This window comes from Microcaecilia unicolor, chromosome 8, assembly GCF_901765095.1.
Source record: "Microcaecilia unicolor chromosome 8, aMicUni1.1, whole genome shotgun sequence".
NCBI lineage: Eukaryota > Metazoa > Chordata > Amphibia > Gymnophiona > Siphonopidae > Microcaecilia > Microcaecilia unicolor.
This window is the reverse complement of record NC_044038.1, coordinates 175,237,123-175,525,480: the sequence shown is the minus strand read 5'-3', so window position 1 is coordinate 175,525,480 and position 288,358 is coordinate 175,237,123. Positions and strand designations below refer to the sequence as shown.

At 42.5% G+C, this 288,358-nt stretch overlaps 1 protein-coding gene across 1 annotated transcript; it reads left to right on the top strand.

Annotated features, from left to right (window-relative positions):
* Positions 1 to 106,301: 106,301 nt before the first annotated feature.
* Positions 106,302 to 275,017, top strand: NR3C1 (nuclear receptor subfamily 3 group C member 1). The gene is given in 12 exon segments (XM_030213244.1): positions 106,302 to 106,510; positions 107,635 to 108,000; positions 108,002 to 108,305; positions 108,308 to 108,585; positions 108,588 to 108,754; positions 228,069 to 228,232; positions 237,168 to 237,284; positions 246,264 to 246,554; positions 252,729 to 252,873; positions 263,063 to 263,193; positions 264,957 to 265,114; positions 267,713 to 275,017. Coding segments are annotated over 11 exon segments (2,007 nt in total). The 5' UTR covers positions 106,302 to 106,510; positions 107,635 to 107,901; the 3' UTR covers positions 267,866 to 275,017.
* The last annotated feature ends 13,341 nt before the right edge of the window (positions 275,018 to 288,358 follow it).

The following is a 288,358-nucleotide window of genomic DNA, read 5'->3' as shown; positions in this document are numbered from 1 at the left end:
ATGAGACATATTAGCATGCACTTCTTCCATTGCATGCAGGAACATCTCTGGGTGGTCATTCTAAAAAGCCCGTAACTTTGCCGTTTTTAAAGATAATCTCATTTCACTATGTAGACAGTAACAGAGGGGCGTAGCCAGACACCCAATTTTGGGTGGGTCTGGGCTCAAGATGGGTGGCCAGAAGAACCCTGCCCCATCCCACAGGTGATTTGGTCTCTCCTGCATGCTATGATGGTCTCTCAATCATCCCCCCTCTCTCGCATACCTTTTTAAATAACAGATTTTCACCAGCGGCGAGCAGCAACTAATACACACTGCTCATGTTGGTCCCACAGCCTTCCTAGTGATGCAACATTTTGTTTCCGCATAGGCGGGAATACGTCAGAGGGAAGGTTGTGGGGGCAGTGCGAGCAGTATGTATCAGTCACTGCTTGCTGCAGGCGAAGATCTGCTATTTACAAGGTATGCAGGAGGGACAGTTGTTGGGAGTTTTCAGCTGGTGGGGCTTAGGAATCTCTGCCAGCCACATCATAAGTGTGCTGCTACTGGGTGGGCCTGAGCCCAAAGTGGGTGGGCCAGGGCTCACCCAGGCCCACCCTTGGCTACGCCACTGCAGTAACAACAAATAAAGCTGTAAAGTATCACATTGAAATTCCAAGCAGTTGCTGAGAAAACAGCACAAAACTCTAGGGGGTTACATTTTTTTTTGCTTCAGTCTGTATATACAAGGTAAAAAGTGTACAGATCAAGTTCACTGATCAGGAAAAGGTGAGAAATCACAAGAAATGCCAGTGAAACAGAGTAATGGCACACCCACTTATTATATGGAGGAAAAAGACCTCATCAAACTGTGGCAAGCTACGGTGAATAAAACCAGACCGTAAAATCGGCAGTCAGCGTGCACACAGTTCTGCTGGGATGTCTGTGTGGTCAGTCTACTAAGAATGCTGGCTCCTCCTACATCCCAATGGCTTGATTTTGTGTTTTTTTTCACTTGGACATTTTTTTTTTTTTCAAAAATGGACCAAACAGATAAACGAACAGAGCACAAAAACATCTAGCAAGTGGCCATTTTCTGGCCATTTTCTTTTTTAAAAAATGGATGTTTTACTGTTTCAAAAATGGTTATATTTGCTATTCGGATTATGGACATTTTGAGCAAAACATCCAAAGTCAGACTTAGACGTCATATCGAAAATGCCGTACCACATAATAGATAACCAGGTTTGTAAATACAGTTCTTTTGCTGGAAAAAAAATAATAATTTCACTGGTTAACACCCATATTGCTAAAGAATAAAGAGAATGGGAGTGTACATGAGACTCCACCTGCAGAAAGCTGGGCTTCAGCTCTTTGGCAATGCCTCGGATTTCTGTTTCCCCTTCACCTTTCATCATCGCTTTCTGTATGTACTGCCTCCAGTATCTTATGAAGTCAAATGTAATGAAAGGATGTCATATTTCCCAGCAGTGCCAAAGTGGCTTAGTGTGAATGTACAATGTGCATGCGATGCCAACCCAGCCGTCCAAAAGAAACAGCCCTGGCGAGCAGAGTTATTCAAGGGAAAAATATTCTCCATTACAGCTGGTGCCCAGAATATTTTCATCAGAGTATCAAGTGAGGTTTGATGTACACGGCTAATTAAAATCTAAGAGACAGACTCTACGTCTTACTCACTCACATACAGATCTCAGAGGATCAGATGGCACCTTCTTTTCCTGTAATCACTGTGTGGTTGCCAGCCATAGGGCTCTGTGACCGTCATGGTTTCCATCCAGCTTACCATTATGATGTGCCAAGGTGATCCGTTTCCCTGCTTCCTGTAGTTTTGTGGATTTCATATTCATTTCTGAATTTGTCATTGCCTCCAGCATTATCAGTTGTTCTTCTTTTTTTAACTTAGCCTAAGCTAGACTGACCTCAGTTTCTCAGATCAAAAGAAAAAGGCACTTCACTTCTGGTTTGCGAACTCCAGTTTCAAAGCCCTCTGGTTTCTTCCCTATAAGAGAACTTTTACAACAGAGGATGAAAAACAAAGCAGACAGACCTGTTCCCTGAGACCTAGAGACAAGCATCACCCTAGTCTTATCCTACTGACCAAAGATAATATTCCTGGCTGAGGGAACATTAGTTGACTTCAAATATCAATCCACATCATTTTAATCTTTTGACCAGGAGTGGCCTAGTGGTTAGGGTGGTGGACTTTGGTCCTGAGGAACTGAGTTCGATTCCCACTTCAGGCACAGGCAGCTCCTTGTGACTCTGGGCAAGTCACTTAACCCTCCATTGCCCCATGTAAGCCGCATTGAGCCTGCCATGAGTGGGAAAGCGCGGGGTTCAAATGTAACAAAAAAAAAAAACAGATCAAAGTGAATGGCTTGTTTTCAACCACATCTTGAAGAATTGAGGAATAAAGATAGTTGCAAAGGTCTCACAGAAAATCTGAGACTTCTACAAACGTCCAAGGAGACTTTATATTAAAACGCCGAATTGGCGTGCTGTGTCTGCGAACATGATGCCATGACATTTATGCTGGCACCTAATCTAAGATATAAAATTAGCAGCCCTTGCACACATCATCAACACCAACATTTGCCATTTAAGCATAAAAGCGCTGAGCACCTATTCTACCAAGTACACACCAAAACTGCTTAGCACATCCAGAAATAATGCATTTTGCGGAGTTCAACACAAGCTGCACTATTCAATTTGCAAACTAATGAGGCGCTTTGCATACAGTTGCATGTTTTGCATCTCATTATTATATACCCCATGTTAACTAGCGTGCATTATAATAAAACAATGCAAGATTTTTCTGTTTAATATGCATTAAGGGGCAAAAATTGTGCATTATTCCTTTTGCTAGTTAGTAAGTTCTCTCCTTCCTCCCCCCCCCCCCCCCCCCCCCCCCACCAATGTATTTCCTGTGTTGACCACATGGATAGATGCTGGATACATCCCCGACACTTAACTGAGATTTTACAATTATCCTACGGAAACTGCAAAACTTTATCAACTTTAGTAAAAACATTTCAATGTCTTTCTGAGTCCTCTTGCATCTCTTATCCAGGAGTCCCACATTAAATGCTACATTTATGCTAATGACATCCTTTGAGTCTCCTTTCAGGACCCCTGTAATCCTGACCTCTCTCCTCTACAAAAGTGTCTTCATAAGGTCACTTCCTGGATCACTTCTCACCGTCTTCACCTTAACTAGCAGAACACTTCAGCTCTTTGGCTTACCGCTCTTATCCTTCTTTTACACCTACCATTGATGGGATTCCCATTCAATTGGTGGATTCTTTAAATACCTTGATGTTCACTTTGACAGCGCTCTAACTTTCTCTTTTCATATTTCTGTTACTGTTAGGAATTGTTTTTGTTTTCTTCATCTAATACGCTCCCTCCAGCCTTTCCTCTCTGATGAAAGTTGTGCCACATTATTTTATGCATTGGTTTCCACCAAACTGGATTATTGTAATATCATTTATGCCGGCCTTCCTGATGTCTCACTTCATAAACTCCAGTCAATCCAGAACACTGCTATTTGTATTCTCTCTCATACCCACCACTACAATCGTGTTACCCCATTTCTGAAAGAACATCACTGGCTCCCCAAAAAGTTTCGGATCATCCATACAGTTTTATGTTAAACTGTACCTGCTGTACACCACCTTGGGTGAATCTGTTCGTAAAGGCAGTTAATAAATCCCAATAAATAGATGAGATATTTAACCAGCACCTTTAAGGCCCTACATTTAGGCTCTCCTCCTTATCTGGCCAGCCTCATTCCCCCCTGCTGTCCTGCACTTCATTCTGCTTCTGACTCCCGTCTTTCTGTGCCATCCCTTCATTGCACCCATCTCAACTTTACACATCATTCAGCATTCTTTTGTCTGATTCCTTTTCTCTGAAATTCTTCCCCCCCCCCCCCCAGCTCTGAGATCTGTGCTCTCGTTTGCTTGTTTCCGCTGTCTCCTTAAAGCTTACTTATTCTCCCAGGCGTTTCCGTAACAGTTTGGGTTTTGTATGACAGGCTGTAGTAGGCAGTCGGCTGTCTCTCTGCCCTCGCCCGTCCTTGACCTTTTCCCCCGTTTTCACCTCACTCATTTATTTCCTCTGTCCTATTAAGAATTGACGTTCCTTTCCGTTTTCCTTTTTTACTATTGTACACCACTTTGATTTGTGGTGATAGGCAGTATATCAAGCACCTGAAGAAATTGCAGAGTCATGGAATCGGAGGTAGGGTATTATTATGGATTAAGAACTGGTTGAAAGATAGGAAGCAGAGAGTAGGATTGCGTGGCCAGTATTCTCAGTGGAGGAGGGTAGTTAGTGGGGTCCCGCAGGGGTCTGTGCTGGGTCCGTTGCTTTTTAATGTATTTATAAATGACCTAGAGATGGGAATAACTAGTGAGGTAATTAAATTCGCCGATGACACAAAATTATTCAGGGTCGTCAAGTCGCAGGAGGAATGTGAACGATTACAGGAGGACCTTGCGAGACTGGGAGAATGGGCGTGCAAGTGGCAGATGAAGTTCAATGTTGACAAGTGCAAAGTGATGCATGTGGGTAAGAGGAACCCGAATTATAGCTACGTCTTGCAAGGTTCCGCGTTAGGAGTTACGGATCAAGAAAGGGATCTGGGTGTCGTCGTCGATGATACGCTGAAACCTTCTGCTCAGTGTGCTGCTGCGGCTAGGAAAGCGAATAGAATGTTGGGTGTTATTAGGAAGGGTATGGAGTCCAGGTGTGCGGATGTTATAATGCCGTTGTATCGCTCCATGGTGCGACCGCAGCTGGAGTATTGTGTTCAGTACTGGTCTCCGTATCTCAAAAAAGATATAGTAGAATTGGAAAAGGTACAGCGAAGGGCGACGAAAATGATAGTGGGGATGGGACGACTTTCCTATGAAGAGAGGCTGAGAAGGCTAGGGCTTTTCAGCTTGGAGAAGAGACGGCTGAGGGGAGATATGATAGAAGTGTATAAAATAATGAGTGGAATGGATCGGGTGGATGTGAAGCGACTGTTCACGCTATCCAAAAATACTAGGACTAGAGGGCATGAGTTGAAGCTACAGTGTGGTAAATTTAAAACGAATCGGAGAAAATTTTTCTTCACCCAACGTGTAATTAGACTCTGGAATTCATTGCCGGAGAACGTGGTACGGGCGGTTAGCTTGACGGAGTTTAAAAAGGGGTTAGATAGATTCCTAAAGGACAAGTCCATAGACCGCTATTAAATGGACTGGAAAAATTCCTCATTTTAGGTATAACTTGTCTGGAATGTTTTTACGTTTGGGGAGCGTGCCAGGTGCCCTTGACCTGGATTGGCCACTGTCGGTGACAGGATGCTGGGCTAGATGGACCTTTGGTCTTTCCCAGTATGGCACTACTTATGTACTTATGTACTTATGTAACATAAACGTTCTAGATCTCAAGATTCACAGTCTAGTGTGAAAGACACGAGAACATTCCAAGGTTCCCTGTTTACTAAGCGGCGCTAAGAAGGCGTTAGTGGTTTTAGTGCACGCTAATGATTAGCATACACTAAACGCAAACCGCCTTATTTTCGGAAGTGATAGGCGCCCAGATTTTGACCCAAATTGGGAGATAGGCGCCCATCTCGCAAAGGCGCCCAAATCGGTATAATCGAAAGCCAATTTTGGGCGTCTTCAACTGCACTCCGTTGCAGGAACGAACAAAGTTGACGGGGGGGGGGGGGGGGTGTCGGAGGCGTGGTGAAGGTGGGAATCGGTGTGTTTATCAGCCGAGATGGGCGCCTTCGGCCAATAATCAAAAAAAGAAATGCGTTTTTAGCACGAATTTAGGTCACTTTTTTGGACCCTTTTTTTTCACAAACAAGTCCCAAAAGAGTGCCCTAAATGACCAGATAACCACCGAAGGGAATCGGGGATGACCACCCCAGTGGTCACTAACCCCCTCCCACCAAAAAAAAAAAACAACTTTAACAACTTTGTGTTCCAGCCTGTATGCCAGCCTGAAATGCCATACCCAGCTCCATCACAGCAGTATGCAGGTCCCTGGAGCAGTTGTTAGTGGGTGCAGTGGACTTCAGGAAGGTGGTCCCAGGCCCATCCCCCCCCTGCCTATTACACTTGTGGTGGTAAATGTGAGCCCTCCAAACCGCCCCCAAAACCCACTGTACCCACATATAGGTGCCCCCTTCAGTCATAAGGGCTATGGTAATGGTGTAGAGTTGTGGGCAGTGGGTTTTGGGGGGGATTTGAGGGGCTCAGCACCCAAAGAAAGGGAGCTATAGATTTGGGAGGTATTTGACTTTTTTTTTTAATTGTTACAAGTGCCCCCTAGGGTGCCCAGTTGGTATCCTGGCATGTGAGGGGGACCAGTGCACTACAAATCTTGGCCCCTCCCACAACCAAATGCCTTGGATTTGTTCATTTTTGAGCTGGGCGCCTTCGGTTTCCATTATCGCTAAAAAACAAAACCGCCCAGCTCAAATCCGCACAACTCCGATGCATTTGCCGGGCACAAACCGTATTATCGAAAAAAAAGATGGGCGGCCATTTTTTTCGAAAAAATTTTCGAAAATACAGTCTGTCCCGCCCCTTCACGTACCCGTTCTCGGACATAGACGCCCATGGAGATGGGCGTTCGCGTTCGATTATGCCCCTCAAAGTCACCCATAGGAACATATGGGCAACTCTAGCAGTTAGCGTGTGCTAATTTTAGCATCTGCTAGATGCTAGCACAGCTTAGTAAACAGGGCCCCTAGTCTCCAAGATGGGCAGTTTCATAGGGAAGAAAAAACCCTGAAGACCAGAGATAATCATGTGAACTAAAAGTGCCTCTATGGAAGTATGGAGTTTAGGTGTGTTGGCAGGGGCACCATTGCTATTTGTGCTTTGTTTGTTCCAGCTGACAGATAAAGGACTCTGATATCCAGGCTACCAAGCTGTTGTCGTTTAGTACATAAGTACATAAGTAGTGCCATACTGGGAAAGACCAAAGGTCCATCTAGCCCAGCATCCTGTCACCGACAGTGGCCAATCCAGGTCAAGGGCACCTGGCACGCTCCCCAAACGTAAAAACATTCCAGACAAGTTATACCTAAAAATGCGGAATTTTTCCAAGTCCATTTAATAGCGGTCTATGGACTTGTCCTTTAGGAATCTATCTAACCCCTTTTTAAACTCCGTCAAGCTAACCGCCCATACCACGTTCTCCGGCAACGAATTCCAGAGTCTAATTACATGTTGGGTGAAGAAAAATTTTCTCCGATTCGTTTTAAATTTACCACACTGTAGCTTCAACTCATGCCCTCTAGTCCTAGTATTTTTGGATAGCGTGAACAGTCGCTTCACATCCACCCGATCCATTCCACTTATTATTTTATACACTTCTATCATATCTCCCCTCAGCCGTCTCTTCTCCAAGCTGAAAAGCCCTAGCCTTCTCAGCCTCTCTTCATAGGAAAGTCGTCCCATCCCCACTATCATTTTCGTCGCCCTTCGCTGTACCTTTTCCAATTCTACTATATCTTTTTGAGATACGGAGACCAGTACTGAACACAATACTCCAGGTGCGGTCGCACCATGGAGCGATACAACGGCATTATAACATCCGCACACCTGGACTCCATACCCTTCCTAATAACACCCAACATTCTATTCGCTTTCCTAGCCGCAGCAGCACACTGAGCAGAAGGTTTCAGCGTATCATCAACGACGACACCCAGATCCCTTTCTTGATCCGTAACTCCTAACGCGGAACCTTGCAAGACGTAGCTATAATTCGGGTTCCTCTTACCCATATGCATCACTTTGCACTTGTCAACATTGAACTTCATCTGCCACTTGCACGCCCATTCTCCCAGTCTCGCAAGGTCCTCCTGTAATCGTTCACATTCCTCCTGCGACTTGACGACCCTGAATAATTTTGTGTCATCGGCGAATTTAATTACCTCACTAGTTATTCCCATCTCTAGGTCATTTATACATTTACAAATAATAAGTCATAAAGAGAAAAAATACATAGGCAGAACTGAATCAGTCGGCAACCATAGTTACCTTGTGACCCACTACAATGATAATTTCTTTCAACTACCCAATTAACTCAGGGTCAGAGGGACTAAAGGGGAGAAAACAGTTAAGTCCATCTGGCCCTCAGTCCTCATACCAGCATTGCACCTTAGCTAGTTTCAGCTAATTCTCCTACAGCTTTCCATGAAAATATACCATGCTTTCTGCACGTCTCAATTCACCATTCTACTTTGCATCTAATCTGCCATTTGATATTCCTGATTTAAAGGATTTAAGCCTACTTAAGGAAATCAAATGTAAATACAAGCTTGTTAGCTTTCACATCATCAACTCCTTAATAACTGGCAATATAGCAATTAATGCCCCAGCATAAATGAATGAATTATTTGAGACGTCTTTCTTCAATACTCAGTTGCCGGTCAGGTACAGGAGTAATAACCTATAGCTGCTTCTCTTTTCACAAGGGTTTTTTTGTAACCTGAAAACCTTCCCTGTATTAATGTAAATTGCAGACCAGTTAATGATAGGCTGTGAATATCGTAGTTTTAATATGAATAGAGAGGTGTATATCCCTGCACCTTTGTCCTAGCAGTTTGAATTAGAGATGTGTTATGGCACCTTTACCCATCTACAAGCTGGAACCTACCACTCTGCACATAACTGGACAAACGAGTGTAAGATAAGTTTAAAAAAAATTTTTGATTTTTTCATATATTTTTCCTTGTTTTTGTCTTAAATTCATAAGAAAAATACAAAAAAAATAATTTGGGGTTTTTTTTGTCTATGATTACTTTTTGTACTGTATGCATTGAATAATTGATCCTATGCCACAGATTGATGAGACATTTTTCCCTTATTGACGAGTCACTTTTCACTGTGTGTGGTTTTTTGATATTGATCAGTATTAGTGAACAGTGAAATCGATCTGTGTGGACATATCTGATTCAATGACAATCATGTTAGCCTCACCTTTGTTGGGGTCATCTGTCCAGTGGATTTGGCAGGGAGAAATGTCAACACTTCACAGCCTTGGGGAGGAAAGAGGTACCACAATTGGAGCAATAGGATGCCATTGGAGTAATAGGATGCTTCTGTACTTCACAGGTCTGTGCAGTACATAAGTACATAATACATAAGTAGTGCCATACTGGGAAAGACCAAAGGTCCATCTAGCCCAGCATCCTGTCACCGACAGTGGCCAATCCAGGTCAAGGGCACCTGGCACGCTCCCCAAACGTAAAAACATTCCAGACAAGTTATACCTAAAAATGCGGAATTTTTCCAAGTCCATTTAATAGTGGTCTATGGACTTGTCCTTTAGGAATCTATCTAACCCCTTTTTAAACTCCGTCAAGCTAACCGCCCGTACCACGTTCTCCGGCAACGAATTCCAGAGTCTAATTACACGTTGGGTGAAGAAAAATTTTCTCTGATTCGTTTTAAATTTACCACACTGTAGCTTCAACTCATGCCCTCTAGTCCTAGTATTTTTGGATAGCGTGAACAGTCGCTTCACATCCACCCGATCCATTCCACTCATTATTTTATACACTTCTATCATATCTCCCCTCAGCCGTCTCTTCTCCAAGCTGAAAAGCCCTAGCCTTCTCAGCCTCTCTTCATAGGAAAGTCGTCCCATCCCCACTATCATTTTCGTCGCCCTTCGCTGTACCTTTTCCAATTCTACTATATCTTTTTTGAGATACGGAGACCAGTACTGAACACAATACTCCAGGTGCGGTCGCACCATGGAGCGATACAACGGCATTATAACATCCGCACACCTGGACTCCATACCCTTCCTAATAACACCCAACATTCTATTCGCTTTCCTAGCCGCAGCAGCACACTGAGCAGAAGGTTTCAGCGTATCATCGACGACGACACCCAGATCCCTTTCTTGATCCGTAACTCCTAATGTGGAACCTTGCAAGACGTAGCTATAATTCGGGTTCCTCTTACCCACATGCATCACTTTGCACTTGTCAACATTGAACTTCATCTGCCACTTGCACGCCCATTCTCCCAGTCTCGCAAGGTCCTCCTGTAATCATTCACATTCCTCCTGCGACTTGACGACCCTGAATAATTTTGTGTCATCGGCGAATTTAATTACCTCACTAGTTATTCCCATCTCTAGGTCATTTATAAATACATTAAAAAGCAACGGACCCAGCACAGACCCCTGCGGGACCCCACTAACTACCCTCCTCCACTGAGAATACTGGCCACGCAATCCTACTCTCTGCTTCCTATCTTTCAACCAGTTCTTAATCCATAATAATACCCTACCTCCGATTCCATGACTCTGCAATTTCTTCAGGAGTCTTTCGTGCGGCACTTTGTCAAACGCCTTCTGAAAATCCAGATATACAATATCAACCGGCTCCCCATTGTCCACATGTTTGCTTACCCCCTCAAAAAAATGCATTAGATTGGTGAGGCAAGACTTCCCTTCACTAAATCCGTGCTGACTTTGTCTCATCAGTCCATGTTTTTGTACATGCTCTGCAATTTTATTCTTAATAATAGCCTCCACCATCTTGCCCGGCACCGACGTCAGACTCACCGGTCTATAATTTCCCGGATCTCCTCTGGAACCCTTCTTAAAAATCGGAGTAACATTGGCTACCCTCCAGTCTTCCGGTATTACACTCGATTTTAGGGACAGATTGCATATTTCTAACAGTAGCTCCGCAAGTTCATTTTTAGTTCTATTAATACTCTGGGATGAATACCATCAGGTCCCGGTGATTTACTACTCTTCAGCTTGCTGAACTGACCCATTACATCCTCCAAGGTTACAGAGAATTTGTTTAGTTTCTCCGACTCCCCCGCTTCAAATATTCTTTCCGGCACCGGTGTCCCCCCCAAATCCTCCTCGGTGAAGACCGAAGCAAAGAATTCATTTAATTTCTCCGCTACGGCTTTGTCCTCCTTGATCGCCCCTTTAACACCATTTTCGTCCAGCGGCCCAACCGACTCTTTGGCCGGTTTCCTGCTTTTAATGTATCTAAAAAAATTTTTACTATGTATTTTTGCTTCCAACGCTAATTTCTTCTCAAAGTCCTTTTTTGCCCTCCTTATCTCCGCTTTGCATTTGGCTTGGCATTCCTTATGATCTATCCTGTTACTTTCAGTTGGTTCTCTTCTCCACTTTCTGAAGGATTGTTTTTTGGCTCTAATGATTTCCTTTATCTTACTGTTTAGCCACGCCGGCTGACGTTTAGTCTTTTTTCCCTTTTTTCTAATACGTGGAATATATTTGTCCTGAACCTCCAGGATGGTGTTTTTAAACAGCATCCACGCCTGATGCACGTTTTTTACTCTGCGAGCTGCTCCTTTCAGTCTTTTTTTCACCATTTTTCTCATTTTGTCGTAATCACCTTTTCTATAGTTAAACGCTAGCGTACTTGATTTCCTAGTTTCACTTCCTTCAATGCCAATATCAAAACCGATCATATTATGATCACTGTTATCAAGCGGCCCTCGTATCGTTACCCCCTGCACTAGATCATGAGCACCACTAAGGACTAAGTCTAGTATTTTTCCTTCTCTTGTCGGCTCCTGAACTAGCTGTTCCATGAAGCTGTCCTTGATTTCATCAAGAAATCTTATGTCCCTTGCGTGTACAGATGTTACATTAACCCAGTCTATATGCGGGTAATTGAAATTGAAGAAAAAGGAGAATTAATCCACACAGGAGTGAAAAGGAAATTAGTCCAACTCTGAATGAGAATATGCATCTGGAACTTTTGTATCATAACTCACATTATCTAACAGGACACTTAATTCTCCCTCCTCAACTACCTAATGATATTCTGTTACTCATGACCTTTAACGCAATTACCACTCTGTATTTCTGACACCGGAATTGGCGTTTGCCATCACGGTACTATGTAAGCCACGTTGAGCCTGCAAATAGGTGGGAAAACGTGGGATACAAATGCAACAAATAAATAAATAATAAGAGACACCACAACAGGTGATCCTCGACCCAGTCCTTGGGACACACCCAGGTAGTCAGGTTTTCAGAATATCCCCAATGAATATGCATGAGAAAGATTTGCATACAATGGAAACAATGCATGCAAATTTATGCATGTTTATTGTAGATATATTGAAAATTAGATTGGCTGGGTGTGTAATAGTTTTCCAAGATAAATAAAGTCAGACCAGTTTAGAAGCACCACTCCTGAGCTGCCTGAACGTCTGATCTGCTGCCATCTTCACAGTGAACTCGTCACACACTGTTAACTGGCCAAATCCTCGGGACATACCCAGACAGTCAGGTATCCATTGTGATATGCATGACAGAGATTTGCATACAATGAATGTAGTGGATGCAAATTGATCTCATGCATATTCATTAGGAGTAGCATAAGGAATAAATTCAGAAGCACTGCACTACAGCATCTACTATAGCACATGGACTTTTTTTTTTACACTGGTGCAACAAAAGCTATTGCAGCCTACAACGAATCAAGGGCAGAGCCGATGTTAAACATGCCAGGACCCGGGGCAGAATTTCAGAAGGGGGCTTCGTAGTCCACCAGCAGGCTGTATCATTTTCAGATTCAGGGAGACTTTGGGCCACTGTTCCCTCTAAGCTGAGCAGGAGTCCTCCACCTACAGTCCTGCCAATGGGGAGTGCTGTTTCAATATCACAATATTAAGCTCTGCATGACTCCAGGGGACCTGGCTGCCTCTATCAATTGAAAACACAATGTCATGGTTGGGGAAGGTGCCCTTGGACTGAGACAAGGTTGGCTGTACCTGTGCAGTGTAAGCGCCATGCAAGTCCTCATTGATGGTTGCTGACGGAACCAGCTGGCAGAGTCCAGGAGCTGGAGAAGGCAGGACCTGACTCAGACAGGCAGAAGTGTAGGACTAGGCAGTGCCTAGCAGACTGGCTGGAAAACAACAAGGTTTGCTAGAGGTTGTCTCTTAAGAGATCCCTTGGGGTTGACTCTTAAAACAGTTCTTGGGGGCTGGCCTGATGGAGTCAAGGTCAGGGAGTAGCTAGAACAGGCAGGACTGGAAGACTGGAACAAGCAGGGCGGGAAGCAGGAACTGGCCAGGCAACAAGCACTGGAGAGGTACAACTCTGGAAGCCTGTTTGTCAAAGCACTGGAGGAGTGTAGAGCACTTCCTTATATATCCCTAGCCAGGAAGTGAGGTCATCTGTCAGTGCCCCATCTAGGGCTTCAAAAGGGAAGTGTAGCAACCAGGAAGTAAATACTCACAAGACTCTTAGGTACAGTATGCTGCAGGACTCTTAGCAGCTTCCTGAACAAGGTGAGGGGTGTGACACATAATATTGAAGCACCATCCCCACTGGCAGCAATGCAGTTGGAGGGTTCCAGCTTAGCTAAGAGGGAACAGTGCTGGTTTGCACCCCCCTATCACCGGCTCTGATCAAAAGCCAAGCTGCCTATTGAAGGCTGCACTCCTTTCCGAGCAATCTTGTCATGCTGTTTTCCATGAGCCTTGTGTAGGGGAGGGGGGCTGGAATTAACGCCTCCACTCCACCTCCTCAACAATGTGATTATGCTGAAGACATCTTTCCATTAAAAGCGTTCGTAGATCTGCTAGTTCAGCAAGTGCCCTTCCACTCTACATTTTGAAAGAGTACTTTAAAAATGCACCACCAACGGTTCAGAGAGTATCCTGTTGTAAACTGGCCCCAGACTACAACTGGAATCAATAAATTGAATTAAGAGCCCTAACTCTGCAAGTATTTTATGCATTTTTATCGAGATTGCTTTTTAGGCGTTCTGGGAGCAGTGAATGAAAAGGATTGCAGCTCTGGGTAACATTCTGTACTATCCAGAGAGTGCTGAAGGGGTGCAAGGGTGGAGCATAGGCACTCCGTCTAATTCTACACAGGGCCGTCCCAAAGTCCGAGCTGGCAAAGCACAAGGGAGGTGGAGCGCAAAAAATACTGTCTCTCCTGCTTGGCCTGGTGTTGCACAGGGCATCATTCCAGCGCGGGGCAGTCCTGACTCTACAGATGGTGATATTCAGCAACTATTCGTGTAGCTGTGCTGTTTAATTTAGGCTAGGAATAAGTTCCTTAAGACAAGGATGAAAATAAATCAGTTAACAGGGTAGATTGCTGTTGTGGTAATTTTGCTCATAGTACTAAAGACATACTGAGAAAAAAAGTGGCTTTTATATCAAAAGTACAATGCTTTTCAGAAAAGAATTTGGTTGTTGCTTATGCAATGAGAAAAAAATCTGAAAGAACTTGTACTTCCCTGGTTTTCTGATGTTCTGTTTTATCATTTTGAATAATCAACTACAAATTGCAGAGGGGTCCTTTTACTAAGATGCGCTGAAAATGGCCTGCGCTGGTGTAGACGTGTGTATTGGACTCACGCAGGTCCATTTTTCAGTGCGCCTGCAAAAAAGGCCTTTTTGGCCGAAAATGGATGTGCGGCAAAATAACAATTGGTGCGCGTCCATTTTGTGCCTGAGACCTTACCGTCACCCATTGACTTAGCGGTAAAGTCTCACACATTAACTGGGTGGTAATGGTCTACATGCATAGAATGACGATTACTGCCTGGTTTTCACTGCGCACCAGAAAAAAATTACCGCCCAGGCCATGTGGTAGCTGGGCGGTAACTCCAAATTGACATGTGTTGGCCATGCGTAGGTGCCTATGCGGCTTAGTAAAAGGGCCCCTGACACACTGTTCTTGGTTATTCAATACTCGCTTAACTTATATAGCTAGTATTTGCAAGGTGGGGGGGGGGTACACATGAATGACGCAGGGCTTCCACTTATGAATATAACTTAGAGAATACTATATGTTATGTATTTAGGCATCCATATCTATCCCAGCTCTATGGCTTGTAAAGTGTGAGCACCAATGCCGGGTTACATAACATAGTAAATGATGGCAGAAAAAGACCTGTACGGTCCATCCAGTCTGCCCAACAAGATAAACTCATTTTACATGGTATGTGATACTTTATACCCGAGTTTGATTTGCCCTTGCCATTCTCAGGGCACAGACCGTAGAAGTCTACCCAGCACTGTTCTTGTACTAAAAGTTCTGAAGCTAACGTCGAAGCCCCTTAAAATTTACACTCTAGCCCATCCCTGTCTATTCAGTTACGATCAAGGCATAGACTATAGAAGTCTACCCAGCACTGGTTTTGCTTCCCAATTACCGGCGCTGCCATCCAACCTCCACTAAGATTACATAGATCCATTCCTTCTAAACAGGATTCCTTTGTGTTTATCCTGCGCATGTTTGAATTCCATTACCATTTTCATCTCCTCTAGCTCCCATGGGATGGCATTCCACGTATGTACCACCCTTTCCATGAAAAAAAATACTTCCTGTCATTAGTCCTGAGTCTGCCCCCCTTCAACCTCAATTCATGTGCTCTAGTTCTACCACCTTCCCGTCTCCAGAAAAGGTTTGTTTATAGATTAATACCTTTCAAATATTTTAACATCTGTATCATGTCACCCGTTTCTCCTTTCCTCCAAGGTATAAATGTTCAGGTAGGCAAGTCTCTCCTCGTATGGTTTGCAACGCAAATCCCATACCATTTTTCTAGCTTTTCTTTGCACCACTTCCAGTCTTTTACATCTTTAGCAAAATACGGCCTCCAAAACTGAACACATAACTCCAAGTGGGGCCTCACTAATGACTTGTAGAGGGTCATCAACACCTCCTTTCTTCTGCTGATTATACCCCTGTCTATGCAGCCTAGCATACTTCTGTCCACAGCCGTCACCTTCATATCCTCTGACACCAACACCCCAAGGTCTCTCTCCTGAGTCGAGAATACAGGTTACACTAGTATTCCATAATGGAAACCAGACACACAGGCTCTGTTATAGCAGGGGTTCTCAACCCAGCATTGGGAAATACCCAGCCAGTCTGGTTTTCAGGATACCCACAATGAATATGCATCAGATAGATTTACGTACAATGGAGTCAGTGCACGCAAATGTATCTCATGCATAATCATTGTAGATATCTGTAAAACCTGACTGGCTGGGTGTGAGCCAAGGACTGGGTTGAGAACCTCTGCGTTATAGAATAAGCACCTGCCACATGGTCTCAGGGACCTCAATGAAGGCTCTAAGTTATAGAGCTTCCTCCATAAATCCAAACCCTACCCCTAGAATATTAACACGCAGGTGTAATAATCTTACTGTATTGCATATGAAGAGGTATGCACATATGTTTAAGTGTATATTTGATGGGCAATTTTAGAAAAGGCTATTTCTGTGCATAAAACAAGATTTAACCGATCATACATGCCTTTTAAAATTACCACCTAAACGATGGGATTGGGAGGCAGAGCAAATATCAACTTAATACCTGTTCTTTATGCAGTTGCTATGGGAGAGTTTCCCTCTAGAAGCAAAAAATAATTTTATGCATGAACCTGACAGTATTAATTCCTTATCTATTTGTCCAAATAATTTCATCTTTTTTTATGCCTCTGTCCAAGATGGAAAGTCCTAAATTCTTAGACTCGCTTCCAGTACAGCGATGTACTTTGACTACATGGGTTGCCCTTGGCTGCACCTTTTCTAGGTCTATTGAGCTCTTCATAGAGACCGGGTAACTGCTCCAATAAACCTTGTGCTTGTACTTATGAAAACCACTGAAGACACCATGGAAGAAAGTTAAGCTAATGACACTCCCTGGAGGAGTGCCATTTTGAAGTGGAAGTGTGATCAGACTTCCAAATCACGCATCTACTGCTGAGTGGTGGAAATAAATCTCATTAACAATTCTGTCGCTCCTCACAGGGTGAAAAAAGAGGGGGAAAAAGACTGCTCCAGTGTGATTCAACCCCACTGTTCTCTCCTGAAGAGAATTATAGAATGCAAATGTTTATAAATCACACACTCAGCTTATAGTCTTCAGAACATTAAAAACAAACATTAGCCTTCAAATAAAGTTTCGCCAATTCTGCTCATTAGCTGCTACTGATATTCAGATGATAGCAAGGTGAAAATGCTGAATTCTTTCCTATCAGCCATTGCTGCTTCTGAGCATGTTTTAAGTGATGTGCAAATTAAGTTCAGTACTCGTCCTTAGGTGCAGCGTCTTGGATTCCATTTTGAAGAGTCCTTTCCTTGAAACGCACTTAGTGGAGGAGTAGCCTAGTGGTTAGTGCAGTGGACTTTGAACCTGGGGAACTCAGTTTGATTCCCACTGCAGCTCCTTGTGACTCTGGGCAATTCACTTAACCCTGCATTGGCCCTGGTACAAAATAAGTACCAGAATATATGTAAACCGCTTTGAATGTAGTTGCAAAAAAAACCTTAGAAAGGCAGTGTATCAAGTCCCATTTCCCTTCCCCCATTTAAGTTGGCAATGCACAATTCAGGTATTATTTGCAGTTGCACTTTGTTTTTTGTTTTTGTATTGTATTGTTGGGTGGGGGGGACAGAGGGACGAGGAGAAGTGACTTAACAAAAAATGTTTAAAAATTGCAGGTACATCAGAAAGAACCAAACCACCCAAGAATGACTAACAAGATAAGTTTATATTTTGGAATACGACTATGAACATTGAGAATATATGATGCCTTTGTATCACTCCATTGGGCATCGGTTGTATGGCTTCAATCAAGTGGGGCAGGCAGGTTCCATAGACGGGGTAAGTGGGCTCCAGGGTAAGAGAAAGTCGCCATAAACACTGCTCCGTGGAAGTGCATGGGAGTCTGTTGCCTACATTCTAACCTTCCAATGGAACGAAACAAGGGCATTATAATATTCTCAATTTTTTTCTCTAGATAGCCACTAACCAGCTATATTGTGGGACATAGCCAGTTAGGCGCACGTGTTCGGCACCAAACCTGCTATGTTGAGTCAAAGAAGAGTGCTTAAATAACAAGCCTATCTATGACTGCTAAAAATGTTAAAAGGTTAACGTTAAGTATCGGCATAGCCAGTTAACCTTTTAGTGGCCAAAATAAATCTGGATATTCAATGCCAGTGGCTGGACAGCATTCAATATCTGGGTTTAATGCCAGCAGTGGACAGCAAATGTGCTGCCTACCACTGGCTGAATATCGAGCCCATAGTTTATTGAACACTATAAACTATGCATATCACTTGACGCACCTAGACACACCAACTTATGTCTGCCATCAACATGGCGTAAGCGCACAAAGCATGACCTACACCAGTATTCTATAACAGAATCTTGGTACCAGAGGGCCGTTAGAGAATTGGGAGTAAATGCAGGGTATTGGGGTATCTAGACTAAGGCACTAATTTATATTACTGCTGTCATGAAATAGCATAAAATAAAAAATGAATGGAGACAACAAAAATATGTAGAAAAGAAGATGAAACAAAAATGGCTTCCATCAATCCCTAGTATTGCAATGGGCAACATCATGACTCACATATACTCTATGAAGTACATAAGTACATAAGTACATAAGTAGTGCCATACTGGGAAAGACCAAAGGTCCATCTAGCCCAGCATCCTGTCACCGACAGTGGCCAATCCAGGTCAAGGGCACCTGGCACGCTCCCCAAACGTAAAAACATTCCAGACAAGTTATACCTAAAAATGTGGAATTTTTCCAAGTCCATTTAATAGCGGTCTATGGACTTGTCCTTTAGGAATCTATCTAACCCCTTTTAAACTCCGTCAAGCTAACCGCCCGTACCACGTTCTCCGGCAACGAATTCCAGAGTCTAATTACACGTTGGGTGAAGAAAAATTTTCTCCGATTCGTTTTAAATTTACCACACTGTAGCTTCAACTCATGCCCTCTAGTCCTAGTATTTTGGATAGCGTGAACAGTCGCTTCACATCCACCCGATCCATTCCACTCATTATTTTATACACTTCTATCATATCTCCCCTCAGCCGTCTCTTCTCCAAGCTGAAAAGCCCTAGCCTTCTCAGCCTCTCTTCATAGGAAAGTCGTCCCATCCCCACTATCATTTTCGTCGCCCTTCGCTGTACCTTTTCCAATTCTACTATATCTTTTTTGAGATACGGAGACCAGTACTGACACAATACTCCAGGTGCGGTCGCACCATGGAGCGATACAACGGCATTATAACATCCGCACACCTGGACTCCATACCCTTCCTAATAACACCCAACATCTATTCGCTTTTCTAGCCGCAGCAGCACACTGAGCAGAAGGTTTCAGCGTATCATCGACGACGACACCCAGATCCCTTTCTTGATCCGTAACTCCTAACGCGGAACCTTGCAAGACGTAGCTATAATTCGGGTTCCTCTTACCCACATGCATCACTTTGCACTTGTCAACATTGAACTTCATCTGCCACTTGCACGCCCATTCTCCCCGTCTCGCAAGGTCCTCCTGTAATCGTTCACATTCCTCCTGCGACCTTGACGACCTGAATAATTTTGTGTCATCGGCGAATTTAATTACCTCACTAGTTATTCCCATCTCTAGGTCATTTATAAATACATTAAAAAGCAACGGACCCAGCACAGACCCCTGCGGGACCCCACTAACTACCCTCCTCCACTGAGAATACTGGCCACGCAATCCTACTCTCTGCTTCCTATCTTCAACCAGTTCTTAATCCATAATAATACCCTACCTCCGATTCCATGACTCTGCAATTTCTTCAGGAGTCTTTCGTGCGGCACTTTGTCAAACGCCTTCTGAAAATCCAGATATACAATATCAACCGGCTCCCCATTGTCCACATGTTTGCTTACCCCCTCAAAAAAATGCATTAGATTGGTGAGGCAAGACTTCCCTTCACTAAATCCGTGCTGACTTGTCTCATCAGTCCATGTTTTTGTATATGCTCTGCAATTTTATTCTTAATAATAGCCTCCACCATCTTGCCCGGCACCGACGTCAGACTCACCGGTCTATAATTTCCCGGATCTCCTCTGGAACCCTTCTTAAAAATCGGAAGTAACATTGGCTACCCTCCAGTCTTCCGGTACTACACTCGATTTTAGGGACAGATTGCATATTTCTAACAGTAGCTCCGCAAGTTCATTTTTTAGTTCTATTAATACTCTGGGATGAATACCATCAGGTCCCGGTGATTTACTACTCTTCAGCTTGCTGAACTGACCCATTACATCTTCCAAGGTTACAGAGAATTTGTTTAGTTTCTCCGACTCCCCCGCTTCAAATATTCTTTCCGGCATCTATTCTCCAATGATAGTACCTATTGTTTTTTTTTTCATTATTCAGTCTTTATTAATAAGATCACAACAACACTGCAAGGCCAGAAAGATAAATGTGAGAAAAAATGTCATCCAGTAGTTTGGAACCTATTAGTTTAGCTTGGACTCTGCATCTCCTTCTCAATACAATAACAACATACACTGATGCACTGTTTTATAATCGGTGCATTCCATTGTAATTCATGAGTTTTCATATTGCTATATAGTCCATGATTATGGATAAAAATAGTTCAGAATGCCTGTGTGTTCTTTTCTTTCCCATGTCTACATTTTGCTCACTGCTCAGGCAGCTTGATACATGTCAAATCTGCACTCCGATCTTTTTCTTGACAGCACCGCTGATGTCCTGCTGTTGGAAGTTCCATTCTGTTTTAGAGATGCTGAATAGAGACTGACACAAGGACAACATTTGTCCCCGTCCCCGCAAGGTCTGACTCCCATCTGCACAAGCCTCAAACAATTATTTAGTACAACGTCAGAGGTATAAAAAGAGATGCATTTACTCCTGTACTGTGCAAAATATAAAGATGGAACTTGCCAGGGATGGTGTTAGGGGAGTGCAACTAGGGCTTCTGCCCTTGACTCCTGACCAGAGAGAGCCCCAAGCCTGATGAAAGCTGAAGAAAGTGCAACCTGGTAGTGGGCTTTGGGTCTCCTCCCAAATTTCTGCCCTGGGCCCCAGCCATGTCTAACCCTAGCTCTGGCAAGATGTACATTTCAAATCTAACTATAGGCGCCCCGTATAAGAGGCTTGGGGAGGCTAAGCCTCCCCAGCCCAATGGTCGACTTCTGTTTGGGTGTTGCGCCCGCCCCCTCATGCGTGCGTTTTAATTATTTTACTCCGTTTGGGTGTTGCACCCGCCAGGGCCGGTCTTAGGCAGAGGCGACCAAGGCGGCCGCATAGGGCCCCGCGCAGTGCGCCTCAACTCTGCCTCACTCTGACCGACCCCTGCTCGGACGACCGCATCATGATCCCGCTCTGCCGCCGCCGCTCCACTCCCGCCACGTTGCGGCATGGTGCCCACCCCCCCCGTTGAGCCCGCTGTCAGCAGCCTCGCGCCTCCCCAGACCCCGACAGTTGCACCGACGGCCCCGACAGTTGCAGCGCCAGCACGACAGCCCCGGCTCCTGACAGAGAGTTGCAGCAACGGCTCACCCCAGCGTTTCACTTCCCACTCAATGTCCCGCCTTCTGATGAGGTATTGCCTGTTGGCAGGCGGGAGTCACTGAGCGGGAAAGCTGCCTGGGCCTGGTCGGAGGTGAGCCGGTGTGCAAGTGAGTGTGATTTAAAAATAAATAAAGACAGTCAAGTGGAGCTCGAGCTGGAGCAAGTTTGTGCCACTGCCATTCAAAGGCAAGCCAGGTATGATGATAACTTTTCTTATAAGGAAGAAGGAAGTTTCAAACCCCTTTTGTGCCATTTTAAAGGTAAATACTATTGCAGTAGTCTATTATTCTCCCATCAGTGATTAAGTCAAAATTCAAATTTGCCCAAAGTTATTGAAAACCTAAAGAATCCCAAGTGGGCAGACTAAAAATTGTCCATCTAAAGGTACTTATCTTGCTAAGCTGGCCAGATCATGTGTATTTAGGAGAATTTGAGTTTCCAAAGCAATAAGCATTGTAGCCTCAAGAAAGAGGGGCATTTCTCTAAGCATGTTCAGCTTAGGAGAGGAAAAGAGCACATATAAAATCCATTTCCAGAAACCTTTTTAAATTAAAAATAGGGGGAATTTGAAAGTACTGCATCTTTTCTTAGTATTTTTCCTTTATTCTCCTTTGTTATGAGAATTGGAACTACTAATTGTAGTGGAATTGTAGTGAACTGAATTTCTGGGGAGGGGGGTTCATGATAGCATTGTGCTTATTATTTCAATCAGTATTTTTGTACAAGTTGTACAAGTTTAGCTTCATTTGTCTTTATTGGAAATTGCATAAATAAAATATTTTCTAAAAATGGAATAATCTTATCAATGGGGTGGAGCTAGGGTGGGGCGGAGCTATGGTGGTGGCAGGGTTAGGGTGGGGAGGTGCTAGGATGGGGCCCCACCAAATTGGTCTGCACAGGGGTGGAGCTAGGGTGGGGCGGAGCTATGGTGGGGGCAGGGTTAGGGTGGGGAGGGGCTAGGATGGGGCCCCACCAATTGGTCTGCACAGGGCCCACACTGCTAAGACCGGCCCTGGCACCCGCCCTACGCGCCCCCCTCCTGCGTGCATTTTAATTGTTTTACTCTGTTTGGGTGTTGCGTCCGCCCTACCTGCCCCCTCGCGCATGCATTTTAATTGTTTTACTTCCATGGCAGCGACGTCATTGACATCGCTACCACGGAGAGTACCGAGGTCAGCTCCGCCCCCTTGGCAGCGACGTCATTGACATCGCTACGTAGGAAAGCTCCACCCCCTTTAGCCTCCCCAAAACAGTTGGCTACCGACCGTCTATAAATCTAACATACTCTAATCAGAAAATGGAAATAAAATTATTTTTTTCTACCACTTGTTGTCTATCATTGTATTTTTAAAATCATGTTGGTCTCAGGCTCTGGTTTCTGCTTCTCTCTGTCTCTCTTAATTCACCTCAGCAGGTTCTCCTGCCCATTTGACTTCTATTCTCTCTCCATGTTCATCATCCATCTTCCATTTTTGTGTCCCTATCGTCCCCCACATTCAGCATCACCCTTCTGTGTCCCTATACTTCTCTGTCCATTATCTCCCTGTGCTCATATCCCCACATCCATCATCACCTCTCTATTTCCTTATGTTGAACAGCATCTCCCTTGTGTGTTTGGCATTCCCCTCTGTGTCCATATATCATCCCCACACTGCATCTCCCCATTGTTGCCTGCCCCCACCCAATGCACATAATTTCTCCTCTGTTTCTGTTACCTCCCTATGTCCAGCTTCTCCCCTCTCTTCCTCTTCCATATCAATGTATGTCTCTCTTCTCCAACCCAACCCAGCTTCTCTCTTTCTCTTCCCCCACCCATTCCAGCATCTGATTCACCTGCCTGCCCTCTTTCTCCTTCCCACAGTGGGTTCAGTATTTGACTCCTTCTTCCTTCCTCATCCAGCATCTCTTTTCCTTCCCTCTAGCCCTCCCCCACCCCATCCTCCCAGGGTCCAGGCAGCACCTCTCTCTTTTACCTCCTCTCCTTTCCCTTCAGTCCCCCTCATCTTTCCTCCCATGTGTCCAGCCCACACTCCTTTCTCTCCGGCCTCTCCTCCTCCCATGGGTCCAGCTCTCACCTCCCCTCTTCCCATTGGTCCAGCCCCCTCCTCCCATGGGTCTTGCCCCCCACCTATCTCCTTTCCCACCAGCTTCCCTCTTCCCATGGGTCCAGCCCCAACCTCTCTCCTTTCCTGCAGCCCCCATCTTCCTGTGGGTTAGCCCCAACCATCTCCTTTCCCTCCAGCCCTTTCTTCCCAGCTCCCACCTCCTCCCATGGGTCCAGCCAGCACTTTTCTCCTGCCCCCCAAACCCCCTCTTTTTTCTTCTTGGGGGAGTCTGTGGCACGCACTTAGAGGCTGATTCGTTCACTGTTGCTATTTTGTTTCATCATGATATTGGTCATGTGAAATTTCAAGTGTTACTAAGTGGTAATAATGGGATGTGCTGCTGTACCAAAACAGTATTCTCCGTGTGCAGGGTTGGGTCGCGTGATTTATATATTTTACTGATGCTGACTTTCAAACCAGAATAGAACTTGATCAGTACACAGTCAATGTCCAGTACACTTGTATTTATTTATCCTGCACTTGATTTCCACCAATTTTTCTCAACACACTCTTAAAACAATAGAGTCTTCAAAGCCCAGTTAAGAAAAACATGGTCTCATCAGCAATCTGAACACAAGCACTTATAACCCAGACTTCAATTTTACCGTTCATTCTTTTTGACAGATGCGGCAGAACTGCAACGCCTTTTTGGGTTCTTGTTCATCATTAGAGCTGACACTGATTATTGCTTCAGCCCAGCTCTCAATAATCTTATTTTTTTGCCAGCAATAGCAGCGGCTGAGGAAGCTGATGCAACCTCTTTTCTGTACTAGAAAAAAAAGCATACAAGCAACCATCACTCAGTCATAACTGAGGGCAAATTGTTTTTGATAGCTGGTGAAATTCTGCAGCCTATGCACAAAGAATGAGAGAGCGGTTTGTGCCAAGGATGACTCTTTACCAATGCTTTTCTCAGCATCTGAGGAGCTGGGGGCTGTGGCTGCCAAATCTGAGACACACGCCTGAGTGTTCTTTAGTACTGTGGATGATTCGGACACTTTCCTATGTGAAGTGGCTTTTCCTTTCCTTACTTCATAATTAATTGTTTTTATTTTACACCACCTTGACATGTTCTTCAAGAAAGACATGCTAGGAAATCAGAATAAACCGTCTTTTCTTGTAATACTTCAGGCTCATTACCTCCTATATCCCAAAGATAACTACAGCCCTTAGTTTTGTCTAGGGTTTTTTTTCTGATATGTTAATCTACTTATATGTGTGTGTGCATAGGTGACTTCCTGTCTGTAACAGCTTTTCAGATGCAGAGGGACTTTCCGATTCGAAACCAACTGTGGGCTTTCTTCAATGAAGCTGGTTGTTGCAACCAAACTACATTTGGGTTAAAGTTGTTAGTTCATCTGGCTCACTTGCCTCCTATCCTCTTACAGCCTACTTAATGTTGGATATTTTATAAGTGCTTTTCCTTAAAATAAAATAGAAAGAATCACAGCAGTTTGAGGGCCCTTTACTCAGCTGTGTTAAGCAGTTAACACGGGTTTTATCACATGATAGACATTAGCATGGACCTGATATCTTGTGTGCATAAAAACGCAGCCAGTGTGGTAAAAATCCTGTGTTAAACTGTGTAATACTGGAGTGGGCGGGAGCTGGGTGTGACATGTATAGTAACTAAGTAAATGTAACTAGTTATTGTACTTAAGTAAAAGTTTTGTTAACTTCTAAGAAAGTACAGGAAAAGTTAATTATTTTTACTTTTACCGAAGTAATAATTTTACCAATTTTTACTACTTTTACCTAGTTACTTCTGATGCTTGAGGTCAAAAGTGACAAGTGAAAGTGGAAGCGAGATGTAAATAATCATTCCTTAGTAAACCAAATGAAATAGCAAAATCTGAATAGGAGTTTGCTATTGTAAACCTCATCATGCAAAACAGTGGTCATTGCATCTTAAATTTGCTGTTCATGGAATACAGCCTATAAGAAAGTGGAGTTGCCTGTGTTTGTTGAACTGGTTACTGCTCTCCAGCAAAACAAAACAGTGATGAATTGGGTCACTTTAAAGCGGAGATGAAGCTGAAGATGGTTGTGATTGTTGGTGAACAGACATATGTCACATCACAACAGACCACTGTTCATCCCATGGAAAATGTTACATTTGGATGAGTGTCCACTGGATTGATAGAGTCTTTAAAGAGGAAGTCTGCTTCAGGGCCGCCGAGAGGGGGGATGGGGGGGGCAAACCTCCCCCCTGGCCTCCAAGGGGGGCCCGGTGCTGGGGTCTCTCTCTCTCCTGCTCCTGACAGGCCCTGATCGGGTCCCAACAGGAGTAGGAGAGAGAAAACTCCAGTGCTGAGCCCCCTTCCAGCGCTGCTCTTCACTTGCTTCTGCCGCCGTGCCGAGCGGCTGCTTTTCCCCCTCAGGCGACTGCTTGGTTTGAAACTGAGCATGCGCAAAGAGAGAAAAAAGCAGCCACAGGGACAGGGCAGGCATGGAGTGAAGAGCAGCGCTGAATTCTTCCGCTGGGGGGGGGGGGGGCCTCGGGATCCCTGCCAACCCCAAGGTACCTGAATTGTGGCAGCAGCAATCCTGGGAGGAGGGGGCGGGAGTGGCGAAGATCCGGGGTGGCGGTGGTGATCGGGGAGCAGCGATTGGGAGGGCAGCAGCAGCCCTGACCTGGGCCCGGCTCAGTCTCTCAGCGGCTCTGGTTTGCTTGTCTGGCCTTAAGAAGATTGAAGGGTTCACACACATTTGACGTTCTTGAAGACAGACTTTACCATGAGATGAAAAACTGTTAGAATAAGAACAGACAATGATTCTATCTTTGTGAAAGCCTTCTCTGTAATTGGACAGCATGGCAATGATAATTAAGAGGAAGAGGAAGATGCAAATGATGAATTAGACTGCACTACTTCTAATGAGAATTACGATAATAAAGTACTCTTTGCCATAACAAAGTCAAGTGTTTCAGACCTGCAAAATCAGTCGGAAGACATCAGTAGTATTACAGCCTGGTTTGATTTGAAGAAACTTTTTATCAGACTGAACAATCCACTTCCTGCTACTGCAGTTGTTGAACCTTTTGAGCTGTACTGGATTAATGACTCACAAGTGCACTACAGTCATTTTCTAAATTTAGTTTTACTAAAAGCAAAATGGATTGAATTGTACAGCAATAATGTTGTTGGGATAAAAAACGTTAACAGTAGTTGCATGCACTGTAGTTGTGGTACTTTTACATTTACTCATAAATATATTAGGCAATAATTTTTACTTAAGTACATTTTTTAATGTGTCCTTCGCTGTACTTTTTATTTTTGCTTAAATACTTTGACCTAGTACTTTGAACAACACTGGACAAGGGCGGGCAGAGGACTGGATTAGTACTGCACACTAGCTGTCATGACTGGCAATTGTGCAGGTGCAGTTATCACAACTTCAAAAGGAGGTAATAAGTGCAGCTTCACTACCAGCTGCTACAACTGTAAGTGCCATGGCTATACTCCCCCTCCCCCATCCTTCCAATCCCCCCTGATACCTCTGACTTCATCTTGACGCCTCTGATCCCTTCGACATCACCCTGACATCTACTATCACCCTCAATATCACCCCAGCTCCTCCAGTTCCCCTGACATCACCCTCCTTCCATTCCCCCCTCCAAACAGTCATAGCCCTTTTCTGAATCCCATCAAAATCCTGGCCCTGAGAACAAGCCCCTCCCTCAGAGCCCAGTCTTACCCCTACCGCCAATCCGTTCCCCCTCCCAGGATCTACACAAAGATTTCCATGGTGGTCTAGTAGTACCCAGGTGGCAGCCAAGTCCCTCTGCTGCAGCCTGGCACTGTGCTGAGATCCAAAAAGACCAGCATGACTCCTCGCAGTCATCTCGCAGTACCTCTCATGTGAGGCTTGAGAATCGCTAGTGCAGCTTTTTAAAAGAAGCCCTGAGTTTGTACCTGAGGCAGTGAAGGGTTAAGTGACTTGCCCAAGATCACAAGAAGCTGCAAAGGGACTTGAACTGGACTCCCCCTGGTTCTACCATTAGACTACTCCAATCCATAAGCCATAATTCCTTGGGGGCCAAAAATCTTGTCAGGGAAATTGAGTAATCTCAGATTCCTACTTCTATTCATGTTCTCAAGTTTCTCCAATTTAAGATGTAAAATCAGACTATAGGAGACAATATTTGGAACATTCAGCCATATATCTTACATAGCTAAGCAGCAATATTCAGTCACTAAACATATAAGTTGTCGAGGTGGCCCATACAAATGTCCAACTTAGACATTTTAAGCTATACTTGCATTTTCAGTGGTGCAACCTAAATGGATAGCATCAATAAATATACTCATGATTTGATACCAGTGGCGTAGCCACAGGTGGGCCTGGGTGGACCAGGGCCCACCCACTTAGGGTTCAGGCCCACCCAACAGTAGCATACGTTTAGTGGTAGCTGGTGGAGATCCCAAGCTCTATCAGCTGAAGACTTCCCTTTGATGGTAAGCCAAGGTGGAAAGAAGCATTTTCTTGCCAGCTGAGATATTTTTTTGGTGGTGGTGGTGGTGGTGAAGAACACTTGGTGCTCACCCACTTCTTGTCTAGGCCCACCCAGAATCTGTTGTCTGGCTACGCCCCTGTTTGATACTCTCTAAATCAGCATTTCAAATCATACATTCTTTGTACAGCTGAATATCCACCTCAAGGTGTACTGATTTTATATTATTTCCACCTTGAAAATACTTAAGATTTGGAATAAAAGAGTCTAAATATGTAAAATAGATATAACTCAGGTGGCACCACAGCTCATGATGTAAACCAAGTGACGGAGTCCTTGCTCTCCTGCTTTTCCTATTCAGTTCTAAACGACTGTATGTACAACTCTTCAGTATTAATTTATGCTTTATGTACCTTATAGTGCAATGCTTATATTATACTGCATTAGACTCCTGATGCAGGCACCTCTGCCGAAACGTGGCCATGTCGAGTCACGCTTCTCCAAGTTTCCAGTGTTGATCTTATTTGTGAACTTTATCTCCAATTGACCATAAATAGAAGTAGTTATGGTCACTGTTGGACTCCTGGACTTGCTGCTTTGGACCTCACTTCCCTGCTTGTTTGCGACCCATGATGACCTTGCTCTCCTGCTTTTCCTGTAAACCAAGTGTCTCCCATAGGTAGGGCTCTACTGGGGTGGCTGCACATAGTTTCTTGTTGGTAAATCTACTCTTCTTATTGGTAAATCTACCTCTGGATACTGTATGAGTAGCTGTCCCATGCATACCGCCACCGGTAAATAAAATTCTCTAACCAGTCAAACACAGCTAAGGTGACAAAAGAAAGAGCAGCAGACGATGTGCAAACAATTGGCTTTATTACAACATCCGAGACTCGACACGAGTCATGTTTCGGCCTAAAAAGGCCTTCCTGGGGAGTCTTCTATTGGATGTATGAGGAATCTTAGCTAGCCTTAATGAAATACACATGATGTCTATTACCTTGCTGCTTGCTTCTGACTTAAAAGGTGTGTGAATGCTTGAACTCTTGCTGTGTTTGACTTGTTTGCATGACTGCAAGGGTTGCTGTTCTTCTGGGGGGGGGGGGGGAGTTGCCAAATAAAATTCTCTGACATGAAAGAATTATTTGCAAAACTGGGGCTCTTTTACCAAGCTGCATTAGGCACTAACATGTGTCTAATGCAGCAAAAAATGGAGTACCACAGGATGCACTCAGGCGTCCTGTGGTAACTTTGAAATATGCACACCTCAACTGCACCCTAAAATAATTTTCTAAATTTTTTTTGAGTGGACGTTTCATTACTGCATGCTGACTGGTTAGTGTGCAAATAATGCAGCAGCCCTTCCTGCCTATAAAATGAGTGACATTAAATACTCACGCGGTAATTTTTAAAAATGGCCACACACTAATGCAAAGTCAGAAAATAAATTAATGTCCAATAAATGTTCATTTAAATAAATAAGCACACTTAGCTTTTCTTTCATTAATTTATTGTCTCAATTTGCACTCATGTGGAGGTTTTTTGACCAATGATTAGACGTAGTCTGGCAAGACATTGAGAATTTAAGCTCTATCAGTCCACAGACTGTCAGTTTGGACAGAAAGTTAGGACAGTGTTTCCTTTGTCCATAAGACACTTCTGAGGTGTTTTCCCTCCTTTTTCCCTTTTTTTGTTCATTATTTTGTCTAGTTAACATTATTGCATGGCTATTAATGCAAAAATATAGAAAATCTGAGTTTTTACGGCCATAATAAAAATGGCTTTAGTGCGTGGAAAAACCCACGTAAGGAGGCACTACGGCCTACTTTTACTATAGCTTAGTAAAAGGACCCCTAAGCTTTGAAGTTAGCTATAAACACAGGAGAAAGATTTTTTTCATATAATTTATTTATTTATTTATAACAACTTAATTTTACAAGCACTAAATGACTTGCCAGAAATTACAGAAAATAACACACAAGAATTGTTTCAATCAGGTAATTATAAACTCTTCCTTAGACCACAAAATAGGGAGAGTGAAACAAGACAAGGAGATCAATTAAACAACAGTAAAAAAAGAAAACGTGGTATTAACCTGATTATCCCTAGTTATTGTTTATCTGAATCATTATTCCACATTGATCGTCTGGTTGGCTTCTTCAAACTCAAAATGGTGTATAGTCAATTTATTTCGTTGGAAACATACTTATTGTCCAATATTAGTGGAAATAATACACCTGATTTCATTTTTTTCTCTTTTAAAACCAGAAATTATTTAACAATACAAACACTTGAGTCTCTAATCCAATTCCCACTGATTAAGGTAATCCCAGTTTCACAGGCTTCATTCCTTTTGAATTAATATACTAAGAGGAATCATTTCAGAGGACAAAACTTTAGGAGTCATACCTGGAACTCTGGGAAAACAACAATCTCAATATTAATAATCTGTAATAATATTCATTTTGTTCAAATTTTTCTGGTCTATTATCATTTTCAAAATCTTAACCATTTCCTACTCCTGTAGAACTTCATTTGCTGTATCAATTTTTCATTCTCAAAAGTCGATTAGATTATCCATGTGGCTAATAAGATTATAGGAAGCAAAATTATTTACTACCATCATTAGGTCCTGGAGCACCTTCCAGGTGATATTCAATGTAACCTCCACGGGAGCCAAAAACTCCAAGCTGATAGCTCTTACGGGTTTAAGAGTGGCACCGCCGACACGGGTTCAGCTGTAAATGACTTCCTTAATAAATCATTCCTTAAATCACTCAGGTGCATCAAAAACACCTCTCACAACACCTTTCTAGCACCTTGCATCTAATTCATCCACTTTCAGCTTATGTATTTAAAATCATGTAATGACCTTGCATCTAATTCACTTACTTTCAGCTTATATTTAAGATCATGTAATGACTGCATCATAACAACACTCTGTAAGCCACATTGAGCCTGCAAAAAGGTGGGATAATGTGGGTACAAATGCAATAAATAAATAAACTCACTCCTCCACTCCTTTGGACATGGTGGTTAAATGATTCGGGAGCGATGAAGTTGTTTCCAGGTCCAAAAGCATCGATGCTCCTTCGCCGATGCTAATCAAAGGACTCACCAACCCAGTCATCTGTGGCAGCTCGTCACTCAGCGGTCCCACACTTGCTGCACAGGGACAAAACGCTGGCCATCGGTGGCTGACCCCCCATTGTCCCCTTCCTCTCAGTTAAGGTAACTGCAAATGCAGAGAGGAAATTTCAAGTAAACAAAGACAGAACTTCAGAGGACAGCTAGGCCATTGAGCGTACGAGCTTCAGGTCACCATCTTTCCAATCTCCCTAGTTTGGGACACTCTTTGTCTGGTTTCTCCTCAGAGGTCTGTCTGATATGGGTAACCCTTCAGCATAACCCTCTGAGTCATTGAAACACAGAAGCCCCTCCACCACTACAAGGTGGTGTCCCTTCGGAGGGGTTCATATCATATATTTAAAATGTATTGTCTTTGAATATAGGACCACGTTCTATATATGGCACTCAAATTCAGTGCCAAAAAAACTGTGCTGTTATTCTATAAATAGTGCTCTGAGTTGGGCGCCATTTCTAGAATAGCACTTTAGCACCAGAATCCATGCCCAACTTCTGCTACAAGGATTTACACCAATTGAAAGCTTGCATATCACTAGTGAACGCATCTGATCTGCCCATGCCTTGCACTTGGCCATGCTTCCCTTTTCAGTTGTGTACCAAAGGGTTTACATGCACGTCATTATAGAATAGCACTTAGCAAGATACGCATGTAAAGTTTTGCCAATGAACACTAATTATCTCATTAACCAATTAAATTACATGTGAAAATTTGCGCACACAATTAAGCGCCAAATATAGAATCCAATGGTAGCCCCCGGAAAGAATCACGCGTCTTTAGCAACAAACTTGTGCTCTGTGAAATCTAAATTCAATGCTCAGAATAATGAAATCTACATGTTATCTGATCTACATAAGAGACTTTGCAGGAAATGTTATCTGGTAATTTATTCAAATATCATTAAGTGTTTTCACTCTTCTTATTGTACTGTATCATTACTTTATTCAAATTACATCTGTATATTAATAGATTGTGCAAGGAAAGTCAAGTTTGGCATTAAGACAGCAAATAAACTCCTACACAAGTGATTCAGCTTTTGCTATGTGGGAGTTCGAATCCAGCGTGCAGAAGGGGCTTGGGAAAAAGATGCTGAATAATTTTAGTAAAATCACATACCAGCAACTTTAATTGTACAAAAGGGGAGGGGAACAGATGCTTTCAATGGAATGATGAATGAACTGAACAGGGACATTTTTCTTCCTGAATGCTCTTCAGAAGAATGAAGTCTCATCATACTTCTGAAAATTTCTGTACCTGGCTCTCTGACACCCCGTGGTAACTTAGAATATAGAAACTGATGGTAGACAGGACCACACAGCATCTCTAGTGAGTCAATTTATGGCAACTATTAAGGTGTACAATGCCTTCCTCTCTCTTGAGGATCCTCTGTGCTTATCCCATACGTCCTTAGATTGAGATACATCGTTGTCACCAGTGCATCCACCACTGTTTCTGTAAAGAAACATTTCGTTAGATTACTCTCGATTCACCTTCATCCCCACCCCCCCTCGTGCCAGAGCTTCCTTTTAGTTGAAAATGACCCACCTTCTATGCATTTATGCCATGGAACTATTTACATTTTTTCTGTCATAGAGGTCATAGTTCATCTTTATTTGATATACCGCTCATCATAAGCAGTAACTAAAAAGTGGATAAAAATAAGAACAGATGATAGGGCCTCTCACCTCTCCTGCCTTTCTTCCAAAGTATACATATTAAGGGGCCCTTTTACTTAACTGCATTAGTTGCCAACAATCAATGATTGGAGTTAACAAGCATTTCATTGGTAGTAATTAGGGGGTTATTTACGGATCTGCCCTATTCTATAACATTGACACCTAAATTTCATGGTGCGCCAGTGGCGTAGCCAAGGGTGGGCCTGGGTGGCTCAGGCCCACACAGTAGCAACATACCTATGATATGGCTGGCAGGGATCCCCAAGCCCCACCAGCCGAAAACTCCCAACAACTGTCCCTTCACATACCTTGTAAACAGCAGATCTTGGCCTGCAGTGAGCAGCGGCTGATACATACTGCTCGCACTGGCTCCATAGCCTTCCCTCTGATATATTCCTGCCTATGCGGAAACAGGAAGTTGCATCAAAGGGAAGGCTATGGGGCCAATATGAACAGTGTGTATTAGTTGCTGCTGGCGAAAATCTGCTATTTAAAAGATATGCAGGGGAGGGGGGGAATGTTTGAGAGACCATATGGTATGCAGGCGAGAGAGGGAGACCAAATCACTTGTGGGACAAGGCAGTTCTGCCCACCCATCTTGGGCCTAGGCCCACCCAAATTGGGTGTCTGGCTATGCCCCTGTGGTGGGCAACTGCAAAGGGTGTGGCCATGGGAGGGGCATGGGCGGGTCAAAGCATTTCCAAAATTTAGGTACAATGGGACCCTTTTACAAAGCAGCAGTAAGCCCAATGTAGCAGCCCAGTGGTAGTTCCTACCCCCAGCGCGCCATCATATCTGGTGTGTACCCGGCGGTAATTGGGCAGTGCCACTCACTGCCCAGTTACCACCAGGTTTGTGCAGGAGCCTTTAAGGGCTCCCCCCTTCCAAATAGCCATGCAGCAAGTGCTTCACTTGCCTCATGGCCATGTCCTGAAAAAATAGAAATATCTACCTTTTACCCACTGCAGTGAAGGGGCCTTCGTGTGCATCAAAAACATGCACTGATGCCAGCACATGCCCCCTTTTGCCATAGCTTGTTATGAAGTGCCTGGATTTGCATGCCTAACTGCCATCACTGGGTGCCAGCATTTACACCAGCCTTTGGGAGACGTAAAACATTAGGCATGAAATGCACGCTAAGCTAGTAGTCTTTAAAAGATTTCCACAGATCACCCTTTATAGAATACTAGTGAAGCTAAGCTCTAATATGGTGACTTTTTTCCGCAATATCTCCATTTGGATTCACTGCGGATTACAATCAAGGAAAAGAGCACCTAGTCAGGTGGAATTAAATTACATTTTAAAAAGCAGAACAACATAGCAGACAGTAATCAGACCTAAACTAATCAATACCAATGGCAGAAAACATATGAGCTTTCAAGTGTTTCCTAAATAAAAGATAAGACAAAGTCGATCTCAAAATTTAGCAGCCCATTCCAAACCTTGATGACTAAATTTGAAAAAGAATCCAAATATGTATTTTTTTAGCTTAACCCCTCTGCAGCTTGGAAATGGCATAGTGAAAGCTTGAATCAATCGAAAAGACTTGCTCTTTCTAAAAATTAACCTCACGGCTGTGTTTTGGAGCAGCTGCAATCTCTTCATCCCGGATCATCTCGGTACCTAACTTTGGAAGTCATTTTTTTAATCTGCTCCTTGTGCTTCACCCACTTTGGTAAAAGAGCCCCTTAGGAGTAGCTTAATTAGTGCAGTGGCCTGAGAACTGAGAGAACTAGGCTCAATTCCCACCACAGCACCTTGTGACCCTGGGCAAATCTCCCAACCCCCATTGCCCCCAACAATAGACAGCTTTGATTGTAACCACAGAAAGGTAACACATAAATCCCACTCCCCCCTTAAAATCCCAAATTAAACGATAGTAACATAATATCAAAATCTCCTCTATAGAAAATTATTCAAATGAATGATTGAAAATAAGATCTGCTTTTTTTTTCAATTGAATTCACTGAATCAGTTGCATTTGCAGGATGGATTAAAAGCCCTCAGGGGACTGTTCTAACTCTGTGGTTTGTATGTACTCTGTTCATCCATAACTAGCTGTCTGTATGCCTGGAACATCTTTTTTTCTCTTATAAATTACAAGATTTTGATTACACACCACAGTTGTCTTCATGCTGCAGTCCTCAGAGATCATTTTAACATGATGATAGCACTTACAGTTTTTGCTTGGTGTTTTAATCCCAAGACGTCCATATTTAATGCATTCTTGCTGTATCTCAACATAATAATGTTGACACTTTACATATTACTGTAACAAAACTGTTAATACCAGTGTCACAGCTTCAATTTACTTTCTCTTTTTTATTTTTTATTTTTTATTCTAATACTTTCCTTGTAACTTTGGGGTTCCTGCTCACTTGGAACTAGGACTTGGATCTGGTACCAGCACCTCAAATTTTATTCACTACCTGAGGATTATATCAGGGTCGGCCCAACTGACGCCCTAATCATGACCCCAGGGACAATTCAAGGCCCTACCTCACCCCCTCATAGTCCAGATTTCTCCTTCTCATCCCTACCCCCAGTCTAGTATCTCACTTTCCCACTACCCTCATAACTTAGCATCACCCCTTCCTTCCCTCCCCCCCCCCCCCACCCATGTCCAGCATCTTCCCTTCCTCTCCGTGCCCTCCAAGGTAGTCAGCATCTGTTCTTTCTCTCTCATCCCTACAGGTGACCAACATCTCCCTCTCTTCCCTATCCTCCAAAGTGTCCAGCATCTCATCTCCCCTTCTCTAGCACCTCCCAGGACCAGCATCCATCTGTTACCCCAGTTTCACCAACTGAGCCAGTTATGCAATTCAAACATATAGGAGTTGTTTTAGATTTAAATCTTAAGTTTTCTGCTCAGATCTTCAATCTTGAAAATGGCGCTTTTTTTGCCCTCCGTATGTTTTGTTAAAGGTATCCTTGACTTTGATGCTCGTCATACATTTTTTCATGCATTTATAGGTTCTCGATTGGATCATTATTGTAACATCATTTACGTTGGTCTCCCAAAGTCTGAACTAAAACGTCTACAGACACTTCAGAACACTGTGTTCAGCTCAATACAGAGATCATATTACAACTTGGTCTTGCCTAGGGCCCAATTCCAAAGAAGCATCAGGCCAACATGGGGTCTTCCAGCACAGACCCATGCTCAAGTGCTGCCCCATCTAGCCCCTTCCCCTACACAGACTTCCTGTCAGGGGGAGGGGCATGGCACAGCTTGAGGTGGCCCTGCACCAACTAAAAACATATGAAAGTGCTATTTTCTTACCACATTTTAGCTGTGCTTCCCCCCCCCCCCCCCCCCCCCCCGATGAATCATGCCGGTCTTTATCTGCCATCATTTACCATGGGCTCAATATCATCCCGCAGTGGTCAGCAGTTTTTAAGCCGCTTACATTCACAGGCTGAACTCAATCTGGGTTACAGCCATCATGGAAGCTAACCACATACTGGCCAATATTCAGACCATGACTTGGTTAGCTTGCTGGATAAAGTTAGGATAGCATATTTGCTTACTTATCCAGTAGCAAATGGAATATCGCTGCCAACCGCCAAGCTTCACCCCCAGACCATGGCGGCATTTCTCAGTTAAGTACCATTGAATATTGGCAGACGGCCAGCTGGCCAGAGTTAAGCTAGACAGGAGCCTCTCTGCTCAGGCAAACCCTTTTCCTTATTAACCCCTATGGTCCCATGTTCTATACTCAGTCCGGACGATTTTAAACTGGCAGCAGACAGCATTTTTTCATCTGCCACCAGCAATAACACCAGAAATTCAGTGCCAGGTCCTGTGGGGGCTTCAGTATTAAATTTCCTGTTTTTTAAATTATGGCTAGCACAGGGCAAGTCTTAGCAACTGCGGGGCCCTGTGCAGACCAGTTCACTGCCCCCCCCCTCCCGTCCCCCCAGCCCCGCCCCCACCTAGCCAAGCCCCCCCTTGTTGACAAAATATATTTTAAACATTTTCTTTTATTTCATATAAAGACAAATCAAGCAAAACTTGTATACAAAAACTAATTCAAACATGAAAAATGCTATACTAGGAAACCTTTGGGTTTAAAAAGCAAAAACATGTGCACTGTGACAAAGCTAGCACTCGGAGCCCCACAGAGAAGCAGCTAATCCCTGAACTATGGTTCCCAGAAGCCCTTGCAAGCAGGAAAGAGGAGGGTAGCCCCAAAAGGGTGGAACAGATTTCCAACCCCAGCAGGGGAGCAGTGGCTCAGTGCTAGGGGAGCCAGTTACTCCCTTCCCTACTAGAGGGCGAAGGGGAGGTGAATCTCAGTCCTTTAGTTGCATCGCTGGTATATAATTCCCTCCAGCTGTGAGAGGGGGACAGATTTCTGGGTGGCTCCCAGCCACCAGGAGGGAGAGGAAGCTGAGTGAGAGAGAAGCTGCCATGGAGTAGGTGGAGGACAGGAAGGGCCTGCCACTGGAGCTTCCCTGGGGGGGGGGGGGGGGTAAGCTGCCATGGAGTGGGAGAATGTAAATGTAGCCCTGTCCAGCACATGAAGGCAGTGTGAGAGACCACAGGGGTGTGGTGCTGTGAGGTAGGAGGAAAGCTGCCAACCCTGTTTGGTACAGGGTCCTCCTGGGTGCTGTGAAGAGGACAGTGGCATTAAGTAGTGGTTTCCTTTGAAGAGACTGTTTGTGAAAGGGTTGAATTATTGGGATGTAAGGAACAGCAGGCTGAACTTTGACTGAGCCCTTCTGAGGGAGAGGGGAGGTAGTGCAAAGGAAGTGGGCCTGAACTGTTAAGGAAATGAATGTTGGCTGGAATTGTGAACCCGGCCTGAACCCTGTTTGTGAACTGCATTTCAATTTTGAGAGTGGAACTGAATTGAGAATAAAGCACTTTAGTCCTAACGTATGGCAGTCTGGTTCTTTGCTGGAAACCTGTGAGCCTAACCGGGCTGCCGGCCCCAACCCAGAGCGGAGGAAGCGGACCCCTTTACAGCATGTAAGGATTAGATAAATGAATTAAAACAAATCCCCTTAATATGTAATACTTGGTAGCAATAATGAAACAGTGATTGAATATTCAGATAGCAAGCAGCCTGAGCCAACAGATTTATTTTCCACTGAACATAATTAACTTTGTATGAACTTGGCTGCTAATAGTGTGCTGAACTGGACAATGTTGGCACATTTAGCCACACCCGTTTACCAGCCATGGCGCATATAAACAATAATTGAAAATATTACACCAGTACAGGAGAAGAAAAAACTTTTTTTTTTTCATTATAAATAATTTCTGTAAGCTGTTACAGCTCCAGTATACCCAAAATGACACAAACCAAATTAGCATACAGATTCTGCATGCAGCACAATACCAGAAAAACAGAACATTGCTATACATAGCAAAATAACAGCAGATGTCAATTCTCAAATTGGACATATTCCAAATACTAAAATGAAAATAAAATGATTTTTTTCTACCTTTGTTGTCTTGTGACTTTGTTTTTCTGATCATGTTGGTCCCAGTCTCTGATTCTGCTGCTCTCTATCTGCTCCCTTAACTCCACTTCCAGGGCTTCCTTTCCATTTATTTCTTTACTTTCCTCATTTCTTCTTCATTTCTTGCCCTACATCCATAGGTAAAAGCTGGGTCCTCCCCGGACTTGACTGGAGGAGGTATAGAGTGGATCCAGCTTTTGCCTATTTTCTCCAGCCATGTGCAATTTTTCTCCTCTTTTCCCTTTCCCTCATCTCCGTCAGTATGCATCTCCTTCCTCTCTCTTCCCTCTCCTCCATCCATGTCCAGCATTTCTCCTCTCCTCTCTTTCCCTCCATCCGTATCCAGAATTTCTGGAAATGAGAAAAAAATTAATAAATACTGCTAGGCAGAGTGACTGCTGTGGTTTGGAGAAAGGACTAGGAAACTGTGTCTTTAAGAGGAGATAGAGTTTGTTTGTGCAATGTTTGAAGTTGTGGCATGTGCAGGGTTTAGAACTTTCACATGCATGAGCCTGGTAGAATGAGTGATGGCATCAGAAAAATTCAGTTGTATGAGTCAGTTGAAAAACCTGAAGAGAGACAGAGGCACGTGTGGCTGCAGTCTGAGTTTTAGGTTAAATTAAGAGGAAAAAAGGTTATAGGTCTCTAATTTCAGGATTTTTAGTAGTCTGGGAGACTAAGGGTATTGTTCCAGTGAGAAAGTAGAAAGGAAACTTCTGTTTGTATGGAGTGAGAAAAATGTTGTGAACTAGAAATTTATTTCAGTGATGTCAGAGCTCTGAAAGAGTTTGAAGAGCTTGGGATTTCAGAGAAACAACATTCTCCTGAAGGATATGACAGGGGATTGTTAAAGAAAGTTATTCATTTCATGATTTCATTTTTAAAAGAAGCTGGTGTTTTGAGAGGCTGGTTTTAGAGAAGAGAGAGCCTGTTAAAGACCTGATTCAGGGAAGAGTCACTTTAGGGAAAACTGTGTTGTTTTTACAAAAAGTGATTTTCTGATTACTTTCCTGAGTTTCTTGGGAGAAAGGGAAAAGCAGAGCTGAAAAACAGTTTAGAATGCCCAGTGCTGCATTGAAGCTGAAGTGACCTAAAGCTTGAGGCAGCTTTAGAATGTTGGGGTCTGCAGTGCTGGAAGCAGCATAGAACCTTCAGTGCTGCATTGAAACTAAAGAGGCAGCTTGGAAGCTGCTTAGAGACTGACAAACTTGAACCTTGCTATTTAGTAGAATTTAAGGTTTGTGTGCTGCATTGTTGTGTGAAGCATTGTTGAGAGTGAACTGTTTAGTGTGCATTAAAAGATTTTGTGGGATTCTTGGGATATTAGCACAGGGACAAATAATTGTATTTTGTTTTCAGAATTAGTTAGTATACATGGCTTTTCTTGCCAAAGAAGACACTGATTCAGCTGCACACACAGGGAGTCAGGGTCTTCCTTCTTTGATTTCTTTGAGAAGGTTAGTAGGTTCTGAAGACACCAAGCTCCAAGGAGGGGATCCAGAGACTGAACCAGCTGCTGAGAACCTAAGGTACCCACCGCAAGAAAGCGACGGAGCGGTGAAGTTGTTTGTAATATATTTTTTGTGTGGTGTGCACACTCAGTTTCATTTTTTAAATGCAGATGAGTGTGGTAGCCGTGTTAGTCCACTCTTAAGGTTATCAATAGAAATCAAACAAAATAAAACATGGAAAAGAAAATAAGATGATACCTTTTTTATTGGACATAACTTAATACATTTCTTGATTAGCTTTCGAAGGTTGCCCTTCTTCGTCAGATCGTAAATAAGCAAATGTGCTAGTTGACAGAGTATATACGTGAAAACATTCAAGCATTACTATGACAGCCTTCCGACAGCCACCCACTTAAAACACAAGCTAATCAGAAGTAAACTTCCATCACAGACTGAAAAGGAACAGAAGGGCACACTTCCCTGTAATTTATCCAGTTGCAAACTATGCCAAAACGTTTCACAGGACCCCACAGTCATCCACAATGTGGTATATATCATTCAGGGTAAAAAATGTAAGGAAGGATGCTATATTGGAGAAACAGGCCAGATGCTTAAGACAAGATTCAATTTACATAGACATCACATGAACAATACTGGTGCCAGTAGGGCTCCCACCCCTGTTGGTCAGCATTTTACAGGACCAGGACACTGTACCAGTGACTTCACAGTGAGAATCCTGAAAGGTAACTTTAAAACCATACAAGAACGTAAGACCTTTGAAGTCAGAATGATGAATATTTTAACACCCAACAGAAAGGACTTAACAAGGATCTGGGGTTCCTAGCCCATTATAAACCATAAAGCTGTATTTCTCTGTTGATCACCCCACCCCTCACCTATCCACACCCATCCTGTTAGAATATCAATGAATGCTTTGATGTCTCCATGCATACCTCCTACCCACCCCTATCCTCCCACCCTGTCAGACTGTCATAGTAATGCTTGAATGTTTTCACTTATATACACTGTCAGCTAGCACATTTGCTTATTTCCGATCTGACGAAGAAGGGCAACCTTCGAAAGCTAATCACGAAATGTATTAAGTTATGTCCAATAAAAAGGTATCATCTTATTTCTTTTCCATGTTTTATTTTGTTTGATTTCTATTGATTTTTAAATGCAAAATGTCAGTATTGGTGGCATTTTTACATGTACATTGGGCCAGGGCAGAGCAATTCTAAAGTGAAAAGCTGTACTTGAAAATTAGGATGTTAGAATAATTTATGTTAGTTTTTTAAATAAACGTTAATTTGTAACAATTTCCTTGATTTGGTAAAGGCTCTGTTCATTATTTCTGTGGGAAACACTGTGACATTTTTAGAGCCTGTTCCTCAAGTGAACACACTTATTACATCATAGTGGGGGTTTACAGTTGTCTTGTGACTTTGTTTTTCTGATCATGTTGGTCCCAATCTCTGATTCTGCTGCTCTCTATCTGCTCCCTTAACTCCACTTCCAGGGCTTCCTTTCCATTTATTTCTTTACTTTCCTCCTTTCTTCTTCATTTCTTGCCCTACATCCATAGGTAAAAGCTGGGTCCTCCCCGGACTTGACTGGAGGAGGTATAGAGTGGATCCAGCTTTTGCCTATTTTCTCCAGCCATGTGCAATTTTTCTCCTCTTTTCCCTTTCCCTCATCTCCGTCAGTATGCATCTCCTTCCTCTCTCTTCCCTCTCCTCCATCCATGTCCAGCATTTCTCCTCTCTCTCCTTCCTTCCCTCCATCCATATCCAGTATTTTTCCTCTCTCCTCCATCCATGTGCATCTCCTTCCTGTCTTCCCTCCCATCCATGTCCAGCATTTCTCCTGCCCTCCCCTCCCTCCATCCATCCATAGCAACTCTCCCCTGTCCTCCCTACCCATCCATGTCCAGCAATTCTCCTCTGCCCTAAACTCCCATCTATGTCCAGTGATTCTCCTTTGCCCCCTGTCCTCCCCTCTCATTCACATTGTAAGGAGGTTGGAGGGTCTAAGCAGGTCAGGAGGAGGTATAGGGCCAGACTACATTCCCCACAAGGCCTTGAGAGAAGGAATCGGGGGGGGGGGGGGGGGGTAGGTCCCAAAACCCGGTAGGAAACACCACGGGGAAGGGAGGGTGGAAAAGGGACTGGAAAGAGCAACGGCTATGGCAGACGAGGGCCAGAAGGAGGAGCAGTGATGACAGAGCTCAATTCCCTTGGGTCAGAAATCAGTACAAGATTCCTTCCACCTGGGAGGGGGAGGAGGTCTCTAACCAACAGCCTAGCAGAGAAGCAGAGTTATGGAGTGCTTGGAGGAAGGAGAGTCTGGAGGGCCCAGCACACCAGGTTTGGAGGAACCGGTTGACATGGACTGTAATTGTACTCTGGGGCACAGTTGCGGGGATTGAAGGCAGTGGGTGGTCACAGGAGTCAAGTAACTGTGTTTAGGAGGTGTACTGCCATTCTGCAACCACCCAAGCGGAAAGACTTTTAAAACTGAACCCAGGCGGTTGGACTTGGGAGAACTTGGATTTAAAGGGAGGGTTTTTCCTTTTTTGCTTTGTTTTGAACTGAATGAGACCTTAACCCCTTGAACTGAGATTGTGGAGTAGGGAAATAAACTGCTTGGAACTAAAAGCTGTGTTATCTGGAAAGAACTTGTTTTGTGACTGCTGAAGGGAACCTACCACCCCCTGAGAGTTTGCTACCAGGATTACAGTTATTACAACATTCATGATTTTCCTCTGTCCCCTGCCCTCTCCTCTCTCCCCTCCTCTCCCCTCCATCCATGTGCATCTCCTTCCTGTCTTCTCTCACTTCCATCCATGTCCCAGCATTTTTCCCTGCCGTCCCCTCCATCCATCCATGTCCAGCAACTCTTCTCTCTACCATGCCGTCCCAACCCATCCATGCCCAGTGATTCTCCTTTGCCCCGTCCTCCCCTCTCATCTACAGTGAGTTCTCCTCTGTCCCCTGCCCTCCCATCCCCTCCCATCCCTCCATGTGCCAGCAATTCTCCTCTGCCCTCCCCCTCCATGTCCAGTGACATCGCCCGCACCAGCTCCCAACTTAACTTACCTACCCCCTTTTCAGCCCCTGAGTGTCAGGTCCCAACCCGTTTTACCCCCAGCTCCATCTGTGCCCTCAGTTTTCCTCGCTGCTTTCCTTCCAATCGCCCTGCGTTTAAAAAAGTTGCAGCAGCAAAAAAAGCAGGCTCACTTCTAGCCTTTAAGCCGTCCCAGTCGTTCTCAGCATGCACTGTGCTGCCTTCGCAGAAACTGGAAACAGGAAATTGCATCAGTGCACGCTGAGAGAGAAGGGGAAGGCTTAAAGGCGAACCTGCTTTTTCACTGCTGCGACTTTTAAATGCAGGCGGCAGGAAGGAAAGCAGCTGAGCAACAATTGGCAGGGAGCGACGGAATGCCACAGGAGGTTGAGGCCCTGTCCGACCGCTCCTGTCGACCCTGCCTAAGACCGGCTCTGGGCTAGCGCATACCCAGTTAAGTCAATATTCAGACTTAACTGCCTATGTGCTAGCACATAACGATAGGACAGCTATTTTGCGGTTCTATTTATGCATTAAACATGGCCAGTTAGCTCTGAATAGTGGGAGCTAACCAGACTCCACCCCTGAAACTCCCCTGCAACACTCCCCGACATAGCCTGCTTCCCCTTTGGTGCAAACTACTCATTGTCCTTGCATTAACAGGTTAAGTGCCCACTGAAAATGATCAGGTGGCTGCATACAAGCGAGTTAACTGGTCAGCAGCTGTTCCCAGCTGGTTAACTCATTTTGATATCGGCAGGAAGGTTTGTGCTTCTGCACTAATGACTCCTAAGTAGCACAAACAGAAAAGGTACCAAGAAACAAACCTGATAAATACTAAATTTATACACTCAAAAAAACCTAATCAGCTGGAAAATAAACATCTACCTTTGCAAACACCTAGAAATAGAAGCCTAGTTATAAACTCCACACCAATATATCCACACAAACTTAAGCTGGTAATTGGGATCTGCCTTAGAGGCAGGTGTAAATGGATGTGTCTACTTTTTTGTCTGGTAATATCATAAAAGTACATAGGTACATACATTGACTTCCTAGGCATCCTGTTTTAAATTACGGGCTACCATTAAGACATGTTATTTTACTGTTACTCCTTACTACTACTGCTTAACATTTTTCTAACTAGGGGACCAGTGCAAGCATAGCACGAATTAGTGCTTAACAGTAGCCCACACTGATAACTTCCCCCCTTAGTGTGAAGAGTTAGTTAGTTAGTAACCAGAGCTGATATTGTGATGTCATAATGTCTCATTCCACCAATGTCTAAGAGCCACCTCATCAGTGATACCCACACTAGCCCACTCCTCAAATCACTTCACTGGCTCCCTGTCCGCTTCCGCATACAGTTTAAACTTCTCTTACTGACCTTTAAGTGCATCCACTCTGCAGCCCCCCATTACCTCTCCACTCTCATCTCTCCCTACATTCCTTCCCGTGAACTCAGCTCACTGGACAAATCTCTCTTGTCGTCCCCCTTCTCCCCTACTGCTAACTCCAGACTTCGTTCCTTTTCTCTCGCGGCACCTTATGCCTGGAATCGACTTCCTGAACCTATACATCTAGCTCCATCTCTACCTGTTTTCAAATCCATGCTGAAAACCCACCTTTTCACTGCTGCTTTTGGCTCCTAGCCCTCATTTGCCCTCCCTTGTTCCTTCCTTCCTTCTCACCCAGTACTTCTCCTCATCCGTACTGTCTTGTCTGTCTATGTTATTTAGATTGTAAGCTCTTTTGAGCAGGGACTGTCTCTTTGTGTCAGGTGTTCAACGCTGCGTGCGTCTGGTAGCGCTATACAAATGCTAATAATAATAATAATAATACTTGGCTCACTTCTGATACTATGATGTCATAATACCTCATTCCACCAATGCCTAAGAACCAACCTCATCAGTGATGTCACAATGGCTAATTTTTATTACATATAGCAGTGATTTAACCAGAGCTGAGATTGTGATGTCATAATGCCTCATTCCACCAATGCCTAAGAGCCAACTCATCAGTGAAGTCACAATAGCTTGACTGTCCTATACTTGGCTCACTTTTATTACATACTAGTAAAAAAGGCCCGTTTCTGAGACCAATGAAACATGTGCTAGCAAGGTTTTCATCGTAGTGTGTATGTTTGAGAGAGTGTGTGTGAGAGTGACTGTGTGAGAGAGAGAGACAGAGTGACTGTGCGAGTGTGTGTGTGTGTGACATAGAGTGAGGCTGTCTGTGTGAGAGTGTGTGTGTGAGAATGAGAGTGTGTGTGTGAGAAAGAATGAGAGTGTGCGGCAGGGGCCCCCCCCCTCTGACTCCTGCCCCCCTGTCTTCCCTCTCCCCCTTCCCTTTTTCCTCCCCTCCCCCTCCCAGCTTCAGGGTCGTGGCCCCCCTCCCTCCGCCTTTCAGGGTTGTGGCCCTCTCTCCCACTGCCTCATTCAAGCTGCCTCCCTCCCTCCCACGTTCTGTCTGGCTGGCTGGCTGCCTGGCTCGCTCCCTCCCTCCCTCCCTCCGACGTTCAGGCTGGCTGCCTGCTTTGTGACATAGATTGAGGCTGTCTGTGTGAGAGTGTGTGTGCGAGAATGAATGAGAGTGTGCGGCAGGGACCCCCCTCTGTCTCCCGCCCCCCCCCTGTCTTCCCTCTCACCCTTCCTTCCCCTCCCCCTCCCCTTTTTCCTCCCCTCCCGCCTCCCAGCTTCAGGGTCGTGGCCCCCCTTCCTTCCTCCCTCCCTCCGCCTTTCAGGGTCGTGGCCCTCTCTACCACTGCTTCATTCAAGCTGCCTCCCTCCCTCCCTCCCTCCCACGTTCTGGCTGGCTAGCTGGCTGGCTGGCTCCCTCCCTCCCTCCCTCCGATGTTCAGTCTGGCTGCCTGCCTCCCTCCCCCCCTCCCACGTTCAGCAGGCTCGCTCGCCTCCCTCCCCACGTTCATGCTGCTTTTCTCCCTCACTTCCTCCCAAGTTTCAGTGCTCTGCCCTCGTTGTCATCGCGTGTGATGCGAGGGCGAGGCCGATGGTAGTCCTCCCTTTCTTGCTGCTCGTTCGCGATGCATCTGACGTCCCTTTTTTCGTGTAGGAACAGGTGGGCGATGCTATTCGTTGAGTGTAAGTGCTTCTCCTCGACGTCATCACGTTGTGATGCGAGGGCGGGCATACACTCATGGAGCAGCATCGATCTACACCGTCTCATTTTTAGAACATTGGGAAAAGTGAGGCTTAAATAGAATGTTGGAGGTGCATTTTATATAGAGAGATAGAAGTGATTTTGATTTCTAGAGATACTTCCTTGTTTCTGTAATTAAGAGGGGCTACTGTTAAGATTTGTTATTTTATTGTTAACTCCAGTTATTAGTAACTAGGTCTCATTGCATAAAATGGGACCTGTGCTAAAATAACCCGTCTTCCGGTAGCCCACAATGATAACTTCCCCTCTGAGCGTGAAGAGTTTCGGTCCCTGTAGCCAGAGCTGATATTGTGATGTCGTAATGCCTCATTCCACCAGTGCCTAAGAGACAACCTCATCAGTGATGTCACAATAGCTTGGCTCACTTTTATTACATATAGCAGTGATTTTGATTTAATGAGACATTTCTTTTTTCTTTAATTAAGGAGGAAGTTATCAATATGGGCTACTGTTAAAGATGGGTTATTTTACTGTTAACCCCATTTATTAGTATTTAGGTTTCATTGCATAAAATGGGACCTGTGCTCAAATAGCACGAGTTACTGGTAAAATAGCATGTCAACAGTAGCCCATGCTAGTAACTATGCCCCTTATTTTCTCAACGTCAAGTTAAACGTAGCTCAGAGCGATGCAGACATTTTAAACAAGCACCCATTAAATAAATCTGTTTGGAAGAGAGACAATTTTATGCCACGAGGTTACATGCAACAAGAGTACACAATCTCTAAATTCAAGAATAGATCATTGATGTCAGGAGCATAGCCAGCCCATAGCCTGAAGTCTTAAGTTTAAAGAGAAGCAAGAAAGAATGAGCTACACGTTGCTTCTCCATGTGATGTCTCCAATTACTGCACTCATCAGCAGGAATGAATAATTTCCTCTAGCAACATCACTGTAATGACACATTGCTGTTAGATCTGGAAAATCATCTTAAGCAAGGGAGAGGAAACAGGGCACCCCTCAACATGGCACCTAGGTACCATTTGCGTGCTTATAGAAAATACTAGCACATGGGTAGGTAATATAGTATGCACAAACTCAGCTCATAATGCAAGTGGGACATTCATAGGGGAAAGGCATGAGCAGGACCAACTGTTACACATGTAAATTACAGAATACAGGAGGGGCAGGAGGTGGTAGGGGGAGTGCTTTGGGGGGTTAGATCAGGAGGCTGTTATACAGGGATTGTGTATGAGGGGGGTTGTTGTGCAGGGGGTCTTGAGATCAAGGGGTTGATGTTTGAGTGAGGGATTGTGTGCAAGGGGGGGCTCTGTGCAGAAGGAAATTGAGGGGCTGATGTGCGGGTGAGGGGATTGTGCACAAGGAGGGTTGTTGTGCAGGAGGCAGCTGGAGATTGAGGGGGTTGTGATATGGGGGCTTATGTGCTGGTGGGGGCTGTTTTACAGGAGGAGAATGAGATTAGGGGGCTGTTGTGTGAATGGGGGATTGTGTGCAAGGGCTATTGTACAAAGGGACTGGAGATCGGAGGGGCTGATGTGCTGGTGGAGGGGACTGTGGTATGTGCTGCAGGCCCTGATAGATGTGACCTGGCAGCCTGATGCTTCAGGACTGATGGGCTAATAATGCTGCATGTGAAGTGGCTTGCAGGCAGCATTAGTCCTTCACCAAGGGAGTCAGTAACGTGATACAGAGAAACCACATGTTGGTGACTCCCGTGGTAAAAAGAAGGTGTGGTAAAATTTGCCTTTTACCACACCTTGATAATTTCCCCCCCTTAGGCATCTATGAAGTCCAATTTGCCTTTTAGACATGCATAACTGGCACTTAAATGTTTAAGTTCCGATTTTACAAAGCTGTAATATACACATCTAAAACTGAAGAACATGCAAATGGAAAGAGAGCACAGTCTGGGTGTGTTTTGGGTGGAACTAGGGTAGGCCTAAAAAATGAACATTTATTTGCCATTTCAGAAGGGGACTGAACATCTATGTCTTAACAGATTGACTTCAAGATTTACACCTGCTACCCAAGATATCTAGATTTTTAAAAAAGTACTCTTATTTAGCAGTGCTCCACTAGTAGGATTAGCAGAGGTGACCACCTTAATTCACCAGTCCTTAATGTTCAAGCCCCACACACACACATACACACAAGGAACAGCTTCAGGAAATATAAACATTTATATGTGCAGTATTCAGCAGTAGGCTACTACTTACTACTAATCATTTCTGTAGTGCTACTGGACGTACACAGCATATGCAGGTACTTACTCTGTCCCTAGAGGGCTCCAATCTAAGTTTTTGTACCTGGGGCAACAGAGAATTGAGTGGCTTACCCAAGGTCACAAAGAGCTACAGTGGGAATCAAACCCAAGTTGCCAGGAGAAAAGACCACTGCACTAACCATTAGGCCACTCCTTCACTAACCGCAGGTACTCAATGCTGGGGCATATGCAGTTTCCGGCATTGAATAGCTGGACATGTGCGCTGTCCTGGAAGGTAACCAGGCAGCAGTGAATATTCAGACCGATGCCTAGTTAATCTGGTGCATAAAGCTAAGACAACCTTTTTGCTGTCTTAACTTTATCCAAATACTTAGCTGGTTAATGAACTGAATAGTGCTAGAAAATAGCTAAGATGTGGCTGTGCCCAAACTCCGCCCCCAGACCACCCCTAACCTAGCTGGTCAGGGACTGGCCGGTTAGCACTGATATTCAGCAGCACTACCTGGTTAAGTGGTGCTGAAGATTGGCAATCAGACAGGCCAGCAGGGTCTAACCAGGCAGGAGCCTCTCCTGCCTTATTAAACCCTTTTAATATGTAGCCCTCTAGTTCTAAAATGGTTAAGATTTTTAAAATGGTCTTTTATGATTTATTGATTTGGAACTTTTAATTAATGTATATAACTTTTTGGGTTGGTCTGCTATCTTGTGTTTTCTTATCCTTTGCGGATCTTCATCTCACTTTGTCTCATGTTTGAAATATGAATGGCATCAAGTATCTGCCTCTGTTGTACTGTACATGTGATCCAGAAGTTAGTCTGTCTTAGTCCCTGATCCTATGACCTAACTTCATTACTGAAGCGGTGCTCACTGTAGGCAGAGAGAGCTAAAAAACCTCTGTGGAATTTTCCAGTCATGTGAGAGGCATGTTTCAAGCCTGTAATCTGTGGGACTGACTTCATTTCAATGACTTGTTCTCTAAATTACTCTGTCATTCTACATATGCTTCCTAACACCATTTCCTTGTTCAGGTTTCTCCCCTAGTGATTAGAGCACCAGGCTGATAACCAGCAAAGCCTGGCTCAAAGTCTGCTGCTGCTTCTTGTGATCTTGGGCAAATCACTTAACCCTCTATTGCCTCAGGTACAAACATTATTGTATGCCCTCTGAGTACAGAGATAATATCTGAATGTAACTCACCTTGAGTTACTACTGAAAAAGTGAGCTAAATCTAAAATTAAAAAATAAAAGCAAGTCCTAGATCAGGGTCCTCAAATCCAGTCCTCGAAGTCCACAACCAAGCCTGATTTGCAGGATTTCCACCATGAATATGTATGAGATCTGTTTGCATGCAGTGAAAGCACCGAAGGCAGATAGCTCTCATATATATCATTGTGGACATCCTGAAAATGAGGCCGGGTTGTGGATCTCGAGAACTGGATTCGGATTGGATTTATTAACTTGATATACCACCATATACCATTGTCTCTAGGCAGTTTACAATAAGTCATAACCATGCATCATACAAAATGCTTACATCAAATTTTAAAAAATCATGTCAACTATAATATTGTTGAAATAATAAAGTCTTCAATGTTTTACGAAAACTGTAGTAAAGAATACAGATGAGAAAAAACAGTGCAACCAAAAATAGTCCAACATATGAAAAAACTAGTTTCCGAGTCAACAGCAACATAACAATGTCCAAATCAGGTAATTGAAGTCCTTTCTATGAAGAGTGCAACTCTCATAAAAGAGAATACTTGAACAATGTCTTATATAGATATTCAGGAAGTCCTAATTTCAAAGTTTTAAAAACAAGACAGAGCATTTTAAATTCCGGCCATTTTGAGACTGGTGGTAACCAATGTAAGTCATATAAAAATTGTGTTATATGATCCAATTTTTTGACTCCAGTTATCATCCGTGCAGCTATACTTTGTACCAACTGTAACTGTTGTAAACTGGCTTTACTGGAACCAATCAATAGTGAGTTACAGTAATCTAACCTGCTAGTAATGAAAGCATGAACTAATTTAATCAAATTTTCTTTGGTATCGATTTTAATTGCTTCAACATACGCAGATAGTAGAAACACGATTTCACTACTTGACCTAGCTGTAAATTTGTCAAGTCACTTTCACAGCAAACACCCAGAATGACTATTTGGGGAAAGAGATAAAGGATGACCACCAATTTCTGGAAGAATTCTGAAAACATTATCCACCTTATAATTGAAAGAGAAAAACGCCTAGATTTCGACCCAAATCGGGAGATAGACGTTTATCTCACAAAAACGAATAAATCGGTATAATGGAAAGCCGATTTTGGATGTTTTCAACTGCACTCCATCGCGGAAGCGTACAAAGTTGACGGGGGGGTGTCGGAGGCATGGCAAAGGTGGAACTGGGGCGTGGTTTATCGGCCGAGGAGAGATGGGCACCTTTCACCGATAATGGATAAAAAGTATGCGTTTGTAGCTAGAATTTAGGGCACTTTTCCTGGACCCTGTTTTTTCACGAATAAGGCCCCAAAAAGTGCCCTAAATGACCAGATTACCACCAGAGGGAATCGGGGATGACCTCCCCTGACTCCCCCAGTGGTCACTAACCCCCTCCCACCACAAAAAATGATGTTTCACAACTTTTTATTTTCACCCTCAAATGTCATACCCACCTCCCTGGCAGCAGTATGCAGGTCCCTGGAGCAGTTGTTAGGGGGTGCAGTGGACTTCAGGCAGGTGGACCCAGGCCCACCCCCCCCTACCTGTTACAATTGTGCTGCTTAATGCTTAGTCGTCCAACCCCCCCCAAACCCACTGTATCCACATGTAGGTGCCCCCCTTCACCCCTTAGGGCTATAGTAATGGTGTAGACTTGTGGGCAGTGGGTTTTGAGGGGGATTTGGGGGGCTCAACACACAAGGGAAGGGTGCTATGCACCTGGGAGCTCTTTTACCTTTTTTTTGTTTTTGTAAAAGTGCCCCCTAGGGTGCCCGGTTGGTGTCCTGGCATGTGAGGGGGACCAGTACACTACGACTCCTGGCCCCTCCCACGAACAAATGCCTTGGATTTATTCATTTTTGAGCTGGGCGCTTTCATTTTCCATTATCACTGAAAAACAAAAACGCCCAGCTCACAAATTGTCGAATAAAACATGGACGTCTATTTTTTTCGAAAATACGGTTCGGTCCGCCCCTTCACGGACCCGTTCTCGGAGATAAACGCCCATGGAGATAGACGTTTTCGTTCAATTATGCCCCTCTATGTCTATGTGAAAGCCACATGGCTAAACACTTATCTCTCTTTAAAACTAAATCTTTGAACACATCCAGTCTTGAAGAATGCAGAGTTTATCATTAAGAGCATTAATGATCTCTTCCTGATTATTTTTCATGAAGACAATAAACTGAATATCATCTGCAAAAAGATGGAAATCAATTTGCCAGTTGTCCAATAATCTGGCCAAAGGTTCAAAGTACAACTTTAAAAGAACTGGTGACAAAAGAGAGCCTTGGGGAACTCCTGTCTGAAACAAACACTCTTTTTGATGAAAGCTCAGAGTTCCAAAACAGAGTAAATGAGTCCGATCTGAAAAATATGAATCAAACTATTGTAATACTGTTGAATCGATACCATTATCCCTGAGACACTGTAACCCCTGCCCTAGATTGTGTTACAGAGCAGTGGATTATTGGGTCACTTTTAAAAGTATGCAAGCGTGCAAGGACTTCAGATGAGGAAAATGCAAAGTGACATATACCCCTGACCTAACCCAGCCCCATGAACATCTCCACAAGAAACGTGTCTTGATGTATGCACGCTGTGGAGTGGTGTGCTTACTTTTACCCACATATAGGACGGGCAGTTTTCAAGCACTATTTATCTGTGTACATGGATATTTAACTAAGTAAAAGGGCTCCTTTGAAAATTACATTCCTGGGACTAGATGCAGTAAATGACGTTCAAATCCAGTGCTGAAAAAACATGTAGAGCGCTACTCTGAGCTGCGTGCCATTTTTACAACAGAACTTACAGCTGGTTTCCATGTCAAACTTTGGGCAAAAGGACTCACGCCATCTGAAAGCTGGTGTAAATCCTGGCACATAAGTTAGGCGCAGATCCCCGGTATTCAGTAATACTACGTGCATCTTTAGTGAACACCCTTGCCCTCACCATGCTCCTCCCATGGCCATGCCCTCTTTTGAGCTGCACACTATAAGATTTGAGCATGGATCTTTATAGATAGTGCACAAATAGCATGATGTACACACAAATCCAAAATGTTGCCAATTAACGCCAATAATTGCCTTTAGCACCCAAAATTACAAACGTAAGTTATAGAATAATGCCCAGTGATGGCCCTAACTTTAGGCCACCTTAGGCAGAGGCCTAAGATGGCACTCATTTGGAACAGCATCCACCCCCACACCCATCGAGCTCTGGCATCGCCCTTCCCTGCTCGTCCTTCCCCGAATTTACCTTCTTTTCTTGCTTCCCAAAACTCGGAGTGGCAGCAGTTCCCATATGCTGCCCTGCTGCCGACCCCTTCTCTCTTATGGCTCGCCTCTCTGGTGTACTTCCTGTTTCCTCAGAGGCAGGGCGGGCTACAGTAGAGAGAAGGGGCCGTAAGGAACCACTGCCGCCCCAACTTTTGAAAAGCCAGAAAAGAAGGTAAATTCGGGACGAAAGGAAGGAAGGGGGGAGATGTCAGACTGGGGGCAGGGCAGAGCAGAGCCGGGGGTGGCAGACCATCCCCTCGCCTCAGGCAGCAGATTGTCTTGGGCTGCCCCTGATAATGCCTACCTTGGCACTAATTGGCGTGAACTGCCAATAATGACCCTTAATTGGTGTCGATTTGCAGTTAGGTGTGTGCACACATACACCTGCTATTTAATATACACAAATTATTTTGAGCTAAAACATGCACATACACTTGGATTTTCAAAAATCGATGCATAAGTTCTAACCCCACCACAACCCCATCCTTGGACACATCTCTTCAAGCAGTGGGTAAAATTATTGTGGAGTTTACCTGCCCAAAGCTCATTTCCAATGGTAAACCATTGCTTTACCCTATGGGGCTTTCTAAACGTTTACTTTGTAATGCTAAAATATTACTTATTCTGAGATTATGTAGCATGTTTCACTGTCTGTGTGTGACGTTTTTGTTCCCTATTAAACCAGTCAACATGAGATTTAAGACTTGAATGTTGCTTTTTGTCTTTTTGATAACTAGTTTTAAATTCCATAGTGAGTCTCAAGGAATTTTCTTACTATTACCCAATGTTGTACAGCCCAAATCTACCAAATTAAAAGGCTAATTAGATCATACACATTACAGTGATACAGCCAGGACTGATCTTTTTCAACTAAAATTGTATACAGCAGGAAATACTTTTAACCAAACCATAAGGAGGTATAGCCGAGGTGAATTTAGGTCAACAGAGAGGAAATAAAACTGTACAGAGTGTATGCTCAAACCTATTTGTGTTATTTTCTATTGAAATTTCATCCTCAGAAAATGTATCTGTGGGTACTTTTTATCAATGGACAGTTTTCGAAGGGTAATTACCTGTATAATTTCCCTTTGAAATTAGACAAACGTCTGTAGGTACTTTGTACCTGTGGAGTCTGGCCCTAGGAATGAAAACTCACCCCTCAGACTCTAATTTTTAAAAAAAATGAAGGGGAGGCAGGAGAGAGATGTTATGTTGTGTTTAAATGACGTGGTCACATAAAAAGCATGTTGAACCTAACACATGAAGAATGTCAGGTTTCACGCTATAATTTTTAATTGCTGAAACGATACCTGTGAAGTAATGACTCCCTGAGCAGGAAATCTCACAGTTATCTTTAGCACCAATTGTCTCCTATATGACTTCCTCCACACATGCTCCAATAGCATCCCTGCCTTCTGGCATCTAAAAACCTGTACTGTATTTGTAGAAATGATGCCTAGTCCAAACCTGCTTATTACTGTATATGAGTCATGTAACTAATGAGTACACACATAGTAATTCACAAACTGTAAAGATGTTCATATCGCCTTGGATTCTGGTTCACATTTACAGAGTGCACTTTTTGATATTTCTGTATAGTACTGGGATGTTACTGCTTTGTATAAATTCATAGTAACTTAGGTATATTGGGATCTTGCCAGGTATTTATGACCTGGATTGGCCATGGTTAGAAACAGGATGCTGGGCTTGATGGACCTTCGGTCTGTCCCAGTATGGCCATACTTATGTACTTACATAATAAATAGAAATAAATGTAAACTTAGAAATAAAATAGATGATACCTTTTTTATTGGACTAACTGAATAAATTTTTTGATTAGCTTTCGAAGGTAAGAAATAAGCAAATGTTGACAAATATCACACATATTCATTGTGGATATCCTGAAAACCTGACTGGCTGGGGTGCCTCCAGCACCAGGTTTAGGAACCACTGTTATAGGAAACAAACAGCAAGCAACCTTCATAACAGTCATATGTCTGCAAAGAAATGGTCAAAATTCCTCTGTTTGTTTTTTAGACACATTTCATATCAAGCAATATCAGCTATTGTTGAGGCTGTGTCTGTATGTCCATTTATCTTTCTGCATTACACCCCAGTCTAATTATGTCCTGGGGATGCTGCTGTTTATAACATAAGCTGAGTTTTGATGACCTCTCTTTTCTTATTGTTTGGGAAATATTGTAATGTCCCCATACCCTCCCTTCTGGTTATTCCTTTTGTCTCTATATTGTTATGGTTGTCTGCTGCCGCACATTACAGCCCCCCTCCCAACCTCAGAGGGCCCTCCCCGGTCCTACCTTGAAAGGCCCTGATAGTCTAGTGGCCTCTGCGGGGCCGAGAAAGAATCCCACTCTTTCTTACCCACTGCCGCTACTCTGCCTGACAGTGCCACTGTGTTTTAAAATGGCTGCCAAAACCACTGCGGGAAGTCTTGGTAGCCATTTTGAAAACACAGTGGTGCTGGGCACAGTAGCAATAACAGGCAGAAAAGAGTGGGGTTCTTTCCTGTCCCTGAAAAAGCACTAGACCACCAGGGTCTTTCAAGGTAGGACCAGGGAGGACCCACTTTGGCTCAGGGGTCTGTAGCGTGTGGGAGGGGGGCGGCAACTGCGGCGGTGGGGGTGGCTGTAGTATGCGGGAGGGGAGTGGTGGTGCAGTGGTGGGGTTGTGGGCAGTGAGCAGTGACCCGTGGGGTCCCAATAAACTTTACTGCTCAGGGGTCCCGACCATTGTTAGCCCATCCCTGGGTTCGTGCATGTGGTATGATGGCAGCCCAGAATGCTGGTGTACGCTAGGGTACAACGTGTCACTGCTATACATCATAGGGAAGGGGTTCTCAACCTAGTCCTTGTACACACCCAGTCAGGTTTTCAGGATAGTCACAATGTGATTTGCATACAGTGGAGGCGTTGCATGCAAATTTATCTCATGTATATTCATTGTGGAGATCTTGAAAACCAGACTGGCTTAATGCATCCTTGAGAATTGGTTGAGAACCCTCATTTTAGGGTAATATTGGTACACGAAAGGCCATATTCAGTAAGTGACACTGAAACTTAGGCCCCGGGAAAAATTGGCACTCAGTGCTGTTCTCTAAAGGGTGTTCCAGGAGGAGCAGTCTATAGAACGTCATGTAGCACCGATTCCCATGACCAATTTTAGGTGCCAGGACTCCTGCCAACCAAAACCTGGTGTAAATCTTGGCGTGCAAGGTAAGTGCACTTCCACGGAACGCTATAACACCGTGCACTACTTTTCAGTACATCCCTGACCCAGTCATGCCCCTCCCATAGCCACACCTCCTTTTGAGGCACACCGAGTTTGTCACACAGCGTTATAGAACAGTGCCAATAATTGATTCTTAACATCCAACTATTGACTGTTAATGGTTCATTAATTGATTAAGTTGTGCACAGGTCTCAGGATTGCTTGTAAATAAAGGCACGCAGAGTCTGAGTGAGCTTTACAGAATCCAGGGGAGAAGGCTTTGTTTTGGGAGTGGAGGAGTGGCCTAGTGGTTAGGGTGGTGGACTTTGGTCCTGAGGAACTGAGTTCAATTCCCACTTCAGGCACAGGCAGCTCCTTGTGACTCTGGGCAAGTAACTTAACCCTCCATTGCCCCATATAAACCACATTGAGCCTGCCATGAGTGGGAAAGCACAGGGTACAAATGTAACAAGCAAAAAAAAAATGGAGTGTACCAAAGTTATAGTCCTGGTTTACTAAACATTTGATTTTTTTCTGTGCCTAAAGGAAAAGAAAATCCTTTTGAGACTAGAGACTTTAATATTTCTGTGTAGCCTTACCCTATATTTAAATGCAATTCATAGAGCCTTAATTGGAATCTGAATCAGAATCTCAACATTAATTTTAGCTGAATAATCCTCATTAGCAATCCTGAAATTCTTATCATAGCTATCCTCTGATGCTTCATTAATCACAGCATTTTCTGTAATTGCTTTGCAGACATTATTACAGTGATAGAAAATAAACATCTGTTTTCTCCTCTGTCGTGCCAGGCAAAATCCAGAAGGAAATTGGGCATCCTTATTGAAACAGGAAATGTGCCTGGTATCCTGCACCTTTTAGGCCACAGAAAATACAGATTTGATGACCACTGCTCTAAGTATGCCATCTTTTCAAAAAGCATCAACATTGATCACATTTATTTTATGATTTTTAGAGGGCAATATTCAACCCATAGAGGTCAGCATTTTCTTTAAATACTGGCCATCATGGGATTTTTATGCCCAGATAATCAGTGCTAGTACCAATGCTGAAGACCCAGGTATAAAGCGACTGCCACTAATTATCCAGGGACCAGTGATATTCAGACTGGTACCTGAATAACTTCCCAGATAAGATTAGGACAGCCTTTTTATTATCCTAACTGGACAGTTACCCAGTTAGAGGACTGAAAATTGCCGCTAACCTAGTAACGCCCAGCCCTGGACCTCCCTGGCTTGCCCAGATAGTCTGCCAAGATTTTCAGTAGTACTATCCAGATATGTTCTGCTGAAAATCCAGGTATGACATGGTCACTACTACCCAGAGAAGCCCCAGTGAATATCAGCCCCTTGGAGAATTTAGTGACCTATTCAAGTTATCAATTGCCAGCACAGGAAGCCAAAATCCCAGGATAGGAAAATCACAAGGTTCTCCAGCCTGCCCCTGCTCCGGAGGTCTAGAGGGTACTTTGGTCGCATTGACCTTTTCCAGTTCCATTAATCTCCAATTGAAAGGTAATGGGATTGAGGCACATAGCTCCTTTCATACAACTCACTAAACATAAGATTAATGTTATACATGCAGGAGCTAAGGGCAGAAACTGGGAAAGGGAAACTTCTCTACAGGCTGTGCCTCCTTCAGTTTGAGGCAGACTTTTGGCACCCTGTAGTATAGAAACCTAGGGCAACTTCTCTGGTTGCCACTCCTAACACTGGCCCGGAATAAACAGATGCTAAAATATAGACCAAATAGTTTTGCATCTTTTTATTCTATGCGTTAAGAGAACCCAGGTGACTTGGTTGAAGCACATGTTTTGCTGCATGTTTCGAGAGAATTGCTTACCTGTTAAGGTGCTCTTTTGGATGATCTAACCATTGAATACGTCACTATTTCTGTGATGTGTTTTGCCCCTGATGCAGCCTGAGAGTGAAATGTGGTCGCGTTGAGTATTTACTTTAATAAATCTTCAATTTGATTCCACTATTTCCAGGGTGCATAGTTTGAAGGTGGCTGTACCCATAGTTCCCCTTTTATCAAGCTGCATCAAAAAGGGCCTGGGCTGGTATTGACACATGTTTTTGATGCATGCCGAGGCCCCCCTTTTAACGCAGCGGGTAAAAGGTAGGTCTTTCTTTTTTTTTTTTTTGAGGAAATGGCCCCGCGTCAAGTACTTCACTTGCCGCGCAGCCATTTCAAGGGGGAGCCCATACCACCATCCATTGAGGTGGCGGTAAGGGCCCCCATGCTAAACCGATTACCACTGGATACACACCGGCACACTGGGGGGGTGGGAACTACCACTGGGCTGCTGAGGTAGCCTGGCAGTACTTCCTTTTTAGCGAGTGGTAAGCCCGCATTGGGCTTACTGCTGCTCTGTAAAAGGGGCACATCTACTTTATTTTATAGAAATAGGTTCCAGCTAGGTACCCAATAATAGGTGCCCCTCACTTTAGGTACCCTAGTGTTTTGTGGTAAGAATCTATTCTATAGAACAGCATTTGGGCAGTCAGATTCCACTATACAATACCAACTTAACCCAGTACCGGCGCATCTTACATGTATGTGCGCACAGTTAACTAGCATAGGCTTAGAGTAATTACAGGCACCTAGATTCATACAAGGCATGCGTAACTTACAGTATTTTGCATGCGTGAGTGGCAACACCACCCATGTGAACTTTCCCTTGCATTTACACAGTATGGGCTGGATTCAAAAAATGGCACTCAAAATTCAGTGCTAAAAAAAAACGGGTATTCTATAACAGGTGTTCCGGGATTAGCGTCCTTTATAGGATAGCGCCTATAAAGGCTCTATCTTTGGGCACAAGGCTCATCTTTGGGCACAAGGAATTACACCAACTAAAACCAGGTTTTAAATCCTGGTGTGCAAATCGGGCACAGATCTGCTCTTTTCTATAGCGCTGCATTTTAAGGGAATGTCCGTAACCCACCCACACTCCTCCCGTGGCCACGCCCCCTTTGCACTTAGCTGCTATTTTATAAATGCGTGCATAAGTGTGTTTTCATGCTGATCTGCTGTTTCCGCCCCATTTCGGTGACTCACATGCATTAGAACGCTTTTCTGCACTGAAACAATTCCCATGCAAGCCACTTGCATGTGCGAGTGTATACTTACCCATTAAAAAATGCCAATATTTTGTACACACACAGGTGGCGATAAAATGCGGACACACAGTTAGAGAACTGCCCTTCACGTGACCAAAGTTATGCATTTCCAATTTGGAAACAATTTGGGGCTTTCAGAGAACTGCTGCTAACTGGAGTTTACAGAACTAAAAGTTATATAGACAGCTGCAAAATTCACCTGCTCGCCATCTAACTTATGTGTTTAAGTCAGCCTGCAGAAAGAGCAGGAACATCTTTAATTGGGAGAGTTCTCTACATATAGCTATGCCAAAATTTTCAGTATCCACACTTGAACATATACATTAGCCAAAAATCTGCATAAAATATTTGTGGAACTTTATGCATTGGCCCTATCCATTGAATACCAACTTCTTTATTTACACATGCCAGACTTTTAATAAGTATATAAGAACATAAGTGTTGCCATACTGGGACAGACCAAAGGTCCACCGAGCCCAGTATCCTGTTTCCAACAGTAGCCAATCCATGTTACAAGTACCTGACAAGATCCCAAAACAGTAAAATAGATTTGATGCTGCTTACCCTAGAAATTAGCAGTGGATTTTCCCCAAGTCCATTTAATAATGGCTTATGGACCCTTTTTTAAACCCTGCTAAGCTAACTACTTTTACCACATTCTCTGGCAACAAATTCCAGACTACACATTGTGTGAAGAAATATTTTCTCCAATTTATTTTAAATGTACTACTTTTTACTTATTTGGATTTTAACTCACACCTTTTCAGTAGTAGCTCTTAATAGCTTCATTGCATGCCCCCTGGTCCTAGCATTTTTGGAAAGAGTAAACAAACAATTGATGTCCACCCATTCCATTCCACTCATTATTTTATAGACCTCTATCATATCTTATTTATTTATTTATTTATTTATTTATTTATTTATTTATTTATTTGTTGCATTTGCATGCCACATTTTCCTACCTCTTTGCAGGCTCAATGTGGCTTACAATACATCATGAATAGTGGAAATATATGAGAAAATATACATTTAGTAATAACAGAAGGATCTTGGGTAACTTGATAATGATAAATCATGATAGTAGTTTAGCAAATAAATATTATAAGAAATGTATAAGAACTATATAAGAAATATATAAGAAAATGTACATATAATAATAACAAAGGATCTTGGGTACATACTAATGAAAAACATGATGGTAGTTTAGCACGCAAATATTGTAAAGGCAATTCTGGATGTGTGTATAAGAATTCATATTTGTTGGTCTTTGTTGTATGCCTTATTAAAGAGATGGGTCTTCAGTAGAATTCGGAAGTTGGCTAGTTCATAGATCGTTTTTAAGTTGCGCGGCAGCGCATTCCAGAATTGTGTGCTCAGATAGGAAAAGGTTGACGCGTGCGTTAATTTGTATTTTAGACCTTTACAGTTTGGGAAGTGAAGATTAAGGAATGTGCGGGATGATTTTTTAGCATTCCTGGGTGGTAAGTCTATCAGGTCTGACATGTAGGCTGGTGCGTCTCCGTGAATAATTTTATGAACTAGGGTACATATTTTGAACATGATACATTCTTTCAGTGAGAGCCAGTGTAGCTTTTCTCGTAGGGGTTTAGCGCTTTCATATTTTGTTTTACAGAATATGAGTCTATCTGTAGTGTTCTGAGCTGTCTGAAGTTTCTTGATTATTTGCTCTTTGCAGCCAGCGTAGAGTGCATTGCAGTAATCTAGATAACTGAGTACCATTGATTGTACCAGGTTACGGAAGACGGTCCTTGGGAAGAAAGGTCTTACTCTTTTTAATTTCCACATTGAGTGGAACATCTTCTTGGTTGTGTTTTTCGCGTGACTTTCAAGTGTTAGGTGTCGATCAATGGTAACTCCAATCATTTTTAGGGTGTCCGAAATTGGAAGATTCAGTTTTGGTGTGTCAATGGTGGTAAATTTGTCCGTGTTGTGTTGCGAGGTGAGTATTAGGCATTGGGTTTTTTCTGCATTGAGTTTTAGCTTAAATGCATCCGCCCATGTGTGCATGATATGTAGGCTTTGGTTGATGTCATTGGAAATTTCCTTTAGATCTTGTTTAAATGGAATATAGATCGTTACGTCGTCTGCGTATATGTATGGGTTGAGGTTTTGGTTTGATAGTAGTTTCGCCAAGGGTATCATCATTAAGTTGAACAAAGTTGATGAGAGGGGGGATCCCTGTGGAACTCCGCATTCAGGTATCCATGTAGCTGATGTAGTTGAATTAGATGTCACTTGGTATGATTGTGTGGTTAGGAACCCCTTGAACCAATTGAGAACGTTCCCTCCAATTCCGAAATACTCGAGGATGTGTAGTAATATTCCATGATCAACCATATTGAAGGTGCTGGACATATCAAATTGTAGCAGTAGTATGTTCTTGCCAGTTGCAATCATTTGTTTAAATTTATTCATGAGAGTGACTAGTACCGTTTCCTTGCTGTGGTTAGACCGAAATCCTGACTGGGAGTCGTGTAGTATTGAGAATTTGTTTAAATAGTTTGTGAGTTGTTTGGTTACCATCCCTTCTGTTAGTTTGGTTATTAAGGGTATGGATGCTACTGGCCTTTAGTTGGTTAGATTACTAGCACTCTTCTTTGCGTCTTTGGGGATAGGGGTGAGTAGAATGTTTCCTTTCTCCTTCGGGAAGAGTCCAATTTGTAACATATAGTTTACGTGATTCGTGAGGTCTGTTATAAATTGATGAAGGGCAAATATCTAATTTGCAATGAGATTTGGCAAATCTTTTGAGCGTTTGGGAGATAAGATCCTCTGATAATATCTCGAATTTGGTCCAGATTCTGTCTGCTGGGTGTACACCAGGGTCTGGATCTAGGCAGTTGAGGAGTACGGCGTAATCTGTGGTGCTGACAGGTATTTTAAGTCGCAGTTGTATGATTTCCTCTCAGCCGTCTCTTCTTCAAGCTGAAGAATCCTAACCGCTTTAGCCTTTCCTCATAGGGAAGTCGTCCCATCCCCTTTATCATTTTCATCGCCCTTCTCTGTACCTTTTCTAAATCCACCATATCTTTCTTGAGATGCGGTGACTAGAATTGCACATGATATTTGAGGTGCAGTCACATCATGGAGAGCTACAAAGGCATTAAGACATTCACATTTTTGCTTTCCATTCTTTTCCTAATAATACCTAACATTCTATTTGCTTTCTTAGCCGCCACTGCACACGGAGCAGAGGGTTTCAAAGTCCCATCAATGATGACACCTAGATCATTTTCTTGGTCGGTGACTGCTAATATGGAACCTTGCATCACGTAGCTATAGTTTGGGTTCCTCTTTCCCACATGCATCACTTTGCACTTGCTCACATTAAATGTCATCGGCAATGTGGATGTGTTTTAATGAAACAAAAGCATTATCCTATAAATTACTGGCTGCAAATGCAGTGACAATGCGTTTTATTGCTGCCAGATTGACTAGATATAACCACTAATGTAAGCATAGGGCTTGTCTACCACCATAAGATTATTACAGGAATGTTCAGTGTTTTTTTAAAGTATATAATGTACATTTTTATTATTATTTATTGGAACATTGTGCTCTGTAAACAAGAAATGTTGCACAATCACTGCTTAGGAAAATTACATTGCTGATACAAGCATGTTAATCCACAGCAGTGTTTCATGGCCCATCTTATACTTGGCTCCTCTGAGAGCAGAAGAATGATCACATAACTGTGTAAGAAGAGTCACATAACTAGTCCTGAAGCCTTGGGCTTTTTATCTCAGAATTGATGACGGTACCGAAAGTGCAGACTGGGTTGAATGGAGCATGCATGGATTCTGTGTCCATGAATCAGGAAAAGGAAAATAGCCATTTCACATACTGCAAGAGACTGGCAGAAGACCAACACTGCTGAAGAAGCTCAAAATTTTTCCAAGTCAAGATGCACAGGCTGATCATTGGGAAATATTCGGGAACTAGAGGCTTTATTGATCAGTTCACTCCATCTGCTTCTCCTGTAACATCTTTCATAACAACCCTCTTCTGAAAACACATCTGCCCCGAGTCACAGGGACCCATCGGTGCAGCTGTACATCAGGAATCTGGAAAAAATGCCAGGCTTCCCTACACGTGGCATAAAAACTCATAATCTACAAGTGGCCGGCCTGAATACATTAATGGCCAGAATTACAACACAGCAGTCTCCCCATCATCCTTAATGTTCCTTCAGATTTTTTTTCCATGGAGCTCATGTTTATTCTCATCTTTTGCAGGCAGGTTTTAAGACCAGTCAGTAAACAATCACTGGCAACAAGGTTCAGGGAGTCACAGCAGAAAGGGAGGTTCATTCATTTGACCACATTCAGTTCATCAGAGCCCCTTCAAGAATCTTGTGCCTGCTAAATCGATTTAAAAGTTTGCTAACCTATTAATCAATATACATTTAGGGCAATTCTATAAAGTACATGTTCACTGGTTCTCGCCGATTACGTGTGTCAGCCATTAGAATAATGGAATATACACACATGTGCACATTCTCATAAATGCACAAATTCTACCTAAGCACTCATTTGTAAATACAAGCATATCTTACATGGAGGAGCATTAAAAAAATATTCAAGGCAGAATCAGGATATCTGGCTCATTAAGTCTACAAGGGGGTGTGGGTGGGACTTGATATGCCACCTCTCTATGGTTACAATCACAGCAGTTTACATATTATGTAGAGGTACTTATTTGTATGTGGTGCAATGTGGGTTACGTAGCTTGCCTAGGGTCACAAGGTGCTGCAGTGGGAACCAGCATCATAGTCAGGGCTTTTTTTGAGGGGGTACTTGGGGGTACCTAGTACCGGCACATTTTCCATTGTCTGGTAAAATTGATCCATGATCCCCAAGTTTTAATGAAAGAGCTCAGACTCAACACACCAATTCTGCCTTGTCATAGATTCTATGACTGGTTGCAGGGGGCCTGGCTATTGTGGGGTGGGTCCCTCAGTGATCACCCCACCCCTAAAGGGTGGCCTGGTATTTGAGTACTGGCACCTTTTTCGCTAAAAAAATGCACTGATCATAGTCCACTGTACTAGCCACTAGGCCACTCTTAGCTCTACTTGGACATGTAGAGAAAATACTTGTAATCCATTTAGCTTCCCTTCTATGAAAGGAAAAAAAAAAGAATGAAAACTTGGAGAGGATAGATATAGTCAGATAATTAATCACATATTTAGCTAGCTAAGGGCTCTATTTAAGCACCGTTGTAATGCATGTTAGTTACTATAATACTCAGCAAGCTGCAGCAAAGGAGTGAATAGCACGGTAGGAATTATTTCCGTGGCCAGGAATGCAAGGATAGTACCAACTGTGGCAATCTCTCCAGGTGTCTGCTTATGAGAGCCCATGTTCCCAGCCTCCTCCCTCACTGATGCTAGTTACAGGGACAGGAAACCTCAATTTACAGGTAAAACCCCATACCAAATCCACCTCCTGAACTACTTCCTTGCACCCCCCCCCCCCTCGAATAGTTATATTTCTTCCTTCACAACTCTATCCCCCACCCATAATACAAAAATGAAAGCTCCCTGTTCGCTAGCACCATCTTCCCTCCAGCTCCCCTTGACCAGAAGGAATTACCAGGTATTAAACAGGGCAAGAGTGATCTCCAGGCACCAACAGCCAAAGTGAGGTTTCATTAACTTCCACGACATAATATGATCAAAATGTTTATTACAATTCATATTAAGCCTTTTGAATATCAAAGAGCTATTTGATAAACATTTGTATGTTTATTTTATTTATTTATTTAGATTTTGCTCACACCTTTTTCAGTAGTAGCTCAAGATGAGTTACATTCAGGTACGCTGGATATTTCTCTGTCCCAGGAGGGCTCACAATCTAAGTTTGTACCTGAGGCAATGGAGGGTTAAGTGACTTGCCCAAGGGTTTAATTTCGTTTATTTGCTTATATTCTGCCTGTAACTAAGCGGAGCACAAATAAATAGATAATCAATAAAACAAGCAACCGATACACAAAACCAAACATTAAAATACATCATTTAATTGGAATACATCAAACCTCACTACCCTTTTAATAATTCCCATCACTGACTACCATAGGTGTGGATCAAACTCAACATCTGCTTGCTGCTTCAATATGTACATTCAATGATATAAACACCCTTAAGGCTGTAAAGTCAGCACAAGACCAAAGAATAATAACGTTCACAGTATATATGGGCTTGTGATGTCCTATATAATAATTCTCACCTCCAACGTTCTGACGTCTGGGACCGTGGCTCATTCCGAGTTGGTCTGCTAGGCTCCGTAGATCAGGCTGACATCACCGTAGCCATTATGATGTCAACTTCAGAACCCAGGGGGGAAAAAAACATGCCTCACAGCTGATCCATGTCCAGAGGAGGGTCACTGGACATGGGTGGCTGCAGGGGGAGAGGAGGGTCGCTGGACATGGGTGGCTGCAGGGGGAGAGGAGGGTCGCTGGACATGGGTGGCTGCAGGGGAGCCGAGGAAAACCTTGCTAGCGCCCGTTTCATTTGTGTCAGAAACGGGTCCTTTTTACTAGTTTTGAATAATTTTTGAAGACCTCAGGTCGACCGGAGTCAGGGGACCCTTTATAGTTTTAGCCGCCACTTCTCCAATCGTCACTGGTCTCTGTAATATATATATATATTTTTTTGTTCTTTTTTTTGTTTTTATGTTAGACCTATTGGTATCTCTCTATAAACTTTACATTTGTACTTATATTGAGTTTATGCTGTAAAAGCACTTAAGTAAGTCTGTTCTCTCGGGCATCTGTTGTTCGACGCAACTTTGTATTTCGCCATTGCAGCTTTTTCAAAGCTATCTCCCCTATAAAAAACATATAGGATGCATAACCTTCAGTCAATAAGCTTATATTTCAAAGAACAGTACTTAGCTTTGGAGAAATCTATGCCACCAACCGTCTCGGTATTATGCCATTCGCTCACCGATGCAAGATGGCGGCGGCGTTTTTTGACAGCTGATTTATATCTCATCACTAAATTCCCCACCAATCACAGAACACCTTAGATCAATGTCATCCATTCAATTTCAACATTCAATGATATGCCATAACAGCCAGCAACACTTAAACTGTTGAAGTATCATTTAACTGTTCTAATGTATGTTGGTAACTTACAAGTTTTTTTCAAAATGGAAACTTTGCAATGCTGGCCCACACAGCCGAAAAGAGCCCTCTAACCTGAGAGCTCCTTACGTTTTGGTACGCGTGCCCTGTGCTTGCCACATCACCCACAGAACTGGATTTCACATTACCAAGTGTACGATCGAATAATTGTAATGCTTGTCAAATGCTGAAATCTGTATTTAATGCCATATTATTGCAGCTTAGTAAATAGACCAGTGAGTGTAGCTCAGAAATTCACCCAGTTTACCTATCCCACCCTGCAGGCTTTTGAAAATCCAGATGTCATGAAAATAGCTCAATATGAAGGAAAGTTTAAAATTACATACGAAGAAACCATGACAATGATGTAACTTGCTGAAGTTACACAGAAGGAACTAGGGTATTGCCATGAAGTAATTTTGTGCATTATTTAGATTCAAAAACCCACATGCCCAATAGCTTGTTCTGGACTGGTGAGCAAAGAAAAGTGACTGTAATGGTCCCTACCGGCCAAACACTGGCATTGAGAATGCGCCTCAGAGGAGATGCCAATCCAGCCTGGAAGCTGCCAAGTTGTTCCAAGCTACCTGGGAATGTCCATGAAGGGCACTACTTAGTAGAAATTCAAAAAAACTCTTCTTGGGCCAAGCTACTCTGTCATTTCTAGAATATAGGGTGTGAGTTGCAAGACTTTAAGGTATGCCTCAAATGCACTATATGGCCTGAGACAAAGATTGAGCGTTTCTTAAGCTTTCAGAAAATATGTCAGTCAGTATAAGGAGATATGACCCCTACCAGTTGTACCATGAAACTTACATTAGGGGTCACAGTGCCATCTTGGAGGACAGCATTGGTAAGAGCAAGGGCGACTGAAGATCACTCCCGTCCAACCATAGACACTAGGACAGAAATAAGGTAAGAAGAGGAACCTTTGGGGTGGGGCTTTTATTCAGGGGGTTGGCGTATGATTAGGGGTACAGATGAGAATTGGGAAGAGATGAAATATTCATCAGAACTTGGGGGTAATCAGGGTTGGTGGGTTGACAGCACCAGCTGACCCTTTAAGCTGTAGCCTGGATACACAGGGCCACAGCATTGAGGCCCACTACTGCTGGGTGGTAAAATAAACCCATCTTTTCACCAGTTATACCGTGGCTTGTGGTATACATCTTATGCACAAGCAAAAAAACAACAAAAGTGGAAAAACTAGATCCGCTACATGGGTAAAGATAAAAGAATAGCAAAAAAGTAGTGAGATCAACACGACACGTCCAAGACACCATGGAGGTGACTAATAAATAAAAATACTTTATTAAAAAATGTCAAAAAAACCTCAAAAGACTCAACATGGAGCCGTGTTTCGGCGAAAAACGCCTGCTTCAGGAGTCTGCTTGTTGTGTAAGCCAATGAATGGAGCACAATAAGCAAGGAAGCCAAATCAAGCCTTTAGAAAGGCTAATGACAGGTGAATGTACCAAGCATAAACTTAAAAAGACAATAAAGACTGAGAGAGGAGAATCAACCACAGTAATGCTTTTTTAAATAAAGTATTTTTATTTATTACTCGCCTCCACGGTGTCTTGGAAGTGCCGTGTTGAACTCGCTATTTTTTTGCTGTTCATTGCATCTCATTAGAATTTACCTCATGGTGAATTAACCACAGCTGTGTTAAAGACCTTTAATTCACATAACAGGGAAAATAGTCCCAGTTATTGCCCTAACCCAGCTAGATAACTTCTCTGCTTAATAGCCATAACATGGAGAAGCTAGAACATTGTCATTATCTACCTTAATCAGGGCATTCAGCATCAATGGAACACAAGTAGTAGGCTAGTTTAGAAAATTAAAGTTGAATTATGTCCACCTTTTCAGTGGAAAAGATCAGTCTTTAAAAGAACAGTTTGCAATAGCACCATTCAAAGTGGTCAAGGAACCAGATGTAGACAAGAGGGAGTCGAGATAATGTGATGCAGGTTGTTGTCTCCCCACTGGGACTCTGTACAAAATTGTTTCAAAGTATTTCCCCATTTTCTTTTTTTTTTTACTTGGCAGCAGCTTGTATCTTACTTAACATCACGCACTAAACAGCCACCCATAAATTTCAAGAACGTTATTCTTTTGGTATTTCCTGTTGAAGTTTCTATTTTTTAGACTTAGAGATGCCAAGGCAGAACCATCCCAAAGAGTGAGATTTTTCAAACAGTACATCCAGGATGATAGAAGTGTAGTAATGCTTTGCCAATGAATCAGGGCAGCATTAAACAATATTGGCTTTTCTTTGGAGCCTCTGAAAGAATACAGTCAGTCAAAGCGGGGAGTAATTTGGGTACATTTTTGGACCTGAAAAATTATCTTCCACCTGGTAGTTAAAAGTTCAGTGGTGTAGCCAGACCCAATATTTTGGATGGGCCCAGAGTTAACTTGGATGGACCCTTCCACACCATGCCATGCCCCCCCCCCCCCCCTCCAAGGATCTAAAAAAACAGCACGTGTACTTGAAAGGAAAAGGGACAGGGCAAGGGGATGCAGTAGGCAGGAATGTGTGCTCAGATTTTTTCCTACTGGTTGGACCACTTAGTTTACATCTAGGTCTTCTCTCTCATAAAAGCAGTGATGAAGATCAGTGCACTGGTACTGAAGCTCTGGTGAGTGAGAAATAGGACTGAAAGAGTATGAGAGTGAGAACATTTTCAAATGACTGGCATACTCCTATGAGTGAGACTTGGAGTGTCTGGACTTGCCATAGCATTGGTGAGATTGATAGATTCAACAGCTTATTTTTGCATCACACACAAAAAAAGTTAGCATCCAATAAGACAACACAGCTGATAGGGATTACTAAGTAAAGCCTAAGAAAAGGTTTGTTTTCAGTAGCAAAATAGAGGACAAATAACGGAAATGTTCTCACCCCCACAAAACCTTAAAATGTCATCCTTTACAAACAATAAGCTATAGTGTAATCTTAGACGTGACGAGTATGCAAAAACAGTGATTTACGTATTGGAATATGCCCTTCTAAAATGACCCCATCATATACACCCATAAAGGTAGATGCTAAAAAACAAAAGAGCTGCACTGGATAAAGGAATCCTGTTTAGAAGGAATGGACCCAAAGAAGCTTAGCGATAATTAGATGGCAACACCAATAATTGGGAAGCAAAGCCAGTGCAGGACAGACTTCTACGGTCTGTGCCCTGATCGTGGCTGGACAGATTCAGCTTCAGAAGTTGCAGAACAAGGCCATCGAACTGATACAGATCTGTAAAACCTCTTGAGTACATGTTGGTCTTTATCTCCCGTCACCAAATAAGTTACTGTGTAATAACTGGGGTTAACAGTAAAACGTCTTAACAGTAGCCCACGTTGATAACTTGCCCTCTAAATTGGGTAGATTTAGGGGAGTTTTCAGACACAAATCTAACAGGTTAGGTGCTGATGAAAATTTGGCTAAAGATAATAGTAGAATGATCTGTATATTTTTGCCACCATAGCTCATTAATAATTGACCTCTGTTTGTAAATGGCATTATTACATTACATGATGATTATTTCTATAATTAAGATACTAACCAGAAAACCTTATTTGTCTCATCTGAACCACATTTCTACTATGTTTTATTGTTTCCCTGCATTTTAGAAGAAGGGTAACGACTGACTAAATGGTGTAAACAGTTCATTACACAAAATGAAAAAAGAATTTCCATTATTTCAGTAAATAGCTGAAAATGAAATGTACCAGGAAAAATTAGTCTTCAATTTTGTGCCTACCTAGGTATGAAAAAAAGAAAACATTACTTCCATTAGTGTGGAGAGCTGGTTCTTAACTGACTCTGCTGAGTCTGATATATTTGAACGTCATCTGCAGTGATTGTGAGCAAGCGTAAAACACGTAGCTGATGTGCACACTTACATTGCAGTAGTTGCCTTTCCCACAGAATGACTGCACTGAAAAATGTTCTTTCCAGTCCCTCTGACAGAGGCTGGTAAGTCAATGCAGTGGTTAGAAAAGCAGGATGTGAACAAAGGAAGCCAAGGTTCAAATCCTGCTTCTCCCATGAATGAACTTGAAACAAGAGCACAGAAATTTACTCTCACTTGCAACTTACCCCCCTATTTACTATGCCACACTAGCGGCTGCCATGTGCTATGTTGGCATTGCTGCACAGTTTAGTAAACAGGGGGGGTTAGGCCCTCATTTACTAAAATGTGTAAACACAGTTTTAATTCATGCAAGCCTCACTATTCTCAGTGTGGCCTATTGACTATCATAAGAATATAAGAATAGCCATACTGGGTCAGACCATGGTCTATCTAGCCCAGTATCCTGTTTCCAACAGTGGCTAATCCAGGTCACAACAAGTACCTGGCAGAAACATTAATATGTTAATGTAGCTTAGTAAATGAGGGAGTTGCATTCAGGTACATCAGGCTTTCAATTCAACTTGCCTTGCGCTACCACTGAAAACATGTGAACAACCTCAATAAATACATTTCCTAACCTAAACTAACAAGTTGTTCAGTTGAGGGCCAAAGAAGTTCAATGGCCTGTTCACAAGATTATATCACAAAGCAAAATGGTTGGAGCATGGGAGTCTTGATGGGGGATGAAGTCCATTGCAGTGCCCCCTAGGGTGTCCTACTGCTCTGCTGGGATGTCAGTGTGAAACCACTTAGAATCTCCCTACTGAAAAAATCTTTGGTAAACGAAACTACACACTTCACAAATCCAAAGATAAGAACTACTTGTCTGCAAACAGCCTACCTATGAGATTTTTTCACACCCATACTACTATAAAACAAAAACACAATATAATATATTCCTGTACGTATGTATGTATAGGTTTGGGAACCCTCAGAAGATACCACTTTAAGGCGACATCATAAATTCTTGCCTCGTGGCATAGCATCTCTTCATTGGGCCATCCCTTGATAATTAATTTTGTAGTGCTATTGCAAACACACTGAAAAAGTGCTCAAACTACAAGTGCTCTAAGTGAAAAACTTATCTTTTCTTAAGTTCATGTCCGTGTCTCTCACTGTTGGAGTCCACTTAGGCTTCCCCTTAATTGCGCCCGACGCCGCGGGTTCAATGCTTTCGTCAGGGACTCGGGTTAAAGTTGCCCACATTAAATTCACAACAGTCTATAAACCCAGACATCGGTACTAAATGCTTGTGCTGCACTCGATTGTTCTTCATGGGCGCTATTTAAAGGCTGCCAATCGCTGTTGCTTCATAGTGACGTCTCTGTGAAAACAAAGATCTTGCGCTGATGAATATAATCCAATCAGTGCCCGTTACAAAAACCTTAGAAAGAAATATATATATATATAACGTCTAGTCCAACTGCACACTACCAATACTGCGTTGCCAAAAATTGAATTGTGAATATATAGGGAACTTAAAAAAGCACCAGTAATGATCTAAGAAAAATAAAATAAAATTAGATCATAGAATTCCATTCCACAGTTTCATTAAGTCCATGTGGGTTTATAGTTTGTAACCTATGTATCCACCACTGTTCTCTCCTGGTTAAAGCTGTAATACGGTCCCGTCCTCCATTTGACTCTGGAACCTGCTCTATTATGAACCATCTAAGGTCCATAAAAGTATGGTGATATTCTAAACAGTGGGATACTAATGGAGCCGACAACGTCTTCGTGGTTAACCTGCTTTTATGTTCTATCAACCGTATGCCGAGCGTGGTATGCCCAGCGTTCATTACTGCTACTAAACAAAGAAAAAGAACAAATGGAAAAAACTGTCTGTGTATTAGGTTTTTCCACCTTGGCTCCTGAGGTGGCACATTTAATCTATAAGCACTGGCAGGTGCTGACATTCCATCCAGTGTTTCGAGAACACCCCTGCATTGCCTACACTCGGGGTAGAAATCTCAAGGATCAGTTAGTACACACGAATTTTCCCCCGGTATTTAAAACAAGAGAACCGGGATGTCATCAACCATGTGGTCAGTGTCAATTCTGTGCACAAACTATGACGTTGACCCAGTGGACTCATGCAAGTACCCAATGTACGTACAGAATGGAACAACAGACTACCTGTCTTTCATCATATGTAGTGTATATTATATACTGCCCGTGTTCCTTATATTATGTAGGGCGTACAATCAGAATCATGAGAATACGGTTGATAGAACATAAAAGCAGGTTAACCACGAAGACGTTGTCGGCTCCATTAGTATCCCACTGTTTAGAATATCACCATACTTTTATGGACCTTAGATGGTTCATAATAGAGCAGGTTCCAGAGTCAAATGGAGGACGGGACCGTATTACAGCTTTAACCAGGAGAGAACAGTGGTGGATACATAGGTTACAAACTATAAACCCACATGGACTTAATGAAACTGTGGAATGGAATTCTATGATCTAATTTTATTTTATTTTTCTTAGATCATTACTGGTGCTGTTTTAAGTTCCCTATATATTCACAATTCAATTTTTGGCAACGCAGTATTGGTAGTGTGCAGTTGGACTAGACGTTATATATATATATATATATATATATTTCTTTCTAAGGTTTTTGTAACGGGCACTGATTGGATTATATTCATCAGCGCAAGATCTTTGTTTTCACAGAGACGTCACTATGAAGCGACAGCGATTGGCAGCCTTTAAATAGCGCCCATGAAGAACAATCGAGTGCAGCACAAGCATTTAGTACCGATGTCTGGGTTTATAGACTGTTGTGAATTTAATGTGGGCAACTTTAACCCGAGTCCCTGACGAAAGCATTGAAACCCGCGGCGTCGGGCGCAATTAAGGGGAAGCCTAAGTGGACTCCAACAGTGAGAGACACGGACATGAACTTAAGAAAAGATAAGTTTTTCACTTAGAGCACTTGTAGTTTGAGCACTTTTTCAGTGTGTTTGCAATAGCACTACAAAATTAATTATCAAGGGATGGCCCAATGAAGAGATGCTATGCCACGAGGCAAGAATTTATGATGTCGCCTTAAAGTGGTATCTTCTGAGGGTTCCCAAACCTATACATACATATGTACAGGAATATATTATATTGTGTTTTTGTTTTATAGTAGTATGGGTGTGAAAAAATCTCATAGGTAGGCTGTTTGCAGACAAGTAGTTCTTATCTTTGGATTTGTGAAGTGGGATGTCAGTGTGGCCAGTCTACTGCTAGCTCCCCCCCCCCCCCCCCCCCCCCCCAAATATCCCAGTGGCTTGTTTTTGTGCGTTTTTCCCTTGGACTTTTTTTTCCACGAAAATGGTCCTAGAAAATAGAGACATTGAGCCCAAAAGCATTTGAAAATGGCCATATTCGCTACTGACTTTTTGGACGTTTTTTGTGAAATGTCAAAAACGGATTTAGACGTTATATATCAAAAATGCTTGTCGATCTCATTAACGCTAGCCTTTACTTTCCACACAAAATCCAATCACCATACCAAAAATGTTCATTCAAACAATGGGATTCAAAGATTCTGAAGCAACGATATGCAACGCAGATTGCATTTAAAGAGACAGTGTTTGCCACAGGCATGCTAGTCTGCCAAACGCTCCCACTATTCAAACCCTATCAAGCAGAAGTCATTTTATAAACTTTGTTTAAGATTTGATTCTGTTGATCACAGTATTCAAACAAGCACTATGCAAATAGCTTGTGGTCCTGAAGGTATTTGACTGATGTGCATAGCTACTGCCAACAACTGCATTATTTATGTTAATATGAAATATATCATTATAATCACTTAACAGCAAAGATTCTTTCAAACTCCATTCCATTAATTTGCTCAGTTCATATTCCATTCTCCAAAGCTTGTGGCTCTGCAAACACACCCATATATTGAGCTGCCTAAAAAAAGAAAAAAATAGCAAATCTGTTTCAGGGTAATAAAATCCCTAGAAATGAACAAGAATGAACAAGTTGAATTCTTAGGTATAGTTCAGGATATATAATAGATTTCAGAATGTAGGATAATTCAGTCCATGAGCTAGAGTAAAATATTTGAGCCTTACTCTTTCACAACACGGTACAGCTGAACTTTTGCATTAGGGGTGAACAAGATGGAGATCCGGTTCTAATCCTAATTCAGATAAATCTGTTTTAGCTAGGGATCTGAATTCATTTGAAACAAAAAGAGAAACATCATGAAAAAGTCTGTTTAGCTCTTATTTGTTTTCAAACAGAACAAAATAAAGGAAGGTTTCATTTGACTTTCGAGTCCACGTTCTGCTGAAAGCTGCAGTTTGTGTTCAACCGATACAGATTGGAGCTAGAGGAGATGGAAAAAAGAACAAGGAACAGAGTCAGGATTAATCATTTATGGGCACGTTTCTAACCAGCCAATCACAGGTTGTCTCACAGGGAAACTAAAAACAGAAGCTACCCAATTGCAATCAGGTCACTTCTATTAAAGAGCTTTCAGAGAGACAACACGTTGGTTAAGACACTACCTTGTGGTCCGAGTTTAGAAAGAGACAAAAAAGATTTTGTTTTTAAAAAGAAGGCAGGAAAGGGCACTGAGCACTAAGTTTTAAGCTTTGACCCCTAAGTTTAACTTGTTTCTTTGTTACTTTAGGGGATCTGACCCCGCAGCCTGGCCCACAATATACTCCTCAGGCTGGTCAGTAGACTCAGTGATGAGCCTGAGAAAAATGGAGTGTGGGAAACTGGTGTTGGGCTGAGTAGGGGAATTTATTTCCCTATCTGCCAAAATGAATGAGCCCATATGATCTTTCTATGGTCATTTAGGGCCCCTTTTACTAAGGATAGGCGTCTACGCACGTCAAAAGGGACTTACCGCCTGACTACCACATGGCTCTTGTGGTAATTTCATTCTTGGTGCGTGTCCGCTATGCGTGTCTGAAAAATAATTTTTTATTTTCGGATGTGCATAGCAGACGCGCGCCAAGTGGCATCTGACATGCGTAGGTCCTTACCACCCAAATTCTTTACTGCTAGGTCTATGGCTGGTGGTAAGGTCAGAGACCCAAAATGGACGTGCGGCAATTTTGATTTTGCCGCACGTCCATTATCAGGAAAAAAAAGAGGGTTTTTTTATAAGCACACTGAAAAATAATTCTGCACACGCCCAAAACCTGTGTCTACACTACCGCAGGCCACTTTTTACCACAGCTTTGTAAAAGGATCCCTTATTGCATTACTATCAGTGGCATTTTTGAAAGAGAAGGACGCCCATCTTCCGACACAAATCGGGAGATGGGCGTCCTTCTCTCAGGGACGCCCAAATCGGCATAATCGAAAGCCGATTTTGGGCATCCTCAACTGCTTTCCATCGCGGGGACGACCAACGTTCATGGGGGCATGTTGGCAGTGTACCGAAGGCGGGATGGGGGCATGGTTAAGAGATGGGCGTCCTCGGCCGATAATGGAAAAAAGAAGGGCGTCCCTCACGAGCATTTGGCTGGCTTTACTTGGTCCCTTTTTTTCACGACCAAGCCTCGAAAAGGTGCCCGAACTGACCAGATGACCATCAAAGGGAATCGGGGATGACCTCCCCTTACTCCCCCAGTGGTCACCAACCCCCTCCCACCCTAAAAAAAATTTAAAAACAATTTTTTCCAGCCTCTATGCCAGCTTCAAATGTCATACCCAGCTCCATCACAGCAGTATGCAGGTCCCTGGAGCAGTTTTTAGTGGGTGCAGTGCACTTCAGGCAGGCAGACCCAGGCCCATCCCCCCCCCACCTGCTACACTTGTGGTGATGAATGGGAACCCTCCATAACCCACCCGAAACCCACTGTACCCACATGTAGGTGCCCCCCTTCATCCCTAAGGGCTATGGTTGTGGTGTACGGTTGTGGGGAGAGGGTTTTGGGGGGTTTAGCACCTAAAGTAAGGGAGCTATGCACCTGGAAGCACTTTGTGAAGTCCACTGCAGTGCCCCCTAGGGTGCCCGGTTGGTGTCCTGGCATGTGAGGGGGACCAGTGCACTATGAATGCTGGCTCCCCCCACGACCAAGTGCCTTGGATTTGGTCGTTTTTGAGATGGGCGTCCTTGGTTTCCATTATCGCCGAAAACCGGGGACGACCATCTCTAAGGTCGACCATCTCAACATTTAGGTCGGCCATCTCTAAGGTCGACCTAAATGTTGAGATTTGGGCGTCCCCAACCGTATTATCGAAACAAAAGATGGACGTCCATCTTGTTTCGATAATACAGGTTTCCCCGCCCCTTTGCCGGGACGTCCTTAGAGATGGATGCCCTTAGAGATGGTCGTCCCCGTTCAATTATGCCCCTCCACGTAATGCAGTCCAATAATCTAAAGAGCAGTCATTTCTCTATTAACTACTAAATGTATCCTCTACAATCAGCTTTACTCTTCTGAAATCAAAGCTTCTTTGTTATTTTTGAATTCTTGATTTGTCTTCCATTCTGCAGTCAGTTTTCCAATAACGATGCAAATCACTGATATACAAAGCTGCCTTCATACAACTACATTGCTTGCAATTACCATGAGTAAATGGGACGGATGATTATAAAATAGCTTTGGGAAACCCAATTTGATTAGCCTTGTTCTACTTTCTAGCACAACACTGAAAATTGATACTTGTTTTCCTTAACAGTTATACTTTGCCATTGAATTTATATGCAACTGACACGTAAAGTTGGTTCAATAATACACAGTGGCTGCACCCAGCAGTACTATTTTTTTATTTTTTATTTATGGTATACATTTGATATACTGCCCAAAGGCCTACACTTAAGCAAGCAGTTTACAATTAGACTAGACAATTAAAATAATATCAAAGCAGCCAAACAGCAGAACAGGTAAGAGAGACAGACTGGGTAGGTTACATAACAAAAGTAGGCAGCAGTACTAATAGTACACAGAAAAGAAAGTCAGGTGGAGGGTGGAAAGCAATTGGAAAAAAAGAGGTGTGTTTTGAGGGCTTGCTTAAAAGTTAAGAGAGAAGGCTTATTGCTAATGAAAAGGACCTGAACTAGATCAAATACAAAGCAGCTCTGGTTACACTTAATTGTGTTTGAGACTTACAAAAGTACATAAGTAATGCCACACTGGGAAAAGACCAAGGGTCCATCGAGCCCAGCATCCTGTCCACAACAGCAGCCAATCCAGGCCAAGGGCACCTGGCAAGCTTCCCAAACGTACAAACATTCTATACATGTTATTCCTGGAATTGTGGATTTTTCCCAAGTCCATTTAGTAGCGGTTTATGGACTTGTCCTTTAGGAAACCGTCTAACCCCTTTTTAAACTCTGCCAAGCTAACCGCCTTCACCACGTTCTCCGGCAATGAATTCCAGAGTTTAATTACGCGTTGGGTGAAGAAACATTTTCTCCGATTTGTTTTAAATTTACTACACTGTAGTTTCATTGCATGCGCCCTAATCCTAGTATTTTTGGAACGCGTGAACAGACGCTTCACATTCACCTGTTCCACTCCACTCATTATTTTATATACCTCTATCATGTCTCCCCTCAGCCGTCTCTTCTCCAAGCTGAAAAGCCCTAGCCTCCTTAATCTTTCTTCATAGGGAAGTCGTCCCATCCCCGCTATCATTTTAGTCGCCCTTTGCTGCACCTTTTCCAATTCCACTATATCTTTCTTGAGATGTGGCGACCAGAATTGAACACAATACTCAAGGTGCGGTCGCACCATGGAGCGATATAACAGCATTATAACATCCTCACACCTGTTTTCCATACCTTTCCTAATAATACCCATCATTCTATTCGCTTTTTGAGCCGCAGCAGCACACTGAGCAGAAGGTTTCAGAGTATTATCGACGACGACACCCAGATCCCTTTCTTGGTCCGTAACTCCTAACGTGGAACCTTGCATGACGTAGCTATAATTCTACATATGCTGTTAAAATATTTTCAGGAATTACAGCTGTCACAATGATGCCCCAGTACAAGCGCACCAAAATACGTCACATCACTGAATGTTTTTGCTGCCATTTTTGTTTAAATATGCAATGGTGCTAAAGTCAGTTTATGGATACTCGTTCTTCACAGTAAAGCATAAAAACACCACTGAAACCACATGAGAAATCCTGTATGTGTCACGTTTCCACAGCAGCAGTTGACCAGGTCACGGTGGTATATTGTATTCTACTACCAATAGCGCAAAGGGCTCCACAACCAGAGTAATATGATTATCATTATAGTTTGCTTGAAAGATGGTTCATTGAGTTCAATCTTCTCCACTCTCTCTATGCTCGGATAATCATTTGCTTCCTGGATGCAGAGTTCCATATTGTACATCCATCCACTTGTCCTTGGCTGTGTGTTTCTCTGCCCTCTGGGCCAAATATAGATGGAAAATTCTTTTCATTTCCAAACTAACCACTTTTAGGACAGCAGCAAGCAAGGGGCTGTATATTCGTTATGCAATGCTGAACATGACCCTCACTGCAAATGAACAGATGCCTTTATATTGTGCAAATTGCCTTGTAGTTACTTATCATCTTTCCCAGGTTTGCTCCTATGCTATCGGCTGTGCTGCCCCTCCTTGCTGTGTTCTTGACACAGACAGAGCATTTCAAGCCCCACCCTTGGAGGTGACATCATAGCACAACTATAAATCTGTATTTTCTTTCTAGTGGTGCATACACTGGACAACAACAACAAAAAAAAAGAGCATGATATGCTCGTTAGTGCACTTCCTCACAGGTCTTTTGGTTTAAGTCTTGGCTTCTCTTTTCTTATTCTGTAGTGATGCTGGCCTGGTTCTTCTAGTCACCAACTCTATGCATGTAGGTGGCCATATTGATATGGTTATCACCAATGACCACCCTAGCACTGCCATTTCTAACCTGTCTATGCTCCTTGTTCCCTGGTCAGATCATTATTGATCTCATTGTGCTGACTGTGTCCCCAATGCTCAGTTTCACTGCCCTCATCCCCAGCCAAAGAAGCTCAGAAATTTAGCTACTTTCAGCGCCAACATTGTTCTTTCTTATTGTGATCCCTTTCTCAATAATTTTTGGTCCTTACCTCTATCTATACGGTCTAGCATGCTTAATTACAAACTACACATTGCACTTGATAGGGAGGCTCCTGAGAGAACATTTACCAATGCCCTCTATTCAACACAGTCTTAATATCACCTGCACCTACATCTTCTTAAGCAACAACTCTGGCGAGCAGAGATTTTGGCATAAATCCACTTCATTTTTGCATATAATTCTTACCTCAGAAGGGCCAGATATTACAAATTACAGCTCACTTCTGCTAAGTAGTGTTACTTTTCTTCTCTTCGATGAGATACTAATCCTTCTAGATTAAGAGAGTTCAGCATTTAAGCTAATCCTTCTAGTGATTCTACACCCTCAGTTCTTTGTTGATCAATTAGAAATTAGCTTTTTTATATCTCTTCACTTCTTGCCCTCCTCTGCCCCTCTGCCTCCCCTGCCCTCTTCAGCAGGTGCTTCATCCTCTTCTCCTTCTGGTAAATCCTTAACTTTCATGCAGCTCCTTTGCTAACTTTGTTCTGCCTACTCAACTTGATCTACTGAAAACTGTTTCCTCAAAGCCCTCATCTTCTGACCCTATCCCTGCTTTTTTTCTTCAGATTCTTGGCCCTGTCCTTCTATTCATTCTTTCTATGCTTATTTCCAGTCTTGCAGCAAGCTTAGTGCAGTCAATCAATCATACACCTCCCACCTGAAGGTGCCCAAGTCTGATCCTCTTCTCTAACTACCATCCTATTTCTAATCTTCCCTTTTATCTCTAAAATTACTGAGAAACTGGTGACTTCTCAATTATCTACCTTTCTTGAAAAGACCAATGATCTCCACCCCAAGCAAAGAGGCTTCCACTCTAATCACTCTACTGAGTCCACTCTTGCCTGGTCTGGTTGACTTTATTAAAGCAAACCTTAACTCAGATAAAGATATCTTACTTATCTTCCTTTATTGCTCAAATGCTCAGCACTCAAAAAATTAACTTTAATCCTTATTTAAGGATCACAGTTAATCTTGTGAGTGCTGAGCATTTGAGCAATATTGGTATACTTGTGGCTCCCACTGTTGATATATTTTAAATTTACTTATCTTCCTTGACTTATCTTCTCATTCAACATGGCTAATCACACGCTTCTAGTCCAGTGCCTCTGAATTCTGCATTTCTGGTACTGTACTTTCCTAGCTCCAGCACTGAATTTTCAGGGTTTCTTGGTCTCACACACTCTTCTCTCCCATACCCCTCTCACTTGGAGTCCCGAGACTCTATCCTGAGATCGGTACCTATTTAATATTTTCCTTGCTCCTCTTGTTATTTTGCTTCCATCTCTTAGCTTTACTATTTTCTTTTCTTTTTTTAATCTATGCTGATATTCGGCTTTATTATTTTGACTCATATTGCCCCAAGTCTATATCTGCTTGATCCTCTAAATTGGACCAAATCTCCAAGTGATATTAAGCTTGATTTGAAGATGACTAAGCAGCAAATTTGAATCAGTTTTCTTTTCTTGGAGTTCCATATTTTCCCCTCTACTTAGAGCTGTTCCCATCTTTCTGGTAAGGTCCTTTTGGGTGGCCATTAATTAGCTTCATAAACAGCCCATTTTTAAAGCAAACTTAATTTGCATGCCATTATGTACTAATGGTGAAGTCCAATTGTTAATGGGGATGTTATTTCAAACTTCTTAACTACACTTTCCCTATCTGTAAAGCAGCTCTTTCCAAATTGTAGGTCTTGAGATGGACGGGTACTAGAAAGATGCACTGGGCAGGGTCATGGGCATTGCTACCGGAAAAAAGGTTTAAGCAGCACTAGTGGAATTATTTTTGCATTAATGGGAATGTGTTCTCTCCCTTCCTCTCCTCTCTGTCCCCCCTCCTTTCCAGTGCAGATAAATTATGTGCACTATTTCACAGCCTATATTCTTTTATCTGCAGGAAAAAGGAAGTTTAAAACCATGCTGAACATCGCTCCGTTTCTAAGTTTTGCAAAAAAATTTATTAAAACCTAAATGCTGCCAGTAGTGTTCCTTTTCCCCAAGGTCACATGACTTAGATGCATCTTCTCTGCTTTTACAGTACATCTGAAGTTTAAACATGCTCCTTTTGTGAAAAGTTTACAAAGAGGCTTCACAGTACCTTTTCCTTTTCTCCCCCTTTCTTTCAGAAACTCATTTGTTTTCATTTGGTTTAGCTTCCCTAATGTCCTTTCATTAGGTCTAGAAGTGTCTGCAGGTTCTCCTATTCCCTACCCAAGGCTCTCTTTTTAGTTCCTTCCTGAGAGTTATACAGTATCTCCTTGATCAGTCTTATAACTTCCCTGCTTCATCAGCTTTAAAAGTGCATTGCCCTACTCCCCACTCACACACTTATTGGTAAACATCTCTCTGCAGCTCATAAATCACCTACTCATTAAAAAAAAATGATACCACACATTTATAAATTGCTTTCCCCCTCTTTCCATATGCCGCTTTCTCTTACACCCAAAGTTTGCAAAAGTCCCTCATACTAAATCACAGGATGCGGATAATTGAAAAATGAATTTCCATGGGTAGAATGTTTTACGCAAAGAGAAACAGCATTATATTTTTAAAAAATCACTCAACTATAGGTATATGAGTGCAAAGATTAGAAATGGGAAGTCATTAATGATGGAGGTAATATCCCAGGTCTATCTCAATCCTTGGTGGTCCAGCAGGGGTCTATTGGGAAAGGAGCAATGCCCATTTGCTCCTATCCCTGGTTATACTGGATGCAGCTGAGGCCAGGGGTATCACTCCTGCCCCAATAGATCACTAGGGATTCAGGCAGGCCTGGGAGGGGCGGGGGGGGGGGGAGGAGTGCAGGAAGGAGGACTATCTTGTGTCATCTCCTGTGATAACAAAGGGGTGGGGAACCCCTAACCAAAAACAAAACATTTCTTTAAGTGACACAAAATGAAAATTTCTGGGTGCCTTTCACTAGTAAAGATGTGTGCATACAACATGTATGCATTCGAGATTCTCTGATCACAGTGGAAGCATTCCCGGGAATGACTTTTAAGAGGGTTTAGCATTTATGCACATACATGTCAAATAAGCCAGGAAACTTAAGTATACTGAATAGCAGGTGTAAATTGTGTGCACGTGCTTTTCATGGGATCTTGTTAAAGGAACTTATGTACATGCTTTCCCTTTTTAAAAAAGTGGTGTACCTTATGCACATGCTAATGACATTTCAGAACAGGAGGTTTAAGAGGAAGCTGCCAGTGTGCAGGAAAATAATGAAAATTTTACCAAGGGAAAGTTCATAATATACCTGGAAGCATAAACATATACGTGCATCTCTTGGCATGTCTGAAGATGGAAAACACTGGGTATGGAAGAGTATAGGCAAAGCTGTCCTTAGCCATCATGAAATCTTGTGTAGACCAGTTTAGTACTACCCCCCCCCCCCCCCCCCCCACACACACACACACACCTAGAATTAACAGATTAAGGTATCAGGATTTATTTAAACAGAATTATTTAATCACCAACTGCAATTGTAATCTTAGTGAAATGCCCTCTTTCCGACGCTTCCATGGGTCCAGGGTCTGAGCAGTTGGGGAGCCTCCTCGATGGGTAGATTCTTTCGGAACCTGGAACCTTCCACTTCACATTTGATGCACGGTGCCTCTGCCTGGGGAAAGAAATGGTTAGTGGGTTCGGAGACCCTCTTCTCCTCCCAGGAACTCAGTCTCTGCTCCAAATCACCTGTGAGATGCAAATTGGCAGTTAGTTAGAACGTCCCCAGAGGGTCATTGACTCCCAAACCATTTTCCAACATTAAACCACTCCACAGTCCAGAGATTTATGTGAAAAATAACTGGAATTTTTATTAACTTCTGCAACCAGCAGCTCAAACAGTTAAAACCAGTGAAATAGTTAACAGTCTAATATAAACTTGACTTGATTTTGGCAGAGTATTTACAGGAATGCAGATCAGAAATATACAAAGGCTTCTCCTTATCCATCCCTTCCAATTGGCAATCAACCCTGCATGAGCTTTGCGCCTCCAGTTCACAGATTCTGGACTCTGATGTTCAGGCTCCCCTATGAGATGGAACTCTATCCCAATTCTCATCTCCAGCTGCTGGAAGTGATCCCCTTGATCCACTCTCCAGAGCTCACCCTCAGTCTCTGTCCATGTGGACTATAACTTCTCTCCTTCTCCAAACCCACAGGTTGCCAGTTCTCAATCAGGGACTCCCCCTTACACCACATTGGTCTCCAGAATTTTGGACAGCCATAGGACCATGAAAACACATGGTAAAACTTTTATCCCCCTCTAACTCCTCCAAATATATGACTCATCCTCTTTGCTGCAATTTATTTCCGAACCCATCCCCTAAGGCTGGGCTTACTTCCCACCCAGGGACCTCCAGGATACTCCCCCCAGTGACCTTCTACCAGGGCTCTATCCTCTCAATAACCCTATACAGTAGAGGGGGGGGGGGGGGTTACATTAGTAATTTACAAGCTTTGGATATCCTGGATTGAAAAGGCAATAAATTGGCAGCATCCCTCTGAGAAGTGTGAAACCAAAGGGTGAGGGAGGAGGAGATGTGAGGGTTGACGGTAGTGCCGTGGGAGAACAGAATATCAGTGCTGAAAAATAGGAATACCAAGGGAGAGGAAGAGGGAAAGAAAAGAAGCTTTAACTTCTGGTCAGTTGCAAAGCTGACTCAGGTAAGCGTGGGGGCCCTAGGACTGTTGGACCCTGTGTGGCCACCCCTGAGTAAAGGCTAGATGTGTGAGGTATTTGAATTACTTCACCAGGACCTGCCTAGGAAAACAACCCCACTAAGAAGCTTTTGCTGTACACATAAACACCCCATGGTAGCAGCTTTATTTAAAGTGCTATAACAACAGAAACACATTATAGCAGCTGTTTGAAGGAGAAGAAAAGACTTCCAATCTCTTCTTTTAATCCATCTTACACAAACACTAAATTAGGCCATTTTCAGCATTGTAAATGTTAAAGAATCATTGCAGAATGCCAGATTTGAGAGTCTGCTAAATGATAGACTTTGCTATGGGGACTAAATAGTGCCATTTTGGAGCCTGTATACCAAGCATTTTTCTCACAGACAATTTGGGAAAAGCCATTCAGAGCATCAGGCTCGCTACATATTTAAATATAGCAGAATGCTGATAAAGGAGTAACCTTGAATCTCTCTAATAAGCAGGGAATTCATACATAATGTAATTAGTCATCTGTTCTTCTACGTCCTTTATTAATTAGGTTACTAATCATTAGAGATTTCATATTCTAAAACTTAATCCTTGACACCAGTGGATGACATGTCCTGAAGTGCAGTACAACTGTGCCTCAAACCATATATATTTCCAGTGTGTTCTCTTCTAGAAATTCAGAAATGATAATTGTCAATCATTTCTGGGGATAGGAGTCTATTCTGTAAAGCAACCTAGGCTCTGTTATAGAAAACTAGTGTAATTTGGTTAACGCCACACCTAAAATTTAGGTACCTGCTGGAATGCCAGCCATAGAGCTAGTGTAAGTGCAACTACCTAAATGTGACAGTGATGTGCATAACTTGCAGTATTCTCTAAGAAACATCTGTAAATGGGAGCCCGCCTACGTCCCGCCCATTCTCCACCCCTATGTTCCACTCCCTTGCAAATATGATTGAGGTCTACAAAATCCTGAGTGGTGCAGGCCTCTGTGCATACTGACAATGCAGAGCATACAGTTTGTCACGGTGGTGACTGTTTCCTTGTCTGTGCTCACCTCTCCCTCTGGTGGCCTGAACCGGTGGCTGCTATAAACTGTCACACGTTCCAGACTTCAGCCCAGTCCGGTCCGGATCTTCCAGGCTGCCAGACTTGCTTTTCTTGTTTGTGCCTGAACAGCACCCGTAGCTGCCTTGTGATTCCTGCAGTGAACTTCAGCTGCTGATGGGCTTTATTAGCCACCTGGAAACTTCTGTGTTTGCCTTTGCATCATCTAAGGTCCCTGGTATGTGAGTGTGCTTTGTGCACTTCTGCCTAGTTCAGTTCTAGTTTGTTTGTGTGTAGTTAGCTTTGGTTTTATTGCTTAGTTCCTAGTTTTGTTTCTGCTCTGCATTTCCTTGTCTTGTGTCTATGTTCCTTTTTAGTGGCTGCTTGGCAGCTTTCAGTCTTGACTCTCACCTATCTGTGTTTCTGTCTTAGTGGCTGCCTGGCAGCTTTTAGTCCTGACTCTGTTGTGTGTTTCCTGTTGGTATCCAGTTCCTGCCCTGTCCTGCAAGACCTGCCAGCCACCTGCACCCAGGGGCTCAACTCCTGGGGAACGGCGGTCAAACGCAGGTAAAGTCTAGTTGTCCCTGCTCTGCCTGTCCCAGCTTGTTTGCCTCTGCTGCAACTTCAGTCCGGGGTTCCAGTCCTGTTCTGCCTTGCCTCTGGTTTGGGGGTGGTTTTGCCTGCCACAAGGGCTCACAAACCCTGTGCTTCCATGAGAAGCCTGACACAGTTGTGTATGGCACATACAAAATAAGAGTCATTTCATCAAGACCAAACTTTCAGGCTAAATCAGGAATGTTTTCCCCCTGAATCAAACTCTATGCAATCAAAATTGAGGTTTACGCAAATGCAGTCACTTAGCTTCAACAACCCCCCGTTTCTTATTTAGAAAGTGGAAATGAACTGTTGTCTCTCTATAAACACCTTTTGTACTACAGTTTGTAGCACATAGAGAATGACACGGGGATGGGGACAGAGCCCGCAGGGATGGGACGGGGATGGGGACAGAGCCCGTGAGGACGGAATGAACTTTGTCCATGTGTCACTTTCTACTTTGAAGCCTGTTAATGAACTGGACTGTTATTGATGTTTGAGTGATGCAGATGACAATATTTTTATTTTTTGGAAAAACAAGCAAACATGCTGGCCATAGCTAGCAAAATTTGCATGGGGGATCCTGTACATCCTGCTACCAGCATATCTTCTAAGAAGACATCTTTCTATTGCAGGAAGGACTGTGGAAAACAGGAGAACTAGACTGAATCCTGAGATTGTTGATGACTTCTTATTCATCCACAGATTAAAAAATCATAGCAGTGCCTCTCTCCTCTAGCGCATACAGACATTTTAACATGGTGGATTAGGATTCCTTGGGGTAGTAGAAGTCAGCTATTGTTGGGGATGGAAGGGTAGAGGATGGTGGTGGTGGGTTTGTTATAGTTGCTCATTGTTATTATTGTTTTCTATTTGTAATTTATACACAACAGTTGCACAGCATATTGTTCCTTTTTATATTTTAATAAAAAGATTTAAATATAAAATCATAAGTGTTCGAGGCTTCTGCAGATGAGGACAGAGCCCATGGAAACAGGGCGGGGACAGGGACAGAGCCTGTGGGAATGGGGCGGGAACAGAGCCGGGGCCTGTGGGGATGGGAGAGGGATGGGGCAGGGTCGGGGGCAAATTTTATCCCCCTTGTCATTCTCTAGTAGCACATCCATGGAATCTATGAGGTAAGGGCTCAAGCAGTGATGTTTAGTGACTAACAGGCTTTTCAAGTCATTTGTCCACAACAGTGCAGCATCTGGCTGGTTTTTAGACTGTTCAATGTAGAGCCCCTGCAAATCCCTCAGATTTTTGACTTGAATAAAGGTCCTATGCTAGTAATTAGGAAGTATTCAAAACATTTTTTAATATGTTGAAAGCCTGAAGCCATGCGGAATTATAAAATTTCTAAGTAAAAAGCAATTAAGAATGCCATGCTGGGAAAGGTTAAGCTCAAACATAGAATGATAAAAAAAGGAAAGCACAGAGAAAATTATTGTGAGCAAGAGAGGTATCTATATACTGGAGAACTTCCTACACAGCCCATGGCTTTCATCACCTGGTTTTACAGATAACAAAATTACTATAATGCCTGTTTAAACTGGAGTTTTCTAAATCTTATGTTAAGCCCTCTCTAGTTAATATATAAACATGCTACATGAAAAAATATTCTCTTGAAACAGGCTAGTCAAAAGACAGAATGTGGCAGTTAAACCTTAATAGACTGAAGTAAACATGAAACAGATGGGCTGGAAAAACAAAATACATTTTCTTATAAGCAGAAGAATAAAATTAATTTAATATGAATCATTAAATGCACAAGGTCAGAATGACACATGCATTTGCCGAATAGAAATGCCTATAAAAGTTTACCCTTTTTGCCATCTTATCACATGACCATTCCCTGGCAGGTGCTTTTCAGGCTGAAAGAAGGATGAAGCAATGTCATACTGAGGCTTCTCCAAATATGAACTCCAGTTGCTTCCATAGGGAGCTAATGAAGCACAAGTAGCCTCATCATCCTCATCTTGATGAATTATACATCTTCATTGCTTTTTACTCAAAAGATGCAATTTGGGGTAATTGGTCTTGGTCGGTTTCCTTTTTGTCAGTAATTAACGTGCATATGGAAATATGTTTCAAATTTAGAGCTCACTCTTTGCTTTTGCTGATTTCATGTTTACCGGGTTTTTGTAAAATCTCTATAATACTTTATTTTATTTATATAAAAATCTTGCATTCCGCATAACCCAGATGTTCTTGGTGGATAACTATTAACATTCACAATGCAAACTGAGGGTAATGTTAAAGGCGTTTTCCCCTGGTAAAACAGTACTTTGCATGCTGCAAAAGTGCAAAAATACATACAGGACAAGAGGAACTAAGGGACCCTTTTACTGGGCTGCAGTAAGCACTAACGCACACTTACCCAGCAAAAAAAGGGCTTAGATGGGGCATGCTCAGGCATCCCATGATACTTTTTGCATATGCACACACGCTACCGATGCGCTAAACAGTGCGATTTCTTTTTTTTTAGCACTGGGGGTGGGTCTGGGGGAGGAGAGTAGGTGTGTTCTGAACTAGTCAATTAGCACAGCTACATTGTTGCATGCAAAGTGCGTGAGCCCCCACCACTTACAAAACAGGTATCAGTAAGTGATCACACGCTAATGGGAAAAACTTTGTGTATGGCCATTAATGCAGGGGAAAAAACAGCCATTTTAACCATTAGGGGGTGGTAATGACATGCGGAAGCATACAGTAAGGTCACTTTTTATTGCATCTTAGTAAAAGAGCTCCTCATTAAATCCAAACAAAATTCTCTTCCTAATTTTGTGAACTTTCTCAGAGAGTAAATGTTGACAAGATCAAGTACTTTGTTTATTGCGGGAAGGAAAAGCCTCAGAGAAAATATCAGATAGCTTAGTGGGTTCTGCCATGGCTAAAGTTCAATCATTAGCATGAAAACCTTCCCAGAACTATTTAATATCTTAATAACTCATCAGGTCTAAACTTTGTATGCATAACTTGAAGCGGAAATGTCTGCTGCTCCTGCTCTAGCTCCAATGGTGGCCAGCATTTCATGGTATATCCAAAATTACTGCTGTCTCTGTGAAAAGCAAGGACATTATGTGAATGGATGCACTCTTTAGTCACCCACAACATATGCAAACATGACCCCCTGGTCTAGCTTTTCCCCCTAAGGCAGTGATAATTTTGGATATACCATGAAATGCTGGCCACCGTTGGAGTTACAGCAAGACCTGGAGCAGCAGACTGCTCCACTTCCAAGTTACATCAGCTGGGGATGTTGCAAAAATTCTACCCGAGCAGAGATTAACGTAGACCACAGGACCCTGAGGCAGTTGAACGAAATGCTGGCCATCGTAGGCTGTGGTCAGAATAAGTGCTGCAAGAAAGACCCATCAGAAGAAGGACACAACTGATAAAGCTAAGTTGTTTCCTACCTATAAGAACGTGAAGGTGTTTAACTGTGATGAAGTAAATGAGTCCTATATAAAGGCTATATATCACGAGGTTTTCAGGCCAATGATGAAGCAGCCCAGCCCCCACAGCTGATAATTCAATAGCTGGGGGCTTCTTGAGGCCTTTCCTCCAACCACACGTAAAGTGAGGTTTAATTCCTTGTGATAAGGCTAGATACGCCGAATACATAGATATTAAGATCTCCCATTTTTTCTAGATTTTCAGTTCTAAAGGCATATTAGCATTTTTAGCACACACTAAACATTAGCACGCACTAACCATGTAAATGCCCATAATATTCCTATGCTAAAAATGTTATATCACCACTGTTCTCTTCAGCAAATGTTTTTCCTCCTTCAGGCTGCAGTGGAAGTATATAAATAATGCATATTATTTCATTAAATTGGTTTTAGCACACAACACCTTTTGGCCTCTGGGTGTCTTGCAGTCCATTATCAGTTATAAAAATGCCTCTTAGCAAATAAAGACAATCTAATATAAAAATAGGATGGCAAAAAAATAATTCTCGTCAATGACAACTTGTAGCTGAATTGCTTTGATAACACCCAAAAAGTGTCATTTTGTCTTTATCCACTTTCAAAGAAGACAAAAAGAAAATTCAAAGGAGAAGAGAATTGATTCCCCAGGTACAAACGAGCCATGCTGCAAATGCAGGTGATAGACCAAAGCCATTCTAGAATTTGGCAGCAAGATTTAATTTTTAAAAAGCAAGGTCATGCATTTGGGCTGTGATAATTTTGGATAAGCTCAACATGTAACTAAACTCTGGAATTTGTTGCCAGAGAATGTGGTAAAGATGGTTAGCTTAGCAGGGTTAAAAAAAGGTCTGGATGACTTCTTAAAGGAAAAGTTCATATTAAATTGACTTGGGGAAAATCCATTGCTTATTTCTGGGATAAGTAGCATAAAATGTGTTGAACTTTTTCGGGATCTTGCTAGGTATTTTTTACCTGGATTGGCCACTGTTGGAAACAGGATGCTGGGATTGATAGACCTTTGGTCTGTCCCAGTGTGGCAATACTTATGTACTTATAAAACCCAAGAGAGCAGTACAATATAGGGGGGAGGGGAAGTATCACTGTGCACAAATGAAAAGCAGGACCTGGGGGTGATTGTATCTGATGAACTTAAACTGGTCAGATAGAAAAGGCATCAGCAAAAGCCAGAAGGATGCATAGGGAGATGAACAGCCAGCAGGGAAAGAGCAGATAATGTGGATGTGTACAGATAAGTCTCTGGCAAAACCTCATTTGAAGAGCCAAGTAAAATTCTGGAGACACCTTCAAGAGGATAAACTAAGGTGGAGTCAGTCCACAGTACAGCTACTAAAATAGGCAGTGTTCATAAAGTGTATGGGAACAGACTTCTAGATCAATGTGATAATAATGGGTGACTTCAATTATCCAAATATAGACTGGGTAAATGTAACATCGGGACACGCTACAGAGATACAATTCCTTGATGAAATCAAGGACAGCTTTATGGAGCAACTGGTGCAGGAGCCGACGAGAGAAGGAAAAATTCTAGACTTGGTCCTTAGTGGAGCGCATGATCTGGTGAGGGACGTTATGGTACTGGGGCCGCTTGATAACAGTGACCATAATATGATCAGTTTTGACATCGACCTTGAAGTAACTGTACACAGAAAGTCAAATACGTTAGCGTTTAACTTTAAAAAATGAGACTATGATAAAATGAGAAGAACGGTAAAAAAAAAACTTAGGGGGGCAACTGAGAGAGTAAAAACTGTACAACAGGCGTGGACGCTGTTCAAAAATACCATCCTGGAGGCCCAGGCCATACATATTCCGCAAATTAGAAAAGAAAGAAGGAAGTCCAAAAGACACCCGGCCTGGTTGAAAAGTGAGGTGAAGGAAGCTATTAGGGCTAAAAGAAACGCCTTCAGAAAATGGAAGAAGGAACCGTCTGAAAATAACAAGAAACAGCATAAGGAGTGTCAAAGCAAATGCAAGGCGCAGATTAAGAAGGCCAAGAGGGAGTATGAAAAAAAGATAGCATTAGAGGCAAAAAAACATAGTAAAATTTTTTTTCGGTATATTAAAAGCAGGAAGCCGGCAAAAGAATCGGTTGGGCCGCTGGATGACCGAGGGGTAAAAGGGGCGATCAAGGAAGACAAAGACGTAGCGGAGAGACTGAATGAATTCTTTGCTTCAGTCTTCACCGAGGAAGATTTGGGTGGGATACCGGTGTCGGAAATGGTATTTCAAGCGGACGAGTCGGAGAAACTTACTGACTTCACGGTAAACCTGGAGGACGTAATGGGGCAGTTCGGCAAACTGAAGAGTAGCAAATCTCCTGGACCGGATGGTATTCATCCTAGAGTACTGATAGAACTGAAAAAACGAGCTTGCGGAGCTACTGCTAGTGATATGCAACTTATCCTTAAAATCGAGCGTGGTACCGGAAGATTGGAGGGTGGCCAATGTAACGCCCATTTTTAAAAAAGGCTCCAGGGGAGATCCGGGAAATTATAGACCGGTGAGACTGACGTCGGTGCCTGGGAAAATGGTAGAGGCTATTATTAAAAACAAAATTACAGAGCACATCCGAGGACATGGATTACTGAGACCAAGTCAGCATGGCTTTTGTGTGGGGAAATCTTGCCTGACCAATTTACTTCAATTCTTTGAAGGAGTGAACAAACATGTGGACAAAGGGGAGTCGGTTGATATTGTGTATCTGGATTTTCAAAAGGCGTTTGACAAGGTACCTCATGAAAGGCTACAGAGGAAATTGGAGGGTCATGGGATAGGAGGAAATGTCCTATTGTGGATTAAAAACTGGTTGAAGGATAGGAAACAGAGAGTGGGGTTAAATGGGCAGTATTCACAATGGAGAAGGGTAGTTAGTGGGGTTCCTCAGGGGTCCGTGCTAGGACCGCTGCTTTTTAATATATTTATAAATGATTTAGAGATGGGAGTAACTAGCGAGGTAATTAAATTTGCTGATGACACAAAGTTATTCAAAGTCGTTAAATCACGACAGGATTGTGAAAAATTACAAGAGGACCTTACGAGACTGGGAGACTGGGCGGCTAAGTGGCAGATGACGTTTAATGTGAGCAAGTGCAAGGTGATGCATGTGGGAAAAAAGAACCCGAATTATAGCTACGTCATGCAAGGTTCCACGTTAGGAGTTACGGACCAAGAAAGGGATCTGGGTGTCGTCGTCGATAACACACTGAAACCTTCTGCTCAGTGTGCTGCTGCGGCTAAGAAAGCGAATAGAATGCTGGGTATTATTAGGAAAGGTATGGAAAACAGGTGTGAGGATGTTATAATGCCGTTGTATCGCTCCATGGTGCGACCGCACCTTGAGTATTGTGTTCAATTCTGGTCGCCGCATCTCAAGAAAGATATAGTAGAATTGGAAAAGGTGCCGCGAAGGGCGACTAAAATGATAGCGGGGATGGGACGACTTCCCTATGAAGAAAGACTAAGGAGGCTAGGGCTATACAGCTTGGAGAAGAGACGGCTGAGGGGAGACATGATAGAGGTATATAAAATAATGAGTGGAGTGGAACAGGTGGATGTGAAGCTTCTGTTCACGCTTTCCAAAAATACTAGGACTAGGGGGCATGCGATGAAACTACAGTGTAGTAAATTTAAAACAAATCGGAGAAAATTTTTCTTCACCCAACGTGTAATTAAACTCTGGAATTCGTTGCCGGAGAAAGTGGTGAAGGCGGTTAGCTTAGCAGAGTTTAAAAAGGGGTTAGACGGTTTCCTAAAGGACAAGTCCATAAACCGCTACTAAACGGACTTGGAAAAATCCACAATTCCAGGAATAACATGTATAGAATGTTTGTACGTTTGGGAAGCTTGCCAGGTGCCCTTGGCCTGGATTGGCCGCTGTCGTGGACAGGATGCTGGGCTCGATGGACCCTTGGTCTTTTCCCAGTATGGCATTACTTATGTACTTTGGAAGAAAAGCAAGAGAGGGAAGATATGAAAATACCTCCATAGCAGGGCTTCTCAACCTAGTCTTCGTGACACACCAAGTCTGTCAGGATTCCCACAATGAATATGCATGAGATTTGCATACAGTGGAAGCAGTACATACAAATTTTTCTCATGCATATTCATTGTGGATATCATGAAAACCCAAGTGGCTTGGTGCATCCTGAGGACTGGGTTGAGAACCTCTGCTCCATAGTTTACATGGACAAGAGGCAGGACTCTCAACTCAAAGGAAGCAAAGGGTTAATAGTGGTTAGGGTGGTGGACTTTGGTCCTGGGGAACTGAGTTCGATTCCCACTTCAGGCACAGGCAGCTCCTTGTGACTCTGGGCAAGTCACTTAACCCTCCATTGCCCCATGTAAGCCGCATTGAGCCTGCCATGAGTGGGAAAGCACGGGGTACAATTAAAAAAAAAACCATGCCTATTGTGAACATCTATTGATGTGTTGTCAATGAGATTCTACTACTAGTTAGATCTCAAAATGGATTACATGATTTTTCAAAAGAAACTGAAATTTATTCAAATTTTATTGTATATTCTAGAAGTGTCTAGCCCAGTGGTTCCCAAGCCTGGTCCTGGAGACACCTCAGCCAGTCAGGTTTTTAGGGTATCCACAATGATTATTCATGAGAGAGATTTGCATGCACTGCCTCCACTGCATGCAAATATCTCTCATTAATATTCATTGTGGATATCCTGACTGGCTGGGGTGCCTCCAGGATGAGGTTTGGGACCCATCTGTATTGTATGCTCCATTAAGGGAATACACTTGGTGGGCAAAACTTTAGAATGCCAGCCTTGCCCTAAGGCAAACATGTGCCAGCTTGAACGGGCAAGTTCAAAGACCAGGAACCTACTCAGAAATCAGCACACCTTCCCCAGCTCCTAGTACCGACTCCATTATGGGAACAGACTAGGATCTGAACAGAGCAAATGGCATAGCACAGCAGCCCCCATCACCCAAAGGCAGGTAGAGTTTGGAGGGGGGGGGGGGGCTGCTAGGAAAGTAAAGTGTCCACCACAGGAGCACCCCTTCTACCCCCATATGTAAAAAGCTTAGTACATCTGGGCTGAGAGGACCTTATTTCAATAGGACTTTTCCCCATTATTTACTTATGGAAAACTTTTCACTGAATGACAAGTCCTAAATTCATTAACTCCAGGAATTCTACGCTTGAGTAAATAATTAAAGGAATATTTATCTGGTGTACTCTGTATTACATAATATGCACAACAAACAGAACAACCTGACTCATTCCTAATAACAGATAGATAACAAACCTTCATTTCTTTAATTTTGTAGCAGAAAATTGCATTAATTAACCATCACAGCTATTAAATTATATCAGGATGTCACTCTAGGGTAGCAAGGGTGGCTTCCCCATCCATAACAAGAAGCCTGGAACATTTTGCTATTTTAATATCAGCAAGACTGCAAGTCCTATAGTTCTCCAGCAGCGGCAAGAATTAACCACAGCAGTCTCTCCTGAGTTACTGTGCAACAGGTCTTACTAATGTCCCGAGACTGCTTCTTCTGCTCCCATTTGTGCATTCTCCCCCCTCCCCCCCAATGAAGTGGTAGGAGAGAAAATGAAAGACAGATAGAACATGGAAGACACTTGTCCCAGGGTGCACATGTACACACACAGGTCCCCTACTCTTTATATCCCATACCCTACACCAACCTTCCTTCATGCAAAGGACACCCACCCAACCCACTGGCACACAAATGCATACCTCACCACACAGACATCTCATATACACCACCCCTTACCACACAGATTCAACTCTGGCCACCTTTTTTGGGTACAGCGGACAGACCGTGAAGGTCTTTATCTGCCAACATTTACTATGTGCACCTTCCACTCACATAACTCCACTCCCCAATGAGTCTCTCACAGATTAGGGAAATGTGGTGCTGTCACATTAAGAGGGTAATTCTATAAAGAGCCACATGGATGTAGACACAAGTTTGCACATAAATGCCAGTGCTCTAGTGATTTACATGTAAGTGACATTTGACTATGCACTGTTCTGTAAGTACACTCTGAGGCATATTTTCAAAGCACTTAGCCTTCCAAAGTTCCATAGGTTTCTATGGAACTTTGGAAGGCTAAGTGCTTTGAAAATATGCCTCACCATCTTTTATGGCATGAACATTGCTGGTGTGTGTTCACGTGGGCAGACTGAGTAGGGCACACACTTACGTATGTAAATTATAGAATATTATAATTTATGCATGTACCTCCCCAATCTAGGTGTGTGCATTTACATCAACTCTGTGGTTGGCGCAAGTGCTCATGCTTAATACACACATATATACTCAATTAGGGTAGCATTTTATTAACAAAAATTGGGCACCCCTTTATAGAGCTGCCCTCTAACAGTGAGACCAACTTGGCAGCTTCATGCCAGTTCTGTAACAGCTTCAGGGTGCACCTGTTATAGAATACTAGTGTAAAAGCCACGTTGCCACACCAAAATGTAGGCACAGGTCAATGGCTTGTGCACGTTGACATGCCTAAGTGTGTCATGCAACACATGCAACTAATAGTAGTCTATAAGTTGTGCGCCTCGCTTGACAAAACACCCATGCTCCATCCACATGTATGCCTTCCTCACCATTACACGTATGCACCAGTTACTTAGCATACAACAGTGCCTAGCACTTGCATGTGACGGTCCATTATTGACACCTGAGTGCTATTCTATTATAACAGACATGCACTTGGCTCATAACATTACACACAAGTTGCAGAATTGCCATATAAACGTCAACTTGTTTCTGTGTGTTACAATGTTATATCTACTTTTGTAAGCCGCTTTGGGGCCGCAAAACTGCGGCAAAAGGCGGGGTATAAATGACCGGAAATAAATAATAAATAAATAAATATCTACTTTTTGTGTACACTTTGTCACGTTGCGACAGCTTTGTTTTGAATTATTGTGACTAACTTCATAAGCTATGCTCCTTTCATCATATTTTATTTATTTATTACATTTGTACCCCACATTTTCCCACCTATTTGCAGGCTCAATGTGGCTTACATGGTACTGGAGAGGTGTTGGTAGATTCCGGACTAAACAAATATCATGCATTACTTTAAAATTCAGGTTTCTGTAAAGCAAATACTATCTTAAAGAGATCCAGGGCACAAGAAAGGGTTCCAGGTGTGAACTGAAATAAAAGTGATTTGGTTTTGGATCACTTTGACTTTTCCCCATGATTTTTACGCTTTGTGTCCATTTGAATAATAAAAAAAATTGACACACATTGACAATGAATATTAACTTATATGCTAGTTCAGTTTACTGCACGAGTTCTCAACCCAGTCCTTGGGACACACCCAGCCAGTCAGGTTTTCAGGATAACCCAGAGTGAATATACACGAAACAGATATGCATAGAATAGGAGGTACTGCATGCAAATTTCTCATGAATATTCATTTGTGGATATCCTGAAAACCTGACTGGCTAGGTGTATCCTGAGGACTGGGTTGAGAACCCCTGGCATATACTAATGCATATCCCTAATAGGCTCTCTCTTCTACTTAAGATGGAGCCAAGTTCCCCACAGAAAAGGCAATGCTGCCGTGCCATGGGACAGAGGGAAGATTTTGCCCTTCCAACAACCAGTTATGCCTGTCTGCCCTTGAAACTGGGAGATCCCAGGGAAATTTTTATCCCATTCTATGTCGGGGGGGGGGGGGGGGGGGGGGGGGGGGGAGGGGACACCCTTAAAGAAGAACGGCCTTAGGATACCTTAGCCACTGAAAGGTTCTTCATGTACCCACAGAATTTGTTTCCTCATACACAAATATTTATTTATTTAGATTTGCTCACACCTTTTTCAGTAGTAGCTCAAATAGATGAACATGCAGTGTGCAGAGACTCTCAAAACTTACCTAAAGACTTAAGGACAATAAGAGCTACATATAAAAGTCTCCATGATGTACTTACACAACCTTAAACACACAACCATATGTCTAACCATTTCATATAACAAGCAACACAACTGTCACAGAAATGCAGATGTAACAGGATGTCATATTTCAGAGATGAACAAATGCTACTTTAATTGAAAGAGTATGTTTGTTACATAAACAGATATACAGTAACAGAATCATGGTAGATGGCAATTGTAAAGACTGCTATGGACCATCAAGTCTTCCCACCAAGTTTTCTTTCAAGTGCAAAAAGTAATTTTACTGCTTTGAGCTAAAGCACTCTTCTAGGGAGAAAAGGATTCCAAATAAGTTATACCACACACATCAGCCACAGACCCATCAGGGCAGAAGGGATAAGGATTCAACACCAAGGAAACAACCAGAGGAATCCAAGACATTCCAGTCCAGCTGCAGTAACCTTTGTTTTCTAACCCTTTCCCCCTCTGGGTGAAATTCAAATCCAGAACAAACATCAGGTATAAGCAACATGTCACACACTCTTTATGCAGCTGGCCTGGAGCCTTCCCTCTGATGTATTCCACCTACCTTTGACACAACTTCCTGTTTCCAGTGGGGTGGGATATGTCAGCAGGCCGGTCTTTGCAATTGCAGGGCCCTATGAAGACCATTTCAGTGGAACGCTCTTCCCCTGCCCCCCCCCCCCATATAGCCCCTCCCTTACTTAGTCCCACCCCCATTAACAAGGTTTCTAAAATGTATAAAAAAAAAAAAAAATCCACTCATTCCATACCTTAACGTGCATCCACTACGTTTCAGTAGAGTGGCAGGCAGCTTCAATGATTTTCATATCCCATCAGCCAGCGAGCCCAGAGCCTCCTTGTTGCTGCATCCTGCCCTTGCGGAAGCAGGAAGTGACATCAAAAGAGGCAAGACGCAGCAATGAGGAGGCTTTGAGTTCAGTGGCCAATGGGATATGAAAATCGATGCCGCTCTCCACTGAAAAGCAGATGCAGATTAAGGCATGGAGCAGAAAGATGTTCCAACATAAGGAGACAGACATGCTAGGGATGTGGGACCCCTAGGAGTGCGAGGCCCTGAGCGACCGCCCCTTGCCTAAGACCAGGCCTGTATGTCAGAGAAAAGGTTCCAATGCTGGTTTCAGGCAGTGTGTGTAAATCACTGCTGCTACCAATGACCTCTGGTGTTAAACACTAGCTTGAAAGTAGGATGCGGTGAGGGTGGAGGTCGAGAAAGAAAGAGAGAGACATCAGACCATGGCGGGGGAGGGGGGTTGGGAAGGAAGGGACAGAGAAATGTTGGACATATAGTGTTTAGATATTTTTTTATTTTATGTTTTGTTATTACTCTTTTTATTACACTGTTGTATTATATTATTTAATTTTATGTATGTTTTTAGATTCCTGAAGCAGGCCACAGGCCAAAACACAGTACCAGGGCTGGTCTTAGGCAGAGGCGACCAAGGCGGCCGGATAGGGCCCCGCGCTTAGGGGGGGGCCCGCGCAGCGCGCCTCAACTCTGCCTCACTCTGACCGACCCCTGCTCGGATGACCGCATCATGACCCCGCTCGGCCGCCGCCGCTCTGCTCCCGCCACGTTGCGGCACGGTGCCCACCCCCCGCTGAGCCCGCCGTCAGCAGCCTCCCACCTCCCCAGACCCCGACAGTTGCACCAACGGCCCCGACAGTTGCAGCGCCAGCATGACAGCCCCGGCTCCCGACAGAGAGCTGCAGCAACGGCTCACCCCAGCGTTTCACTTCCCGCTCAATGTCCCTCCTTCTGATGAGGTATTTCCTATTTGGCGGGCGGGAGTCACTGAGCGGGAAAGCTGCCTGGAGCCTGGTCGGAGGTGAGCCGGTGTGCGAGTGAGTGTGACTTAAAAATAAATAAAGACAGTCAAGTGGAGCTCGAGCTGGAGCAAGTTTGTGCCACTGCCATTCAAAGGCAAGCCAGGTATGATGATAACTTTTCTTATAAGGAAGAAGGAAGTTTCAAACCCCTTTTGTGCCATTTTAAAGGTAAATACTATTGCAGTAGTCTATTATTCTCCCATCAGTGATTAAGTCAAAATTCAGTGTTTTATGAAGGGCAGTGACAGGAAAAGATCAAGAGGTTAGCTAAAGTGGTGCGTGAATGTGACGGGTGGGGACAGGGGCAAGTGGAGAGGGCTAGTAGTGTCAGACTTTACTGTTAATTTGCCCAAAGTTATTGAAAACCTAAAGAATCCCAAGTGGGCAGACTAAAAATTGTCCATCTAAAGGTACTTATCTTGCTAAGCTGGCCAGATCATGTGTATTTAGGAGAATTTGAGTTTCCAAAGCAAATAGCATTGTAGCCTCAAGAAAGAGGGGCATTTCTCTAAGCATGTTCAGCTTAGGAGAGGAAAAGAGCACATATAAAATCCATTTCCAATGAACCTTTTTAAATTAAAAAATATGGGAATTTGAAAGTACTGGATCTTTTCTTAGTATTTTTCCTTTATTCTCCTTTGTTATGAGAATTGGAACTACTAATTGTAGTGGACGAACTGAATTTCTGGGGAGGGGGGGTTCATGATAGCATTGTGCTTATTATTTCAATCAGTTTTTTTGTACAAGTTTAGCTTCATTTGTCTTTATTGGAAATTGCATAAATAAAATATTTTCTAAAAATGGAATAATCTTATCAATGGGGTGGAGCTAGGTGGGGCGGGGCTAGGGTGGGGAGGGGTTAGGATGTGGCCCCACCAAATTGGTCTGCACAGGGCCCCGCACTTGCTAAGACCGGCCCTGGCACCCGCCCTACGCGCCCCCCTCCTGCGTGCATTTTAATTGTTTTACTCTGTTTGGGTGTTGCGCCCGCCCTACCTGCCCCCCTCGCGCATGCATTTTAATTGTTTTACTTCCATGGCAGCCCTGCACAGTACTGTGTCAAGTCTTTGAATAATAAATCTTCCTAGAGTATCAAGGTTGTCTCTGGAGTCCATGGTCATCTTCCCACGTTTCTTCTCCTTCTGCCACTTTCTATGGGATTTCAGAGTTCTCTTCCTCAGTGGATTTTTGCAGCAAATAAGAGAGGAGACCCTGGAAAGGCAGGAAAAACAGAGAAAAGCAGACCAAATTGAATGGAAAAATAAAATGCCCAGAACTACAAAAGTTGAAAAATATTTTATCAATTGGACCATGTCAGCTTTGGGAAATGTGCATCTCTTGACATCTTTTTTTTTTTTTGTTACATTTGTACCCTGCGCTTTCCCACTCATGGCAGGCTCAATGCGGCTTACATGGGGCAATGGAGGGTTAAGTGACTTGCCCAGAGTCACAAGGAGCTGCCTGTGCTGGGAATTGAACTCAGTTCCCCAGGACCAAAGTCCACCACCCTAACCACTAGGCTACTCCTCCACATTTGCATTTCTATTTCTTTAGTATTGCTGACGGTGGAGGGAATGGGAACTGGGTGTCTGTGCTGCTGGAGGGAGAGGGAGGAGGGGGGGAGGAGTGTGAACTGGTGTAAGTGTGCTGGGATGCAGAAATTGAGGAGGTATGTGCAGATGGGGAAGATAAAAATCTGGAGAACAATATTGAGAATTCAGTTTGGGGATGGGGGGAGGTCATCATTGGGAGACAACTACTGGGGGAGGAGGGAATATACACCACAGGAGGGTATATGGGGAGGTAGCTGACAGATTTCTGTGTGTGCTGGGGGAAGGCAGAGCGCTATTGGGGGAGGGGTGTGCATGTGCGTAAGTGCCAGCTCTGTGGATGCTTGAGCACCCTCAATATTGAGCAAATGTCTTCACTTTGTCAAAGGAGGGATAAATTGTGATGGGCTTAATGACTCTGATCATTCTGAAAAGTTAGCTGCTATGTGTGTGTGCGGGGGGGGGGGGGGGGGGGGGAGGCAGAGAGAAAGAGAGCTATGGGTGTGAGTGTCCACACACTGGGCGCAGGCAGAGAGCGCGAGCGAATTATGAGTGTGCTGTGGGAAGGCAGAGCTATGGTTGGATAGATGGAGATGTGTGTGTGTGCGCCCTGGAGGGAGGCAGAGAGAGCGAGCAATGGAAATGGGGGTGGATGTTTGCGTGTGTGCTGGGGGGGGGGGGAGGCATTCAGAGACCTACCAGCAGTGGTGTGCTGGAGCCGGCTCGCACCGGCTCGAAAGAGCTGCTTGTTAAATTTTGACAGCTCTTGCGAGCCAGTTGTTGTACGGGGCGAGCCGGCTCCATTGCATGAGGTAAGCATGGCAGGAGGGCGCCATGCTTACCTCCCCTCCCGCTCCCATCCATTTGTAGCGATGTCCTTCGCCCCCCTATCCTCCCCTGCCGCTCCCATCCATCAGTTTCAATTACCTGTCTCGAAGCGCCGCATTATTTAAGGCCTGCCTGCTGCCTTCCCTGCTTGCTTCTCAGTTCGGTTCGCGCCCTTAGTCCCACCTTCTGACGTCATTTCCTTTTCCCGCGGCGGGACTAAGGGCGCGATGCGAACCGAACTCCTGAGAAGCAAGCAGGGAAGGCAGCTGGAGACGGGCAACAGGCAGACCTTAAATAATGCGGCGCTTCGAGGCAGGTAATTGAAACTGACGGATGGGAGTGGCAGGGGAGGGTGGGGGCGAAAGACATCGCTACACGTGGATGGAAGCGGGAGGGCAGGGGAGGGAGAACTGCTGGGCATGGATGGGCAGAGGGGGCAGGGGAGAGAATTGCTGGGCATGGATGGGCAAAGGGAGGCAGGGGAGAGAACTGCTGGGCATGGATGGGCAGAGGGAGGCAGGGGAGAGAACTGCTGGGCATGGATGGGCAGAGGAGAGAATTGCTGGGCATGGATGGGCAGAGTGGGGCAGGGGAGAGAACTGCTGGGCATGGATGGGCAGAGGGAAGCAGGGGAGAGAATTGCTGGGCCTGGATGGGCAGAGGAGAGAATTGCTGGGCATGGATGGGCAGAGGGGGCAGGGGAGAGAAGAGAATTGCTGGGTATGGATGGATAGAGAGGGGCAGGAGAGAGAGGAGAGTTTCAGGACATGGATGGCGGTGAGAGCAAGAGAAATTCTGGACATGGATGGAGGGGAGAGAAAAGAAATGCTGGACATGGAGGGAAGATAGAGGAAGGAGATTAGATGAGGGAAAAGGAAGTGAGGAGAGAAACTGCACATGGATGGAGAAAATAGGCAGAAGCTGGATCCACTGGACAGTCAAGTCTGCGGAGGACCAGAAATGAAGAAGAAAGGAGGAAAGAAAAGAAATAAATGGAAAGGAAGCCCTGGAAACGGAGTCAAGGGAACAGATAGAGAGCAGCAGAATCAGATACTGGACCAGCATGATCAGAGAAACAAAGTCACCAGACAACAAAGGTAGAAAAAAAATAATTTTATTTTCATTATAGTGTTTGGAATATGTCCACTTTGAGAATCAGGTGCTGAACGTTAAAAGTTTATGTTTATTTACTTATATATGGCATTTTATCCCATATTAAACATGAATTAGATTGGAACCTGGGATCATTTAATTTTTTTTTCCTGGAGAGAGTAATGTGTTGGCCGCTGCCCCCCTCCCCCCCCCCGGTATAGCCAGCTCTGCAATTTTTTTTGGGGGGGGCACAGAGGGGGGTGTGGGGCGCAGTGGTGGACGGGGGGGGGGGGGGGGGGGGCGCAGAGGTGGACCGGGGAGACAGCCTGTTGTTAAAAATTTACCAGCACACCACTGCCTACCAGTGTGTGTGTGTGTTTGTGTACTGGGGTGGGGGGGAGAAGAAGAAAAAGAGAAATCTGGGGGTATTGCCTCTGGAGAGGCAGCCCACATGAAGCCACTTTGATCAGGAAGATACTTGGAGCGCTAGTAACCGCAGAAGCAGCCCTTAAGGAGTATTGTTGCTGAGCAGGTGATTCTTCAGCAGCCCTGTTAGTAGGATACATTTTAATTTTTGTAAGAATTTTTTTTTTTGGGGGGTGGGGATTGAGAGAAGTCACTGTTTTGGTGAGTAGAAGAGAGATTCCGAGGCTACTGCTGTGGATGGTGATGTGAGCGAAAGCTGCTGCTGGAGTAGCAAGGTAGGTGAAGAATGGCTGTGTTTGCTGGGAATGATGGGACTAGCAGTGTGGAGGGGTTAAGGCTGCAGTTGCTGGGAGAAGATGGGCAATGAAGAGAGGCTAAGGTTGCAGCTTTTGGAGGGTGGGTGCATCCTTAGTAGCTGCAGCTTTGGTTTCTCTCCCATTGCTCCACCAACCCTAACCTAAAACTTCTCTCCATTGCCAGATAAGCTGTGGGTGGGTGGATGGGTGAGTGAAGGTGCTCCTTCCGGGTTAAGAACTTGCTGCCCATCATCTTGAGCATTATGAATCTACAATTTATAAATGTACATAAATGAATAAAAACTCCTACATGAATAAAAACTCCTACATTTTCGGGTTGGCTCCTAGATCCTTAAAAAACTTTATTTTCATATTTATATCCCACTTTTAATCCAAAGCAGGCTACAATAAAAACATACATACAAATCGATAAAACATACGAAACATACAGTTTTATGTGGTACATGGAGCCCTGACATAAAACATTGAAAGGTCTTGCATTTACTGATGCAAAGGCAGTAGGTGTGGGGATGCTGCAGCGCCCGTGCAAGTAAACGAGTGCAATGCAGGAATGTGGGAGGCTCGCGCTGCCCCTTTACTGGACACACGCGATGCCTATCCCAAAATGCGGTTCTGCTGGATCTTGCGAAACGGGGGCTCTGTCAGGGATTTCCAAGGCCAGGTGTTGCGACTTTCTTCCACTCCAGGCAGCTCCCGAACAGCCCGGGTACGGGGACCTCAACCGGGCCGATGCATTAATATGTCTCCAAATGTGATGAGAGGGGAAAACGGAAGGTACAGACCACGTGCGCCCCCCCCCCCAATTTCCATCGGGTATTTCTTCCTCTACCTAAAGCCCAAACCGCCATCCTATCGCTCATCCTCAAGCTCCCTCTTCCACCGTACCTTCAAACTTGTATTTGCGGTCGCACCCGCGACCGGCCCCCTTCGCTCCCTCGAGGCTCTGACGCAACTTCCCTCTTTCAACCACCTCCCGCCTTGCCGGAAACAGGAAGTGGCCTGGAAGGGGGCGGGGCGCGAGATAATTTGCGTCATAGGGGGCGGGGCGATGTAGAAGGGAAGCTCCGGGGCCTCTCGCGGGCGACCTCAAAGACAAGTTTGAAGGTAGGACGGAGGGGTGGAGAGTTGGAGGATGAGGGACAGTTGCCGGAGCGGGGAAGACACACTGGACCGGGGAGAGTGGTAGACAGAAGGAGAGCTGCCAGCCCGCAGGGGAGAGGGTGGGGGGGTGTCTGATCCGGTGTGAAGAGACGGGGTGCTCGATGTGTGTCAGATGTATGACTTGTAGGGTTCCCTCCGGTCTGGGCCCAGGATCGCTGCGCACTGGGTACGGGGAGTGAGTTGCTGTCACATTGGGCCACATGGACTGAAGGACTTTTCCCCTATGTGACTGCCTGGGAAAAGGTTCACAAAATCTGAGCTCCCCCCACCCCTTCAGAAAATAAAGGGAAAAAAACTCATCCCATCCCCTAGTCTTTTCTCAGTATCCCTTAGAATTTCTCGTTCACTATTACCCTTTTTGGATTATTTCTCCATGGCCTTTTTTTTAAGTCCTGTCATGCCCACTTACTGTTTTTTTCCGCTCCTATCCTGAGTTACTTTCTCACGGGCGGGGGGTGCAGAGGAACGTGTTGTAATTCTGACTGACCCCTGCAATCCTTACAAATAAGCTAAAAAGCAGACGCCGAGTTTGCTTTAAGAAAAATAACATAATCAGACATCACATAAGTGCTTTTATTTTTTTATCACCCCTTTGGAATGTCGTAAACAAACAATGCATACATCAAACTCCTATTATCGGGGGGGGGGGCCCTAAAAATTAAATTAAGGGCCGCCAAAGGGAATGCTGTCGAGGTCTGTTTGTTTTGACATGTCTTTTTTTTTTTTTAAGAAGGGAAAGAGGGTTATAGGATGCAGTCAAGGCATTGGAAATGCATTAGTGAGGAGATGGTAATGAGGGGTGGGTCATTCCCTCCTTCAACAAGTTATCAGCACTTTTACACTCCCCCAGACCCAGGGAGGGAGACAGTCAAGGGGCGGTGCAGAGTCTGAGCTGCAATTGCCCACTGTAGCCAACAGGTTGCAGCCTTCCCTGCACACTGCCCGTCGCCTCCCCTCGTATGGGCTTGTGCTCTCACTCCCCTACCCGTGTGCGCCACAGTACACGGTCTGCGCCGTTTGCAATAGGTCCTATTGGGGGGCGGAGGGGGGGAGATATCCCAGGCTCTACCAAGGAGCCAAGCCACACGTCCTAGATCGTGCCAAATTGAGTGTGGGGAAGAGGAGGAAGAAGCTTCCTGGCTCTTTTAGAAGGGGGCAGGGTGGGGGAGGTGGAAGAGGGGGGCTCATCTCTCGCCCCCCCAAGCTAACTGGGGTAAGTAGAGAAGGAGTAGTGGGAAAAAGTGTGGGGGGGGGGGGGGAGTGACGCGTCTGTTGCAGTTATGAGGGGCAGAAGGGGGTGAGGTGGGGTGGAGTGGGGGGAAGATCTGTCAGCTGCTTCTTGAACTATAAAACGAGGCGCCTGTTTACTTCCTTTCGCAGCTCTTTTTCACACGCCAACTTGTTTATTTCTCCTCCGCCGGCGCTGGAACTTGGAGCCTGTCAAATGAAAGCGCCCCACTAACAGCTCCGACCCGCGGGCTGGCGCTGTTCCTAGGTAAGGAGGCCCGTGCCCGGAGCGACAAAGTTGGGTGGGTGGGTGAGAGGAAGGGGGGAGTCTTAATTCCACCAACTTCTATAGAATCAGTATCCTGCATTAGAAATATATGCGTGAACAGGGGAGAGTAGGAGGTAAAGCCCAACAAATCCCCCCAATGATAAGAGGCGCGTACCCAAATGTCCTGGGTGCATGGGCGCTATATCTTGATATTACTGGGAAGATCTGCCCCTATTTACGTACGGTATTGACGTACAGAGAGCTTGTGTGTTTCTTTTGTCATTTGCCATTTTGTGTAGCGCAGAACATTTTTTTTTTAAACTCATGACAGGGAAAAACTGAATCGGAGCGGTTTCACCTCCTCTGTTTTGATGGCTTGGGAGGTGGTGGGAGCAGCTAAGTTTTTTCTGCTTTTGGGGAAAGGGAAAAGATGGATGTTGATTTCCAGTTCGTTTCTTGAAGATTTCACCTCCCCCCCCCCCCCCCCCAGATATCCCTTTAATGCCTATTTAAAAGCAAGTAGCAGGCTTCCCGACTGCACCGAGGCTGGTATTTTTCAGAAGTGGGCGTGTCATCCGGATCAACAGGTCTCGACATTTTTGTTATTTTTCTAACATACGCTGCGTCTGTTTTATTCGTAAACAGTGAAATGGTTTTGCGCTGGAGCGATTTCGGGCATTAAATGCAGGGTTTTTTTTGTTGTTTTTGTTTTTTTTGCTGCTAAACTTATTTCCGATCGTGTATTGCTTTTATGTTTCGGATCTGGATTTCCAAACTTATCGGTGGATTTTGAACCAGCAGCATAGAAACTCTCGATTTTATTTTTATTGTGTCTACATATGGAGGATTTGTTGCAACTTTTAAACACACCGTTCATATTTTTCCCCTAAATCTGGTGTGCGTGTGTGTTAGTTTCCGATCTGCAGCCAGCTGTCAAGCAGTAGCCGCAGAAGTTTGTGACAGGAGCACTTTCCTGTGTATCGTTACAGTATGTATTGCAGGTATTGACGTCAGCTTGCATGAAACGCGTCCACCTTCACCCATTTTTGTACAGTGTTTGGTGTTGATGAAGTTTATCTTTTTTAGTTATTTGTTTAGCAAGGTTTGAGCGGACGCATGCCAAGACCGGATTTAACCAGCATGACGCTAGTGAAACCATATATTTTAGCGCTCTGCTTTTTATATTACTGCGCAGTTTTTTTTCTTTGAAATCTGCTTTTTTTTATTTTTTTGCTGCTGCACAGACTTATTACGTCCTGGTAGACTAGGTATTTTTTGTTGCTTGTAATTCCCTATAAGGTTTGAGAAATATACTGGAAGTAGTGCAGTTGATATAAAATACAGTCTGGCTTCTCTTTAATACTCTTGCTAAGGCAGACTTAATATTGACACGTCTGGGGGAAATGATGTTAGAAACGTCTACAAAGGATTTTACTGGGGGGGGGGGGGGGTTGCTGTTGAAAGTTCTGACTCACAACTACAGAGAAGAAGCATTTAGCTTTTATTCCTTCAGTTTATAAAACAGGAAGGCATAAACTGGATATCCATAGCAAAAAATATGTTTAAAAAAAGTTAGGCGTGTTTAAAAGGAGTGCATTTCTCTTCCACTTAAATGTAAACCAGATTTCTTTATTAATGTAAAACGTGTGTGTATAGATATATGTATGATTTGAGTGTGGAGATTTTTAAGGGTGGCTAGTCTGTCTCTTTGAAACTTTTTTTCTTTTAATGTCTGGTAAAAATGTGAGAGTAACTGATGTTATGATGATAGGTGAGTCCGCTATATCATGCCTTAGTAAGAATACCTGGAAGTTGCCGTATGTCCAAGGTTTAAAAAAAAAAAAACAGAGGGGGCGGGGGGGGGGGGTTGAAAAGAGGTGCTAGAACTCATTTCAGGGATAACTCCTTTGAAACAAACTTTGAGTTGAACTTGTTTTGGGGCTGAACCCATGAAAGCATTTAGTTGATGGAAGATAACCACTGTGCATAGTTGAGTTTAAAACGAAGAAAACGTGTTGATTTTGCTTCAGTCCTCTGAAGGGATACGTTTATAATTTGGGGAAGGGGAGGGGGGGAATGTGCATGGTAGTGCCAGTGCCTTAACCGTGCCTGTGTTTCTTTTTAGCCAGCGTTGTCCAATGGACCCCAAAGAAACGTTGAATCCTCCGTGCGGACCGCAGCCGGTGAAAAACGTGCACTATGGCGAGAAGGCAGGGAACGTGATTGACTTCTTGTTAGCCTGCAGGGGCGGAGCCACTGTAAGCGTTTCTACTCCGGCTGCTTTAGCCGCTTCTCAGTCCGACTCCAAACAGCGAGCTGCCTTCGGGGACTTTTCCAATGGCTTAAGTAAGGTGCCTCAGCCGGACCTTTCCAAGGCGGGTTTTCTCTGTCCATGGGACCTTTATATGGCGAACCCGACCCGAAAGTAATGGGAAATGAGCTGGGCTTCCCACAGCAGGCTCAGATCAACGCTCCGCCGAAAGAAACCGACTTACAGACTTCTAGAAGAGAGTATTGCCAGCCTACAAGCCAAGTCTGGCAGCCCGGGGGAGGTGGCAAGGGCTCCCGACTTGCCAGCCCTGGAGAAATGTGACTCCCTGCAGCCGGAGACCTCGGGCCAAGAGCGGCCAGACAGCGACCTGAAAATGTTCTCGGAGGAAGAGGGCGCTTTCGATATCCTGGACGACTTGGATTTGCCACCAGAATCCCCCTTGAAAGGGGTGAACGGGAGCCCCTGGCGATGCCCCCTCTTTGAGGAAGAGGGGAGCGGTGGCTTACTCTCCCCCCTGGGAGAGGAGGCTTGACTCTGGAGGGCGATGACTGCAAGCCCAGACTTGACGAGCACGGGGGGCTCCTGCTCAGTGGGGGGCTCCTGCCGATTTCTCAAGTCAAAGTGGAAAAAGAGGAATATATTGAACTCTCCACTCCAGGGGTGATAAAAACAAGAAAACACGGGCCCGGCTTACTGTGCCGCACATTTTCTGGCTCCACTCTGCTTGGTAACAAACCGTCTGCAATCTCTGTGCATGGTGTCAGTACTTCGGGGGGCCAGATTTACCACTATGGATTGAATACCCCCCTCGCACTCGGAAGCAGCAGGATCAGAAACCGATTTTCAATCTCATTCCGTCTCTTCCTGTTATTGCAAAAGCTTGGAATACCTGCCCCAGCTCCGAGGACGGCGGCGGGACTTCCATGGGGGCTTTAAACTTTGGCAGATCGATTTTCTCCAATGGCTACTCGAGGTAAGGAATGCTGTTGACTTCTGTAAAGCAGATTTGCACGATGATTTTCACACCTTTTATAAGTGCTAGGACGTGTGCACTCAATTCTGATCGCTTTTCTCCTGGCTCTGGCACGCAGGAGCCAGTTTACAGAGCAGTTTTACTAGTCTGTTGGCCATGTGTATATGCACCACTGTGATCGGTCAATGGGATTTGGCAGGGGAAGGGGCATTGTTTCTTATGTTCGCTGCAGGGGGCTGGTAAGGGAAGGTGTGGGATTTCAGATAACCTTGTCGAAACTGTTTCGGATTAGCCTGTTGGGAAGATCTAGGCAGGGGGTGTGGGATTGCCAAGGCAATGACAGGGTTTTTGGTGTAACAGGTGCCAGGCTATTTGTATGGCTTGTCAGCCACTGAGCTGGGGGGGGGGGGGGGGGGAGCCTTCACTGCCCTGTCCTGCCAGACCCCTCTCAATGAAGGCTCTACCCCCCCCCCCTATTTATAGAACTTAAGTTCTCGTGGTTTTGCTGTTTCCAGTACTGTCAGGATCGGAGTAATACGCCTTGAGGTAAACCCAATGAACCCGTTTAGTCTTGCTGCCTAATTAAGGATGACGTATGGGGTCAAAAGGTCTGACCTGCCTCTGTAAGGAGCCGAAAACCTTGCTAAGGGTTGCCCGCCCTGTGCATACCAAATGTTTGCCTGGAGGCCGGGAGGGGAAATTCAGCAGATTTGACTTTATATCGTGTAATCTTATTAATATATATACACCAGAGGCTGTTGGTTTGTATTGTGAGGTAACATTTTGTGGTATGTTTTTAGTGTTAGATCTCACAAGGCTGTGTTTTGTCTACTTTTGATCTCTCTTCTCTCTCTCACTCCCTGTGTTTAAGGCATAACTAACGATGTGTTAGTTACAGTGTAAGTTGCCTTTTTAAAAATTTATGGAACAATTTATTTTGTAATGTATCTTTTCAGCCCTACAATAGTTTTTAGCTGACCTTGACATGCATTTGAAAATACTTTAACCTCTTAAATCAGCATCCCCAGTCTTGAACTAAATAAAAAGAAGAAAACAACTCTGCCTGAGTTACATAGGAGAGAAACAGGTTTCCTGCTATGTGGCCATTCTTTTGAATCTCTTTGCTTTACAGTATTTTGTGTTAGAAGCCAGTAATGGTATTGTAACGTCTAAATTAGTTTGATTATAAGCTACTTGCAGACATCAAATTTTCCTGAATCCTATTGGGCAATGAATCATATATAACCAGCAGAGAATTAAAGAGTCCCTGTGAAGACAGGTGTTCTCAGTGGAAATCCTATGTAAAACAATAAAGGGGGGGGGGGGTGTTTTTTTTATTTATTGTTCTTTGTGCATTTTGTTGGCTTCCTTATGCATTGCTACATTTTATGCCTTCTAGCACAGAAAGCCCTTAGTGTGGCAGGCGTTTTCCTTGTTTGTGGATTGTTATAAAAAAAAAAAACAACAACCCGCACAACTATTACAGACCACAATAATGTGTTGTACAGCTTTAGCTTTTGCACAGATAGACAGTATATTTACCCCACAAAGTCAGTGTGAAAGAAGGAAGACCCCCCCCCCCCCCCCGACTCCAATGAGAGTTTACCTCTCAGAAGAATTAGTCTGCTTTTTGTGTACGTCTAATACAAGTTTTGAAACTATTAAATCCTTCGGCACTGTAAGGTAATTGTTGATTTTCCAGAATTGTGCATTTGTGATTTATGTCTGGGTACCTCAGAGGAAGCCCTGGTGCTGTGTACTGTGTGTCTGATTTGTTTGGGCTTAATTAACCCAGTGTACAAGGTGTTCCATTGAATTCATTTATTAGCTCTGACCATAAACTGCTTCCTGTTTCCCCCCCCCCCCCCTCCACCTGAGCAGCATGGCAACATATCTTCGAGGTGACTTTTACACCTTTTTCAGGACATTTGAAATAGCATCAGCTCATTTCCAGATAAGAGTTGAAATGATTCACATCCTGCATTACACAATGATAATATTATTTACTCTTTCCACTGCACATGCCCAACATTATTTATTTCCATCTTTTGTGCTATAGTCTGTGGTGGATCACAAAGTAAGTGATCATATACAAAGCATACAAAGAGAAAATTAGATGGTTAACTTTTTTATTGGACTAAATACATTTCTTGATTGATTAGCTTCAAACATAACTCCAGATCAGAAATGAGCAAATGTTGACAATGTCAGAATATATAAGTGAAATATAAAAGCATTCCAATGAGAAGTCTAGCAGGAAGAGGGAAGGGGTGAGTAAGGTGAGATTCAGGGAGAGATGGATGGATGGGTGATAAGGGGGTGACAAAGGCAGCATAATTTAAGGTTTATAACGGGCTAGAAACCCAGATCTTGAAGTCCTGTCTGGTAGTTGTCTATTTCATCATTTTGATTTCAAAGGTCTTGTTTTCCTTGATGTTCTTAAAATTTCAAAATAAGTGAAATTATTGCAATGCATTCATTCAAACATAGCAAACAAAATCACACAGGTGTGATTCAGTTTTCACCTAGAGTTTTAAAGATAGAATAACCAGCCCTCACGGGCACTTTATGATGCTCTTTAGGTTATATCAGACTTTTAATAAACAGTATAGGTTATTTTCCTTAAATACTCAAAGCCAGAATCATTTAACGTAAAAATTCTGCAACGTTTGCTATGCACAAAAGTAATTGCCATTTTCTAATGCCCAGTGAGGGCCCCGATGCATAAAGCTATCACGGCCTACCATACAGGTACCGTGAGTTGAACGCCAGTTGTACGCGTCAGCAATGCAGAGAGGGATTGAGCGTGGGCGTTAAACTCGCACAGAATACATAACCCTATTACCGCTTATTTTACTACAGCGTGAGGATATTTTCCATGGCAATGCAGACACAGTTATTGCAAGTCATGAAATTTTCCATCAGATCCAAGGCAACGTACAAGGATTCGCAGGCAGGATTTCATGCACGTTTTTTTCTCTTTTTGCAACCAGAAGGAAGCACCGCAAGGGTCAAAGGTAGACAGGGAGGTAACGGACCTTGTGCGTGTGTCTGAACAAAACTGAAAGTGAAAGCGCATATCGGCGCCTGTCCTTCCACGTCTAAACCTGTGCTTCCCAAAAATGTATGTGCAGGAAAAACAGGCTGCTGATGTGTGGTAACAACTTTCAATTTTGTTTGGACATGTGCACAAGAAACCGAGCTGCTGTGAAACCTTTGTGTGCATTTGTCTGGCACGCTCCCCCCTCCCCTCCAACCCCGATCAACTGCAAGTTTTCAGTGTTTAACATTTTCTTGTCATTGGCTTTTTGCGTGGCATGTATCATGCTCACTGTAGAAGCCAGATGCTCAGATCTCTATGGATACCATGAGCCTTCTTGCATTAGCCCCCGAATGCTTCTAGGTCCATTGTAGTTGGGTAAAAATGTATCCTGTTCTTCTGCACTTCCCACATTATTAGTCTACAGTTTACCAATATATATTGGTGTTTTTAATATTGGGATGGTCCAGTGTCGCTGAATGGGATAACTTTGCACATACCATGACAGTAATGAATCTCACTCCTAAACCCAGGTATGCTGAATAACCTATTTGTCTCAAATTTAGTGCTAATCTTAAGAGCGGAATAGCATGGGATACTTTGTTTAATACGTTGTCTTGTATTTTGTTTATATATTGATGAATCCCATCCATTAGTTGAGAAGTAGATTACAGAGTGAGGGATGAGTGCCTTAGTGGTAGAACCATGAGCTGCAAAGAAGGGAAGCCAAGATTCAAATACTTTCTACCACTGACTTACCTTGCAATCCTGTCTAAGTACTGTTGCTTCGGGTATCTACTGAGACTGTCTACCTTTTGGGAGAGGGACTTACCCTACCTGCAAAGAAAAAAAAAGCTGTAAAATAGGCTTGAACTAAAATGAATTAGAAGGCTAGTCTAGACATAACTCATCACAGTCAACATTTTCTGTGACGCTCCTGAATGTGCTGCTGTTCTCCCAGAGGTTTCATCCTCCTTCCCAGATGATCCCTTCTCCTCCTACTTGTGACATCACTGTGGTGTCTTGTACTAAAGCTTAGCTTGAGTGTTATCTGCAGCAGGGCCCATTTTATTCCTCTGGGCCCTGCTGCAAGATAAGTCGAGCAAGCTTTAGTAAAAGACCCCCTGTGCATTTTAGTTCCATGTCCAGTCAGAAAATATAGAACATAGTAGAAGGTGCTCCGTGGAAGCCAAGGTATAAATCAGACCTAGATAAAACCTATTTACCTGCAAAAGTGATAACATTGTATCTAACCAACTAGGTTGTATTCACCAATGCCCTGCTTATTATAATGTACCAACCTCTGTCCCACTGATGATGTAAACGCACTGAACCCTAAACAGGGATATTAGAGGTATATAAGACCTGAATTGAATTGAATGGTGATGGCACTGCCCCAGGGAATCGCTGCAAAAATGACCTGACAGTCAATGTTTTATTTAAGGAAACCAAATCTTTGGTAGCTGAGAAGGCAGAAAACTAAGCTATAACAAAAAAAATGCAGGAACACATTCAGCAGACGTGCGGATGCAGGGATGGCAACATGTTCTAGGTACATCTGGGAAATACTTTCCTTGATTGATTTCTCATGCAGAAGCCCACGTGACTATGTTTATTGTTTGAGATCTTGCTATACCGCCTTTCTGGGGTACATCCAAAGTGATTGATTTATATACTACTTACAAGTATTTTTTTCTGTCCCTAGTGAGCTCACAAGTTTTTTTTTGGTTTTGTTTTGTACCTTCTTATCACAGGGATCAGCATAGGTCTTTACGGCATTGTAGATGTATACTTTTTTATTATTTTGAGGGGAGTAAAGTAAGAAATTCATATTGCCAGGGAAGGGAGACAATTCAGCCTTAACACCCACAGTATCCATGCTCCCCCCCTAGATAGGCTTATGCACAGGATAATGGAATAGCAAAAAAGCAGAAAAACTGGTTTGGACATAGCCCTCAGGTCTCTTCCTCCAAAGATTTACAACTTAGGTGCAATGTGTTGTTAGCAAACAATATCTGGGAATGAGGTTGAAGGTCTGTGGAAGGTCTAAGGTTAGCAGCCCCATTCAACTCTGTTTACATCGGTCTCTTTAGTCCAAACTGTGAAGATATTGGGGGCCCTTGTGGGCTCTTGCTCTCATTCCTCCCACAAATCTCCACCTTGGTTCAGCGTTCATTTTTTAAGCATCATCTGATCCGTCCCATTAAACTCTACTTCATCTATCAGCTATGAACATCCTCATCCATTCTCTAGTAATTGGTGAGCTTGATTACTGTAGCGCTCTGTATAAAGGCCTTTGTTTTAAGGATTTACATGACTCACAAGTAGTCCAAAATACAGCTATCGAACTAATCACAGGCCACTGTAAATTTGACCACGTTACCCCACTTGTGAAAGCCGCACGCTGGCTCCCAATAGCCCATTGTATAACTTACAAGTTGCTGTTCTTGTCTATAAGATTCGTATGGCTGGCTGGTTTTTGTCTCACTTCCTCAGTCCCTACTGTCCTTCATGTACACTCTGGGCTTCTCAGCAGCATCAACTCATCGTTCCAGCTTTTCGTGAAATTAGGCACATCACTACATGGCAATCCATATTCTCTGTACAAGCCCTCCCGCTCGTTGGGATGGACTACTGATCTCCTTACGATTGTCCGTCTTCCCTGCAGTCTTTTAAGACTGCCCTGAAGACTTCCTATTTGTAGATGCCTATAATCAATCTATACCTTCCATGCGGCCCGTGAGTGGTGGTGCTCTGGAGGACGCAATACCCCCCCCCCCCCCCTTGTGCTTTCCTGTTTATATTGTATTTCATCCCCTCCTTCCCCTTGCTCTGCTGTCATTTCTCATTGGCAAAAGACTAAGATGAAACTGAATTTTAAATGCTGAAGAAGGAAGGTTGAGCTTTTTGTTAAAATGAACTTGCCACGAGCCACATTATTCCAGAGAAGACACAGCTCTGTGTTCAGAATCTTCCACACTGACTAGGAGACTACAGGACTCATTTTCAAAGCCACATAGGTGTCTATATGTGCCCATGCGCACCAAATTGGAGTTCCCGTCAAGTGGCATTTGACACACGTAGACCATTACTGCCCAGTTACCGCGTGAGACCTTACCGCTAAGGTCAATGGTGGTAAGGTCTCAGACCCAAAATGGATGCGTCAATTTTCATTTTGCCACACGTCCGTTGCGGCAAAAAAAAAGTCATGTTTTTTGTAGGTTGCTAAAAATATAATTCTGCTCGCGCCCAAAACACGCATGTACACTACCGCAGGCCATTTTTTCAGCGTACCTTAGTAAAATAAAGGACCCCTTAGACTTTAAAAAGTTTCCATAGGTTCCTATATAACTTTGTAAATCTAAGTTCTTTGAAAATATGCCATCAGTTTAGAGGGTCGTGAAAGTAGCCAATAGGTGGTTTTCTCTACCAAATCAGCGTTAGATTTCAAAAGTAGACATTGCTGCAGTTTTAGCAACCCGTTTATGTTCTTGTTACCCAGAAATTTTCGTGGGAAGAAAGAGCCAAAATGTAGTGTTGCAAGGGTCTCCCTGGTTATTTAAGGATGGCCTTGTAATTCTAGCACACAAAACTACATATGACAGGGGAAGAGTAAACTATTTCCACACTCTGTGGACGTACAGATGCAACCACAGCGTTCAGTTAATTAACTTGTGTGTGAAAAACTAAAAGTGAAGCAAAACCTGAAATACCCTTCACATGAAATCTTCAAAATGCATGTTTGTATCTTCTGAATCGTACAGCTGAATTTTATGAAAGTTTTTTTACGGTATAGTCAGTAACAATTTGGTTTAAATTACAGTCGTGAAGCCTGTTCCCAATGGAAAACTATACTGAGATGTCCATTTTAAAATTACAGGAGCTTTTGTGGCAATGTACGAAGCATGAAACGGCAAACAGTAAAGAAAGTTAAGTTGCTAGAATACTTACTGTACTAGGATAAAAAGTCTGTACGGTAGTCGAGAGATTCATAAACGTATCGAAGGCATTTCATCTCCCTGATATGATTTTATTCTGGACACCTGTAATTGGGGATATAGATTGGAACTGAAAAATGTAATTGATTTCCTGTTATTTTAAAACACATGAGAACAACCCAAAAGTAAAGGTAAGAACCCCTACATGTAGTCCAAGTAAAAATCCACCCCTACTTCTTGGATTTTTATATTAAATCAAATCACATGCCATAATGAGGCCAGGATAAGGACCTTTCTTACCAAATGCAGGGGCCATTTTACAAAGGCACACTGAAAAATGGCCTGTGGTAGTTTAGACGCGTGTTTTGGGCGCGAGCAGAATCATTTTTCAGCGCACCTGTAAAAAAAATGCATTTTTAAAATTTTTGCCAGAAACGGACGTGCGGCAACATGAAAATTGCTGCACATCCATTTTGGGTCTGGGACCTTACCGCCAGCCATTGACCTAGCGGTAAAGTCTCACGCGATAATGACCTACGCACGTCAAACACCACTTGGCATGCGTCCAATGCGCATGTCCAAAAATAGAAATTATTTTTCGGACTCATGCCAAAAATGAAATTCCCGCAAGAGCCAATTGGTAACTGCATTTTGGTGTGTGTTGGGTGCGCATAGATGCTTACGTGGCTTAGTAAAAGGGCCCCGTAGAGATTTAACTGTCTCCGTAGGCAAGATTTGCTTATGTTAACCTTAGGATACCCTCCATCACTACCCAAACAGTCAAATCAAGTCAAGCGTCCTTGTGCACTATAAAATGTGTTACACCATTTAAACATAAAAAAAAAAAATCCAAAGTATAATCCAGTAGAACCAGAAAAGACCAGTTAACCTCTGCTTCCTAGCATTGGAAATAAATGAGGTCTGAGGAGATCCTTATCCAGAAAGCTTTTTAAGTTAGTGAGCTGTTCTTCTCAGTAGGCTTTATTTTTTTCCTCTCCCATTTCCACACCGAACTCCTTGTTTGAAATCCCCGATAGAACCAGAATTTGCAATTGTTTTTAGTATGTTTCAAAAATCATCTCAAAAGTGCTTAGAAGCTGGTTACAATCATCCATCTGGAGACCCTGCTAACTCCAGCTTGAATGTATCAGTGGGAGTGAGATTTGGGAAGGGGCGGAGAAGACGAATATGAAGTCCACCACATTAAATAGCTGGTGCCTGATTGGGTTCATGTGATTTTTTTTTATACATATATAAGGTACTTAGAACGTACATAAGAATTGTCCACTGGGTCAGACCAAAGGTCCATCTAAGCCCAGTATCCTGCTTCCAACAATGGCACGATTCCAATTCCATGCTACTTAACCCCACGGACAAGGAGTACCCTTCCCTGAGTCTACCACTTTTCCTCCAGGAATTTGTCTAAACCTTTTTAAACACAGCTGCACTAATGTCTTTTAGCACATTCCTCTGGCAGTGAGATCGGAGGTTAATGTGTGTTGAATGAAAAAATATTTTCTCTTTATCTTTTATAAATGCATTTAATGTGTAACTTTGAAGTGTGGCTAGGTCTTTATACTTTTTTGAAAGAATAACCAATTGATTTGCATTTACTAAACAATAGGTTTAGTAGCTCAGTTGGTAGAGCAAGAGAGGACTGAAGAGAAAACTGAGAAATCCTTAGGTTGCTAATTCAAGGGCTAGAAGATCTTTACACCATTTCATTTTCTTGTTTTTATACAAAATCCAATTTCTTCTGTTTTGGGATTTTGTAGGCAAAGCCTTGAAAACCCTATGTTTCATTGGACAGACGGTGCTTAAGTCGCAATTAAATACTGTGGCTGAGTTCTTTAGCTTTCCGTGGCTTTGCGTGCTATGGCTGTAACTGATGGCAGTGCTTCAGAATGGTTTCAACATTTACATATTTGGAGGCCTTACGTTTTGAAGAAAAGACCTCTTTTGAGGAAATTGAAACCACATGACACACTGAATTACTTTTAAGTGATTTACGTTGCTTAGAGGTGAAAGCAGCGGAGACTTTGGAAGGAAAGGGATCCCACACTGTATCAATGCGTGAAATCGTGGCACAAGTGTACATTTACACGTGAAGAAAAGTCAACTTAATGTGAGATTCTTGTTTCCTATTTTTATTTCAGAGGTTGGTGCTTGCTGCCTGCTTTTTTAAGGGATTCTATAGATGGTGTCCAAACTTGGGCACACCTTACGAGCTGTAACCATCATAAGTAGATGCTGACATTCAGTTATTCATGTTAATTAGCACCAGTTAGGATTGCTGGACTTCCTAAATTCCATAGCGTACAACCCAGAAGGAGGTGTGGCCATGGGAGGGCCATGGAGTGTTCCAAAAGGTTGCTCACAGTGTTGTACAATATGGGTCTCTGCACCCAACCTGGACGGCAGGATTTACACCAGATTTTCAGGAGCCGTAGGCTGGTGCGAGAAATGGCGTTAAGAGCTGTTCTGTAACGGGCAGACATCCTTTATACAATAGTGCTTAGCACCAGTCTTTTCCGGCGTCCATTTTTGAGTACAATTTACAGAATTCCTCCCTTTGTGCAATGCAGCCGCTGGAGGTGTTGTGAAGGGGAGGATAAGGGTTTTGAAACAGATGAAGTGGAGGGGGGAGAAGGAAGGAGGCTCAAGAGCCGAGGGAACAGAGCAGAACCTTACCTTTAATCATTCTCAGGGAGAGAGAGAGAGAAGGGAAAAGGTAGTGCCCCCTAGAAAATGGAGGTGGGAGAAGGACTACATTTCCCAGCATCCCCGGGGAAAACCCTGGTATAGGGATTATTGGCCCCCAGCATTCCCCTGGAGGAGGCTCTGACAAGGCAAGGGAGGGGCACCTGGAACATAATCCAGTAAGAAAGGAACAGCCGTCCAGAGTGGAGGAGAATGAGCCCATGACTGGCAAGCTGCTGGAGAAAAAGAGCAGGAGGCAGGCTCTGAGGAACCCATGGACCTTTCTGCTGGGCTCATGCCTTGAAAGCCAAACTGAAAAACCAGGTGAACTCTTGGTGTCACAGCTGGGCTGAAAGGGGAAGGTCATGCGGGAAGAGGGTCAGTGAAGTAATAGAGTGACCCAGAAGGGTGGGATCTTTTCCTCTTTCCCACAAGAGTTCAGGCTGTGTTCCTTGAAGAGACTGTGTGTCTGAGCTGAGTGCTAAGGCACTAAGCACTGTGGATTTTGAACTGTTGGGAAAACAAACCTCTTTTGTGTGGGGGAGGGGAAAGTAAGCTATAGTGTTTTTTTCCCCTTTTTTTGGGCTGTGGCCCACAGAACTGTGTGTTTGAACTGTTTGCAGAAACCCAGTGGGGTGGACAAGATACAGGGATTCTTTTTGGGGTGTTGAAGTTGGACTACAGAGGAACCTATCTGTGGGGACTGTTAATTTGGCTCCAACTGATTTGTGCAGCAGCTGGAAGGGACCGTGTTTGTGTTTCTGCTGTACCTGGGCCCTGAGAGGAAAACAGGAGCAACTGTTTTGAAGGGCTGCAGGATTCCTTTTGAAAGGTACTGGATGTGGAATCCTGACAATAAAGGAGCTTGGTGACTTTACCTTTTTGGAGTTTATTTTCTTTGAGCCCTGCCTGTGGACTGCAGTGGGCCGGGAGGCGAGTGGCCAGGGTGGAGGCAAGATCCCGAAGACCCTCGGGCGGAGGGAAGGATCTTTCACAGTGTGTGTTAGAATTTTGGCCTGAAAAACATCCAAACGATTGCCGAAGACTGAAACATCGCTCTGCATTGATACTCCTTTAGTTATAATATGTTCCTCTTGCTCTACTTACCGAGGCATTGCATAAATAATGCAAGCAGAATTGACTTATTTTGTGACTAGTTGCCTTGGGTTAGTAATCAGAATAGACCCTGCTGCCCTTTTAGTAATTGAGAGAGTGGAGTGGCCTAGTGGTTAGGGTGGTGGACTTTGGTCTTGGGGAACTGAGTCAATTCCACTTCAGGCACAGGCAGCTCCTTGTGGACTCTGGGCAAGTCACTTAACCCTCCATTGCCCCATGTAAGCCGCATTGAGCCTGCCACGAGTGGGAAAGCGCGGGGGTACAAATGTAACAAAAATAAAAGTGATGAAGAAATGGTGTATCTCTCTTATTGTTCTAGTGTGGTACAGTGGTTTGCAACCCAGTCCTTGGGATACACCAAGCCAATCAGATTTTCAGAATCTCTGCAATGAATATGCATGAGGTAGGTTTGCATACAGTTGAGGCAATGCATGGAAACGTATCTCTTGCTTGTTCATTGTGGATATCTTGAAAATCTGATTGGCTTGGTGTCTGAGGACTGGATTGAGAACCCTAGGTGTGTTCCTGTGTGTTTAAGTGTTATGAATGGGCTGCACAGTGTAAACCGCCTGCATGACAAAGGTATTCTAGGCTGTTTGGACTAGATCAAAGTGGAGAGGTGGGGGTAGGACTGGAACCCAAGTCTCTAGATTTCACAATACGTCATCTTATCAAGTAGGCTAGGTACAGGGGCCTGTTTTGGGGAGAATCCTTGCATGATAGGTGTATGGTAGAGACACTTTTGTTGCCTGCACTTGCATCCCTCAACTTTCAGTTTTGTAGAACACAGCAGATTGGAAAATGTATTTGTCTGCAGGGCAACCGCTGCATCCGTGATGGTTTATGTCTATGCAGAAGAGCAAAAATATTTCATATTACACTGTTTTCTTTTTGCAGAGGGCAGCAGTTTAATGCGCATTAGTTCTTTTAAACCAGAGTTTATTTCAGGACATAGGACCTTGTGGTTCGGATTATGGCATCATCTGTTACTGGTTTTGTTCCTGGGGGAACTTTTGGATCCTGCGATGTTTCAGATTCTTTCCAGTCGTTCCTCAAGAGTGAGGAAGTTTTGTGTGAAATTTGAATTGTTAAAGTACCCTCGGGTAACTCTGGCAGTCAGACTCCCTGTCCCTACTCTCGAAGACACTCCCTTCAGAATACTCTGTTGAATATCATGGAAACATTTTAAATTTTTTGTCTTGATTGGAATTTGAAATATTTTCACAAGTAACACAGGATCAGAGTTTTATTATAATACATGTATCATCCTGGTGTATACCTAAGCCATTCTAACAGAGCATATCTCATTCTTGATCTAAGTTATTGCCAGGGCTTAATTTCTGGGGGATTGGTCTGCAACTACAGTCCTGCTGCATCTGTTCAGACTTTAGAGCAGCAGGGCTGCTTTGCTGCAGCTCCTCCCATCCAGGCAGCCTGCAGGGAAGTGTGCGTGGAGGGGGGGGGGGGGGGTGAGTCCTGGAAGAGTGCATAACAGTTGTACCCTCTAATCCAATCCCCTTTCTCTGTTGCTCTTGGCCCGCCAACCCCCTTGCTGGGCTCTGCCTTTCCACTTCTCTTTTTTTTTCCTACAAATTAAGCCCATCTTCCTCCCCTACCCTGCATCCCCTTCCAGCAGGTGGCCTCCTGCGGTCTGTCTACAATGACATCTTCCGTAGTTATCTGTGGCTGAGAGTATGACCTATTGCCCTAACATCTTGGTGCGAACTCACCATCATGAGGAATCTCACTGTTCTGTGGAGTCATGATAGTTTCATACCTCAACCACCACGTATGTAACATCCCCTGCTCCCAACCCTGGTGCCAGGATACGGAAAAATACTAGAACCATCAAGGGAAGAGTGATCTGCCAGACTCCTCCCCCTCCCCCCAAAAATACAGCCTAGCCAGTCCTCCAAAAACTCATAGTAACATAGTAAATGACGGCAGATAAAGACCTGTACGGTCCATCCAGTTTGCCCACAAGATCAACAAACTCATTTTACATGGTTTGTGTTACTTTATACCCGAGTCTGATTTGTCCCTGCCTTTTTCAGGGCACAGACCATAGAAGTCTGCCCAGCATTCTATTTGTACTAAGTTCTGAAGCTAACGTCGAAGCCCCTTAAAATTTACACTCCAACCCATCTCTATCCAGTCACGATCAGGGCGTAGACCGTAGAAGTCTGCCCAGCTCCCGTTTTGCTTCCCAGTTACTGGCGTCGCCACCCAATCTCCGCTAAGATTCCATGGAACCGTTCCTTCTAATTAAGCCTGAATGTTTTCCTGTCACAAATTGCAGCATTCGACATGCCAGGAGCAACAGCGGGGTGCTGGTGCTATGTTAAGTGCATTCTTACATTTCCTTAACTTTAATCCTGCAATTAGCGGTGCATAAGTGTTTGTGTGTGTGTATCCACATAATCTCAACACCAACTGTGCAGTAGAAAGGTTACATTCTCATTTAGGAACTGGGCATTTAAATAGCTGGTGTCAAAAATGTAATTCCGTAGTACCACATCATTCTCGTTACAGAGGGCTTAAAAGCCAAGCATGCATTTTTAAGTCCTTCTGCACTATGTGCATATTTTCTGATTTACTGTATGTCGATTGCTCAACCACATACGTGCGTTCTCGTAGGAAAACGGGAAAGACGGTGATGATGCATTTTGGATGCAGTAAGTTACATCTGGCCTGATCTACTGAGCCTGAATACCAGGAGAGCTGTTCCCAGGATATCTAGCTTCTCTGGCCCTCTGACATTCCTTGCCTTCTCCAGGTTTTCTTTCTACTTGGTATCTGGATAAATCATGCCCAAATTAGCTCTTGATCCTTGAAATTCTATTGCTAATCGGTTTCCTGGTTGTTGGTGATGTCCCTTTCCTTTTGCAGCACTCCCATTTCGTGATTGGTAATTGTACCCCCGGCTGGGTGGACTCTTAAGGGGTAATGCTATAACGGTGCACCTGTATTTAGGTACCCATTCTATAGAGGAAGGTACGCACCTTCTTTCCTTTATAGAATCGTAGTTTCCCAGGTTTATATGCACATACATGCTTGAGTGTGAACACTTACACCAGCCGTACAGCCTGTGTTCAGAGAGACATATACAGGGGAATTCTCTAAATGGCACTCAAAATTCGATGCTGGAAAAAGTGGTGCTAATTCTATAAAGGGCTAAAGGGAGCGCTTGGGGGGGGAGGGTGTTTGCCCGGGCCAAGCTTTGTCTCTCGGCCGCCCTGCCATATACTGTTGACGGCCAACTGACTATGACACCATAGCAGGTTAAAAAAAAACAAAGCAAACAGCACAGTTTCTTCCTCAAAGTTAGTGCTCTCCAGAAGATAGAGGCGAGCTACCACACCCTTCAGTATCGCTGCACTGCCTCCACTGCATGCAGATGTCTCTCATGAATATTCATTGTGGGCATCCTGAAAACCTGACTGGCTGGGGTGCTCCAGGACCAGGGTTTGGGAACTACTGCTATAAGGGTCGTGTGCTCCTTATAGAATCGATCTTTTCTAGTACCCATTATTGAGCGTCGCTTATAGAATCCAGTCCTATCTTCACTTACGTAACCCTAATGCTACGTAATTGCAACTGCATTCCAGAATCAGATTTAGCAACAGATGTGAGAGCTTTTTCTTCATGACAGAGGCATTGTATATGTTGGGTTACAGATGTAGATGATGGGCATATATCTGAATCATGGTGATAGTAGATTTAATCTGGAGCTTCTAAGCTGTTTTCCCTTAGGAGCAATCTACCATCCAATCATTTCACACTTGTGGACTTGAGATTGTAAAACTGTTTTTAAAAGGTACAGCATAGCATTCAGTTTATGGCTTAAAAGCCATCTGTCTCCTGAAATTCTAGGTTGTGATGAAACTGTTGATAATTCTTTGTTTTACTTTCTGAAGCTTACAAAATGTCCATTGAGTTTCCTCTGTCTGTAAGTTGACTATGGTACAGAATGGTCACAACAGCTTTTCAGCTGTTGTGTCTGGCTGCAGTAATTGTTGATAGTAAATAAAGACCTCCAGACCTGTCTAGTGATCCCATTTTTTTCCTACCCAATACATAGTATTGGTGATCTTCAATGACTTTTTGTTTTTTTATATGTGACCCACATGCAATTATGAGTTTTCTTTTCTTTTTTTTTTGGGGGGGGGGGGGGGGGAATTACTACTTCCTTCTTCAGGGCCGGTCTTAGGGCGAGGCGACCGCACAGGGCCCCGCGCCTGAAGTCGCCCCGCCCCGACCGCTAAGCTCCAGTCCCCCTCCCTCGGAATTGTAAAAGTTACCTCGTTGAAGTCGGGTTACAGCGGCCGCAGGTAGCAGCAGCAGTGAAAAGCGTGCGAGCTGCTGGGCGGCGCTTCGGGAGCCTTCCTTTCCCTCGTTCAGCTCTGGTCCCACGCTTTTCACTGCTGCTGCTACCTGCGGCCGCTGTAACCCGACGTCGACGAGGTAACTTTTACAATTCCGAGGCAGGGGGGCCTTGGAGCTGGGTGGGAGGCCTTGGGGCTGGTGGGAGGGAGAGAGAGAGAGAGAGAGGCAGGCAGGCCTGGGAGCTGAGGTGGGAGGCCTTGGAGCTGGGAGGGGGGCCTTGGAGCTGGTGGGAGGGAGGGAGAGAGAGAAAGACTGGCCTTGGAGCTGGGTGGGAGGCAGGCCTTGGAGCTGGGTGGGAGCTGGGAGGGGGGCCTTGGAGCTGGTGGGTGGGAGGGAGAGAGAGAGAGACCGGCCTTGGAGCTGGGAGGGAGGGAGCTGGGGAGCCCTGGGGATGGCCCGGGAGCTCGGAGGGAGGGGTGGCCGGCTCGGGAGCTAGGGTGGGGACGGGGCTAGGATGGGGCCCCATCAAATTGGTCTGCATAGGGCTCCGCACTTGCTAAGACCAGCCCTGGCCTTCTTTACCTTCCAGACCACTTGAGCCCTACAAAGGTGGTTGTGTTTCAGATTCTTCCATGGGCTCAGTGTAGGCTTTTGAAAGCCTTTCTTGCATTTTTCAGTTTTTCTGTGAATTAATCTGCCTATGAAATGCTTTTATTGGCATACATAGGGATAAATGTCCCTAGGATTGTCAGGAATTTCAGCTTCAGCTATTAGTGTTTTTTTTAGGTTTTACTGTTTGCATGGCTTTGATTTGTTATGGCTTTTTATTTGTTTTCGTTTTGTTACCATTGATGATATGATTAATTTTAAGCTTATACTTCCTTGGGCTGTTTCTGCTAAGGCAACAAAGATATAAACTCCATCCACTCAGTTTTACCCCTATCCTGTGTTATGACTCCTTGTTGACTCTGCTTTACTGCACCAATATGAACTCTGTTGACTGCAGCATTTCAAGCCACTGTAGCTTTGCTCCAAAACTATGCTTGACAAATCACTCGCTACTGGCAGGGATTTTATGAACCTTTAAGCACAGTCAGGACCAAAACCTATTCTCTTACATCCTTAAAATAAAGCCAAACAATCTGCATGCAAATTCATTGGCAGTCACTGGGATTTCTTAGGTTGTATGTATTGTAATTTTATTTTGTTTATATTGTTTTTAATTTTGTTCCATTTGCTTCCTTATAGCTGCTGAACTGTAACATAGGCCTCCTCCAGCATCTTCTCCCTTCTCACTCCTGCTCTTCTAATAATTTTACTGTACGCTGCTTAGATATTCACTTGGTGAGCAGTATATCAAATAAAGATTGACTCTGTGACCCTTCATTGTTTCTACTCCTTACTGTTTCCTTTTACCAAAATGGCTTTCCTTTCCTCCTAATTGTTTTCAATGTAACAATGTAAACTGCTCTGTTGTGCCTCCTTGAAGGGCAGTATATCGAGTCCGGTAAACCATAACCATAAACCATAATTCCTTTGAGGAATTCCAGCCCAGGGTGAGGAGGAAATACATTGTGGTTTAATGGTGGGGATTTGGTTTTTCCATCCCAGGTTTTCTTGCATGTGGCCACCAGTATTTCTGAGCCTTTATGCTGATATTATGAACAAAAGAAATGGTTTAGTAGCTATGTTCTCAGATTATTATGCACCTCTGAGGTCTATCTTGGTTTTGCGGGTTTTTTGTTGGTTGGTTTTTTTAAATCAACAGAATTTCAATTACTTATTTTGCCTCCAGTGAAAGGAAAAGTGTGTCATTGTTAACTTCTGGGTGAATTATTTCTGAAATCAAAGGTAAACCTCCTGCTTCATGTTTAGAACCTACTCTCTTTGGTTTTGGATGGGGGGGGGGGGGGGGGGTGTTATTTCACCAGGCATCAGGTTCAGAGCTGTGTGCAGCTGCACACTTATTTTCTTTGGCTTTCACTGGCTGCGACATGGCTGTGTTGCCACAAGCTGCTGCTGACCAAAGGAAGCTGGGGCTGTCAGCAGCTCTGAGCCTTTGCAAAGTAATAGCCTCAAAAAAATTGTTAGTGCTGTGTGAGTAGAAGGTGCTAAACCAATAAGACAACACAGCCCGTAGTGCTGGGGTGGGGGGGGGGGGGGGGCTGAAGAGGAAGGGCTGCCTTTTAAAATAGGATCACCCTTCTCCGCCCACCTCACAGCAGCCACTTCCTGTACTGTCTCCACAAGCTGCCCTAGTAGGGATTTCAGAGGACAGCATGAGATACAATGCATGACCTACGCTGCGCAGCTTTTCCTATTTCATGCATCCTTTTACCTTTTTAATACATTTTTTTCCCAGGATGCCACACTCTTGCTTTGTAAACACACAGTTCCTCGTACAACTTCATTCACTGTGTGCCTGTTTGCAGTGGTATGGTTTTCAAATCCATCGTTATATTTCCGTCTGTCCTGACGGGCAATTTGGGTGTCATTTACATGATCTGGCCCTAAGTTAGGTGCCAAAATGATGGATGCTAAGCTAGTATTCTGTAAAGAGCGCTCAGTGCAGAATGACATCTATGTAATTCTAGGTTAGCACCTAACTTGGGGCGTAAGCATTTGTTCCTGCCGAAAGTTGGGGTACATTCTCACGCCCAACTGATGACAGGCACAGAAATGCAGGTATTCTGTAACATCGTGCCTAATTTCTGGGAAATCCCCTGACCCTCCCGTGACCACGCCTGTTTTGGAGTTGCATACTATGAACTTTAGGTGCTCATGTTATAGAATAGGGCGTAATTCCTAATTACTGCCAATTAGCTGCTTTCTAACACCAGTTGATTGGTAGCACCTAATTAGCTAAATAGTTTGCTTGCAGATCTGCAGCCTACGCCCAGATTTGCGCTTCTAACAGAATCCAGCAGTTAGTTTTGTTCAATATTACCAAGTGGGTATAGGTTTTAGTTTGTTTACTAGTCTTCCACAGTAACAGTGCAATGGAGAGTTCTTGTTGCAACACATCACCCTTCCTCTCATCTCTTTCTACTTTCTTTAGATGCCATTCTCTCTCCTTTTTCTTTCTTTAAGCAAGATAAGTGTGCCTTGGATTGCTTTTATTTTTTTCATGCTCCTGGTTTGAACTGAAGAAGACTTTATGCCATAAACGTACTGTGTGAAATGATATAGGTATATAGAGATCCACGCTGAAATGCAAGTGTATTCTGTAACAAGGCATGTAACTTAATTGGCTTAACAAGATAATCAGTGTTAATAACTGCTCTTAACAAGCACTAATTGGCAATAATTAGAATGTATACACACAACTCACTAAGCACATTCTGTAACATAGTGCACCTAATTTCTAACATGTGTAGGCAAAAAGGGGTGTGGAAATGGGAGTTTCATGGGCATTCCAATATTTATATTCGTATTTATAGAATATGGCCCAGTGCGCCTAAATCTACCTGCCTGGATTTATGCCACGTTTTCATTGGTGTAAATGAAGGCGCATAGTTTTAGGTGCTGAGATATCAACTAAGGGTATTCTATATACCGCACCTAAATCTTGGCACCGCTTGTAGAATACGTTTAGTTGGAATTGATTTCTGCTCCAGTTTTTAAGGGCCCATTTATAGAATCTCCCCCTATATGTTTAATTCCACAATATGGTTTGATACAAAACTATGAGTCATTTTTCCTTGTACATATAAGGGTCATGGATTTGACCCTTTCTGTGGTACAACCAAAGCATTTTTTATATATTATATGTAGGTATTTTGTCTCTCCCTAGTGGGCTCACAATCTGTTTTTGTACCTAGAGCAAAGGAGGGTTAAATGACTTGCCCAGGGTCGCAAGTACCTGGTTCTCGATCCACTGCATAAACCATCAGGCTACTCCTCCATACGCGGACACTTCTGGTTTTGTTTTGTTTTTTCATTACCCGTTCGTTAGAGGTTTTTAAAAATTTTAGTCCAAAAGCATTGGGCAGACTTCCTTGTTCTTGTCCCATTTGTTTAGATTTAGTCTGTAGTTGAGCAATATACAGAGGATGCCAACAGCCCTGGTTGTCCGATGCGGCGTAAATTGTTCATGAGGACTGCTCTTATGGATTTGGTGAGTGTGGGGCTTCCAGTGAGAATGGAAGGGTCAGGTTTGCTCCAAAAATTCAAAATCTGATCCAGTTGTAGTGTAGAAATAACACTTCAAAATGATCATGGGTGAATCTCTTCATAAAGGCAGTTAATAAATCCCAATAAATAAAATTACAGGTGCCAAATGGAACACAAATTACCTCTTCCTGGATAGAGTGAAGGGAATTTGCTCAATGTTGGGGTCCTGGGAGTAGCACAATGTTGTTTGAGTCTTTGGTTAATGAGATAAACATTGCTGAGGAGTAAAATATCAATTTAAGAGGCATTTCCAGAAGTCAGAGTGACTACAGGCTCTCGAGAAAAAGCTTCATGACTAAGGCAGATAGGAGAACCCTTTAGTTTTCATGTCTGTCCATCTACAGGTACTTTGGATAATAATCTTACCAGGCTTATTTATCTATTTTTTTTCTGCAGCATAGCAGTAAAATCCAAACATGATTTGAAACCTGGAATAACATTTCTTCCATACCATCATGCTGATCAATCCATAGACTGGTGGGTTGTGTCCATCTACCAGCAGGTGGAGATAGAGAGCAATCCTTTTGCCTCCCTATATGTGGTCATGTGCTGCCGGAAACTCCCCAGTATGTTCTCTATTTCAGCAGGTGGTGGTCACACACAGCAGCAGCTCTGGCTAGGTCTCCAAGCCTAATTCTTAGGTTTTGTTAAGTGCCTGGGGTTGAGGGCTCTTCTTGAGCAAGTGCAAACCTGGTGGCGCCAGATCCCTCCTTTTCTCCCCCCTCCCGCTGGCTCCGTTAAAAAAAAAAAAAAATTTTGGACGTCCTTAAGGGCGTTTATTTTGACGTTTATTTAAACATTTATTGCAGCTACTCACTGGGACACCAGGTCGTTACAGCTCGGAGCGAGAAGCAGGTAATTTTTACCTTTTTATAGCGGGCAGGGGGTTCCCCGATTGATCTCCACGTGGCCTATGGCGTCGGAGGGCGAGGGTGCGAAGAATCGCTCCCCGGACCGCGTGTGCGCTTCTAGCGGGGATGCGGGGGTTTTAAAGTCTGACTCGCCCTTGTTGGGTGTCAGTTTGGAGGCCGGTCAGTGTCCCGGGTCTTCCTGCGGCGCGGCGGTTTTTCCCGCCATAAACGCCCATCCCCCGCTGCTCGCCTCCGCCATCTTGGCCGGCCACTCTGCTCGGACGGCTTCTTCTTGGGCCGCCCTTGAGCTGGGAGACGTTCATGCCATGGCCGCCCTTGATTTGGGCGACGGCAAAAAAGCGGCTAAAGTTAAGCGCCGTTCTTCCCGCGCGGCTCCTTTACGGAGTGTCGCGCCGGACGCCATCTTGGATGCGCAGCATGGTTCTCCCCCGCTCTTGCGAGCGCCGGTTGAGGGTGCGTCTAGGGCTGTGGCCCAGGCTGCTGAATTGCACAGTCTGGGGGGTTTCTCCCCCGAGTTTATTTTGCTGCTGCATCAGGCCTTCCTTATGCAAAACGCTGCCCCTTCTCCCTTGTCCGATAAAGGGGTTGAGGCCCCCGGAAGTAAACGCCCTCGGGTGGATTCCCAGGCCTTAGAGGACGCTGTTTCCTCTGATGTAGATGAGGGCAGCGTATCTGAGTTCTCCCAACGGTCCTTTGGGGATTCCTTGGAGGAGACGGATTCCCACTTGGATGGAGCGGATGACCCCTCTGCAGCGCGGATCTTTCGCTCAGAGGATTTGCCCAACCTGTTACTGCAGGCCATGAGCATTTTGAAGATTTCCTCACCAGAGGACGTCTCTCCCTCAGCCCCTGTTGGCTCTGCCATTATGCTGGGGACGAAGCGCCCGCCTAGAACCTTCCACGTGCATGATGCCATGCACACCTTAATTTCGGCTCAATGGGATGTCCTGGAAGCGAGCCTCAAAGTGGCTAGGGCTATGTCCCGCCTCTATCCTTTGCCTGAAAGTGAGCGTGAGGCCTTTATTTGGCCTACCGTGGATTCTTTAATCACTGCGGTGACTAAGAAAACGGCGTTGCCGGTGGAAGGTGGCACGGCACTAAAGGACGCCCAAAACAGAAGATTGGAAGCGGCTTTAAGGTCGTCCTTCGAGGCGGCTGCCTTAAGTTTGCAGGCCTCAGTTTGCGGCTCCTATGTGGCCAGGGCGTGCCTGACGGTGCAGCGGGCTTCCCCCTCGGATCCTTCCTTGAGGGCTGACTGGCCGGCCCTGGAATCAGGCTTGGCTTATTTGGCAGACTTACTGTATGATGTCTTGAGAGCCTCGGCTAAAGGCATGGCTCAGACAGTCTCTGCGCGGCGCTGGCTTTGGCTGAAACATTGGTCTGCGGACCACGCCTCTAAGTCCCGCCTGGCTAAGTTGCCTTTTAAAGGCAAGCTGCTCTTTGGGGTCGAGCTGGACAAAATCGTGACCGATCTCAGCACGTCTAAGGGCAAGAGGTTACCAGAGGTCAGGGCTCGGGCCAGTGCTCGCCCCGGTATCTCCAGAGGACGGTTTCAGGAAGCCCGTCGGTACCGCCCGGGCAAGTCGGGCTCCTCTGCCCCCTCTTCCTTCAAAAGGAACTTCTCCCCCAAGCAGCATTCCTTTCGCAGAGACCGCCGTCCCGGAGGTACGCCCTCCGGTCCTCCCCCAGGGTCTCGTACCCAATGACGGGGTCCTGGTCCATGGCCCAGTGCAGATTGGAGGACGCCTGTCCTCGTTTCTGGGTGAGTGGACCAGAGTAACTTCAGACGCTTGGGTGCTGGAAGTCATCAGAGACGGCTACAAGCTAGAGTTCTGCCGACCCTTAAGAGACGGGTTTGTACTCTCTCCCTGCAAGTCTCCGGTCAAAGCTGTGGCAGTGCAGCAGACCTTGGACAACCTGATACGCCTGGGTGCGGTCGTTCCAGTGCCAGAAAATCAGATTGGCAAGGGACGTTACTCCATTTACTTTGTGGTACCAAAGAAAGGAGGTTCTGTCCGGCCTATCCTCGACCTCAAAGGGGTCAATCGGGCCTTGAAAGTGCGGCACTTTCGCATGGAGACTCTCCGCTTTGTTATAGCGGCAGTGAAGGCAGGAGAGTTCTTGGCTTCCTTGGACATCAAGGAAGCGTACCTGCATATTCCCATCTGGCCTCCTCATCAACGCTTTCTGCGTTTTGCAGTCCTGGGCCGACACTTCCAGTTCAGAGCCCTCCCTTTCGGGTTGGCTACTGCTCCGCGGACCTTCTCCAAAGTAATGGTGGTCATCACGGCCTTCCTGCGAAAGGAAGGAGTACAAGTCCATCCTTATCTGGACGACTGGTTGATCCGAGCCCCCTCTTATGCAGAGTGCGGCAAAGCTGTGGACCGGGTAGTTGCTCTTTTGAGCTCCCTGGGGTGGATCATCAACTGGGAGAAGAGCCAGCTGCGCCCGACTCAGTCCCTGGAGTATCTGGGAGTTCGATTCAACACCCAAGTGGGCAGAGTGTTCCTGCCAGACAATCGGATTGTCAAACTTCAGGCTCAGGTGGACCAGTTCCTAGTAGCCTCTCCTCTTCGGGCTTGGGACTATGTGCAGCTGTTGGGCTCTATGACGGCCACGATGGAAGTAGTGCCCTGGGCCAGGGCTCATATGAGACCACTACAACTCTCTCTGCTGCAGCGCTGGACTCCGATGTCGGAGGATTATGCTGTGCGCCTTCCCTTGGTCCCGGCAGTGCGCAAGGCGCTGAGCTGGTGGATGCAGACAGACGTCTGCAGGAATGCCTCTGGTGACCCCAGAGTGGATTGTCGTCACGATGGACGCCTCTTTGTCGGGCTGGGGAGCCCACTGCTTGGGAAGGACAGCGCAGGGGCTCTGGTCTCCTGCAGAGGCAAAGTGGTCTATCAACCTCCTGGAACTCAGAGCCATTCGGTTGGCGCTTTTGGAGTTCATCCCGGTACTGGCGTTGAAGCCAGTACGGGTCCTGTCGGACAGTGCCACGGCTGTGGCCTATGTCAACCGCCAGGGAGGTACCAAGAGCGCCCCTCTAGCCAAGGAGGCCATGAATCTATGCCAGTGGGCGGAAGCGAACCTGGAACAGCTGTCAGCGGCCCACATTGCCGGAGTCATGAATGTCAAGGCGGACTTTCTCAGTCGCCATACCTTGGAGCCCGGAGAGTGGCAGCTATCTGCTCAGGCGTTCTTGGACATCACGAAGCGCTGGGGCCAGCCGAGCCTAGATCTGATGGTGTCATCGGCCAATTGCCAAGTGCCGCGCTTTTTCAGCAGAGGACGGGACCCTCGATCCCTGGGAGTAGATGCTCTTTTCCAACAGTGGCCGACACAGGAGCTTCTCTATGTGTTCCCGCCCTGGCCCATGTTGGGCAGGGTGCTAGACCGGGTGGCAAAGCATCCGGGCCGGATAATCCTGGTGGGTCCGGACTGGCCCAGACGTCCCTGGTATGCGGACTTGATCAGGCTCTCAGTCGACGATCCTCTGCGGCTGCCAATGGAGCAGGGCCTGTTACATCAGGGTCCCGTGGTGATGGAGGATCCCTCCCCCTTTGGTCTTATGGCCTGGCTATTGAGCGGCAGCGTCTGAGAAAGAAGGGCTTCTCAGACAAGGTCATCGCCACTATGCTGAGAGCGAGGAAGCGCTCTACTTCTACTGCTTACGCCAGGGTTTGGCGTACCTTTGCAGCGTGGTGTGAAGCAGGCTCACTTTCTCCCTTCACTGCTCCAATTTCTTCAGTGTTGGCGTTCCTGCAAGAAGGTCTGGAGAAAGGCCTGTCGCTCAGTTCCCTTAAAGTCCAGGTAGCGGCTCTGGCTTGCTTCAGGGGCCGCCTGAAGGGTGCTTCCCTGGCTTCGCAGCTAGATGTGGTGCGCTTTCTAAAGGGAGTTAAATCACCTGCGCCCTCCTCTGCACTCAGTGGTGCCTGCGTGGAATCTCAACCTGGTGCTAAGAGCCTTGCAGAAGCCGCCTTTTGAACCCTTGTCTAGGGCATCTCTGAAAGACCTGACGTTGAAAGCAGTCTTTTTGGTGGCTATCACTTCAGCCAGAAGAGTTTCCGAGCTCCAGGCACTCTCATGTCGAGAGCCTTTTCTGCAGTTCACTGAGGCAGGAGTGACTATTCGCACAGTGCCTTCCTTCCTGCCCAAGATTGTTTCTCGCTTCCATGTGAATCAGCAGCTCTGTCTCCCTTCCTTTCGTAGGGAGGACTACCCAGAGGAATACTCTGCTCTCAAATATCTGGATGTGAGACGAGTCATCATCAGATACTTGGAAGTGACCAATGATTTCCGGAAGTCGGATCATCTGTTTGTCCTGTTTGTAGGTCCTCGTAAGGGTCTGCAGGCTGCTAAGCCTACAGTGGCAAGATGGGTCAAGGAAGCCATTGCAGCGGCTTATGTGGCCGCGGGGAAGGTGCCGCCTATCCAGCTGAAGGCTCACTCCACTAGAGCTCAGGCGGCCTCGATGGCAGAGGCCGGATCCGTCTACTTGGAAGAGATTTGCAAGGCGGCAACTTGGGCATCGGCCCTTACCTTCTCCAGGCATTACCGCTTGACTGTGGCTGCTCGGGCGGAGGCCCGGTTTGGAGCTTCAGTGTTGCGGTCAGGGATTTCTATGTCCCGCCCTGGGTGAGTACTGCTTCGGTACATCCCACCAGTCTATGGATTGATCAGCATGATGATATGGAAGGTAAAATTATGTATCATACCTGATAATTTTCTTTCCATTAATCATAGCTGATCAATCCATAGCCCCTCCCAGATATCTGTATTGTTTATATTCTGGTTGCATTTCAGGTTCAAGTTTAGTCTTCAGTTCCTGTTCAGGAGGACTTCGTGTTCAAGTTTTTCAATGGATTCTTCAAGAGTTGAGATGAATTTGTGTTACAGTGAGCTGCTGCATTCCTCTCCCCTCCGTTTTACGGGGCTGGATTGAGACTTAAATTCTGCCGGCGCTCCCTCCCGCTTCGTGCGGCAGTAGGGCAGCTTTGTACCCCTCCCGCTTCGGCGGTGTTAGGGTCAGTCAGCTCCTCCCGCGGTTGCGGTTGCAGGATAAGCCAGATCCCCCCGCATCGGCGGGTGTGGTGTCCCTCCCCCGCTCCGCGGGGATGAGCTGGACGGATTCCCCTCCCCCACTTGTGTGGGGATGAGCTGGGTTAATTCCCCTCCCCCGTTTCGGCGGTGGAGAGCTGGGCATTGTGTCCCTTTGTGGGTGTAATTCTCTAAGTGCTGAGTCCTGCGGATGGAGCTTGGATATCGACATACTGAGGAGTTTCCGGCAGCACATGACCACATATAGGGAGGCAAAAGGATTGCTCTCTATCTCCACCTGCTGGTAGATGGACACAACCCACCAGTCTATGGATTGACCAGCTATGATTAATGGAAAGAAAATTATCAGGTATGATACATAATTTTACCTTAGTCCTTTTCTGCATAAAGTTATTTTAGTAATTGTGTGAGCAGTAATGTGGTGGCTATTTAGTTTTTATGGGTCAGAGGAGGAAAGATGTTTCCTGCTTATCGTAGCTGTCAAGGCTTCCTAGTAAAAATGATTGGAAAACCTGTGTCCCCCCTCTTTAATGTTTCTTTGGAAATTTGGTGCAACTAGAGGACAGGAAAAGGGAAGTCGGCTCCCATTAACCAACTACTAGAAAGAAATCTTAGTGAAAATATTAAGAAAGCAAACAAATCATGCTTTCTGTAGGGACTATTAGATTGTAAGCTCTTTGAGCAGGGACTGTCTCTCTTTGTTAAATTGTACAGCGCTGCGTAACCCTAGTAGCGCTCTAGAAATGTTAAGTAGTAGTAGTAGTAGTAGACTACACAGGCTAGAGCAGGAAGCAAATGAATGTCGGTTGGGTCGGTGCTGTGCCCCTCTTTAGCTATTGCTCTCCCCAATATGAATGAGTACAATTGATAAAAGCTGTGTAAGTAACATAGTTAATGATGTCAGATAAAGCCCTGAATGGTCCATCTAGTCTGCCCAACGGTCACACTTATTATCAATTCTTGATTAAATCAACAATGAACGTGATATTATATACTTTATCAAGAGTCTTTCTTGGTGTTTCTGGGACATAGACCATAGAAGTCCCACTTCTATCTATCATTCCTATATTAGTAATTCCTTTATCTGTTCTGTTTGTCCTGATTAGATTGTGAGCTTTGTCGAGCAGGGCTGTCTCTTCATGTTCAAGTGTACTGCGCTGCATACGTCTAGTAGCGCTATAGAAGTAAGTAGTAGTAGACGTTTGCCCCGGCTCTGTCCTTATGTTCCACCTACTGGAGTTGGACCATAAAATCTGTCCAGCACTGTCCTCGGATCCAGCCACTGAAGTTGCCATTGAAGCCTGTGTTATGACTTCTGGGTCATAATTATGCTGGTTGAATTTCATTTTTTTGCACACTAAGGGGTAAATTGTATAAATGGCACAGAAATTGAACTGCCGTGATGATGCGTGCTGAGCATTTCCAATGTAATGTCTCTAAGCTCAATACCAGTTGGAGAGCGGAGGAGTAGCCTAGTGGTTAGAGTGGTTTGAATACCACTGGCACTTCTTGTGGCCTTTCAGCAAGTCATGTAACCCTCCATTGCCTCTGGTACAAACTTAAGTGCTAGAACATACTTACCATAGCTTAAAAAGGCTTATGGGACGTGCTCAGGCCTTCTGCGGTAAGATGCTAATTTTTATTTTTTTTTCCACAAAGAGGGCATGTCTGGGGGTGGAGAGTGGGCATTTCTGCACTGATCAGTTAGCGTAGCTACATTATCTGGTGGTTGTGGGTGAACTAGAACCTTTATAGGCTTCTCATTTGCATTTTAAAGCTGTTATTGAGACCAGACTAGATGGGCTTCCATAGAACAACAAGTAATTTGTGGTATTTTGTTGGGGGGCGAGAAGGGATATAGATTGCATTGGTACCTTTTCAGTAGTAGTTATAGGTGAGTTACTATCAGATAACATGGATATTTTTTCTGTCTTATGCTTTCGTTCCCTCCCTGTTGGCAACAGAGTTGTGGCTTTTAGATTATATTCATGAGAAAGTTGTGGTAGACTAGTCTACACCAGCAGTTTGAAGAGTCGGGCTTAGTGGTTTTTTTTTCCTGTTAGTATCAGTTCACAAGAGGGAATGAGCAAGGTCATGCTGTGTATAGAAAGACGCTGTGATCTCATCTGTAAACTGTAGGTGGATACTGTATCAGTGCATGTATATGTGAGAAGTGTAGGTAAGGTGACCATATGCTTCCTTGCCCGGGGAAGGGGACAGGCAGCTCATCTCCCTACATGCAATGGGATAAACTTAGGACTAGAAGTCTCAGACATCTTAGTAGGACAATCAGCACTACCTTTCCATGTTTGCAGTGGTTCTAGGTTTAGCTCGTCTAGGCGTTCTAGACATGGAATTTTGGTGTGAGCACATGTTCATGCGAGTTCTCCTTTTCTCCAACCTGTGCAACCAGTTTGTGGTCTCTGGGCCCCATCATCAAGGGCTGCTGTTGACCACCACAATAAGCTAAATACACGATAGACCAATTATAATGCGGCTCTATATATTGCGGGATTGGTTACAACGCGATCAGAGCTTGGACCCCAGAATTGTTATGTGTTTCAGTTGCAAGCTAATTAGTTCCAGATTAGTTCTTCGAATTGATGCAAGGCAGTACTGGCTATCATGGAAATTTCTAACAAAAGGAAAAGAAAAGCATGGTCAATACAAGAAAAGCTACAAGCCTTGGACCTTCTTAAAATCAGGAAAAACACAAATGAAGACGTACAGACACATGGACGTTGGGGAGTCCACTCTACTGGGGTGGATCAATGATGAAGTCATGCATAAACTGATCTCAGGATAGCAATGATGAAGGATGACTCTCCACCTCCACCACCAAAACTTACATTGGCTTTAGAGGCCATTGATTCTGTTCTTCAATGGCTGCAATTGGAAAATTTGGACAATATTCATGTTCTTCAATGGCTGCAATTGGAAAGTTTGGACAATATTCATATTCTTCATTTGAAATCGATTATTAAAATTGCAAAATGGAAGAAATGAGAATCATCAAAACAGTTGATTCTTGACTCATTTACTAAAGCAGGATGTTAATTTTAGCCTGTGTTTTCTATGTTGTGACCAAATTCACTTTTAATGTATGGATACAATGTTTAATAAAGTCCATTTTATTTGTCACTGAAACGTGCAGCCTTATACTGAACTGGGATGCAGGTGCCAGAGACCCAATATAATGCAGACTCACTCACAACGTGGTGTAAATATTTGGATCCCGTCTATGGTGTAGCTATAAATTTCTGGATGGTGGTATATGGGGATTAATAAAAATTATGATCTCCATATCAGAAAGTACAGCGGACTACTATCAAAATTATTTAAAGAAATGCCAAACGTGGAGGAAAGAAAAAAAAAAAGACCTTGGTGAAAACACAAAAACCCTGTCAATCAACAGGGAAAAATCACCCTGCAAGTACTCGGTTATTTTTTGACCGTTATACTCTCCAGTGAATGATGGTAAAAGAGTCAGAGATGCTTTAAAACACGGGTCTTCAAGAACAACAAATAAGTGAATATGCATGAAGTAATTTGCATACAAAAAAGTGCGTAAGTATTCATTGTGGAAGTCGTGAAAACTACACTTGTTTGTGGCCCCTGAGGACTGGATTTAGAGACCCCGTGCTTCAAAGGAAAGACCAAGTACTGTTTTAACATTTTTTCTCATTTAAAGGTGTTAAAGGTCGGTGTGTAGCTAAGATTCTCTTGTGAATCTGCAATGATGCTAGAATCTTTATCACTGCTCTTGGTGAGGTACTTTGGCTTTCTTCGAGGGTGGACTTATTCATTCTGTGATTGAGTGTTATATTGTAATTTATGTATTTATGTTCCAGTTCATTGTTAAGACCTTCTGGCAAAGTGGAATATGAATTTGCAAAATTAAATTTAAATAAGTATAAAAAGCAGTACAGCAGTTGTCCTCAGACTGGTCAAATTTTCAGTATGCTTACAATGAATATTCATGAGAGAGATTTGAATATATTGGTCTCTTAATTTGCTTGATTAGATTGCTCTCAAGCAGAAAACTGTTTGCAACCCTCAAGTATTTTTCATTTAATTTCCTTTATTAATTTATTAATGACTTGTGATCTTAGTAGACCTGCCCAAAGCCATGTATGAAATTAAAAATCATACATAAAACTTTCAACCATAAAAACAAAAACAGACAAAACAAGCTAAAAGTGCCAACAATTATGTGAATTATAACATAATCCCACAAGCATTTGTGGTAACCCACCCATATCAGCTTCACTCACCCACTAGAACTTCCTTTATCCCATAGGGAAAAGCCAGACACTAACATTTCTAAACATCCACCACCAAGAAGACCATTGTTCAAACCTGTATATAATGAACTTCTGAAGGGCACCTTCATAAAAGAAGTCTGAGAACAAAATTACTGATTAAGGATATGCTAGTTAACTTAACCTGCAAATATGGTTGACAGGTGAAGAAAATTATCTTGAACTGAGCCCAAGCCAGGATTGGTAGCCAGTGTAGTATCTTCAACAGCGGATTCACTGGAGCTCTTAAACATGCAAAGATGATTTATTTAACAAATTCAGGGCCCTGTTCACTAAGGTGCGCTAGCATTTTTAGCGCGTGCACAAAATTAGCGTGCGCTAACTGTGTAGGTGCCCATAGGAATATTGTGGGCGCCTACATCGCGTGCTAATGGTTAGCGTGCGCGAAAAGCACTGACGCACCTCTAGTGCAGCTTAGTAAATGGGGCCCCTTATATCCTGCTGTATGTGAAATTCTATACAGGTTACAATGTAATACACATGATTAAAAATTAATGCAAGTAACACAAAATTACAATGAGTAAAATTAAATACAGACATTACAAAAATAAAAATACAAATGTCAACTTAAAAACAATAAAACCATAATCATATGCTATAGTCAAGGCTGTAGAGTTGGTAACCCAAACCTTCGACTCGACTCCTACTGATACTAAGTTTGAACATCATGGACTCATGGGCCAACGCATTTCATCTAAAACTCAATAAAGAAAAAGCACATTGTCTTGTCCTCTCATCCCACTACAACACGGACAACCCCACAAGCATAGACACCCCAGGTCATACCCTCCCTATTTCAGACAGCCTGAAAATCCTCGGTGCCATAATAGACCGCAACCTTACACTGGAGAGCCTAGTAAAATCCACCACAAAGAAAATGTTCAACTCAATGTGGAAGCTCAAACGCGTGAAACAATACTTCCCGAGGGATACCTTTCGCAACTTGATACAATCAATGGTAATAAGCCACCTTGTCTATTGCAATGGAATCTATGCAGGATGCAAAGAACAAACCTTAAAGAAACTGCAGACTGCTCAAAACACGGCAGCCAGACTCATGTTCGGAAAAATGCGATTTGAAAGCGCAAAACCCCTCTGCGAAAAACTACACTGGCTCCCAATCAAAGAACGCATTGCCTTTAAAATCTGCACCATGGTGCACAAAATTCTCTATGGCAAAGTGCCTGGGTACATGACAGACTTAATCGACCTACCAACCAGAAACGCCTCCGATTCAACACGATCATATCTAAACCTACACTACCCAAGCTGTAAAGGTCTTAAATATAAATCTACCTATGCATTCAGCTTCTCCTATATAAGCACACAATTGTGGAACGCACTACCAAAAGCCTTAAAAGCGACCTACGACCATCTAAACTTCTAGAAAATACTAAAAACCATCCTGTTCAAAAAAAGCATACCCTCCCGATCCAACCTAACCTTGGCTACACAAGAAAACCGAAGCATGTATGAACACAGCGCTACTCTCCCACCTTATGACTATTACTGTGATTTTGCCATTTAAATTACATCTTATCACAACATCACATTGTATTTGTTCACATCGGAAATAGCAAACGCCTTTCCGGTACTATGTAAGCCACATTGAGCCTGCAAATAGGTGGGAAAATGTGGGATACAAATGTAACAAATAAATACTAGACTTTAAATTTTTTGTTCTGGATCTAAAGTACTGGTAAATATAACTTACTGTATGTAATGATACCATATATTGTACTTTTTTATTTTGAAGCTGGAGTCTGAGTCAGTGCAGTTTTACCAACGCCAACCCACAGCCCTGGGTGCAATGCCCCATACTGTAACAATTTTAACTCATCCCACAATAAAAAGAACAAGGGTTCAGTAACCAAACTGCTCGTCATGTAGTCTCGTATGCAAATACAAAGCTATGCCTTCAACTGGTTGCACAATGTATTTTAACTCCATAAATTTGGCTGCCACGTTGTGAATCACCTGAAACCAGTACATACCTGTGTGTGGATAACTTCCTCTGAAGGATGAGGGGTCCAGAATCGCTCAAAGCTCCCAATCTGTGCTGGTTATCAGCCTTCTTCGTATAGAGGGCACTACAGATGGATTTTCAGAGAGCATGATTATTCCTGAGGTTTCATTGTGCCTGTTTCGGTTCAGTTGATTTTACAAAGCCTAAAACTCTGCAGGGAAAACATTGAAAGCAGATGTTTTGGAAATGGTTTACTACTTCTCTTTAAAATTAGTAAATCTGACTTTTCCTCTGTGTAGTAGGCTCCTAATAACTGTATGGCAAGGAGAGGGTTAATCCTGCTGCCTCGCAACCCGAGAAGGGGAAATATGACATGGCATAAGATTTCCAATTGTATCTGAATGACAGAAATTACTGTAGTTTGCAAGACTCCGATGAAGAATTACAGGCTATGGTTTGTACGCAATTTAATCTCAAACGCTTCTTGTGAAGAGTTGGTTTTTGTAAGTGCAAATCTTAGACAGGCTTTCATTCAGAAGTAACAAATGTAGCCTGTACAACCTTGGAGGTGGGTTTGTTGGTTTGTCTTAATCTGTAATCTAATTTTCATGTGCATTTTTTAAATAGGGTTATTTTTGCACATAGCAGATGTGTTAGGTATGAAAGGCTGATGATTACAGCAGCCATTGAAGCACTGGAATAAAAATGCACAGAACTGTGAAACTGGAGTTGTCTAGAATTTATAAACGTAAGAGTCCGAGTCCGGGACAAGAAAATTAGGCAGTTCAAAAGGAATTCATTGTAACTGTGTTTGATAGAGTAGCTAAGGGCCCTGTTTACTAAGGTACATTAGCATTTTTAGTTCTCATTCTCCTCACTTTTTTGTTTCATACACCATCTTAAAAGGGGCCAGAGCGGGATAAAACTGAACAGCGCTGCCCCTCCTGGACCTATCGCCTGTAAATCCCTGCTAGCCTAGGGGATCAGAGGCAGAAGTACTGCCAGTAGAGAGTTGCATGAGGACAGAACCCATTCCAGCCGGGATCAAACCCATCCCCTGTACTAAAGTAACTCAACCTATGCCATCATTCTGCAAATGAAAGATATTGGAGATGCACAAATGAAAGAGATCGGAGATGCACATTTCCCAAACCTAGTGCAAGAAGGAAAAAAAGGGGGGGGGATCCTCAGCTTCCACAAAAGAAGCAAGCAGAACAAAGTCCCCATCGCCTGCCGCATTGAGCCTGCCATGAGTGGGAAAGCGCAGGGTACAAATGTAACAAAAATAAAATATGATCAGTGCAAACAAGGAGTAAGAGAGTCCAAAATGTTTATTCGCAAAAAGTCAACTGACCCAAAAGACCCTACACAGGCTGTGTTTCGGCAACAAGCCTTCTTCAGGGGTCAATATGTTGGAAATTAAACAGCATTGCAGAGAGTATGAAACCCATGAGAATGCAGCAGCATATTGCGCTTCGCAGCTCCTCGAGACCCTGACACCAACTTCCAATAAACGAGACACTTCGGTCTTGTCAGTATTCTCTAGTCAGTCCTTATTTGTCACTGTTAATGCTTTGTCTGGTCTTCATTCTCACTTTCCTCCTGCATACAGAGAACAGCTTTCCAAGTAAAATAAGCAAATTCCCTGGGCTGAACCTTGCCCTTCCCTCTTCAGCCAAAAGTAGATGTGCTATTTCCTAGCCCATATAATCCCTGTCAAAGGAAAAGGGATTAGGCCAGAAATGCAAACTACGTACATGGATTTCATTTTGAAATTCCCCTTGTGTACTTTCCAATGTTTGCTGCCCACCTGATGTAGAACAGGTGCAAAGTCCACACCCAAGCAATTCAAAATTTTTTTTCATAGTCCATTGTAAGCAGTGCTTGTGATCATTTGAAATTGAAGGCAATGTTGGTTTTAATATGGTGGCGATTCACAGGAAGTTAGACTGTTTGTTTTTAATTTTTTTTTGCTAGAAAGGATAATTCCCATCTCCAAGCGAAATCTTGCATTTAGGGGACATGCTGTCCTGTGACCAGGATCCAGCTTAAGTTGACGTTAGCTTGACGCTTCAGATCACGATTGTGTCTAAGACATCAATTGAGCTGAGAAATGAAATGGAGTAGAATTGTTAAAAGACTTTGCAAGATAAAACCCTGCCCAGCTCCGTCAGCATAACCCCTTTTTAATTTTATATACAGTGAAACCTGTCGGTGAACAATTATTGTTGAGTCATACATGTCTGGTTTGTGCAAACACTTTCCAATCTGAAGCTGGTCATGTTGAAATGCACTGCTGCTTTCACACGATACAGCACTGCAGGACTAAACACCTTAAAACTGAAAAAATAACTTTTAGAATGACTTATTTTAAGGCTTTTTTTAAAATATAGAATTCCTGGCTCACCTCTGACCGCTTCACTTCCGAGTCCTATTACAGAGGTCAGTGCTGCCCAAACTTTTATGCAGAATGAAAATTCAAATGATCCTGACAATGAAGAAAACAAAATACCCTCCTCTCCCATCATCCTCTTTCTCATCACCCAGTATGGGAAAGAACAGGGTCAGTCGCAGTGACCAGTGTGCATTTAGACCTCTAAGCCCGTGTTAGGTGAGTGTGGAGTGGACCCTACAAATACCTGCTGGTTTGCAGGTTAGGGTCCTCTGTGCAGTTTCTCAATCCAACAGGGAACCCGAGAAAGGGGAGGGGACTATGAATGTATGCGGCTCATAGATCCATGCTTTGGATGCCAATGTGGGTGTAAGAGTGAAGGTCTGAATGGAGTGACATCGGCCCCTGTTTGGGACTCATGTTGGAAACGGTGCTTATCTTTCTCTGTTCATTTGCTGTTCTGTACGAGATTGTACTTCTCTTCCTCCTTGTTTTAAGATTCTATTGTAAACTGCTGTGACGGAATTTTCCAAACACTGGTATATCAAATTTTAAATCGACTGTAAACCAATATTAAAGCAATTATATAACTTAAAATGGTATGTCAGGAGGCACTTGGAGGGAATTATTTCCTGTTGTAAATGAAAACTTTGGCAAATAACTTTTTTTTTTTAATTGAATTTAATGCCAAATCATATACAGCTATTTTTGAGGTTGTGATTTAAATATTTATGCCCACAACTGGTCATCATTGGTGTCATCCTCCATTGGATTGTTTACCTCATATGTAAGACATTGCTCTTTCCAACTTTTTTTCACATAATCTCCATCCTTATTTCTCCTTTGATCTCACTCATTCAGTTTTATGGATGCAGCCCATATTGCTAAGCCAACGATGTTCAACTCCTATACTTCAGATTCTCTTGAGGCTTTCTAGTCATAAACTTTCTCTCAATGACTCCAAATCCAAACCTATGCATTTTCCTAATCCTTAGTGTTGTTCCCCCTCCCCCTATTTTTCAAGGTCCCACCATGAGTTATAATGACAAAGTACACATTCTGGGAGTCATTTTCACTTGAAACACACATTTAAACCACACATTAATAAAGTTATTCGATCTTATTTGCCTTGCAACGAATTCACTTGGTCAAGTCCTACCTACCTGCTTCATGTATCCATACCCTCATTCTCTCCCTTGTCATTACACACTTGGATTACTGTAAATCACTGTTTTCTGGATTATCTCTTTCTTCATTAAAGCGCCTCCAACTCGAATGAATCCATTGCCATCAAACTTTACACAATGCACACAAATTTAATCATTCGACTCCATTGGTCAAAAAAGAAGATTTTCGCGTTAATTATAATTACTTTTGTTCACAAGGGCCTTTTACTGTCAGCTGAAATACATTTCTAATTTGCTCATTTCTTTTGTCTCCCCCCCCCCACCCCCCCCCAGTAACTGCGCTCCTTCCAACAAGCTCTCCCTCCATTATAAGGCTTTGTCACCCGTGCCACAGCATTTCCTTACGCTGGACCTAAGTTCTGGAACACACTACCACTCGGTCTCGATCTGAATCTTCATACCTAACTTTCAAAAAGCTTTAAGTCTTTCCTTTGTGATGTTGGAGATATACACTAACATTTCTGTTTTTCTCTTTCTCCGTAGGTCATTTTGAGCTTTTATTGTAAACCACCTTCCTGTCATTCTGGCGATTGGTGGTATAACAAATGAAAATAAATCGTTAAATAAATAAACCTATGTGATAGGAATGATCAGAGTTTCATTTTGCGCAAGCTTTGATGTATCGGTTTATGCTGGTTTATGCTGAGGTGGAAGAAAACAGACTTTCAGGGATGAGAAAGGGAATAGGACGATATACCGCCTTTCCGTGGCTTTTGCAACTACATTCAAAGTGGTTTACATAGTGTATACAGGTACTTATTTGTTAAGTGACTTGCCCAGAACCACAAGGAGCTGCAGTGGGAATCAAACCCAGTTCCCCAGGATCAAAGTCTGCTGCACTAACCACTAGGCTACTCCTCCACTGGCAACATTCCATGTAGAATTTCAGATAGGGGCAATGGTGGGTTAATTGACTTGCCCAGGGTCACAAGGAGCTGTAGTGGAAATCGAACCCAGTTCCCCAGGATCAAAGTCCACTGCCATAACCACTAGGCTACTCCTCCACTAGCAAAATTCCATGTAGAATCTCAAATAGTAGCAACATTCCATATAGAATCTCAGGAAATGGGACTTGATACACTGCCTTTCTGTGTTTTTTTTTTCAACTACATTCAGAGCGGTTTACATAGTGTATACAGGTCCTTATTTGTACCTGGGGTAATGGAGGGGGAAGTGACTTGCCCAGAGTCACAAGGAGCTGCAGTGGGAATCGAGCCCAGTTCCCCAGGATCAAAGTCAGCTGCACTAACCACTAGGCTACTCCTTCACTAGCAACATTCCATGTAGAATCTCAGATAGTAGCAACAGAATCTCAACATTCCATGTAGAATCTCAGATAGTAGCAACAGAATCTCAACATTCCATGTAGAATCTCAAATAGTAGCAACAACATTCCAGAATCTTGTTAATGGGACTTGATATACTGCCTTTCTGTGGTTTTTGCAACAATATTCAAAGGGGTTTACAAAGCATATACAGGTACTTATTTGTACCTGGGGCAATGGAGAGTCACAAGGAGCTGCAGTGGGAATTGAACCCAGTTCCCCAGGTCAAATTCTGCTGCACTAACCACTAGGCTACTCCTCCAGTAGCAACATTCCATGTAGAATCTCCAATAGTAGTAACATTCCATGTAGAATCTACAAATAGTTTCAACATTCCATGTAGAATCTCAAATAGGGAAAGGGAACTGGGACTTGATATACCCGCCTTTCTGTGGTTTTTGCAACCTACTTTTGAAGTGGTTTACATAGTATATACAGGTACTTATTTGTACCTGTGGCAATGGAGGGTTAAGTGACTTGCCCAGAGTCACAGGGAGCTGCAGTGGGAATCGAACCCAGATCCCCAGGATCAAAGTCCACTGCACTAACCGCTAGGCTACTCCTTCACTAGCAACATTCCATGTAGAATCTCAAATAGTAGCAACATTCCAGAATCTTGTTAATGGAACTTGATATACTGCCTTTCTGTGGTTTTTGCAGCAACATTCAAAGGGGTTTACAAAGCATATACAGGTACTTATTTGTACCTGGGGCAATGGAGGGTTAAGTGACTTGTCCAGAGTCACAAGGAGCTGCAGTGGGAATCGAACCCAGATCCCCAGGATCAAAGTTCGCTGCACTAACCTCTAGGCTTCTCCTTTTTGTTTGGAGCTAGGCTCGGACAGACGGGGCTACCTGTGGGGGGAGGGTGGAGCAAGCAGAGAACAGACAGAATAGTACCATAGCTCTAGTCAAACTCGGTAGAGATTAAAGAAGAACAAGAGGGACGGAACAAAAGCTGTTCCAGAGGTAGGGAGATGTGAGGGAACAGTACAAAGCAAAGGTAGAAAAAGTAGATTTCAGTAATAGACTCGGCAAGGCAGTATAATATAAAATAAGAGAACCTGAAAAAACGGTGAGACGCAGAAGAGAGGATCAAAGGGGCATTGTGCAGGCAGAGAATAAGGGAGTGTGATAATGATGGAGGGTGCCAGAGATCAGTCGTTGAGGTTTGGAAGGATCCTGTTCAGAAATACTGTTAAGTGAATTCCAATTTTATTTCTGTGGTTTTTTTCCACTTGTAGGATTCTAAATGGCACATACACATGTGTACTTGGCTGCAAGAACATGTGCAAGTTGCCTCTGTTGATGTTTTACACATTTGTATAATACATATCTCCACCACTCATAGCCACAACATACATGTACATTCCTGCATGTAGCTTAGCAGATCTTTTTAAAAATACTATCAGAATTGTACATGTTATGACCTAGATGTATTAATTTTGATTTCTACATTCTGTCTATGATGAACCTTACAACATATGTTGTACTGTTTGGCTGCTGACAGTCTTATTTTGGCAACAGCACCCACTTTATATTGCCTCAAACTGCAGTGTTTTCCTGTTTTAATGTTTGTTTATTTATCAAATTTATGTTTCACTTATCCAGCGGGTTCATTAGTTTTACTTTCTTCCCTTTTCTTACCCGTAGTCTGCTGGAAATCAGCTGTTATCCTGCACCAGTATATGGTCATGTGAGATAGAGTAATGTTCTTGGTGAGCGCTGCCCAAAGATGACAGAAACTCAAATTCTAATTGGAGATGGGGTAATACTCGGTGGTGCTGAGTAGAAGCAAAATTTGAGTTCTTGTCAGGAGCATAAACCTCTGAGGAAGTGTCCCCCTGCTCTACTGACAAACAATTGAAAAGTAAAAACTGAGCCAGGAGCCGCCAAGAACCAGTCCAGGATCTGCACAGCCCATCCCCCATTCGCTGGAGATGGAATGCCACAGGTTCTGGACTGATCTGTTGGGCCTAAAGGAAAGAAAATTGTTAGGTAAGACGCACTATCTCCTTTGTCTTACCTGGTGCCTCATTCCTTCCTTCTTGTCTCAATGGCTCCTCCATCTTGTAAAATGCTTTGCCACCTCACTTTGCCTGTTTAACAATCTTACTATCTTTTCTTCTTTGCTTTGTCCCCATAATTTTACTCACCTCTGCTAGCTTAATTAAATATTGCTTTTAATTTTTTTTTAATTTTATTTTTGTTAATTTGTACCCCGCACTTTTTCCCACTCATGGCAGGCTCAATGCGGCAGGCAATGGAGGGTTAAGTGACTTGCCCAGAGTCACAAGGAGCTGCCTGTGCCTGGAATCAAACTCAGTTCTTCAGTTCCCCAGGACCAAAGTCCACCACCCTAACCACTAGGCCACTCCTCCACTCCACTCTAAGTCCTTTTAATATAGGCCCTTTTGTAACTGAGCTTTACTCAGAATAGGAACAATATTAAAGGTAGAATTTAATGTTTTTCTGTACTGCTGCATGGGGTAAATAGTAGTCCAATATATATCATGTGATAAGACTGGTTAGCTCTATTGAGGGAAAACTAAAGGAGCTCTTTATAGAGGGCTGTTAAGGAAAGACAACTCCATAAACTGATTTTGCAGTCCAGTCTTGGTGCATTGCCAGTAGCCCTTTTTTAAGACACTTGGGCCAGCTAAGGAAGTGCTTTTCATGTTTAAGGAGAAACCATGAAAGTTCATAAGATGACCTTGAGGATATACTAGAGAGCGTGGTGGTACTTCCTTGTGTGGTTGTATTTTAGAGCTTAATTTTCTACCTTGTGTCATATATCAGCACTTGTTGTGTTCAGATGGTACAAACACACATAAATCTTTACCAGAGCGAAGGAGGGCGAGTTCTACAAATAAATTTTACACCCTTCCCATTGCAGTTTAACTGCATGTACCCTGTCATATCTGTTAGTTGGTTGACCTCTCGCATAACTGCTTTTTTTTTTTTTTTTGGCAAAGAGGTACTTTATCTTCAAGATTCATCTCAACTGTTAGATTCTTCATTATAAATCTGCCACAGGCTAGAAACTCCCAAAGATACAACCACGCCTTCCATGACCCGTCCCAGAACAGTTTTGTCAGATTTCTGGCCCCAGTTCAGTGCTTTAGGAGATAGTCATAAGTCACTTTTATATTCTGGGTTTGCCAGTTCCTCTGCTTCTGTCCACACTAGGTTTCTCTTTTTTGAATGTACTTTACTGCTATGCTACAGGTATTACATAAGAATGTTGAATCACCTGAAAACTGAGTGGGGTTCTGATTGGTTCACACATTTCTAAGATGTTGAAAGCAGAAGGAAACTCTGAATACAGAGAGCAGGGAAGTTTCATCATAAAATGCTAACACAAGTCCTTCAGAAATTGTCTAAACTGAAAGCACAGGCATGTGTCTGCTCAAGAGCAAGAGTAAATGTGTGCACATACTGTACACATGACTTTGTGTATTTTATAAAATACTGTGTTGCTTGTAATAAACACCCACCTCTAATAATCACCCCCAGCTTCAGGGCCTGAAAACCCCACAAAATTTAGCCTTAAATCCAACTCAAGATTCCCCCAATAATGGCCCACATTCCAGAATGCGTTGGAAAATTTCTTTCCTCCTTCCCACCCCCCCCCCCCCCCCAAAAGAAACCAACATTGCTGTCATGCACCTCCCCCCACCCCCACCAATGACCAGATTTTTCTTCTTACCTCTTCTCAAGGTTATGTTGCTGGGCTGGTGCAGGGCTTTGAGCAGGAACTTATCGGCCTGTGGCAACATGAACTTCTTTATGCAACTCAATGTGGCTTGAGAACAAATTATTAGACGGAAACAATCGTGGGCACTTTGGTGGCCCTTAGTAAGCGCATACTGAGTAAAAGAATGTTATTCTTTTACAATTTGACATCTCTTATGCGTTTGATTCAGTGGACTGAGTCTTATCTGCCAAATGGAAAGCATTAAGTGATGCCCCCCAGGGTTCACCACTCTCCCTGGTGCTATTTAATCTGTTAATGAGATCATTCGGGACGTCTCTTGATAAATTAAAATTTTTACATTTAATTTATACGGATGACGTTACTATCTTCCTACCGTGTTTTTTATTCTGGGCTTGAAACTTTCTCTCATACAGTTGTGTATGTCAATTGTTGAGTGTTGGATCTCTTCCCATCGCTTGAAACTAAACAGAGAGGAAACTAAATTTCTCTGGATAGGTTCAAGTGATGAGTGATATGTGTCACATTTTACAGTCAACTCCCAGTATTTTTGACGCTCTCTTAACATTACATCAACATACATTGACCATTTTGAAGAAGATCTACAGTGGTGGAAATAAGTATTTGATCCCTTGCTGATTTTGTAAGTTTGCCCACTGACAAAGACATGAGCAGCCCATAATTGAAGGGTAGGTTATTGGTAACAGTGAGAGATAGCACATCACAAATTAAATCTGGAAAATCACATTGTGGAAAGTATATGAATTTATTTGCATTCTGCAGAGGGAAATAAGTATTTGATCCCCCACCAACCAGTAAGAGATCTGGCCCCTACAGACCAGGTAGATGCTCCAAATCAACTCGTTACCTGCATGACAGACAGCTGTCGGCAATGGTCACCTGTATGAAAGACACCTGTCCACAGACTCAGTGAATCAGTCAGACTCTAACCTCTACAAAATGGCCAAGAGCAAGGAGCTGTCTAAGGATGTCAGGGACAAGATCATACACCTGCACAAGGCTGGAATGGGCTACAAAACCATCAGTAAGACGCTGGGCGAGAAGGAGACAACTGTTGGTGCCATAGTAAGAAAATGGAAGAAGTACAAAATGAATGTCAATCGACAAAGATCTGGGGCTCCACGCAAAATCTCACCTCGTGGGGTATCCTTGATCATGAGGAAGGTTAGAAATCAGCCTACAACTACAAGGGGGGAACTTGTCAATGATCTCAAGGCAGCTGGGACCACTGTCACCACGAAAACCATTGGTAACACATTACGACATAACGGATTGCAATCCTGCAGTGCCCACAAGGTCCCCCTGCTCCGGAAGGCACATGTGACGGCCCGTCTGAAGTTTGCCAGTGAACACCTGGATGATGCCGAGAGTGATTGGGAGAAGGTGCTGTGGTCAGATGAGACAAAAATTGAGCTCTTTGGCATGAACTCAACTCGCCGTGTTTGGAGGAAGAGAAATGCTGCCTATGACCCAAAGAACACCGTCCCCACTGTCAAGCATGGAGGTGGAAATGTTATGTTTTGGGGGTGTTTCTCTGCTAAGGGCACAGGACTACTTCACCGCATCAATGGGAGAATGGATGGGGCCATGTACCGTACAATTCTGAGTGACAACCTCCTTCCCTCCACCAGGGCCTTAAAAATGGGTCGTGGCTGGGTCTTCCAGCACGACAATGACCCAAAACATACAGCCAAGGCAACAAAGGAGTGGCTCAGGAAGAAGCACATTAGGGTCATGGAGTGGCCTAGCCAGTCACCAGACCTTAATCCCATTGAAAACTTATGGAGGGAGCTGAAGATGCGAGTTGCCAAGCGACAGCCCAGAACTCTTAATGATTTAGAGATGATCTGCAAAGAGGAGTGGACCAAAATTCCTCCTGACATGTGTGCAAACCTCATCATCAACTACAGAAGACGTCTGACCGCTGTGCTTGCCAACAAGGGTTTTGCCACCAAGTATTAGGTCTTGTTTGCCAGAGGGATTAAATACTTATTTCCCTCTGCAGAATGCAAATACATTCATATACTTTCCACAATGTGATTTTCCGGATTTAATTTGTGATGTGCTATCTCTCACTGTTACCAATAACCTACCCTTCAATTATGGGCTGCTCATGTCTTTGTCAGTGGGCAAACTTACAAAATCAGCAAGGGATCAAATACTTATTTCCACCACTGTATATTGTTCTTAGAAAATGGTCTTTCCTTGTCATCAAGCAGATGAAGCCATTACGTATGGGTTGTGTCCATCAACCAGCAGGGGGAGATAGAGAGCACTCAACTTTTCACAGTGCCTCATGGCCAGCCAGCTCCACTGCCTCTTCAGTATTCTCTATCTCCCCAAGCAGGGTGGCTGCAGCTTCTTCGAGCTCCATCAAAAATCTGCCTGGGGGTGGCTCCTGGCTTGCCAGTTGTTAGCCGGGGTGTTAGATGCTATAGCAGCTTCACTGAAGGCACATAGGTTAGCCCTTTCCCTGCCTTACCCATGCCCCCGTGGATGTGGACATATTAGCTTGCTTTTCCCTGTCCTTTCCCACTCATCTGAGCCTCCGGAGTTCTTATTACCTCTGCTTTCCTCACAGCGTTTAAAAAAAAAAAAATGGAACAGAGGTTTTCCTTTGATTCTTCTATGGGACCGGAGCTGTGATACTTGGTCTGGTGAGGTAAGAGTGTTTTCTAACTCCTCCGGGGTGGGCCCGCGATCGGGGTGTTTTTGGCGCGAAACCTGAATTTTCCCGCCGTTTTCGGCGATGGCTGCAGAGAATGTAAAGCGCTGTTCCCGATGTGGCAAGCGCAAATCAGCAGTGGGGCTCTGTAAATCGTGCTGTACAAGCGTAAGAGCCGGCCCGAGCATGGCGAGCAATGATTCTTCCTGCTCAGAGCTGGCAGCGGATGCCATTTTGAATTCTCTGCATGGTGCGGCCTCCGTAGAGACGGAGAGCCCTGAGCCCGGGGGGGGGGGGGGGGGCTCGAATTGAGGCTATTCAGGGAGCGGCTAGCCCCAGACGGGATCTGGGTGCGAGTTTTTTCACTCCTGATTTTGTGGTGTTGTTGCATAAAGCATACATGCTGAAAAGAGCTCTCCCTCAAGGGTCGTCTGAGGCCCCTTCTATTGTCTCTCTCCCCCCCCCCCCCCCCCCCCCGGTGGATTCTGGCCTGGGACTGCCCACTGAGGCTAGTTTTCCTGATAATTGTCATAAAGAAAAGCGTAGAAGGGCTAATTCCCCTTCAGATTGTGGTGCACCTCCTTCCCCCCCCCCCCCCCCTTGTGGTCGGGCTGTGAGGATTCGGAGAGTTCTGGCAGGCCTTCGTGGTCTGAGGAGCCAGAGTCAGGTGTAGAATTACCACAGGATCTGGATGATCCCTCCGCGGTGAGGATTTTACACCGTGATGAGCTGCCAGCGCTTATTTCAGATGCCCTACAGGTCCTTTCTATTGAAGAGCCTGACAGTGGCACGGCCTCCTCTGTGAATCCTAGGCTGGCTAGTACCAAAAAGCCTGCTCGAACCTTTCCTTTGCATGACTCCATCCAAGAGCTTATTTCCGCTCAGTGGGCTGACCCTGAGGGACCTTTGAAAGTTTCCAGAGCTATGGGGCAATTATACCCTCTGCGTGAGGAGCATTTGTCTCGCTTTGCAATGCCTAAAGTAGATGCCCTAGTCACTGCGGTGACAAAGAGAACTACCCTCCCTTTGGAAGGAGGAGTTGCCCTGAAGGATGTACAAGACCGTAGGCTGGAAGCAGCACTTAAACAGTCCTTTGAAATTGCAGGTCTTACTGTTCGGGTGTCTGCATGCAGTTGTTATGCTGCTAGAGCCTGCCTGGCGTGGTTGCAACAGGCAGTGGAACAGCCCGGAGATGGAGCGGAGCCCTTCTCGGATGTGGCTCCGCGGCTGGAGACAGCCTTGTCCTTTTTGGCTGATGCCCTTTATGATATTGTCAGAGCTTCGGCTAAACAAATGGCAGTAGCAGTGGCGGCTCGCTGTCTTATTTGGCTACGACATTGGGCAGCGGACATGGCCTCTAAGCAAAGGTTGGTGAAGTTGCCCTTTCAAGGCCTTTTCCTATTTGGTGAGGAGCTGGAAAAAAAAATTGTTAAAGGCCTGGGAGATCCTAAACCCCAGCGCTTGCCCGAAGATAGGCAGAGGCCTTCCTCCAAGGGCCAGGCGGTCCACTCCTCTTATAGACCTCGCTTCCGTGAAGCTAGAAGGTACCGCCTGGGGCGTTCTGCTGGGTTCACTTCTCGTGCCCGTTTTTCAGCAGAGGAAACTCCTTTCGCTCGGACAAGCGTTCCGCAGCCACCGGCTCTAGGCCTGGAGTTCAGGGGCGACCCTCTCAATGATGGTGCGCCGGCCCCCTCATCGCTTCCTGTCATCGGAGGACGTCTTTCCCTCTTTGCCGAGGAGTGGGCCAATATTTCCTCAGATCAGTGGGTTCTGGACCTGATCAGATATGGCTACAGAATAGAATTTAATGCCCCAGTAAGAGACGTGTTTGTGGAGCCCCAATGCGGTTCTGCTGCCAAACGGGCGGCGGTAGAGGAGACTTTGCAAGGTCTTGATTCAGTTAGGGGCCGTGTCCCCGGTACCTCCCGCCGAACACGGCTACGGCCAATACTCCATCTACTTTGTGGAGCCGCGAAAAGGTGGGTCCTTTCACCCTATTCTGGACTTAAAAGAATTAAACAAGTCCCTGAGAGTGTGGCATTTCCACATGGAAACCCTGCGCTCCGTCATTGCTGCGGTACAGCCAGGAGAGTTTCTCACGTCTCTAGACCTGAAAGAAGCTTACTTGCACATACCAATTTGGCCCCCGCACCAGAAGTTTCTGAGGTTTGCGGTGTTGGGAAAACATTTCCAGTTCCGGGCCTTGCCTTTTGGCCTCGCCACAGCTCCCCGAACCTTTTCGAAAGTAATGATGGTAGTAGCTGCTTTGCTCAGGCGAGAAGGTATCAGGGTTCACCCGTACCTAGACGACTGGCTCATCAGAGCAGACTCTGTAACAGAGAGCTATCAAGCTACAGCCAGAGTGGTCTCAGTACTTCAATCTCTAGGCTGGGTCGTCAATATGGCCAAAAGTCACCTGACCCCCTCGCAATCTCTAGAATATTTGGGGGCCAGGTTCGACACAGACTTGGGCTGTGCATACCTACCCGAGCTAAGGCAGTGCAAGCTTCAGAATCAGGTCCGTCTGCTCCTGAGGATGCCCTGCCCGTGAGCTTGGGACATTGTCCAGGTGCTGTGATCGATGACAGCCACATTGGAAGTGGTACCCTTGGCGAGAGCGCACCTGAGACCTCTGCAGTATTCCCTACTTCAAAGATGGTCTCCAGTTTCTCAGGATTATCAATGCAGACTTTCTTGGCTCCCTGCGGCCCGACAGCATGGAGTGGTGGCTCTCAGACAGCATGCTGCGGCGAGGAATGCCGCTGGCGCTCCCCGATTGGTGTCTAGTAGTGACAGATGCTAGCCTGAAGGGCTGGGGCGCACATTGCAAGGGGAAGCATGCCCAGGGTCTATGGACACCCGAGGAATCGGAGTGGTCCATCAACCGCCTGGAGTTGAAAGCGGTGTTTCAGGCGCTTCTGGCCTTTCAAGTGACCCTGGAAGGATTGGCTGTCAGAGTGATGTCGGACAACATGACAGCAGTGGCCTACATAAATCGACAAGGCGGCACTCAGTGCAGAGCACTAGCTGCGCAGGCCGAACAGATTTGCCACTGGGCCGAGCTGCATCTTCAGTTTCTGTCGGCAGCTCGCATTGCAGGTCAGAGCAACGTGCAAGCCGATTATCTAAGCAGGCATCAGATCGATCCAGCAGAATGGGAACTAGCAGACGAAGTATTCCTGCAGATATGTGCCAAATGGGGCAAGCCCGTGATGGATCTTATGGCGACAAGTTCAAATGCCAAAGTCCCGTGCTTCTTCAGCAGACGGAGAGATCCTCACTTGGCAGGGTTGGATGCCTTGACTCAGCCCTGGCCTCCGTGCCTTCTATATGTGTTCCCTCCTTGGCCCTTGATAGGGCGTGTGCTCCTGCGGATTCGGCTGTACCCAGGAGAAGTGGTCCTCATCGCCCCGGATTGGCCCAGGAGGCCTTGGTATGCGGACCTCTGACAGATGCTAGTGGAGGCTCCCCTTCATTTACCTCTGGTACCGAACCTGTTGTCACAGGGCCCGGTAGCCATTGAGGACGCCTGCCGCTTTGGTCTTATGGCATGGCGATTGAGAGGGCGCAATTGAGGGACAAAGGCTATTGAAACACAGTCATTTCCACTCTCCTGCAGGCCCGCAAGCGTTCCACTTCCGTGGCTTATGCCAGGATTTGGCGCCAGTTTGAGTCTTGGTGTGCTTCAAAAGCGATCACACCCATGCGGGCTCCTGTCTCGCCGATTCTGGACTTTTTGCAGGATGGTGTACAAATAGGCATGGCCTATAATTCCCTGTGGGTGCAAGTGGCAACGTTGGCCTCCCTTTGTGGTAAGGTTGAAGGTGTGTCTTTAGCTGCTCATCCAGATGTGGCACGGTTTCTTAGTGGGGTGCTTCGGCTCCGGCCTTCCGTGCGAGCACCCTGTCCAGCTTGGAACCTGGGGCTAGTTTTGAAGGCCCTGCAGGCTTCTCCTTTTGAGCTGCTTCGGGGAGCATCGAAGAAAGATTTGACACTAAAGGCCGTTTTTTTTGTGGCCATTACTTCGGCGAGACGGGTGTCAGAGCTCCAGGCGCTGTCCTGTAGAGACCCATTTCTGCAATTCTCAGAGTCCGGGGTCACGGTTCGGACTGTGCCTTCCTTCATGCCTAAGGTGGTTTCAGCGTTTCACCTAAACCAGCCTATTTTCTTGCCCTCCTTTGATAAGGAGGAGTTTCCAGAATCCTTTGGGCAGTTGCACCTGTTGGATGTGCGCAGGACTCTGCTGCAGTATCTGCGAGTTACTATCTCTTTCAGGATCTATGATCATCTGTTTGTTTTGCTATCAGGTCCTTGCAGAGGGTCTCCAGCGTCTAAAGCCACTATTGCCCGCAGGCTCAAAGAAACTATCTTTTCAGCTTATCTGCTTGCCGGCCGGTCTCCGCCTGTAGCCTTTAAGGCGCATTCTACCAGAGCGATTTCTTCCTCTTGGGCTGAAACTGGAGCACTCTCTCGTCAAGAGATATGCAGTACAGCAACATGGGCTTCTAAGCTCTATTTGCCCGACATTACAGGCTGGATGTGGCTGCTAGGAGGGATGCGCGTTTTGGAGCACAAGTGCTAGCGCGTGGTGTGACCTGTTCCCACCCTATATAGGGATTGCTTTGTTACATCCCATACGTAATGGTTTCATCTGCTTGATGACAAGGAAGGGAAAATTAGGTTCTTACCTTGGTAATTTTCTTTCCTTTAGTCATAGCAGATGAAGCCATGAGCCCTCCCTGTATGATTGTCTGTATGCTGTGAATCTCTTTCAGGTTCTGTTCTTGTTTCCTGAAGTTCCTTCCTTGGGAGAAAGTTGGAAAACAGTCTTCAGGATTCATGTTCACTTATAGGAGGATGAGTCCATTCCCTCCAGTTTATGTTTTGGAGGATGAGTTTATTCCCTCCAGGAGGTTGCGTGTATCCCCTCCAGTTATACAATAAGGAGGACGAGTTTATTCCCTCCAGCATAGGAGCTGACTCTGTGGGTACTGTGGGTGCTTGAGCACCCCCAATATTGAGAAAATTCCTTGTATGTGTCCAGGGAGGGGTTATTTCCATTGGGCTTAGCACCCCTAATAATTTTGAAAAGTTGGCTCCTATGCCCTCCAGGAGGATGTGTTCATTCCCTCCTTTTGAGTTCATGCCCTTGTTAAGGGGCCATCGTTCGCTGTGAGGAAAGTTCATGTTATTCCCATTGTGGTTTGCCATACTGCTTTGGAAGCTTCAAATACAGAAGAGGCAGTGGAGCTGGCTGGCCATGAGGCACTGTGAAAAGTTGAGTGCTCTCTATCTCCCCCTGCTGGTTGATGGACACAACCCATACGTAATGGCTTCATCTGCTATGACTAAAGGAAAGTTACCAAGGTAAGATCCTAATTTTCCCATGCTAGTTTTGGCATGTGAAATTGGCACGTGCTAGGCCATTTTTTTACCATTGTGGGAAAAAGGCCTTTTTTTTTTTTTTTTTAATGGGGCAGTAAATGTCTGTTCACTAATATTAAAATTAGCTGGTGGCTATTTACTGCTTTCGCTCTTATCACCACCTATTTAGAAGGTGGTAAGGGCTCGCAGGCTACTCGTGTGGTAATCGGGCAGCACGTGGCAATGTGGCTACGCTGCTGATTAACACCGGGAATGCCCCCGTATAGAAAACAGAAAAGTATTTTCTACCATGGGAAACTGCGCACGCCAACTTCAGAACTACCACCGGGGGCCCATGCTACCCCGGAGGTAGGGTCGATTTGGTGTGTGCTACCCGCCATGGCTTAGTGAATGGATTAAAAAATATTTTTCATTTGAGACATTTAGATTACTTGTCCAGTCACTTTTCTAGCCAAATTTGATTACTGCTGTTTGGTTCTTATTGGGTGTTCTTCAAAAATAATTGATTGAATGCAAGTCATACAGAATTTGGAAGTCAGGTTGATTTTTAATCTACCATGGTTTGCCTCAGTAAGAGAATATTATTTACAATTGCATTGGTTACCAATTAAGGAATATATTTATTTTAAGGTATGTGTAATGGTGTTTAAAATTTTATTTGGTAAAGTTCCTCCCTTTATGGCAAACTTAGTGACCCTGTTAAACAAATTTAATACACTTAATCAGTTCTTGTTGCAATTTCCAACTGTTAATGGCCTAAAATCAGACACTTTTCATTATCACTTTATTATCAAACATTTGACATCCCTGAAAATAATTGTACTCCTATTACGAACTGCATAAACAGCATGAACTTTCACGGTGCTGGGAGAAAATAGTGTCTGTCTCCTGTGAACGCCTGTACATGCACATTAAATATTTTGTAGGTTAAAGGAGAGGAGAATGTATATGTTTCTCATGATGTTAATCTGCACTTTGTAGTTGAACCCCTGACGAAGCTTATACGAAACACAGTAACTGTGTCGGGTTTCACATTGAGAACAGAAACTGCTGAACAAGACCCATTTGGAGGATATTGAGAACTGAGAATGAAGTCCAAGGATCTAAGAGCTAGATTTACTAAGGTACACTGTTGCCAAAGCATGACTGTGTGTTATTAAATAGGTCCCATGTCATAAACTGGGGCCTGAGGTAAATACCACATATTAATGCAGTAGTGCCCTTCAGTAAATTGAGCCCTTAGTTTATACATGGGACAGTGGAGGGTTAATTGGCTTGCCCGTGTTCACAAGGAGCAGTAGTAGGTTTCCTGTAATGTGCACCCAGCCTTTTTCAAAAGGTTTGTAATAAATCAATCAAAATGTTCACAAATAAGCCAGTAGACTATTTTTCCTGTACAGTTTACAGATGAAGAAACTTCCCAAAGTTTGGCAGATTTTATTGGAAAAAAATTATACTTGACAATTAAGTGGGTGAAAAGTTGTGTTGATTTGAGGGTCAGAAAATTTTGCAGCACCAAATTATTGCAGCATTAAGGTGTCTGCAGTGAGTGAATAGCAGTGATTTGATGCGTTATTGTCTGTCAGTTGTGCTTTTCTAAAAATACTAGGAAAAAATGGCCGTTTCTGAGCGGAATGAAACGGGCGCTATCAAGGGGCCCCCTCCCTCCGTCCCTCCGAGCTACTTGCCTTGTTCGCTGTGGGTGGCGTTTCCGTTTCAGCCCTCGGGTGTCATAGCTCTGCCCTCGACATCATGACGTTTTGACGCGAGGGCGGTGCAGACACTCCAGGGCACACCGGATATCTCGGGCGCCTCAACTTCCGTGGAGGCTTCAGAACGTTGGGGTTGCCTTTTATATAGAGAGATGTATCTGTATTTTCCCCCATTGTTGTCTCTCCTAGTTTTCCAGGATTCATGCTCTGCATTGGTAAATACTTTTAACAATATTGTCCACCCCCCACCTCGACCTTCAAATGTTTCTTTAACTTTGGCATTTCAGTCCACGTTTGCTTTTTCAGTATCATTTTCTCTTGCTCTCTGGTTTCATGTGCTTTGAAAGGATCCTTTTTTGATAAATCTGCATGTAAGCATAGTTCATGCATAACTGCTGAAGCACTCATACAAAAAAATGTCTATGACATTCAGAGGTATATTGAAACAGAGATTCCTTGAGCTGTGCAGGAACCAAATGTGAAACATAATTACGACAGCAAATAAGCACCTCAAGGGCCAACTAGTGTACTATTTACTCCATTGTGCCATAGACTCCTGCAGATTTTCATAAATGGGAATCTTCTTTTTTTTTTTTTTCTGCCAAGTATTTCTCTGTTTTCTCAGTGCCAAATTCTGCATGACAGCTTGCCGATACAGCACTTGTCACGTCCAGCGTGGGGGCCTTGAATTTCTGCATATACTCAAGGCCCACCGGGTCCTGCCCCTTCTGAAACGGGAAGTTTCCCACCTAATTCTGAAAAGCTAATGCCCCAGAAATGTTCTGTATAAAGTGATCCAAGCTCCTCAAGTTTGTCATCAATCCCCTCAACCTATGTTTTTTTTTTTCAATTGCAATTAAAACATATCTCCTTGAATCAATTATGTCTACCAAACAGTGCTCATACAGATTCCCTTCAAGTCAAATCACAAATATTTATTTAAATCTGAGTGGGTTACGACATGATACTGCATAGGAACAGAGCCCTCAAAAAATCTTTGAAAATAGTCGTAAGTATATAAGTATTGCCATACTGGGAAAGACCAAAGGTCCATCAAGCCCAGCATCCTGTTTCCAACAGTGGCCAATCCAGGTCACAAATACCTGGCAAGATCCCAAAAAAGTACGAAGCATTTTATACTACTTATCCCAGAAATAGTAGATTTTCCCCAAGTCTATTTAATAATGGTCTATGGACTTTTCCTTTAGGAAGCCGTCCAAACCTTTTTTAAAACTCTGCTAAGCTAACCGACTTTACCACATTCTCTGGCAACAAATTCCAGAGTTTAATTACACATTGAGTGAAGGAACATTTTCTCCGATTCTTTTTAAACTTACTACATTGTAGCTTCATCGCATGCCCCCTAGTCCTAGTATTTTTGGAAAGAGTAAACAGACGCTTCACATCTACCCGTTCAACTCCACTCATTATTTTATAGACCTCTATCATATCTCCCCTCAGTACTGCATGCTGTATGTGATTTTTAATACAGGCCTTATAAAGGCAAATGCTGGGAACCCTCCCCTCCCCCCCTTCCGTAAGTCCGTTGTTAAGCTGTGGTAGCTGCAAATTTTACTATACTTTAGTAAAGGGGCTTTTAATGTGTCTTTTGACAAGCTTTCAAGCACTATCCTCTCTTCATCAGTTCATGTCTACCCTTTCAACTCCACTCATTATTTTACAGACCTCTATCATATCTCCCCTCAGCCGCCGTTTCTCCAAGCTGAAGAGCCCTAGCCGCTTTAGCCTTTCCTCATAGTCCACAGTCTGCAAGTGAACATTTTAGGTTTGCATTTATTTATTTATTGGTAACTTGCAACTTAAAATAAGAATCGTCTTTCTCTCTCTGCATATTAATAACCTCTTTACGATTTCATAATTGATATTCCCTTTTTTGCCACTTTCCTATTTATGTGTTTGCAATAAGCATTGTTTCTTGTTCATCCCTGGGGTGGGGTGAACATTAGTTGATTGTGGGTTTTAAAGCGCTTTCTGGTCATTTATAAGCAAAATAAATTTGGCTGCCTTGTTGGACATCAGCCTTTGAGCTTTGATGTTGATATGGTGGAAACCCGAAGTCTCACACATGACATCCACACATCTGGTTTAACTTTAACCAAAGGCAAGAGAGCAGATTTCACAATGGTCAGTGATCCCCCTGACTTTAACAGTTAAATCCAGCTGAACTTCAGGTTAACCTTGACACCAGGAGTTAAATTACTATATAAACAGGACAGATAATGTTTGTTTTTTTAAGTTGTTATTTCAACAAGATAGTAAATGGCTAGTTTGAGCTCTCCTGAAACTGGTTCACCACAGGTTTTATCATCACCTAACCTCAAAGCAAATGATAATAGAATAAAAGCAATAATTAGGTCATTTATGTGTGGGTGTCAGTATATCGTGTAAGCAATCCTTGGAGGGTGTCTTGTCTTATATGATATGTGCAGAAGGCACATGGCAGACCAGGAAGTAGAGAGCCATCCATCAAGGAAAAATGCATATACTGTATTTGTTTCGTATTTGCGATACCACCTTAACTGACTTGCAGGACAAGGTGATGTAGAGGCTAATAAAGAAAACAGAAAATAACCACAATTAAAAAAAAAAAAAGTGAATGGAGCAGTGAAGAAAAAAAAGCACATTGGTACTCAAATTTCAGCACTTGCTAATCCTCCTATGGCCATTACACCAATTCACGCAGTCACAGAATGCGCACAACTCCTGGGCGGCACAAACTAATGATGTCCTTTGGAGTGCCCCGCCCAGGTCATGACCCCATACGGAAAGGAGATGGGATGTGATATGATATACAACCTTTCTGTGGTAACAATCAAAGAAGTTTATGTAATATGTACAGGCACTGATTTTGTACCTAGGGCAATGGAGGATTATGTGAGTTTCTCAGTCACAAGGAGCAGCAGGCGTCAGGCCCAGTTTCCCTGGTTCTCAGGCCACTGCACTAACATCTGGCGGCTACTCCACAGTTTGGGAAGCTCTGCTGTATTTCCTGTAACTAGATACTCTAATATGTACTGCTGGCATTACCAGATAAGTGAATATTCTGAGCAAAATGTAAAATATTAGACACCTTTTAATGCACAAAAGAAAAAGTGATGCAAGGGAAATTTTCTATCTAAAATGTGGTTAATGCTGAAGCCCATGTGGAATGCACCAATTTTTCAACAAAAGCTAGACTTATTTGACTGTCTAGTGCTAGTGTATTGATTTACAATTTGATCTCTAAATCAGCTGCTAAAAAAAAATACTCGAAACCAACAGTGAATGAAGTGGACTGGAATTTCAGACTGAAGATAGCAAGGAATTTTGCTCCACGAAGACATTTTGCAGTAAGCAAGGACACAGAAGTGACTTAATCCAGCAGAGCTAGTAAGGGCTAGTAGCAGAGAAGCATTTAATCAGTCCTTAGAGAAGATGTTGCAAGAAATAGTTTGTGTCTCCTTTTGATTTCATTCCATCCCATCCAGCTTCATACGCTGCAGAAAACAGCCTTTTAAGGCAGTACCATGTGGAAGTATGCCCAGCATCAGAGAGCTCAAATGCTTCATATCTCAGCAGCTAAACAGGGCCAGACATGGCTGCTACCTGCATGTGTGGGGGGAGGGGGGGAGGCGAAAAAGGCACCACGGCACCATGGGCTGCAGAAGGCAATGGCAGACTGATGCAGTATCTAGCCAAGAATGTCGCCGTAGAGTACAGTTACTAATACAGTGGTAAACCGTAGTAAATCCACGGTAATGGTAACACTCTTAAAAAAAAAAAAAAAAAAAAATTCCTGTGAGAATTTTACTTTATACTGCCCTGCGTAAACAGTAAAAAGCCTTGTTCCCACAGTAAAAAAAAAAAAATCCTATCCTCCCCGTGGGCGTCACCACTTACACTTTCCTGAAGTCATCCGGCAGCATCAGCGATTCATACAGGCCAGCTCCGTGACCTTCCTCCTGTCAAGTCCCGCCCTCTACTGCAACTTCCTGCTTAGTGTCAAACAGGAAGTTGCAGTAAAGAGGGCAGCACCTGGCAGGAGGAAGGCCAAGGAGCTGGCCTTGATGAAACGCTTCCAGCTGGCTGCAGAAAAATGTAAGTAACACCTTTTGATCTCTTTAGTGCTGCAGGAGCAGCCTTCTGCATTTCTGATAAGGGCTTCACTTTCCTCTGGGTTTTTTTATTTTAATCCCTTGGTTAGAACTTAAAGGTTTATTAAATTGTGCTGATCTATGCATCTCCCTTCTTGGCAATCGTTAAGGCTGCGATTGTCTATCGTTACACATTCTAGGATCATGGAGAGAGATGTGGGTTTTGTGATTTTTTTTTTTCAGAAGTCTGGAGTGGCTGCAGGCATAAGATCCATCAAATTTAGGCCGAGCAAGTTACGTTGACGTCTGCACATCAGCAAGATTAGAGCACAGTGAGAGCGGTTAAACCAACTCTATTTTGCTATTTAGAACGTCCTAGGTTTCTCTTAAGAGGGGGGGGGGGGGGGGAGAAAAAACTGATTCCAATAAAGCTCTATGCTTTTGCAGATGGGGGTCAGAGCTCACGGGGACAAACTTTGTCCCCGTGTCATTCTCTATGTTGCAGTCACCATGATAGCACTGTGATCTCTTAATTCTTTAATGGACAGGGTAATTATTATCACCATATAGAAGTACAGAGGCTTTAACAGAGCAGAATAGACTCGGATGACCTGAGAAACTTCCTAGTCAAGCCCTTCCCAAATGAGGAAAGTGGCTGTACCTGGTCTCCTGTAGCTGCAGTTTGTGGGCTGGGAAACCATGTCTGGAAGAATTCAGCTCTATCCAGCTAGACAACATTACAGCTAAATAACACATCTGCAAATCCAGAGTAGCAGGCTTACTTTGCTATTACCCGATTAGCAAAGTTGCGTAAGTGAGCAGCACAGAAGGGCTGGTCCTTCATTTTGTGGTACACATAGAAACAAAGATCACCAAATGAGTTGTGGGTGATATTTTTATTTAATTTTTATTCTTTGTGCTCTGCTTTTCCACTTTTAGCTCAAGGCAGCTACAACTGGATCTGTAAAACCTAGCGTTAAAATCCAGTTGTAATGATGTTTTGAGAAGGCTCCCTTCTTCAGATCAGTGCACAATGAGTGGAAGATGTGTGAATATACAAATGCACCATTGGCTGGATTATAGCAGAAACTTGAGTTCTGAAGATGAGTCGCATGGGAGAGCAGCTCGGACTGCAGCCAGTGGCTCCACCATGACACTAACAGCGACATCAAAGCACAACAGCTTGAAACAGTAACATTAATTAACTGATCATTCTGTTAAAAACATACTTAGTTTTTAAAACAAGATGTAATTTGTACATAGTACAAAAGCAGGATGTAGAAAACAAACAGAAAAAAGTCCATTATAGAAAGAATTTGTAGGCTGCCTTGTAAGGGAATCGATTTCCTCTCTGATTTGTGGGTAAAACGACATGTATATTTATAAAATATATAGAACACCAGCTTTTCAGTAAATAAACTGGTTTTACAGGTAATAGACAGCAGTACTGAGTAATCTTTAAAACAGTTGAATCATCTTTTATACAGAAAGCAAGTCTGGAAGCCCCAGCCTCCTCCATCTTACTACTACTAATCATTTCTATAGCACTACTAGATGTACGCTGCACTGTACACATTATATACAGGTACTTTCTCTGTCCCTAGTGGGCTCACCATCTAGTTTTTGTACCTGGGGCAATGGAGGGTTAAGTGACTTGCCCAGGGTCACAAGGAGATGCAGTGGGAATTGAACCCAGTTCCCCAGGGTCAAAGTCCAGAATCTCAACTAGGGAAAGGGAAAAGGGACTTGATATACTGCCTCCTGTGGTTTTTGCAACTGCATTCAAAGCGATTTACATAATATATACAGGTACTTATTTGTACCTGGGGCAGTGGAAGATTAAGTGACTTGCCCAGAGTCACAAGGAGCAGCAGTGGGAACCGAACCCAGTCCCCCTGGATCAAAGTCCACTTCACTAACCAATAGGCTACTCCTCCCTCCCCACCTCAGCACTTTTGAGCGGTGCTGTCCCATTGCCCCCCTCCCCCCCCCCCAAAACGACATAAATATACAATTCAAACTTAGCTTCTTGTGACTTAGCTTCCAGTTGCTTCCGTTGCTTTCAAGAAAGCAACGCAGTTCTAAGCTGACACACGTTTTGCACCTCGACACAGCCTGTTTGGTGAAACTTCGGCCACAGTCAGTGTGTGCTGCAATTGGAAGCTGAGTCACATGAATGCTTAAGTTAAGTTTGAATCTTATATATAAATCACATTTTTATTGGGATCCATGAAAGCTGATTACATTGGAGTTTTCACAAAATAATTGTCAAGGGGCCTTTTATGCCGATGAAGTAACTCTACCCTGTCTAATCCTACCATATTTTCTTCTGAAACACAGAAGGGTAGGAAGGCGTTCTGAGGCTTTCCCCTCCTTTGAGCTTTTTATACTCCAGTGAATATTTTGATGTGAGCTATGTTTTTAGAAAGAGTTACTGCTTACCTCCATTAGAAATTGACCAAACTGTATTAATACAGTTCATTAGTTGTTGACTAAATTGGCATGACTTTATTTATATTATTTATAACCCACCTATTAACCTCATTCCAACATTTTTACTATCTGCTAATTAACCTACATAGCTCAAAGTGACTAATCACTGCTTAGCTACTGAAGATTATATTCTCCTTTCTGAGGCTAGATTTCAGAGTAAGGGGAAGGGCTACAACCAGAAAGGATGGCACTCATGTTATGACAACACGAAGCCATCTTTGTAAGCTTCCATCAATTCAAGAGTATTGATATTAGAAGAATTTCTTCTTAGTGAGCAAACAAAATTATACTCCCAGATCAGAAGTAAATTCTGCTGGTTTTCATGGCATTTGAGGTTTTCTGTTTTCCCTCCATATCTTCCACCTTTTTCTTCCATTCAGCACCAGAATCAGGGGGTTAGGTTGTTTTCTGCTTCTCTACACTGAGTTCAGGAACAATGAAAAGCAGGAAAGAGAGGTTGAGATGGGGCAAATGTACTTACTATCTGCCTGGTGTGAAAACAATTACGGAGGTAATACTTGGTTGGCAGCAGCGAACATTTTTCTTAGACATTGGCTGCTTTTGGCTGACTTGTGCCTGGCTGTTCAGTCTTGGTACCTATCCAAGTACCCGTTGAATAGCCAAGGCAGTTGGCAGCCTGCCCAGAGTTGCACAGGTACCACTGATAGTCAACAACAATATCTGATTTAATGGGGACAGCCTTCTTGGGGTGATGCTCAGTTAACTCCCGGCTCCATTCTGCCTCTACCCTTGGCCACCTGGGTGCACGGTTCTGCCGCAGTCTCCCCGGATTTACAGCAGCATCACTGGTTATGTGCCACTGAAAATCTGTGGATCATCTGGTTAGCGGAGATAACCATATAGAGACATCTAGTTATCTCCTGCTGAATATCAGCCTCTACATATCTGTGTGGCATGAAGCGGTCATCCCCATAGCCATTCTTCTTTCTCCTGATCGCATAGCCTGAAGGAAATGTTCCTCTGTCTCTTCAGCTCTTGAAAATAGAAAATCCTGTTGGGGGATCTTCTACCTGCCTCTGTTGCCAATAAAAGAACAGTGCCAGCCGGAGATACGTGGTGATATGCAGTACTTAACGTTTAAATCAAATCAAAGATCCCAGTCTGTGATGAGACCTGAGGGAAGGGGGAAGCTGATGTTGGTTTAAATGAGAAATTGCTGTCAGGTAGCCAAAGTGTTAGAGAAGCATCAAGGAAGACAATTGGGCAGAGTGGATGGGCCAATTGGTTTTCATCTGGCATTGTGTTACTATGAGTTCTGTAAATCCATCAATTGTTTGATATTTTCTTTGTGCTTTTAATATCACAAGACAGCTGTGGTGTAGCAGTGTCAACTTTTTTTTTCTTTTAAAAAAAAAATTTGTTTCAACACTTGTTGACGACATAACTATTAAGCCGGAGTTTCTGTTTTGTAAGTACAAGACAGTACACGTGTGCTGATGCCATTATCACCACACCTAGGATTGACTGTAGCACATGGCCTGCCTCGTGCCTGTCCGTACCACACCTTGGTGTGTTAATAAGTCATAGCAACGCCCACACCTCTTCGTCTCGTTGCTTAACTAGAAGGCAGTGATTTAAACATCATGAGCTGTGTTGACTAAGCACCGAGTTGGAGATCCTCCTTGGAAAATCTGGCCTTTTAATAATACATGTGAAAATAGTGAAACCACGTAATGTTTTGGTGCTTTTAATATAAAAATGTACTTTTATAGTTCTCGATGCTGACTTGGGGCTAGATTTACTAAAATGAGTAGCCAGCTTCACAATCATATACCACAAGTAGTGAACTTCAGTGGACCTGCTGATGGTCATCAGTGAATTATATGAAGGTTCCCTGTCTCTAATGCCTAGAAGAGTTAGGATATGACTTTGAAATGTCTTGTAGGGAGCTGTTTTCTAAGAATGTGTGGTGGTCTTTTTTTCATACACTGCCTCCTTGGTATGCAAATCTCTCATACATATTTATAGTAACATAGTAAATGACGGCAGATAAAGACCTTTACAGTCCATCCAGTCTGCCCAACAAGATAAACTCATTTTACATAGTATGTGATACTTTATATGTATACCCGAGTTTGATTTGTCCTTGCCTTTCTCAGGGCACAGACCGTAGAAGTCTGTCCAGTACTGTTCTTGTACTAAGTTCTGAAGCTAACATTAAAGCCCCTTAAAATTTACACTCTAGCCCATCCCTATCTATTCAGTCACGATCAGAGCGTAGACCATAGAAGTCTGCCCAGCTCCCGTTTTGTTTTCAATTACCGGCGTTGCCACCCAATCTCCGCTAAGATTCCACGGAGCCATTCCTTCTAAACAGGATTCCTTTGTGTTTATCCCACGCATGTTTGAATTCCATTACCGTTTTCATCTTCACCACCTCCCGCAGGAGGGCATTCCACATATCCACCACCCTCTCCGTGAAAAAATACTTCCTGACATTAGTCCTGAGTCTGCCCCCTTCAACCTCAATTCATGACCTCTAGTTCTACTGCCTTCCCATTTCCGGAAAAGGTTTGTTTGCAGATTAATGCCTTTCAAATATTTGACCGTCTGTATCATATCACCCCTGTTTCTCCTTTCCTCCAAAGTATGTGTTCAGGTCAGCAAGTCTCTCCTCGTACGATTTGCAACACAAATCCCATACCATTTTCGTAGCTTTTCTTTGCACCGCTTCCAGTCTTTTAACATCTTTAGCAAGATACGGCCTCCAAAACTGAACACAATACTCCAAGTGGGGGCCTCACCAACGACTTGTAGAGGGGCATCAACACCTCCTTTCTTCTGCTGGTTATGCCCCTCTCTACGCAACCTAGCATCCTTCTGGCCACGGCCATCGCCTTGTTGCATTATTTCTTCACCTTCAGATCCTCCGACACCAACACCCCAAGGTCTCTCTCCTGAGTCGCGCTTACTAATCTCTCCCCTCCTATCTGGTATCTCTCTTTAGGGTTTCCGCACCCCAAGTGCATCACTCTACACTTCTTGGCATTAAATTTTAACTGCCAGACCCTCGACCATTCTTCTAACATTCGGAGATCCCTTCTCATCGTTTCTACTCCCTCCAGGATATTCAGTCTATTGGCTATCCGGAAAACCTGCTTTGTGAATGACACATACTACAGAACAAAGAAACTTTTCTTTTTAATTGAGATTTTATATTTTTAAGTATCTTAACTTGACCTCTGAGCCTTGCAAGGGAGAATAAAAGCCAGCTATAGAGACAACGAAGGCAGGCTCTGTGTTTGAGTGGTGGGAATAATGCTATTCTGAGCTGTGAGATATACAATACTTTCAATGGTTTTTTTGTAATTAAGTTCAGAGAATACTTACCTTAGTCCTGGTTTTTTACAGTTGTTCTGCTACAAAAGAATTCCTTTTTTCTTTTTAGGCTGTTTGGATTGAATTTAACTATTTGGGGAGTGTGTGGTTTTAATCCTATTAGGAGGTGACAGTGGAGAGGAGTAGCCTAATGGTTAGTGCAGTGGCTTGAAAACCAGGGAAACTGGGTTCAATTCTCCCTGCAGCTCCTTGTGACTCTGAACAAGTCACTAAACCCTTCATTGCCCCAGGGTACAAAATAAGTACCTGTGTATAATATATAAACTGCTTTGATTGTAACCACAGAGAGACTATATCAAGTCCCCATCCACTTCCCCTGACAGTATCATATAGATACAGTTCAGTGGCTGTTCTGTATAGCCATTCCAGATCTGAAACATGTACAAAATAATGCATTAGACTTTTACAAGTTGTGCTTCTGAGCATAGATTCAGACTTTAGTGACTGCACAGAATCCTGGCACAGGCCAGGTAGATTGTAGAATCTGTGATAAATCTGCAAAGTCAGCAGTTAGTCAACCATGTCTGACCCATAAGACATGCCTTACTTCTCTCTCTCTCTCTCTCTCTCTCTCTCTCTCTGTTTATAATGTGTTTGTTTCTATAGTACAGTAGAGTCCCAAATAACTGACATAAATGCTGACATAAATGGGATTGACAGGCTGTTGGATAACTGAGAATATGGGACAATCTGGGCACATAAGTCACCATTGCCACAAACACTGCATCCCGTGCCTCCTGGACCCCCCCCCCCCCCTCAGAGTGGTTCCTCGCCCAGCTTCCTGAACAGTAGCAGCTGCAAAGTGCCCCCCCCCCCCTCCCCGGGGCAGGAGCTCCTACCCATGCCAGCTCTGCTTTCAAAATGGCCACCATGACCTCTAGCTGGCATGTGCTGGGGCTGTAAGGTAGGCCTAAGAAGGCCTACCGGTGTGTGGGAGGAGGGGTTTAGAGAGGCACAGCTGCTACTGTTGGAGGGGGGGGGAAGAGGGATGCAGTGAGTGTGGCGGTGGTGACACACACACACGCTTCTATAATTGTATGTGAATTGTACTGATTCTTAACTTAGTACTGTATAAGACTTTTGTGTTGTAACATTTTGAACATATGTAGCAGTTGCTGCATCCCAGAGATTGTTTCATTGTGATGGGATGTTTGGTGGTTTCCTCATCACCTTTTTTTTTCACTGTCTCATGTAATTTGACAAATTTGCGGCGCAGTATCTGCAGCTACGTGAACTGTCATCTGTGGCGGACATGGTTTGGCTGTAAATTGAACGGTATCGCGTTCAACATTTCCGCCTCTGGCCTGTCTGCTTCCCTATGTGTTTCTGTAGGAACAGGCAGATGTTGTATGATTTGCCAGTTCTACTTGTGTGTTTATTCTTCACTAATTTGAAGATGAAGCCCGGTAGTTTTGTTATTAAAAATTTTAGCTTCTAAACTGTAGAACTGTAAGTGGTATTTTCCTCTTTCCCGTAATACAGCCTGTTTTCCATTTACCAGAGCTTTGTATATATAAAATCATCTTGTTAAGATTTGTTTTATGTGTGTGCTATTTAGCCTCCTTTAAACAGAGATTTATAAAGTGATTAGTGAGTTCGTTCTTGCTGAATAGCAACGTGCCTGTGTTTGAAGCAGGGACTGACTCTTATACGTATCTGTAGAGTGCTATATATATCTTGTAGCTGTATAGCGGGTGTATCCAACCTCAGCTCTCACCAGGTCGGGTTTTCAGGGTTTCACCAATAAATATGCATGAGATCTATTTGCATACAGTGGAGGCACTGGATCTCCTGCATTATCATTGCGGAAATCTGAAAACCTGACCAGATTGCGGCCCTCGAGGGCCAAGGTTGGATAACCCTGCTCTATAGAAATATGAGCTAACCGTAGCAAAATTAAACGCAAAGTACGTTCAGGAATTTTCAGCCTATAATCTGTAGGTGGTGCAGCAGAAGATGGGTGCAGAATTTTCAGTGCAACACCATGAAATCGTTTTTTCATTGATGATGTCAGTTGGAGCTTGAACAACTTTTGTAATAGTGATAGGGAAAAGAGAGCAGGTTATGAAAATTACAATAAAGAAAGGAAAATGGTAAACCAAGAAAGTCTGCTGGTCTCCCATTCTGCGGCCATGCTTATGTTTATAGTTGATTATACCAACTTTTTAATCAAAAATGAAAGTGGTGTACAGACTAAAATCCCGGAAGGAGAAAGGAGCTAGACTATTTGACAGGACAGGAAGAAAAAGGCAAAGTAAGAAATATGTTTAGTGTAATAAAGAGGGATCTCAGTATTGACAGGCGCTGACCACCAACCAGTAAAACCCACATGCTGTCACTGAACAGTCGGGCAAAAAGGTAAGTCTTTAGTGCAGCTTTAAATCTAGGGTAAGGTTGTTGTGAGCGAATGTCCGATGGTAATGAGCAGTGAGTCAATGTGCAGAGAACATGGGGGCCTATATGAGGTAATTAGTGATGATAGATATAACGAAAGACCTGAATTAAGAACCTGTAGGTCAGCTTGAGAATCTTGCATTGAATACGATAGGTGATAGGGAGCAAGTGATGCTACACCAACCATTCTGAGGCTCTTGCCTCCATCTTAATATAGGTGTGGGAAACTAAAGGGAATGGCAGCTAGCTGAATGCACAGTATGGGTCTTTTCCCTGCTGCTCTACTTTGCAACTTATATATCAGGCGGAAAGCAGTGAAAGTTCCTTCAGTACAGTGTCTCTTGCTGTCAAACTGTGAATCCATCCTAGGCAGCAGATGCAAGATGAAGCATCAGGGCAGGGGATCCTGGCTCTGAGTTGAGGGGAAGGGATAGGGAAAGGGTCACACTGGGTTAGAGAGAATTTGGGAGGAGGAAGAAAAGAGAAAATATTGAGGAAGGGAAGGAAGGGGCAGGGGAGAAAAGTGAGAATGGTGTGAGGTTGCAGAGGAGGAGCTGGGAGACAGTGATGAGAGACTTAAAGGAGGAAAAACTGCAGAAGGAATCAAACAGGGAAGAGAAGGAAGTAGAGTCCTTAATGCTTCAGACCATCACATATGTAGCAGTTGCTGCATCCAAGGAATTGTTTTCATTGCGATTAGTTACTGCAGGCGTTTAAGGACTGGTCTGTGCACCATATTAGTTGGAAGGTGATAATGCAACTTATGACATGGAATCATGTCTGGTACTTGTACTTCTTCATGCAGAAAAGTTTGTTTCTTAATTTACTTAAAAATGACAAATCTACTTTTATGTTTAGTAAAGATAGCACTTGGAGAAATCGGTGATTATTGCAGTTAACCAGTGCTGTATTTGGCTTTTACTATACATACTTTTCGGTGTCTGTTCTGTCTGAGGTTTGTTTGTTGTTGTTTTTTTAAATATATTTTTAGGATCAAGTCTTGTCAAGGATACACAGTTTTGCATTACTTAAGGTTGACACTGGATAACCTACATAGGATCTATATAACCATTTTAGGAAAGGCTTAAGAGAGAGCTCTTAAGCATGGAGAACATTGAGGGGAGGGGGGGGTTACGCTAAAGGTCTACAAAATCCAGAGTGGAGTAGAACAGGTAAAAGTGAATCGACTGTTTATTCTTTCAAAAAGTACAAAGATTAGGAGACACTCAATGAAATTACATGGTAATACTTTTAAAATGAATAGGAGAAAGCATTTCTTCACTTAACAATAGAGCAACTGGCTTATCTGGGTTTAAAAAAAGTTTGGACAGATTCCTGGAGGAAAAGTCGGTAGATGTGAGGGAAGCAACTACTTATCCCTGGGGTCAATGGCATTCTGCCAGGTACTTGTGACCTGGATTGGTCACTGTTCAAAACAGGATATTGGGTCTGACCCAGTATGACAATTATATTAAAAAAAAAATTTTTTTTTGTTACATTTGTAACCCTGCACTTTCCCACTCATGGCAGGCTCAATGCGACTTACATGGGGCAATGGAGGGTTAAGTTATTTGCCCAGAGTCACAAGGAGCTGCCTGTGCCTGAAGTGGGAATTGAACTCAGTTCCCCAGGACCAAAGTCCACCACCCTAACCACTAGGCCACACCTCCTCCTTCATATCTGATTCTATTTGGTGCACAGTCAGGGTGGATAAACATCATAGTTTTTTTGTTTTTTTTTTAAATCAAATAAACTGTACTTTGTTAAAAAAAAAAAAAAACCCAACAAACAGAAAAGCAGAGAAGGTTAAGAAATTTATTGTTCCAATAAATTTCTTAACCTTCTCTGCTTTTCTGTTTGTTGGTATTATTCAGTAAGCAGTTTTTGTGCGTTTTTGTTTTTTGCTTTGTTAAAAAAAAACAACACATTTATTATCAGCTCTATATGGAGATATGAGATATCTGACCCAGTCAGCCCCTGCAGGTGGTGTATATGTACACACAGTCGCTTTAAAAGTACAAAGTTGATGATTAGAGAATTTAAGGAATGAAATAGGTGCAAATAAGGAGGAGTTTAGAGAAATGCAAGGGAGCGGGATAGAGGAATGAAACAAATAATGGGCAGCAGAATTATATTCCTGTGGTCCTGAGGAATAAGTTTCTGATTCTGAATGTGCCTTCCATTGATCTTTGAGATGTATTGAAGAAATTGTAGACCGCTATGTCGTTTGAGAATATTTTAACGATGCTTTTCCACCATCTGGTAAATCCACCCTATTTACAGATGGCATCATCTGCAAAAAAGCAAACGCTTTCTTCCTTTGCAGACGTTGCTTATGAAAATATTAAACAGAATTTGACCTAGGACTGAGCCTTGATGTATTTATTCCATTTCTATCTGCCCATCTGTGGCATAAGCTCCATTACCACAGCTTCTATTACAAGTCAATATTGTACTTCCTTTCTAGTGCAAACAGCCTTCAAGTAGGACTAGATAAGCTTAACCTTTAGGTACTAAGAATCCCGGTGCAGCCGGCGGTATCTGATAAGTTAGGTCTCTTCCCTAGCTAGTCATTTGCTTTGGGCCAATGCCAAAATTCAGTCCACTTTTCATCCTTAGTTTCTGCTTGGTATTTTCCTTCTAAGAGCTTCCCGCATCCTCCTTTTCCCTGGTTGGTTTCTGTTTATCTGTCTTTATTCTCATGTATTTCTTTGTAGCTGTCAAACTGTCTCTAAGGTTAGTGAAATACCCATCATTCTGTGTGAACTTTGACTTGTTGTCCAAGAGCATTCCTTGCAGCTCTGTTGAGATAGAGCATTCCATTAATATCTATATATCTTACCTGTCTTTCTTCAAGATTTTTAAGAAGCGTAGGGCCAATAAAAGTTTTTCAGGTGCCCAATCAACAGTAACAAGAGGGAGCTGTTTTCCTCCCCTGCAGACAGAGCCTGCAGGAGACCCACGAGCCGAGACAAGCCCTCCCCATGCAGGGACAGAAGCACTGAACTCTCTGCCGATCCATCCAGAGACCGGATCCTCACCATCCGTGACGGCTACGACAGTTCTGACCCCTCGAAAAATGGCTTTGTATCACTCGTAATGCACATTTGATCGCTAAAGGGCTCATTTGCCTACGATTTTCATTGTATGCTTCTGGGAATGCAAAAAAAAACGCTCTAAGCCTCTTCGTGCATGACTCGCTAAAGACTATGCTCGCTAAACCATGTGAAATCAGTCAAAAATGCACGGTGCTAGCCCAGTGAGTTTGTGCATCGGGCCCTTAACCTTCCGTTGCCTCAAGTACAAAATTAGTTTAATTCCCCTGGGGACTTGGAAATGTCTAGTGTACTTGAATGTAGCTCACCTACAGCTACTACTGAGATAAAATGCCAGCTAAATCCAAAAAAATATATTCATAAAAGCCACTTTTTGGCACTTAATTGGCACATCTCTATGCAAAAGCTTAGAGAATTGCCTTTCACTGCCTGAAGGAATTGCGTTTTTAAAGGAAACTAGTTATTTGTTGAATATTTAGGAACAATAAAAAAATATAAACTCTCTATATGTGCTAAACTTATTTTGAAAATCTGAACATGCAATTAGTCGCACAATTAAACTTTTTAATTGCACAATTTCTGTGGTTCTGAACCTGTTGCTCCACCACATCAGATGGATTTGCATGCATACTACCTCCACTGAATGCAGATCTCTCTCATGCATATTCATTAGGGTCTATCCTAGAAATCTGGCCTGTTTTGTGGCCTTCAAGGACTGAACTTGAACAAGCCTACTCTAACCTTCCCCTCATTTTTCCTCTTCTGTACCCTACTGCACTTTATAGTCTGGGCATTTAAGAGTCTGCACCTGACCCCCAGCCACCCTTGCTCTGCCTGGTTCTTTCTCCCAGTGGTAGACTCAGATTATTGGGCTTTTTCCAGCCTTGTGTGCGAAGTAATACTTCTATAGAACAGTACCTACCACTTGAGCTCGCGTGATGTCATTAGTTAGTCTTTTAGCCTCTGTTCTCTCTAAGCTGAATGGGAGTCCTCCAACTTCATTCCTGCACTCTGTGTGTGTAGAGCAGTGGCGTAGCTACGGGGGCCTAGGCCCTCTCAAACTGGCTCCAGGGTTCCCAACCCCGCCTGTTAAGACATCTGTCCTGCGCTGGTCTTACATTGGTGGCGCCCAGTCCTGTTTTTCAGCGCTGTGCACATTCGTTTTAATGAAACTGAGCATGCTCGCGCATGTGCACGGCACTGAAAGCAGGACGTGGCACCAGCAATGTAAGACCAGCGCGGGACAAATGGTTTAGCTGGCGGGGGCTGGGGACTCCTGCCAGCCAAGGTACCTTGTGGAGGCGGCGAGCGGAGGAGGGGGGGCAGAGGTGGTGGTGGAAGGGCGGCAGTAGGGAGGTGGGTCAAAATGTACCCCCCACCTTGGGCTGAGGCCCCCCCTCCTGTCGAGGTCTGGCTATGCCTCTGGTGTGGGGGAGAGGGGTGATGTTTCACTATCATGTGTTCAGTCTCTGGGTAGTCGCAAGATTCTCTGGAGTCCTGTAGAGCTTCACTGTCCCTCACTATTGAAAATGTGATAGTGAAACAGCACCCCCCACTGGCAGGACTGTACGTGGAGGACTCCTGCTCAGCTTAGAGAGAACTGTGCTTATAGCTGTATGCTTTCAGAAATGTTTCTGAAAGCTGCCCCCCCCCCTCTTCTATTCTCTGTAATGCTCTAATGCAATCAGTCAGTTCTGACAGCAAGAGTTATCCTAAATTGCAAGGGGGGTGGGAAGAGGAACATTTCCAGTCTCTTCTCTTTACTGGCTAGTTTCACTGGAAAAATAACTTGGCATGCCATTGTGTCCAATAATTTAAAAATGTGCGTTAAGGTATTCAGTTTCCAAGTTCTAGCAAACTTCTTGTCACTTTGGATAATGGCTGTAGACAGTTGGATTTCTAAGTTTGCAATGAATAAATACTAAGCCATGGAATAAAAATAATGTCCCCACCCCCATGGCTGGCATTATTCAGGATCTTAGGGCAGAAACCGGGACCTTATTCAGCTTGAGGCGGGCTTGGAGCCCCCTGCAGCATGGGAACCCAGGGCTTTTGCCTTGTTTGCCACTCCCTAATGCTGACCCTGCCCACCCCTGCTCATGAAAGGCTCAGGCCAGGAGGTGGGGGGAGGCAGTGCATTGCACACATGCATCCTTGGATGTGAAAAGCATCTTGCACCAAGCCTCATATTGGTCTGCAGTTTGTCGTCTTTTTTTTTTTTTTTTTTAAACCTACTTTCCAAAAGGAAGGAAGAAAAGAAATCTTGATATGTGTGCTTGTGATTCCCCGACAATAACTTATGTGTTTGACTTCCTCTCTGCACTAACCATTCAGTAAATGTTTTTAGGCTGTGCGTCTGTGTGTTGGCATGCTGCACGCCTGTGTCCCTGAAAGTAGGCTCCATTAACTGTACATGGAACATCTTGGATTTTTTTTCTTACAGATTCAGATTAACTTTATTAGCATGACTGTTTTACAATAAGCAAAATCATAAGGAAGAGACTTAAGTGACCTACGTCGTCTTGTCTTCATTAGGCAAGCATGAAAGGAGGGATGGCTTGTGAATTAAATAACAGCCAGATCCAGCTTGTCTTTCTCTTTCGCATATCCCATGCATCAAATCGGCATGCCAAAGGAGGACACCAGTTTATCATTATGCAGAATTGGTTTATTAAGTATAGGAACCTTTTTCCATTGCATAGTAACATACATAGTAACATAGTAGATGACGGCAGAAAAAGAGCTGCACGGTCCATCCAGTCTGCCCAACAAGATAAATTCATATGTGCTACTTTTTGTGTATACCTTACCTTGATTTGTATCTGCCATTTTCAGGGCACAGACCTGCATATTTTCTGTTGTATTTATCTGGGGCCAGAGATTATTTGACAAGCGTAACATACTTGTGTGGGTAATTGTAGCTCAAGGAATGATGAAATCCTCTCCTTGTGCTGGTTGAATTCCCTTTAACAATGTTGATTACAGGGCTCGAAATCCCCATGGCAGAGGTAGTGTCTGTATTCTATTTTTTTCCTACTGTGCTGCCTGTTGTACAACTCCATAGTACTTTTGTTAGACATTTTTTCTGGGTATTTATGCTGTTGAGACGATGATGGGGGAAAGGGGAGTCACAGTAGGGTACCAAACCAAATCACTAAGGGAAGTTATGGGAAAGTGAAAGGAGCTCTACTAATTTTGTCAGTATACTGAAGAGCTGTTACAACTGATGCATATTTTGTCTGCTTATGGCAGGAATAATTGCAGACCAAAAGATGCGTTCCAGCGTAGTCCAGTGAAAGTCAGCTGTGCTGCATGCTGTCCCTGTGGGGTGCTGGTCTCTTTTTCCCTCCCCAGTAGATATTAGACCTCTGGCACACTGATTGATCCCATCAAGGAGTTGAGTTGACAGCTCTGTGTGCTACATCTGGAATTTATCTCGGATTAGAGTTAATGTTTTCATGCTAGCTTTCTTGGCAGCTGCATAACACAACACTTTACAAACCTAGCCACTCAGGTTTTCAGGATACCCACAATAAATATGCATGAGAGAAATTTGCATGTACTACCTCCATTGTATGCAAATCTATCTCGAGCTTATTCATTGTGCATATTCTGAAACCTGCCTGGCTGGTTGTCTTGTGGAACCCTGTTCTAAAATGAGGCCCACTTTGCAACTATAAATGATTTTGGCAGAGTTCGTATTACTGTTCTGCAGTACCACCACTACCTATCACTTCCTTCCCTTTCTTGAATTATGCAAGTCTTGTTTTTTTTCCTTCTCAGAGTAATGAATGCAGGATGGGTATTGTAATTTACTCTTTCCATCAGATTGTGGTGTTGGGCTTGGAAACCTTGCTTGCATTCCTGAATATTTAACCCCATCTTTGAGCTATTGGATTTATGAGTTATTTTATGTGTATTTCATATTTGTGAATTTTGTATGACTCTTTATTTTGTTTAGATCATTGATAATTGCTATTCTGATTATTTGTGGTTACTGGTATTTTGAGTTGCGTCACACATTGGTAGGGTATAAATGCATTTAAACAAATAAAAATAAAATAAATAGAATTTTCAGTTTTGGATGCTCAACTTGTATGAAGCAATATTATGCTGTTATGTGTTGCTAGTTTGGGTGATGCTATGGGAGTTATTCTGTAAAGCAGGTGCTGATATTTTGTCCTTCTATGTTAAATTGTACAGCGCTGCGTAACCCTAGTAGCGCTTTAGAAATGTCAAGTAGTAGTAGTAGTATTTAAGTGCCAGTTATACACACGTGTTCAGAATAACGCGTTATTCTGTAAATACCTTACTTAGCCCCTCATTTACAGGTGGACGTACATATTGGTAGAGTCAGGGCAGAGTGTCTTACGTGAATAACTCTGGCGCTTAGACGCATACACACCAGCTCTATGGCTGGCTAAGTACTCACGCCTAAGTATATAGACGCATCTATACCCAGTTACACACTTGAATGTTGGAAAGGAAAGTAGGCATCTGCTTTCTTTTGTAGAATATGTGCCTATCAGACACCCAGATATAGGATTACCCTAAGTTTGGCTAAAAGTTGCAGGTTAATGGAGTAGTTGCTGGAGTTAGCTGTCCAGTGTAGAAGATAAATAAACAGACTGGTCATTTCCCCTCATCTTGCCCACGGGATGAAAAATGCATCTTTTTCTTTGTTTTTTTTCTGGACCTTTAAACATGGATTATTAAATGCAATTTCAACTTGGCATTTTATGATTCGAACAGTCATTAATTACCGGTAATTGAATAAAAGTTTTGTTATGCACCTAGGTTTGAGTGTGAGGACCATAAAGATAAATTATTCTATCCCAAATGTACACTGTACTTGAGACAACGCTATGTTTCAACTTTACCTTGTTCCCTCCCACCCCACAGTCCTCTCTCTTCCATGCTTTGTGCTGCTTCCATGGACAGAAATAATTCAAGAAAACACCCCAGTTCAGTCATTTCATTCCAACCATATGATGCTTCCAAGTGCTTTAGAAGATTTGAATTCCTCACACCTCCCCCTTCACTATCTGTAACTGGATCTGCTATTTTTATAGATGTCTCATCCATGCTTGCAGACCCGTATTGCCCTATCTTTGTCAATTTATACACCACTACTACTTATTTCTATAGCACTACTAGACGTGCACAGCGCTGTACACTTGAACATGAAGAGACATTCCCTGTTCGACAGAGCTTACAATCTAATCAGAACAGACAAACAGGACAAATAAGGGATAAAGGAATTACTTAAGGTGGGAATGATACAACAGACATGGGTAATGAACAGTTGATTAGGGGTTAGGAGTTAAAATCAGTTTCAAAAAGGTGGTTTAGCCTGGATTTGAAGACGGCCAGAGATGGATCTTGACGCACTGACTTAGGAAGTCTATTCCAGTTGTATGGTGCAGCAAGATAAAAGGAACAGAGTCTGGAGTTGGCAATGGAGGAGACATCCAAGTGAGAACAGCGTATCAAGGAGTAGGTGGTGATCATCAGTGTCAGAAGCAGCAGATAGATCAAGAAGGATGAGGATAGAATAGAGACCTTTGGATCTGGCCAGGAACAGGTCATTGGAGACTTGAGCAAGGGCTGTTTCAATTGAACGAAGAGGGTGAAAGCCAGATTCAAGTGGATCAGTAATAGCTTGATTTTAAAGAAAGTCAAGACAACTGCAGTGAACAGCACGTTCAAGTAGCTTGGATAGGAAAGGAAGTGCACGAGGTTTTCATCCATGTCTGCTCCACACACATTCAGAGATTTTGCAGTGTTTTCTGCAGTTTGCCCAAATAGATTTTCACGAGAGAATCCTTAGCATTTTGTCAATAATTTTCGAGCAAAAGTGAATTCATTAAGTGTAGGCCAGATTTGAACTGTGCGCTTTGTTTTCATTCTACTGAAGTCTTTGACTCTCCTTCTGCTGCGGTTGTGGCTTTAAAAACATTTTTCTTTCCCTGTAAGAAGAAACCTTGAATCTGCTGGAGTCTCAGACATTTCTTTCTTTGTAACTGTGTTGGACTGCATGTAAACAACTTACTGTAAATGGGCCTGGGGCCAGCTGGCAGTAGGCAGGCCTGAAGCTTGTGACTTGTACTCAGGGTTAGAAAAATGTCTTTTAACTTGTTCGGTTCCTTTCCTTTCTGAGCCAGACGAAAATGCAACCCACCGAGTTGCTTTTCTGTTGAAATGTAGAACTAATTTTCCTCGCCAGGGTTCCAAAAGCTCTTAAGGGCAGTGTGGAAACAGAAACCCTCCAGAGCCGTGTATTTGATCTACAGCTCTTATTAGGGGCGTTGTGCTCCTCATTTCAACATTTCAGCAAATGCCCTAACTTGTTCTCGCACGCAGGAGGAGAAAGAATCTGATCCGCATCTGAGTTGGAATTGTTTTTGCTGAGTTGGATGTGGGTAAATGTGAAGCTTATCTACGCTGAAGGTGCTGTTTTGGGTTCTGTGTTTCTTATCCTCGTGCTAGAAACTGAATTATGCAAAAGTGAGGTCAGAATGGCAAAAGCTGAGTTTAGATTTTATAAATACCACAACAAACAGGCATCCATTCTCTGCAAATTGGGATACTTGTTACATCTGCATGAGAGCCACCTTGAAATTAGCACGTTGTATGATAAGATGCAATGTACAAATTAGCCTGGTAATGGAGAGTGGACAACAAAAGGGAGAGGTGATTTAATGTGTAACGCATAATATGCTTTCAAGCAGCCTCTGAACTACCTTTGTGATGTCCCCCCCCCCTACTCAAGTTATGAGACCGGACACTACAAGAATAGAGACTTAGGCAGAAATGGCATATAGCTAAGCATGAGCTGTTAATAAAAAATAAAAATCAGAGCTGTGGCAAAAAAATCAGTGTAATGCTCTTTAGGGCTGTTTAATATGCAAAGATAAAACTCAGGGTATTAGCAGGAAGATTGATTAGGCCCATATTCTCCCTCTTATCTCACTCTTCTAAGTGTGCCACTCGGAAAGAACTGTTTAATAAGCTGTGATATGGCTTTTTGTTCCCCATGACCCCAAACAGTACAGTGTTTTCGGTGGTAGGGAAGGAGTACAAGCATTGGGATGCTGAGCCAAGTCAGTCACAAGCTTTTGTACTTCCACGGCCCTGATTACCAAAAGGGTTACCCCCATCACCAGCACACAAACATCGAACCCTATGAAACTTTTCCAGTTAAATCTAGACTTAGACGCATTTTCCTTTTATGGTAACTTTCTACAAATGAAAAAAAGTGTAAAACTAAAATTTTCCGTGTTCGAGTGTCATTTGACCTGTTTGACCTTTCACCATCTCTTATCTGAATGCAAGATTTGTTTCATTTGCTTCCTCTCTGTCCCTTTCACACATGTATCCCTTAAAGTGGCTCCTATAACTTTTAGTGACCCTGTGTAATGTCTTTCCTAACCCTATCTCAGCTTTGCGTGCACAACCTTACTTACATTACTAACTGTATCTGATATCCTGCAATGATAATGTTAACAAATCTATGTAAGCCACATTGAGCCTGCAAATAGGTGGGGGAATGTGGGATACAAATGCAATAAATAATAATAATCTTACCATGATCTGCTTTAAAGTGGTTGACCAGTCATGAAAGATGGACTAGAAGTCTTTATGCACACATACCCACACACTCTGAGTACCTTTCCCTCAGACTTTGGTGTTGGTCTCTGTCCTCACATAGCTTGTTTGCTTTCTGAATATTTTCCCCCTCTTTACGAGATATTGGATTGAGTGCTTTTTTTTAATGAATTTTGTATGACTATGTTGCTTAGGTCATTGATGATTTGTTTTTTTTAGGTATTTTTGGTTACTCATGCTTGGACCACGCATCTGAATTGGTGGGATATAAATGCATTTAAAGTTAAGAGAATTTGAATTTTCAATTCAGATGCTCAAGTTACCTGAAACACTATGAAACGAATAGGAAGAAATATTTTTTCACTCAACAAATAGTTAAGCTCTGAAACTCGTTTCCGGAGAATGTGGTAACAGCAGTTAGGATATCTGGTTTTAAAAAAGGTTTGGATAAGTTCCTGGAGGAAAAGTCCATAGTCTGCTATTGAGATGGACATGGGGAAGCCGCTGCTTGCTCTGGGGTTTGTAGCATGAATCTTGATACTCTTTCGGATTCCGGAGTCTTGCTACTCTTTGGCCAATCCAGATCACAAGAACCTGACAGAATCCCACTGTTAGAAACAGGATACTGGGCTAGATGGACCACTAGCCTGACCCAGTATGGATATTCTTACGTTTTTGTTATGTTGCCATCATTGTTATCACATGGTGCACATCCTTGGTACTACAGATCCTCAGGACTGTGGGAATATCCAAGGACACAGACTATATTATTATTCAGCAGTTCTACATGAATACTCGTGCTCACATGACATAGTACCACTGACTTTGCAATCTGTTATACAAGCTAATGTACATACATCGCTCGCACTGTATCCTTCACTGTATGCGTGCACTACCCAGTGAAACTTATTGCAGCCAAGTTTCCTGTGGTCTTGGCATGATGATGCTCATGAGATGGGGCCTTGTCAGATGAACCTGTAGCGAGTGGTCATAGGATGAGGTGGAAGGAGGTAGACTAAATCATTAAATAAAGAGTGGGAAATGCATGGAACAACCTCCTAGTGGAGGTGATGGACACATAGATGGTACCTGAATTCAGAAAAGCATAAAGCATCTCGGAGGAAGAGATCCATAGCACTGAGCAGTTGGTGTAGATGGGCAGCCTGTATAGGTCATGTGTTGTCATCTTCTCTGTTGCATGGTCATGATCTTTGGGATGGAGCTATGGTGGGTAAGTGTGGTAGAGAATGAGTCCTTGTATATGGTATTTCAAATGAAGTGTGTAAGAAGTCCTGGAAGTGATTAATGTGTACTTATAGGTGATAACTTAAATTTAAAGGTTAGAGATTATTAATATTCATCCATCTCTTTCTGATTCTAAAGCTTGCTGCATTACTGCCCATTAGTCTATCAATCACTTGAATTTCTGAAAGCCAGTTTTTAAGGTGTGGGCAATAGCTGAAGCTTTTTAACCTTGATTATATTAAAGTGTGCAGTATAATTTGTGATGTGGTACATAATAGTGTAGCATAATAAGTGATGGAAAATAGAGACCAGTGAAAGGTGGTTAGGGTTGTAGTGCTGTTCTGTGCAAGTTACCTGCTTGTAAGGAGGTAGCTTGGTTTTCATCTTCTTGTCTTTTGAGGATTCAGTGTGTATATCCATTTCTTTTTTAATTCTACCAATGTTTGCCTCCTCTACCTCCTCTGGGAGGACATTCCAGGCAGCCATAGCCCTTTCTGTAAATACTTCCTGATCTTGCTGTTGTCAGTCTCTTTGCTAACTTTATATCATGTCCTCTAGTTCTACAGTTTCCTCTCCTTTAGAAAAGTTACCTTTCAAGAGTTTACAGGTCTATATTGTAATCCCCTCTGTTCTTATTCTCCTCAAGGGCATACATTAGGACTAGTCTTTTCTCATGTCTTCTGAGGCAGACCCCTTACCATTTTGGTCACTTTCCTCCTGCCCAACTCCATTTATATCCTTTTGTGAGATTTGGTTTCCAAAACTGAATACAGTATGCCAAATGAGACCTTGGCAATGACCTGTGCTTTATTATCTGCCCTGGAGGCAAAGGTGTGGAATCTACTGGAGACAGAAGACCATTGTTTGTAGAGACATCTCAGAGAGATTGGATCATGATTTAGCCATTCAGTTGAGTCTTAGTAGGTCATGTGCAGTTCTGCTGAGTATATAGGTTGTCATATTTTAAACATATAATTTGAATATTTTTATTTACCCAATGGTATGAATAACATTTGCTATAAATTTGGGTTAACCAAGCTTGGAGTCATGGGTAGTTGGCCTTCTCACCCTCTTATCTCCGCAGTCTTTCATTGTACAGACTTTTCTTTCAGCGGATCTCTATTGGAGGAAACTCTCGGTTCTCTTGGTTCAGTAACTCCACATTGCAGTCTGCTCTGCCTCTCTTTCCACAGTTCCGTTGGTCTTGATTTCTGTGAAAAATTGTTCACCAGCTCTCTGGATGGGTCCGCGTTCTAAACTTATATCTCACCATCCTCAGAAACCTTGGGATCTGAGGTGAGGATACTGGAGTGTATATGAGAATGGATGGGGTGTAGAAGATTTGAACCACTCAAGATATGCTGTGCTTTTTCCGCACTAAATGTCTACTCTCTGCTGTTTTCAGGACCAGCAGCAGAACTCAGCTTGTTTCATTGCTGCTGCTGATCTCTGCAGCAGTTCCTTTGCAAACCCTAAATTGCACTTCTCCTATGTATGCAATGCCAAAATCAAGAGTCCTAGATGAACAGGTGTTTGTTTTAACTTGTTAAAAACTGAGCAAAACATTACCGGTTGTGTTAATCCACTTGAATATGTAAAAAAAAAAATATATATATATAAACAGCTTTCCAGAGCTATGTGCTACTGAAAAGCTATTCAACAAGAATCCAAGGGAAAGTTACAATATAGGGTGTGAAGTGCTTCTGTGTACGGAAGAACAACGAGACTTGGGGGTGATTGTGTCTGACGACCTTAAAATGGCCATACAGGTTGAAAAGGCGACGGTCAAAGCCAGAAGATGCTTGGGTGCATAAGAAGAGGGATGGCCAGCTGGAAAAAAGAGGTGATAGTGCCCTTGTATAAATCTCTGAGGTCCTATTTAGAGTACTGCATGCAATTCTGCAGACTGCACCTACAGAAAGATATAAACAGGAAGGAGTCTGTCCAGAGGGTGACTACAAAATTGGTAAGAGGTATCTGCATAAAATATATAGAGAGAGGCTCATGAACCTCAACATGTATACACTGGAAGAGAGGCGAAAGACAGGGGATATGATAGAGACATTTAAATACCTCAGTGGCGTTATTGTACAATAGGAGATCCCTTTTCAAATGAAGGAAAACTCTGGAATGAGAGGTCATAAGATCAGTGGCGTAGGAAGGGGTGGGGCAGTCCGCCCCGGGTGCACGCTGCTGGGGGGGTGTCGGCTCCGCTGGTTCCCTGCTCCCTGTGCCCCGGAACAGGGAGAGAGCAGGGAACCAGCGGAGCCGACGCAGCACCCAGCGACATGCACTCGGGACGGTTCGGCCCTCCCGCCCATCCCTCGTCACTTTCCCTTGTCGCTTTCCCTCATAAGTACGCGCTCCGGAGGGGGGAGGGTGCATCGTGCTGCACCCGGGGGGGGGGGGGGTGCACAGCAGCGACCCGCCCCGGGTGTCAGCTGCCCTCGCTACGGCACTGCATCAGATGAAGTTAGGAGGGAATAAGCTTAGGAGGAATCTAAGCAGTGGTGTACCAAGGGGGGTGGGGGCGGTCCGCCCCAGGTGTCAACGGGTGGGGGGGTGCTCTGCTGGCGAGTCCAGCTCCATCCACCCGGCAGCTATGTGGTGGGGCGCCTCGCGTCTGCGCTGCTGTAAAAGAAGAAAATCGCCTCGTCGGCCCTTCCCTTACTCTCTCTGTCCCGCCCTCGAGGAAATAGGACGTTACATCAGAGGGTGGGACAGAGAGAGTAAGGGAAGGGCCGACGAGGCGATTTTCTTCTTTTACAGCAGCGCAGAGGCGCTGGGTGGACAGAGCTGGTAAGACAGGTGGGGACTGGGATTGGGGGGGGGTGCCGTGTCGCCTGGGTCGGGGGGTGGTCATGCCAGGGGGATGCCATGTTGCCCTGTAGCCGGGGGGGGGTGCACGCAGCAGCAGCGATCCGCCCCGGGTGGCAGTGAATCACGGAACGCCACTGAATCTAAGAAAATATTCATTCACAAAAAGGGTGATGGATGTGTGGAATGGCCTCCCAGTGGAGGTCATGGAGTTGAAGACTTTATCAGAATTTTAAAAAGCGTGGGACAGACAAGTGAGATCCCTTAGGAAAAGGAGGAGTTAGTGGTTACCGAGGATGGGCAGACTGGATGGGCCTTTTGACCCTTATCTGCCCTAATGGTTCTATGTTTCTAACATGATTCTATTTTCCTACCATTTGCTCCTATGCAAATATTATTTATTTTTATTATTTTATTTCTTTGGATTTTGCTCACACCTTTTTCAGTAGTAGCTCAAGGTGAGTTACATTCAGGTACACTGGGTATTTCTCCGTCCCTGGAGGGCTCACAATTGACGTTTCTACCTGAGGCAATGGAGGGTTAAGTGATTTGCCCAAGATCACAAGGAACAGCAGCGGGATTTGAACAGGCCACCTCTGGATTTCAAGACCGGTGCTCTAACCACAAGGCCACTCCTCCTCTCCATATATATTTAATGGGGTCATATAGATTCCTCCACAGACCCTGCATAGCTTCCTGTTCTTGCACCCTGACTTATTTATTGTATGGGCAGATGTGCTTCCTGCTTTTGCTCTGCATCATTAACACTGGGGGCGGGGGTGCTTAGGAACTCTTTCCAGAATGCTCACTTCGATGTCCCATTTTGCCGTACTGTGATCTCTAGAAGGCTCTTACTCTTAGAGCAAGGAAAAGTCTGTAAATCCAAAAGCCAGAGGTGAGAGATTTCATTTAATCAGCTTTCTGATTGTGTTAGAACAGCGTGTTTTTAAAGGCCTTTTTCAGTGGCAAAGTCTGATGAAGTAGCAACAAAAGTGTTTAAAAAATCAAATGCTTAAACCATGTATGATGCTGACATTAGCAGGTTATGATTAGAGAGAATGTAGATAATTAATTCATAGCAAGGGAGGACCTTCCAGGAGACGACATTTATAAGACAAGCACATTCAGTTGGCAATGGCTACACATCCAACCTTGCCTAGTGTTCATTTTTATTAAATATTTGTTGCCTGCCTAATTTTATTTATTTATTTATTTAGATTTTGCTCATACCTTTTTCAGTAGTAGCTCAAGGTGAGTTACATTCAGGTACACTGGATATTTCTCTGTCCCAGGAAGGCTCACAATCTAAGTTTGTACCTGAGGCAATTAATTAATTAATCCAAGTACACATTTATATCAAGTAACAGAAACACCACTGCTATGACACTTGCAAAGTGCAGTTGTATGAAACGCCAGAACGTAAGTAATGGAGTGAACTAATGCAGGGGTGCATTTCCCCCCCAACCATTTGAGTGTTCAGGCTACCTCTGATGACTATGCATGAGATAGCTTTGCATGCACTGTGAATATGAATATGCATGAGAGAGATTTACAATAGATATTCTGAAAACCCATTTGGCTAGTGGTCTGCAGGACTGGCTTGACTGCTGCTACACTAAAATATGGAAATGAATGTGCCCTTTGATCATCCTTGATGCTAGGCATGGTTATTTTTGTTTTCTACTTTGTAGCACGTCTCCTAACCTTTCAATGCCAGCACCTCTCCCAGCAAGGGATGCTTTTGAAGAATCCTCCAGTTATACCTGTGCTTCTTAAGTCTGCATCTCTATTTTTCATCCAAACAGGGGAGGCCTTTTACTAAAGCGTATTAGGCTATTAATGTACGTTTTTGGCGCATGTTAGCTGACGTGCAAATGCATTAACAGACGGCGTCCAGTAAGTCACACACTAAGGCCGTTTTTGGAAGAGGCAGAACTGGGTGGGACATGGGTGGAGAATGCGTGGAGAGTGTTTTGGCACTGAACCTCTTACATATACCTTGTGCTAATGGGCAGTTAGCGCAAGACTACATACCGCTTCCTAAACAGGATCGTCTAAGTGCTTAAAATTTTGGGGAGAGATGGGGGGGTTGTTTTCGTTTGTTTATTTATTTTGGTTTGTCGCGATGGGGGTTGTTTTCGTTTGGTTGTTTTTTTGTTTTTTACTAAAAGTGAGTTTTTGTTCTCTTTGCCTAGTCTGATAACTCTTTCTTGCCAGTACTTGGGCCTTTTCCAAGTCTAATCAGAGTTCCACAAAAAAACATAGGGCAAACTTTCTGCATACAGACAAATCTGATGTAACTGCAGAAAAGGGAAGGGTTTTTGTGTGGTTACAATCAAAGCAGTTTACATATTATATACAGGTACTTATTTTGTATCAGGGACAGTGGAGGGTTGAGTGACTTGCCCAATCACAAGGAGCTGTAATAAAAATAACATATATATGATACACAATTTATTAAAAGTAAATCAAGGAAGAAAAAAAAAAACCTAAAAATCCAACATGGCCATATTTACTGATGACATGTTAGATTTGTAATTTTTCATTTGACTTCCTTGTTTTACTTTTAATAAATGATTTACTGGATATATTGAATGGTTAGCTGTATTTTCTGATTTTCAGACTAATTAGTGATTCCCCTTCTTATGCTGAATCCAGCGAGATCAGTCAGTAAGGTATAGCGAAATGCAGAACTAATGGGAGCATTTTTAACACTTCAGTAGTGCAGGTGGGGGGGGGGAAAGGGAGTAGCCTGATGGTTAGGGCATCAGGCTGGGAACCCGAGGACCCAGGTTCAAATCACACAGCAGCTCCTTGTGGCCCTGGACAAGCCACTCAACCCTCTATTGCCCTGGGATGGCCAGAGGTGGTGCGGGCAACTTAGTCCCACTTACAGCCTGCCATTGAAACGTGTAATTAAACTCTGGAATTCGTTGCCAGAGAATGTGGTAAAGGCGGTTAGCTTAGCGGAGTTTAAAAAAAGGTTTGGACGGCTTCCTAAAGGAAAAGTCCATAGACTGTTATTAAATGGACTTGGGGAAAATCCACTATTTCTGGGATAAGCAGTATAAAATGTTTTGTACATTTTGGGGATCTTGCCGGGTATTTGTGACCTGGATTGGCCACTGTTGGAATCAGGATGCTGGGCTCGATGGACCTTTGGTCTTTCCCAGTATGACAATACTTATGTACTTATATCACACTTATGGTGGCCCTATGAGCCATTCACAGTTTGCTGCATGTGGGCAGGAGGGACAAAAGTAGTTTAAGTTATACAAAAGATAGTTTCTGCCTTCCACTTTAAAAATCAGTTGGCTATTGAATATGCCAATAGATTGAGGAAGAGTTAGAACATCCTATTTATTTGAAAAAGCCATTTTTGCTGTTCTGAAGGCCTTTAACTTAGAAGTAATGAACTTAGAGGCTAATGTACTCAAGGACAGTGAACTTATTGTACTGAGAATTAGCTTTTTAAAACTGTGACTTATCAAGCCCTTCCTCTCTCAAGTCTGGATGATTTCTTCCTACGTATGATGTTGCAGATTGTCTCTGCAGATCTGGGATCAGGGTCAGGGAGAGTTGTTCAGCTTTATAAATAGCAAATCCGGTCTCGTATGAAATGGGTAGTCTGGTATTCCTTGCAGACGAGCTGGTTCTACCTTTTGTCTCCTCTTACTTCATCCCAGTGCCAGCTCTCAAAAGTTGTTTTGCTCCTTCAGGGCTGAGTCACTTGAAGGACTGCCTGGAAAAGTAGGAACTGAAACGTGTGATCATTTTGGCATTTCTTCCAAAAGCCCCTGTCGACTTAATTTTCATGCGTTGTTCCAGCAGGAATACACCTTCAGTCTTCTTTCAGTGAAAGTGAGGGACCCCGATGGGTTTTTTTGAGTAAATTTCCTGCAGCTGCAGTTTTTACTAGAAGTTTGGAAAGCATATAGGCTTTCATATAGTCGGTAATAAAGATTTTACAGCTACCCAACTTAATTCTTAGCAGTTCTAGCTTTAAGAGTTTTCATTTAAATACTTATTGTCCACTTGACCAGCCATGGGTTCAGATCTCAAAATATCATTAGCAATATATAAACATACAATATGTGCAGTAAGAACAATAGTAGCTAAAATCATTACAATCATACACAGTTAAATCAACAAGAGCTGCCCAAAAGTAAAATAAACCCAATTAGATTGTCATAATGCTCAGCTATTCTGATCAATGAGCCTTAAACTACCCAATCTACCAAATTCTTTATAGCGCACCTAGAGATCCACGCCAAAATCCAGGTATTCTGTAATGCAAGTACCTTAATTGACTTGACTTGAACTAATCAGCATCGATAGCACTAAATAGTGAGCACTAATTGGCAATAATTAGAATTTATACGCACAACTCGCTAAGTGTATTCTGTAATGAGCTGCACCTAAATTCTAATGTGTGCAGTTCAAAAGGGAAGGTGAAATGGGTGTTTCTTGGGCGTTCCCGAATTTACGCATGTGCACAACTTGCTAAGTGTATTCTGTAATGAACTGCACCTAAATTCTAATGTGTGCAGTTCAAAAGGGAAGGTGAAATGGGTGTTCCTTGGGCGTTCCCAAATTTACGCATGTAGTTATAGAATACAGTCCAGTGCGCGTAAATGTACACGCAGGTTTTTATGCCACATTTTTGTTGGTGTAAATGGAGGCGCTTAGTTTTAGGCGCTGGAATATCAACTAAGCATATTCTTTCTACTGCGCCTAAATCTAGCCACCGCTTATAGAATACGCTTAGGCAGAAATGTTTACCATGCAGATTTATTTATTTGTTACATTTGTATCCCACATTTTCCCACCTATTTGCAGGCTCAATGTTGCTTACATAGTACCGTAATGGCGTGCGCTAGTTCCGGTGTTAACAAATACAAGGTGTTATTGTGGTAGAATAAGGTTAATGTATGGTAGATTTTAGGCGCTTTATGTAGAATCTGGCCCAATATGTACAGCCTACCCAAAGAACAGAAATGCTAATAGCCCTCGTTCCTTCTATTAAATATTGTTGAAACAAGCAAATGTTTAGTTGCCATTTGAAAATCACATAATTTTCCCATCTAATCGTACTTGGAAGAAAATTCCAATGGAATGCAGTGCTATAATGTAACAAGTTTTCTTTACTACTAGTTTACTACTAATTTACACTGATCATCAACATTAAAGAAAGCTGCATTCTGGAAACAAACCAATACTGCTCTAGCAAATTGCTTCATGTAGCCTTTGGTTAGCAGTGTAACTTAATTCTATGCAACTCTTACCTGAAATATTGTTCATATAAAAGCTGTGACGAGGCGCATAGAATTGCATCTCCTGAATGCACTATATTTCAAGTTATACATCCCATTATGTTGCAAAATGGGTCACATTTGTGGGATAGTACCTTTGTCAGTACTAATTCAAGGTGAGCTACATTTAGGTACAGTATTTTCTTGTCCTCGGGTTCTTTTACTAAGGTGCGCTAACAGATTTAGCACACGCTAAATGATAAGATGTCCATAGGACTATAATGAGTGTCTTATTTAGCACATGCTAAATCCGTTAGTGCACCTTAGTAAAAGAACTCGTGTTTGTACCTGAGGCAAAAGAGGGTTAAGGGGGTCTTTTACTAAGCGACGGTAAACCCAACACGGTCTTACCACTTGCTGATCTGAAACTACCACCGGGCTACCAGAACAGCCTGGCAGTAGTTCCCACCCCTAGCACGCCCCATTTCAGACGCTACGAAAAAGATTTTTTATTTTTGTAGCGTGGTGTTTACCTGGCGGTAATCAGGCCGTGCCGCACACTGCCCGGTTGCACCACCTCAGTGGGTGGTGGTAAGTTCTCCATCTTGAAATGGCCACATAGCAAGTGGTTCACTTATCGCATGGCTATTTCTTAGGGAAAAAATGACAGTCTATTACCCACTGCAGTAAAAGGGGGCCTCATCGTGCATCAAAAACAGCACAGGCCCCTCTATACCACAGCTTAGTAAAAGGGGTCCTAAATGACTTGCTCAATATCCCTAGGAGTGGCAGTGGGATTTGACCTGGGCTTTCCTGGTTCTTGGCTCATTGCTCTATTAGGAGCTGCTACTCCTCCATTGCAAGTGACCCGCATTTTTTGTGTGTTGTAAGCAGGGCCAAGCGATATTAATTTTGTATGTAGTAGAACAGAAATAAAACCAAAGCTTTGCATGAATAAGGGCCCAGCCCTGCATCAGGTTATCTGTTTAAATTGATTTTCTGATTCTTCGAGAAAGTACATCTTCCTTGTGAACTGAGATGGACAGAGTCACATCTGGAAGCAGCAATTTCATTCATATTGGCATCTTTCAAATTTAAAATGTAAAGAGAGGCCTTATCATAAACCTTATGACCACCAGGCTATGTAGCTAAGTATCATAAATCCCCATGGAGTTGGGCCAGTGGTTCTGCATACATGAGGTGGTCACCAACGTTAAACTGTACTTCCAAGAAATTGGTGTGGGCAGCCCCCCACAAAGTTCAAAGGTTGGTTGCATTGTAATGCTTTTCCATTAAAGTTTAATCTTTGATGTAGCTGTTTTGATGTCTGTAGGATCTGACTCTTGAATCTTTTGACATCGCAGTGCAGTATCACCAGTTAAAGGTGGGATTTTGTTTGATAACATCAGACATCAACATTTGTATCATAAATGAAAGAAAAACATATTAGTGCACATTAAATGGATTTATTATGTACAAAAAATGCAACTCCCTGCCATTCACAGGCATCGTAATTATGAAGTAGTTGATTTATACAACTTCCAACACTTAGAGCAGACTCAATCGCTTTGTGTTAACAGTGAATATTTATAACACAGGTGGCTAGAAAAAACAAACAAACAAATTGGAATTAACAATACGAAACTGAGGTTGCTGAAGCACCAAACCATGACAGTTTACTTCATAGTTGCAAAAGGATTAAAAAGCTTTGTGATCACAACAACATATAGACGGGAACATAGATAAATTATTAATCCTTGAGAATAATTTTACAACAAAAGATTTGTCCTTGATACCCTGCCTACTGTTTTTCCAGCTCATTCTTGTCACTTCATTTTGAAAAATTTACTTCACTGATAATTCGTACTAGTCATGATTTTGTTTTCTCCTATATTTTAGGGATTTGTTGGATTTGATTTACATTTTTTCTTAATTTCTTTTTTTAATTTCCTAAATAAAATGTTTTTAAAAATTGGAAAACATCTGCTTTTAGGGTATGATCATTTAAAAAGGTGCCTATTTGATTCCTGTTTTATTAGGTCTATATGTTCCATCTTTGCTTACACCCTATGCTGTCTATTAAAATGTTGTGTATTGTGTTGACATTTTAATGTAGCATACTATGCCATACTTTGTATTGTTGTTTAGACAGTTTTACTGCTGTAATTGGCTATTGCTTATGTTTGACTTATTCTTGCTGTACACCGCCTTGAGTGAATTCCTTCAAAAAGGCGGTAAATTCTATAACCTAGGTGCTCACATTTACATGGAAAGACGGATTTAGATGGGTTGGAGTGGGATTTAATGACAACTCCAGCAGTTGGGAAGTAAGACCACTACCAGGAAGACTTCTACCGTCTTTGACTCGAATAGCAAGGAAAGATCAAGAGCAAATATGTATATTTTATATCATATATCATATGGTATGAGTGTATCTCAGAGGGGAGGAGACAACATCTTAAGATTGATAGCGAGTAAAATGTCAGTTTGCCACATTGTAGGATTGCTGATTTAATCAAGTATTGATGATGAATGTGACTACACTGCAACCAAAATTGTAAAACCGCTGTTCCATGATTATATCAAATGTAACTGGTTGGTGCTGTGGCAAATTACCGACTGTCCTTTTTCTGATGCCAGTATTTGATCATGAAGGAGTTCAACCTGCACAGAATGACAGGTGCAGCTTTGGCCGCCCTGTTGGGCAGATTGGCTGGACCATGAGGTCCTTCGTCTGCCATCACATACTATGTTGTTATGTGGAAACATAGAAACATGACAGCAGGTAAGGTCTGAATGCCCCATCCAGTCTGCCCATCCTCAGTAACCAGTAACTCCTCCTTTTCCTAAGAGATCCCACGTGTTTGTCCCACACTTTCTTAAATTCTGACACAGTCCCTGTCTCTACGACCTCCACCGAGAGGCCATCCCATACCTCGACCACCCTCAGATTCCTCCTAAGCCTGTTTCCTCTTAACTTCATCCTATGCCCCCTCATTCTGGAGTTTTCCTTCATTTGAAAAAGGCTCACCTGTACATTAACTCCACTGAGGTACTTAAACATCTCTATCATATCCCCTCTCTCCCACCTCTCTTCCAGCATATACACATTGAGGTTCCTGAGCCTGACCTTATATGTTTGACAGAGACCGCTGACCAATTTTGTAGCCGCCCTCTGGACCGACTCTATTCTTTTTATATCTTTCCATAGGTGCGGTCTTTAGAATTGCACATAGTATTCTAAATGGGATCTCACCAGAGACTTGTACAAAGGCACTATCACCTCTTTTTTATTTTTCCTGCTAGTCATCCCTCTCATGCACCTGAGCATTCTTCTGGATTTGAGCGTCACCTTTTTTTGTTTGACCACCTTAAGGTTGATCAGGCACAAATCACCCCCAAGTCCCACTCTTCTTTCGTACATAGAAGAACTTCATCCCCTATACTGTACTATTCCCTTGGGTTTTTGTGACCCAAGTTCATGACCCTGCATTTCTTAGCATTAAATCTTAGTTGCCAATTTTTGGACTATTCTTCATGCTTAACTAGATCCTTCCTCATGCTATCCACAACTTCTGGGGTGTCCACCCTATTACAGAGTTTGGTATCATCCTCAAAGAGACAAACCTTACCAGACAGTCCTTCCGCAATATCACTCACAAAGATGTTAAAAAGAGCCGGCCCAAGGACCCCGACCCCTGTGGTACACCACTGTTAATATCGTTTTCCTCAGAGCAAACTCCATTTACCACTACCGTCTCCTTCCACTTAACCAGTTCTTAACCCAACCAGTCACTATAGGTCCCATACCGAGGGCATTCTGTTTACTTATGTCACCTGTGTGGAACCGTGTCAAAGGCTTTGCTAAAATCCAAGTACACCACATCTAGCGCCCCTCCCATGTCCAACTGTTTGGTCACCCAGTCAAAGATGTCAATCAGATATGTCTGACGACATCTGCCTCTAGTGAAACCATGCTACCTTGGTTTGAGAAACCTCACAATCCTTCTCTTTAAAAGCGTTTCAATTAGTTTACTCACCATTGAAGTCAGACTGACAGGTCTGTAATTCGCAACCTTCTTACTTCCGTTCTTTTGCAGAAGGACCGCATTGCACCCTTCTATAGTCCTTCAGGACTACTCCAGACTCTAAGGAAGCATTGAAGAGGACAGACAGCGGAGCCACCAGAACTTCTCTGAGGAGTTCCATGAGTACCCTTGGATGTAAACCATCAGGCCCCATTGCTTTTCAAACAGCAGAGTGTGTAAAATGTACAAGGATGTGAAGATATTTACAAGGCACTATAAGCAGAGTTCTTTACCACAATAAAGGATAAAACAATGAGGACTGATGTGAACAAAATCACAACAGTTGCACCACATCTTATATTATTTTTCCAAGTAGGACTTTGGTGTAGCTTAAGTTTATTTTTTATTTGTAGCATTTGAATCCCACATTTTCCCACCAATTTGCAGGCTCAATGTGGCTTATACTTGCCGTAATGGCGGTTGCCATTTCTGGGTAACAGAATACAAGTGGTGTTGCGTTAAGGTGCATACATACATGGTAACATAGATGGAACATAACATACATGGAACAGTTTATGGTGTGTATATATATATATATATATATATATATATATATATATATATGCCTACATACATGGTTGAAACCCCTTGTCAAAATATGCAGAGGTTGAAAAACAGGTTTTATTTTCTCTTGTTGAATCTGCTATAGAAGAATTAAGTAGAAATCAATTAAAATGTACCAGGTACATGCAGAATGTGTTGGAAAATTGAGTTAAGCACTCACTCATATTTCAGCTGCAATGAAATTCTCAGAAATAGAGTTAAGTATTGAGGCCCCAGAGTTGTGTAGGTGTTCAGTGTTCAATAGATTTATGTCAGTCATTTCAAAACATTTTCTGCATTTCGAAAGTGTGCCGTGATGAGGCTGCATTGAACCTGCTATGAGTGGGAAAGCGCGGGGTGCAAATGTAATAATAATAAAAAAAAAGGAATGGGAGAAATATGGCTAGGGATTGCTCTGTCCAGTAAATGAGAATGTTATGATCATCGTAATTAAATAAATGATCATAAATGCTGAAATGTTGGACATTTCAGTCTGTCTTAATATGATTCTCTTGTTGGAATGTGGCAGCTAAACATTTTGTGGCCTGTAGTCATTTTTAGGAAGGTATGTGAAACTTGCATGTCATCTTCAGCATATTGCTTTGGTTCAAAATTCATCAGACTATGTGATCAGATTTAGGGCTTTTTACCAAGTCATAATAGTGATTCGTGGTGCTGTAAACTCAACTAAGTCCATTCAATTTCTGTGGGCTTCGTCACATTTGCCACGTGGGAATCACTACTGCAGCTTGGTAAAAGAAGCCCTTAGGGTTCTGTTTACTAAGGTGCATTAGTGTTTTTAGCGCACCAACCATGTAGGCGCCTATGATATTGTAAGCACGTACGTGGTTAACACACATTAAAAACATTAATGCGCCTATAACGCTGCTTAGTAAACAGGGCCCTTAGTTTGGTACTTGATGCAGACTGGCTACCATCAGAGAAGAATAGAAGGTTTGATGGACCTTGGTCTGATTCAAAACTTGTCTTATGTTCTTGTACATTTTAAGCGAAATAAACATCTACCTGTCACGTAGTTCAAAAATTGCCTTCATTATTTGTCATGTTTGCTGTATGAATATTTTAAATTTTTCTTGTGACCCACCTAGAAGGCAGGCTATAAACAAAATGCTCTATTTTGTGAGTTTGGTCAAGAGAGATTTTCTACTTTTGCAATCATTATGATTTTTTTTTTTTTTTTTAGCTTTCTTTTTCAGAAATTATATGGTATGAGCAGTAGCTTGGCTCATAGGTTGTCAATGCAATTCTTGTCTGGTATTCCACACAGTTGTTATCTTTATTCTCAAGCTGAAGGCATCCCTGATTTCTCTTAAAACGTTTATCCACTTCCCCAGAATCATGGATAGCCTTAAAGGTGCTGCTTAGTAAGACTGCTCAACTGTAAAGAACCAGGGCTGGAACTTCGCAGAACCATTGGGTTTCTCTAGTAAACGAGCCCCACCTGTTTATGGTCCTAGAGACCCAAAATATAAACCACAGCAGAGAAGGCAAGGTTTTCTGGTCTACTGTGATTTCTCAGGTCACCGTCACTTTTGTTTCTTCCCTCCCCCCCCCCCCCCAAAAAAAAAGAGAAATTGGTAAATTGAATTTATTTATAATGTCTCCAAAATTGTACCACGTTCAGGTTTCAAATATTACAAATTATTGTGATGATCTATAAATGAGAAGAAAAAGAGAGTTTGCAAACTAGGAAGACTCTTCAGCCCCTGCAGACAGGTTTTGTTGATTTTCTTGGTATTAAAAGTCTAACATTCAATCTTAGCAGGTTTTTCTTAAGAACATATTAAGCATGCAAGCTGGCACTGAGACTGCATCTCTTGCAGAACCTGTTTTTCTAGGCTGGGATTTATGGTCAAACACATGAGTCCTATTGCAGTTTTGTGACAGTTCATCCCCCCCCCCCCCCACCCCCCCCCCACACACACATACATACACTATTATAGCAAAGGGGCCAGAATGATCAGCTTTGAACAATAGCAAATGATTGCTTTCATGAGCTGAATCTAGCAGTAAAATCTAACTTGTTCAGTGAATAAAGACCATCTTTATTTTATTTCTTACATTTATTATACTGACAAATCATCTTCAGATATCATGGTGGTTCTCAGTCCAGTTGGTCAACAGAACACACACACACACACACTCCCCCAATGAGAGGGGCATCAGAGAGAGAGCACAATAGTGAAACCAGTAGAGGAGTGATTCCAAAACCTGTCCTGGGAGGAACCCCAATCAGTCAGGTTTTCAGGCATTCCACAAAAAAAATATTCATGAGATTGATTTGCATACATAGATTTGGTATGCAAATCTATTACAGGTATATTCACTGTGGATATCCTGAATACCTGACTGGCTGGGGTTCTCCAGGACAGGTTTGAGAACCCTTGCAGTAGACTCTCAATGGAGACATATCACACAGGCCTCTTGACGCCTACAGTTGGGTTGTAAAGTGCAAACAACGGGGAAAGGGTGAGTATGCAAGTGATGGAGTTTAATTGAATGAGTTCCTGGAGTGATAAGGCAATGCTCTACTGCTTTATATCTAGAAGTCCTCCTGAAGAAGCCTGTTAATATGGGTCAAACCACCAGTCAGGTTGAGGTGTAAAACCAGAGATGAGATATAAGAACAAAGAATTAGAACAGAAGTGTGAAAAAAGATTTTATTTTCTAATTCAGTGAGTTTTTGGGACAGTCAAAATACATATATTACACCCTTGTTTAGTCATGGAACATTTATGGACCTGATAGGAATTCTTTAGATAAGTTTTTATTTCTTTAAGGTGATAAATATTTTTTACAGTGTATTGCAGAGAGCAGGGATGGTAACCCACTGCCACTTTGGGGTTTCAAGGAGTTGATTTGAGTGCTCGGTCTGTAACACCAGGAAGAACTGCTGTCACTCTGTATGAATATGATTAAAGAATATTGGAGAAGATGTAGATGTACCTGTTTGACTATAGTAGACGGTCAGTTGGGAGTTTTTGGTTTTTTTAATGGATCAAGACTGTAATATGTTGTAATTTGCTTTGGTTACTTATTTTATTATGTGTGTTGATTGTAATCCGCTTAGTCTTATAGATGGACTATAAGTTTTTAAAATAAATAAAATATATTCCATTATCTCTTTTGGAGTTTTGGATTGTCACAAATTTGGGCATGAACCATTTCCTTTCTAAGCTTTAGTGTGCAAGCCAATCAAAAACCATAAAGCTAGACGAAACAGGTTCCCCATCCTGTCAGTTCCCCCTCCACCACTAGCGTTGGAAACTGTAAATTAAGAAAGCTTGTTCACACTCTATCTCATGAACTTCATCTCTGTCGTTAGGGAGTATTGCGTGATTACAGCTCATTTACTTCATTTCCACCTAATCCAAAACATACATGTTCAGCGGGACATCTCAGGTCACTTAAATATGTAGCAAGAAACATTGCAGCATTTCTCCTTTTTTACACAGACATATCCATACTATATCCAGCTCTTTGTCAGCCTTTTTTCAGTACGTTTGTTTCTGATAACAGGAGCGATCCATCATTTCTCTTCACCTGCTCAGAGCAGTAGTACAACTGTAGCCACCTTACTGGCAAACTGGAGAGATCATACTGGTATTTATCTGCCATCCTTTACTGTGTTACTGTGTAAAGGTGGTGATGCTGCAGCTCATCTATGATCACGTACAGTAGAGCAGTGTCGGTGGCTGGCGCCTGGCGTTCCTCCTAAGATGTTTATTGTATGGGTCACTTTGCTCGGAAGCCCTGAATGGATAGTGATGAAGGATCCAGAGGATGTAATGCTGAGGGCCTTCTACTCCTAGAAAAATTCAAATTTGCTGCAGGGACGATAGTCTTATTTTAGGAACAGTGAAGATCTGCTAGGGCGTGTGATATATTTATACATTACATTCATTAAAGGAATGCCTACGCATATTTCATAACACCAGTTCTACTGGTTGTTGTCACCCTATTACTGTTACCACACAAAAATCAACACACGTCTTATTCACTTTAGGACTTATAGATGCAGCCTAAAATCAAAATAGTGAATCTGATGAAACATGAAAAACTCAAAATAACCAAATCAACATATAATGAATGTTAAAAAAAAAAAAAAAAAAGGAGAAAAAGACCTCATAAAACTGATACAAAGTCCTTGAATCACTTCAAATAGTTTTTCTTAATTAATCATGGCTGCAACCAGTTAAAAAGTAATCATTGGTCAGAAAAACCTCCTTTATAGTGTTCAAAACCAATCAAAAAGTGCTCTCAGTGAACCTAAATCTTAACTATAATTTGTGCTATTTTACTTAAGTCGCACACTTAGCTTTAATTGAAGTCTTATAGCAAAAGCACTCTTCTTCCATATGGCTACCGCTATGGGGTCCCGGCGGGGACCCATTTCGCCAACGGCTTCTTCTGGAGACCACACTGTCAGTTGCTCTCGCTACTTTTTGCTGGCTCTGTTATTTTGACTTTTTCAAGTTTCATCAGATTCACTATTTTGACCCTATCACTATAGCCTATTAGCTTTTCCTTTCCTTCCCCCTTTACACCATGACATGTTTTCTAGAAGTCATCTTAGCATCTGCTTTTCTGAGCTTTCCTCTCCCCCATCCTAGTTTTATGGCCATGACTTCTTGGTATATTGTAAATAAGCCACAGGATAGGCATTGTGCGCACACAGCCATTCTCAACCTCTACCATTAACTGCAACAGATTTTGCAATTGAAGAGGCCCCAGTTCTATTTGCATCTAACCCTCGAGCCACATCAGTGTGGTTTTCTTACCTCCTCATTTCTCAGAGTTTAAAGGCTAAGCGGATACCCATGAACCTTAGCATGACCAGCCTCCCAGGACCCGGCTGGGCATCAACCATCTACAATAGTGTGAAAATGCTGCGTATTCCTGAGACCATCACCCAAGACTGCCACCTATGCAGCCTGGTAGCTCTGATTGGAGCACATCACTGCTGTTTACCCCCACCTTCCCTTTAACCAACTGGCTTGGGTATCCAAGTAGGGGAGGCCTGTTAAAAACAACCTGAAATACTTCTGAAAAATAAAAATAAAAACAAACACGAAAATTATTGGAAGGGTGCATAGGTGGTCACTGCACCAGCCCAAAAAGTAATGAGGTCTCCAGCCTTTAAATTTCCCTGTTCATGCCAGCCCTCCAGACTCCCTCCCCCACCCCTCAGCTAGCCCTGAGCAGGGAAACCCTACTGTGAAATTAAAATGACACATGTGAAACTTCCCTACATAGCTTTATCTCCTCTCTATCCCCTAAGTCCCCTCCCCCCCAGAAGGGAGTTTGTCTTACCCAGGATTATATTAAGAACAGCATTTGTAAAATGCTGATGAGGTGTGTTGTATGAGCACAGTAGCCTCTTTGCTTGGGTGAGGAACTGTTTCAAAGCTAGTTTAGAATCAACAAACTCATTTTTAAAACAAACCACATAGGGGATTGCAAGCGGTTTCCCTTGAGCTCTGGTTTTCATATAAAAGAGTAAATTAACTTGTTTCCATTCAGCTCTTGTTTTTTAGGTGATACAACTCAGCAGAATATCAGTATTTTTTTCTACTTATTTTGATTTACCTTGCAGCTTTTTTGGTTGTAGTTCAGGCTATGTGACATTCAGGTAGGGTAGGTATTTCACCATCTGTTTGTACCTTGCCCAAGATCACAAGGAGCAGCAGTGAGATTTGAATCGGACTTCCCTAGTTGTCAGCCCGGTACTGAAGTGTACAATATGTAAGAATGTGTATTTGCTCCCTTACCTCAGGTCTCCCCCCCCCCCCCCCCCCCCTGTATTTCAGATGTTGAGAATTGTCGGTACCTCTGTGCTGTTTGCACATTTGAGTGTGAAACACAAATTTATACCGCCTCAAATGTTAGCTTAGCAAGTAAGGCTAGTCCTGTGCTTGTATGAGGCCTAAAGCTGATGGAAAACATGAGCCATCTCTTTGTAATCGGCATCTCCCATATAGGAGTATTCCAGCACCCCTCCAAACTCAGGACTTGAGGCGAGCCTTGTCAGGTAATGCATTAATGCTTCTAGGTCGGAGGTTCTCATCCCAGTCCTCAGGGTGAGGCAGCCTGGTACTCTTAGCCAGTCAAGTTTTGGGGATATCCACAGTGAATATGCATATGAGAGATCTGCATTCACTATCTCCATTTTGTGCAAATCTCTCTCATGCATTTTCATTGTGGATATCCCAAAATCCTGACTAGCTAGGTGATGATAAACCATTTCCATCTTGGCTCTGTATCTTCTGTTTTTCTACCTGTCTGTATAAAGCATAGAAAATTAGAAAAATCACAGGTTACAGCGAAGCACATCAGCATTAGAGACATCTAGAAATAGATGCAAACACCCCAGATCAGTGATTCCCAAACCTGGTCCTGGAGGCACCCCAGCCAGTCAGGTTTTCAGTAGATCCACAATGAATATTCATGAGAGAGATTTGTATTCACTGCCTCCACTGCATGCAGATCTATGTCATGAATATTCATTGTGGGTCTACTGAAAACCTGACTGGCTGGGGTGCCTCCAGGACCGGGTTTGGGATCCACTGTCCCCATACCCTTGTACCTAAAAGCAAAATTGCTTTCTGACTGAAATTTCAGCAGGTAAGCTACTTCTAGTGTCTGCTGCAAAAATGCTTCAGAAACCGAAGATTACAAAATAAATACTCCATGGAATGGAATTCAGTTACAGTGACGGCCTTTCATAATTTCCTGGCTGCCATTGCACCAGGAAGAGGTGATAGCATTTGTGAAATATGCAACTTTAGGTGTCTGAATAACTGCATACTTAAGTAGATTTTAGGTGCCCGTCATGAGGTCATGCTTTTTGTATTTTGTGATATACCTCTGTGTCTTCCAGTCCTGTGTTGCTGTGGACTTCACTGTGAAGTTTTTAATAATCCATAATCTCATGTAGCACAATAGTTGGGAACCCTGTGCAACCCTCATGATGACAGCATCGAAGGGACCCCACCCCCCCACCCACCCCAATAGTCTCCCAGGGATTTTCTCAGATCAACTGAGTCCCAGGCATGCAACTATTTTTAATATGGGGGCATCTGGGAAAGTAGGACAGTCCTTGTTCCACCCCAGCCCCTCTTTTTCAGCAGACCTTTTGGTAGCGTCCTTCAGGTATAGGATGAAGAAGAATGGGAAAGGGTACACGTTGTGGGCTTCCACCAGCATAGGTTGCCAAGAGTGGCCCCATTAACATTTTATGGGTGGGTATTCAAAGTGATTTAGGGGTCCTTTTACTAAGCCGCGTGTTTATGCATGCCAAAATGGCGTTACCACCCGGCTACTGCGTGGCTCTTGCGGTAATTTCATTTTTGGCGCACGTCCGAAAAATAATTTTTATTTTCTGGTGCGTGTCTACTATGCACGCAGGTCATTACCACCCGACTACTGCGTGAGACTACCGCTAGGTCAATGGCTGGCAGTAAGGTCTCATGTCCAAAATGGATGTGCGTCAGTTTTGATTTTGCCACACATCCATTTTCGGCAAACATTTTAAAAAAGCATTTTTTTGCAGGCATGCTGAAAAATGGATCTGCATGCGCCCAAAACATGCGTCTGCACTACCACAGGCAATTTTCAGGGCACCTTAGTAAAAGGAGCCCTTAAACGGCCAGAAATGGCTCCTGGCCATTTAAGCTGTTTGTCCTGGGCTAACTGGGCATAGTCAGCTGCACTTAATTGGATAGAGCTACTGAAAATGGCCAGATAACTGCCGGATTCTATATAGCGCGTTGAGAGATCTGCACTGAAATCCAGGCGTAATTTATAACAACTTAAGCTAATCAGCATTGATAACAAGACTTAACGAGCACTAATTGGCAATAATTAGAATTTACATGCACAACTCACTGAGCGTATTCTGTAATGAACTGCGCCTAAATTCAAATGCATGCAGTTCAAAAGGGGCGTGGTTATGGGCAGGGAAATGGGTGTTCTGTGGATGTTCTCAAATTTATGCACATAGTGATAGAATATGGCCCAGTGCACGTTAAGCTACGCATGGCGATTTATGCCATGTTTTCATTAGTGTAAATGGAAGCGTGGAGTTTTAGGCATATTCTGTCTACCGTGCCTAAATATAGGTGCCTCTTATAGAATACGCTTAGGCGGAAATGTTTACCACACGGATTTTTTAGGCACCTTATACAGAATCTGGCCCTTATGGTTTCCGAACCTGGTCCTGGAGGCACCTCAGCCAGTCAGGTTTTCAGGATATCCATAATGAATATTCATCAGAGAGAGATTTGTATGCAGTGGAGCCGGTGCATGCAAATCTGTGTCATGAATATTCATTGTGGATATCCTGAAAACCTGACTGGCTGGGGTGCCTCCAGGACCAGGTTTGGGAACCACTGGCCTAAGCAGAAACCAACTACTTTGTGGGCGCTCCCGGAGTGAAGTCGGCACTTAAGCTGGTTAAGTGCCAGTGTTCAGTCCTTAACTGGCTAAGAAAACGCCCTAAATAGAGTCACATAAAACAGTCCTATTTTTATGTGTTTCATCATAGTTAGTTAAGTACTGAATAATGCTGGCATTGAATATCCAGGAATAAAGCCAGCAGCAGTCATCAAAGCACAGACCACTACCAGCCCAAAATTGACCCCTTTATGGAAGTTTGGACGCTGTGCAGCCTCTGAGCCGACTGTATGCAGGTTCTTGAAAGTACTAAAAGCTGGATGGAGTGTTTTGGGCTCTTTAGATCAGAAAGAGATACAAAGCCAGTGTTTTTTATTATTAATATTTAATTTAACATGGACATTTACAGTCTGTTTTACCCAACAGGTTCAAGGCAGGTTCCAAAACAATTCATATATAAGAAACAGAGAGAGAATCCATTATTGCCAGTAAAATCAAGACTTTTAATTATGGTAGAGTAACTCTTGCCTTGTACTGTTTTTATTTCTTCTTCTTAAGCTTGACAGTTTCACACACAAACATGTATGTTGTTATATATTACAGGCACATGGGTGGTACACTTGATCAAATTTCAAGAAACAAGTTTAGCAAGTCTGTACTGGGTGATAAATGCATTTTCAGGATTCCATACTTGAGACCAGAGAGAAGGGGGTTTATCAAACTTTAACCTTATATCCTTCCCACTGTAACTATTTTTACACTGGAGAAAAAGTTTGATTAAATCTGGCCCTTGTTTCAAAAAGGCGTGATGAAATTGTTGTGGCATTTTACTTTTCTTTTCATTAGCATAAACAGTTTTAAAAGTCCGGTCGTACACTGTCTCATTGTGTCCTTGATTCAAGTCGGTGATGAGGGTGCAGTGGAAAGCGCCCTGCTGCGAACACTTCTGTGGCCCGTTGCACTGGACCGCCACCTCATTTCATATTAGCCACCAGAGCTGAGGTTTGGACAGTAGCCGAGAGCAGAGGTGGGCAGTTCCGGCTTGAAGGCCTCCAGACTGGATAAAATAAAGGGTAATGAATTGGTTTTCTTAAGATCCCTAATTAGTCTTTCACATAAGAGATTTGCATATACGTTGCCACAGTACTATGCCAATCAACTTCTTATGTATTTGAGGTATCTTGAAAACCTGACCTGTTTTTTTTTTGGGGGGGGGGGTGGGGGTCCTTGATGTCGGAGCTCCTCTGTGTAACCCTGTGTACATTCCCCTGAGCTACCAACTCTACATTTGCTTAGGCAGTCCTAGCATAGTGTGATCCTATTAACATTGATCCTTTTTCTGAAATCAGTGTGTTTAAAATTTATTTTATGAAAAGTAAGAAAAATAAGTCCATTTTATTTTCCTGATGTATTTAAAGCCTGAGCTTTGGAAATTACTTTTTTCTGTGTTAAGGTGGTTTGCCCTCTAAAAATTGGACCCTCTGCTTTTTTTTTTCTGCTACTCATTCCTTAGGCCTTTCTTCTGTAGCATTTTGCTTTAAAAGTGCAAGAGGATATTACCAGTATTTGGAAAGAAAAGAATACCGCAGCCTAGAGAGCAACAATTATTTATCAACACTTTGCCAACAGTCCTGGACTCTTGACCCAAGGCACATCTGTTTAGTTACTGCAGTACTTGTTAACTATGTAGTCCTCAGCTTGGACTGCTTCAAACATACTGGGTACATAATATGACCGCGTGCATTAAAAATGTTTACGGTGCACCTCATACGTAATATGATTGCATGCATTAGAAGCGTTTATGGTGCACCTTTACGTAATATGACTGCATGCATTAGAAATGTTTACGGTGCACCTCATATGTAATATGACTGCATGCATTAGAAATGTTTACGGTGCACCTCATATGTAATATGATTGCATGCATTAAAAATGTTTACGGTTCACCTTTTACGTAATATGACTGCATGCATTAGAAATGTTTACGGTGCACCTCATACGTAATATGACTGCATGCATTAAAAATGTTTACGGTTCACCTTTTACGTAATATGACTGCATGCATTAGAAATGTTTACGGTGCACCTCATACGTAATATGATTGCATGCATCAGAAGCGTTTACGGTGCACCTTTACGTAATATGACTGCATGCATTAGAAATGTTTACGGTGCACCTCATATGTAATATGATTGCATGCATTTAAAATGTTTACGGTTCACCTTTTACGTAATATGACTGCATGCATTAGAAATGTTTACGGTGCACCTCATACGTAATATGACTGCATGCATTAGAAATGTTTACGGTGCACCTCATACGTAATGCATGCATCAGAAGCGTTTACGGTGCACCTCATACGTAATATGACCGCACGCATTAGAAATGTTTATGGTGCACCTTATATGTAATGTGACCACATGCAGTAGAAGTGTTTACAGGGCACCTTTATTACCCATGATTGTTGGTGACTAGAAGCTGAGTCAGACAAATTTAGTTTTGTTTCAGCTTTAGACATGTATTGCTTTTTAATCGGTATTCCAGGGCAACTACACCCCAGAGTAAAGGAGAACGGCAGGGGATCTTCAAAAGTCTGTATGTTCCTGTGGTTGAGGGCTTCAGAATTTCTGACCACTCTGCATATGGTGTTCGCAGTGCTGGCTGCAAAGTAAATTGCATTTGGTATAATTTCATGAGGGGAATACAGTTAAAGTCAAGGGCAGCAAATTCTACATAAAAGGCCACCCCCTGGGACTTCCTTTTGAGGGGAAACAACTGTTTGGATCTCAGCTGGGAAAATATTGTTGAGGAAATGAGAGTCAAGAAGAACCCTTTGTGTGTTAACACAGGCTGAGGCAGAAAACTTTGCTTAGAAGACCTTTTTAAAGAAATTTCTCGAAAAAGGCAAAATACTGGGTCAGATGACACCACCTTTTGTTTCTCCAGCAGTTATTCATTTCCAAAATAAGGATTAAAAGCCAGAGAAAATAAGCATAGAAAAGAAACAAAAGACAAATGAGCTCAGGATGGGCTACTTCCAAGAATCTCCGAAAAGGCCTAAATTTTCCTCCATGCTTTCAGATATTCCAAAAAGCAGGAGTGGGGTATTTGGGGGGGGGGGGGGGGGGGGAGGGTGGACCTACAAGAGAGAGTCTGCATATGAGATCCAAGCATTCATTCGCTCCAAGTTAAGGCTTCTGGACGTTGGCTAAATTATTTTAGGATTGTTTGATCAAGAAACTATACAGATTTTGATTTCGTCTAAATGATTCTTTTACATCTCTATGTCCTTGAAGCAAGTAACATTCACTGTTCGGGTGGAAAGTATAGCTGTTAGATTTGGGTTTTGAGCTGTATCGACACGTCTCCAAGGGAAGAACAATAGTGTTTTATATTCTTTATTACCTAATTAGATGCAAGAAAGGCTATATTTATTCTACTTTTTATTCCTAAGAATGGTGATACTATAATAACACTTCTTGTTCATATGTTGTCTGGGTAACAACATGACTATAGGTTGTATCTGATTTTGACATCGGAACATCAGCTGTGTTTTATGAAGTTAGTCCAAAACAGCTGCAATTAACAAAGCTGTGTTTTTTTTTTTTTTTGGTCCTTCAACAAAATCCTCTGTAGTTTTTCTTCTACCAAGTATTTCCACACTCCTGACTGCTTTGTGATGCTGCCAGATTAGGTTTCATTGGAGACGCATCATTGCAAATCATTAGGTAAGGGAGATACTGATGCTGTTGAAAAGTTTTAAAATCATCTGGCAAAGGGATCACTGTGTAACAGATCCAGAAAGGGGACATGTGAAGAAACCTAAGTGGTGTAAGGTCACGTGGAACAAAAAGTGTTCATAAAAATAACCATAACCACATCAGGGAGGCAGGGGCAGTTTTTTGTAGGTAAACCCCAGGGGACAATGAGAAGGCCCCGTAAAGTGTGCATGGAAATTTAATTTTTTAAGCCTGCACATGCTTTACCTCTGCCTTCTTTTGTAACCACAGAGCATGCGAAGTACAGAATTCCTGTGAGGTTTCAAAAGGAAATTGCTAGGGAGTTTTCTCTTTGAAAATAGACTTTCAAGTTGATGGATACAGAGCACTTGCAGGAAATATGAAATTGCCCCCATAACATTTATTGCACAAATACAATAAAATAACTTTAATAGAAATGAAATAATTCACATGCAAGTAAAGAAGATTGATAAAAAGCATACGAAAACATATGCCATAAAAATCGAAGATCGGGCAAGAGTAACAGAAAACAGGTCATCTGAATGTGGTGAATTAACTGCTGAGAACAAATATGAAATAAAGGATTGACAATATATGCAGCTCGTGTTTCGGTCCTTGGAAGGGTGCGATGTAAGCAGCTGATCTTGCTCAATCAAGTTTCAACAAAATTCAGATTAGTCTTCTAGGAACACCTAAGAGCAGGGCGTTTTTTGAAGGGGTGCTGAGTACCAGCACCTTTTCCATTGTCTGCTAAAATTGACACATGGTCCCCAAGTTTTAATGAAAGATCTGGGGCTCTACACACCAGTTCTGCCTTGTCATAAATTCTGTGACGGGTTGAATTGGGCTTGGCTGTTGTGGGGTGGGTCTCTCAGTGATCACCCCACCCCTGAAGGATGGCCCGGTATTTGAGTGCCGGCACCTTTTTTGCTAGAAAAAACGCACTGCTTAAGAGAATCATTTTTTGTCCCACTAAAACAAGCTGGTTTCAAAGCAAAAGATAGAGCTAAAGACTGGGCTGCTTTGGACAGTAACCTGAGTCTACCAGATCTGCATTGTCACTTCTTTGGTATGGGGCTGCTCATCAGATGCCTCTCTGTGCTTACACATAACTTCAAAGTGATAGCAGAGCCCCATGTTTAACTGCTGATGTGTCAATTTAAGTTTCAGTAAAGATGTTTCTGTAGTGTTTCTTAAGAGGAAGGATCCTGTGAGCCATTTTGCTTATTATATCTTAAGCCAGTAGGAATACAACCCTGAAGAAGTTTCTGTAGCTTGGAAACAGAGTGCTGGATGAAGCTTGGAGTCTGCATGTAGAATATCAGAAAGTAATCTATTTCCTGTAATACTAGTATTGCTCCATGATATTTATGGCATAGAATTATTGGCATGGACTAAAAATATCTGTGGCATGATTCATGCTTTGGCAGGTGGTAGACTGTTTGTTGTTTGTTTGTTTTTTAAATAAAGTATATTTAATGGGGGGGAAAAACACATGTTTTGCAAGGAGTTTTATTTTGCTTTTCTAACAATGCATTTTTTAGAGAAAACTTTACTGGCTGAGACGTGCTATGAGTATATGTAGGATTCTTAGCTGTAAATTAACAGCCTGTTTTAATTTTCTGTGCTATTGATAGCCACAGTGGACTGGTTCCAGATCTAACATACAACAGTAATTTTTTTTTTCTGATTCTTTGGTTCTCTTATCCTTAGTGTGGAATGAAAGCTTGTAAGGAATGTGTATTGTCCTGCAGTCTTGTTTAATTAAACACAAGACAACCAAAGCCTACATCAAGGCTTCCCAAACCTGTCTTGAGAGTCCAACATCCAGTCAAATTTTAAGGATACTGACGGTGGATATGCATGAGGTTGATGTGCGTATACTGCAATTCCAGTGTATTCAGACTCATGAATCCTTGTTGATATCCTGAAAATGTGACTTTTTGTGTGAATTAGAGGAAAGATTTGGGAATGGAGTGGAGTAATCTAATGGTTAGAACCAGGGGCAGACTGACGATAATCTGGGCCCCCAGGAAATAGGTGTTAGGGGGCTCATGACCCCTACCAGAAATGATTACACCAGATGGAGGGTAGGGGAGAATGGGCCCCTTACTGCTGTAGCCTTCGGGAACAGCCCTTTTGTTCCAGTGGTCAGCTCACCCCTGGTTAGAGCAGCATGCTGAGAACCAGGGAAGCCCATTTGAAATCCCACTGCAGCTCCTTGTGATCTTGGGCAGTTACTTAACCGTCCACTGCTTCAAGTACAAACTCATATCGTAAGCCCACTAAGGACAAAGAAAATACCTGCTGTATCTGAATGTACACCACTTCGATGGCTTGAAAGTGAAGTCCAATCCACCCTACGGTAGTTCCCAGAGGGTCACAGAAAGAGGGCAGGACCACCACACTGACCTTCACCCAGCACCAGCAGTAGGCAGTGTGGAGCTTTTGAGCTGATTTGCAATCATTGACCCCCCCCCCCCCTCCCCTCCAGACGCACATACACAGAGTACAGAGGCTTATCCAGTCTAATCTTTATACTTATTTTCCAACCACTCTCTTATTAGCCCTGAGATGGAGCACATAAAAAGAAGCCGGCAGTAAAACCTGGGAAAATATATTATAATTAGCTATGATAAAAGCCCTCTCCTACACGATTTTCTGTTAGGCCCAAATCCTTCACAGGTTCCCATTTCACCAGGCTGAAAGCAGTAGTTGACCCCTGCTTTGCTCTTATGCTGGCTGTTTGTTAGACCAGAAACCCGTCAAGGCCTTTAAACGTACACTGGGCAGGTGGGTGGAAGAAAAGTGCTGTGGAGTTTCTGAGGTTGAGAGTGGTGTTACACTGGATAAAAGTTTGCAAAGTATTGCTCTGATCTCGGAACAGGATGATATTAAAGTGAAAGGTCCGAGTGGTGGCCTTAACACTGTTTTGACAGTTGGTAATGTTAAATGGAAGGTTGAGTCTTCATCACTGGAGTTTGAATATTGTAAGGTTTTAATCTGAGCTCCCTGAAGCTGTAAGAAGGCTGCAGCTGCAACATTGCTTACCATTTATCCATTCCAAGAAAACTCTGCCCTTCAAACCTTTACATACTGGAAACTCTCCCAAAAAGAGAAGAAAACAAAATCACATCATTCGCTCGCTTTAGATGTTTGCCTTCCCTGCTCCTGTGTGATTTCTAAAATGGTAGCAGACGCCATTTTGTAGACATGCAAGCCCACATCTGTCTTGTGTGTGTGTGGCAGAAGTGTAGTATTCCCTTATTTCTGAAGAAACTCCGATGAATTGCAACTCTTCCAGAACAAGTGCTGTGTTCCTAAAAAAAACAATATATAGGAGTACATGTGTTACATAGGGTCTTTTCCGTCTCCTCTTGTTCTCTGAGCATTGGAGATGACAGGACCCCTTCAGTGGATCACTATATGTTGGATCCCGTTGGCAGAGAGGAAGGAGGGGAGTAAAATTATAAAATGACTTGGTTCTCTTGAGCTCCCACATTGGGTGGGCTCTAAAACTAAGCTTGGCCATGTATCAGAAGGGCCACCTGTAAGGGAGAATGAATTGTAATGGCTCAGTGCACCCTTCACTCTTTAGCCACTTTCGCAAGCTTAGTGCTTAGACTGTATTGTTGCCATCCAGATGAGACACTAAGAGCCTCCTCCTTAGCTCTGGCCTGCAGACCAAGGCAAGTGCAAAAGAGTAGGGGTGGACCAAGCAATCTCTCCAGCCGATGGTATGTTGGAGTAACTTTATTCAGCACCAAGTGTGTACAAGACCCAACAGATCTACCGTCTGCTTCAGGGGTCATACACTGCATAACAAATACATAAAAATTAAAATTAAACAATTGAAAGCAAAAACTTTAAAAAAACAATGGAGGTAAGCCACTCTGTCTATGTTACATGGAGTATCAACATGCAGTATTAATCCAATTTTGTAAAAGGTAAGCCATTGCAGCATATATAGTAGCAGCAGTTTAAACCACCAACATTTATTTACAGTTGCAAAGGCAAGAACCCTACGATAAGCATATAGGCAAATGGTCACAGAATATATGCTTGCATGGAAAAAGCGGTTCAGATGTACAAACCCGAGAGGTGGAATCCCAGCTATGTTCAAGAAAAAGATACGAACATTGAAAACCCTTTCTTAACCATGCATTTGGCACAATATGGCCATCCGCCACCTCTCTCCAAAAACTTGACAAATGGTTTTTGTAGCTTTTGAAGTCGACATTGCTAAAACCGAAGGGGCTGTTTTTTCTATGGCTTTTGCCTGGATTACTAGAGGTTTTCTTGGGACCCGGGATGCTGTTTCCTCAATACTGTATGTTTGAGGCTTCCCCCTCTATGCTTCTTGTACTGGTATTCAAAGGAGTACACAGAGGCCCCAATGCTCAAAACACGGGTGATAAGAGGGCATTAGCACCTGACTGGCATCCATGTTCACCAGCACAGGATGCTCGGAAGCCCGGAGCATGAAAGCAAATGAAATAGTTCAATGAGCATGCAGACGCATGCTGATAAGCTCATTTGCTATTCCTCCCGAATGCGCAGCGGGCCAAAGAAGGGCGCTCCTCCCACTGCAAATCCTATGCTAGCTCGCACCTGGCATTAGGGTGTCTGGGCAGATGACTTGGACCCCACACTGGAGAATGTGCTATATTCCTTACCTTTCAGCTACCCGAGGAGCCGCGCAATTAGCAAGAGAAGAGAAACCAATCAATTAACAAGAAAAAGGAAGAGAGCAGGGAGGAGAGCCAAGCAATTAGCAGAAAAAGGATGAAGGGTGGTTAGGGCAGAAATCTGGCCAGGCAGTGCCAGCAGTAGCTGCAGGAGCAGTTCCTTACACCAGCTAACCTTTTCTCTTTACCTCTTCATCCACTTCAATCATACAAACCCTCTCCTCCCTGCTGCACCCCCCCCCCCCCACTCCTCCAAGGAGGCTCCTCCTCCCTGTTTGAACATGGGCTCAAGAGCTGTGCTTGGTGCACAACTGTTGAGTACATGCGCCAGGCTCAATCCTCCTGCGTTTCTTCCTAATGCGAAACATTTTCAGCGCACCTATATTTGCATCTCATTAGCGTTGAGCATTAGGGAGTACTTCAGACACGTTGATTGGGCGGTATTTTTGCTGTTCAGAACAGAGCTGGAGTTTTGAGCACGGTGGCCAGAGTTAATTCCTGGAAAATTCTGCAAGACTCCTGTTCTACTGCATTCTATCAAAACAGATTCTGGACATGGCCTGGTCTGCGTGTTGCTAGACTTCTCTGGTTAATATTTCTCTTTGAGGCAGAGCTCTTTTCATTGAATATTCTGGACAGGAAGGTGGGAAGTAGATTGGTTCTCGTAATCTGCTGGGGATACAGCCATATGCTGCTGACAGTCTTCTGTATTCAGGCTTTTAGGAAGGGACAGGAAGGCAGTTAATGGGTGTGGTGTGCCCAGGAGCAAAGAAAGGTAGTATAGGAAAGTGAAATTAATAAAAAATTTAAACCCGCTATATAAGATGGAATGTTTGGCATCCTGATCCTATATAGGAAATAGGCATTGAAATGTTTTATCCCCAGCTCCTGGCTGTTATATTTGCTAATGGATGTACTCTGCTTTGAGAAACTGTTGTTCATGGCTCATTCTGAAATTTTTACACAAAGTTCAGGTCCTCCACCCCTGCTGTATGAAAAGACAACAAACAGTCCTACTGAGTCTCTAAAAAAAAAAAAAAAAGTCTGCTTTTGATCAGACTTTTTGTATTAACACTGCATATTAAAAATCACAGTACATGTAGCTTAGGAGGTCTTTTACTAAAGTGGAAATTAGGACATGCTAACAGCTACCACAGTGACATGACAGGCCAAAGGGCCTGCACCAGCTCCAGTTGATTCAGATTGCAGCAGCAAGAGTCATAGAAGGTTGCAAGCGACGTGACCACATCACACCATTTTTTGCAAAAACTTCATTGGCTACCAGTACAATACAGGGCGAAATTTAAAACTCTGTCTGATCTTCAAGGCCCTGAAAGGAAATGGCCCCGAGTATCTGAAGAATAGGATGATCCTCCACACACCGCCAAGGACACTAAGGTCCCCCCAAGGACTTTCACTAACTACACCCTCTCCAAAAGACATTACACGATGTGATACCCGCAAGCAAGCCTTCTCCGGAGTAGCACCCACACTCTGGAATACATTCCTTGAAAGGCTGCGCTTAACACAAGACTATCTCTACTTCAGGAAGCAGGTGAAAGTTTGGCTTTTCAACCTGGCCTTTACTGTAACTAACTCGTTAGTCTCACTCTCACACACAAGGAATGGCTCCGGCTTTCTTCAGATCAATCACCTTACTTTCTAATTCTTCCTACTTTCTTACTCATCTATATGTTACAACTTTGCCTTACCCTTCACTACCAGTTATAATGTTCTAGTACATATTGAGTTGTCATTGCAAATAGTATACCATGCCATACTTTGTAGTATTGTTCGAATATTTTTACTGCTCTAATTTTCTATTGCTCATGTTTGATCTATTCTTACTGTACACCGCCTTGAGTGAATTCCTTCAAAAAGGCGGTAAATAAATCCTAATAAATAAGCATGCTGTTTTACATGTTAACTGTATATTGTGTTAGGGGGTGGAGAATGGGCATGGGCTGCATAATGCATTGAGCGTACGGTAATTAATGCGCGCTAACTTCCATGCTTCGCTTAGCGCCTCCTCAATAGGAGGTGGTAAGTGTAGCCCTGCTACACTAATGCACTCGTCCATGCAATAAGTTCCAAGGAACGATGCACAACTTAATCTTAAAGCACAGGGGGGCTAAGGTGTTCAAACTTGTTTCTATCAGTTACACATTTTGTCTAAGACCAAGCCTATGATACCTAGCTCTGATTTTCACATTGTCATTCAAAGTCTTGTTCTAGCTAAATTGGACCTATTGTAACAGTTTATATCTGGGTTTGTCTCAATCATGTAGCAAGGCTGTACAGGTGATATAGCAATTCTGCAGTGCCACTGATTGTAGTTTTAAGAAGAGCTGATTGTATCACTTGTTACATGAAAGCTTTACATTGGCTCCCAGTGCGGTTTGGGACACAATTTAAATTGTCAGTGCTTACTTTTAAGGCCTTGAATGGTATTTAAGCAAAGTCCTGCAACTTTATGACTCAACCCGCTTGTTCAGGCCAGTGGGGACATGGCAATTGGTGCTGCCTTCTTTAGCACTAGTCTGTTCAGTTAAATTACCTGGCGCTCTTGCATTTTTTGTCGTCAGTGTATGAATTTAAGAGACAGACAGTTAAAAACACATTTGTGCAAGCACTTACGCTTGATGAAGTACGTGGGGTGGAGAGTTAAAATTCAGTCTATTATACTGTTGTATATGTTTTGTTTTTTATTTTGTGTATTTTGTTGCTGTTACTTGCTTAGTCGATAAGCAGGCTATAAGTAACGTAAATAAATAAAATAAATGCTGGGCATACCTCCAACAATTAGTGCACGAGTACTTGATAGAAACTGCACTGGTAGCTGGAGAGCCAGGCCAGAGATAAGACAGGAATGTATGCTGTGGCCCTACAGGAGAGGCCATCTGAGGAGATTATCGCATTCAAGGATTTTGCTTAAGTTTCTTTTCTTCCTGCCTGTGAATTAAACAGGACCCCTTGCCCAATAATTATTTGCCTTTACCTATAACCGCTATGTGGTCTGTCTTACCTGACCTCTGTAGCCAGGGGCATAGCCAGACACCCAATTTTGGGTGGGCCTGGGCCCAAGGCGGGTGGGCAGAAGAACTCCGCCTTGTCCCACAAGTGATTTGGTCTCTCCCTCTCTTGCCTGCATGCCACATGGTCTCCCAGACATCCCCCCTCCCCACATACTTTTTAAATAGCAGATTTTCACTAGCAGTGAGCAGCAACAGATACACACTGTTCATATTGGCCCCACAACCTTCCCTCTGATGCAACTTCCTGTTTCCGCATAGGCGGAAATACATCAGAGGGAAGGCTGTGGGGCCAGCGCGAGCAGTATGTATCAGTTGCTGCTCGCTACAGGTGAAGATCTGCTATTTACATGTTATGCAGGAGGGACAGTTGTTGGGAGTTTTTGGCTGATGGGACATGGGGATCCCTGCCAGCCACATCATACATGTGCTGCTACTGGGTGGGCCTGAGCCCACCCTTGGCTATGCCATTGCCTGTAGCGTTTGAAAACTGAGAAACTAGCACTACGGAATTGGTTCCATCCTTGTATTCTAAGGCCGTAAAGTAACTATTTCTACCACTTCAGTTCCTTCCTTTGTTTTCAGTACCTGCTTTTGAACTTCTGATCATAAAAACGTTTGTCCTGAAGGGAAGGATAATCTGGTGGAAATTTTTATACCAGCCTTGGGGCCCACAGGCTGGTTTTTCACAGGGAAACTCTTCCCAGATATGTCTAATCCAGAAATCATCTTTACTAGCTTTGGCTAATTGCATTAATCTTTGTGTAAGGTAGTAATTACTACTTTGGGTCTACTTAAATTAGACTTTACTTCATAGAGCATTACTTCTATTTATATTCTACGGCTGTATTTCAATTGTGAATGTAATAAAAGAAAAAAAACTGATTTTTGTATTAACATAAATGTTACTAGATGCTGCTCCAGGGTAACTCATTTTGTTTCCTTTTATCCTATTTCATTTTCAAATGTATTGCTTCTTAGCAGGATATCAAATAAATAATTGGTAATTTTTTTTCTAACGCCAGGATAAATGAGCAATCTGGGAAATATAATTGGTTTAGTACGCATTGCTCATTGTTTAATGTAAATCTTATTTCATCCATCAGACTCTTGCACAAGATTAGCACACCATTGTAGTTTATGTGGATCAGCAATATAGCTTAACCTGGCATCTATTCATGGACATGTGTCACAATTAGAGGCCAACTGAATTTTGGTTTTGACTTCAATGCTAGGAATAATTAGGAAAGAGACGGTAAATAAGACCGAGAATACTATAATGCCACTGTACCGCTCCATGGTGCGACCTCACCTCAAGTATCATGTTCAATCCTGGTCGCCGTATCTCAAAAATGATATTGCAGAATTAGAAAAGATTCAAAAAAAGGGCAACCAAAGTGATAAAGGGGATGGAAGTCCTCCCCGTATGAGGAAAGGTTAAAGAGGTTAGGGCTCTTCTGCTTGGAAAGAGACAGCTGAGGGGGAGATATGACTGAGGTCTACAAAATCCTGAGTGGTGTAGAATGGATTAAAAATGAATCAACTTTTTTTTGCTCTTCGAAAAAGTACAAAGACTACGGGATACTCGGTGAAGTTACATGGTAATACTTTTAAAACAAATAGGAGTTTAGGTCCGTGTATAAAGTATTAACTATGGTACACACGGTGTTGTGTATTGGCTAATCTGTTGCTTCCTCATGTACCATCTAGGATTCTTAGGTCCCAGGAACAGGGATTATTAGCCCTTCCTTCCCTGGCTGAGGCGCAACTTTCCTCGACGAGAGAGGATGGGGTGTTTTTTTGTTTGCTCTATTTGTGGAATCAACTCCCACAAAATATTGAGGAGGAGCAGTCTTATACTCTGTTTAAAGTTGGATTGAAATCTTTTTTTTTTTTTTTTTTTTGCAAAGTTTATTTTGGGTTGAGCGAGATTGTCTCCTGATCAGGTGACTTGCAAGGAAGAACGTTGATAATATATTTTGTACTATTTTGTTTTAGCTGGCTTGTTGGGGTGAATGTGTTGTCTGTCACTTTCCTATTTTAATTGTTCTATTCTGATTTTCTTTATTTTAAGAATCTGTAAACCACTCTGACTTGTCTGAAAATAGGGCGGGTATATCAAGTGTTTTTAAACTATTGTTGCCAGAGAATGTGGTTACAGCGGTTAGCATATCTGGGTTTAAAAAAAGGTTTGGACAAGTTTCTGGAGGAAAAGTCCATAGTCTGCTGTTGAGAGAGACATAGGGGAGGCCGCTGCTTGCCCTGAGATCAGTAGCATGGAATCTTGCTACTCTTTGGGATTTGGAATTCTGCTAAGTACTTGTGACTTAGATTAGCCACTGTTGGAAGTAGGATACTGGGCTAGATAGACCATCAGTCTGACCCAGTATGGCTATTCATAAACTGGCCTGAAATTTATGTTTAGCCTAGTTTCGATTTCAGCTGAAAATGGCAGTCCCATCTCCTTCTCTTTCTCTCCCCACACACAGAACAATCCCCCTCCCCCATTCCAGCTCCAGTTTCAAAATGGCTGCCGCAATCTCCTCCCCCCTCCCCCGTGCCAGTTCCAGTCTCCAAATAGCTGTTGTGAGCCCCGCAGCAGCTATTTTGGCAGCGTAAAAGACACACACAGGAGTGTGAGCATCAGTCCTGCCCCCACTACCCACTAAGACCACCATGGGGATGATAGGTTTGGGGGAGGTAAGAGGGCTCGCTCTGTGGGGGGGTGGGGGGGGGGATGTTCAGTGCCCGGGGAGAAAGAGTGGCGGCTTGTTTCAAGCAGGGAGTGGGCCAGGCTGCCGTTTTGCCTTCATAAGAACATAAGCTACTGGGACAGACCGAAGGTCCATTAAGCCCTGTATCCAACAGTGGCCAACCCAGGTCACAAGTGCCTGGCAAGATCCCAAAACAGTACAAGTAATTTTATGGTACTTATCCTATAAATAAGCATTGAAGTTTCCCCAAGGCCATGTTAATAATGGTTTATGGACTTTTCTGTTAGGAAGTTGTTCAAATCTTTTTTTAAACCTCGCTAAGCTAACTGCTTTTACAACATTCTCTGTCAACGAATTCCAGAGTTTAATTACACATTGTGTGAAGAAATATTTTCTCCAATTTGTTTTAAAATTACTACTTTGTAGCTTCATTGCGTGTCCCATAGTCCTAGTATTTTTGGAAAGGGTAAACAAGCAATTCACTTCTACCTGTTCCACTCCACTCATTATTTTATAAACCTCTATTATATCTCCCCTCAGACGTCTTTTCTTCAAGCTGAACAACCCTAGCCACTTTAGCCTTTCCTTATAGGGAAGTTTTCACATCCCTTTATCATTTTTGTCACCTTTCTCTGTACCTTTTCTAATTCTTTTCTATTTCCACTATATGTTTTTTGAGATGCGGTGACCAGAATTGCACACAGTACTCGAGGTGTGGTCACACCATGGAGTGATATAAAGGCATTATAACATTCTCATTTCTGTTTTCCAGTCCTTTCCTAATAATACCTAACATTCTATTTACTTTCTTAGCAGCCACACTACACACTAAGCAGAGGGTTTCAACGTATCATCATCAATGACACCTAGATCCTTTTCCTAATTGGCGACTCCTTATGGGGAACCTTGCATCACGTAGCTATAGTTCAGGTTCCTGTTTCCCACATGCATCACTTTGCACTTGTTCACATTAGACATTATCTGCCATTTGGATTCCCAGTCTCGTAAGGTCCTCTTGCAATTTTTCACAATACTCTTGTGATTTAACAACTTTAAATAACTTTGTGTCGTCAGCAAATTTTATTACCTCACTAGTTATTCCTATCTGTAGATCAGTTATAAATATGTTAAAAAGCCAAAACTGAGTGGCAAATTTGAGCCACAGATTAAGTTTCGGCTGAAATCGAAGTTTTGATTGTCCACTATTCACAATTGGCAATAGTGCCTGTTGAAGGTCTGTCCATCTGTCCTTTTGTATATGTACAAACAAAAACATACAAAGCTCAGGGACAGCGGGTTGGCAGATGGACCAAGACAGACTTCTACAACCTGGGTTCTGTAAATGGCAATAGCATATCTTGATGAAGGCTTGAGTGAATTTTGACAAGGAACTCCAGTAGTTGGGATGTAGGACTGGTCCCCGGCAGACTTCTACTGTCTGTGCCCCAAAATTAGCAGAGAGAGAGAGATTAAGTGTATATCATATCACATTCATAAAGTTGATATTAATGAATAAATGATGCTAGCTAGTGGGAGAGGGAAAGATATTCTTAAGGTTCAAAGCAGTATGAGGTTGGCAAGGTAGCGATTTGCCAACTGCCCTGTATATGATGCTGGTGTTTAATCATGAAAAATGTGGAACCTTGTTGGACAGACTGAATGGACCATGCAGGTCTTTATCTGCTGACGTTTACTATGTTACAACAGGTTCTTTTACTCAAAGGTAAGGAGCCAGTAGAGGTGAGAGAAGTTGTGGAGCTGTGGGCCCAAGATGGTCTCAAAGCTTTAGACCGTCCAGTGGAATGGTAAATGCATTTTCCCAAGCATTGAGTGGGTTGGATGAAAAGTTTATTATATTTCATTGACTGCTCTTCCTAAAAACAAAGTGTATTACAAAGAAAATATGTGTGGGGCGGGGGGGAAGAGGTTCAAACAGTAGGTGTAGCTTAGTGGTTAGAGCACTGGATAGCTACCAATGAAGCCCCATTCAAATCCCATTGCTGCTCCTTGTGATCTTGGGCGAGTCACTTAACCCTCCATTTCTTCAAGTGCAAAGCTTAGATTGTGAGCCCTCCAGGGACAAGGGGAATCATTAGTGTAATCGTGAGCCCTCCGGGGACAGGGGAATAATTAGTGTACCTGCGTGTAACTCGCCTTCAGCCACTACTCAAAAAGGTATGAGCTAAATCAAAAGACATGAATACGACAACAGTACAACAAAGGCAGACAAACACCAAGGAGAGTTAATATATATGCTTTTCATTCCAGAAGCAACTTGCTTTCCCTCCTCTGAACCCTTTTTTCAAAGGGAAATCCCTAAGAAAAAGGGAGGGGGGTTTACATTGCATGTATTCAGGATTAAAATGGAATGAGGCCAAAGTACAAGTTGAGTTCTATCTGAATGCAAGTAGTGAATTTTCCAGTTTTGCATGTGGCTTTCTGCCACAAAAATACTACATGATTTCATATACAAATCCGAACAAGCTTCTCCACTAGCAAAACCAGATTTTTGGCAAATGCTAATGTTGATCGTTTAGCATTCCAGGCTTCTATTACTGTATTCTTGGCAAGCTGACACATGAAATTCTTTAGCTGTTCTGCTCCTTACTGATGGAGCATACATCCGAGGGGTCCCTCATTTCAGCAAAACGTATTCATAACCAATTGGAATCTTGTCCTCTAAAAGTCATCTCTGCATATTATTACAGGTGACTTTTGCTATGGGAAACTGTATAGCAAACAAGACTTTTTGGTTCCTTATGTGTTTGCTGGAAAAAGGAACAGCTGCACAACAGAGCGAGTTGCCAAGCAGAATTTGAGACTTTTTGACACTAAACTGTTTTGCAGCCTTCCTCAAAAAGGCTGGTGAAATGAGAGCTTGAAAGACACCAGTGCTGTAGCAAAGTTATGTACATCAATTATCAAAGCAAGAGACAGACTGCTGGATGCATGAAAGAAACATTAAAGAACCGAAAATGTAAAGGTCCACGTTACAAGTTAGCGATTATGAAAAAATGACCGATGCTCCAAAAAAAAATCACATGCAAATGAGCCATGCGATAATACAAAGGTCGATGCATGAAGGTCCCGCTAGCCCTTTTTTCTGAGCTGATGCTGCTGAGCTTTGCACTGATTTGCATTTTTTTTTTCATGGCTGCACCACTGTTGGGGACGAGTGTTGGCCATCAATCCATGGGAAGACACCAAGAGAGGAAGCTGTAACTAAAAAGCAGCATGTTTTGACTACTGCCTGTTTCAGGGATCTTCATTTCATAAAACTCTCCAGCATCTGTGCAACAACTCAAGCTATACTTGGTTAGACTTCTGAAGCACAGTAAAAGTCACCTTCCTACAGTGCCTACTGCTTACTACTCAATATACAGCATCAATGGAACAACTGAAGCTATTACTCGTCTAGACTTTCAAAGCACACTAGAAGTCACCCTTCTGCAGTTATTTACTTCTTACCATTCTACAGTGTTGCTTTCACTGCCAAAAGTTTCTGGGCTCTTCCTGTGGTTGCTGCATGGGATTATTGAAATGAAAGCTAGCAACAAATGTCATTAGGATGAAATATGTCTCTTTGCCTGACTTTACTAGCTGCGACAGTGATTTTTATTTTCTTCATATTCCGCTTATGAAGAAATCACCTAGAGCATCTGGTGGAATGTCATTTTATCCTTTATTCTCTCATTATTAACACTAGTCTTGGCGGGATGTGCCTAGATATTAGACTAGATTAGACGTTTTCCCTCCTCATCCTGTAAATGCTGTTCTTATTAGATGAAGCCTAGATAGATTGCTTGCTCAGGGTGCCAGAACTCAACTTATATCTGCACGTCTTTGCAGGTGTGGCTAAAAAGACAAAATGACTCGAGTGCCAAACTGTGGGAGGCCTGGAATTCATCCTGTATTAGAACAACGAAGAGGGTGACTGCCCCGTCTAGAGTAACTAGTCTATTGAGGCATGAACTTTAGAGAAGGCTACTCCCAAGGCCAACTGCGCACATCTTGTGTAACGTTTTACTCCATGTAGAGCGATCCTGAAAGCCTCCACTGGGTTTGTTTGATCCTAATAAGTTGAGGTCACATAGCTGTATTCAGTACCTGTGCAGCATAATTGGGCATCATTCCTCCATGGACACCATGCCCCCAGATGTGTACAAGCTGACTTTAAAAAAACTTAAAGGCATTACCTTGGGATATGGCATCAATACTTGTCATGTGTAATTTTAAACCACTCACTGGATATAGTGCTCTTGTAAATCAGTAATCAGTAAATCAGCAATGATGTATTTTTAAAAGTCTTTCCTGAAACACTTGTTAGTTTTGTATTAGTCAAATCAGGTTTGTTAATTCTACAAATATGACTGTGATCAAGTCAAATGTATTACTCCCATATCCACTGGGGAAAGGGGAGTTTTGATTTCTATATTGTGTTTCTGTTACAAAATAGGAAATAAGGAAGGGGAGGGGGATGGGATTTGATATATCCCCTTTCTGTAGTTACAATCCAAGTGGTTTACGTTTTATATACAGGTACTTATTTTATACCTGGTGCAACGAAGGGTTAAGTGACTTGCCCAGAGTCACAAGGAGCTGTAGTGGGAATCAACCCCTTGATTCTCAACACATACCCCACAACATTCAGTCCGTGGCAGTTAACGTTTGAAAGCCACTGACAACCGTGGGCAGAATTAAACCCAGATATTCAATGTCAGGCCATCATCTGGGTACCAACCTAGAAGTTATGAGGGTGTTGGTTGAATATTCAGTGCTGGTACTGCATAGCTAAATGGACAAATATAGGACTGTACAAAACCCACTATACTAAAGTACACTAAATATGCCACCAGTGTCTGCATAACTACCAGCTCCTCCCCAACTCCACCCATGGACCTCCCTGGCACTAACCAGGAAGTACCTCAGCAGTCAAAGCCAATAGTCAACAGCACACTCCAGTTAAGTGCCCATGAATGTCAGCAACCGGACCCACTCAATGTAATTTAAGCAAGCAGTAGCCTGTCCTGCCCGCTTAAACCATTCTGTATATCGACCAAATCATTTAGCTCCTTTCGAAACAAATCTGTGTGCCAGATTTGTACACGTGTAAGTAACGTCTTCTAAAATAGCAGCTTATACCATTTACATGCAAAAGAAAATAAGAACATAAGCATTGCCATACTGGGACAGACCGAAGGTCCATCAAGCTCAGTATCCCATTTCCAACAGTGGCCAATCCAGGTTACAAGTACCTGGCAAGATCCCAAAGTGTAAAACAGATTTTAGCTGCTTATCCTAGAATATGATTCCAGATTCTATTCAAATTGTAACTAAACTTCGTAGACTTCTGTAAACCACATTGTCGAACCTTAGACAATTGTTTAACTTCATTTTGTTAATCAGTACGAAATGATTCAAGACTCTATACAAACTGTAACCAAACTACTCAAACTCTTGTAAGCCACATTGAAAATACGGGATACATTGCAGATAATAAATAAAATATATAACTATGCAGTGGATTTTCCCAAGTTTCTAAAACTGAATATCAGGGTAATGATCAAGTAAATCTTACTAAAAAGTTGCTGCAAATAATATATTTGTGGAAAATTTTCAAAACATGCAAATATTTGTCTTACGTTAACTTGGACCTAAGTATTGCAAATGACTTTCCTCATTTGCAGAATACTGCATCAAAGTCTGAGATTTCAGAGCCATTGCAGCAGAATCCACTACCTCAGGTTTCACTACAGACATGGGAATTGAGAAAAATATACAGATCTCGCTGGAAGACCTGCTGTATTGCAGGATGTTTTGCAACTAGCTTTACAGTCAACGGATGTTGCAGTTGTGACCATCTGCCATGTCCTGTTCACCCATACTTGAGTGAATAAATCTTTCAGAGGGCAGATGAGGAGAGAGCGAGAGAAAACTTGGGAAAGTGAATTTCTAAAATCTAGTTTTCAGTTTCTTTTCAGAGTGGAAAAAGAAATGTACCTTTAAAGAAAATAGAGAGTGCACCGCTAACCTCCATTAAAGCTGCATAAACAGTTAAATCAGTTATGTTTTATACCCACCTATACAGTTCAAGAAAAGATTATAAAAGTCAGAAAACTAGACCAATCTGTTTAGGTGCTACAGTTAGTTGAAGCAAGTTAATAACATATCACGATCATTGGATCAAGACGCCTATCGAACTTTAAATTATCCATTGGATAAACCTGCCTTATTGAATAAGAAGGCCTTTAAATGCTTTCTATTAAAAAAAAAAAGAGAGAGATAATGAATTCAACACCTCAAATGCATTGGGAGTTGATACTAGAGGTGGATACTGAATGGACAAAGTAAGATGTTTAACTGACTTTCATTTCTTGAACGTTGGAATTTTAAATTGAAACAAGTTATGAGTATTATATTTAGAGAAGGGTTCTTGTAACAGAGATGTTAGATTTAACCTCTAGTTAGGAATTTCCCCATTAAGAATTTTAAAAGTAGTGATGCCCAGCTTAAAGTGTATTCTCTCAGTGACTAGAAGCCAGTAGAGCTTAGAATAGTGCGATTGACGTGACTCAAATTGGTCATGGTACTTTTTTTTTTTTTAACTGCTTGCTTAGGGATGCTGCATTAAACGAATTCTTCAGAAACAAATGGGTACTCTAGTTCTTTAATAGATTTCCTAAGAAGTAGCAAATGAGTGCCGAATAGTATAATCCGCATTTTCTATTTGCTGCGTGTATACCCTCAGCCTGTCTGGTGGATTCCAGGCGAGAGGAAAAAACAAGAGGGATAGAAGGTATAGGAACTAGATATCTGTATGTTAAGAGAATATAGTATCAGTGTCTGGAGATTGTTAATGCAGATGGCAGGTTTGTCATCACAAGCAAGTGACCGACGTACAAGTGGTGTGCATGATGAATAAGCAGTCCTTTGTTTTGGGAGTTTTTATTTGTGATAAAGGAGTGACATTGTTCTGAATGATGTGATTGTATTCAAGTTGTGTAGGCACCGGTAGTATGTTCATTTTTTTTTTCTTTTGCCATTGATTATCAACTTTTTTATTTTTATTTATTTACAAATTCTTATACCGCAAGTCCAACTTGTCTATACATTGCATGAAAACCTTAGCGCTCATTTTTATCCTTGAATAAGATCTTCCTTCCAATCTTCATCGCCTCCCGATAGAATAATAAGATATTGCTGCTGCCATCAAGGTTCCTACCAGAGCTAAGAGTGATGCTTTGGTTTGCATCTAGAAATGGCGCTAAATTTCATTTTTTTTTCATCCAGATTGTTTCTGTTTCATGCACACTTGCATCCCAGATGTTTCGGCTATGTCAAGCGTGTTCTCTTTCTTTATTATTGCTACCTAATATTATTTTGTTTCATTTTTGTGGTGTATAAGTCCTCTGTGAACAAGAACTTTGAGTTCATGTCTTGCACGTGTAATGGACGGGACTCTTTTTATGGCGAGTAATTTCAGTACATTATAGTTATAAAATTTCAGAGTAGAGGATGGAAGCAGTGCTATTTAGAATACAAACAGAGCAAGAAATAGGGATGAGTACATAATTTTGGATCTGTGAGGATAGTTCTTATTCCACACTTATGTTAGAATATAGAAGTGCCTCTTCCCTGCTGACTTGTATGCACTTTTTCTTTGCCCATAAACTATATGTTCTGTATTTTATTTTAACGACTTTTTCTATTACACTCACTCAAGAGTTTGACATACTGATTCCAAATGCTAGAACCTAGTTACACAAGTTGATGACATTGTGCTGAATTTCTCATTGTAATGGTCAATGAGGGGACATTTAGTAGAGCATTTCAGTAATGTCTATACTTCTGTCTGGCTATATCTCAAATAAGCAGCATTGTAGGGTAGCAGTTGACTTGAGTTTCAAGTACCCAGTGTCAAATTTTCAGACACATTTGTCACTGGGAAATTTTGATTTGTAATTGTAACTGGATGCTTTTCTTGAATTCATTTGATTTCCTTCAACAGGTGGAATCCTGTGAACTTTTAACCGCAATGCATTAACTGATAGCCTCGCAAAATGCAAGCGACTAGGGGTTTAATTTCATTCTGGTCCTAGGATAGAGCTTGGGAGGCTCATGCGTTCATTTACTTTTATTGAAGAGCTTGACAAAAATGTCCCTTTTTGTGGATTATTAAAACTAGGCAGTAAACATCCAGCCTCATTTCTATAAATGAATGATGTGTTGGAAACTCGACTGGCAGCGGGTCTTCTGTGTGGACTACCCCATAACCTAAGGGCAAAGTATTTTGAGAACTTGCAAAACATATTAAATTGAAAGGTCAGTCAAACTTATAACATTCTGACTCAGCTTTGTATTGCTAACCAACACCTACCAACTATCTACCAACAGACTTTAGGAACTTTGCTTTTTCTTGCCTTTTTCATGGACAGATCATTTGGCTGTATTGTTTAAGGTTTCATGTAAAGTGTCTTGACGTTAACATTTGCTCCATCACATTGGTACGTTACCAGAGGTCTTGGCACTATTGATCCACAACAGATTCCTCCACTATGTCAAAAATTTCCTGAAACTTTTTTTTTTTAGTTTGTCACTTGAGGACCAGGTACATACATGGAGGAGTACGTTGTGTGCAGAGCTTGACACTTTTCACCTTTATATGTAATAAGTCTAAACCAGTGTTTCCCAAACCTGATCCTGGAGGCACCCCAGCCAGTCAGGTTTTTGGGATATCCACAATGAATATTTGCAAGCAGTGGAGGCAATGCATTCAAATGTCTCTCATGAATATTCATTGTGGATAACCCAAAACCCTGACTGGTTGGGGTGCCTTCAGAATCAGGTTTGAGAACCACTGGTCTAAACCATAGTATCAAAGTGGCCTTAAGATATTAAGGCAGGAATTCAGATCATCTGAGTGAAAATGACGTAAAACGTGATGTCTAACATTCTCAGAATTGTAAGTAACTAGGTAAATATTAAGGAAATTAACAAAGCAAAAAAAATTATATTAGAATATCATTGAGTATGCTCTGAATTCAACTCAGAAATTCTTTTCTTTAATAAAAGATTTAACATCTAAAAGGGATGTTTGCCAAGCCTTATTTCCTTCAGTAGATTCCTTTGATTATTTTTTTTTCAAAACTCTTGGCCCTTAGGGTCATCTTGCCTTCTAGGATTTTGATGACTAATGATTCCAACGAGCACGTTGTTGGTGGATTGCATTCTGAAGTATGTACTAATTCTTAATGGTGCAGCTTTCAACTTTGTACACTTACTTTGTGTGAAACACAAATGGTGAAATTGCATGCCTCTTATTCTGATTTGGACCCATTTCTTAGCATACTATCATGGAGTTTGAGATCTATATCGCATGGTAGAACAGAGGTTCCAACATGCTAGGCTTCCTTTTGGTCTGTGCCCACCCCTGGAATCAATTCAAATTGATTTCTATTAAATCCTTAGCTCAACTGAAAACTTACTTTTTTGTTCAGGCATTTGGACTATCTGACCATTCTGAGGTTTAGAGAGGCAGATGCAAAGGTAGTATGTTAGATAACTTGTAAAATATATATTGAATATATTCCTTTATTGTGCTGTATAATCTTTTTGTGTAGTTACTTAGATCTGTTCTATACTTTTATGGAGTTCTTTTCTTTTTATATGTTTTAGAATTGTAAACCACTGAGATCACTTTCAAGGTGACAGACTACAAAACTTATAATAAACAATAAATGATATTCAGATACTTCAAGCACATGTTGAGAACAGCCAAAATGTTATACGTGAGTGAAATAGTATAATTTTGTTTTCTATGCTGTATTCATTTTCTTCTCTTCTCTTTGTCTTTTTTTAGCCCTGGAATGAGACCTGATGTAAGTCCTTCCCCATCGTCCTCTTCAGCACCCACGGGACCACCTCCCAAGCTCTGCCTTGTTTGCTCAGATGAGGCCTCTGGTTGTCATTACGGTGTCCTCACTTGCGGTAGCTGCAAAGTGTTCTTCAAAAGAGCAGTAGAAGGTATGACATGTCCCTCTCTTTTGGTGTTTGTTTGTTTGTTTTTGTTTGTTTTTTTGTTTTTCTTTCATTTAAGTTGTTTCATTGGTTGGGTTTTCACGATTCCTGGTGGTGGTGGTGGTTTTCATTTTAGGATGTACTATCAACAGAGCTCACGAAATACAAAACGTACACCACTAGATTGACGAAAACGTCACCCCCATCCTTGGCCTTTTCCTCCCTCCACAGCATATTACCCAATCTGTAGTCTCTAAAGGGAGAAGGCAGGAGCCATCCTCGGTCACTTTTACCCTGCCAGTTTCATATGTCAAAATAGCACCATCTGAGCCGAGGCCAGTGACTCTTTTGCCTTACAGAACTAACAGAGGACCACAGATGGGGCTGGATGGAGAGAGGGCCCCAAAGGTGGCAGGGGGAGAGGGGGTGGAGTTGGTCTTTTTGGTCTGGGCAGAATAAAAATGAACAAAACTTCTTTCAGTTGTGTTTTGCTTTGTTTTAAAAATTAATAGAAGCAATAGAGGACATTTTGTTGAAAATCACTTGGTTTTATTTCCAGCAAAAGTGCATCCTTAGTTTTAAAAGGTTTTGTTGGTGCTAATACTAAAACTTTTGCAAGCATGGATTCATGTTCTTTATTATAATCTACCTGCCGTGTCATTGAGGTATTCATTCTGTCTGTGTACTCTCCTGAGTCAGACTATCAGTGAAGACACAGATTGTTTTTTCTAAGAAGCAGCAAGAAATAATAGGCGCAAATTGAAGCAGAGGAGGGATAGTGTAGGCTTTTGGAAGAACTTTTGATTATAAGGAAGTCGAGAACTGGGAAATGTGGCTGCTTCTGAGAGCCTGTGTTGCCTTTTTAAAATAGATAGGGATCTATGTGAAGTGCACAAAAATCTGTTATGAAGTTATCCCATTCTGGGTATGTATACACGAAACAAAGTTTAATATTTAAAAATATAAAGCCCCATTTTGCCTAGGACACCTAGGTAAGAATTGGGAAGCCAAAGTCAGAGGGGGGCAGGAAAAATTCTTTAATTCTGCCTTTGCTGAAAAAGTATAAAATAAATAATATCAGCTCTGTAATTACTAAACCACTGAGCTACCTCCAGTTTCTGGAGCCATAGAAAGCACAAAGACCCTTGTTCTTGTCAGTTTACAGCCTCCTAAATATCTGATGCCTTCTTTCCTTTTCTGAGTTCAAAGCAGTAGAGTTAACTACTTCAAAATGAATCTCTCAGGCTGGTCATTCTGGCATTCAGGAAATGCCACCTTGCTTCTGGTAACCTCAGAAACGCACATTTACATAATACAGCTACAGAAATTGAGTCATTTGTTTCCATCGGGTTAGTCAGAGTGATCTACAGCATAGAAACTTAGACGTTGGTCTGTGAAGTGTTTATTAGCAAGTAACGTATTTACAGTGTATTCCCTCTTGCTTGAGCTTGAAAGTTTCTACCAGGTGCAGCGCTGCGTACGCCTTGTAGCACTATAGAAATGCTAAATAGTAGTAGTAGTAGTACTTGTGACCTGGATTGGCTATTGTTGGAAGCAGGATACTGGGCTAGATGAACCATTGGTCTGACCCAGTATGGCTATTCATATGTTCGTAAGATAACAGAAAAAGAACTGCATGGTCAAATTTAAGCTTATGGTGTTAGTTTTATGCTACATTTTAAATCATCTTTATTATCACTTTATTGGACCTCAGTTTTTGGATATTCCTCTACCCTGGACAGGATGGCCGAACAACAAGGAAACTTCTGTGGCCCAAGGACTGCAGTGTAGTCTCCTCTGAGGCGTGCCTTGATGCTGCTCCATGGTTGGCAAGGTCACTGCAGTGGTAGCCGTCTTCTCCAGTGGCGCAGCTACATGGAGCCACAGGGGCCAGCCCCCCCCCCCCCCCCCCAAATTTCATACGGACCCCTGGTTTTGCAGGCGGGGGTCCTCAAACCCTGCCAGCTGAAGCCTTATTCAGCGCCGGTCTCCGGCACCGCTGTGTTGCCAGCCCTGCACTCTCTTCCTCCTCACATCTTGCACGTTCCTTTAAGTGAAAGTGAGCATGCTCAGTTTCACTTAAAAGAGCGTGCAGGACGTGAGGAAGAGAGGGCAGGGAATGTGGCGGCACCAGAAACTGGCACTGGAGAAGGCTTCAGCTGGCGGGGGTTAGGGACCCCCTCCAGCAAAGGTATTTGCTGCTATGGGATGCGGTTGGCGACAGCGGGGCGGCAGACTAAAATGTGCCCCCCCCCAACACCTTGGTCTCTGGCCCCCTCCCACCGTGAGGTCTGGCTACGCCCCTGCTTCTTTTGCATCAGGCCTGAGAACAAACCAGTGGTACCACTCCAGATTCTCTCTGACAGACCAGGACCTGAGCTTACCCGACCCTAGGACCAGCCCCTTTATTTCATTTTATTTTAGCTGACATGGCACAACTGACTGGTGAGGATATGTTGCTTCCGTTCATTCAAGTAGACCAACTCAGCAACTACTCTGCTTTATCAATAGTGGTGATACAAACATTGTAGTTGAATCTGAACTCGAACCCTTTGTAATGAGGGCATTTCACTCCACCGCCATGTTTTTGAATTTATTGCACAGTTACTGCTGAAAAGAAGCGGTGCAATCATTTTCTTGAGGTTAGGAAGACAAGATTTTTTTGCTATATAAATTCCTCATATGTGGTGATAGGTGACGTGTCACCTCTCGGTAATGTCTTGCAGATCGCACTGTTACCCAAGTAAACTTGAGCAGAAAAGTATATATATGAATTCTTCAGATGCCTGTATCAGAATCTCAGTGGCTGTGTTCTCTTTCCTTTTGGAAATTTTTTGTACACAGAATGAGTTGAAACGGAAACCAGCTGTTGCCACTTTCTGAAGATAAATATAATGCATATATGGCTCTCTTAATACCTTTGAGTCCAGTCAAATCCAGATGTTTTTATTGCACATCTTCAAATATATATCAAAACAACTGATGTCAAAAAAGAGAGAAATTCCAGCCATAACACAAACTCAAAAGACAAAGAAGAAAAGAAACGAGCAATCTGATCCCCACTACCTGTGGGGGAAGAGTCCTGAAATTGCCCGGCAATATAAAGGAAAATAGCCATTCAAGCAGATCAACCTGAGATACTATCGGATATTACCTATGGCTAGATTGTTACAACCCCCTTGGTCCCTCCAGAAATAATAGTGTGAACCCTTTCTATAATAGCCCTCACAGGTAGCCCAGCATCAAGAAAACCCCTCAGCTGAGTTGGTTTAAAGAATACACAATTAGCATTCTGTCACTTGAGCATTCATTTGCAAGGATACATGTAAATACATAAAAGGCTTCTGAAGCATTGATCTCCGGACACATCACCAAAAAACTTTCTTCTCTTGTGTGAACCTTGACAAGTCAGCAAAAATCCAGAGTCTTTACCATAAAATAAGGAATTAAGTCTTTCAAAAGTAGAGTCTAAGAACCGAATTCAGGTCACACTCAAACACGGAGCTTGACCAGGAGTGTGGTTCTAAAGCTGTTCCTCCAGAGACGTAGACTGGACATGATAGAATATTGAAACCTCTCTATTGTCAATTGGGAACAATACTGCTCTACATGCATTGGAACTTCTCTCGTGCCCTCAGGCAAGAAATAGTGCTTATTAACTGGAGGTATGGTCTTTTCTGAGATAGAAAATATTTCTCCTTGTTAAGTTCCTAGGAAACTTTGGGAAATTCAGTAGGTTTAGATGGTGATGCCTCATCTGATTTTGCAGTACCTTCAATCTGCAATACAGTGATCAAATTAACATTGAGGAGAACTTTAATTTCAGCTACACTACTTTCAAGGACAACAATCCTTCTATCATGGGCAGGAAATCGAACCTCTGGAATCTGAGTCAAGGTTTGTACTTTCAAAGATAAGAAGTTGGACATAACTTAATACATTTCTTGATTAGCTTTCGAAGGTTGCCCTTCTTCGTCAGATCGGAAATAAGCAAATGTGCTAGCTGACAGTGTATATAAGTGAAAACATTCAAGCATTACTATGACAGTCTGACAGGGTGGGAGGATGGGGGTGGGTTGGAGGTATGCATGGGGACATCAAAGCATATCATTGATATTCTAACAGGATGGGTGTGGATAGGTGAGGGGTGGGGTGATCAACAGAGACATACAGCTTTATGGTTTATAATGGGCTAGGAACCCCAGATCCTTGTTAAGTCCTTTCTGTTGGGTGTTAAAATATTCAATCATTCTGACTTCAAAGGTCTTGCGTTCTTGTATGGTTTTAAAGTTACTTTTCAGGATTCTCACTGTGAAGTCACTGGTACAGTGTCCTGGTCCTGTAAAATGCTGACCAACAGGTGTGGGAACCCTACTGGCACCAGTATTGTTCATGCGATGTCTATGTAAATTGAATCGTCTTTTCTTTTCCATGTTTTATTTTGTTTGATTTCTATTGATAACCTTAAGAGTGGACTAACACGGCTACCACACTCCTCTACTAAAGATAAGAAGAAAATTTCTAGTCTTAACTAGAGCTGCCCAGAGGGAGTGAAGAGTGTTGGAAATGTTGCAGGGAACTTTGATTGATAGGAAATTACATATTTTTTATGAAGTCGATTTAGACTCTTTTATTTCAGAAGTATTTTAATGTATAGAAATTGGTTTTTAGTTAATGTTCTTTTATTATTACTGTACCTTATTGTTGTGCCATTCTAATGGGTAATGAGGTATTTTACATAGTTTTTATCATATAAGCATCACATTCAAATTCTAACAAGCTAATTTACACACATCGATAGAGCTGTTAATGCATGTAACTAGTGTGTACACACTAGAAACACTGTTGATGTGCATTAAGGGAAATGGGACTTGATATACCGCCTTTCTGAAGTTTTTGCAACTGCATTCAAAGCGGTTTACATATATTCAGATACTTATTTTGTACCAGGGGCAATGGAGGGTTAAGTGACTTGCCCAGAGTCACAAGGAGCTGCAGTGGGAATCGAACTCAGTTCCCCAGGATCAAAGTCCACTGCACTAACCACTAGGCTACTCCTCCACTCCTTTCTATAGTACATTTATGGTGGGGGGGTTTTGTTTTTCCGTGATTGTATTATGTTGTAAACCACTATGATATATTTTTGTATTGAAAGGCGGTATAGCAAATTTTATTAAATAAATACATTTTAGTTATATTGGTTCCTTCGGGACCCCTTTACAGAGCGGCGGTAAGCCCAATGCGGGCTTACCACTCGCTCTTCTTGGACTACCCCCAGCCCCCAATGCGTACCATTTCCGGAAAAAGACCCCCCCCCCCCCCCCCCCCGGAAATGGCTTTCGCAACAGTAACTCAGCGGTAATCATGTATCGCTGCGTACTACCCCTTTACCGCGCGAGAGCCCTTATCACCGCCTCAGTGGGTGGCAGTAAAGGCTCCCCATCGCATGGCAATGTGATGAGTTCTCTTACCACATGGCCATGTGTGTCTGGGGTCTTTTTTACCCGTAGGTAAAAAGGGCCCTGGTAAGCAGGAAAAACAGCCCCTGCCGCTAGCGCAGGGGCCCTTTTTCCGGCAGCTTGGTAAAAGGACCCCTTTGTTTCCAAAGCCTCTTAGTCAAAACCAAGCTGATAGATCCTGGCAAATTATTGCTCTATAAATCAACCATGATAGTTCTGAGAGGATTTGATCCAGGTGTCTTTTTAAGGTTTAGACCAGCTTGGATTTGATCTCTTGTACACACACCGCAAACATATGTGAATTTCATATTTTAACACTTGCCTTGTAAACCGCATTAATTTTAAAGGTTTAGTAAAAATGTGTATTGTAACAACTGGAAATTCATTAGAAAGAAGGTTGAGGATGAATGGCAGTAGAACCTGTAGTGTGTTCTATGTTAAGCCCTACCACCTTTTAATTATGAAATTTAACAATATAACTCAATATAGTAATCTTGTGGTATGTAGCTTGTATGAGATTTTTCTGGTTCCCGCTAGACACATTAAATGGTAAGTGTAGAAGTGCATTCAGTAGAATGGGAAACCCATGTATAGGGACTGTGTAACAGAGGAGGCATTTTGCTTTTAAAATGAATACTTTCCTTTGCGATTCAGGTTTTATGGCTTTCCATTATTATCACAAACCGAAACGAGATCTGCCAAGAAACAAAACCAAGAAAGGGAGCAGTATCTCAGGTGGTTTCAGTAGACTTTACATTTTTCCTGTTCAGACTTTGCAGAGTGTATGAGATCAGATTGTTTACTGACTTAGAGGAGTGGAACAAGGGAGAAGATCTTTTTTTTTTCCCCTAATGTGGTCTTGCTGAAGTGAAGACATGTTTGGTTTTAATTGAGCAGCATGCTTGCAAATGGCTGACAGCAACTCTTGTCTCCACGTCTCCATCATGCCGTGCCTCCACGCATCCCTTGTGTGCTCTCAGTGAAACAGAGCAGTGAAGGACTAAGGAGAGCAGCACAAATGAACATTTGTAAGAATCACATTGGACTGTAATTGTGATTTTCCCATCTGCATGATCCTTATAACCACACTGGCCTCTGTTAACTTCTTGAGTCTTGTCCACTCGCTCAGTAAAGATTTTCATTTTGCGGCTTGTGTGAGGCAGTAGCACCCTTCAATGCTTAAGGCTCATTTTTTGCTATGTCTTGTATCAAGAGTGTTGACAGGTTTCCTCCTTCTGTTTTAGGTTTCCAGCTTATCTGAAACCTAGCCTGGCATCTGGCACCATGAGCTTCATTGGCAACAACCTAGAGTTTTTTGTTCCCTCTGTATTTTTCCCTCAACCAGATTTAGTCCAGTCATTGTAGTGAAGATCGTTGGCCTGGGACCACGCACCGGACTGTCTTCTAGAATTCTAGTCGTCATTCATTGTTTGTTGAACCTTGATATCCACCACATCTACAAAAGGTCAAGGCAGTTTATGGACTCTCAAAAAGACACAGGAAAAGGACTACAAAATTGACAGGAAAGCTCAATAACATCCTGCAGAAACACTCATGTGTCATTCCATGTCAAGTGGTCTGGTGATCCCTGCGTGTAGGCTGCAGTATGGGGGTCAAACAGATTACTATATCTCAGCAAGTATTGCATCGGCGAATGTAAAACTTTACCAATGTTCATTGGGGACATGTATGAATGTTCACAGAAAATTGCATTGAAATCCATGATGGTCGCGCAGGGACCACCAGACCACTTGACATGGAATGACCCTCATACCATCAGGTCTCAATGGATTCCAAGCCATTGAAGTTGAAGGTTTTAAATCAGATCAGTAGATACCACCATTGTTCAATGATGACCCCCCTCCTTTTCTCTGCTGTGAACCGTGCCTCCATAGCATTTCCAGTTCCTACTGACCCAGGAGAAGATAATCTGGGCCAGGAATTGAACCCAGGGCCTACCACACACAGCTAGCCAAAATCACTTTTTAAACTATGTAGAACACATGAGGTTTGAGCCATGAGCTGATGATGATCCTTTCAGGGTCTTTTGGTTGTTTGAGAAGCTAAACAATATGAAGTGTTAACATCTTGTTTGGTCCCATTGGGGGCACAGATAGGTTTAGCATCATGACTAAAACGGGAGGATTAAACCTTCTGTTTAAATATAGATGGATACAGACATAGGTATAATATAGTGTGGTTTTAAATGTGCTGTTCTTTGATGAACCAGTGTATTGGCCGAGCTAATGCAGTTTTCTGGATGATATTTTAATTGGATGCAAAATTAGTACGCATAGCCTAAAGCTGGAAAATGAGATCTTTACAGTAAAATAAAATAAATGCATGTATTTTCTTTCAGATGGCAGAAATGTAGTTCAATGTGCATTTATATTAGTATTTATATTGGGAAAGGTGAATTCACCTATGGTGCAGCTGACAGGCAGCAACTGACTCTTAAAGGGCCCATACCTTGCATTAATTTTTTAAGGTTTGGACTATCGTCTTAGGACTGAGGATTGTATAATTTATGAAGGCAAGAATACTCATTCGTACCACATATCAGAGTAAACCTATACATTGTATTTGTATACTTTGCAAGAATAAAATAAACATTGAATTAAACTAAAACTTTGAGTAAGATGTGACATTTCTTTATCATACTAACTTCAGGGCATTGGTTGTTTCCAGGCCAGTCTCACTGAAGTGATTGGTTTAGTCAAATTCAGAAATCATAAGCCATTGTATATCTTGATTCAGCTGTTGCCAATGTCATATGATAAGTCGAACCCTAATTGAGAGCCATATAAATAAAAATGACTAAGCATGAGGAATTTAAATAGAAGTCAAATATTTTGTTTTGAAAATGAAATAGAGAGATGTGATAGCCGTGTTAGTCCACTTCTAAAGCCAATCATTAGAAATAGAATAAAATAAAACATAGAAATGAAAATAAGATGATACCTTTTTTATTGGACTAACTTAATACATTTTTTGATTAGCTTTCGAAGGTGGCCCTTCTTCGTCAGATCAGAAATAAGCAAATTTTGATAAGTAATAGCATATATAAGTGAAACATCAAAGTATTTCAGTGACAGTCTGAAAGGATGAGGGAGGGGGGTGGGCTAGGTGAGAAACAGAGGGGGCTGAGAGGATGGGAGTCAGGGAGATGTGTGGTGATCAGAGGGGACAAAGCAGTGAAATTTCATGGTTTGTAATGGGCTAGAAAACCCAGATCTTTGTTAAGTCCTGTCTGGTGGGTGTCAAAATATTTAATCATTTTGACTTCAAAGGTCTTGCGTTCCTGTATTGTTTTAAAGTTTCCTTTAACTATTCTCACTATAAAATCATTAGTACAGTGTTCTGGTTTTGTAAAGTGTTGTCCCACATAGACATCATATGAAAAATGCCAGTGCCAACCAAGATGTTACCTTTGGACTGTTTTGCAACAATTGCATTAGCTTCTGTTTAATTTATATACTCAGGGCAACACAACTATCTCTGTGCTGGGAGGAATGACTGCATCATTGACAAAATTCGGAGGAAAAATTGCCCGGCTTGCCGCTATCGGAAGTGTCTTCAGGCTGGAATGAACCTGGAAGGTAATTCACACATTTCTGCTTACATTTCTGTCTCTGGTTCATTAAAAATGGCCTTTTCGTAAGTTGTATACACATAACCACCAACTGCCATGTACGATGTCCTAGTGTCTCACCCTCTGTACATTCAGGCAGCATTGGCTGCCGTTCAGATGATGTCATCAAGTTTAAAGACTGTTTTCCCTTCAAAGCCAAATAAGGTAAATGACTTTTTGAAGCACAAACTTTAACACTGTGCTTCAAAAAAGGATTTACTCATTTAGGGGGCAATGTCTCCATAAGGGTTATTTTTGCAATACCATGACAGTAATGAACCTCACTCCTAAGCCAGGGTATGAGGAGTATGATCTCAGTCTCTCAAACTTACTGCTAATTCTCACCATAGTATGTGAATTGGGCCAGAGAGAGGTTCCGTCCGTAGTTCATAAGATGTAACATGTATGGGCGATTTATCCAGGTGCGCTTGGAAATTCTTTTTAATGACGCCTATTCACCCAAAACAATGGGAAATATTTACATATCCTGCCACATTTTCCTGGTCTCAGACTGCATTTCTTTATCCTTTTGGCTGTGTAGGAAACACAAATGTTTCCATTACATAGCTTCCCACTGTTCCAGAACCTGTGGATAGTTGTGTCCATCAACCAGTAGGTGGAGATAGAGAACTGAAAACTGAGCTGAGACATATCTCGTGGCATCTAGTCCAGCTCCTCAGTATTTTCTATCTCCAGCAGTTGGATGGACACACTTTTCAGCCTCTAGTTCTGAGTGATTTGCTCCTGGTCCAGTTGGTCAGCTGGTTCCCATTTGAGCTTTGTGGGTGGCTTGAGTCTGCAAAATCATATTTGGAGATCTTCAGATCCCTGTCTCTGGTGCTGTGCAAATTTACTTTATCCCTCCCTTCGCCTCGCCCCAGTTTCCTGTGGAGCTCTTCTTTTCCAGCACAACCTTAAAAAAAAAAAAAAGAGGAGAAGGAAAGAGGTTTATTAGAGAGCATGGGGCAGAGTATCAGATTTGTGTGGAAACTGTGAGCTTGGGGAGAGCAGCCGGTAGTGGTAAGTTTACTTACATCGATATTGTACTGCTGGAATCAGTCTTCACAGCTGTAAACCTGACTGTGTCTAGAGTGAAATGCATGCTTCTGATTGGCTAATTTTCTACACTTTAAATCCTGGTGCCAAACAAAAATGATTGTCCTTAACCTCCTCCCTCTCCCCCAGAACAATATAGAAGACACCAGACAAGCGGAAGAAATGTCTCTTCTCCCCCCTCCCCCAATTCAGCAGCATTTAATTAGTGTTAAGAAATATGTAGAAGTTGATGTCAAACATTGTATTGAGGCATATTAACAGAATTTCAATTTGTTCGTGTAAATATTGTGGCAGCATTTTGCTTCCTAAACTGTTTGTTTAAAAGCCGTCGGCACTTTGCTCACAGTTCAAGGAAGTCTCAGTTGCTGTTTTCCGTTCCACTGATGACGCTTTTTTGCAGGTTAATTCTGACGCCCAGGCTCATTATCCTTGCTAATGGAGGCCCGAGAAGATAATGCAGCAGTGTGTTCACAATGGCTGTTCAGTGGCCTCTCTAGTAGGTTAAACCTTAATGAGAAATGCAAAGAGGATGTTCGCAAATTAAAATATTTAATCTATGCAAGGCCAACTTTGTATGGTTGCATATCTGTATACCGCTACTTATATTTTAACAGTGGTCTTTCAGCCTTGACATGAGATTCCAAGAAAGATCAACGCATGAAAGTAAAGCGGAGAGGAAGGGGAGCCGTCAGGATATGTAACGGTTACCACTGCCTGAAGTTTATATGCTTTACAAATTTTTTGCGTATACTGTTTTGATTGAACACTGTATTTTTGCAACTGATGTCTGTTTGCAATAAGGATTTGCAAACAAAAAGAAAACCTATTCTGCCTTTAAGAAAGCAGAGAACGAAAAAACACTCACAAAAATTAGATATGGAAGATATAAAACTGGAGAATAAAGTATTAAATTTCCTTGATTCTTCTTGGAATGTAATTATTTTTCAAACTTAAAAAAAAAAACAACCTGATACTGCCCTTTTCACATGTTCTGCTGCTCACCTGAGTTACTGAACACAAGGTGCAGGAGAGAATATCATTTGATTGGTAACCTAGTTACGCAGTTTTTCGTATGAAGGAGCACGCTCATCCATCTGCTTGCTTCACAATTGCCAAGGGCGACTTAATAGCAGTAAAGCATATCACTCTATTCATCAATTCCCCAAATGTTCAGCAAGTTGACTAGATTTCTCTTTAATGCTGTATTTATAAACTCCTCTGAAAGCATGTTCCAGACTCCTGTTATTTTCAAACTGTGATTTGCTTCAGGTGATATTAAATCTACCTCTTTATAGGTCAGGTTGGTTTGCCTTAAATTGCAAATGTAGGTGGACCCTGAAATGATTATACAGATTGTGTTGATTTACAGTGTGGTTCAAAATGTTCATCGTAAAGGAGAAAACAGATGAATGCTTGAATTTTCACTATGACCTCCCTGGAGCTGCGCTGTGAGATGATTTTGCTCTTCACCATTTTGAATGCATTCACATTAAAACTTAATTCATTTGTCTGACTTAGATGGACAAAGTCGTCCTTCCCTCAGATATGAACTCTTATTATATCAAGAAACATGGCTATAGTTGTGCAGCTTTTGCCAAACCTCAAGCTAAATCAGTTGCATGAAATGAGTTTTTTTTCAGATTCTGGTGATCAAAATTGCAAACTGTGCCCTAAGGATGTGTTCCCCTCCCCCACCCCCAAAATCCCTGTATAAGCCAGACACCACTTCCCCACATTTAAGAGCAGCATCATACAATACATGCCTAACACGAATCCGTGTCATTGGATTAAAGATAGAAGTAATCTTGGAAGATGGTTAACGTGTTAAAGTACACGCTGTCAGTGTTAATGAGGGGCAAGTAAGGCGTGTTAATGCAGATGTGAAAGTATGTGTCTTAATGAAGACAATAACACAGTTGAACCCTTTCTGACCTGTCAAATGTTTTGCATTAATGCATCTGCATTAGATTTTGACATTTTAACATCATTATTTTTCACTGCGTAAATAGGTAATAACAAGGTAGTAAATGAGCTATTTTACTCGCCTTTACCTTCTAGTTCATGAGCATAGTATCTTGCATCAGTGCTAGCACAAACTAGTTGGCCAACATAATGGTATTAATGCTCATTTGCATTGGATAGCATAGATGTTTAATGTGAAATGTTTGCAGTATCATAAAGGGTTTATCACGTTGACCTCGTAGACTTTTCAGAATGATGGTTGGACCACCAAGGCCTTTAACAGATTGACAGTTTTGGACAGGCTACGTTTGACAAACATGATTTGCTACCATTAAAGCGTGCAAAAATTGGGAGCAGTTTACCTGAAGGAAGACTTTACCCTGAAAAGTCTAGGTTCGATGGTCCTTCCCCTTCTGGAGTCGGTTAGACTACTTGCAGCTCATTGGTATGCTAAAGACACGGAGCAGCTGCTAACTGATGTTCTTAGCAGTAATATAGACGGCAGTTGGAATAAGGAGCCATTTTTCTCAGAAGCTTAAGTGTTAATATTTCATTCTAAAGCTCGATTTTCATTTCTCCTTAACAAATTTGGCACTCTGGCAATTAGCAGTGGGCACTATTGTATATTAGCCAATTAATCATTTGAGAGATTTAAAGTAAATCTTCCTTCGTGAATGGAAAATGGATTCAGATATTTAGCATCAACTGTGAAGTGATGGAGAACTGCACCTATTAAGCAGTGCAGCATAAATCAGTAACTTAAGACCTAGAAACTATACATATTTCCTTTAACAATTGTAGTTTTAGCAGGGCTAGACCTTCCTACATGAACACCTTTATGGGAGAACATGTTTACTCCATCAAAGCCTTTCCTCTTTTCCATTCCCCACAAAGAACCCTAAGCCCTTCAAAAATACATTATCTTCCCCACCACCACCACCCAAAAAAAAATCTCCATTGCTGTCTTCTCAGGGTGAGCTGAAAACAATACTTCAAATGAACTCTTCCTTCCATTTCTCCACAATGCACTGACATTTTGAAATGGTTGGAGTTTTTTTGACATTTGATTTTACTAAGGCGTGCCCAACGCGCATCAATTTGGAACTACCGTGTGCCCCGAGCAGTAATTCCATTTTTTACGTGTGGCAGAAAATATTTTTTTATTTTCTACCGCTTCTCGCTAACTGGGGGTTAATCACAGTATACGTGCTGACAATTACCACCTGGTTAATGTGCGAGACCTGTCTGCTAAGTTGGTGGGTAGCAGTAAGGTCTTGGGCCCAAAATGGATGTGTGCCAATTTTTATTTTGCCACACATCCATTTTCGCCCCCCCCCCCCCCCCCCCAAAAAGGCCTTTTTTTGCAGGCGCGCTGAAAATGGACCTGCGTGCATCCAGTACACGCCTACATCAGGGCAGGCCATTTTTCTGCGCACCTTAGTAAAAAGACCCCATAGTGTCTTAAAGCAGTTTCTTTGAAAACAGATTAAGTACTTGGTTGAGATGTTGGAACTTCAAAACATGTCTGCTGCATATTTAAAAATCTCACTCATGTGATGGCCTGTCCAGTTGGACCCTGTTGGTTTTTCTGATCCTGTGTTAAGTTTGCAAATCAAAGGGACGAGAAAAAAAAAGAATATATTTAACAGTATTAGACTTTAGTATTTGAACAAGGTGTTACATAATTTTTCCCTTGAGAATTGTGCCAAGTTGGGCTGTGTTTTGGCAGAGGCTCATAACACTTCCTGACGATCAGAGCTTTATTGAAAGAGAGTGTTTGAGAAAGCACTAGTTCTTCTCCCAAGTTAAATAAGAAGTGACAGTATCGTTCTGATTAAAAAAACGTCAGTGCATACAGTGTTTTCAGGTGTGGAATGTAACATACTTCAGAGTCTGGGGTTCAGTGTAGAATATTTTAAAGCAGAGAAAATATGGAAATACATTTTGTCCTGCTGACCTTGCTTTTTAAATCATTTATTTTATTTATTACAACATTTTAGCCCACCTTATCTAATAAAATATTGGTTTAAAGTGGCTTACATTTAGAGATGACTGATACAGTTTGACAGGTGTTGTCTCGGTTAATGCATTTCAAGAGAGGATGAGCTCTGGAATTGGACTAGGGTTACCTGATTTCCTCGGAGATGAATTTTCTGAGAAAGAAAGCTTTAAGGTGTTTCCTGAAATTGAGAGAGTTGGTCATGCATCATTGTTATCATCTCTTCCCTAAGCTGTTTGCTTTCTGGCTGTTGGGGTGAAGGATTATTTCATACATTAAAACTTCCAGGGCTGCTCGTCTGCCAACAGGGTTTCAATCTGTACATGTTTCTGTCTTCTTTTCCTTTCTTTCTTCCCAGAACCTCAGAGCCCTGCCAGTCCTCTGTTGCCACGTTAAGAGAAGCTAGAGGGCCAACCCAAGAATGTATGTGTGTGGGGGGGGGGGGGAGGGGTTGTTTGTTTTTTTTATAATTGTCATTTTATCTTGAACACTGAAATACTAGTACACCATCAAGACCATTTTATTTTAAGTGAGATGAAGTTGTGTTTAGACTATTGTAATGCTTTTGTACTTATATAGTTCTAAAAATTTATTATCTCAGTTCCAACTTCTACAAAATACAACTGCAAGGATTGTTTTATATAAGTCTAAATCTGACAATTACGCCACTCGAAATATTTGCATTGGCTTCCAGTAAAAGCCTGCATTGAATTAAAAATGTTATGTGTATTATATGGAAAGTGTCCATTTTATATGACATCTTTAATGAAGGTTAGATTTGGCTTGATTGATCTGTGCAAACAAGTTTGAGCTTTTTATTCAACCGGTTTCGACTCTAGTTCAGCAACTCCTAGTTTATGGAACTTTTTGCCTGTTGAAATGAGATGTGACCTAAATTACATCAGATTTTGGAAGCTTTTCAACTCTTATCTGTTTTCTAAGTATCTCAAATAGATTGAGTTCTGGTATCCAGTTGTTTAAAATAGCATTTTATATTGTAGCTGATTTTTGGAGTTGCTAGAGGATTCTCTTTGCTGTAAACCATCCTGAACAAAGGGCTGAGATGATATATAAAAACCGTCTTTATTATTTATTAGTTCCCATTGCAAATTTACTGTAAGGAAATTTTCTCAGGGCCCAACACAGGAACAAAATACTTTTGGCATTTTGCTCTATTGTTGGAATATTGAAAGATATAAATTCAACATCAGAACCACATAGGTAAAAAAAGGAAACAAAATGATAATAAATCATTTAGAGGGGCCCTTTTAAATGTGCGCCAGTTCGGTGTTACCGCGTGGCCCATGCAATAATTTCATTTTTTACATGTGTCTGCTATACGCGCGACAGAAAATATATTTTATTTTCTGGCACACAGTGAAAATTGGGCGGTAACTCCAATGACACGTATAGGCGATGACCGCACGGTTAACATCAATGGCTGGCAGTAAGGTCTCGACCCAAAATGGACGAGTGCCAATTTTTATTTTTCCACACGTCCATTTTCAGCAAAAATTTTTAAAAAGGCATTTTTTACAGGCGTGCTGAAAAATGGATCTGCGCGCACCCAAAACCCACGTCTATACTATCACAGGCCATTTTTCAGCGCGCCTTAGTAAAAGGACCTGTTAGAATTTAGTGCATAGAATGACAGCATTCAATTTTCATTTCATTTTATATGTTGTCCTATCCAGAAAAAGCGTCCTTGTTGGATTACAACAAACATTCAAAATGCTGCATAACACACAGACAGCATGTCATCTAAAACATGAGTAATTAAATTAGATACAGTAATCCCCCACCTCCAACACACCCACACTCAGCCAGCATTTTCCACACCCAATTCTTTCTCCTCCCGAAGAGAATGGCTTATTCCTCAGCATCCAATGAAGACATAAATACGTGAACCTTTGATCTCTTCCTAAATCCAAGGTCACTTTGAACTGTAATTTCAGCTGGATGGATCTCCCCAAACAAGGAGCAGGCCACTTTTCTGAATTTTATTGATCTCATCTTGCCCCTAGATGGAATGATCAACTGCCAAGCAGAGTCCACGAGAAGGCTCATATAACAACGCCCAGACATGTTATCAAAAGCCAGGCTTGTGTTTTTCTTTTGGTAATCCTAAGGAATGTTTAGTGGGTTGTTAGATGTGTCTTTGATCTAGCCAATATTATAGAAAAGTGATAACCCCAGAATAGCAAAGCATAGCAGTAAACCCTTCTTTGTAACAACTCAGAACTGGGACTTTGCTGTGATGGTGATATACGATTCACTAATTTGAAACTATTTCTGTTATGCATGAACTTTTTTTCCCCTCCTCCTTCAGGCTTCATCTGTCCAGGCTTCACTTGGGTGAGCTGATGTAAAAAGGTGGGACAAATAGATGGACTGACCTTAAAGCAGCTAAGCCCCCTGCTATATAGATAAATCTCAGCAGCTTTTATTGCACTGTTGTGCATGATGAGTGCTGCAGCAGAATAACAAGGTAGCTGGATGGGAAGGCCGAGGGGGCAGTCCTTCTTCCCCCACCTCCCAGAAAATATCATGTTTTTCTTTGAGAGTAAATAAGGCTGCCTGTGTATGGGCAACGTTTTGAGTCAGCAGATTTGCCGTGCTTCTGGTCACTGATGGAACATGACATGTAGTGGTAAATCAACATTTTCAGATTAGTGTCTTGAACCTCCAGCCATCTGAGCAGAAATCATCAGCTGTTTAAATGAAAGGAATTGCAACTTGCATCGGCAGTCTAAACTAACCCTCAGTGAACATGGCCTTTCTGATATTAATGGAATTTATTTATTTTGAGTTAGACCATTCTGAGCATTTCTGTCTTACATGCTGAGATTTGTAGCATAACAGGTTTTGATTTAGCAAGTCTACTACTGATTGGCAGGTGAATTAGCCAATGTCTCAAAAAAAAAACCAGACCATGTTCATCAATATTGAAACTTCCATTACCAAGGAACATTGAATAGGGTGACTTAAATATCCTGCAATTATGCTTACTATTCCATGATACTAACCCCAGAACTACCTTAATAATGGTTTATGGAATTTTCCTCCAGGAATCTGTCCAAACTTTTTTTTTTTTTTACCAGCTACGTTAACCACCTTTACCACTTGCTCCAGCAGTGAGTTCCTGAGCTTAACTGTATGTTGAATGAAAAAAAAATACTCCTAATTTGTTTTAAACGTGCCACTTTGTAACTTCATGGAGTGTGTTCTAGTCTTTTAGGGGCCCTTTCACTAAGCTGCGTAGACACCTACATGCACCCAACGCATGTCAATTCGGAATTACTGCCCGGCTAATTTTTCTTTTCCGGCGCACAGCAGAACCCGGGCGTCAATCATGATTCTGTGCGCGTAGACCATTACCACTCGGTTAATGCGTGAGACCTTACCGATAAGTCAATGGGTGGCGGTAAAGTCTCAGGCCCAAAATGGACGCTCGACAATTTTTATGTTGCCGCACAGCCATTTTCGGCCAAAAAAAGGTCTTTTTTTTGCAGGTGAGATGAAAAATGGACCTGCGCACATCCAATACACGCGTCCAAAGCAGCACAGGCCACTTTTCAGCACACCTTAGTAAAAGGACCCCTTAAAGAATACTCAGTCGATTCACATTTATCTGTCCTGCTCCATTCAGTAGGTTACATTCTATACAGGAAGACTGTTTTATTTCTAGCTTCAAATCTACAAACTGCAAAAGTAAGGGAAAGAGGAAGAGATCATTGCTCCACCACTACAAATTTGCATTGAGTCAGAATTGATTGCAGTTTCTTTCTTTCAATTTCATGAAATTGACATCTTCCTTCTGTACAGGCTGTAATGAATCATGCAACAGCAGAACAAGCACATTGGCACCAAATATTATTATATTGTTTCATCACCTAACTTATTCTTGTGTTTTCTAAATATTTTCCTTAGCCCGAAAAACAAAAAAGAAAATCAAAGGTGTTCAGCAGCAGCAGCAGCAGGTCAGCGTGGCGGCAGTAAGAGAGACTCCTGATAATAAACTGAACAAGGCCATGGTTCCCGCAGCGGTGCCCCAATTAACGCCCACCCTGATATCTCTGCTGGAGGTGATAGAGCCAGAGGTGTTGTATTCTGGCTACGACAGCACGCTACCGGACTCGACGTGGCGCATCATGTCGACTCTCAACATGCTCGGAGGGCGGCAAGTCATAGCTGCTGTAAAATGGGCAAAGGCGATACCAGGTAATGGAGGTGGTGGTTTTTTTCATCCAAATTTTACCTTGTGTGAATGAAAAACTATTTCTTGCTTGCAACAAATTAGTCATGTGGTACTATGATCTCTGCAGTCGTCTCTCTCAAATAGTTTTCCGTGTGTTTGCCTGCAAAGTGAATTGCAAAATCCTTTTTTTTTTTTTTTTTTTTTAAGCAGAGGATCTCAAACCAGTCCTCAGGATACGCTCAGCCAGTTAGGCTTCCAGGATACTCACAATCATTTGCATATAATGGAGGCACTACATGCAAATCAAATATACCTCATGCATATTGAGGGTATCCTGAAACCTCGATTAAAGTCACCTGCTAAAGTGCAACATTTACACACTAATATTTGCACCTGCTTTTTGCATGGTATAACTGTATCACCAGATTGTCGATGTGCAAATGCCAACTTTCCACTGCTGTTAAATGTGTGTGTTTTCAATACTGATTTACGGTAGTTCTATTATTAGGTTTCAATTTACTTTTTTCAAGTTTACCTCTTTTATTGTATTTGTTTATTCTTGGTTATTTTACTATTGTTATGCTGTTTACAAAATTGTAAGTTTTATGTTAAATTGCACCTGCTGTGCACCGCCTTGAGTGAATCTGTTCGTAAAGGCGGTTAATAAATCCCAATAAATAAATAAACTTGCGTGTATTCTTTAATGGAATCTGGGTGCCCGGATGCCATTGAGGAATTCACACTGGGAACCCTGCATGTTAGCACCCAAATATGGGTAACTTTTATACAATTGCCCTGTACCAAGTGGGGGAGAAAAAAACTAATGAGCAAATTAAAAAAAAAAACCTCTGTATCCACTAGTAGTGTTTAAAAAACTTTAGTTTTACTAGAATACATTGGGGTCAATAGTCAAAGCAATTTAAACAGCCAGAGATGGTTCCTGGTTGGTTAAATCACCTGTTCAGGGCTTAACAGCTCATTTTCAGCTCTATGTAACCGATTACTACCACTGAAAATAACCAGTTACTGCCAAACTGAAAAACAAAAAGCAGCTATTTTGGGGGCAATCTGGGGATGGAGTTGGCACTTAACTGGCCAGGTTGACCACATAAAAGTCAGTCCGATCTTTTATGCAGTAACTCATAGCCTGTTAAGTGCTGACTATTGCACTTAGCCGGCTCCTCAAACCCAGACGTGGTCCGGTGTTGAATTTCGGGGTTTAATGCCAGCGACGGTCCGCAAAACTCTGATCGCCGCTGGCCGATTACGCATTGTAAAGGACTTCTGAAAGCATCATGTTGGAATGCCAGAGCCTTGGAGGTGCAGAACTGATTTCTAAGGTTCCTGTTGAAAAGGGAGGACCCTGCTGGGTTTAAGCCACTAAACCGCTGCTGTCTACAGCATTGCTCATCGAACAAATGCTGTATGCTCGACATACACAAAGTTCTCAGGAACATAAGCGAAATATCACTGCAAGTATTTATTTATTTATTTATTTGTTACATTTGTATCCTACATTTTCCCACCTATTTGCAGGCTCAGTGTGGCTTACATAGTACCGTAGAGGCGATCGCCAATATCGGTTTGAACAAATACAGCATGAGGTAGTTTCCGGAAGTTCAAGTGGTCATATGTTGTTCTCACGGCGTTTGGTATTGCGTTCCATAGTTGTGTGCTTATATAGGAGAAGCTGGATGCATAGGTTGATTTGTATTTGAGACCTTTGCAGCTTGGGTGATGGAGATTTAGGTATGTTCGTGTTGATCTTAATGTGTTTCTAGTTAGTAGGTTAATGAGGTCTGTCATGTATCCCAGGGCTTCTCCATAGATGATTTTATGAACCAGGGTGCAGGTTTTGAACACAATACATTCTTTGGGAGCCAGTGCAGGTTTTCTCGTAGGGGTTTGGCACTTTCAAATCTCGTTTTTCCAAATATAAGCCTGGCTGCTGTATTTTGAGCAGTTTGGAGTTTCTTTATGATTTGTTCTTTGCATCCCGCATAAATTCCATTGCAGTAGTCTAGGTGGCTTTGTACCATGGATTGTACCAAGTTGCGAAATATTTCCCTTGGGGAAAAAAGGTTTCACTAGTTTGAGTCTCCACATTGAGTAGAACATTTTCTTCGTTGTAGTTTTCACTTGGCTCTTCACTTGGCTTTCTAGTGTGAGGTTTTGGTAGATTGTAACTCTGAGAATTTTCAGGCTGTTTGAGATAGGGAGGGTGTAGTCTGGGATGGTTATGTTGGTGGGTTTGTACGTGTTATATTGGGATGAGAGGATGAGACTGTGTGTATTTTTTTTCTGTGTTAAGTTTTAGTTGAAATGCATTTGCCCATGAGTTCATGATTTTCAGGCTGAGTTTGATTTCTTTGGTGATTTCTGTTAGGTCATGTTTGTAAGGGATGTATATGTAGATGTGAGCAGATCATTACTCTGCATGAGGCTCATGTTGCTGTGGTGGGCCATGCAGTTTTTAAAACAGTGAAAACACTGACGTCTGTAATCGTCCTATGACGCCTATTGGCGTATCTCACTGCAGCTAAAGGGTGTCGCTGAAATACAGGGCTTGGAGTTTTTGTTTTTTTGTTGTTTGCTGAAGCCCTTATAACTCCATGCCATCAAAACTGGGGGATTAAGCTTTAAAAATCAGGCAATCTATGAATGCCAATATGTCGGCCTTTTTTTTTTAACTCATGCCTGGTAATCCTTTAATGTTTGCACTCTTGAATTCTGCATATACTGCAGGGCAAGCATTAGATGGAAAATGCCAGCGCCGTTCAAACGAATTCCATAGGTGTTATAAATTTCAAGTGTGGAGTTAAGTTCAATAGATTTCATTTTTATGCCATAATCGGATGAAGCATTGCATTCCCTGGTTTCTGCTCTTCGGAATGCACACCTTCAAGCAAAATGACCAGGAGGAAATTTTGAAGAGGGCTTTGCAGAGCGATGGCAACAAATCAAAAAGAAACAAGGAAACCTGGAAAAGGAATGCAACATAAGCACATCAGAGGCAATTCTGGACGTGAAGTGCAAATTCTCTAACGGCAGCTGTGCACCCAGATTCCACAGTATTTAAATGCCAACATTTAGGCTGCGCCCGCTTAAGCCATGTCCACGTATATGGCAGACATAAATACACTTTGGCACATAAACGATACTATTCTATAGCATGTGCGTGTAATTGAGGGAGCTCCCCCGCCTGCGTGAACACCCCCTTGTATTTGCATGCATGCAAGTTGCACACTAAGATTATTGAATATCTAGCGCCCAACTATAACTTGCGCTCGAACCTGTCACATCACACATGCAAGTGCTAATATTTTTAATCTGAGCACGCGAATGGCATGTACATTTAGACACTCGTGTCACAGAATGAGGGCGGTAGTGTGTTATGCAGGCAAAATCTGAGCCAGTCTGTTTGAAACATATCATGTTTAGCCATCTGCTTAGATAAGATGCCGTGTTAATCATTAAAGCAAATTCATTTGAACTGTATGGCACAATTTGCTGAGACTGTAAACATTATGAGTCAGGACTGAGAGAAGCAGATCAAAGACAGGACTCCTAGGAGAAGAGATAAGGAAAGCCTGTGGCTCAGTGGCAGAGCCCACACTGCAAATCCTCTGGTTTAATCTGTGGCTTGGGTTTCCCACTCCAGAGTTGCCTGTACAAGCTGGTGTATCCATTTCTTTCTTTTCTTTTTACTTAAAATAAATTGCATCCCTCGTTATGTAAAAATTCTATGTGTGTAGCGATGAAAATATACATGATTTTAAACATTGTAGTCTAATGGCTTAATACCATCCCATAGTTTTCTCTTTATAGCATACCGTCCAGTGAGCCCCTTAGGGGCCCTTTTACTAAGCCGTGTAAGCGTCTACACACGCCCAACATGCGCCAAAATATAGTGGCTCTTGCGATAATTTCATTTTTAGCGTACGTCCGAAAAATATTTTTTATTTACGGGAGCATGGAACGGATGCACGCCAAGTGCCGTTTGGCGCCTGTAGGTCATTACTGGCCGGTTACCAAATGGGTCTTTAGTGCTAGGTGAATGGCTGGTGGTAAGCTCTCAGACCAGCATGCCAACATGCTTTTTTTTCTCTGGGTTTCTCTACTGAGTTGTTTGATGATATGGAGTTTTATTGTTTAGAGATTGAGGGGGTCTTTTACTTAGGCGAGAGTGCGTTAAAAATAGGTGCATGCTAAAGACACCAATATATTCCTATGGGCGTCTTTAGCGTTTAGCGCATGCCTGTTTCTTTTTTTAGCGCATGCTAAAAATGCCAGTGCACCTAAGTAGAAGACCCCCTCAGCACATTATTCTAGCTGTCTGACATTGTGTTTATATGTGGATTTGTAATATGGATTATGTATGTTTTTAACTGTAAACCGCTTAGGATTAATTGGTGTATAAAATGTATTAAATGAATAAAAAGCACCCTTGGGATCGGACCAGATAAAAATACTCTAATAAGAGCTGTATTTTCACGAGAATACTTACAGGCAAGAATTCAGTGTAATCTTTTTCGAGCGGTACTGAGTAGCATATTTTATTATTCAGCCACACATGAATAATGGACATTGAGCTTTACTATAACAAATACAGTTACAGTTAGTTCTTTTATAGCCCCCGTTTCTCATTAATATAGTTCACAGTGGATTACAATAAGATTCTAGAGCACAGTAGTCTAGGAATTTCCATAATAATAATACAAAAAATACTTTAACCTTAAAAACAATATAACATACTAATAATAATAAGGAAAAACAAAAGGTAACCATAAATCATAAACCATAGATCGGATTATTTCTTTGTCACATAGATCTGAAACAATAATGTCTTCAGACCTTTCTTAAAGATATTTTGAAGATTGACAGGTAGAAATTTCCAAAATTTTGCAACTTGAAAAGCAAACAATTAAAAAGCTTTGTTGAGGTGATACCCTTTGGGACTTAGAAGAACAATTAAAAACAAGTTCCAAAAATTATATACATGGTTTGTTAATGTATCTAACATACAAGATTAATCATATATAGTGGATCTCGTCCAAATGTCACTTTCCATAGCAAACAGCCCAACTTAAAAAAAATATCCTCGCATCAACAGGCAAGCAGTGAATCTTAATAAAACATGGAGTAATTCTATCTGTTTTATGTAAAGAGAAGGTTAGACGTAGAGCTACATTTTGAACTGTTTGCATTTTTTTATTAGATGTTTTGGTAAACCCAAGTAGATTATATTGCAATAATAAAAGAAGCAACGTGAAATCAGAGATCAAGTGTTTGTCAGTAGGATTTAGCACTATTCATATTTGAATTTAAATAACTGCTCGGCCAAATAGAAGAGGAGGCGTGGTTAGAGCACCAGTCTTGACATCCAGAGGTGGCCGGTTCAAATCCCGCTGCTGTTCCTTGTGATCTTGGGCAAGTCACGTAACCCTCCATTGCCTCAGGAACAAAATTAGATTGTGAGCCCTCCAGGGACAGAGAAATACCCAGTGTACCTGAATGTAACTCACCTTGAGCTACTTCTGAATAAGGTGTGAGCAAAACCAACATAAATAAATAAAATATTTGGTGCTGAATCAAATGCAAATATTTGGTACAGCCCTAAATCTTTTAAGAGGTGTTTGAAAAGTCTAGGATATTTTAAATCAAGAGAATAGTGTTTTTGTCAGCATGATGGAGCAGCATGCATTCTCAGCAGCTGCCAGTTGTTCAGGGAAAAATTCATATTATAGTCTGGATGAAGTTTTTCAGCTTTTACTTGGTCAGTATACTATCCTCCTTGAACACTTCTTTGCCAGGTATGTGTGTGGCCTAGGGGCTAGGGCTGCAGACCACCAATGCAGGGGATGTGGATTTGATTCCCAGTGTGGGTCTTTCTGGTTGCTGTTTTTATCTGGGTTTAAAAAAAAGGTTTGGACAAGTTCCTGGAGGAAAAGTCCATAGTCTGTTATTGAGACAGACATGGGGAAGCAGCTGCATGAAGTGTTGCCATGATTTGGATTTCTGCCAGGTACTTGTGACCTGGCTTGGCCACTGTTTAGAAACAGGATACTGAGCTAGATGGACTATTGGTGTGATCCAGTATGGATACTCTTATGTTCTTATGGAAGCTTTCTTGCTGACCTGTAGTACTGTGTATCTAGATGGACTAACACAGCTGCCACACAACTTGTATTTTCTAGGTTTCAGAAATTTGCACCTGGATGACCAAATGACCCTATTACAGTACTCATGGATGTTTCTGATGGTGTTTGCTCTCGGCTGGCGATCTTACAAACAAGCCAATGGAAATGTGCTGTATTTTGCACCTGATCTGATCATCAGCAAGTGAGTACCCCCTTTCACCCTGTTTATGACTGTCACATGTATATTACGCAATATTTCTGAGGGCTTTAACCTGCTCCCCAGGGCAAGTGCATTTCCTCAAATAGGGGGGCTCAGCATCTCAAGAGGGGGAGGAAAGATAGCAGAAGCATTTTCAGCCCCAAATAGGGAGACCCTTCAGTGGGGAGCGAAGACTCTTTGTGTGTGGTGGGGGAGGGGGCGAGAACAGAGTGTGAAATGGTTGTAGAGGAGAGAAAGGAGGGAGAGTGGTTGAGGAAGATAGAAAGGGAAGTGGGAGAAGAAAGGACTGTTTCAGGATGTTAGGGTGAAGGATTGTGGGTGAAAGGAGGAGAATCAAAAGGCTGCACTGGTTGGTTTAGGGGTAAATGGAGTGATTAAGAGAGAGGAGACTGCACTGGATTGCTACAAAGATATGTTCTATTAGCACTGTGTCCACTATTGCTTTGGACCAGTTATCAACTATGTAATGAAGTCAATGTCTGTGTAGAATTCAACTGAAAAGTACTGCTGTGAGACCTCTGTCGTGTATTTAAAAAAAAAACATATTAATAAAATGACATAGTCAGTGGAATGGGATGGGCCACTGGGACCATGGCCTCACCAATATTTTGACCAACAGCATCCGCATTTAAAGAGCTTGAAGGTGGGACTGACTTGTTTGGGCCCCTCCAACTGAAAAGGTGTCATCCTGTCCCTGAAATAAGGTTGAAAATAGTAGATCTGACCAACTTCTGATAATGTTTTTCAATAAATGGTTGCATTAATTGAAAAAACAAATGCATATGAATTGTCAGAAGATTTATGATGTGTAAATGCTCCATTCCTCATGAAAGGAAGGAGGTGTTTATAACACTCTATATTTGAATTTTAATCCCTGGAAATGTGAGACTAGACTAATTTATAAGGATACCAACAAGTTAGCGTTATGCCATCAGGATGCCTGGGTAGAAAATACATCTTCCAAAAGGAGTTTATGCAGTCTGTGAGCAGAGGAAGGGCTAAGGGATGAGCTTGATGCTTCAATAGGGTAACAGGTAATGAGCGTTCCTCTTTAATCGCAACACTACACTGCAACTTCAGTTTTATAACTAGTAAAAATAGAGAATCCATGGACCCGATATTCAAAGTGATTTAAACGAGCAAGAGACATTTTTGGACTGTGCCCCTTTTATTCCCCCCCCCCCCCCCCCCCCCACACACACACACACACACTTAGCCAGGATAGGCCTTCCTTGTTTCTAAAGTTGCTTGTATGTATTGTATCCTATTGTAATACAATTGTGTATAAAAATAAATTAAGAAGGAAGATAAAAAAAATCACAATATCTGTTTTGATGGTTCTTGGAATACAGTACATAGGGCAAAAATAATTATACAAGCTTTTTGTTTAAAAGTCAATAAGCAGAAGGAAAAAATAAGGTGATAACTTTTTATTGGTTAATGTGACACATTTCTTGTTGGAGGGAATGTAATTCCTGAATGTAGTCAAGTCAAAACACATTTTGTTCAACAAAATGACAGGAAAATCCATGAGTAAAGCTTTGTACCTCATGTTGCAGCTAAAGATTTCTCATTTCAAAAAAGTGTGTATGCAGGTCAATATTCAGCTCAGGCATTGAATATCCTGGGCTACCGGGTTATATAACACAGTAAATGATGCACAGTCTATCCAGGCTGCCCATCAAGGTGGCCAGGTTGTAGCCATTCATGTTTAAATACAGGTTGACAATTTGCCATAGTGCCAACCACATATAGGCAGTTAAATATGTGGGAAAGTGATCAACCTAAACTTCCATTTATGAATCACATTTTCAAGTGCTTTTACTTTCTACTGTAAAGACACAGGTCATTTAACCACGACTGCATACGCCTGTGTGTGAGCGATATCCTGTTCCCGAGCTCCATCTCTTTATTTCTTCCACTTTGACCCCATAAGACTGTTGTTCTGAGAGCATAGCAGACTTGAGTGAACAGCTGTAGTATCAGCCCAGATATGAAGGAAATGGCCTCCCAGAGTGACTCTAAACTCAGAGCTTTAGGCCCCCAAAGTGTGAAGAAAAACAAATCTGGAACAGAAATTGTGTCCGGCAGCAGGGCCTTACCAGAAGGGAGAATCAAAGATATCGGGCTTCTAAAAGGGTTCTCCATCGGGCACTGCCTCAGCCTGTCTATGTCAACTCCCCCAAGGTAGTTGAAGCAAGCGCTTGCAACTGGTTCCCTGCTTCCTCTCCACTCACCTCTGTAGTATTGTTGGTGATGCATATGCCAATAGTAATTTATTTGCTGTCCCTGGCAGTATTGGAAAGGGGAAGAGCTTATGTGCATTTCCAGGATCAAGGAGACATGTTGGCCAGGTGACCACAGTTGGTTCTCTTCCTCCTGCTCCAGAACCTTGACAAGAGTTCCCAGTTAAAGTCCTTATGACGTGCAAGGACCACGCTGAGAAGATTCAGCTGGGTAGGTCTAATTCTTAGCTTTCCTCATTAGGCAATAAAGAAGAAAAGAAGGCAAGCCATCTGCAGCCACTATCGTGAACCACCCCAGATTGTGACTTTTCATAGCTCTTTCTGCATCCTGTTACTCAGTGTGTACTAGTGCTTAATAATGCATTCTGTCTACAGTAGTGTGCACTGTTGAATAATAGTGCATCCTGTTGCTCAATGATGCGCACAGTTTATGAATAGATGCACTGTTGTGCAGGAGCATGCACTGTTTCATAATAGTGAACACTGTTACTCAATGTATATTAGTGCTCAATAATGCACTCTATTTATCAATAGATGCACTGTTGTGCAGTAGTGTGCACTGTTGATGAAATTGCCCCAAAACAAATGGAAAAAAAACCCATAAAGAACCCAGGAAACTATATATTTTTTAAATTATACAGCTGATATTTTAGATGCTACCCAGCTAAGTTTAAATGCATTTTCAACCACAGCCTAGGCTATTAGCGTCAGATTAAAAATGTTCCTAAATTTAGCTGGCTCTGAAATAACTGGCTAGCTCAGTGAAAACTAGTGCTCATCAGCTAACTTTCACACCCTCATTCCCAGTCCATAACTGTTCAGCCTGAGGTCAGTTGGTAGCTTACAGAAAAACCTGAAAAGCCAGAAGTCATACTGGACGTGATTTATTATTTTTATTTTCTATAATTTGCTCTGCTGCCTTTTATTATATAATATCTAGGCGTAAAAAAAGATGACAGTATTGGATTACACAAAGAGATTTATCTACAGATATCTTCATTGTAATTTGGGGCCCTGTTTACTAAGCCACGTTATAGGCATGTTAACATTTTTAACGCACGTTAACTGAGTATGCGCCTACAATATCCCTATAGGCGCTTACACGGTTCGATAATTGTAGGCGCATTAAAAATGCTAACACAGCTTAGTAAACGGAGCCCTTGGTGGTTTCCATATGGAAAAAGCCAAATCTGCACACGCCACACTGTACCCCCTGCAGGCTCAAGTTATAGCTGCTGTTTGACCATCCCATCTAGACATTTAGGACTAGATTTCAGTAAATGGTATCCAAATTTGGGCACCAAAGAGTTTGCCGAAAATGATTTGTAGTAGTAGTAGTATTCTACAAACAATGCTCCGAGCTGGGCGATGTTTTTAGAATAGCACTTTGCACTGGGATCCACACCCAGTTTTGGGCGTGAGGATTTACACCAACTCAAACCTGCCCGAATTCTAGAATAGAGCACGCATCTGTGGTGAATTGCCCCCCTGACCTGCCCATGCCCCTTTCAGTTGTGTGCTTTTATGGAATACCGCCTTGCAAGATGCGTGCGTTAATTCAGAATGGTGTTGGCACCAATAATGGATTTAGTGCCCATTTATTGGCGCTGATTGGCTCGTTAATTAAATTGCATGCATGAATGGGATGCACGCTCTAATTTGCACTTGCAGTTTTGAAAACCATTTATAGAATTTGGGGGATAATCTATACCTTTAAGGGCTGAATAGACACATACATTATGGAGGTCACTTTAAAAGAGGTAGGCAGCATGTACTCTTGTAGAAAGGGTTAAATGGGCATTCTTGAGGGTCGCAAAATTATAGGAAACCAGCTATTTGTTGTAAGTCCATAGCATGCTAGTATTTCAAGGGGGCCTACTCGGGCTGTGATGTGGGCAAACTTTTAAAATATGTATGTCCCATTTTACAATGGAAATAACTCCTATATTTGAGAAAGTTTTCCCATCAGCATTTACACGTCCTCTGAGCAATTGTGCTTATTTCTCTGGCCTTTTAACCCACCTTTGCAAAAGGTTACACAATTGACTCCTCGTGTACATGGAAAGTTACACAAGTGGCACTTACTCATGTAAGTGCAGAGAAATGTACTTGTAACGCCTCAATGAACTGTCAAACACAGCACAGTTGAATGTGGTCATTGCCTAAAAATAGTAGAATTTAGAGTATGTTAGTGAAATAGCTGAAATCTATGCAGGAAATGAAAGTTGCCCAATTTCCTGGTCTTGTGGAGACAATGCAGTTGGTCTGTCCTTTCCATTCAGTCAGGCATTCAGACAGTTCTCTCTCATTAACCTTGCATATTATTCAAGTTACTGTTAGGCTTTCATCCTTCTCTCACACTAAGGCATAAAATTCAAGCTGTCATCACTGTTTTCTCTTCAGCAAAATTCTTACTGTTGTCACTGGTTAAGTTAAATTCACATCAGCACATAATCCTGCTCCCATCAAATGGATGACACATGAACCAGAAGGCATAAATTAGAAAAAGATCAACCTCTATGATGATAGCCTACATCTTTTTTTTTTGTTTGTTTGTTTGTTTGTTTGTTACATTTGTACCCCATGCTTTCCCTCTCATGGCAGGCTCAATGTGGTTTACATGGGGCAATGGAGGGTTAAGTGACTTGCCCAGAGTCACAAGGAGCTGCCTGTGCCTGAAGTGGGAATCAGTTCCTCAGTTCCCCAGGACCAAAGTCCACCACCCTAACCACTAGGCCGCTCCTCCACTCCAGGGCTGGAATGCTCTATCTCACATGTTGAGCTTGATTTAGTCTATAATCTATATGAATTTAAAGTTCATCCAGTTGCTTATAGATTTCATAGTGTGGTTGGCAGATTACATAGGAAAAGAAGGTAGATAAAGACCATCAGGCTCATTTTCAAAGCACTTAGCCTCCCAAAGTTCCATAGAAACCTATGGAACTTAGCCTCCCAAAGTGCTTTGAAAATATGCCTCCATATGTCCTATTCTACTATTATGTCGTCATTTGTATCCCATATTATCCTGAATAAGTTCAGGTTCAATGTGGCTTACATTCAAGAAAAAACATCAAAAATATAATAGATAATTAATTTAACATTTTAACATATTAGGACTATATTTGACTACCCCTTCCTCTGCCTTAGACTTCCTCTGTGCTTGACCCCACGAAGAACAAGGACATTTTGATGTACTACTCTTTGGCCTAACCTACTTCCCTCCATGACTGCTCAGCCTTATTGCAACTTGCTGCCATTTATGATGGAATGGGGTTTGGGGGTGGGGGCTGAAGTTGAGGCACCTTGGTCCTTCCTTCACAACTACCAGAGAACTCTGATGTTGCAGCAGGAGATCATTAGAAAGGAGCCTGCACAGCTCTGAATTCAGTCCAGATGTTGCTGTTGCATGGATTTGCTCCTTAGGATGAAGAAGAGAAAAGGAGGGGGACAGGGGCTCTGGTTGTAAATACAACTTCTCCAGGTCATGTCTGTCCAATAATTACAATTTGTATCCAGGAATCCAGCACAGATCTTCTTTGTTTTAAGTCTCATGTCAAAGCATTCTGTTCATTTTCCCTCCAACCCCTCTCCTCTGCTAAGTCTTTCACATAGTCCAGGGAGGGTATGGGCTCTTTACACCCCATCTGAATGTTTTGTATTAAGAGGTTTCCCTACTATGGCAGATCGCCCCTCCCACCACCATTTTCAGGGTTCCTGCTAAGCCCTTATTTTTTTCTGCTCCTGATTTCTCCGAACCATATAACTAAGAAAAAGTGTTCATTTGAAATATCATCTTAAAACACAAAGCTGCAACATGTTATAGTTTAGCACGATCTAAAAGCAAAATGTAATATAGATACTTGGCTGTGAAAACCTGAAAATCCGCTTGGGAAACATCCCATAAATGCATCTATATTCATTAACATGTTTGTGCTAGAATGCACTGATAGGTAGTGAAAGGCAGGGGTCCTGAAGTTTATATTTGTTAAAAAGGTTTGACTGGGAAATGCAGGTAAAATGTTTTGTCTGGATTGGATGTGCTTCTCTACTGAATGTTCTTTTCCAGACAGTTTTTTTTTTTAAAGTTTAATTTAGGCAGGGCACAGCAAACAGTAAAAAGAAGTCTGTTCTGTTGACAATCCAGGTTGCCATCTCCACTAAAGCTATTTACAGTAAACAGATTGAAGTCATTTGCTTTTCCTTGGATGAGGGAGGTCTGCCAGACATTGGTGTTTCACTTGTTGATAAGACTTTGCAATACAATTTCCTTCTTGAGAGAGATGTCATTGTGATGTGACCACAGTGTCTCCTTGAGACTGGAAAAGTACAGCTATTCCTTGTTCAATGCATTTTACTTTTGATGAGATAATAATTCATCTCCTTGCATAGCTCAGTAATCCATACAATTAAACAAAATGAATAAAAAGTAAGGCTTGTTTTTTTTGTCTTCGAACAAGGCTTCAGCGTAGGCTTTGGTAGAACTGGATGACCCATCCATACAGACCTTTTCACTTCTAGACCACCGGTTCAAATAACAGTCAAGTTAAAAGGGAAAGGAATAGAAGGGGAAAGAGCAAACCCTGACAGATGGCCATCACCCCTCTATGCAGGACATAAAGCAAGTGTAAAAAGGCAAGGCACAACGAGAGAGATTAAAAATTAGATATGTTCCCATATATAGAGTAATATTATAATATATTCAACTCTCTTGCTAAGTTCATAAAGGGCTATGGATTTGATATACCACCTTTTTGTGGTTCAACCAAAGCAGCTTTATTATTGCAATGCAGGTGTGGGCTTTGGCTTAAAGTATTGCTTTATCGGATGATAGAGCTCGTAATTTTCTGTGCAGTTGTGGCTTCTGAACTGAGAAGTTCTGCAGCTAAGGTCAGTCATAAGCAACCCACCCAACCTGCCAGCGACATTTATATTTTTATATTGTACCTTAGGAACACTGCGGAGCACCTACAAGTTTCATGCTGAACTGGGTGGAATTGACCACTAGCGTACTAACTATGGGGGTGCAGAATGGCTCAGACCAATATAAATAATACTGAGAAGCTCCCCTGTGAAAAACCTTGAAATAAGCACAAGGAGATGTGGCCAATAAGAGGGCAGCTCTTAGGGAAAGTGGTGGGATTCAATATACCGCTTTTGTCATTGCAATCAAAGCAGTTTACATATCATATGCAGGTATTTATTTTGCACCTGATGCAATGGAGGGTTTAAGTGACTTGCCCAGGGTCACAAAGAGCTGCAGTGGGAATCGAACCCAGTTTTCCTGGTTCTCAGGCCGCTGCACTAACCATTAGGCTCCTCCTGCAGTACATTTGAAAAGTACAGTATGCTCAGACACTGCTTCATTTCCCTTTTTCCTAGCAGACTGCAGCATTGCACAAGCATGTTTCCAATGCCAAAGAAGCAGGGCTTAAACCATTGGTTGACTTAGTGTAGTATCTGTGTGAACTTATGAAATATGACCATAATTAGTAAGTGGAACAGACAGCATTAATATTAACCTTGAGAAAGATGACAGGAGAAACCCTAGTAGAAGCCAACCTTGAGTAGCAAACGATGGCAGGTCCCCAGAATTGTTCCACCAGCCTCACTGGAATTGTTGATACTATGCCTGCATTTAGATGTTACTTTAGGTGTGGTTTCATTATTGGTCTTCCTTGTTTCTCTGCCAGAAGGATTTTTTTTTTTTGCCTTGCCCTGCCTCGCCGCTGGATTATGTAATTTCTTACTCAGTCCTTTTAGCATTACTGTTATTTGCATGTTCCTTAGAGAGCACACAGCTTTTGTGCTCTGCTGTTTATATTACCAGTCATGCATATAATTCTTTGAAAAATGTTTAGAGATATACCTAGAAGCAGTAACAATTTTTAAAATGGCGTCATTGGTCTCGGAATTCTGTACATATTTATATAGAGTGTGCTGTAAAAAGCGAGCCCATGAGTTTGTGTGTTCAGGCTGTGCTTTAAAAGCCTTGTTTACTGGTATCTTGCTCCAAAGAGCTGACTAAAGCTGAGTGAGTCACTAAATTGACATTGGGATGCCGACACCTTTTAACACTTTTACATCCCACACAAGCAGTTCTGGGTCTCTGATCATCAGCTCTGGTTCTCTTATGCAGAACTGCCAAAATATAACAACCCAATAAATTAATAATGAAAGATACTTCCAAAAAAATGTAATACTTTTTCTTAAATAGAAATCAATGTACTGACTACTGGAGGAGGAGCCTAATGGGTAGTGCAGTAAGCTGATAACCTGGGGAACTGGGTCCGATTCCCACTGCAGCTCCTTGTGAGTAGTGGCAGAGCTAGGTGGGGCCATGAGGGCCTGGGCCCCCCCCAAAATTTGCTCTGGTCCCCTGGTTGGTTGGTGGGGGTCTCCTCCCCTTAGAACTTGGGAACAGTTGTCCTAACTCAACTAACCTTGTTGTGGAGAGAGGCAATTGGTGGTATTATATCATTTTAATTTTAAAGCTTGGAAGGGGAGTTATGGGAGAAGGATATATTGGGAATTCTGTTGTAAGAAATGCATTGAGACTTGAACAGAAGCTAGGTACATGGAGATTCCCCCTTGTTACTTGTCCATATTCTGAAGGGCTGGTTTCTTGAGCATTTATTTATTTTTTGGGCCATTTGGTATTTCATACAGACACAGGCCAAAGTGGTAGTATTCATCTTGTCAAATTTCATTTCTTCTATTAACTTGTATTTCTGGTTCCCTGAGGTTATCAATAGAAATCAAACAAAATAAAACATGGAAAAGAAAATAAGATGATACCTTTTTTATTGGACATAACTTAATACATTTCTTGATTAGCTTTCGAAGGTTGCCCTTCGAAGGTTCCCTGAGGAAAACCAACCTGGTTGCAAAAGAATTCCATCTTATCTCTGGTGCAAAAGTGGATTTAATTTAGTTCAATTTGCCTCTGATATAACTTTACGTACAGCTTTGTAACCATGTGGTGATTTTTTGTATACTGTTTTATTTTTCCTTTCCTAAATCACAAACCTAAACCCAGCCCATAATTTTTAATCTTCCATCTACCACAGGTAGTGGGTCACAACTGGATAATATCAGAATATAAATAACTCCGTGATCTTTCACCCCAATTTTAATGAATTTTATTAAGAACATGATCAATAAACTTCACTTAATTAGGCGTTCCTGGATGGTGGGTGGGATTTGATTTCTTAGTCATGGATCTCAAATCTCTGTTGCTAACTAAACCTTCATGAATTATTCCAATACCAGCTCTCTCGTTAACCATCCACTCCTGGATAAAATGGGTTAAAGCAATAAGCAGACCTAGATTTCCAATTAGGAAAAATAGGCATTTGCTTTAGAGAGATCACGCTTGCAAAATGAAATATAACATTTCAAAAATCATCCAGTTTGATCACCTGATGGAACTTCTTGTAAAAAATGTACTAGCTGACCTCAAAGCCCGTGCTGGCTGATAAATATGAAACTTGGCAGCCAGTGTTTTAGAGGTCCTTCCCGTCAATTTTTTGAAAATTGTAGTCAAAATCTTAAAACGAATTCTGTATTCGATCGGGAGCCAATGTAGTTTTTGTAGTTTTTTTTTAAATTGGTGTAATGTGGGCTTGACAATGACCACCTGTCGGAACTCTTGCTACAGAATTCTGCGCCACTTGAAGGGCCTTTAGTTGATTTTCTTTAATAAACTAAGTAACAACCCATTACAGTAATCGAAATGGGGAAAAATAATACTTTGCACCACCATTCAAAAGTTATATGGTTTTAAAATATCTTGTAACCTTCTGACTACCCTAAGCTTAAAAAAACCCATCTTTTATGATTTTCTCAACCTGGAGCTTCTTGCCCTATTGTCCTTTGTCTATGTGATTTAATTTTAATCCCATAATTTTCATTTATAATATCCCCAGGGATAGAATGCATCTACCATACATGGAGGAGAATTGTCAAGAAATGCTGAAGATTGCCAGCGAACTTGCCCGTCTCCAAGTTTCAGATGAGGAATATCTGTGCATGAAGACTTTGATGCTCCTCTGTACAAGTAGGTAGACAGACACGTCATTGACAAATCGCTCATCTTTGCATGCTTTGATGTGAGTTTCTTTCGTTCATCTCATCCTTTCCCTTGTTGTGGTAATTGTGGGTTCCACAGTGGTATATAAATTTCTTCTAATAACAGAAAAGAAAAAAAAGATGCAATCTTCAGCTCCTCATTTCAAATGGAAGATCCAGTTGAATTAATTTATTTAGCTGTAGCTTTTCCTTTTTTAATAATACCTCAAGGCAAGTTACCTTCAGTGCAGTAGGTATTTTCTATGTCCCCAGAAGGCTTACAGTCTAAGGTCCTACATTAATTACAGTTGAGAGACAATTAAGTGGCCTCAACCCTTTAGTGAAGCGAGGCTACGTGTTGAAACACGTATGACTTTTAAAGCCCTATATGGCCAATCACCAGATTATCTAATACAAGTAATACAATCAATCAAATCAATCACTGTCCTAATGAATGTGGAGTTTTTCATAACGTACTTTTGGGTACGAAAAACTCCACGTTCATTAGAACAATGATCGCTTACTTCAATAAACACAAATACAGTTTTCTTATTTGTGTCACAGACAACTTTTCTGTTTTCAAAATATCTAGATTAATGACAAGTGTTTTGATATTTTGCCGTATATATGGTCTACTAGATGTAGTCTTTTCCTTATGATATGTTGTATTTCTCCCAGTTGTCTTTACTGTTATAATGAAAAGACCAGTAAATACAACATATCATAAGGAAAAGACTACATCTAGTAGACCATATATACGGCAAAATATCAAAACACTTGTCATTAATCTAGATATTTTGAAAACAGAAAAGTTGTCTGTGACAAAAATAAGAAAACTGTATTTGTGTCTGCTTTGGGGGATAAAGTGGATAAGAAATACCTGGGATTAGGAGATGAAAATAACCTGCAACAGGGTAAGAGTAATAAGAAGCTGAATAGGAGCAACATGGCTGCAGTAGAAAGGGTTCTCTTACCAGCCCATCTGATGGAGCCATATGGTGCAATCCCCATTGCAACACGTTTGAATTTTTTAAATCACTTATTTGTGTAAGGAGGTCACCCATCCATTCGGTGAGATCCATCTTCAAGAGAAGTCCATATTGGCAAGAAGATTCTACAACAGATAAATTCTAGTTTTCTGGACAGTAGCATAATATTTATTCAAACGTTGCGCTGTTTGTTGAGACTGATGAGGAATGATTTCACCATATGGACTGTCAGTGACTTTTACATCGATATTCTGGTCATATTTATATTTTTTTCTGCGATTATTTTACCGGTCACAAGTATTAGATTTTAATATGAATATGCATGAGAGAAATTTGCACGCACTGCCTCCATTATGTGCAGATCTCTCATGCATATTCATTGGTGGATATCTTGAAAACCATAACGGCGTGGTTGTGTCTCAAGGACTGACTTGAGAACCTCCCGTCTAGGGTGTCAGTTGCCTTCTAGTGTATTTGCCACAGATAGAAGGTCAGGGCTTCCCAAACCTGTCACGGTAACTCCACAACCAGTTATTTTCAAGAAATGTGCTATGAGATAAATTTGTATATATTAGAGATCCAGTATGTGCAGGTTTGTCTTATTCATGTTTGTGAGCCTCCTGGCAAACCTGTCCTGGCTGTGGGGTCACCAGGACAGGTTTGGAAATGGATTTTCTGAAAGGCAAACTTTGTAAATGCATAAACAGTGCGACAACACAATCTCCTGTCTGTAGCCTTCTAACAATGATTTATAACATTCCAGTTCCAAAGGAAGGTCTGAAAAGCCAGGCACTGTTTGACGAAATCCGTATGACATACATCAAAGAGCTAGGAAAAGCCATAGTGAAGAGAGAAGGGAACTCCAGTCAGAACTGGCAGCGCTTTTATCAACTGACAAAACTTATGGATTCAATGCATGAGGTACGTTTCCCAGTGCAACATGGTCATCTGTGCTTGCAAATATTGGCTTGCTTTCTGGCTTCCTCGTACTGCCATAAATGTTGTTCATATAACCGGTGCAGGTTCTCATGGGCAGTTCTTGAATCATCTGTAAGATGCTCGCAATATAAACTTCTGCATCATAAGAATATACAAAATAACCATACTGGGTCAGACCGATGGTCCATCTAGTTCAGTATCCTGCTTCCAACAGTGGCCAATCCAGGTCACAAGTACCTGGCAGAATTCCAAAGGGATAAATACCGACTTCCCTATGTCTACCTTAATAGCAGTTTGTGGACTTTTCCTCCAGGATCTTGTCCAAACCTTTTTTTAAACCCAAATACACTAATTGCCTTTTCCACATCCCCTGGCAGCAAGTTCCAAAGTTGAACTATTTATTAAGTAAAAAATATATATTTTCTCATATTTATTTTTAAAAGTATTACCATGCAGCTTCATGGGAGTGTCCCCTCATATTTGTACATTTTGAAAGAGTAAAGAATTTCATGTTTACCCGTTCTGGTCCATTTGATATATGTAAACCTCTATCATATTTCCCCTCGACCGTCTCCTCTCCATTCTGAAGAGCCATGACCCTTCCTTTGTGAGAAACACACTCCAGAGAAGAATTCAATTCTCATAATTCCCTTTAAAAAAATAAATACATAAAACCTGCACTTGATGTGAAACTCCAGTAGGAAACTGTTGGTGATTTCTTTTTTTATTGAGAAAAGATTATAAGAATTGCAAAAAAATGTTTTCCTGCTAACTTGACATTGACATTGATTCTGACACTAATTGTTCTTCAAAATATGTACACTTAGTTGGGCTTGGACAAATTCCTAGAGGGAAGATCTATAAACAGTAATTAGGCTGATAAACTTGGGAAAGCCACTGTTTATCTTCAGGAGCAACAAAGAATTGATCTAGCACTTTCTAGTGCCTTGCACGGGCCGCTGCTAGACAGAATGCTGAGCTCATTGGACCTTTGGTCTGATCCAGCACGGCAGGCCTTATGTTCTTAACAGTTATGAACTGGATGTCATGAAGGAGTCAGACATATGCAAACCAAATGCTTCATTCTATTCCAGTGACTTGACTTAGCAGCAAGTAGACCCTTTGTAAGACCAGCATGTGACTTGTACAATTGCCTTTGGCACATTTCCTCCATAATAAGAGGTTTCCTGAGTTCTGTGTTCTCTGCTCAGCTGACATCAGCCCATATCCTGTATGATTTCACACAAGACCAAGGGAGGCTGGGAAGATTTTTTGTTTTAGAAAGCTTGTTTCCTGCTGGGGAGAGTAGCGATGCATACTTGTTTCCTGGATCTGTTATGATGCCACAGTAAATGCTCAATCTGTCATTACAACAAATACTTTTAACTAAGGTCAGATCACAAATGTACATTCATAGTAATATATAAAACAAACTAAAACCACAATAATATCTTTTACATACAATAAAAACAAACAAAAGTATAAAGCTACTACTGTAAATATAATACATAAACTAAAACCACAGTACTATAATAAAAACAAAATAGCAAAAAGAACACAACTGCTTTTACTGTAGATATAATAAATAAAACAAACTAAAACCGCAGTATTATACACAATAAAAAACAAAACAACGAAAGAACACAACTGCTCCTGTACAGAAATGTCCATCTCCTGCTCCATGTTGCTTGCCCTTGTATATCACATTTTCTTCAAACACTCCTTAACACACATTTGAAAAACCGTAACCCTTCAGGTATCTCTTAAATGCTACAGTAGGTGAATGAAGTTCAAGAAAATTGGTAATATATTTTGCAATTTTTTCAGTAAAACTTGTTCATAATTTTACTATAGCAATGGGTTTTATTTGTTTTATTTTCATTTATTTGGTCGTAGCTCACACCTTTTCATCGGTAGTTGAAGGAGATTTGAATTCAGATACAGGAAGAATTTACTAAAAAATTACTACAGACAGAAATTGCAAAAATAAAAAAATGTTGCTTTTTGCCATTTCTTTTTGCAAAAGTATTTAGGGGCTTATTTACTCTCTTGTGTTAAGATTTCAGAATCACCATGGACAGATTTAATATGCAGTAACTGGAAAGCTTCAGTGTTTACTGTTGGGAGCGCTTCCCAACAATTTGCTATTCAGCTAACGCAGAGAAAAGTTCTTTGCCACTCTTTAACTGTAAGAAGTTAGCTGCACCTATTCTGGTGATGCCAGCTTCACCGTATTGCCTGCTGTCTTAACTGTTCAGAGCACAGTAAGGTCCTCTGTATTAGCTGTAATGTGCATCCCTCCCCCCCCCCCCCCCCCCCAATAAATTAGTGCAACCTAACATCTAAGGAGCTGTGTTAACTATTAGTATGGCACCCCTATTAGCTGCTCATCATGCACTGTCTGCTGTATTAACAGCTAACACAGCCCTTTAGTAGGGAAGAACTGGGATACAACACAATGTTGAATTTAATCGATGCAACTGAAGTTACCTCAACTGTTCTGCTTTATTTATATACTGATTGTCTGCAGTTTTTTCTTGTTACTTAGTTTCTGTTTTGCTTTTGCTCTTCCTCCCCCAGGTTGTTGAAAACCTCCTGAGCTTTTGCTTCCATTCATTTTTGGATAAATCGATGAGCATCGAGTTCCCAGAGATGTTGTCAGAAATCATCAGCAATCAGATACCAAAATACTCCTCTGGAAATATCAAAAAACTCCTATTTCATCAGAAGTGACTGCCTTATTAAAAAACAAAAAAAGTTGCCTTAAGGAATTTAAAAAAAAAAAATCTTGACACAGATTTTATTATACAGACTTTAAGACTTGCTGATTTTCGTCCTTGCAATGGTGTTTTTTGTTTTTTGTTTTTAAATTATGCACTACATGTGGTTTACAGAGGGCCAACAGTTGGGCTACTGGAGAAGAAGACGTCGTGGTCAGCATTACTGGTCAAGAGAAGGAAGAGTGATGCATAAAAATCGGAGTTACCATTAGAAACATTCTGTTAGTAATTTTTAAAAAAAATTTCAGTTTGCCAGATAAAAATTTGTCACTTTTTTTGTATAGATGAGATGTTTGGTTCATGCATGTAATCTAAAGGAAGTTTACAAGTGTATATTGGAAAAGGGAAGTCGTGCCTTTTTTAAGCTATTACTCTGATTTTACCAGTTTCCTTTCAGATTTATACTGTCAGCTGTCTTGCTCATTGATTCTTACACATTTTTTTGTATTACTTTCAGATGCTTGTTGTACAGTTCTCTTGTTTTGTTTTGCTCTGTTTTTTTTGTTGTTCAGGGGAGAATGGGGAGAGGTTGTCGTCTATTTAAGGCTCCTTTTACTAAGGTGCGCTAACAGATTTAGCACACGCTAAATGCTGAGACACACATATGAATAAAATGAGCTTCTTGTGAGAGTCTGCCGAAGCAGAGGAACACTGAAATCCCACGAAAGCAAACAGACAAACAAGAGAAGTGGGAAGTAGAGCACGCTGCCAGGAAGAGCGCGGAGACTTCTAATGATGATACAATGTTTATTTCAGAGACTCGACACAGACCTGTGTTTCGGTGGTAAGCCTGCTTCAGGATCTTCATATCAATATATGTGAATGTCAAATGGTTAATCTTGAACTAGTAAAATGAGTAAAAACACTGGTCTTGAAAAAGACCTTTATCAAGCAAACGCAATGAAAGTTCCAGCTAGTTATCTATTAACCATTTGACATTCACATATATTTATATTAAGACTCCTGAAGTAAGCTCACCTCTGAAACACAGGTCTGTGTCGAGTCTCTGAAATAAACATTGTATCATCATTAGAAGTCTCCGCGTTCTTCCTGGCAGCCTGGTCTGCTTCCCACTTTTAGAATGAGCTTCTTAGCATTTTGTTAGTGCACCTTTAGTAAAAAGAGCCCATAATTTTTTATATAAGCTCTTCGCTTTCCTTAAAGTCCTTACAAAAAAACACAAATCTTTGTCCTCAGTATGGAAATGGGTCGGATTTTCTGACCTGATTTCTTTATCTCTTTTTTTTTTTTTTTTTATTGTTGTCCATCAGTCACAGAAAGATAGGCTTACCAGCACTTTTAGCTGTCGCCCCAAATTCAGATCCAGTGCACAGTACCAGAATTCCCTCTTTCAGCTTGCTTTGAGGTAAAATCATGCAGATATATACCACATCTACATCAGCTCAGGGTCGGACCGGAGACCAGCCCATAATTTTTCTTCTGGTTGCCAGAAGCTGTTGCACAGTCTACGATGAGTATATCTGCAGGGAAGGAGAAAGGTAGTGGTTGTGCCAAGAGTTGTCCAGAAGTACCTCAGATTTGTGTTTAAACTGGGTCTCCTGTGGTGAGTCACTGTAGGGGAATGCAAAGCTGGTAATGGAGTTTGAGGAGTTGATATCAACTGATGCTCATAACAGTTACCGAATGACAATGCTAGTCCAGGCGTAGGCATCAACGTGTCAAACTTATTGTGTGTGGGGGGGGGGGGGGGCAATCACAATACAAATGACCTCTCTGGACACAGTGAAGGAGCTAGCCCAATATTGGGAGTGTTCAACCCCCACAGAGCTGGCTCCTATGAGTCTGGGAAAGGCCAAGCGCAAAACAGTAAATCAAGCATAGACAGGGTAAAAGTCATTAAGCAATGTCATGGCGCACCTTAAAAAGAAAGGAAATGCCATATAGCCCAACTTGATTCCATCACTATCAGTAGGGTTCATTGGAAACCCTCATTACCCAAGCTGGGTTTCTACATTTTTTTATGAGTTAAGTGGAGGCTTTTTCCCAGTTTTCTGTCTTTGTGGTCTCTGCTATACCTCTGTCCCCAGCAAGTATGCTCACTAAGCTCAGGGGACCCTCCTCAACCCTCGAGCTGGAAGGGCATCGCCTCCGAGGTGCATCTGTGCAGCTCATTGGCCGGCAGGGGCCACCAGCATAGCAACAGCTGTTTTCATCCCCTCCCTTTCTTCCTCAGCTTGTGTGAACCCCCTTCATAATGTTCCCAAGCCTGGAAAACGCAGTAGATGTACCATCACACACAGTATAGCCTAAGCCATAGGGCTGGATGCTTTTTGTAACACCAAATACACTTGACTTTAATCACTGGAGGTCCATTTTAAAACATTAGCCATAACTTGCATACAAAAACCTTTGTTAAAAAGGAAAAAAAAAGTTCCTTTTATTCGTTCCTCAGGAAGCTTTAAGGAAATATTTGTGTGCATAGCTGAAAAGACAGTATTATATTATGATTCCAGGTACCAAAATACTTTTCTTCACATGGCAGTGGTCAAAAGGGCCCTGTACATAGTATCCATGAAAGGATGTTATACTGAGGCATTTACTGTAAAACAATCTTTTATCGAAAATCTCTAATGTTTATGCAAAGAGTAAGACAACTTGACTTCGTGCAGTAAAACTCACTGCCTGAGAATTTCGGGCTTCGGTTAGGCACCGTTTTTCACCACGCCATGCTTTTGATTGTTTCACAGTCTTTCCCAAAGCATCAAAGATCTCAACTGAGATTTTGATGGCGCGATTGTCAGATTTCTCTCTGTTGTGCTCTTTGGAAGCCTTTTTCTAACGTGTGGGGGGGGGGGGGGGGGGGAGCGTGTGGTCACCAGTCTGCACACAGCCATAGTAACTGTTACTGTGCCAGCATGATGGCACGTGCTAATTCATGTGTTAAATGCATGGAAAGGGCACGGACTGCATCTTGCTGTTTAGCAAAAGGTAACTTCCCACATTCTACCTGTCACTGTTTCAGATAGCAAACATGCACGTACTGGATTAGATTCAGTAAATGGTGCTCCGAGTTGCACGCTATTTATAGAACAGCACCGAATTCCGCACCAAAATTTGAGCAGAAAGATTTACACCAGGGGTGTCTAACCTCGGTCCTCGAGGGCCACAATCCAGCCACTGAATATGTGTGAGATCCATTTTTCATGCATTGCCTCCACTGTATGCAAATAGATCTCATGCATATTTATTGTGGAAAACCTGGCCAGCCCCTGCCCCCTTTTGAGCCGCACGCTAAAAGATTTGCATGGAGGTCTTTATAGAATAGCGCTGAGCTAGATGCGCGAGCAAATCCAAATTGCTAATTAGCACTAGTAATTGCACCCAATTATTGGTACTAAGTGGATCGTTGGCCAATTTCGTTGTGCACGCATCTCAGAATGGCACGCAGCTTTGCATGCGTAAATTTGCATGCCATTTATAGAATCTGGGGAACCGCAACCTAAGTAAGAAGGCAGTAAGTGCATCTTTGTTCTCTGTAAGTACCATGTGGTAGTGATTTTCCTGTACAGTAACTGTATGAGAAGTTGTGGGATCACCTTGACTGACAGTTCACATACTGCTCTTTCGTAAAAGGTTCCCCTTTTATTTTATTTTCTGTCTATAGAAGCTGTATCCCTTCATATCAGTTACTGCTGTGCCAAATGTTAACCATAGGTATTCTGAATTTTGCCTTGTCAAAGGTACAGCAACATATTTTAAACAATTCCAAAGCTATAGTAGCCCTTTCCCATGTGCACCAGACACTATCTGAGCATTTTTTGTAGCAGAAAGCTTAATGTTGACACTCTAAAATGTTAATTTTGCTTTAAAACGAGCAGGTTTTTCATTCAAAATTAATTAAAAACATCCCAAAAAAATGTAATTCTTTTTGGCAGAGATTTGGTAAAATGTGAAACTTTTAATATATTTTTGTATTTAGTTATAGTTAAAAATAATAATTATATCTTAATGATGTATTTAAAAATCTGCAAAGGAAGTGGAAGGGCTACTGCAGCTTGAAACACAGAGTAATTAAATAACTGATTGTAAAAATAGCTTTGTATAGTGTATAATAAGAGATTTTTAGATTAAAAAAAAAAGAGTTGTTTTGTTATTAAGAAACCTTTTTTATGGGTTGTTTTCTGTCACAATCACCAGAATGTTAAAGAGGTAACCAACCTGAATGTGTTTTTTACTGAAAACACTTTACCACCAAGAAGGCACTTTATGGAACAAAGGAGTTATGGCAGGTCTATTAGTGGGGATTTGTCTGAGCATGAATTCACCTGATTCTTTTGTCGTTTTTGCATATTAATGCCTGGGCGAGAATGTAATGTTGCATCTTCAGTGCACACCTGCATATATGTTCACACTCCCCGCGTATTCTGTTCGAGAATGGACAAGTGCGTGTCAGCGCCTGCAGGGGGAGGGTTAAAAAATGACAGCCCAAAAGAAAAGCATGTGTGGATGGTATGACCTGGAGAGAGTGCAGTCTGTGTGTGTGTCATGTGCACCATCGGACATTTGGGATTACTTTCACACACAGCCTCACAATTATTTCAAACTGTTCGGCAATAATATGTTACAGGTACCAGCAATATGTACATACAGAACCTCCATTCTGAGGTTATTCACAAAACACTATAACTCTCCTCCCATACAGAGCAACACTTTGTTTCCAGAAGAAACGGGGAACAAAAGAAATGGGTTAGGTTTGTTTGGGGGTTTTTGAATGTTCCGATAAATTGCTACTTTGGAGTAAAGTATCATTGCTTTCAAAAATAAAATGTAATTATTCTATTTTCTCCTTGCATTGTCTGTAAAGTTATGTACATTTTGTAAAGGCTAAGCTAATCTTCTTAAGAGCAGGAAATATTGTAACCATAATTTTGCAACCCCACGGAATGGAACTATTTATGCTGCCTGTTAAGAGAACTATCTTAAAGAGTAACTGTGTTTGCTTGAAAAATAAAATAAAATAGCGAGCCATACCTGTAAAGTAACTGCAGGGAAAAAAAGTGCTTTTTTTTTTTTTTTTTACATTTTCTTTTAAGAGAAATGTAAGGAATCTCTTTCTACTTCTCTCTGACTTTTCTCTTAATCCCAAAAACCTCCTCTTCAATTTTCCAGTGGGAAATTCTTGCAAATGAAAGTATAATGTACCAGGGTAAAGGATGGGCAACATGCTTTTTTAAAAGAGGCTCTAATATTTATTTTTTAGTTTTCCAATGGTAGTTCAAGGTGAATTACATTGAGTTATAGTAGGCATTTCTCTGTCCGCAGAGGGGTCCCAGTCTAAGGGGTCTTTTTAATAAAGATTATTTCATGTTATACCTATGGGCCTTGTTGCAGACAACATGTGCTAATGTTTAGTAGAAGGGGATCCCGAGTTTGCACCTGAGGCAGCTGAGGGTTAAGTGACTTGCCCAAGGCCACAAGGAGTATCTGTGAGATTCAAACCTTGGTCTCTCTGATTCACAGCCTGCTGCTCGAACCACTAGGCCATTCCATTCAGAAGCGTATTTTTCCATAAAAAGCAAACATTAGTAGAACCTTGCATTAAAAGCCTTTATCCTATCACAGTTCTTCATTAAGAAATGGGGATATATTGGTTCTTCTTAGGATGTTTATGTAGCACTTATAGACTGAACCAGCAGAGGGAGACATTTTTGATACCACATGTGGACAAATATTATAAAGTTGTTGTCGTTTTTTTTTAATCCCAGTGACTTGATATTCATATACAGATGAGCTGCCAGAGTTATTGGTTTATTTGACGGGGAGAGAACCTCACCTGGAGCTAAAATAAGCTTTGTACAGTTAAGACATTAAAGTGGGGTAGTGGGCATGTGGTTATAATGTGTAAAGAGCAGAATATCGCTGCTAAGCTGTTAGCCTTTTGGGAAAGGAAACTGGAGTTTTCTCTACCTCTGTGAGTGAGTGAAGCAGCCTAGCAGGGCTAATTGCACTCAGTGCCTTATGGTGTAGTTAGTAAGTCAGCTTTCCTGAAGCAGGTAGCAGGAATGAAGCACCAGTGATGTGTAGCTATATGGGTAGTTCATCGGGTGATCGCTCCCTGGTTTCTCATCTTAATAATGATGTTTGTGAAATGGAAATGTCAAGGCAATGAAGAGCTTCTCCTCCTCCTCCTCCTCCTCCTCCCCCCCCCCCCTCCCTTTTACCACAGTTAGGTTAACTGATAAGTGATCTCCTTGAAGGAATCTATTCTCGTATATCCAAATAATCTCATGTTTTGGAATTGCTTTGGCAGGTAGAAACAGGGTAAGGGATACCTGCAGGTGCTGAAGAAGTGTCCAACACAAACCTAAACTCATTGTCCTGTTCTGTAAAAGCTGTTCTCCAATTGATGCCCATAGTAAGAATCGTTAACAAATAGTGCCTTTAGCATAAATCACCTTTCTATTAAAAACTGCTGGACATGGTAAAGAATCTGAGTAAAATAAATGTTTCTGAGGATTCAGACTTTGGCATTTTCCCAGGACTGAGTAAATGTTATTTTGGCCTGTCCAGTTCATGGTATGTTAAGCCCAAGGAATTAGAGCCTCTTGGAGAAAAGGAATTGTGTGCCCAAGACCAGGCTTTATTTTCTGCTAATCAAAGGCTTTGTGTATAAAAATATCTCCAAACAATCTGCTAACTGCATAGATTCAACAGTTTGTCAATATTCTATTTTGTATATTAAACTAAAAAAATAATAAAGGTATATAGCAGAGGGACAGATCCTATATTATACTGGCATATGGCATTATTGGAAAAAAAAAAAAAAAGCAAAGCTTTTTCATTATTTTTTATCACAGTAATTTTAAACCCTGTAAAATACAATTAAAATATGTGACTCCTGTTTAAAAAAAATGCAAAAAGTTGTAGTTTTTTATTCATCCTGATCAAAGAATTCTGTAGTAATGATGTCTTTTCACTTACGCTGTAAAATGTCACTGTAGAGTCTTCTATGGAGCTGTTTTAACATTTGAAATGTTCCAGTACAGCAAAGCCTCATCTGTACAGAAGTTGCAGTGAAAATGATCTTTTCACGGCAACACCGACTAATAGGCAGAAATCACATAATAAAAATCTGCTTTTTTCATTCCGTGCCTCCCTGTTGGTTTGTGGTGGTTTGGTCAGTTGATGCTCGGGGGGGGAGGGGGGGGGGGGTTGGTTGAAGGCCTATAAAATTATATTGATGGGGGGTTTTTTTCCTTTCAATGATCCACAATTGCTTTTCTCTTCTGTAATGGAAATGTTTCCTCTCACTGGAGTGGGGGTAAAACATGAAACATTTTTATAGCGTAGGAGGAGAACCCTCACAGATTTGATGGGTGAGTTATAGTTTTGGAGTAGAAAACTATTAAGATGAATGTCTAGTTCTCCTACACTAGTAAATACAGTGGATGAAGATCACTGAAAGTACCTGCCAGAAACAGATCTGCTTCAGATTTCTCTGTGATGCAAAGGCGTGCAATGATTTTCCACTAGGGAAGCAGCTGAGCCCTTTTGTGGACTGGTCCATTCTTTGGTTGTACAGACTTTGTAATCTGTGGGATGTTTACAAAGGGGTCCTTTTACTAAGCCCCTAAGCATCTACGCATGCCAAAATGGAGTTACTGCGTGGCTTTTGCGGTAATTTCATTTTTGGCACATGTCTGAAAAATATTTTTTATTTTCGGGCATGCATAACAGACATGCGTTGAGTGGCATTTTGCGCGCGTAGGTCATTACCACCCGGTTATCGTGTGAGTTTTTACCGCTAGGTCAATGGCTGGTGGTATGGTCTCAGACCCAAAATGGACATGTGGCAATTTTCATTTTGCTGCACATCCATTTTTGGCAAAAAATTTTAAAAAGGCCTTTTTTTTTTACAGGCGTGCTAAAAAAAATGGATCGGTGCACGCCCAAAACCCATGCCTACATTACCGCAAGCCATTTTTCAGCGCACCTTTGTAAAATGACCCCTACGTTTTTTTGTACATTAAGCACAAAATGTACTTCAGTGACTGCTGTTGGTGGCGTACTCTTAATTGCATAGTAAAATGCATCACACTTACTACTATAAATCACTTCTATAGCGCTACCAGTCATGAAGAAGACAATCCCTGCTCAAAAGAGCTTACAATCTAAATCTTTGGTTGTACAGACTTTGTAATCTGTGGGATGTTTACAAAGGGGTCCTTTTACTAAGCCCCTAAGCATCTACGCATGCCAAAATGGAGTTACTGCGTGGCTTTTGCGGTAATTTCATTTTTGGCGTACGTCTGAAAAATCCCTGCTCAAAAGAGCTTACAATCTAAATCAGGACAAACAGGACCAAAAAGGAGAAAGGAAGGACAGACAGAAGGACACATAAGGATAAGATAAAAGTTACAAGTCAGGAGTCGAAAGCAGCATCAAACAGGTACGCCTTTAGCCTGGATTTGAAGGCAGCCAGGGATGGAGTTAGACACTTAGCATGGTAAATGCCTTCAGCTACATATTGATCATATACTATGGCCTGTGGGCTGAAAAAATGTTTTCAAAGTTGATCACTGGCACTGCATCTCTGCTCCCTAGACCTGATCACTATGCCCAACCTGCCCCCTGCCTTCAACAGAGCATCAGCTGACCCTCCATCTTGGCTTGCTCCTGCCCCACCACTTAACCACCAGGGATACCACGGAAAGTGTATAGAGGGTCAGTTGATGCCCTGGAAGGACTGAGATGCTATTAAGCGAGTTGGTTGATGGGCTGTGTGTCATGGTAGGGTTAATGGAAACCATGATGATGAGGGGCTATTGGGGGGGGGGGCTGGCATGGTGGAGGATAGAGGTGGCATGCCAGGACTGGGTGCTGCACTTACGCTGATAAGGTTACCCTTAACATCTCCTTGGTGTTAATTGCACCCATGCAAGTGGCAGCTTTGATAGCATGCAGTAAAGTACTACATGCATACTGTGCTATCTGTGCCCCCTACAATCCCATCCCCAAAATGTGTGAAGCAACACTGCAGTAACAATCCTACACTGTTTTTAGCATGCAGAGCTGTTACCAAGGCCCATGCAAACAGCGTGCACTAAATCCTGCACTTCCTGCTTAACATAACTTCAGTAAACATCCCCCTGCATATTTGTCTTGCAAAGAAATCTAGGAGGAAGATTTGGGTCATCAATGACACTGTGGTGCTGATGTGTGGGAAAAGAATGAAGAGCAGCTGTCTGTTTTTGAAGGAGCTTCGCTGGCTGTCTATGAAGAAGTGTGCTTTATTTGAGGTCCTGGTATTGATTTAGATTTTATTATTTATAAACCACGGTACTTATAGAGCACGATACAAAATACACTCATAAAACCCACATAAAAGGGGGGAAAACTACACATAAAGAAAATAATCCAACAACAAAAAATCCATAGCAAGTTAATGAAATTCCAAAAATACCAGCAGGCTATTTGGATGGCAGGTGCAACAAAAAAAAAGCCAGACACATCAAATGACGCTTTAATTTATGCTTAAATGTCAGCAAATGTTTTTCATGTTTCTGTCCGGCTGGCAAACAATTCCATTCAAAGGGTCCAGCAAAGGAAAAAGATCCTTTCCTTGTAACATCCAAGCGAAATAAATTCATAGCAGGAACAATTAGAATTTCAGCAGTCATAGACGGCAATTGTCTTGATGGAACATAGCGCGCTTAATAGCATTTCTCAAATGTACAGCAGTATCTTAACCTTTAAGGGCCTACATATTAGTCACCCAATATATTGTAGAGATCAGCTATAGTATCAATATTGGTAATATTCTTATAAACTGCAGTTTCCACCAAAATGGGTTTGACATGGTGTACAATCTTTACATGGAACAAAATACAAAAAGAATTTCAGCTATGCGGTAATAGAACCAAATGAAGATTAAATGAATTATATTCCTTCAAACAGTCAAGTTTTGACTGTCCTCTGAAATTTATAGTAATCATGTTCTAATCTTAAAATTAAGGGAAAAGCATTCCAAAGAGGCACACTGCAGTGAGAAAATAAAGTTTTGGCCACGCTAAGAAAGTGTATATTCTTAAGGGGGACAAAGAATCAGTTTGTTTCTTAAGTGAGATGAGAATCTATGTAACAGTATAAGAAACGTATTTTCCAAAAGTTCTGAAGCCATGCCATGAAGAATGCTTTAAAACAAACAAAGTAATACAAGAGCTAACTGGTAGCCAATGTAATTTGTTAAAATAAGAAGGAACACTGTCAAATGTATTCAATTTAAAAATCAATCTGACAGCAGCATTTTGAATAAGTTGCATTTTTCTCAAATTTCTTGAAGATATTCCCAGGTAAAGAAAGTTGCAGTAGTCTAGTTGTGAAAAATTCAACACCTGGACCATAAGAGTAAATTCCCTTTGGTCAAAAAAAGATCTTGGTAATCTAAGTTGTTTCATTATAAATTTAGTCTTACACCATAAGTGGTTCAATTGAGAAGTGTAAGTTAGTAAATAATCTAGAATTACACCCAAGGTCTTGATTCCAGTTCAACAGTTAAGATCCAATCTTTTGATAAAGTAAGAGAGGAGAGGATATATATACTCCTTGTTTTCTAAACCAGAGAACATTTGCTTTGTTGGGATTTAATATTAGCTTTTTACTCAATGCCCAACCCTGGATGTGTTATTTATCCCCAATGAAATGGTGTTCACAAGGTCAATAGGATTAATAGGAAGGATTACTAGGAACTGGGATTAACAACACAATGCCATCTGCATAAGAGAGGAGCATCTCGCTAAGCCCCAATTCGATTTTATTCAATGATGATATAAACAAAACAGGACACAGTGGGGACCCCTGAGGGACCCCACAGCCTAGAAACCAATATTTTGAAATCAAATTATTTTGCCTGACACTGTAATTATGGTTATGGAGGAATTCTTGAAACCACTTGAGGACTCTACCTGTAATATCGATTCCCCCTAGCTGTTCCAACAACAGGGTATGATTAACTGCATCAAAAGGAGCCAAAATATTGAACTGAATCAAAAGCATTTGTCTACCCCCAAACATAGTTTGGTCCTTTAGAAAAGAAGTTAGAACAAGCAGGAGGGGCCTCGATACTATGAGCTGCTCAAATTGTGTAAAATGTAAACAAGAGAACTCATCTAGGTAGGCAAAGAATTGATTAAAACCCAAATATTTTAGTAAACAAAGGGCGATAGGATGATAGAGGGAGAAGATGGGTCAAGCCCTTTACCCTTAAGCAGGGGAGTGGCACATTCCAACGCAAGAGCTGATACAATAAAATGCTGAAGGTTTGCACAAAGCTTAGCACCAATGCTAAAAGGTGTTTTGCACAAGAGCAAACTGTGTACAAACATTCGCATTGACATCAGCATGCAGCTTATTTAAATCCCATGGTAATAAAGGTATTAGCTATTAAACTCCAGATGCAAAGAAGCACCCTGAAGACCCAGGGCAAAGTTTTCTAACTCCAGAGCTTTTACAGCAGCTCTCAGGCGGAATAAGAATTTAGCTTGTTGTTGTGCAACTGGTGTTAATGGGGTGTTGGTGTCTGTTTCTTCTTCTTTCCGCAAGCATAAAGAACTTGCAAGTTTTTTTCTTAATTTGCCAAAGTGCTTGGAAATAAGACAGCAGGAGCTGAGGAGCCCAGAGGAGGTGCCACAGTTAGGAACTGTACTGCACTGGAATTCATATCTATGCACAGAGTAGGTTGATGGAACTCTCAGTGCAGATAGTTTATGCAGAATAATCCAGCTCATGTGCATTCACATGTTTTTATGTGAGTGTGCGTAGAATGTAGCTGCTGCTAGCACACTCGTGTGCATGTTCCAGCATGCCCTCCCATATTTACGTGCATTTTTTATTTGTGCACAACTTATTTGCATATCATTTGGTTACTGCACTAGATAGCAAACTATTTTCTTCACACTTAAAGTAGGAAACCGTAAACAGAGCTGTAATTTAAGGTTTACTACATCAACCCAACAGTCTTTATGTTCCAGTCAAGATTGCTTGCTCACAATAACCACCCCACCACCACCCCTAAATTGGTAAGGAACGAATGTTGGAAAGCTAGAATCTTCTCAGTTGTGGCCCCTGTACCATGGAACACCTTTCATATGATTCCAGAGTGAGTGTAACCTGGTAGCTTTAGAACTAATTTGAAAACATTGTTTCTAGTAATATGACTTAAGCGTATAGAGAGATTAATTTTCCCTTGATAGAATTGGGTATGTAATTCAGATGGTCTTATGAACAAGTGGGCTAACCCATTTGGCACACATGAGGTAGTTTGGCCCAGTTGTCCATGCGGCCATCAATCACGTGCAAAAATCTGCTAAGTTCATAGGAGTTGACTCTATGGGTGCCATGGGTGCTTGAGCAACCCAATATTGAGAGAATTCCTTGTATTTGTCCAAGGAAGGGTTATTTCCACTGAGCTTAGCACCCCCAATAATGTTGAAAAGTTGGCTCCTATGGCTAAATTAATTGTCTTTTAGCTTAGTTCACTTGTCCATAGGTAAATATTGATGTCTTGATTCAAACAGCCACAAATTGGCAAAATCGAGGGTTAGCTAACTTGTCGGTAAAACCATCCATTTAATGTTTTTATATATATATATATTATTACTGTAAACCACATTAGTTTGTTTATTTTCTATTCCACCTAAGGCCTAAGTGAATTACAAGATAACATACACATTTCTCAAGGGTACCAAATGTACATATTTAAATACATGATCAAAAATTTATAGAAAACACAATTATGAATAAGATAACAGACTGAATTATAACAAAGCTGAAAGCAAAGCATACAATTGCTCATAACAATGGACAAGAAGAATAATAACAAAAATCCTGTCTCCTGCAATGAGGTCCATGACGTTGTTCAAGGGATTACATGAAAACTCAGCTGCATGTTAAGTCGCACAAGCTTGACCAGTAGACTGCATGATGATCAATCGAGTGCTACCTCCTGAAGGCCTAAACAGGAAGCTTTTGAAGTTGTTTCTTAAGTGTCACAGTATCTGTGATAAGCCTTGGGCAGTATATTCCATGTTATAAGTACTGAGATCGAAAAGGAGTAGTCCCTGATTTCTGAAAAATGTATTTTTGAGAAAGATGGAGTGGATAGCTGATAACTGGATGAATGTTACAGACAGGTCCATAGAATCTCCAGAGATCACAAAACTAAAGGTAGGTACCCATATCACCTTTCATTTTAGACCCTCTTATATATGAATTAGTGTTATGCATAGGGTATTTTCATAATTTAAAAAAAAACTATTTGTGACCATATCTTGGAAAAGCTGACAAAAGTCACCAGAAACAAGAAATGAAGTTTTAATGAATACTGTTAGAACAAGCAATTTGTAATACAACAGTCCAAACCACATCCTTTTATGTAAAAAAAAATTAAAAAGTTGCAGAAGTTCAAACATGTAACTTTTGCAGACTGCTTACGAATCCATGACATAAAAAAATCTGCCAGTCTCAATATTTTGGAACTGCTACTTTGGTCACCTATTCCCAGAGAAGGTCACATTTTGTAGAAGGTTTGGTAGATTTTACGGTGTGTTTATTCCCTTGTATGTGACACCCAACAACATTTCAGCGGACTTCATGAGCCCTTCTTATCAAAAACTCTCCACATAATACCGGCCAATTACAAAATATTGCAGTGCCTCTTTTGCCAAGAAATGATGTCATCATAAAATAATACACAATGGTAAACAATCATAAAATCATACATGAAGGTAAGAAAAACATACAGAAAAATATATTAAAAAGAATTGAATTAGATATGTGTAAAAAATAATCATAAGCTCATACATATTTATATGCTTGTTTCATTATTATGTATGAGCTTATGATTATTTTTTACACATATCTAATACCTTCATGTATGATTTGTGATTGTTTTACCATTATGTATTTTTATGATTGATTTTAGTATATGTTTTATTTATTTATATTTTCATCTTACTTTACATTCATTTTTATCTATACAGACTCCTGAGGCAGGCACGCATGTGCTGAAACAAGGTTCCATGTCGAGTCAACTTAAATAAACATCTATATTTCCATTCCAGCGTTCTGAGTCTGTTTTTGACGAGCCTGACCCAGTTCCCACTGCTTGTTTCTTGATTCTATCCACCCCGTGGGATCTTTGTGTTCTTTCCACTTTCTGTGGTTGTTTTGCACCTCTAGTCTGTTCAGCATGATGGCTAGGGTTCTAATTTTTGCTTCATGTAAGTTCCGTCATGTCTTCATTGAGATATCTTGGAAACAAGTCCACCCACCGCTCTTTTGAGCTGAAGCATAGTCCACGTAGGTTTTTCCCAGTTCTACCTTCTATGGTTTTCACAGTAACTACAATATTTCGGGACTCTACTCTTTATGTTGCACAAGTGATTATAATGTATTTTTCATGAATGCAAGGTATACTCATCATTTCTAAAAGGATTTCACCCAATTCCTTGAATTTATTTAAGATGTTCTAAGGATAGCAGCCTGGCCTTTGGGGGGAAAAATGGGTGTATAGATTTTGCATTCCATTCCTCAATTATGGCAAACTCATGCATCACTTCTTGTAAAATTAGAATTCCCAGTCTCAAAACTCAACAAAGCAGCTCAAACAGAATGATTTTCTAGCCAGTTTGTCAGGAAAGTAGAATAAAAAAATATGGATTCTAAGCTTTAATTTAAAAAGTAAATCTATGTACAGAGAATGGCATAATTTAGTTTGAAATAGAAAGGCAGACCATGTAATTTAGTTTGAAATAATAAAAAAAAAACTATAGCTGTTTCAACCAATCTCCATTGGAAAATTGAATTTTACATGAGCATCTTAAGCTCTGTAGATGTTTGAAAGAGAAATTAAAGCACATTTTGCCCACACCATTCCTCGGAAATGTCCAAAGAAGGAATCTGCACTGAACAGATCTAAAAGCTTCAATAACATCTGATATACTACTGACATTTTAGAACTTAGGTCCTTCATTATGGAAGAGCATTATGAACATAGTTTTAGTCATTGTGATTGTAATAAATACATTTCTTGTAGTCTTATGTCTCCTGTTTGGATTGTAAATGCCATTGGTCTGGAACTTGCTTGTGGGCATTGCTGTAAACATCTAGTCATGCTACAGAAATAACTAGTATTAGGTAAACATGTTTGAAAGCAGGAGCTGTCGTATGATCATCGTATGATGATGTTCAAGCTTCAAGGCTGTCTTTATTCGATGAAGCGCTTCGGGCTTGTCTTGGCAGTAGGAACTTCTTCTATGAGAAGGGGTGAATAAAGCATAACTGAATTTGAGGCTTTGATACATTTGACCAATAGACATCAAGGTTCCATCTCTTGCTGTTGTCCACTTGCCCCTGGTGGACATTTAGTCTATGCACTGAGTCTCTGACTTCTAGGCTGCTTTGGTGGAAGTGCAGTAGGGAACATTGCCACCACTGATGAGATCAGGTGGGGGCAGCAGGGAGTACCCCTGCCACCAGACTGTATGTGGATCGAGAGATGTTTTGAAATCTCTGGAAATGTATTAAAAGCAGATCTTTCTAAGCCAGACTCTTGTTCTTCCAGCTATGTTAACAGGTATAGCTTTTGCAGATAGCTAAGAGCATGTATAAATGCTGATATTCTAATCATATACTTATGCATTTAAGAAACTGCTAAAGATGCATCATGTTAGGTTATATGTCTGGCTTGTTTTGCATGGATGGGATTATGCACAGGGGTTTGGAAGCATGGCAGTCAAGCAGTATCTTTCTCTTTTATAATACTTGAGTTACAATATTTGTCCTGTTATGATGTTTGATGGATTTCCCAAGTGGTTAATCAAATGAAATAAACCATGTGCTAATCTGTAAGTGATGCCTCGTTGCAATGATGCTATACTTGGTGGTGGGCATGCACAGGGGTGGAGTTTACATGGAGCACATACGCATATTGTCAGATTAGACAGTCACAGCCAACTGAGGGTTTTTTCCTCCATTTTGAATAATCAATGAAAAAAAATACACAAAAGATTTTAAAAAATAAATGTAACGATATTCAATATAAGGGTTTTCAGGAAATATTTGGAACCGTGTGTCCACATCATATATTTTGAACTTTGGAGTATTCTTCTAATGTGTTTTATCTACTATCTACATTCTTTGGTGTATTTGTATTCTATAAAGAGAAATTCCTTTCTTCATGAAACAGACTCCATATGGGGGCTGTTAAAATAGGAGCTGCTTTATAGAGTTACCCTCGAGGGGGTCAATTCAATAACAGGCACTAAAACGTAGGTGACAAAACTTTGGGCACTAACCTAGCATTCTATAGTGCATGATTGTGCACCAATTCTGGAATAGAATAGTAGCTTGAGTACACAATTATGCACCAAGATTTAGGCACGACCACTTACGACATGTCCATGGCTGGTGTAAATGCGACAGTTGTGCATGTAAGCTCAGGAATTCTATGATGTATGCACAAGAATAGTGGGAATGTCCACGACCCAGCCATGTCCTCACAGATTAACCCGCCTCCCCCCTTTGCAGCTACACACAAGAACACTTAGGAGTCCCGTTCTAGAATAGTGCCAAGTGCATTTTCACGCCTACCCACCATTTCACTCCTGTTTTGGCACTTGCCTGTCATTATAGTAACATAGTAGATGACAGCAGAGAAAGACCTGTACGGTCCATCCAGTCTGCCCAACAAGACAAACTCGTATGTGCTACTTTATGTGTATACCTGACCTTGATTTGTATCTGCCATTTTCAGGGCACAAACCGTAGAAGTCTGCCCAGCACTAGCCCCGCCTCCCACCACTGGTGCCGCCACCCAATCTCCGCTAAGATTCTGGGGATCCATTCCTTCTGAACAGAATTCCTTTATGTTTATCCCACACATTTTTAAATTCCATTACCGTTTTCATCTCCACCACCTCCCGCGGGAGGGCATTCCAAGTATCCACCACGCTCTCTGTGAAAAAATACTTCCTGACGTTTTCCTTGAGTCTGCCCCCTTCAACCTCATTTCATGTCCTCTAGTTCTACCACCTTCCCATCTCCGGAAAAGGTTCGTTTGCAGATTATCTGCCATTTTCCCACCTAATGCTAGGTGCTTAATTGGCATAGTATATGGAATTACTCAAAAAGCATGTAGTCGGCTATTTTATTTAAGGATTTCGCTCGCACTTTTTCCCGAGGTGAGTTACATTCCGGTCTAGTAGGTATTTTGAACCCCACTAATACATTTAGGAACCCTTTTACCAAGCTGCGGTAAAAGTGGGCCTGTGGTGGCATCGGAATGCGGATTTGCTGTGCACCAAGGCCTTCATTTCCCACAGCAGGTAAAAGGTTGTCTTCAGCCAAAAAAAGAAATGGCCCTGCGCTAATCAGAGGGATTGGCATGCAGCCATCTCCCGGGGGGGGGGGGGGAGCCCTTATCACACCTATGTAGGTGGCAGTAAGGGTTCCCATGCTAACCGGCTGTAGAAAATTACAAAATATTTTTGTCATGCCGCAAACAGCACATGCTGAGGGTGGGAACTACTGCCAAGCTCCTGCAGTAGCCCAGTCAGAGCAGCAGAGAGGGGACACGGGGGAAAGATTCCCCTGGGCCCGGCCTCCAAGGGGGGGGTCCTGGCATCAGGGTCTGTCTCTCTCTGCTCCTGATGGGACCCAGATGCTCACATAATTACCCGAGTCCCGACAGGAGCAAGAGATGGACTCTGGTGCTGGCCCCTCCTTAGAAGCTGGGGAGGAGCAGACACATGGTTCCAAATTGGGTTTGGCTTCAGGGCCTCTGGTTTGGCTAGCAGAGGTCCCCAAGCCCCGCCAGCAGAATCCTTCTTTCAACTTTGTTCTCCACCACATTGCCTGCCCTGCTTCCCCTCACGTTGTGCGTGCTTGGTTTTGATGAAATTGAGCATGCATGACATGAGGGGAAAAAGCAGCCGCAGGGCAGGCAATGCGGTGGAGAACAAAGTTGAAAGAAGGATTCTGCTGGCGGGGCTTGGGGACCCCCGCCAGCCAAGGTATGTGGAGTTGCAGCGGGGAGATGGGGCAAAATGTGCCAACCCCATACACACTTTGGGTTCTGGCCCCCTTCAATTTTTGAAATCTAGCTATGCAGCATCCTGGGGGGAAGGGGGCAGAGCAGCAGACCTGCCTGGGGGTGTGGAAGCTGCGGTCCTGTCCCGGGCCCGGCTCAGTCTCTTGGCACCCCTGAGCCTGGTGGTAATCCCAATTTGACATGCCGCAAACCAGCAGTGGCTCTAATGCCACTTTTTAAAAGGGCCCCTTTGGTGCAGGTGCAACTAGGTGCTAAGAGAGGGTGATCCAATTTTCTCTTCCAGATTTTTGATTCATGTTATAATTGCTCTGGAGGGTGAGGCAAGTGATAATGCAGGCTGAATGGGTAAACTGTACATTTCACATATTCTCTTTAAATATGTATTCATTTGGTGATCAATAAAAAAAATTGTAATTAAAAGATACTTCTACAGGGGCTGTGGTAGGTTGTAGACAAATTGTCAATAGCTGGATCTATGTAGACACAATTGAATCACTTAAAAGCTGTGGTTTTTTTTTAGGTCTGATAAAGTTATTAAAAGCTTTTGAAATGCATGCATTATTTACTGTGTGCTCAGTAAGGAATCTGCAATCGAGCTTTTAATATCCGATTTTAAGGGCAGTGTTAGTGCTGTGTTCTTGACAAGGAAACTTGTACTAATGTCACCAAAACATTAGAGTCTATCTATCTATCTATATCTTTATTTATTTATTTATATATTTATTTATGACAACATTTGTATCCCACATTATCCCAAACAAGCTCAGGGTTCAATGTGGCCTATAATAAAGAATTAGTAATTTATATTGGATTCCAGATAATTATTTCTTTGTTTTTTTTAATTATAGTAATTTACTGATTAAAAATTACACCAGATAGGAAGATTTGGGAGTAAAGCATTTTTGCACATTAAGGGGGAAATTCTCTAGATATGGCGCCTAAAAAATCTGTGTGGAAAATTGATTCCACCTAAATGTATTCTATAAGGGCAACTATGTTTAAGTGTGGTATATAGAACGTACATAATTAATATCCTAGTGCCTAAAACTACACACCTCCATTTACACCAACAAAAATGTGGAATAAATCCTGGCGCATAGATTGACAGTGGCATTTTCGAAAGAGAAGGACGACCATCTTCTGACACAAATCGGGAGATGGGCGTCCTTCTCTCAGGGTCGCCCAAATCGGCATAATCGAAAGCCGATTTTGGGCATCCTCAACTGCTTTCCATTGTTCCAAAGTTCACGGGGGCATGTCGGCAGTGTACCAAAGGCGGGACGGGGACTTGGTTAAGAGATGGGCATCCTCGGACGATAATGGAAAAAAGAAGGGCGTCCCTCACGAGCATTTGGCCGACTTTACTTGGTCCATTTTTTTTCACAACCATGCCTCGAAAAGGTGCCCAAACTGACCAGATGACCACCGGAGGGAATCGGGGATGACCTCCCCTTACTCTCCCAGTGGTCACCAACCCCCTCCCACCCTAAAAAATATATTTTAAAACATTTTTTCCAGCCTCTATGCCAGCCTCAAATGTCATACTCAGCTCCATCACAGCAGTATGCAGGTCCCTGGAGCAGTTTTTAGTGGGTGCAGTGCACTTCAGGCAGGCAGACCCAGGCCTATACACCCCCCACCTGTTACACTTGTGGTGGTAAATGGAAGCCCTCCAAAACCCACCCGAAACCCACTGTACCCATATGTAGGTGCCCCCCCTTCATCCCTAAGGGCTATGGTAGTGGTGTACAGTTGTGGGGAGTGGGTTTTGGGGGGCTCAGCACCCAAGGTAAGGGAGCTATGCACCTGGGAGCAATTTGTGACGTCCACTGCAGTGCCCCCTAAGGTGCCCGGTTGGTGTCCTAGCATGTGAGGGGGACCACAACCTCCCACAACCAAATGCCTTGGATTTGGTCATTTTTGACATGAGCGTCCTCGGTTTCCATTATCGCCGAAAACCGGGGACGACCATCTCTAAGGTTGACCATCTCAACATTTAGGTCGACCATCTCTAAGGTCGACCTAAATGTTGAGATTTGGGCATCCCTGACCGTATTATCGAAACGAAAGATGGACATCCATCTTGTTTCGATAATACGGGTTTCCCCGCCCCTTCACCGGCACGTCCCTAGAGATGGACGCCCTTAGAGATGGTCATCCCCATTCGATTATGCTCCTCTTAGGCACATTGGGCCACATTCTATAGCAATGCACATAAATTTTGGAATGCCCACAAAATATCCATTTCCCTGCCTATAACTATACTCCTTTTTGTCTGCGCGCATTAAAATTTCGGTGCAGTGAATTACAGAATACGTTTAGCAAGTTATGCATGTAAATTCTAATTATTGCCAATTAGTGCTCATTATTGCTTGC